This window comes from Salvelinus fontinalis, chromosome 12 (genome assembly GCF_029448725.1).
Source record: "Salvelinus fontinalis isolate EN_2023a chromosome 12, ASM2944872v1, whole genome shotgun sequence".
NCBI lineage: Eukaryota > Metazoa > Chordata > Actinopteri > Salmoniformes > Salmonidae > Salvelinus > Salvelinus fontinalis.
This window is the reverse complement of record NC_074676.1, coordinates 53,675,591-53,963,948: the sequence shown is the minus strand read 5'-3', so window position 1 is coordinate 53,963,948 and position 288,358 is coordinate 53,675,591. Positions and strand designations below refer to the sequence as shown.

Sequence of the window (288,358 nt, the reverse complement as noted above, 5' to 3'; positions counted from 1 at the left end):
GGAGTAATATTACTCTGGTCATGTTTCTACTCGTTATAGGAGTTAAAAACATCATAAGGTAGTTAATTTAAAGCGTTTTATAGCAATTTATATCCGTTTAGTGCGATTTTGGGACATTTATTTCTGAAACGCTGTGAATGGCTGGGCACGCTTCCAGTTCATCCCGAACGCAGTTGGCATTTCCACATGGCAAGAGGACAGCTTTCCACCAAAAGACGATTAGACCCAAGAAAGGATCCTTACCCCAAGATACTGATGGAAGAACAGCTCAAAGTAGGACATTTTTATTATGATAAATCGTGTTTCTGTCGAAAAATGTTAGTGGCTTAGGACGCCATGTTTTTTGACGTAGCTTCGCTTGGCGCAAACTGTATTGAAAAGTAAGGATAATTTAAAAAATGTAATTCCGCGATTGTATTAAGAATTAAATTGTCTATCAATCCCTGTCCACCCTATATTTTTTAGTCACGTTTATGAGTATTTATGTATAAGAGTAGATCACTGTCTAATATGGCGCACGGACATTTTCTCACCAGCTGGGCTACATTTCACATTGTCTAACCATGATTTTGGTGGCTAAATATGCACATTTTCGAACAAACTGTATATGTATGTTGTAATGTGATGTTACAGGGGTGTCATCTGAAGAATTCTGAGAAGGTTAGTGAAAAAAATAATATATTTTGGCGATGTTGACGTTATCGCTCTCTTTGGCTAGAATCAATGCTGGGCTGCTATGTGCTATGTGCTATGCTAATATAACGATTTATTGTGTTTTCGCTGTAAGACACTTAGAAAATCTGAAATATTGTCTGTATTCACAGGATCTGTGTCTTTCGATTAGTGTATGCTGTGTATTTTTACGAAATGTTTGATGATTAGTAAGTAGGTAAACACGTTGCTCTATGTAGTTATTCGAGTCCATTTGTGACGGTGGGTGCAATTGTAACCTATGCCATCTACCTGAAATATGCACATTTTTCTAACAAAACCTATCCCATACCATAAATATGTTATCAGACTGTCATCTGATGAGTTTTTTTCTTGGTTAGGGGCTATAAATATCTTAGTTTAGCCGAATTGGTGATAGCTACTGGTGTTGGTGGACAAATAAAAGATGGTGGATTATGCTAATGTGTTTTTAGGTAATAGATTTACATCTTTACATATTGTGTCTTCCCTGTAAAACATTTTAAAAATCGGACATGTTGGCTGGATTCACAAGATCTGTGTCTTTCATTAGCTGTATTGGACTTTAATGTGTGAAAGTTAAATATTTAAAAAAAAATTTTTTTTTGAATTTCGCGGCTCTGCCTTTTCAGTGGGGGTGGGGGGGGAGTGTCGCTAGCGGCACCCTCATCCTAGACAGGTTAACCTGTTTGGGCTGCAAGGGGCAGTATTGAGTAGCCAGATAAAAGGTGCCCATTTCAAACGGCCTCGTACTCAATTCTTGCTCGTACAATATGCATATTATTATTACTATTGGATAGAAAACACTCTCTAGTTTCTAAAACCGTTTGAATTATTTCTCTGAGTGAAACAGAACTCATTCTGCAGCACACTTCCTGCCAGGAAGTGGAAAGTCTGAAATCGAGGCTCTGTTCTTCTTCCTGCCTATAAATGGGCACGATACCTATTAGTATACATGCACGTCATACACTGGGTGTCAAGAGGCTGTGAGAGAAGAAATTAGGTGATTATCTTGGTCTGAGATGGAACACATCATCTTGGAATGACGTGTCCCCCATTTTCGGTACTCTGAAGAGCGCGAGGTGGACAGTGGGATTGCCTTTTGTTTAGCTGCCGTTATAGGCGACTACTATCTCCGGCTTTGATTTTATTTGATACATGTCACCATATCATCGTAAAGTATGTTTTTTCAATATAGTTTCATCAGATTATTGAATTTTCAGGAGTTTTGCCGTGTTCCATTCTCTTCCGTTTGTTGACATGGAGAGCGTCGTGCCAGTTGGCTAGTGTGCTTGCTAAATGAAGAGGGAAAGTTGCCGTTCTAAATCCAAACAACGATTGTTCTGGACAAAGGACACCTTGTCCAACATTCTGATGGAAGATCAGCAAAAGTAAGAAACATTTTATGATGCTATTTCATATATCTGTCGTAGTCGTCGGCGCCCAAGTGTTTCTGGCTATTGTGGTAAGCTAATATAACGCTACATTTTTTTTCCGCTGTAAAACACTTAATAAATTGGAAATATTGGCTGGAATCACAAGATGCCTGTCTTTCATTTGCTGTACACTATGTATTTTTCAGAAATGTTTTATGATGAGTAATTAATTATTTGACGTTGGTGCCTGTAATTATTATGGCTGCTTTCGGTGCAATTTCTGATTGTAGCTGCAATGTAAACTATGATTTATACCTGAAATATACACATTTTTCGAACAAAACATTGATTTATTGTATAACATGTTATAAGACTGTCATCTGATGAAGTTGTTTCTTGGCTAGTGGCTATTTATATCTTTATTTGGTCGAATTTGTTATAGCTACTGATGGAGTAAAAAACTGGTGGAGTAAAAAAAGTGGTGTCTTTTGCTAACGTGGTTAGCTAATAGATTTACATATTGTGTCTTCCCTGTAAAACATTTTAAAAAATCAGACATGTTGGCTGGCTTCACAAGATGTGTACCTTTCATATGCTGTATTGGACTTGTTAATGTGTGAAATTTAAATATAAAAAAATATATCTTTTGAATTTCGCGCCCTGCACTTGAAGTGGCTGTTGTCATAAGTGTACCGACGCCGGGCTGCAGCCATAAGAAGTTAACCTGTTGGGGATGGGGGCGCTGTTTAGACTATTTATGCTAATGTGGCTAATTTTTTAAACGGCTTCCCACAAAATCCTTGATCGTACAATATGCATATTATTATTATTATTGGATAGAAAACAGTCTATAGTTTCTATAGGAGTTGAAATTTTGTCTCTAAGTGGAACAGAGCCCATTCTACAGCAATTTCCCTGACATGGAGTCAGATTTGAGAAACGTTGGCCACTTTTCTGAAGTCATTTAAACGGGCACTGTCGTTGCTATGACTATACGGACACTTCTTACGTCTTCCCCTGGATGCCTTTACGTGATGACGATTCCAACGGGCTCGATTGCTCGTTCACAGGCCCTACAAATGAAAAAAACCTTTAGCTAGCAAGTCTTTTCTTGCTGCGTAACGCGCGTGGAAGACACCGACCCTCTCCTGTTCCAAGCATTAGTTTAGCCTGTTATATTTCTCCGGTCATCTTTTCACTCGTTATAGGAGTTACAAACATCACAAAGTAGTTAATTTAAAGCGTTTTATAGCAATTTATATCCGTTTAGTGCGATTTTGTGACATTTATTTTTGCAACGATGTGAAAAGTTGGACACGCTTTTCAGTTCATCCCGAACGTAGTTGACATTTCCACATGGCAAGAGGACAGCTTTCCACCAAAAGACGATTTCTCCCAAGAAAGGATCCTTTGCCCAAGATACTGATGGAAGAACAGCTCAAGGTAGGACATTTTTATTATGATAAATCGTGTTTCTGTCGAAACATTTTAGTGGCTTAGGACGCCATGTTTTTTGACGTAGCTTCGCTTGGCGCAAACTGTATTGAAAAGTAAGGATAAATTAAAAAATGTAATAACGCAATTGTATTAAGAATTAAATTGTCTATCAATCCCTGTCCACCCTATATTTTTTAGTCACGTTTATGAGTATTTATGTATAAGAGTAGATCACTGTCTAAGTGGCGCAAGGACAAATTCTGACCAGCCGAGTTACATTTCACATTGTCTAACCATGATTTTGGTGGCTAAATATAAACATTTTCGATCAAACTGTATATGCATGTTGTAATGTGATGTTACAGGAGTGTCATCGGAAGAATTCTGAGAAGGTTAGTGAAAAAATTAATATCTTTTGGCGATGTTGACTTTTATCGCTCACTTTGGCTAGAATCAATGCTGGGCTGCTAATTGCTATGTGCTAAGCTAATATAACGATTTATTGTGTTTTCGCTGTAAGACACTTAGAAAATCTGAAATATTGTCTGTATTCACAGGATCTGTGTCTTTCGATTCGTGTATGCTGTGTATTTTTACGAAATGTTTGATGATTAGTAGTTAGGTAAACACGTTGCTCATTGTAATTATTCTAGTCCATTTGTGATGGTGGGTGCAATTGTAAACTATGCCATATACCTGAAATATGCACTTTTTTCTAACAAAACCTATCCCATACCATAAATATGTTATCAGACTGTCATCTAATGAGTTTTTTTGTTGGTTAGGGGCTATAAATATCTTAGTTTAGCCGAATTGGTGATGGCTACTGGTGTTGGTGGACAAATAAAAGATGGTGGAATATGCTAATGTGTTTTTAGGTAATAGATGTACATCTTTACATATTGTGTCTTCCCTGTAAAACATTTTAAAAATCGGAAATGTTGACTGGATTCATAAGATCTGTGTCTTTCATTAGCTGTATTGGACTTTAATGTGTGAAAGTTAAATATTTTAAAAAAATATTTTTTTTGAATTTCGCGGCACTGGTTTTTCAGTGGGGGGGGGGGGGGTGTGCCGCTAGCGCCACGCTGATCCTAGACAGGTTAACACAGTGTCCAAAGAAGGGCCAGATGAATACAGAATGGTGTCGTCTGCGTGGAGGTGGATCAGAGAATCACCAGCAGCAAGAGCGACATCATTGATACATACAGAGAAAAGAGTCAGCCCGAGAATTGAACCCTGCGGCACCCCCATAGAGACTGCCAGAGGTCCGGACAACAGGCCCTCCGATTTGACACACTGAACTCTATCTGAGAAGTAGTTGGTGAACCAGGCGAGGCAGTCATTTGAGAAACCAAGGCTATTCAGTCTGCCGATAAGAATGCGGTGATTGACAGAGTCGAAAGCCTTGGCCAGGTTGATGAAGACGGCTGCACAGTACTGTCATGACTGAGAGTGAGTTGTATGTGAGTTGTATGAGTAAAAAATGAGTTGTATGAGCTGAGGTCAATTAGGCCAAAAATAGCAAATAGAAGTTTAAAACTTGTAATGTTCACAAGAACTTAAGTTAATAAAAAGGCCTAACAAAACATTAGGTGATAATATATGTATTATTATTGATTCGTAATCAGCTATAATGGGGCGATCATTTTGGACTGGGAACACAGAATTAATTAACATGAAACGAACACAACAGGAGGGTTAAAACCATCTCTAGAGAAAGACTCAATGAATACATCAAAGAGCTGCTGTTTTATAAGTAAGTTCATGTTTAAGTTGTTATTTAGCACTGTCAACAATCTGTTCAAAACTTTTATAAGCCATAAAATCTGCATTCTCCCTAATTCCACCCATGCTACAACCAGCACTGCAGCTGCAATGAATGAGCATAGCAAGGTGTTTAAATAAGCTTGCACTATTATTAGTGGCATGTGTCTTTTTTAATATTGAGGAAGATTTCACTTTCTCTGGTCAAAGGAATAACAACATGAATTGGTGCATGAGGTAAATTAGAAATAATGCAGTGCGACTTTAGTTTACCCGTGTGTCCCCTTTTCTCAGTAGAGGGATGGTGAGTCAGGTGAGAGGCAGCCTCACCGCTGTTCTCTCCCTCCCTTCCTCCCTTCAGACTGACCATAAGATGCAGGCCATCAGTCCAGTAAAATAAAGAAAGCAAATAAATATTTTCAGTCAGCTGTGACTCACGTAATTTTATAATTATTTAACTAGGCAAGTCAGTTAAGAACAAATTCTTATTTTCAATGACAGCCTAGGAACAGTGGTTTAACTGCCTTGTTCAGGGGCATAATTACAGTTTTTTACCTTGTTAGCTCAGGGATTTGATATTGCAACCTTTCGGTTAATAGTCCAACACTCTAACCACTAGGCTACCTGCCGCCACTAGGCTACAACTAATGATCTATTACCAGTGTGCTGATATACCATTTAAAAAAAATAATAATTTCAAAATAGTCTGAGAAGAACAACATTGTCAGGGCAATTCAAGTATTGCCAGTATGCAGTGATAATGTATTCGGCCTATAACCTACTGCACAAAACGAATTCCTACAGAAGTGTTTTTAATAGGTTAATGTTGTATAGGCTTGTGTTTTTTAAGTAATGTTTGTTTTTATTCTGAGCGGTAGAACTCAGAAAAGGTTGGTGACCACTGATCTACACTGTTTGACATCAAAAAGGGATCAGAGCCTTCACCTGGATTCACCTGGTCAGTATATGTCATGGAAAGAACAGGTGTTCATAATGTTTGTACACGCAGTGTATATAAAACACAGGACAATCTAGCTTTTGACTTCACTGGGCCTTTAATTACAGTGAGAGGAACATCATACAGCTCTTTTCTAGGGCACTTAAACTTAGAGAGTTTTGTAGATACATCTCAAGGATGATCAATGAAAACAGGACGCACCTGAGATCAATATCAAGTCTCATAGCAAAGGGTCTTAAAACATATGTAATTCCGATATTTAAAAAAAAAAATGTTTTTATACATTTGCCAACATTTATAAAAACCTGTTTTCACTTTGTCATTATGGGGTATTGTGTGAAGATTGATGAGGAAAATGTGTAATTTAATACATTTTAGAATAAGGCTGTAAATCATCATCAGTGTCTGGTTATTCATAAAGGAAGTCTTTAGATTAAGTGTTGGATGACATAGGACAGTCATCACAAGTACAAAGGGTGCTCAAAAAAATCTCTCCTTTCCTTGCTTTTTGTTGTTTCCTTCCTCAGTCTCTGTGATCTTTGACTAGTATTGATTTCAAGTTCTTTCCTTGGATAGGACTTTCTTATAAGAGGACTCATCCCTTTATCCCAGCAGAGTTAGTGGAATAGTCCATTTTCCAGATGCTAAACAGACGCTGGTAAAACTCAGAAGACTCCAAGACTTTGCTTCAAAAGGTTCTCATATTATGTATATATTGCAAGATAAAAGTGGTTGTTAATCATCATTTTTTTGATGCAAAACCTTGATTTGTCAGAACTTGGGCAGTGCTCTCAGGGATAAGTATGTAGGATTCACACACTGTAAATTCACCAGCTTGAAAGACTGCCAGAAAATTATGACTTGATAAGAGCTTGAAGGATAAAGATTCAATATTTTCCTCTTTTAATTAACTTTGTGGAAAGCTAGCTATTCAAGAGGTGAGCAAGCCAAAATAATGAAAACAGAATAATATCTACATGCGCATACAGTGCAGTGCATTTTCCTTGAAAAGTTCAGAATTAGTAGATGAGATAATGGATGCATTCTGAATCCTCCTCATATGAAGAAACATAAGCACACACCTATACAGGCACATTGATCAGGGGATTACATAGCACAATTGACCATATTTATCGTGGCTCATCAGCCCAATTAGGTGGCAGATGATAAGAATGTTGAGGCGCTAGTGTCCCCCAGCTCTTCTTGATGAGTGCGGGGATAATTGCGGTCAAGGTTGGGTTGGGTGTGGTGAAACTGAGAAAACAAATAACTGCAGTAATCTAATCAGGTGCATCATCAGACCACAGCCTAATCGCTGTCAATTACCCACCAGTTAGAGACATTGGGGAATAGCCTCCATTAGGCTACGCTGAACCCCGTTATGAGAGAGAGAGAGAGAAAGAGAGTAATAGCTTCCTTCCCTCATCGCCCGCCACCATCACAGCCATCAAAGGCCCATCTGGGATGTGGCAGCAGCACTTTTAGTGAAGAGCACAGGTGTTCCTGTGTATTAATTAGATTGGTGCAGATCAAACGGGGGCGTCGCTCGCCAGAGAGCGAAGGTGGAGGTGGCATCCCGCAGGATCTGGGGGTCCAACCCCTTCTCCTCACCCACCTATTAGGATGAATTAATCAGTTGATGGAATAATTGTATTGGATTCCCTGAAGCTGGGATGGAGCCTTGTAGGGTCACATGCAATAGCCTGGTGAGGCTTCTGATGGTCAACCTTAGTTGATGCCAGACCTTTCTGGTGGGGTCCATGCTATCCGGGACCCTTGGTTGGGACATCCCAACTCTGAATTCACCCCATTGAAAGTTAAAATGGTTAAGGTAAAGGTTAAGGTTAGGTAAGGGTTATGGTAAAGGTTAAGGTTAGGGTTGGGATGTTCCAATGATCCTGGATTGCATCAACCTTTCTGGTGGTAACCAAGGAGAAGTGTGGCAGTCTAAAGGGCTGGCTGGATCAAAACAGGCACAACAAAAATAGCACACAAATGAAAATTTGTATTTTTAAAGTGTGGAGTGTCTGAGCTGTGCCTGACAAACTAGCCGTGAGAGGCCTGAGTTTTTTTTCTTCTATGTATTGTGCCCTAACTCTTTTGAGGAACTCAGTGGTGTTTGTGTGGGCCATGTGGGGGCGTGGTGATGCTACAGATATGGGACCTGTTCTCAGAAGCAGGAATTGGAGCAAGAAGAGGGGAACCATGGGAACCCCTAACCAAATTCACCCACCTTCTTCAAAGTTAGAAAACAAACCCTGCTGTGTGACATCTCCCAGAGCAGATGTCACACAGAACAGGGACTGCCATATCAATGACACTACACATCAATGGCACGCCACATACTCTATCAGCCTCTGATGCATTGTCTTACGTCAGATAGAATGTTGATTCCGCCTGTACTGATCTGTCTCGTATCTCCCAAATACTAATTGGAAAGATTGAAAGTAGTTTGGCTACAATGCGCTGTCTCACATTCAAAAATATCACCTAGGTGACATTGTCTGCTGAAGCCCATTTCTGCCTGAAAACAGTCTAAATTAATCTAAACTATAACAATAAACTTGTCAATAATGTTAGTGTTAAGGCTGTCGCTCTCCTCATCCTCGGATGAGGTGAGGAGAGAATGATCATCAGACCAAAATGCGGTTTGCGGGAAATAAGCCATCTTTTATTTTATAACAACGATGAAAATGATGATGATGGCAACACGAAAACAAACACTTTAACAAACTTACAAAATAACAAAACGACGTAGAACGAAACCTGAACATAAACTCACATCACTAAACGTAAACTCACGGACAGGAACGTTACATCAAAACACACGAACAGCCAAACAGTCCCGTATGTGAAAATACATCGACAACGACGAAGACATCACAGGAGACAATCACCCACAAACAAACAGTGAGAACGCCCTACCTAAATATGACTCTTAATTAGAGGAAAACGCAAACCACCTGCCTCTAATCAAGAGCCATACCAGGTAACCCAAAACCAACATAGAAACAGATAACATAGACTGCCCACCCAAAACACATGCCCTGACCATAAACACATAAAAAACAACACAAAACAGGTCAGGACTGTTACAGAACCCCCCCCCCCTCAAGGTGCGAACGCCGGGCGCACCAGCACAAAGTCCAGGGGAGGGTCTGGGTGGGCAGTTGACCACGGTGGTGGCTCCGGCTCAGGACGCTCTCCCCACACCACCATAATCACTCCCCTCTTCTGTCTACCCCTTCCACTGACCACCCTAAAACTACCTTCCCCTAAATAAACAGCCAGCACCGGGACAAGGGGCAGCACCGGGACAAGGGGTAGCACCGGGACAAGGGGCAGCACCGGAACAAGGGGCAGCACCAGGATAAGGACCAGCACCGGAATAAGGGGCAGCACCGGGACAAGGGGCAGCACCGGGACAAGGGGCAGCACCGGGACAAGGGGCAGCACCGGGACAAGGGGCAGCACCGGGACAAGGGGCAGCACCGGGACAAGGGGCAGCACCGGGACAAGGGGCAGATCCCGGCTGAAGGACTCTGGCAGGTCCTGGCTGAGGAACTCTGGCAGGTCCTGTTTGGACGGCTCTGGCAGGTCCTGGCTGGACGGCTCTGGCAGGTCCTGGCTGGACGGCTCTGGCAGGTCATAGCAGGACGGCTCTGGCAGGTCCTGGCTGGACGGCTCTGGCAGGTCCTGGCTGGACGGCTCTGGCAGGTCCTGGCTGGACGGCTCTGGCAGGTCCTGGCTGGACGGCTCTGGCAGGTCCTGGCTGGACGGCTCTGGCAGGTCCTGGCTGGACGGCTCTGGCAGGTCCTGGCTGGACGGCTCTGGCTCAGGCAGATCCTGTCTGGTTGGCGGCTCTGGCAGATCCTGTCTAGTTGGCGGCTCTGGCAGATCCTGTCTAGTTGGCGGCTCTGGCAGATCCTGTCTGGTTGGCGGCTCTGGCAGATCCTGTCTGGCGGGCGGCTCTAGCGGCTCCTGTCTGGCGGGCGGCTCTAGCGGCTCCTGTCTGGCGGACGGCTCTGTAGGCTCATGGCAGACGGGCGGCTTTGCAGGCTCATGACAGACGGGCGGCTTTGCAGGCTCATGGCAGACGGATGGCTCAGACGGCGCTGGGGAGACGGATGGCTCAGATGGCGCTGGGGAGACGGATGGCTCAGATGGCGCTGGGGAGACGGATGGCTCAGATGGCGCTGGGGAGACGGATGGCTCTGTAGGAAGGAGAAGGAGAGACAGCCTGGTGCGTGGTCTAGGCACTGGCTGCGCTGGAGAGGAGGAAACAGCAGGAGAGAGAACCCGGAGAGACAGCCTGGTACGGGGGGCTGCCACCGGAGGACTGGTACATGGAGGTGGCACCGGGTCTACCGGACCGCGAAGGAGGACACGTGCTCTTGAGCACCGAGCCTCCCCAACCCTACCAGGTTGAATGATCCCCGTAGCCCTGCCAGTGCAGCGAGGTGGAATAGCCCGCACTGGCCTATGCAGGCGAACCGGGGACACCACCTGTAAGGCTGGTGCCATGTACGCCGGCCCGAGGAGACGTACTGGAGGCCAGATACGTTGGGCCGGCTTCATGACATCCGGCTCGATGCCCAACCTAGCCCTCCCAGTGCGGCAAGGTGGAATAGCCCGCACTGGGCTAAGCACGCGTACTGGGGACACCGTGCGCTTTACCGCATAACACGGTGTCTTACCAGTACGACGCCTTCTACCTCCACGGTAAGCACGGGGAGTTGGCTCGGGTATCCTACCCGGCTTTGCCACACTCCTCGTGTGCCCCCCCCCAATAAATGTTTTGGTCTGACTCACGGGCTCCCAACCGCGTCGTCGCGCTGCCTCCTCATACCAGCGCCTCTCAGCCTTCGCTGCTTCCAACTCCTCCTTTGGACGGCGATATTCCCCTGGTTGAGCCCAAGGTCCTCTACCGTCCAGGATCTCCTCCCAAGTCCAGGAGTCCTTGTTGCTCCGTAGAGCATTCCCATACCGCTTGGTCTTAGCGTGGTGGGTGATTCTGTTAAGGCTGTCGCTCTCCTCATCCTCGGATGAGGTGAGGAGAGAATGATCTTCAGACCAAAATGCGGTTTGCGGGAAATAAGCCATCTTTTATTTTATAACAACGATGAAAATGATGATGATGGCAACACGAAAACAAACACTTTAACAAACTTACAAAATAACAAAACGACGTAGAACGAAACCTGAACATAAACTCACATCACTAAACGTAAACTCACGGACAGGAACGTTACATCAAAACACACGAACAGCCAAACAGTCCCGTATGTGAAAATACATCGACAACGACGAAGACATCACAGGAGACAATCACCCACAAACAAACAGTGAGAACGCCCTACCTAAATATGACTCTTAATTAGAGGAAAACGCAAACCACCTGCCTCTAATCAAGAGCCATACCAGGTAACCCAAAACCAACATAGAAACAGATAACATAGACTGCCCACCCAAAACACATGCCCTGACCATAAACACATAAAAAACAACACAAAACAGGTCAGGACTGTTACAGTTAGTTGTGCCATTTTACATCTAGCTAAAGATTCTTGTGCTTCACCGAGCGGAACTGAAGCTTGACAATGGGCACGGAAGCTAGAATAAATTTGTCCAATGTTAGCTTGTTAAGCCAGTTGCTGAAACGATGCTACTAACCAACCAGCTACCTACTTAGCGCATACATAATGTTGAATGCTTCCAACAAAAGCTAGGTAGCAAGCTGCTGTAGTAGTGCTAATGCTAACGCTAATGCTTATGAGTTTTTCAGTGGTTTCCCGAGGCATCTGCTGTGCTCATCTGACCCAACGATACACAGTAGCGTGGGTAGCTAGCTAAAACAGCTAAGAAGCTGATCCAGTCACTGCACTGATGACCGATGTCTTTGCCCATCATTTTTGCCGAAGATAGCTTTGCTTTAATTTTCTCACAATTGCAAACGATTAAATTACAGTTTTTATTACTTTAGCTAGTTATTTGGCCTATTTCATGGAGAGTCATATGAGAGCTAAGTGATATAAAGAAAAATGTGGAACTATGTTTTCATTGTTGAATGGCAGATGCTCAGGAACATTCACATTTTGAATATGAGTTCCACATCCTACAAGACAAATCGGTTGAGGGACGAGCGTTGTGTAGGAGTGACGCCATCTGATGCAAAACAATGCCTCTGATGTGGATAGCACTATTCTGCAGCATCCAACACAAAAGGTTCCTGGTTTGTTTGTTTGTTTGTCTGGCTCTTCTTCCCTTCTCATTAGTTAATTGCTACAGTAACAGCGCAGTGAACTGCACCATCTCAATCCTCTGCTGATATTGTATTTGTGTCCTTCCGTGCATGCGTATGCGTGAGTGTATCTTTATGGCATACTTGTGTATGTGTGAGTGTGTGTGTGTATGCTTGCATGCGTGTGTTTGTAAAGAAAGGAGCTTAACATGGTTGCACAGTCTGCAAGCCATGCTAGACAGGTCTGGCTTTGCAGGTATTAGCTTTCATGTGGTATCAGTGTCTGCTCACCTGGTTTCACATAGCGTGACTGAGCACTGGCAAAGCCCATGTCTCAACCCCCGCTGTCCTCTCTCACAGCCCCAATTTACCAAGCGGACCTGGAAGAACATTATAGAGATGCTATAGGTATCGGGACCGTCAGAGTGTGTTGAACCGGAGTGTGTAGGTGTCTGCTGTGTCATTCTGTGTGTGTGCAAGCGTGCCTGCATGTGTGTGTGAAACCTTGCCTCTGTGCGGCTATGTGTGTGTGAGAGATTATGTCATTTTTAACTGAAGATAAAGAGTGGAGAGGAACAGAGGGGTCATAACTACACTTCAGCTGTTGAAGGGGGCCAGAGGGTGCTAGCACATTAGGAATGGTGACTATAACTTGTGCGCTGCTCTAATAATCATGATCATTACTGCAGCCATAAACGTGTAGAACAGGACATTAAATCAGAGTTTATGACCATAAACCAGAGGCTGCTTAAATAATCAGAATATTGACCTTAATTTCACTGCCATGCACACCCGGTTCGCAAATTACATTCAGAGGTGCTAAGTACTCTCGGCCAGCAAACGCTATTGGTGTGTCTGAGCACGAGAGCTGGAGGCTACACAGTATCTTGATGCAGCAGGGAGAAAGCACACCAAAATCTGCAAGACCAATCTACAGAGAAGCAGAACTGTAATGGTTTTCCTCTCTCTCTTTAGTGGGTGCAACTTTATCAACAGAGAGAGGAGAGAGGAAAGTGAAGCCAAGACCACACACTGAGAGCATAACATCTGTCTGACATAATCAAGTCTGTTCCAGGCACTTATTCAGAGCAGAGCTGCTTTCTCCGTGAGAGGAACAAACAGGCTGGAGCTTCTCTCATGCCTCCCCCAGGAGAATATATACAGACAGGACCCTCCCAGGTGTTCACACACAGTCAGAGTAGCAGTCTATAGTACCTGGGACACTTCTACTTTCAGTGTTCAGACACAGATCAGTCTATTGGAGCTGTGAAACTTCTGAAACTTCTAAATGTTCAATCACAGAACAGTCTATAGGAGCTGGGACACCTCAGGATTAGAGAGGCACACTACTCTCTCCACGGCATCTCATCTGTGATCTGTCAAGTCCTTCTCCTTTGATGATGTTGCGGGCCTTAGGCACCGTTTTGAGTAGATGTTCTGGATGGGTGGAAGCACTGTCCCAGTGAATTACTTGGCTATCTTCACCATCTGCTGGAGAGCATTGCGGTCGTGGATTGAACAATTCCCATACCAGGAAGTGATGCAACCGGTCAGGACGTTGATGTGGAACGGGGCATTCTCTCTTCTGCTTCCTGAAGTCAACATTCAACTATTTTGTTTTCTGACGTTGAGGGAGAGGTTGTTGACACCACAACAACCTTCAACATTCAACTATTTTGTTTTCTGACGTTGAGGGAGAGGTCATGACACCACAATGCTAGTATACTTACCTTGTCCTGATAGGCTCGCATACATACTGTAGTTTTATCAACACACTACTCACGCAGCTGAAACACTCGACGACTACTACTCCAACTTCCGAGATGCATACAAGGCCCTCCCCCGCCCTCCCTTCGACAAATCTGATCCCGATTCCATTTTGCTCCTCCCTTCCTATAGGCAGAAACTCAAACAAGAAGTACCCGTGCTAAGGACTAATCAAGGCTGGTCTAACCAATCCGAATCCACGCTTCAAGGTTGTTTTGATCACGCGGACAGGGATATGTTCCGGGTAGCCTCCGAGAACAACGTAGATGAACATACTGATACGGCAACTGAGTTTATCAGGAAGTGTATAGGAGATGTTGTACCCACTGACTATTAAAACCTACCCTAACCAGAAACTGTGGATAGAAGGCAGCATTCGCGCAAAACTGAAACCGAGAACCATGGCATTTAACCATGGCAAGGTGACTGGGCATATAGCCGATTACACTCAGACAAAACGTCAAAATAGAGACAAAGTGGAGTCGCAATTCAACGGCTCAGACATGAGACGTATGTGGCAGTGTCTACAGACAATCACGGACTACAAAGGGAAAACCAGCCACGTTGCGGAATCCGACATCTTGCTTCCGGACAAGCTAAACACCTTTTTCGCCCGTTTTGAAGATAACACAGTGCCACTGACACAGTCCGTGTCGGTGGCAGTGTAAGACAGTTAGGCGTGTTGACCCTCGCAGGGCTGCCGGCCCAGACAACATCCCTAGCCGCGTCCCCAGAGCATGCGTACACCAGCTGACTGGAGTGTTTCAATATACATATTCAATCTCTCCCTATCCCAGTCTGTTGTCCCCACAGTCTTCAAGATGTCCACCATTACCCAAGAAAGCAAAGGTAACTGAACTAAATGACTATCTCCCCGTAGCACTCACTTCTGTCATCATGAAGTGCTTTTTTGAGACAAGGATCATATCACCTCTACCTTACCTGACACCCTAGACCCACTTCAATTTGCTTACCGCCCCAACTGATCCAATCACCATCGCACTGTACACTGCCATATCCCATCTGGACAAGAGGAATACCAATGTAAGAATGCTGTTCATTGACATTAGCTCAGCATAGGCCCTGGTTCTGATCCCCGCCATGTGCAACTTGTTCCTGGACTTCCTGACGGGCTAACCCCAGGTGGTGAAGGTAGGAAACAACACCTCTACTTTGTGGATCCTCAAAAGTGAGGCCCCGCAAGGATGCGTGCTCAGCCCCCTGCTGTACTCCCTGTTCACCCATGACTGCATGGCCACGCACGCCTCCAACTCAATGTGTTTACATGTTTTACATTACTCATCTCAAATGCATATACTGTATTCTGTCCTATTCCACTGTATCTTAGTCTATGCCGGTCTGACATGGCTTGTCCAAATATTTATATATTCTTAATTGCATTCCTTTACTTTAGATTGTGTGTATTGTTAGATATTACTTGTTAGATATTACTGCACTGTTGGAGCAAGAAATACAAGCATTTCACTGCACCCACAATAACATCTGCTAAACACATGTATGAGACAAATAACATTTGATTTGATTTGATTTAGAAACATACAGTACCTGTAATGCTTGTCGTGGTTGGAAGAAGAGGAGGACCAACGCGCAGCGTGGTAAGTGACCATATTCAATTTAATAACTGGACACTAAGAATACAAAAATAACAATGTGAAATGATACAAAACGAAAACGAAACAGTCCCGTATGGTGAAAACACAGACACAAGAAAACCACTACCCACAAAACACAAATGAAAAGAGGCTACCTAAATATGGCTCCCAATCAGAGACAACGACTGACACCTGCCTCTGATTGGGAACCATACTATGCCAAACACATAGAAAATATCTAATAGAACAAAACATAGAAAACAACATAGAATGCCCACACCAACTCACGCCCTGACCAAACTAAAATAAAGACATAACAAAGGAACTAAGGTCAGAACGTGACAGCCCCCCCCCCCCCCCCCTCCCCAAAGGTGCAGACTCCGGCCGCAAAACCTGAACCTATAGGGGAGGGTCTGGGTGGGCATTTACCGCGGTGGCGGCTCTGGAGCGGGACGAGGACCCCACTCCACCATAGTCTCGGCCCACTTCTGTGACGCCTTAGGAGCGGCGACCCTCGTCACCGACTCTGGATTGGAGACCCTAGTAAAGGGCACCACTGGACTGAGGGGCAGCTCCGGACAGGAGGGGCAGCTCCGGACAGGAGGGGCAGCTCCGGACAGGAGGGAGACTCTGGCAGATCCGGACAGGAGGGAGACTCTGGCAGATCCGGACTCGAAGGAGACTCTGGCAGATCCGGACTGACGGGCGGCTCAGGCGGCTCCTGACTGACGGAGCTGCCCCTCAGTCCAGTGGTGCCCTTTACTAGGGTCTAGGCGGCTCCTGACTGACGGGCGGCTCAGGCGGCTCCTGACTGACGGGCGGCTTAGGCGGCTCCTGACTGACGGGCGGCTCAGGACAGACGGGCGGCTCAGGCGGCTCAGGACAGACGGGCGGCTCAGGCGGCTCAGGACAGACGGGCGGCTCAGGCGGCTCAGGACAGACGGGCGGCTCAGGCGGCTCAGGACAGACGGGCGGCTCAGGCGGCTCAGGACAGACGGGCGGCTCAGGCGGCTCAGGACAGACGGGCGGCTCAGACGGCTCAGGACAGACGGGCGGCTCAGACGGCTCAGGACAGACGTGCGGCTCAGGACAGGAGGGCGGCGCTGGACATACGGGCGGGTATGGAGGGTCCGAACTGGAGGGTGGCTCTGGAGCATCCGGACTGGAGGAACACACAGGAGACTTGGTTCTTAGAACAGGCACAGTACTCACCAGGCTGGAGAGATCTACTGGAGGCCTGGTCCTTGGAGGAGGTACAGGATAGACTGGTCCGTGGAGGTGCACTGGAGGTCTTGAACTAAGGGCCTGAACAACCCATCCTGGCTGGATGTTGAATTTAGCCTGGCACTTGAGGGGTGCAGGCACAGGACGCACTGAGCTGTGCAGACCCCCGGGAGACACAGTGCGTAGGGCTGGTGCCATATAACACGGACCGAGGAGACGCACTGGAGACTAGATGCGCTGAGCAGGCTTCATCGCACCTGGCTCGATGCCCACTCTAGCCTGGCCGATAGCACACCGGGCTATGCGTGCGCACTGGGGACATCGTGCGCTTCTCCGCATAACACGGTGCCTGCCCGGACCACCTCTCTCCACAGAAAGCACGGGAAGTTGGCTCAGGTGTCCTACCTGACTTAGCCACACCCCCCGTGTGCCCCCCCAAGAAATTTTGGGGCTGCCTCTCGGGATTCCTTGCCAGCCGTGTTCCCTCGTAACGCCGGTTCCCTTTTCCTGCTGCCTCCGCTCTCCTGGCTGCCTCGACCTGTTCCCATGGGAGGGGATCCCTACAAGCCAGAATCTCCTCCCATGTGTAGGATCCCTTGTCGTCTAGAATGTCCTCCCATGTCCATGAGTCCAGAACTCGCTGCTGCCCGATATCACGCTGCTTGGTGGGTGGTTCTGTAACGCTTGTCGTGGTTGGAAGAAGAGGAGGACCAATGCACAACGTGGTAAGTGTACATATTAAATTTAATAACTGGACACTAAGAATACAAAAATAACAATGTGAAATGATACAAAACAAAAACGAAACAGTCCCGTATGGTGAAACAACAGACACAGGAAAACAACCACCCACAAAACACAAAGGAAAACAGGCTACCTAAATATGGCTCCCAATCAGAGACAACGACTGACACCTGCCTCTGATTGGGAACCATACTAGGCCAAACACATAGAAAATACCTAATAGAACAAAACATAGAAAACAACATAGAATGCCCACCCAACTCACACCCCGACCACACTAAAATAAAGACATAACAAAGGAACTAAGGTCAGAACGTGACAGTACCAGTCTGAAGTTTGGCCACACCTACTCATTACAGGGTTTTTCTTTGTGTTTACTACTTACTACATTGTAGAAGAATAGTGAAGATATAAAAACTATGAAATAACACGTATGAAATCATGGAGTAGCCAAAAACAGTGTTAAACAAATCAAAATATATTATATATTTGAGATTCTTCAAAGTAGAATTTTCCTTGATGACAGCTTTGCACACTCTTGGCATTCTCTCAACCAGCTTCACCTGGAATGCTTTTCCAACAGTCTACAAGGGGTTCCCACATATACTGAGCACTTGTAGGCAGATTTTTCTTCACTCTGAGGTCCAACTCATCCAACACCATCTCAATTGAGTTGAGGTCAGGTGGTTGTGGAGGCCAGGCCATCTGATGCAGCACTCTCCTTCTTGGTCAAATAGCCCTTACACAGCCTGGAGGTGTCAAGGTAAAGTGGCTACTTTGAAGATTCTAAAATCTAAAATATATTTTTATTTGTTTAATACTTTTTTGGTTACTACATGATCCCATATGTGTAATTTCATAGTTTTGGTGTCTGCACTAGTATTCAACAATGTAAAAACATTTTAAAATAAAGAAAAACCCTTGAATGAGTAGGCGTGTCCAAACGTTTGACTGGTACTATACATAAACATACATTCTTTCTACTGATCCTTGCCTACTTTATCCTAATCCCCACCTTTCTTTGTCCTAATCCCTACCTACTCTAGTATCTCTGCACATAGTAAAAGTGGTCCTGGCACTGACCCTGTATACAGTATACTGTAGTTCCCTCTCTTTTTTCTTATTTCTGTTTTGTATTGAAAATCCTATTTTGATATTGAAAACTGCACTGTTGGGTAGGCCTTGAAAGTTAAGCGTTTCACTGTACTTGTGACAAATAAAACATTAAAACCTACATGCACACACACTCATTTATATACGATTACACAGACCCACACAGATTAAAATGAGTTGTGGAGTATTCAGTCATTTCTGGAAAGGATTGTCAGAGAATAGTATGGCCTTGATTGGAGTTAAAGCCTTTGATTCTCGACAAATGGGTCTCTCTCTCTCTCTCTCTCTCTCTCTCTCTCTCTCTCTCTCTCTCTCTCTCTCTCTCTCTCTCTCTCTCTCTCTCTCTCTCTCTCTCTCTCTCTCTCTCTCGCTCTCTCTCTCTCTCCCTCTCCTCTCCTCTCTCTCCTCTCTCTCTCTCTCTCTCTCTCTCTCTCTCTCTCTCTCTCTCTCTCTCTCTCTCTCTCTCTCTCTCTCTCTCTCTCTCGTCATGATGGCAGAGGCAAATCAAGTGATTTGTTTAAACTCCTTGGGAAGTATAGATGGCATGGGCATAATTGCTGGAAAATGTCACCATGGAGGATTACAACGATTTGTACAGATGTAGGATCTTAATTTGAGTCTGTTTGCTACAGCAGGAAAATCATCCAGCAGCAACAGGAAATGTGAAATATGATGTGGATTATAATTAATGGACATTTTTGTAGGGGAAAATCTTTCGTAAAGGGAAATTACAAACTTCAGAAACCTTTTTAAACCTCAAATAGACTAGTTTTAATAAAGTTCTCCTGCAACAGATCCTATATCTGTACTTCCATGAAGGGAAACCAAATAAAAAAGCCACTTGATGAGTGAATATTTAATGAGGCATCACATGGTAATGTACCACTAATACGACTCCACTCAATTTCACCACATAAACATATGTAAATTCCTAGCAGGAGTGGAAATCAAGTTGTTCTAATAAGTGGACTACAGACTAATATCGCACGCTATCATTCGTCTGTTAAATACCACTTTCATAACTACAGTAAAGTGAACACACTGCTGTCAGTGTGGATGGTGAGTTTAAGTGGGGATGCTAGGTAGGTAGAGGAGTGAGTGTTCAGAGCAGTGTTTTGCTCTAAAGTATGTGCATGCTAATATTAGTGTAGCGTTGAAGCTGGCCAGGCCCAGCTGGGTGTGTGAATGTGTGGCAGGGTGTAATATCGAGGACAAGGCCCCCGTCTGAGAGACTAATGAAACAGTCACAGATGCTGAGAGCTGTCTTTCTGCTCATCTGCTGTTACTGAACAATGTGACACTCAAATCTGCTGAACTACTAGATGGGAATACTAATGCACAGGAATAGATTAATAGTTAATAAAACATATCAAGCCTGCCCATTGAGCAACAGCACAACAACTTTCAACAACAGCACAACAAAATTATTTAGTTTAATAGATTTTTACGCTGGGGCAATCTGACTAATCAGTATTCAGGCCTTCCCAAAATATCCTAACCATGGGATGTTAACAATTTCAGTGGTATACTACACAGCCTGAAGTTTCTGTGGACCCATAAGTTCCTATGAACTACCACTGAACTACCGCTCTATACCCTGTTCACAACGAGGCACATCATCAGTATGTCACATTCAGTTGGGAAGGTACTGACTGAAATGGATGTGCTTTCCCCACTCTAAACGCCAGTCATGAAAATGCCATAATGGTTTGGCCAATGAGATTGCATCTACGGCTATATCGATATCAACTAATTAAAAACACATTTTCCTTTAAGTCTGGTGTTGCATTCCTTTTTTTCACACACATCCAATAACATGAGAGAACTGATGGAAGATATACTTCAAATAATTGCCTTTACATGCTGACCACACCACTCATGCTGCAAAATAAATTCACACATACATGTTATTCAATCATTGCACCCACACTGCTTGCGAGCGTCTGCGTAGCCAGGCACTAAAATAGAACTTGGTTCTATTTGTGACACTTGACGTGCTGCAAATCCTGCCTCTACCATCTCCTCATTGTTTTTTAGGAGCATATACTCACATGGGTGAATGAAAGATAAACTGAGGTTCACACTCCAGTCCAGTTGGTAGTGGTAATGCACCTAAAGTTAATGGCCAGCCGCCATATAAAGTCCAAAGAAAAAGAAGAAGAAGCCGGAAGGAGGAGAGATTACTAGAAACAAACTTTTACCCTTTTATCTGTGAATTAATTGTCGGAGTAGAGGACCTTGTGCATTTCAGATAAAATAACAACCAAATGTTTATATCCCAGGACAAATTAGCTAGCAACAGAAAACTATTTAGCTAATTTGCCATAAATGTTTAATCCTTTTCGACCTGTCCCCAAAATAATATAGTTGTTTCAGAGTTTGTTTTGATATTTCAGCCTGCGTATACTGATCACATCTGGTGTGGTAGGACAAAATCAACTGTGCACGTGTGGTCTGGTTAGCATGTATTTTTCTCTATTTTAATGGAGCTCTCCTTTTTGCCTTTAATTTTTCTGCTATCTCACTGGTAAAATAAACCGAGTGTTTCTCACTTTCAGGCCCTGGGAAGAGAGTTTAAGACAGATGTATACATGTGTTAGACCAACTCAGTGGCCTTGTGGTTAGAGCGAAGGATCATGTAGTGTCCGCCCTGAGATTGGAAGGTTGGGAGTCCAGCCGAGTCATACCAAAGACTGTAAGCATCTCTGCTTGGCACTCAGCATGAAGCAGATAGATTGGGGGTAAGGCCCTGCGATAGACTAGCGTCCTGTTCAGGGGATGTACTTGTACATCAAGCTGCCACACGCTTCATAAACAGCAGATGGGCTCCACACCACAGTGGTAGGCTTGATTACCAACAACGACGAGACGGCCTACAGGGAGGAGGTGAGGGACCTCGGAGCGTGGTGTCAGGAAAATAACCTCAACATCAACAAAACAGAGGAGATGATCGTGGACTTCAGGAAACAGCAGAGGGGGCACCCCCCTATCCACATCGATGGGACAGTAGTGGAGAATGTGGATTTGGATTTTAGACAAATCTCCGGACACATCTTTTAGGATGAGAGAAATGTTCTTTAAGGTCACAGAGGGCTATTGCAAGAAACTACATACGATCCGTTAATATCCATTATTGCTATTTTTTAAATATATTTTTGACACTTTTTTGGAGAGTTTGAAATTGGGATCCTTTGACAAGGGCATTTTCAGGCATAGAAGCGACATGCGTCCCCCCCTTGCGGGGGCTGCGGGGGTGTATGCTATGTCAGTGAATAAGCATTAACTATGACACCAACCATCTGTTGAGTGTTGTAATGGACATAATACATCAGACATGATGGGTACTGAGGGAGCACATTATTTACTCTATATCACTTCAGTAGATAAGAAGCCTAAATGTCACCTGCTTGGAGATATTACCATACGCAAAACAAATATACTCCAGAGTTTATCCACCAGCCCTTCAGTCTCTAATAGCATTGTACAAAACAATTAATTACAGGGTGGTATTAGGGAAATCAAACAAGCAGATTTGGCATGCTTTATCATAAATAAATAGTTTGTGAACTAAGCTCATTAATGATACAGCACAATTATATTAGTAGGGGTGGGTGAGGATGGAGGATCTCAGCAGGGCACCTCCGTAATGTCTGACTGCACATAGCCTCCCAATCCCCTAGTCTGAAACAAAACAATCCCTGCCTACTCAACAAGCGTTGTCTGAACATTTACAGGAGGCATTGACAACTTTATGACAGCAGATATTCTTACCTTGGTGACAGTATAATGAGTGTCTGGTAAGTCTTGCTTATGGCTAGGGAGTGTACTGTGATTAAGCCCAATGCTATGCTGGCTTTGTCCAAAGCCCTATGGGCTGCGCCCAGGCCCATGCTCTCTCATGTTTATCGATCCTACAATATTCTACTCGAGGTTTTGTATAGTGGTTTTGGGTTTTGTATAGTGTCATAATGCCAGGGAATACAGTCTGTAATAACCCTCACGGATACCACACAGCAGCTTCCCCCTTTCCTCTCTCACACACTCAGTACATAGACATAAAATCCTTTCCTCATCCTCCCCTACCTCATTCCTTTCCTCAATATATCTCTCGCTCTCTCTCTCTCTTTCTTTCTTTCTCGCTCTCTCACTCTCTCTTCCTCTTTCACAGAATTTCAGACATTTGAGTCGCATGGCTGATGAGACACAGATAATCAGAATGCTTGGTGCCGGTGCAGCGGGAGGGTGGCGGGGTGAGTTGCAGCTTTCCTCTGCGAGTGGATTGTGCTTATCTTGGAGGGCCAGAGGCCCTAGCTCTTATCACAGCCATTCATCAAGGTCAGTCTCCCGGAGAGGCTGCAGTAGCCCTCCTCCCCAGGGCCGGCCGCACCACACAGCACCACAGACACTATAGTACCAGCCCTGGGAGTGCTATGGAACCGCGAGCAGGGCCAGCAGCACCAGTCTCACCTCTCTCTTTCTATCTTTGTTTCTCTCTATCTTCAACTTGAAGGTTGACAACTATCAGGCATACAGACTCAAATGTGTCATGTGGTTCCTCCCTACTGCGAGTACCAGTGGCTGTCAGTGCTGTTTAAGATGAGGGAGGTATATACCCTGATGAAGACAGCTTGGCTGTCGAAGCGTTGGATATTACATTTTTGCATATGAGCACCTAGAGTGTGCGGCTCTCCTTTATTTTCAAGTTTTCTACTCTGCTAGCTAGCACCTCACCTAAATAGGTGTGCATTTCTTTTTCTTCGAGACTAAGATGAGGGAGGACCATTTTTTAATGAGCATGGCCTTATTTCTATAACAGCATATTGTATGACTCTCATTCATATTCCATTCACCCAGGTCAATGTAACAGCAATAGGTGTGGGCTACTTCATGATACTATATTTTTCCCTATACCTATCATGAGGTTGCTAAAACCTAGCCTATGAATGAAAGTTTACAACGTAGGTGCACAAAGGTTGAGATACACTCTTGCCTGCATCTAGCTTATATAGGGTGTAATCATTAGTCCAACAGTTGCAAACGAGAGATTCTAATGGACAAATTCAGGTACGTTTATCCCCATTTTGTTCCGTTTGCTTCCATTTAACTTCTCTATGATAGGGGGCAGCATTTTCACTTTTGGATGAATTGCGTGCCAGTAGTGAACTGCCTCCTACTATGCATAGTATTATTACTATTGGATATAAAACACTCTGACATTTCTAGAACTGTTTGAATAATGTCTGTGAGTATAACAGAACTCATATGGCAGGCAAAAACCTGAGAAGTATTCCAAACAGGAAGTGAGAATTCTGAGGCTGGTCGATGTTCAACTCATCGCCTGTTCAATTCCCTGTAAGATATGGATTTGCACTTCCTACGCCTTCCACTAGATGTCAACAGTCTGTAGAACGTGGAATGAAGCCTCTGCTGTGATGTTGAGCTGGATGGGAGGTGTTTCAGTCAATGGTCTGGCACAATGCCAGTTCCTGATCACGCGCATTACACATGATATCGCCTTGTGTTCAATTTCTTCTAGAGACACGAAGGAATTCTCTGGTTGGAATGTTATTGGATAGTTATGATAACAACATCCTGAAGATTGATTTTCTACTTAGTTTGACCAGTTTATTCGACCTGTTATATAACTTTTTGAAGTTTTCGTCCGAGTTCGCCTGCATCTGCGCGAGCGTTTGGACATGTGCACTAAACATGCTAGGAAAAGTAGCTACTTAGACATAAGTAATGGACATTATCAAACAAAACAACGATTTATTGTGGAACTAGGAATCCTGGGAGTGCTTTCCGATGAAGATCATAAAAGGTAAGTGAATATTTATGATGTAATTTCGTATTTCTGTTGACTCCAACATGGCGGAGAAATGTTGTGTATTACTGAGCGCAGTCTCAGATTATTGCATGGTATGCTTTTTCCTAAAGTAAAAAAAAATCTGACACAGCGGTTGCATTAAGAACCAGTGTATCTTTAATTATATGTAAAACATGTATCTTTCATCAAAGTTTATGATGAGTAGTTCTGTTATTTGATGTGGCTCTCTGTAATTACTCTGGATATTTTGGAGGCATTTCTGAACATGGCGCCAATGTAAACCGAGATTTGTGGATATATATACGCACATTATCGAACAAAACATAAATGTATTGTGTAACATGATGTCCTATGAGTGTCATCTGATGAAGATTATCAAAGGTTAGTGATTCATTTTATCTCTATTTCTGCTTTTGTGTGACTATCTTTGGGTGGGAAGAATGGCTGTGTGTTTTTTGGATTTGGTGGTGATCTAACATAAATATATGTTGTGTTTTCGACTGTAAAACATTTTAAAAAATCGGACACGATGGGTAGATTAACTTCTTGAGAATACAGGGGGTGCTGTTTTCGCATTAGCATAATTTCCTCTACAGATTAAACTGCCTCTTATTCAATTATTGCTCTTACTATATGCATATAATTAATACCATTGGATAGAAAACAATCTATAGTTTCTAAAACCGTTTCAATTTTGTCTCTAAGTGAAACAGAAGTCATTTGACAGCACTTTCCCTGACCAAGAAGAAGAATGCAAGATGTGTATGCTCGCTTCAACGCTCTGCCTATATATGGTCACGCCACCAATGACCCGAAACACACTTCATTCGTCTTCCTCTGGGTGTCAAGAGGACGTCAGAGGAGAAATTTTTTGTTTATCTTGTACTGACGTGAAATAAGACCTATTTCTTTGGCGTGACCGACAACTTCCGGTTCTCTGAATCGCGCGATTTGTAGGTGTGATTGTCTTCTGTTTTGCTGCCGTTACGGATGAAAACTATCTCCGTCTCGAAGTTTGTTTGATACATGTGACCATATCATCTTAATGTATGTTTTTTCAATATAGTTTAATCAGATTATTTGAATTTTTTCGGGAGTTTTGCCATGTTCCGTTCTGTGACTTTTTTTACTTTGGCCAGTCGACCAGTACATATGCTAAATGAAGAGGGAAAGTTGCCATTATGAATGGATTGAACGACTCATCAGGACTAAGGACACATTGATCAACATTCTGATGAAAGATCAGCAATAGTAAGACCCAATTTACGATGTTATTTCATATATCTGTCGTGCATGTGAACTGGTCGGGGGCGCCCAGCTGGTTCTGGCTGGCGTGGCTATGCTAATTTAGCGCTACATTTTGTTTTCGCTATAAAACATTTAATAAATCAGAAATATTGTTTGGATTCACCAGATGTTGGGCTTTCAATATCTGTACGCTGTGTATTTTTTCTGAAATGTTTTAAGACAAGTAATTAGTTATATGACGTTGGTCTCTGTAATTGTTCTGGCTGCGTCGGCACTATTTCAGATTGCAGCTGCAATGTAGAACTGTGATTTATACCTGAAAAATTCACATTTAACCTGTTGGGGATGGGGGCGCTGTTTAGACTATTTATGCTAATTTGGCTAATTTTTTAAACGGCTTCCCACAAAATCCTTGATCGTACAATATGCATATTATTATTATTATTGGATAGAAAACAGTCTATAGTTTCTATAGGAGTTGAAATTTTGTCTCTAAGTGGAACAGAGCCCATTCTACAGCAATTTCCCTGACATGGAGTCAGATTTGAGAAATGTTGGCCACTCTTCTGAAGTCAGTTAAAGGGGCACTGTCGTTGCTATGACTATACGGACACTTCTTACGTCTTCCCCTGGATGCCTTTACGTGATGACGATTCCAACGGGGTCGATTGCGCGTTCACAGGCCCTACAAATGAAAAAACCCTGAAGCTAGTCATTCTTTGGGAGCTGCGTCATGAGCCTAGAGGACACCGGCGCGCACCTGTTCCAAGCGTTAGTTTAGCCTGTTATATTTCTCCGGTCATCTTTTCACTCGTTATAGGAGTTAAAAACATCATAAGGTAGTTAATTTAAAGCGTTTTATAGCAATTTATATCCGTTTAGTGCGATTTTGGGACATTTATTTTTGCAACGATGTGAAAAGTTGGGCACGCTTTTCAGTTCATCCCGAACGCAGTTGACATTTCCACATGGCAAGAGGACAGCTTTCCACCAAAAGACGATTTCTCCCAAGAAAGGATCCTTTGCCCAAGATACTGATGGAAGAACAGCTCAAGGTAGGACATTTTTATTATGATAAATCGTGTTTCTGTCGAAACATTTTAGTGGCTTAGGACGCCATGTTTTTTGACGTAGCTTCGCTTGGCGCAAACTGTATTGAAAAGTAAGGATAAATTAAAAAATGTAATAACGCAATTGTATTAAGAATTAAATTGTCTATCAATCCCTGTCCACCCTGTATTTTTTAGTCACGTTTATGAGTATTTATGTATAAGAGTAGATCACTGTCTAAGTGGCGCAAGGACTTTTTCTTTACCAGCTTGTCTACATTTCACATTGTCTAACCATGATTTTGGTGGCTAAATATAAACATTTTCGATCAAACTGTATATGCATGTTGTAATGTGATGTTACAGGAGTGTCATCGGAAGAATTCTGAGAAGGTTAGTGAAAAAATTAATATCTTTTGGCGATGTTGACTTTTATCGCTCACTTTGGCTAGAATCAATGCTGGGCTGCTAATTGCTATGTGCTAAGCTAATATAACGATTTATTGTGTTTTCGCTGTAAGACACTTAGAAAATCTGAAATATTGTCTGTATTCACAGGATCTGTGTCTTTCGATTCGTGTATGCTGTGTATTTTTACGAAATGTTTGATGATTAGTAGTTAGGTAAACACGTTGCTCATTGTAATTATTCTAGTCCATTTGTGATGGTGGGTGCAATTGTAAACTATGCCATCTACCTGAAATATGCACTTTTTTCTAACAAAACCTATCCCATACCATAAATATGTTATCAGACTGTCATCTAATGAGTTTTTTTGTTGGTTAGGGGCTATAAATATCTTAGTTTAGCCGAATTGGTGATGGCTACTGGTGTTGGTGGACAAATAAAAGATGGTGGATTATGCTAATGTGTTTTTAGGTAATAGATGTACATCTTTACATATTGTGTCTTCCCTGTAAAACATTTTAAAAATCGGAAATGTTGACTGGATTCACAAGATCTGTGTCTTTCATTAGCTGTATTGGACTTTAATGTGTGAAAGTTAAATATTTTTAAAAAATATTTTTTTTGAATTTCGCGGCACTGGTTTTTCAGTGGGGGGGGGGGGGGTGTGCCGCTAGCGCCACGCTGATCCTAGACAGGTTAAAAAAAAAAACTATGCTATACCATAAATATGTTATCAGACTGTCATCTTATGAAGTTGTTTCTTGGTTAGTGGCTATATATATTTTTACTTAGTCGAATTAGTGATAGCTACTGACGCAGGAAAAAACTGTTGGAGTAAAAAAATTGTGTCTTTTGTTAACGTGTTTAGCTAATAGATTTACATATTGTGTCTTCCCTGTAAAACATTATAAAAATCTGAAATGGTGGCTTTATTCACAGGATCTGTATCTTTCATTAGGTGTCTTGGACTTGTGATTTAATGATATTTAGATGCTACTATTTAATTGTGACGCTATGCTAGCTATGCTAATCAGTGTGGGGGGGGGGGGGGGGGGGGGGTGCTCCCGGACCCGGGGTAGGTGCTCGGTAGAGGTTAACAAGATGTTTATCTTTCAGTTGCTGTATTGGACTTGTTAATGTGTGAAAGTTACATATTTAAAACAAAAAAAAATGAATTTTGCGCGCTGCCTTTTCAGCGGAATGTTGTGGGTGTTCCGCTAGCAGAACCCCTGGGCTAGAAAGGTTAATGGGATCTTAGCCGATCTCAGCCATAAGAGGTTATTAACTTCTTGTGGCTGAAGGGGCAGTATTGAGTAGCTTGGATGAAAGGTGCACAGAGGTGCCCAGAGTAAACGGCCTGCTCCTCAGTCATAGTTGCTAATATATGCATATTATTAGTAGTATTGGATGGAAAACACTCTGAAGTCTCTAAAACTGTTTGAATTATGTCTGTGAGTATAACAGAACTCACATGGCAGGCAAAAACCTGAGAAAAAATCCAAACAGGAAGTGGAAATTCTGAGGCTGGTCGAGTTTCAACCAAGATCCCATTGAAAGATCCCCTCTTCTGAAGTCAATGTAATTCTCCGGTTGGAATGTTGTTCAAGATTTATGTTAACAACATTCTAAAGATTGATTCAATACATCGTTTGACATGTTTCTACTGACTGTTACGGAACTTTTGGACATTTCGTCACGTTTTAGTGAACGCGCTTCGTGACTTTGGAATTGTTTACCAAACGCGCTAACCAAAGTAGCTAATTGGACATAAATAACGGGCATTATCGAACAAATCAAGCATTTATTGTGGACCTGGGATTCCTGGGAGTGCATTCTGATGAAGATCATCAAAGGTTAGGGAATATTTATCATGTAATTTCTGGTTTCTGTTGACTCCAACATGGCGACTAACTTGACTATTGTTCTGAGCGCCGTCTCAGATTATTGCATGTTTTGCTTTTTCCGTGCTTTTTCCGTAAAGTTTTTTTGAAATCTGACACAGCGGTTGCATTAAGGAGAAGTATATCTATAATTCCATGTGTATAACTTGTATTATTATCTACATTTATGATGAGTTTTTGTACTCTGTGATGTATTAGTGTGTTTATTTCCTCACTTGGATGGTGCTTTCAGAAACTGACGATTCGATTGTCAGAATGGGTAACGTACTTTGAAAATACACAATAATTACAAATGAGTACACCTCAAGATACACTTCATTCTAGCTAAATCCTGTGTAACACTTAGTGTAACACTTAATTAACACTTAATTAGATTGTATTTATGCAGATATTACATGTACTCTGTGGCATACTAGTGTTTATCCTCCCACTTGGATGGTGCTTCCAAAATCATTAAAATAAGGGCCAGGAAGTTAGGATGGGTAATGTACTATTTAAATGCATATTAACCTGTCTAGGATCAGCGTGGCGCTAGCGGCACCCCCCCCCCCCCCCCCCCACTGAAAAACCAGTGCCGCGAAATTCAAAAAAAATATTTTTTTAAAATATTTAACTTTCACACATTAAAGTCCAATACAGCTAATGAAAGACACAGATCTTATGAATCCAGTCAACATTTCCGATTTTTAAAATGTTTTACAGGGAAGACACAATATGTAAAGATGTACATCTATTACCTAAAAACACATTAGCATATTCCACCATCTTTTATTTGTCCACCAACACCAGTAGCCATCACCAATTCGGCTAAACTAAGATATTTATAGCCCCTAACCAACAAAAAAACTCATTAGATGACAGTCTGATAACATATTTATGGTATGGGATAGGTTTTGTTAGAAAAAAGTGCATATTTCAGGTAGATGGCATAGTTTACAATTGCACCCACCATCACAAATGGACTAGAATAATTACAATGAGCAACGTGTTTACCTAACTACTAATCATCAAACATTTCGTAAAAATACACAGCATACACGAATCGAAAGACACAGATCCTGTGAATACAGACAATATTTCAGATTTTCTAAGTGTCTTACAGCGAAAACACAATAAATCGTTATATTAGCTTAGCACATAGCAATTAGCAGCCCAGCATTGATTCTAGCCAAAGTGAGCGATAAAAGTCAACATCGCCAAAAGATATTAATTTTTTCACTAACCTTCTCAGAATTCTTCCGATGACACTCCTGTAACATCACATTACAACATGCATATACAGTTTGATCGAAAATGTTTATATTTAGCCACCAAAATCATGGTTAGACAATGTGAAATGTAGACAAGCTGGTAAAGAAAACGTCCTTGCGCCACTTAGACAGTGATCTACTCTTATACATAAATACTCATAAACGTGACTAAAAAATATAGGGTGGACAGGGATTGATAGACAATTTAATTCTTAATACAATTGCGTTATTACATTTTTTAATTTATCCTTACTTTTCAATACAGTTTGCGCCAAGCGAAGCTACGTCAAAAAACATGGCGTCCTAAGCCACTAAAATGTTTCGACAGAAACACGATTTATCATAATAAAAATGTCCTACCTTGAGCTGTTCTTCCATCAGTATCTTGGGCAAAGGATCCTTTCTTGGGAGAAATCGTCTTTTGGTGGAAAGCTGTCCTCTTGCCATGTGGAAATGTCAACTACGTTCGGGATGAACTGAAAAGCGTGCCCAACTTTTCACATCGTTGCAAAAATAAATGTCCCAAAATCGCACTAAACGGATATAAATTGCTATAAAACGCTTTAAATTAACTACTTTGTGATGTTTGTAACTCCTATAACGAGTGAAAAGATGACCGGAGAAATATAACAGGCTAAACTAACGCTTGGAACAGGAGAGGGTCGGTGTCTTCCACGCGCGTTACGCAGCAAGAAAAGACTTGCTAGCTAAAGGTTTTTTTCATTTGTAGGGCCTGTGAACGAGCAATCGAGCCCGTTGGAATCGTCATCACGTAAAGGCATCCAGGGGAAGACGTAAGAAGTGTCCGTATAGTCATAGCAACGACAGAGCCCTTTTAAATGACTTCAGAAAAGTGGCCAACGTTTCTCAAATCTGACTCCATGTCAGGGAAATTGCTGTAGAATGGGCTCTGTTCCACTTAGAGACAAAATTTCAACTCCTATAGAAACTATAGACTGTTTTCTATCCAATAATAATAATAATATGCATATTGTACGATCAAGGATTTTGTGGGAAGCCGTTTAAAAAATTAGCCACATTAGCATAAATAGTCTAAACAGCGCCCCCATCCCCAACAGGTTAATTACAAGTACCCCTCAAGATACACTTAATTTTAACTAGCTAAATCCTGTGTAACTAGTAATTACATTGTACTTATGGGGATGGTACATGGACTCTGTGGTGTACTTGTGGGTTTATCCTCTCACTTGGATGGCAAGGAGGTCCAGGTTGTCATAATGGGTAACGTATACATTAATTATACTTTAAAAAAAAATTGAATCTGGGATGACACCTGTATGGTAGACCCCAGTCAGTGAGAATGACCTATATCTGATCAGTTTTTGAAACTCATCCAAGTTAACCCAGATGGTACACATTTGGGCTCAAGTGCTAGCAACAGGTAGATAAGTAGAGCCTATTGAGCCTTTAACCTTTGTTAAAGGCTGGTAGAGGGGAGGTCACCTGATCAAAGATGCTTTGGATGGAAGTGCTACATGCCAACTTCACCTGAGGTGACCCAACAACCATATCGTTGAATCAATACACTTGTTCTTCAAGACATCCAAATGGTTCCTAACTTGAGACTTTTGTGGAGGTACGGAAGTACACAGGAGAAATAAGGCCATTGACAGATCCTTCCTCTTTCTCAGGTCAGTGAGGACAGAAATGGAAGGAGAAAGAGAGGTGAGGTAAGGGGCGTGCAGTCTCTCTCTGCGGCAAGCTACCTCACCATAACCATATTGACGCTGCTGAGGCACGCAATGCCACTTAAAGCAGCCTGATGTGTGATGCATGCTCCAGATACACACCTAGTTATTATTCCTCCCTTTATCTCCATCCCTCTATCTTTATCTCCCTCTCTACTGCCTTTTCAGTCGCTCTTTAGGACAGAGATAAAGTCGACCGGCTATAGCAACTAGATTGTTTCTGAAATTTGAATTTTGAAAAGGTCTCTATATTTTGCAGAATATCAAAAATATAAATATATATATTTTAGGAGCTGTTCTTATACTCAACCACTTAATTATGTTCATCAAGACGTAATCAATCTCCACTTTCATTATGGGTGTCTAAAGTACACATAATCAAAATCACATTATTAAACATTGTCTGTGAGAATAGACATTGTATTAAACACATTAACTAAGACCAGCATTGAGGGAAGAGAACCACACCTCAAAGGTACTGTCCTGGCCTTGCGAGAATGAAAGTAGTAACACCTACAGTACACTTTTGACTGCTGACTCAATATTTCCCTGAAACCAGACTGGACCTATAGATGTATACATGTGAATAATCAACTATAAACGCATTTCGGATCAAATGCATAGAAACACACATCTCTCTAATGCTGTGGTTAACGAGAGTCATCGATCCACTGTACCACTGGGTGGTGAAGCAGGCCGATCTAGCCTTTTAACCCAGAAGGGTCTATCAGTGGGGCTCTATCAGTGTGTCCACAGGGCAGTAGGAGGATGTTTCTCCTTCTCACTCTTCAGAGGACCATCTCTCAGTTCACTGGTCATCTGAGTGTAGTTCTAATCCTGTCACATAGCCAATCTCTTCTTAGTCCTCAACTCTAGCCATACATCCATGCAGGGAAAAGTACATCCACTGTAGATTATTTCACATTGATATCACAGTTTTCTACACTTTAGAAAAGGTGCTATCTAGAACCTAAAAGGGTTCTTTGGCTGTCCCCAAAGGAAAAGCCTTTGAAAAAATGTTTTGGGTTAAAGGTAGAACCCTTTTTGTTTCAAATTGAACGCTTTTGAGTTCCATGTAGAACCCTTTCCACAGAGGGTTCCACATGGAACCCAAAAGAGTTCTACCTGGAACCAAAAGGGATCTCCTACGGGGACAAACAAAAATCTGTTTTTTCATTTTGTAAAAAAAAGAGGGGAAAAAGGTGATCTCTCTCTTTTTTTTTTTTTTTATCTGGTCAGTTCTTATTAATCCAGTCACACCATACAAATATTAAGCCAGTGAATGGAACCACATCACATGTTTTCCAATTAAGTTCCACCTACTTTTATTTTTTTTTTCAAGTTGCATTCTTTATTTACCCTTTTGGAACCCTTATTTCTAAGATTGTAGACTGAACCACAATCCTTACCAAGTCAAGCACCAGGTGACAAAAAGTGGTGAAAAAGCTCAAATTAAGGACAGAATTAATGGGGTAAGTCAGCATTACCTCATGGCTGAGGTATACAAAGTGTATGAGATGTATAAGCTAGCACTGTTCTCCTACCTAGTGTCCTGGCTAACAACTACTTAATACTTATACCACTCTCCTCTACTGCAGTAGGGTCAGACTTCCCAGACACAGCTGAGAGGAGAGAACACTGTGGGGTTATCAGTTTCTCCCATCTGTCTCTTAATGACTTCATCTTTCATCTCTCTGTTTCCCTTTTCTCTGTTCCATCCATGTTCTCTGTTCTCCTCTGGAGAAGACAATGCTCACCTGGGCTGTTCCCTCTGTTTTCCCAGACCCTCATTGACTTAGCCAAACTGTCTGTGAGACTCAATTAATAACAGGAAAAGAAGATGAACAACTTGAATGTTTTACTCATGATACCCAGGGGGCTCAATTTATCTACAGTAATTCACAGCTTGAAAAAAAAGGTGATTGACACTCCTAACCTTCCTCGGGATGTAATCTTCATCTTTAGCACTGAGATCTAATTAATTAGTGGAATCTCATTTCCACACTAAAGCATCTGGACAGAGGCGTGATGGAGGAGGGAAGAAGAGGGGCGGAGAAAAGGAAAGCAGGGCCCAGAGGAGAGGAGAGGGAGGGAGGAGGTGCCATCACTGTCTGTGAACTGTGTCCACCTTTTTCATTCCAGCAGAGCGAGTGGGATATCTGGATAGGGGTCATTGTCCACAGCCACTGGCTATGTGCCATCTCACAAACACAAACATCACACCATCGCCCTGGGATCAGTTCAGGCAAAGCTTCGCATGGTCATGACCTTGAAGTGAAGCATCTGTTTACATGGAATACATTGAATAGATTCAGAATACTATTTCACTTTTCTAGACTTTAGTCTAGAGCACCAGTATCAGAGCAACTAGTGTGAGAGCAAATGTTTCTAAATGAATGTCCAAAAGAGTGTATGCTTGTGTGTCAGAGAAAAGGAGTGTGGGAGTGTGAGAAAAGGAAAGAACGAAGAAGGGTAAATCAAAGAGAGTGTGTTTGTTGAATGTGCAGTGGCTTTCAAACTGACCCATTTCTCTTAGATGCTAATTGACATTGATGTAAAGTTGTAGTCCTCTTAAAGTAGGAGGTCATTCTTCTTTCAGATCAGTTCATTTATCTTCAACATAATCTGCTGTTTGTGCTGACCTTCTTAAAAATGTCAACAAAGGCCCATGATAACAATACAAGGCCGTAAACCTCCCTCCCTCCCAATATACACTTTAGGCGAATGTTTGGGCATTTGGTTGAAAATAATCAGCTTTGTAAAAAGTACATCTCTGTAAAAGTCCTTCTTATTTTTTTGACCTGGCATTTTGATCATAGGCAGTCTAGAAGCCTAGAAGTCACAAAAAGCCAATTTAAAAGTGCATTGCGATGTCAGAAGAGGAGAGAAAGAGGGGTGAGAGAAAAGGTAGAAAGGAAAGAGTAAGGCAGCAGAAAAAGAATCCATCCCTCCATTCTATCTGAGAACCCCATGTTACTCCCTCTCTCCCGCTCTTCACTGCTCCCTTTAGAGCACCACCATTTGATTTGTCAAACAATCTCTGGATCATAATAGGTGAATGAAAGGGAGTTCATAAACCAAGGTGCACACATCAGATCTGCAATAATGACATTTTATCAAATGATGTTGCAGCTGTATTTGCATACAGATCACATAATATAACAACTCTCTACCCTACCTGGAGAAAGAGTAAATACTTTTCTGTCTGCTTTGTCTCATGGTGGTAACAAGGGAACCAGCTGCTAATTGAGGAGAGGTAGGAATCTTTATGTGGCGACTGACATTCAATTATGTCTGAGGGATCAGATTAGGTGGCGGATGAGGAATGTCTGAAAACAACATTTTGCAGGTTGTGGCATGGGAGAGGAAGAGACGGTAATTTGAATGGCTGTTTGAGGCAGGGGTGAATGTCGCTGCTCTGAATGAAATCACTATGCTATGACCCGGGAGTAATTGGATGTCCGGAGTGAAGCGTTGAGAAATGGAGGTGGCGAGAGAGAGAGAGAGAGAGAGAGAGACAGAGAGAGAGAGAGGGAGAGAGAAAGACAGATAGAGAAAGAGAGAGAGAAAGAGAGGAGGTAATAGAGGGAGCAGTAGAAGTAGAGGGAAAGAGTGATAGGCAGGCAGAATGGTAAACTTGTGATGAGGATAACTTGCCAAAGCCAGGGTTGTCATCTATCACAACACACACACAGCCACAATCTCATCACCGAGCCAAATAAGCCATCACACAAGCAGTGCTTTCTTATCAGTTCAAACACCATGATGAAATCACAACAGCAAGGTCACCACTAACAAACACTGGGGTCATTCTGTAGTGCATCCATTACTCATTAAGTACTACTGATCAAGCTGAGTGCTATGGATTCCTGTCATACCTAGGAGCCCATAACTAGGAGCACTGTAAAAAAAATGTATTAAGTAACTGGTTCCACAGCCTTTTTTAGTTTACTCAACTTTTCAGTCAAAGTATTACCTGAAGTTGAAATGTATAGTTGGCCCAAAATTCTGTCAACTTAAAATTATGTGTTTGCTCAACTTGTCTCATATGTTCATTCAACTAGAAAGTATTATTTGGACATCTTCATTAAAAAAGTCTGTGGAACTACAATCGGTGCACCTGTATTGTTATACTTTACTCTTCAAAGTAAATCTCTGATAAAAGTACACTCAAGTAAAACTATCACATTAAAACAGAGTAGTACACTGAGTATACCAAACACTAGGAACACCTTCCTAATATTGAGTTTCACCCTCCCCTTTTGCCCTCAGAAAAGCCTAAATTCGTCGGGACATGGACTCTACAAGGTGTCGAAAGCATTCCACAGGGATGCTTCCCGCTTCTTCCACAGGGATGCTTCCCGCTTCTTCCACAGGGATGCTTCCCGCTTCTTCCACCGGGATGCTTCCCAATGCTTCTCGCAATTGTGCCAAGTTGGCTTGATGTCCTTTGGGTGGTGGATAATTCTTGATACACACGGGAAGCTGTTTAGCATGAAAAACCCAGCAGTGGTGCACTTCTTGACAGAAACTGGTGAGCCTGGCACCTACTACCATACCCCGTTCAAAGGCACTTACATTTTTTGTCTTGCACATTCACGCTCTGAATGGCACACATGCACAATCCATGGCTCAATTGTCTCAAGGCTTAAAAATCCTACTTTAACCTGGATTCACCTGGTCAGTCCATGTCATAGAAAGACCATGTCTTCATAATGTTTTGTATACACTGAGTTTTGTATACTCAGTGTATGCCCCACTAATATTAGATAACTATATAGAAAACCCTACAATTGCTTAACCTTGTACTGAAGTGGGCTAAATCAGGGTCACACAGTATTTCTAGGTAGTCTTGAATTCCAAATATCTCTAAAGGCCTCCCCAGCGTGAGTTTTTATGCACGTGATGTCATAATGTGGTCAATGTTCCAAATTATGGGTGCGTCTAATCCTGAATGCTGGTTGGTTAAAAACGCATTCCAAACAGTGTCTATTCCACATGTTACCACCGGATAAATCTATGACATTAAAATGCTTATTTACTCTGTTCCACCTGACTGCGCAATTCACTGTCTCATCTACCCAGGCAGGCAAGTCATGAACTTGATCTCCCAATAAAAATCATCTAGACATTATCTCACATTTCTTTTAGACTAACATTTAGTTTTCAACAGTGGAGATTTGTATAAACCTTGCTGTCTGTCTCTTCGACATTTGCAACATTGTTTCAATATTCAAAATCGATCTCCATCTGTCCCATAATAATGTAGGGATCGGGAGTCAGGATGAGAGAGAGAGGCAGGCAGTGGCGTAAAGTATTTAAGTAAAAATACTTTAAAGTACTACTTAAATAGGGGGCGCTGTTTTCACTTTGGGAAAAAATCGTGCCCAAATTAAATGGCCTCGTACTCTGTTCTAGATCATACAATATGCATATTATTATTACTATTGGATAGAAAACACTCTGAAGTTTCTAAAACTGTTTGAGTAAAACAGAACTAATTTGGCAGCAAACTTCCAAGCAGGAAGTGAAAATTCTGAAAATGGGGCTCTGTGTCAGGGCCTGCCTATTCAACTGGCTTATATTTATGGATCTGTATGCACTTCATACGCCTTCCACTAGATGTCAACAGGCAGTAGAATGTTGAATGGGGTGTCTAGCTTGATCTGAGACCGAATGAGAGCTTTTGGAGTGACAGGTCCGCTCTTTTGTCAGTATAAGTTGGCCTTCCTGTAAGTTGGCCTTCCTGTGACATCGGGTGCTGTAGGTGTCCTGGAGGGTGGGTAGTTTGCCCCCCGGTAATGTGTTGGGCAGACCGCATCACCCTCTGGAGAGCCTCGTGGTTGAGGGCACTGCAGTTGCTGTACCAGGCGGTGATACGCCTGACAGGATGCTTTCAATCGTGCATCTGTAAAAATGTGTGAGGGTTTTAGGTGACAAACCACATTTATTTAGCCTCCTGAGGTTGAAAAGGCTCTGTTGCGCCTTCATCACTACGCTGTCTGTGTGGGTGGTCCATTTCAGTTTGGCAGTGATGTGTACGCCAAGGAACTTGAAGCTTTCCACCTTCTCCACTGTCGATGTGGATATGGGGGTGCACCCTCTGCTGTTTCTTGAAGTCCACGATCGTCTCCTTTGTTTTGATGACGTTGAGTGAGAGGTTGTTTTCCAGGCACCACACTCCCAGAGCCCTCACCTCCTCCCTGTAGGCTGTCTCGTCATCGTTGTTGTCTGCAAACCTGATGGTTGAGTTGGAGGTGTGCTTGGCCATGCAGTCATGGGTGAACAAGGAGTACAGGAGGGGGCTCGGAAGCCAGCTGCACCAATGTGTCGGAGGAAACACCATTCCACTGACGACCGAAGTCAACCTGCAGGCACCCGGCCCGCCACATGGAGTCGCTGCACCACTCAGGAGGCCTTAACTTTTTTTTTTACTGTGTGGACCACATTGACAAAAGGAAGGTCAAGAATCAAGAACAAAGAAAGTGAAGACATGAGGACAGGAAGACCACATGATACCTTGGCCATCATATCAACATGATTGTTTATAACGAGACAGTTACACAGGTACAACAAACACGGAAAATAATGTTTATCTGTCATCCTGTCACTCTTACTTAAATATTATGTTATTGTAGCGGCTCTATTTTAAGTGTTACTTTGTGCCTGACAGAGATTGGAGCTTAATAAGCAGCTCTCATAGCCCATCTGTTTACACACACTCAGAGAGACAGAGGTACAGAAGGACTGAGAGACAGTGAAATAGACAGACAGACCCTCAGAAGCACTCAAGCCACTGGTATGTATGGGTGTACACGTCCAGTTGGGCTCCATATATTTCATCCGTATGGAAGTGGACACCGAGGGGCTGCCAGGCCTAACGATTGGCTGCCGTTACCAGTGACACGTCCCAGATTGCCCAGTGAAAATTAGAAACCCACAGAGTCAAAACCATTAACAGCGTGTCCACATCAGTTAGGTTACAGCTAGACCAGCAGCACCACAGACCTACACCGTAACCTACACCCCCAGAATTGCTGCTTCAATCACATTAGCCTGTGTATGTCTGGGTCTGTGTGTGTTCATATGTGCATGCGTGCATGTGAACGGGCATGTCAGTGACACTTTTCAAAGCCACCACAAAGGAATCTAAATTAAAGACACCGCCTGAAACATCAGAGATGTTCAAATAATTCATAGCAGGGTGTTGATCATTCAAATGTGCAACCATTGCTTTTTATTAGTGTATGTCTTGCCATTATGTCCTTTTCCTTTGTTCTCACTTTTAATTATACTCATTACTACTTACTGCTTTGTCTTAACCTCAGGAGCTTAACACTGCTCTGTGTTTTAGCAAAAAAGTAACAAAAGGTAATCTGGCTTGTAAAATACTTTTATTTTATTTTTATTACCAACACTTTAATATTTTTCTAGTGATTTTAAGCTTAACACAAGCGTATCTTAAAGTGTTGGCATTAGGAACCCAAGTGGAGTTCCCCAATGAGTTTAAAAGAAAAACAACACACTAGACAATGCTGTCTGTCACTCAGAGTGCTTTACATCCTTAGAGCAGCAGCAGCATTGGTCAGAGGAGATCCAGAAGAGATAAGTGGCAGCACATCATTATACACACAACCTCCCGCTGACCTTTCATTGTGCTTCAGCAGAAATCACAGGCTGTAATGAGGGGAGATGAGCGGAGGAGTGGAGACACACTTAGTATAGACCAAAGCCTCCACTAAGTATCATATAAGACGTGTGCTGTAAATAATTTCAAATGATAGAGGAATGTGGGAATGTGGTATGTATGGGTGTGATTACTGTGATCTTACACTCTCTCAGCTTGACCGCTTAGATATAGGATGTAAAAACCAGTAAGCATATCAGTTTTTTTAATAACACCCATTGCAGGGACACCACACAGAGAGTTGATAAACTACACAGTGCCTGTGGTGGGTGGTGGTGGGATACCTGATAATCAATGATGAAAACACCATGAGCCTGATTCATCTGAGAAGCTGACTAGTACTGAATGAGGGGTGTAGGCCAGATAAAACCTGGACTGACAGATAAAGCCTGGACTGACAGTGCCTCTGTGGCATGTAGAGTGATGAGCCCTGGGTACTGGGTCCTGGGAAGGTACAAGGTGATACTGTCTGTCAGAGGGGAGCAGAGCGGAAGTTCTACTCTGCTGTGATTCAGGTACTGATGACTGTGGACAGGATGTAGGATAGTCCTAATGAGGGGACGGGAGATGGGCTGTGTGAAGAGGGGAGGCAGGCCTTGACAGCACAGTGGACTGGGAAGTCCATTAATCACAATGCCCCACAGCCGGGAGACTGAGACAACAGCTCGAAACACTAATATGACACACACACACACACATATACATAATAACACATACACAGCCCATTATTTAGGGCCATGAATTCGACAGACAGCTAGTATAAATCACACATTGTGCCTGTCAGTCAAATCATATCTGCCATGGAAAGTAGTAGTACAAGTAGAGGCTTTTTTTAAATGACAACATACTTTTACACCCACTGAAACATATTTTAAGATTATTCCTTTTTGTAAAAAAAAACAACAACCCAAAGTGTTTGATACCCACCAATCGATTTTGCCATGAGAGAAGTCTGAGCATGAGAGTGGTTTGTAGTTCTGTCCAGTGTCAGTGAGATCGTGTGTGTCCATCAGGTTGACTACTGATGGACTACTGCTCTAAGAGACTTGCAGAGATTGAGAGAGACCTGATCTCTAATATCTGCATTTTCTGTCTGATCGGAGACATGAATGCTAATTCACAAACCCAAGGAAAATGGCCCTCATCAGTGTGTGATATTAGCTGTAAAAATGATATTCTCCCATTGATCCAAGAAGTGAGAGGCACATAGAAATGAGAGAGGAGCAGATAAAGTGGAGGGAAAAATATATACTGTATGGAGGAAATAAATAAGCATATCAAGACAGAATTGAATGCCTGAGAGAGAAAGCAGTGCAGGGAAAATCAACTTGATTTCAATGTGACACAATTGATTTTTAATTTTCTCTGGTTTGCTTTGCCTCCAGGCGCCAGAGAATATCTATCCAAATACACTTACAGGTCAACCTGAATGATGTCCAATGCATTCACATACTGTAGTAGAGGTGTAACTGTATAACTTTAGTACGTCCCCTCGCCCCGACCTCGGGCGCGAACCAGGGACCCTATGCACACATCAACAACTGACACCCACGAAGCGTCGTTACCCATCGCTCCACAAAAGCCGCGGCCCTTGCAGAGCAAGGGGCAACACTACATCTAGGTTTCAGAGCAAGTGACGTAACTGATTGAAACGCTACTAGCGCGTACCCGCTAACTAGCTAGCCATTTCACATCCGTTACAGAGAAACAAAGTTTTCATCCAGGAAAAGTCGTTTTGTGTGACAGACAGAGGTGTGACATGGGATACATTATGTATTTATGAATACCTGTTTAAGCAGTAGAGGTTCAAATATCTCCAGACACTTAAAAAAAATGATAGGTTAAAAACAACCCATTTTGGGTTATTTGGTAACCCAGCGCTGGGTAAATATTGGACAGAACACAGGCTGGGTTATTTTGACCCAGCCAGTTGGGTTGTGTGAATAACCCAACATGTTGGGTTGTTTGGATTACCCAAACATGGGTGAATTTAACCATCAGTTGGGTTTTTATTCACTTTCATATTGGGTTGACCCAGGATCCATATAAAAAAGAGGCGTGGCCTATTAGGGGTGTGCCTTTAAGGTAATTATCTTTGACCACACTTGAGAGTAAATGTCTGTACACTGAACATTTCAATTTCCCTTTAATATTTTTGCACTTTACATATAGTAATATATATATATATTTAAAAAAATGTAACCATTATTTAACTAGGCAACAAATTCTTATTTACAATGACAGACGATGCTGGGCCAATTGTACACAGCCCTATGGGACTCCCTATGGGACTCCCAATCACTGCCGGTTGTAAACCTGGGTGCCGGTTGTAAACCTGGGTGTCTGTAGTGAAACCTCTAGCATGGAGAAGCAGTGCCTTAGACCGCTGTGCCACTTGGGAGCACCTTAATAACACTACCAGGAGACCCAAAGCCTGCAACCCAGCCGATGGGTCATCCAAACAACCCAGGATTTTTTAGAGTGCACCTAGAAGATACCTTGAGTCAACCTGTTCATATCTGCATCCCAGCTCACTCACACATAACCCACTGTTACTACATCTGTCTGTGAATGTTACAGTATATATGGAATTCCTGCTGATGAAATGTACCAAGAAATGTAACAAGTGTATGTATAACTTTTGACTGGTACTGTAGGTCGTTATCAATAAAATGTCACAGTAAGTTGCAGATAGTTCGATATGGCTGCTGGGGGGCAAGCAGACCTCCAGCTCCGTTAAAACCATTCACAGCTACGTGATGTTTTCAAGGGATTGTAAAATACATTTTAAAACAACTTTTGTTTTAAAATCATCACCCCTTGAAGATCATCGTCAGAACCACACATTTCCGATTTGTACACATTTAGCTCTATCATCAGAGTTACACAGAAAGTAACTGCGTGCTTTTCATGATCAGTTCCACTTCCATTGATTGTTTATTTTCAGATGCGTAAGGTTAGCCTATCCATTTGGCATGTAGCTAGTGAGCTAGCTAGGCAAACAACATTTGTAATTTAGCTTGTTTAATCAGAGATTAGGCTTTTGGAAAGAGCTTGACATTGGCAATTCCTTGTCCTGGTAAAGTTGTCAGACTACTGTCATCATCACTATAGAGGGCAAGCAAATCAAACAATATTTGGATATAGCCATCTAGCTTATCCCTTGAAAATTAGCTTTTTAATTAGCTAGCCATATTGACGTGATCTGTTATGAGCTAGCTAGCGGATTTGACGTGGTCCATCAAGCAAGTTAGCCTATCGTGTTATTCAGCAGCAATTGTGATTAAACACTTAAAAATATGTTGAAAAGGGGATAATTGTTAGCCAACTTCACTAGCTTGGTGCTGGAGGTAGCGCTGGAGATGGCACTAGAGGGAATAGCAGCCGATTTACGGTTCCTGACCAATTGTGTTATTTTGTGTATTCTTTTGCATTTATCTTATACATTTTTTGGTACGTAATGTTTCAGTCATCGTTTCTCATGACAAGAAATAGCTTTTGGACATCAGAACATCTATCACAAACATTGATTTGTTTTAGAACTTCTACTTCAATTAGTCAGAGGCAAATGACATATTGATTATCCAGGACTAAGCCCAAATCACCAACACTTGGAGAAGGAGGAGGCAGTGCTGTAGAGGCTGGCGTGCAGGATACCTGATGAGACTACGTCGGAGAGTGGATAAACAGCCTCTACCCTCCGGTCTATAGGCAAACGCTCAATCACTGGTGAATAAACTGGACGGGCTCTGTTCGAGACTATCCTGTCAACGTTATCTGAAGATCTGTAATATCCTATGTTTCTTTGAGTTATGGTTAAATAAGGACATGGAAAATATAAATCTATCTCTTTTTGTTAACAGCTGGTGCACAATCTCTAATATTAAGGAAGTCTTGAAGTTCTGTATGCCTGAGTTAGAATGCCTTATGATAAGCTGTAGAAAATACTATTTACCAAGAGAGTTGTCATCTATATTTTTCATAGCTGTCTACTTAACACCACATACCGATGCTGGCACTAAGACCGCACTCAACGTGCTGTACAGGGCCATAAGCAAACAAGAAAATGCTCGCACAGAGACAGCTCTCTCTCGCCCTCCATTTGGCAAATTTGACCATAACTCTATCCTCCTGATTCCTGCTTACAAGCAAACACTCAAACACAAAGTACCAGTGAAGGTCCCAAAAGGAAGTGGTCCGATGAAGTGGATGCTAAGTTACAAGACTGTTTCGCTAGCACAGACTGGAATATGTTCTGGGATTCATCTGATGGCATTTACCACATCAGTCACCGGCTTCATTAATAAGTGCATTGACGACCAACCAGAAGCCATGGATTACAGGAAAAATGCGCACTGAGATAAAGATCTTCCGCTTTCTAAGAGCCGGACACTATTCCGGTTGCGTTAATCCAGCTACGCCCTCCAATCAAACAGGCAAAACGCCAATACAGGACCAAGAAACCAAGCCGTGACGTGAGCCTACTAGATGATCGAAATATCTTCTATGCTCGCTTCAAGGTATCGTGACTTGATTTTTACATTCATCTGAAGACTGTTATTTATCTAATTACAAAAATATATTTAATTGTTACCCGATGAAATGAATCTTGTAACAATTAAATCATTAGGAGTTTCTTTCAAGAGTTACCACGAGAGAGGTTCTTTAACTTCTTTATGATAGGGGGCAGAATTTTCACTTTTGGACGAATTGCGTGCCCATAGTGAACTGCCTCCTACTCTGTCCCAGATGCTAATATATGCACATTATTATTACTATTGGATGTAAAACACTCTGAAGTTTCAAAAACTGTTTGAATGATGTCTGTGAGTATAACAGAACTCATATGGCAGGCAAAAACCTGAGTAAAATATCCAAACAGGAAGTGAGAATTCTGAGACTGGTCAATGTTCAACTCATCGCCGATTCAATTCCCTGTAAGATATGGATCTGTTTGCACTTCCTACGCCTTCCACTAGATGTCAACAGTCTGTAGAACGTGAAATGAAGCTTATGCTGTGTCGTGGGGCCGGATGGGAGGGGAATGAGTCAGTGGTCTGGCAGAATGCCAGTTCCTGGTCACGCGCTTTCCTCATGATATCGCCCTGCGTTCCATAACTTCTACAGACATGAAGGAATGCTCCGGTTGGAACGTTATTGGATAGATATTATAACAACATCCTGAAGATTGATTCTCTACTTAGTTTGACCAGTTTATTCGACCTGGTATATAACTTTTTGAAGTTTTCGTCCGAGTTCGCCAGCATTTGCGCGAGCGTTTGGACAAGTGCAGTAAACATGCTAGCAAAAGTAGCTACTTAGACATAAGTAATGGACATTATCGAACAAAACAACGATTTATTGTGGAACTAGGATACCTGGGAGTGCATTCGGATGAAGATGATCAAAGGTAAGGGAATATTTATGATGTAATTTCATATTTCTGTTGACTCCAACATGGCAGAGAAATGTTGTTATGTTTGAGCGCCGTCTCAGATTATTGCATGGTGTGCTTTTTACGTAAAGTTTTTTTGAAATCTGACACAGCGGTTGCATTAAGAACAAGTGTATCTTTAATTATATGTAGAACATGTATATTTCATCAAAGTTTATGATGAGTATTTCTGATATTTGACGTGGCTCTCTGCAATTTCTCTGGATATTTTGGAGGCATTTCTGAACATGGCGCCAATGTAAACCGAGATTTGTGGATATAAATATGCACATTATCAAACAAAACCTAAATGTTTTGTGTAACATGATGTCCTATGAGTGTCATCTGATGAAGATCATCAAAGGTTAGTGATTCATTTTATCTCTATTTCTGCTTTTTGTGACTACTATCTTTTGCTGGGAAAATGGCTGTGTTTTTCTGTGGCTATGTACTGAGCTAACATAATCGTTTGGTGTGCTTTCGCCGTAAATTCTTTTTTCGAAATCAGACATGTTGGCTGGATTCACAACATGTGTAGCTTTAATTTGGTGTCTTTCATGTGTGATTTCATGAAAGATTGATCTTTATAGTAATATATTTGAATTTCTGGCTTTTGGCCAAGTGGGACGCTATCGTCCCACATATCCCAGAGAAGAAGTTATTAATTCAGGTATGCTTCCTGAATTAAACTCTAAAGGCCTTTACCTATCACATCTACTTATTTACTTAATTAAATGGAAACACAGAATAAACATACACACTTAATACGTTAAAAACAGGTCCTTAGCAGAATGAAAACAATATGGCTGTTTGTTATAAAAGAGATGGAGTGGGGGTCAGGGAGGGACAGCGACACTTAACCTTGGAACATTTAGAATCTACTCTCACTTACAGTAATCATATACTTTGCACACAAACCACCACCCTCGTTGAGTAAGAAATCGTGAATGTATTTACATGAGTTGAGATGAGTTGAGTTTATTTTATTTTTACAGGGACAGTGCACATTTTCAACGTTTCAGTAAAAGTGCCGGTTTTAGCCAGCCTGCTAATTTTCAACCGCAGTCCCTGGGCAGGTTATTAAAAACAATTACAATATAAACAATCATTGAGCAGTGAGCACACGCAGAGCAACATAGGACAAGCAAAACGTAGCATACAGACACAGCAACATAGAACAAAAAGCAGTAAGACAAAATTCATAAAAGCAACAAAGTGTTTCCACACCTCACAAGCTACAGACAACAGACAACATGGAAAGCGACAATACACAGCTAGGGATTATGTTCACAAATCTGATTGACCTTAAGCCATGTCTTCATGCATTTTGTGAAAGTGTGGTGCTGTTATGTGTGTCTGATGGCAGTGTATTCCAGACATGGGAAGCTCTTACAGAGAAAGCGGATTTACTAAAGGTGCTTTTCCTTAAGGGAACTATACAGTCACTTCTCATGGCAGACCTTGTGGATCTGCTGCCATATGTTTGGGTTTTCTGTTTAACAAAAATACTGAGTGGAGGGGGAGCTAGGCCATTTAGGATCTTGAATACAAGACATGCGTCGGTGTATTGCACAAGATTATCCCAACTCAGGAACTCATGCTTTCTGAGGATGTAACAGTGATTGGGCTTCCTAATGGCTATTGGGCTTCCTATCAAGCACTTTGAGAGCCTGTTTGTAGACAGACTGAATAGGTTTTAATGTTGTACAGCAAGCTTGGGCCCAACTAGTCAAGCAGTATGTTAAGTGGGGGAGTATCATAGATTTGAAGTACAGTTTTGCTACCTCTGTAGTCAAACAATTTCGTATAAACCGGGAAAAAGCTAGGTTGAATTTGGTTATCTGAATTACCTTTTTCACATGCTTTTTGAAAGAGAGGTTGGAATCAAGTATGATGCCAAGGTACTTAAAATCAGATATCACCTGGAGCTTCTCCCCTGACACATAGACATCTGGCTCAGTAGCATATCTTTCCCTCTTTGTGAAGAACATGCAAACAGTTTTTTTCACATTGAGATGCAAACACGAGTCACTGAGCCACTTTGTAACCTGGACCATTACAGTAGTGAGTTCTTGTGCAGCTTGTAGTTTGCTCTTTGCATGCACATATATCACTGTATCATCTGCATACATTTGAACTTCAGACCCAGTACAGACAAAAGGCAGATCATTAACCTGTTTGGGCTGCAGGGGCAGTATTGAGTAGCCGGATAAAAGGTGCCCATTTCAAACGGCCTCGTACTCAATTCTTGCTCGTACAATATGCATATTATTATTACTATTGGATAGAAAACACTCTCTAGTTTCTAAAACCATTTGAATTATATCTGTGAGTAAAACAGAACTCATTTTGCAGCAAACCTCCTGACAGGAAGTGGAAAATCTGAAATCGATGCTTTGTTCTAGGGCCTGCCTATAAATGTCCTTGATATATATCAGTATACATGCACTTCATACGTCTTCCACTAGATGTCGACAGGCAGTGAGAGAAGAAATGGAGTGTATAACTTGATCTGGGGTCGAACAAAAGCTCTTTGTATGACGTGTCACCAGTTTCCTGTTTTCTGGAGAGCGCTTGAAGGGACCTGGTTTTGACTTTATAGACGTTATAGACGACTAATATCTCCGGCTTTGATTTTATTTGATACATGTGACAATATCATCGTAAAGTATGTTTTTTCAATATAGTTTTATTAGATTATTGAAATTTTTTCGGGACGTTAGGTGTGTTGCGTTGTGAGCCTTTGTTCAGGAAGGAGAGCTTCGCGCCACTTTGATAGCTTTCTGTGCTAATTGACTGGAGAAGAGGACATTCTAAATCCAAACAACGATTGTTCCCGACAAAGGACCCCTTGTACAACATTCTGATGAAAGATCGTCAAAAGTAGGACCCATTTTATGATGCTATTTCATATATCTGTCGAACATGTGAAATAGTCGTTTGCGCCCACATTTTGGGTACTCTCTCGCTATACCTAAGCTGGATGTCGTAATGAAGTTATTTTTAGAATTCTAACACGGCGATTGCATTAAGAACTAGTGTATCTATCATTTCCTATACAACATGTCTTTTTAGTAACGTTTATGTATAGTTATTTGGTCAGAATAGTTGAGTGCCATAAAAATATCCGCACATTCTGGGAAAAAGATGCTACGTTAGCATAATGTATAACCACTGATTTCAGCTCTAAATATGCACATTTTCGAACAAAACATAAGTGTATGTATAACATGATGTTATAGGACTGTCATCTGATGAAGCTTATCAAGGTTAGTCAAAAATTATATATCTTTTTGCTGGTTTATTCGCTATCGCTAACGTGCCTATTGCTATCGCTAACGTGCGTTGATGAATGAATGCGGTAGTGTGGTAGGCTATTGTAGTAAGCTAATATAATGCTATATTGTGTTTTTGCTGTAAAACACTTAAAAAAATCGGAAATATTGGCTGGATTCACAAGATGTTTGTCTATAATTTGCTATACACCATCGATTTTTCAGAAATGTTTTATGATGAGTATTTAGGTATTTGACGTTGGTGTCTGTAATTACTCTGGCTGCTTCGGTCCTATTTGTGACGGTAGCTGTGATGGTAGCTGCAATGTAAAACTGATTTATACCTCAAATATGCACATTTTTCGAACAAAACATAGATTTATTGTATAACATGTTATAAGACTGTCATCTGATGAAGTTGTTTCTTGGTTAGTTTGGTTGGTTCTTGGTTAGTTAGGTTGGCTTTGTGCATGCTACCTGTGCTGTGAAAAATGTCTGTCCTTTTTTGTATTTGGTGGTGAGCTAACATAAATATATGTGGTGTTTTCGCTGTAAAACATTTTAAAAATCGGACATGTTGGCTGGATTCACAAGATGTTTATCTTTCATATGCTGTATTGGACTTGTTAATGTGTGAAAGTTAAATATTTCAAAAAAATATCTTTTGAATTTCGCGCCCTGCACTTGAGCTGGCTGTTGTCATATTGTGCCCGGCTTCGGGCTTGCAGCCCAAAGAAGTTAATGTACAGGCTGAACAGGAGGGGCCCCAGTATTGACCCTAGGGGCACGCCCGCATCATAGCTAAGAGTGGGCGACAGCTCATTGCTCACTCTGACACACTGATTTCTTCCTTCAAGGTATGATTTCATCCATCTCAAGGCATCGGGGGAAAAGTTGACCTTGGACAATTTTGAAATTAGATTCTCATGGTTAACAGTATCAAAAGCCTTCCTTAGGTCCAGAAACACAGCCCCAACAACGCCCCCTTTGTCCATGTTGGACTTCACATTTTCCAGAAGAAAGCAGTTGGCTATTTCTGTGGAGTGTTTCGCTCTGAAGCCAAACTGCATGGAGTGTAATGTGAAGGGGCTGTTGTTGAGGTGGGCAATCAGTTGTTCTGCTATACACCTTTCAACAACCTTTGACACCACAGGTATTATACTAATGGGCCTGTAGCTACTCACGTCAGCAGGGTTGCCCGATTTAAAGATGGCCGTTATCATGGCCGACTTCCATACCCTTGGAAACACCCCGAGACCAATAGATGTGTTGGTGACCTTAGTAATGGGGCCAATGAGTGACTATTTGTAGTTTTTAAGAAAGGTAGAGTCCAGCCCAAACACATCTTTGGCCATATAATTCTTTAGTGAGCTAATCACCTTGTTCACCTTTGACTCAGAAACCTCCCTTATGATGAAGACAGGTTGAGTGTCATTTACTAGCACTGAGCCCAAGAAACCAGGGGAGGGGTTCTGTGTCAGTACCCTGACAGAGTCAATAAAGTAGGAATTGAAGGCTATTGCTATTTCGACTGCATCCTGTGTTAGATTGTTATTCACCATGATTTCTAGTCTTTTTGCAGTGTTACTATGGTCTTTCCCTGTTAACTTTTTTCGATTCTCCCAGATCAATTTAGAATTTCCCTTTGCTTCACCAATTATGTTAATAAAAAGGTTTGCCTTGGCCTGTCGGATTTCTTTCATCACCGTATTTCTCAACGTGGTAAACCTACATCTGTCATGCTCTAATTTGGATCTTATGGCTTTTTTTAGAGCATAATTTCGTTCTTTCATCAATTTCCAGATTTCTCCATTTAGCCAAGGAAAAATGCTCTTTTGGCCAGGTTTGGATTTGATTTTCTTTAGGAAACCATTTATTGTACTCTGGATTGTGGATAGAAAAACCTGACTATCAATTTCCACGTCTGTATAGGACAAGAGATTGTTCCAGTTAATTCCCTTAATTGCGTTTTCAAAATAGTTTAATTCACTCTTAGGTATTCTTAGTTCATCTGGCTTTCTAACAGTAGAGAGATTAAACCTGCTCTTAGACAGCGTTCTGGCTATAAGTGTAAGATTATGATCAGATAGCCCAGTAACCATATTGAATGATTTAGTCACTCTCTCTGGTTTATTACTGAACACCAAATCAATCTGTGTTTTAGAGCAACAAGTCACCCTGGATGGCCCTTTAACTAGCTGTGTAAGGTCAAAGGTATTAGTGATCCGTTTGAGGGTTTTCCTACAAGACTTGTCTTCATAATTAATATTAAAATCTCCCATTAAGATGACCTCTTTCCCAAAATCACATTCCCTAAGCATGTTATTAACAAGTCCAATACAGCAAATGAAAGATAAACTTCTTGTTAACTTCTCTGGGATATGTGGGACGCTAACGTCCCACTTGGCCAAAAGCTAGTAAAAATGCAGAGCGCCAAATTCAAATAAATTACTATAAAACTCAAACTTTCTCAAATCACACATGAAAGACACCAAATTAAAGCTACACTTGTTGTGAATCCAGCCAACATTTCACAATTCAAATAGGCTTTACGACGAAAGCCCACCAAACGATTATGTTAGGTCAGTACATAGCCACAGAAAAACACAGCCATTTTTTCAGCCAAAGAGAGGAGTAACAAAAAGCAGAAATAGAGATAAAATGAATCACTAACCTTTGATGATCTTCATCAGATGACACTCATAGGACTTCGTGTTACACAAAAAATGTATGTTTTGTTCGGTAAAGTTTATATTTATATCCAAAAATCTGAGTTTAGGCGGGACGCTACTGTCTCACTTGGTCAAAAGCCAGAGAAAATGCAGAGCGCCAAATTCAAATAAATTACTATAAAATCAAACTTTCATTAAATCACACATGAAAGAGACCAAATTAAAGCTACACTGGTTGTGAATCCAGCCGACATGTAAGAATTCAAATAGGCTTTCCGGTGAAAGCAAACAATGCTATTATCTGAGGATAGCACCATAGTAAACAAAGAGAGAAGCATATTTCAACCCTGCAGGCGCGACACAAAAGGCAGAAATAAAAATATCATTCATGCCTTACCTTTGACGAGCTTCTGTTGTTGGCACTCCAATTTGTCCCATAAACATCACAAATGGTCCTTTTGTTCGAATAATTCCGTCGATATATATTCAAAATGTCCATTTATTTGCCACGTTTGATCCAGAAAAACACCGGTTCCAACTTGGGAAACGTGACTACAAAATATCTCAAAAGTTACCTGTAAACTTTGCCAAAACATTTCAAACTACTTTTGTAATACAATTTTAGGTATTTTTGTACGTAAATAATTGATAAAATTGAAGACGGGATGATCTGTGTTCAATACAGGATTAAAACAAACTATAGCTAGCTTTCTGGTCACGCACCTCTAACTAACAGTACACTTCCAGTGACCCTCGTTCAAGATGGCCATACTTCTTCATTACACAAAGGAAAAAACCTCAACCAATTTCTAAAGACTGTTGACATCCAGTGGAAGCGGTAGGAACTGCAAGAAGGTCAATTAGAAATCTGTATTCCCAATGAAAATCCATTGAAAAGAGAGTGACCTCAAAAAAAAAATCTTAATGGTTTGTCCTCGGGGTGACATGATTCAAACAGTTTTAGAAACTTCAGAGTGTTTTCCATTCAAATATACTAACAATATGCAGATCTTATCTTCTGGGGATGAGTAACTGGCAGTTGAATTTGGGTATGCTTCAAACAGTTTTAGAAACGTTTTCGAAATTTTCCCCAAAAATTTAAAGAATTTCGAAAAAACGATCCATAAAGCACTATTTTAAAGGGGTGATACGTTTTTGAATTTTTTTTTGGACCCTTTGGTCTTGACTTGATATGCATTTGCAATATGAACATTTACAGTGGAAAGCGCTCGCCATCTATTGGATTTTTGCTGTGTGCCACTTGACATTTGCCATATGACATTTGCCAAAAAGCTTTGAATGAAATGCCGTCCATTTGAGTGGTATTGGACATCGTGTATATGTTTCGTACGGTGCCAATATGTTCCCATTCATTTTGTCCATTTCAGGGGGGTCTTTCCTTACTACCTTAAATAAAATCATGTTTACATTATTTTCTGTAACCACAATGTCACACATCATTTGTATCTGCCTTTTTTTTTATCTGCCTCCAATTACTTTTAGAGTTTGGGATTTACAAATGTGCGCTTTTCAATATTAGTTGCATTGTTTTAGTTCAAACGTGCAGACTTTTTTTCTTTAAATGATTGTTTTATGTAGGGATACTACATTTTTGACCAGTTGCAATTGTAAGTAGGCCTAATAAAAAATTCCTACTTCTATTAGGCTGTTAAGCCTCATAGACTACCTCAGCCAGTTAAGTTATTTTCTATAGTTCTAGCCCCCCGAAGAAATAGACTCCAATTAAGCCCCTTTGTTGTTTGTAAAGTCAAATGTTATGTGTGTTGTTATGTGTGTTGGTGTGCAACACTTGCATAACAAGTTAGCTACATTTCCAGCACCAGCCACTGTTCACCTCCTATTGATTGCGCTGCGGTTGCTGCCAGTTGTGTTTTACATTTAACCTTTATTTAACTAGGAAAGTCAGGTAAGATTAAATTCTTATTGACTATGACGGCCTACCCCGGCCAAACAAGGATGATGCTGGGCCAATTGTGCACCTGACGCTGGGGCAATTGTGCGCCGCACTATGGCACTCCCAATCACGGTCGGATGTGATACAGCCTGAATTCGAACCAGGGACTGTAGTAAAGCCTCTTGCACTGAGATGCAGTGCCTTAGACTGCTGCGCCAATCGAGAGCCATGACCAATAAATATATATATAATTTTTTTCAGAAGATTAACTGTGTGAAGGTAGATACGTTCACACTGTCGTGTCTTTGGCTATTCCGGATTAAGTGATATGAAATGCTTTTCTATAAAATCCTTTCTCTGTAATTAATATTACCTGATTAAGCTAATCATATAAATGTAATTATCTAGAAAGTCGGGGCACCACGAAATTAATGTTTATAGAGCTGTTATCTTCCGAATAAACTCTTAAAGACCTAGTAATATTTGACATTTATAGCAGTCAATATTGATAGTCACCTTATTTCAGTCTCATCTGAAAGCTGTAAATTCTTGGTTATCTTCACGAACTCTGACTAACAAGTTGAATCAGCAATACAAACTTTGGTTTAGTTATTTATTTACTAAATACCTAAATAATCACACAGAATTACATATACACAGAATGCAAATTATGTCATACAGAAAACGTCCCTGGTGGACGGAGCCGACATGACGGCTAGTTACACAAAGGAAAGGGAGTGGGTTTGAGTGAAAGAGCGGGAAGACTGAGAAGGGAGAAGCTATGCTATCCTATATACAATATCTTATGCATTCTAAATTACCGCCCATTTGGAAAAGGAAAATGCAATAAATATTTACTCTGAGCTGCGCTTTGGTAGGTTGGTCGTAGATGGAAGGCCGTGTTGCCCAACAGAGATCTTCCTGTCCTCGGAAGAATGTCTCTGGTGGTAAACTAGATACGTTGTAGTATCGTCGTTGTGTGTTAGACTGGATCCGTCCTTTCCTAGCCCACGTTTACAGCGGCTGCTGCTAACTCAACGGCTAGGAGGTATCACTTCTGTAGTGAATAAGAGTTCAAAGTTCATACCATTCACTACCAAAGCTCACGCTGAGGTTGGCTTAGTTCTGTAGTTGACATGTTAGTCCTTTTAACGTGGGACCGTCGTCCTCACAACAGCTTATTATCTGAATCCTTCTGACATCGGACCGTCGCCCTAATGTACCCGGAACAAGAAGTTACATTTTCGTCAAGGGCTTTATATAGTGGCAGGAGAGAGGGTAGTTTCATAGTTTACAACCAATGTCTCTTCACATGGGCGGGCCACTGAGTGAGCAGAGCTTTACCCTTATGAAAACCCAATTCTCTCATTTGGAAGCTAAAATTCCCTTTCATCTATTCACAAATAGTTTCATATTTAAACATTTAAATTGCACAACAATTCCATGTGAATCTGATAACTATAATGTGTAGACTTTCCAGGATACAGTTTGTCATCCAATCATTAATAAAAATGTCTCAGATGACAACCGAACTGACATCATATTCATTAATATGTATTCATTATTTTTTTCTTGGGTCACTATAGCTATATCTATTTTGCCAATTGGATTGATCCCCTCTACCACACGGAACCCCACTAATCTACCGATGGAAATGCACGAGGCGGCTAAAAACAGACCTCCATCCTATGCTAGCTTGCTACCGATAGCCCGGCTAGCTGTCTGAATCACCGTGACCCTAACCAACCTCTACTCACTGGACCCTTACGATCACTTGACTAAACATGCCTCTCCTTAATGTCAATATGCCTTGTCCATTGCTGTTCTGGTTAGTGTTTATTGGCTTATTTCACTGTAGAGCCTCTAGTCCTGCTCACTATACCTTATCCAACCTTTCAGTTCCACAACCCACATATGCGATGACATCACCTGGTTTCAATGATGTTTCTAGAGACAATATCTCTCTCATCACCACTCAATACCTAGCTTTCCCTTTCACTGTATTCACATCCTACCATACCTTTGTCTGTACATTGTTCCTTGAAGCTATTTTATCGCCCCCAGAAACGTCCTTTTACTTTCTGTTCTAGACGTTCTAGACGACCAATTCTCATAGCTTTTAGCCGTACCCTTATCCTACTCCTCTGTTCCTCTGGGGATGTAGAGGTGAATACAGGCCCTGCAGTGCCTAGCTCCACTCCTATTCCCCTGGCGCTCTCTTTTGATGACTTCTGTAACCGTAATAGGCTTGGTTTCATGCATGTTAACATTAGAAGCCTCAGCCCTAAGTTTGTTTTATTCACTGCTTTAGCACACTCTGCCAACCCGGATGTTTTAGCCGTGTCTGAATCTTGGCTTAGGAAGACCACCAAAAATTCTGACATTTTCATCCCTAACTACAACATTTTCAGACAAGATAGAACGGCAAAAGGGGGCGGTGTTGCAATCTACTGCAAAGATAGCATGCAGAGTTCTGTCCTACTATCTAGGTCTGTTCCCAAACAATTTGAACTTCTACTTTTAAAAATCCACCTCTCTAAAAACATGTATCTCACCGTTGCCGCCTGCTATAGACCACCCTCTGCCCCCAGCTGTGCTCTGGACACCATATGTGAACTGATTGCCCCCCATCTATCTTCAGAGCTCGTGCTGCTAGGCGACCTAAACTGGAACATGCTTAACACCCCAGCCATCCTACAATCTAAACTTGATGCCCTCAATCTTACACAAATTATCAATGAACCTACCAGGTACCACCCCAAAGCCGTAAACACGGGCACCCTCATAGATATCATCCTAACCAACTTACCCTCTAAATACACCTCTGCTCTTTTCAACCAAGATCTCAGCGACCACTGCCTCATTGCCTGCATCCGTAATGGGTCAGCGGTCAAACAACCTCCACGTATCACTGTCAAACGCTCCCTGAAACAATTCAGCGAGCAGGCCTTTCTAATCGACCTGGCCGGGGTATCCTGGAAGGATATTGATCTCATCCCGTCAGTAGAGGATGCCTGGTTATTTTTTTGAATGCCTTCCTCACCATCTTAAATAAGCATGCCCCATTCAAGAAATTTAGAACCAGGAACAGATATAGCCCTTGGTTCTCTCCAGACCTGACTGCCCTTAACCAACACAAAAACATCCTATGGTGTTCTGCATTAGCATCGAAACAGCCCCTGTGATATGCAACTTTTCAGGGAAGCTAGAAACCAATATACACATGCAGTTAGAAAAGCCAAGGCTAGCTTTTTCAAGCAGAAATTTGCTTCCTACAACACAAACCCCAAAAAGTTCTGGGACACTGTAAAGTCCATGGAGAATAAGAACATCTACTCCTAGCTGCCCACTGCACTGAAGATAGGAAACACTGTCACCACCGACAAATCCACTATAATTGAGAATTTCAATAAGCATTTTTCTACGGCTGGCCATGCTTTCCACCTGGCTACCTCTACCCCGGTCAACAGCACTGCACCCCCCACAGCTACTCGCCCAAGCCTTCCATATTTCTCCTTCTCCCAAATCCAGTCAGCCAATGTTCTGAAAGAGCTGCAAAATCTGGACCCCTACAAATCAGCCGGGCTAGATAATCTGGACCCTTTTTTTCTAAAATGATCTGCTGAAATTGTTGCCACCCCTATTACTAGACTGTTCAACCTCTCTTTCGTGTCGTTTGAGATTCCCAAAGATTGGAAAGCAGCTGCGGTCATCCCCCTCTTCAAAGGGGGGGACACTCCTGACCCAAACTGCTACAGACCTATATCTATCCTACCCTGCTTTTCTAAGGTCTTCGAAAGCCAAGTCAACAAACAGATTACCGACCATTTCGAATCCCACCATACTTTCTCCGCTATGCAATCTGGTATCAGAGCTGGTCATGGGTGCACCTCAGCCACGCTCAAGGTCCTAAACGATATCTTAACCGCCATCGATAAGAAACAATACTGTGCAGCCGTATTCATTGACCTGGCCAAGGCTTTCGACTCTGTCAATCACCACATCCTCATCGGCAGACTCAACAGCCTTGGTTTCTCAAATGATTGCCCTGCCTGGTTCACCAAATACTTCTCTGATAGAGTTCAGTGTGTCAAATCGGAGGGTCTGTTGTCCGGGCCTCTGGCAGTCTCTATGGGGGTGCCACAGGGTTCAATTCTTGGACCGACTCTTCTCTGTATACATCAATGATGTCGCTCTTGCTGCTGGTGAGTCTCTGATCCACCTCTACGCAGACGACACTATTCTGTATACTTCTGGCCCTTCTTTGGACACTGTGTTAACAACCCTCCAGGCGAGCTTCAATGCAATACAACTCTCCTTCCGTGGCCTCCAATTGCTCTTAAATACAAGTAAAACTAAATGCATGCTCTTCAACCGATCGCTGCTTGCACCTGCCAGCCTATCCAACATCACTACTCTGGACGGCTCTGACTTAGAATATGTGGACAACTACAAATACCTAGGTGTCTGGTTAGACTGTAAACTCTCCTTCCAGACTCACATCAAACATCTCCAATCCAAAGTTAAATTGAGAATTGGCTTCCTATTCCGCAACAAAGCATCCTTCACTCATGCTGCCAAACATACCCTTGTAAAACTGACCATCCTTCCAATCCTCGACTTGTCATTTACAAAATAGCCTCCAATACCCTACTCAATAAATTGGATGCAGTCTATCACAGTGCCATCCGTTTTGTCACCAAAGCCCCATATACTACCCACCACTGCGACCTGTACACTCTCGTTGGCTGGCCCTCGCTTCATACTCGTCGCCAAACCCACTGGCTCCAGGTCATCTACAAGACCCTGCTAGGTAAAGTCCCCCCTCATCTCAGCTCGCTGGTCACCATAGCAGCACCCACCTGTAGCACGCGCTCCAGCAGGTATATCTCTCTGGTCACCCCCAAAACCAATTCTTCCTTTGGCCACCTCTCCTTCCAGTTCTCTGCTGCCAATGACTGGAACGAACTACAAAAATCTCTGAAACTGGAAACACTTATCTCCCTCACTAGCTTTAAGCACCAGCTGTCAGAGCAGCTCATAGATTACTGCACCTGTACATAGCCCATCTATAATTTTGCCCAAATAACTACCTCTTTCCCTACTGTATTTATTTATTTATTTATTTTGCTCCTTTGCACCCCATTATTTCTATCTCTACTTTGCACAGTCTTCCACTGCAAATCTACCATTCCAGTGTTTTACTTGCTATATTGTATTTACTTCGCCACCATGGCCTTTTTTTTGCCTTTACCTCCCTTACCTCACCTCACTTGCTCACATTGTATATAGACTTATTTTTCTACTGTATTATTGACTGTATGTTTGTTTTTACTCCATGTGTAACTCTGTGTTGTTGTATGTGTCCAACTGCTTTGCTTTATCTTGGCCAGGTCGCAGTTGTAAATGAGAACGTGTTCTCAACTTGCCTACCTGGTTAAATAAAGGTGAAATAAAATTTAAAAAAAAAAATTAAGTACCAACGCATATTTCCAACTGGTTGGCTAACCGAAATATGGTTCCTTTCCCCCCATCTTTTACAAATGCTTTTCAAGAGTCCTTCAGTAGAGTTAACTTCTTGTGGGCAGGGGCCAGCATTTTCGCTTTCGGAAAAATAGCATGCAAAAATTCAACTGCCTGCTACTCATCCCCAGAATATAACTTCTTGTCAATAGGGGGTGCTGTTAGCACTTTCTTTTCTTGATGTTGCCAAATTAAACTTCCCAGTACTCAATTCTTGCTCGTACAATATGCATATTATTATTATTATTGGATAGGAAACACTCTCTAGTTTCTACAACCGTTGGAATTATGTCTCTGAGTGAAACAGAACTCATTCTACAGCACTTTTCCTGACAGGGAGTGAGATTTCAGAAATCTTGGCCTCTGTTCCCACGTCAGTTTTAAGGTCCCTGTGAATGCTATGGGGATACAAACACTGCCTACGCCTTCCTCTAGATGTCAGTAAGTGGTGACAATTTGAATGGAGTCGATTGCGCAATCTGGGACTGTATAAAAGACCAAAGGGCGGAAGTACATTTCTTTTCTTCCCTGCGCTTGACGCACGATGGACGTCGGACTGGCCTCCTTCCAAGCTTTGGTTTAGCCAGTAATATATCGCCGGTCATGTTTTTACTCGTTATAGGTGTTAAAAACATCATAAGGTAGTTAATTTAAACCGTTTTATAGCAATTTATATCCGTTTAGTGCGATTTTCTGGCATTTCTTTGTGACGCACTTCCAAGAGCTGGGCACTTTTCCAGTACATGCCGAACGTTAGTGGCCATTTCGACAGGACAAGAGGACATCTTTCGACCAAAAGACGATTAGACCGGAGAAAGGATACATTGCCCAAGATTCTGATGGAAGATCAGCTAATAGTAAGAACTATTTATGATGATAAATCGTTGTTCTGTTGAAAAATGTTAAACGCATATTCCGCCATTTTCTTTGGGGTAGCTTCGCTTTGGCGCACCCTGTATTGCACAGTAAGGATAATTTAAAAAATGTAATTCAGCGATTGCATTAAGAACTAATTTGTCTTTCAATTGCTGTCCACACTGTATTTTTTAGTCAAGTTTATGATTATTTATTCATTAGACTAGATCACTGTCCAAGATGGCGCCCGACATTTTCTGGCCAGTTTTGCTACTATTCTCATTGTATAACCACGTTTTTTTGTGGCTAAATATGCACATTTTCGAACAAACTCTATATGTATGTTGTAATATTATGTTACAGGAGTGTCATCGGAAGAATTCTGAGAAGTTTAGTGAAAAAATTAATAGATTTTGGTGGTGATAATGCTATCGCTCCTTCTGCCTTGAATCAATGCTGGGGTAATGTTTGCACATGTGCTATGCTAATATAACGATTTATTGTGTTTTCGCTGTAAGACACTTAGAAAATCTGAAACATTGTCTGGATTCACAGGATCTGTGTCTTTCAATTACTGTACGCTGTGTATTTTTAAGAAATGTTTTATGATTAGTAATTAGGTAATACACGTTGCTCTCTGTATTTATTCTAGTCGAGTTGTGATGGTGGGTGCAATTGTAAACTATGATACCTGAAATATGCACATTTTTCTAACAAAACCTATCCTATACAATAAATATGTTATCAGACTGTCATCTGATGAGGTTTTTTCTTGGTTAGTGGCTATCAATATCTTTATTTGGCCGAATTGGTGATAGCTACTGGTGGAGAGAAAAAATGGTGGACAAAGAAAAATGGTGTCTTTTGCTATCGTGGTTAGCTAATAGATTTACATATTGTGTCTTCCCTGTAAAACATTTTACAAATCAGAAATGATTGCTGGATTCACAAGAAGTGGATCTTTCATCTGGTGTCTTGGACTTGTGATTGAATGATATTTAGATGTTAGTATTTACTTGTGACGCTATGCTAGCTATGCTATTCAGCTTTTTTACTGGTGGGGGTGGTGGGGGGTGCTCCCAGATCCGGGTTTCTGAGGCGGTAGAAGATAAGATATGCATATTATTAGTAGATTTGGATAGAACACACTCTGAAGTTTCTAAAACTGTTTGAATCATATCTGTGAGAATAACAGAACTTATGTAGCAGGAAAAACCCTGAGGACAAACCATTCAGAATTTGTATTTCTTTGATGTCACTGTCTTTTCAATGAGGTTTTTTAGAGACACCAGATTTCTAATGGACTTGCTTGCAGTTCCTACCGCTTTCACTGGATGTCACCAGTCCTTGGAAATTGGTTGAGGTTATTCCTTTGTGTAGTGAAGAAGTAGGGCTATCGTAAATGAGGGTCACATGAAGTACATTTTTTGAGAGAGCCACGTTGCGAAAAAAGTTGCGTCAGGTTGTTTTCTTTTGTATTGGACACAGATCATCCCATCTTCAAATTGATCGATTATTAACGTTTAGAAATACCTAACGTTGTATTACAAAATTTGTTTGAAATGTTTTGGTAAAGTTTACATGTAACTTTTGATATATTTTGTAGAGAAGTGGCGATAGTTGGAAGCTGTGTTTTTCTGGATGAAACGGTCCAAATAAATTGACATTTTGGATATATATCGACGGAATTAATCAAACAAAAGGACCATTTGTGATGTTTATGGGACATATTGGAGTGCCAACAAAATAATTTCGTCAAAGGTAAGGCATGATTTATATTTTATTTCTGCGTTTTGTGTCGTGCTTGCATTGTTGAAATATGCTACTCTCTCTTTGTTGACATTGTGCTGTCATCAGATAATAGCATCTTATGCTTTCGCCGAAAAGCCTTTTTGAAATCTGACATGTTGGCTGGATTCACAATGAGTGTAGCTTTAATTTGGTATCTTACATGTGTGATTTAATGAAAGTTTGATTTTTATATCATGTTATTTGAATATGCCGCGCTGTATTTTCCCTGGCTATTGGCCGGTGGGACGTTTGCGTACCACCTGCCCCAGAGAGGTTAAGCGAGGAAAGGGGGTAAGGTATTTATGGGGGGTCATAAACCTTACCCACAGGCCAACGTCATGACAACACCTAGGTCGGCTATTAGACAATTATTCAGTAAAGGTTGAATAGTCTATTGTTCAGCTAACAGCCCATCCTGCTACGCTTGTAAAAAAATAATAATACTACCTTTTCCCCTTTCCACATGTCAAAGATTCCAATAGATAAAGTGTTTTAACCACAATCGCCCCCAACCCCAATTAATACATTTATGCACAGTTGATAGCGTGCTGGACTTCGGGCTAGAATGTTGAGTGTTCGAAATCTGCTCCCTGCTTGTTTCATGACATTATTATGCCGGTCTCAGAGCAAATAGCCTGGATTGTTACTCCCATCTCATTCCTTGCCTTCTTCCAAGAGTCAGTCTCCGCCTGAGTTGCTCGCCTGTGGGCGTGCTGGCAGGATGTAGTTTTTTTTTCTGTATCTATAAATGACAAATCAGCCTTTACTTAAATCATGTTTCTAGTCTATTGAATATTTACAATGTGTAGTCATTGATGTCCCAGGAGCCGGAGTGGTAAACACTGTTGAAGTGTATAATTGTAATACATACATGCAGACACAGCATCATTCAAAGAATGGGGTTTGATACACTTGGTATTGAATATGACTGAAAAAAACTTGCTAAATAGCGGTTTTTATAAATTAACTTTATGACAAGAAACATGCACAATTGTTTTTCTCTACATTAACTAACATATTCCTCCAATTGTAATTTTTTTGCTTGACTCGTTATGACTATATAACTACTTACATTTGCTCCACCATAATGTTTTGTCAGCCATTTTTTCTGAAGAAAGTCATCATGGACGTGTGGCTGGCGTCAAATTCGTCAATGGAACACTGGGTACCTCTAAGTCCCGCGGTGTAAGCTCACAACTTTTAATGGAGGAACCACTGTACAAAGACTTGAAATCACTGGCCACTTTAATAATGGAACACTAGTCACTTACATTTTTTTTAAACATATTTTGCATTACTCATCTCATATGTATATACCGTATTCTATTCTATTGTACTGTATTTTAGTCTATGCCGATCTGACATTGCTCACTCAAATATTCCTATATTCTTAATTCCATTCCTTTACTTTAGATTTGTGTGTATTGTGTGTAGTGTGTGTATTGTTGTGAAATTGTTAGATATTACTGCACTGTTGGATCTAGAAACACAAGCATTTTGCTACACCAGCAATAACATCTGCCAACCACATGTGACCAATAACATTTGATTTGATTACATTCAATACAACTCTGTAATCATTCATTGATTTCTCAACAGGCGCTCAATGTATGCATTAGACACAACACTAACACATTTATCAATTCATCATCTACAGTATGAGAGTTATTGCTCAGAGATCCACTCATTGCCGTTTGCTAGTGATTCCCCTGTCCCAGCTGAGAGGTTTCTGTTGGACTTGTTGAACACAGCCAATGCTGGTGGATGAGTTTGTATTACCTCAATTAAACCGTGCTTTAAGTGTCTGACAACAGCTAATATTCCTCTTCCACGAGCACAGTGAATCGATGTTCTGGCATTCGTCACCCCGCTGAAAAAGCAATCATCTAGTTGCCTTGCTCCAGTTAAGAAATGGAGAGACGCTTCCTCTGCTTGCTCATTGGAATGCACCACCGACACCCACCCCACCCCTACGCCTTCCCTCATCCCCCTCCTCACCTCCCCAGCACAACAACCCCTCTCCTGCTTCTTCCGTTCGCCTAGCTCTAGGCTCTTTAATGACAATAACAAACTGTTTTTTAAAGGTCCTATTCAGCTGTTTTATCTAAATATCAAATAATTTCAGGGTAATAATTAAGTACCTTGCTTTTCGATTAAAATTGTCAAATGATCAATGGTCAAAAACATCTTCTTAGCAAAGAGCAATTTCTCAAACAAGAATTTTGCTCTGACTTTTTGTACATGGTCATAGTGGTAACTCCAAGTCACCCCACTTTTACCAGATAATCATAGTTCACCATTCCCGTGCTTCTCACTGAACCGCGCTCCTGCTGTCAGAGCGAGATCGTGGTCAGAAGAGAAAGGACTCAGTGGATTGTTCCTCAAGTTTCTGTGTATGACTTCTGTTAGTGTGTGTATCTAATTGTAAGTAAGGGAGAGTGGGATTATGCCTAAAGGGTGCATTGAGCCACCCTTGTTTCTAGGAAACCATACACAAAATGAATATTTTGACCAAATATTTGAGAAGAGATCATAATTTCATGGAGACTGTGAAAGGAGAAACCACATGGAAAAAGTTAGCTCCCAAAAACGTTTCACAAAGTAAATGCATTTGTTGTGTTAGAGGTTTCATGATGCTTGTATCAAAACCAAAGTAGATCATTTTAAGATTGTACAATACATCAGTTTGTGTCTTTATAAGCTTCAGTATGATGTCCGAAACCTAGCATGAAAGTTTTCCCTTGTAGTTGTGTGGGCTGGGGTAAGTTGAGCCAATGGTTGAGCCAATGGCAAGTTGAGTTTTCTTCCCAAGCCTAATGCAAGGCATTACCGCTAGGATATGAGGTAACAACAGTGCCTGGCCTATGCTAAAAAGTGTTTAAAAAAAGTACAAAGTGTTGTTAGGTGTTAAGCTTGTGTTAAAATATGCTTAAAATTATTAAAAGACAAAACATTGATTGTGGTTGTGTTGAATTGTGTTTGGGAAATAGACATGATTGACATGGTTTTTAAAAGGTAGAGGCAATATTTCATTCAGTACAGAAATGTATAACTTTGTCCTGCAACTTAACTTACCCGGGGTAAGTTCTGCCAAGAGACCACTTTTTTTGGGACAAGCTATGTTTTCAAACTGTAATGTTTACATGAATTCTGATTATGTCCAGGGTTACACAACATCCTGAAATATATGTAGATATCTTTGTTAGAAAGAATATTACAGTATATTTCCCTTGATGAAGTGATGCTGAATGTAAAAAATGTCTCAACTTACCTCACTCTCCCCTGCTGTCCTACATGTCAATTACTTCAGTTGGGTGTTGTTAAGGAAGTCAAGTTAATATTTAACATGTTTATGAATTATTTCTTTTCATGTGTCTCATGCTACTGCTAGCCAGTTATGCCAGAATGTTAGCCAGTATTGTTAGATTGTAAGGAAGGTGGTGAAGCTCTCATGTATCGTTTCAAAGGGAAATATATTAATTTTGTATTCCCTGTTAATGCAAATACTGTAGCTGTGTTTATGGACATTCAGCACCTTTATGTAGCCTCATGCTACCATGTACTGTATTTGTGATATGTAGCATATAACTTAGCCTGTGCCTCATGGCATAGTTACAATTCCATGTCATGGTATTGTGCACATGCGCACATCTTGGTTACATTGCAGTCACATTTCAATCACTTAATATGTCATTCCATTGATGTATATTTAGCATATGCCTACCAGTAAATGGGCCTTTGTCCAGTAAGTCTATTTCTATAGGCTGCGTGTTTGTTTTTTCCCCAAACATTACTGCATAAGCAGTACAGATAGTTTATACAGTATATGTCATTATCTGTATTCTAGATAATAGCATATTTACTAGGCTTAGGTGGTTTACCATATATACCATATTTGGAAATAGCCAAGGGATGGTTTTTCAATACCCTCAATAACATTGAAACTACTTCTTTTAAGTTTTTCAATACATTTCAATATTTTTTGCTATTATTTCAGTAAATACCTGCAGTCAACTTGTGCAATGCTTTAGGAGATAAGAGTTCTTCATTTCACCTGTCACATTATTTTAGATTACGAAGCTGAGGCAGTTCACCAGAACAGTTGAGGCAGTCACGTGTTTGTTTGTAATAGCACAACGGGAGAATGAGGGAGCAGGTGACTCCAGCTGTGTATTCACAGGGGTTGCGTTTGATATTGAATGTCAACAGTGTTTTTTGCTTCAATAGAGTGATCAGGGACGTGCAACTATAGTTCTCCTTCACTGAAAATACACTAGCGCAACATATTAGTAGGAAAATAGCTTAATTTTCATCAGATGAGTACAGAAGTGCAACGTTATTTGGCTGACAGCCACAAGTAAATGAGCTTACAATGAAAAAGCATATTTCTAATGTTTAGGCCTATCATATAAATAATGTAGCCACCTACATTTCCTAATGTGTTTCTTAAAGTGAATATGGCGTTTTACCTAAAAACAATAGGCTGGCTTTACTGAGAAAAGTAGCTGAGAAAAGTAGCTACATATCAGTCAGAGCGTTGTCTGTTGACAGAATGCGCCTTCAGGAATTTAGAAGTGCAACTGAAACACAAAATTAGTCGGATGCTGAGCAGGAATTACAATAAGAAACATTTTAGATCTGCGTTTAAAAAATGCAGCAAGATATATATTCCTGCGTAAAAAAATATACTTATACTTTGACACGACCCCTAAGTTTAAATTGATATCTAAGTAATAGGCTGAATTAATAAGGAGATGGGGAATCATATTGTGTTAGCTTCCTGCCGTGTTTGAGAATTCAAAGCCCTTTTGGATGAGTTATTTGTACAGCTGTCACTGCTATCTTGATTTCCTTGCGTTTTTTTCTCCTCTCCGTTCTCGGCACTCTGCTCCGCCCCCCTCTTCTCTGAGCAGAGCAGGCAGGCCCGTTACTCTAGGAACCCCAGACTCCACACAGAAACAGCTGTAGACATGCTGCTGGAGTACTGTTCTTCCTTCAGACAAACATGAGCCAAAACTTTGTTCATTTGCACAATGTCTCTCGATCACATTCGCTTGTAAATGTCCAATCTCACCAAACAATGACATTTGGTAGCTTCTACCTATATATGTATAACGTGCTTCTACACCTGCATTCTAGCTGTTTGGGGTTTTAGGCTGGGTTTCTGTACAGCACTTCAAGATATTATCTGATGTACGAAGGGCTATATAAAATAAAATTGATTGATTGATTGATTGATATGTATAACTGTATGAGCTGGATTGCCTGTCTATGCACTTAGTTTATTTTTGTTTGCACTCGTTAGCATATTTAGCTAGCAGCCTCAATGGACATTTTCTATTACGTGCTCATTTAGTATTTTGGCAAAAGACACCCAATGGGTCGGACCCCTAGATGGGGTAATTATTTGTCTGTGTGTGACCCGCCTGTTAGCTTGCACGATTCTTGACATTCTCCTTCGATCTCTCGCATCAACATGCTCTTTTGGGGCATAGGACTGCGGCTGACAGGATGTTTTTTGTTTGTCACACCATTTTTGGTAAACCCTAGACACTGTTGTGTGTGAAAAGCCCAGGAGGAAGGCCGTTTCTGAGATACTGGATCTGGCATGCCTGGTACCGACAATCATATCATGCTCAAAGTTGCTTAGGTCACTCGCTTTGCCCATTCTAATGTTCAATCGAACAGTAACTGAACACCTCGATTCCTGTCTGCCTGCTTTATAAAGCAAGCGATAACAGCCTCAAGTCTTCTTGAGTATGATGCTACAAAAGCTTGGCACACCTGTATTTGTGGAGTTTCTTCCAATAATCTCTGCAGATCCTCTCAAGCTCTGTCAGGTTGGATGGGGAGCATTGCTGCACAGCTATTTTCAGGTCACTCCAGAGATGTTCAATCCGGTTCAAGTCCGTCCTCTGGCTGGGCACTCAAGGACATTCAGACGTGTCCCGAAGACACTCCTGTGTTGTCTTGGGTTTGTGCTTTGGGTTGTTGTCTTGTTGGAAGATGAACCTTCGCCACAGTCTGAGGTCCTAAGCGCTCTGGAGCAGGATCTCTCTCTATAGTTTGCTCCATGCACCTGTCCCTCCGTCCTGACTAGTCTCCCAGTCCCTGCCGCTGAAGTCATCCCCACAGCATGATGCTGCCACAACCATGCTTCACCGTAGGGATGGTGTCAGCTCTGCTCCAGACATGATGCTTAACATTCAGGCCAAATAGTTCAATCTTGGTTTCATCAGACCGGAGAATCTTGTTTCTCATGGTCTGAGATTCATTTAGAGGCCTTATGGCAAACTTCAGTGGGCTTTCATGTGCCTGTTACTGAGGAGTGGCTTCCGTCTGACCCCTCTACCATAAAGGCCTAATTGGTGGAGTGCTGCAGAGATAGTTTTCCTTCTGGAAGGTTCTCCCATTTCCTCTGTGAAGCTCTAACAGAGTGGCCATCGGGTTCTTTGTCACCTCCCTGACCAAGGCCCTTCTCCCCCTGATTGTTCAGCGGCCAGCTCTAGGAAGAGTCTTAATGGTTCCAAACTTTAAGATTGATGGAGGCCTCTTTGTTCATGGGGACCTTTAATGCTGCACACATATTTGGTACCCTTCCCCAGATCTGTGCCACGACACAATCCTGTCTCGGATCTCTACAGACAATTCCTTGGACCTCATTGCTTAATTTTTGCTCTGATATCCACTGTCAACAGAGGGACCTTATTTAGACAGGTGTGTGACTTTCCAAATCATGTACAATCAATTGAATTTACCACAGGTGGACTCCAATCAAGTTGTAGAAACATCTCAAGGATGATCAATGAAAACAGGATGCAAGCTGAGCTCAATTTAGAGTCTCATAGCAAAGTGTCTGAATGCTTATGTAAATAAGGTATTTTATTTTCGCTTTGTCATTATGGATAGATGAGGATTCTTTAAAAATCCATTTTAGAATAAGGCTGTAACTTAATTGTCAATAGGGGGTGCTGTTAGCACTTTTTTTTTCTTGACATTGCCAAATTAAACTGCCTAGTACTCAATTCTTGCTCGTACAATATGCATATTATTAGTATTATTGGATAGAAAACACTCTCTAGTTTCTATAGCCGTTGGAATTTTGTCTTTGAGCGAAACAGAACTCCTTCTACAGCACTTTTCATGACAGGGAGTCAGATTTCAGACATCTTGGCCCCTGATCCCAGGTCGGTTGTAATGTCCCTGTAAATGCTATGGAGAAACAGACACTGCCTACGTCTTCCTTTGGATGTCAGTACGTGGTGACGCTTTGAATGGAGTCGATTGCGCAATCAGGGCCTGTATAAAAGACCAAATACCGGAAGTAGCTTCCTTTTGCTGCCTGCGCCTGACGCACGAAGGACGTCGGACTCGCCTCTTTCCAACCTGTTGTTTAGCCAGTAATATTTCTCCGGTCATGTTTTTACTTGTTATAGGTGTTAACAACATCATAAGGTAGTTAATTTGAACCGTTTTATAGCAATTTATATCCGTTTAGTGCGATTTTGAGGCATTGCTTTGTGGTGCACTTTGAAGCGCCGGGCACGTTTCGGGGTCCCGGTCGAACGTTAGTGGGCATTTCGACAGACAAGAGGACATCTTTCGACCAAAAGAAGATTAGACCCAAGAAAGGATACATTGCCCAAGATTCTGATGGAAGAACAGCTCATAGTAAGAACAATTTATGATGATAAATTGTGTTTCTGTCAAAAAATGTTAAACGCTTATGCCGCCATTTTGTTTGGTATAGCTTCGCTTGGCGCAACCTGTATTGAAAAGTAAGGATAATTAAAAAAATGTAATTCAGCGATTGTATTAAGAATTAAATTGTCTATCAATCGCTGTCCACCCTGTATTTTTTAGTCAAGTTTATGAGTATTTATGTATAAGACTAGATCACTGTCTAATATGGCGCACGACATTTTCTGACCAGCTGGGCTACTATTCTCATTGTCTAACCATGATTTTGGTGGCTAAATATGCACATTTTCGAACAAACTCTATATGTATGTTGCAATATGATGTTACAGGAGTGTCATCTGAAGAATTCTGAGAAGGTTAGTGAAAAAATTAATATATTTTGGCGATGTTTACGTTAACGCTCTCTTTGGCTAGAATCAATGCTCTGGTAACGTTTGCACATGTGATATGCTAATATAACGATTTATTGTGTTTTCGCTGTAAAACACTTAGAACATCTGAAATATTGTCTGAATTCACAAGATCTGTGTCTTTCCATTGCTGTGAGCTGTGTATTTTTAAGAAATGTTTTATGATTAGTAATTAGGTAATACACGTTGCTCTGTGTATTTATTCTAGTCGAGTTGTGATGGTGGGTGCAATTGTAAACTATGATTTATACCTGAAATATGCACATTTTTCTAACAAAACCTATCCTTAACCATAAATATGTTATCAGACTGTCATCTGATGAGGTTTTTTCTTGGTTAGTGGCTATCAATATCTTTATTTGGCCGAATTGGTGATAGCTACTGGTGTTGAGAAAAAATGGTGGACAAAGAAAAATGGTGTCTTTTGCTAACGTGGTTAGCTAATAGATTTACATATTTTGTCTTCCCTGTAAAACATTTTAAAAATCTGAAATGGTGGCTTTATTCACAAGATCTGTATCTTTCATTAGGTGTATTGGACTTGTGATTTAATGATATTTAGAAGCTACAATTTACTTGTGACGCTATGCTAGCTATGCTAGTCAGTGGGGGGCTGGTGGGGGGTGCTCCCGGATCCGGGTTTCTGAGGCAGTAAAAGTTAACAAAATGTAAAAAAGGTCTAGTGGTCTGAATACTTTCTGAATATACTGTATATATAAAACAAAAGAAAATGTAGTTGTTGTCTGCACTGGGCCTTTAAAACTTCATGGTAGTGAGGCAGTGAGACAGAAGCAGTGTTTTGAGGGCCCATCAGATCAATCAAAGCACACCCACCTCTCTGTCCAGCAGCGTGGGGGAGATGACAGTGACAATGTTGCCGCTCTCTGGGTTGATGTAGAACATGTTGGGTGAGGGTTTGTCGGGCGACTGCCTCACAATGTTGTAGCGCAGCACCGCGTTCTGCAACCTGGGGTCATCAGCATCCTCCGCTGTCATCGTCATCACTACGGTTCCTATAGAAACAGATAGTTTACTGTTAGAAGGTTGCAGCACTATCTCAGTTCCTATTTTTGTATATGATTTTATTTGATATTTTATAAACAATACAAAACATATACATACAAATGACTACATCATACAAACATCACTACATCACACCTGCCCAGATCAACTAGCCCCCACCCCTAAGGGCAGCCTTATCACTTTCTGCGACATGGCCTCAAACTGCACAATTTTGGTACATTCTTTGATAATAAAGCATTTGACCTTTCCATTGCATGAACGACGGAGAATTGGCTGATTTCCAGTTTTTGAGTATACAATTTTTAAATAAAATTGATGAGAATTGTCCAACCCATCTGGTATCTCACTGCACCCTCATATGGCATGTGTTGAACTATACAGACAGACGAATTAAAAGTACATTTAAATTGCAATATCTCTGACATCCATCTTTCCAACTCTGCCCATAACATTCCCAGAAAGCATGCGTTATTGAGTCATTAGTAGTTTTACACTTCAGACATGACTCTGCCGATGTGCTGTCAAAGTTCTTTACGTCACCAAATCACAATTATGATGAAAATATGAGCCTGTTCAAACCTGCACTGAGACAAAGGCCAAAAATGGTGACAGACATCAGTCAGAATACTCTGGGTGACTCTCTCTGAACACACATCCTTTTTACTAATGCATTTTCTTCCAAACATTGGTCATAACAATATACCACATGTTATTTAGTAATGGAACAAAGATATGGATGCCCTTCCTGCATCGGAGCTGAAATCCCAGTCAAACCTTGACACCCCCTCAACCCCACATCCTCTTGTCACACCTCAGTGATGAACCTCACACCACCACTCTACAGGCAAGAAAATACGTTAACTGCTGTGAAGCCAATCTCTCTCCCACCTCATATTCTTTCAGAACATACATCTCTTCTGAAAACAGTAAGGCATCTCTGTGGAGACTGAAAATTGAGTTTGGAACACTGTGATTCACTCATAGAATGCAGAGTGCAAATTACGAGTGGGCCAGGGGGGACTAAACCGTCCGGAACAAGATATACAGTGAGGAGAACAAGTATTTGATACACTGCCGATTTTGCAGGTTTTCCTACTTACAAAGCATGTTGAGGTCTGTAATTTTTTATCATAGGTACACTTCAACTGTGAGAGACGGAATCTAAAACAAAAATCCAGAAAATCACATTGTATGATTTTTAAGTAATTAATTTGAATTTTATTGCATGACATAAGTATTTGATCACCTACCGACCAGTAAGAATTCCAGCTCTCACAGACCTGTTAGTTTTTCTTTAAGAAGCCTGTAACGGAATTCCTCCTCCTCTTCATCCGAAAAGGAGGAGTAGTGATTCGACCAAAATGCAGCGGGTTGTGAATACATAATGATTTATTAAAGCAAACGACGAAACACGAAAACAAACACTTGGAAGGATTACAAAATAACAAAACAACGTAGACTGACCTGAACATAAGAAATTACATGTAACACGAAGAACGCACGAACAGGGAAAACACACTACACAAAAACCGAACGAACAAACATACCGAAACAGTCCCGTGTGGCGCAACATACACAGACACGGAAGACAACCACCCACAACAAACAATGTGAAACAACCTACCTTAATATGACTCTCAATTAGAGGAAACGCCAAACACTTGCCTCTAATTGAGAGCCATACCAGGCAACCCATTAACCCAACATAGAAAACACATAACATAGACTACCCACCCAAAACTCACGCCCTGACCAATTAAACACACGCCCTGACCAATTAAACACTGACTGGGTGGCAGCTCCGGACTGGGTGGCAGCTCCGGAATGGGTGGCAGCTCCGGACTGGGTGGCAGCTCATGACTGGAGGGCAGCTCATGACTGGAGGGCAGCTCATGACTGGAGGGCAGCTCATGAATGGAGGGCAGCTCATGAATGGAGGGCAGCTCATGACTGTAGGGCAGCTCATGACTGTAGGGCAGCTCATGACTGTAGGGCAGCTCATGACTGTAGGGCAGCTCTGGCAGCTCCTGACTGGCTGGCGGTTCTGGCAGCTCCTGACTGGCTGGCGGCTCTGGCAGCTCCTGACTGGCTGGCGGCTCTGGCAGCTCCTGACTGGCTGGCGGCTCTGGCAGCTCCTGACTGGCTGGCGGCTCTGGCAGCTCCTGACTGACGGACGGCTCTGGCAGCTCCTGACTGACGGACGGCTCTAGCGGCTCCTGACTGACAGACGGCTCTAATGGCTCGGAACAGACGGGCGGCTCTAATGGCTCGGGACAGACGGATGGCTCAGAAAGCGCTGGGCAGACGGATGGCTGAGAAGGCGCTGGGCAGACAGATGGCTCAGACGGCGCTGGGCAGACAGATGGCTCAGACGGCGCTGGGCAGACAGATGGCTCAGACGGCGCTGGGCAGACAGATGGCTCAGACGGTGCTGGGCAGACGAGCAGTGCAGGCGGCGTTGGGCAGACAGCCAACTCTGACCTGCTGAGGTGCACAGTAGGCCTGGTGCGTGGTGCCGGAACTGGTGGTACCGGACTGGAGACACGCACCTCAAGGCTAGTGCGGGGAGCAGGAACAGGGCACACTGGACTCTCGATGCGCACTATAGGACTGGTGCGTGGTACCGGAACTGGAGGTACCGGGCTGAGGGCACGCACCTCATGGCGAGTGCGGGGAGAAGGAACAGTGCGTACAGGGCTCTGGAGACGCACAGGAGGCTTGATGCGTGGTGTAGGCACTGGTGGTACTGAGCTGGGGCGGGAAGGTGGCGCCGGATATACCGGACCGTGTAGGCGTACTGGCTCCCTTGAGCACTGAGCCTGCCCAACCTTACCTGGTTGCATGCTCCCCGTAGCCCGTCCAGTGCGGGGAGGTGGAATAACCCGCACTGGACTGTGTTGGCGAACCGGGGACACCATGCACATTTGTGGCCTGCTGGAGGTCATTTTGCAGGGTGCTGGCAGTGCACCTCCTTGCACAAAGGCGGAGGTAGCGGTCCTGCTGCTGGGTTGTTGCCCTCCTACGGCCTCCTCCACGTCTCCTGATGTACTGGCCTGTCTCCTGGTAGCGCCTCCATGCTCTGGACACTACGCTGACAGACACAGCAAACCTTTTTGCCACAGCTCGCATTGATGTGCCATCCTGGATGAACTGCACTACCTGAGCCACTTGTGTGGGTTGTAGACTCCGTCTCATGCTACCACTAGAGTGAGAGCACCGCCAGCATTCAAAAGTGACCAAAACATCAGCCAGGAAGCATAGGAACTGAGAAGTGGTCTGTGGTCACCACCTGCAGAATCACTCCTTTTTTGGGGGTGTCTTGCTAATTGCCTATAATTTCCACCTTTTGTCTATTCCATTTGCACAACAGCATGTGAAATTTATTGTCAATCAGTGTTGCTTCCTAAGTGGACAGTTTGATTTCACAGAAGTGTGATTGACTTGAGGTTACATTGTGTTGTTTAAGTGTTCCCTTTATTTTTTTGAGCAGTGTATATGTACATAGGGCAGCAGTCTCTAAGGTGCAGGGTAGGGTACCAGGTGGTAGCTGGCTAGTGACACTGTTTTTTTAAAGCTTTGTTGTGTGTGTGTGTGGTTGTGTGTGTGTGTCTGTCTACTGAGAACTCTAATTAGCCTGTAGAAGGATTGCTGCTTTACAGACCACTAACACCTCAGCAAAGCCTCATAAAAAATGGAGGTGAACAGTCGAGGATGTCGGCTAAAACTAAAAAGCCTTGCCAAAGAGACTTAAACAAGGCCTGTGTTTCTGTATGGGTACTATCAGATTGTGAATTATACCGTGACATTAGGTCTACAATCTTGTAGCCTGAATTCATTGATAACTTTTTTGTTGAAAGGAATGACGGGATACCTGAAAAGGGGCTGAAATATGGGACTGTCCCAGGATGACAAGTGCAGCATGGGAAAAAAAAGTTTAAACCATGACACAGAGATGGGGGTGTTTGTTTCCTTTAGAATATGCTTTTATTTTAATACTACCACTGTAGCAGTAAGTCTACTATTTCCATTTTAAACAAATACGAGAATGGTTAAATCTGCATTATTTAGAGACACCTCTACTGTTCTGTTGTCTGCAAACTTGATGATTGAGTTGGAGGCGTGCATGGCCACGCAGTCATGGGTGAACAGGGAGTACAGGAGGGGACTAAGCACACCCCTTTATGGGGCCCCAGTGCTAAGGATCAGAGAAGTGGATATGTTTTTTCCTACCTTCACCACCTGGGGCGGCCCGTCAGGAAGTCCAGGATCCAATTGCACAAGGCGAGGTTGAAACCCAGGGCCTCAAGCTTAATGATGAGCTTGGAGGGTACTATGGCGTTAAATGCTGAGCTGTAGTCAATGAACAGCATTCTTACATAGGTATCCCTCTTGTCCAGATGAGAAAGGACAGTGTGCAGTGTGATGGCGATTGCATCGTCTGTGGACCTATTGGGGCGGTATGCAAATTGCAGTAGGTCTAGGGTGACAGGTAAGGTCGATGTGATATGATCCATAACAAGTCTCTCAAAGCACATCATGATGACAGAAGTGAGTGCTACAGGGCAGTAGTCATTTAGTTCAGTTACTTTTGCCTTCATGGGTACAGGAACAATGGTGGCCATCTTGAAGCATGTGGGGACAGCAGACTGGGATAGGGAGATTGAATATGTCCGTAAACACACCAGCCAGCTGGTCTGCGCATGCTCTGAGGACACTGCTAGGGATGCCGTCTGAACCTTGTCTGATGTGCACCTTTCATCCAAGCTACTCAATACTGCCCCTGCAGCCATAAGAAGTTAACATACATAGCCTAAGAAACAAGGTTCATGAAATCAATAGCTTGCTAGTAACAGATAACGTTCAAATACTGACTATCACTGGAAATCACTTAAATAATACCTTTGATTATACAGTGGCAATACATGGTTTCAACATCTACAGAAGAGACAGGAATGCCAATGGGAGTGGTGTTGCTGTTTATATACGGAGTCATTTTCCTGTAAAGCTTAGAGAGGATCTCATGTCAAAAATTGTTGATGTAATATGGCTACAGGTTCACCTTCCTCACCTAACGTTTATTATTGTGGTAAATTGCCATAGACCACCAAATGCTAATAGTTAGTATCTGTATAATATATATCGGCAGAAACTTCAATAGGAAGTTTCCGTGGTTATGACTGTTCAACATTGGTCTGATCAATTAAAATCTTTGCTTCAAGATTGTTTTGATCACGTGCACTGGGATATGTTCCGGGTTGCCTCTGAGAATAACATTGACCTATAAACTGACTCGGTGACTGAGTCTATTAGGAAGTGCATTAGCAATGTTTTTTCCACTGACACGATTAGAACGTATCCAAACCAAAAAACGTGGATAGATGGAAGCATTCAGGCAATTCTTAACTTTTTATAGCTGCAGGGGCAGTATTGAGTAGCTCTGATAAAAGGTGCCCATTTCAAACGGCCTCGTACTCAATTCTTGCTCGTACAATATGCATATTATTATTACTATTGGATAGAAAACCCTCTCTAGTTTCTAAAACCGTTTGAATTATATCTGTGAGTCAAACAGAACTCATTTGGCACAAACTTCCTGGCCAGGAAGTGGAAAGTCTGAAATCGAGACTCTGTTCTACTTCCTGCCTATACATGGGCATGATACGTATTAGTATACGTGCACTTCATACACCTTCCCCTGGATGTCAAGAGGCGGTGAGAGAAGAAATGTAGAGTTTATCTTGGTCTGAAGTGGAATACAAGCTCTTTGTATGACGTGTCCCCCCATTTCCTGTTTTCTGGAGAGCGCGAAGGGTTACTTGGATTTGCCTTCTGTTTAGCTGCCGTTATAGGCGACTAATATTTCCGGCTTTGATTTTATTTGATACATGTGACCATATCATCGTAAAGTATGTTTTTTCAATATAGTTTCATCAGATTATTGAAAATTTTTCGGGAGTTTTGCCGTGTTCCGTTCTCTTCCGTTTGTTGACATGGAGAGCTTCGAGCCACTTGGCTAGTGCACTTGCTAAATCGAAAGGGAAAATGAACGTTCTAAATCCAAACAACGATTGTTCTTGACAAAGGACACCTTGTCCAACATTCTGATGGAAGATCACCAAAAGTAAGAAACATTTTATGATGCTATTTCATATATCTGTGGTGCATGTGAACTAGTCGCCGGCGCCCAACTTTGGGGTACTCTAGATATACTGAAGCTGGATGTCGTAATGAAGTTATTTTTTAGAATTCTAACACTGCGATTTCATTAAGAACTAATGGATCTATCATTTCCTATACAACATGTATTTTTTAGTTATGTTTATGAATAGCTATTTGGTTAGAATATGTGTGTCAGAAAAAGTGTCAGAAAAATATCGTTGCTGTTTAGACGTTGTGGAAAAAGTAGCTAAGATAGCAACATGTATAACCACTGATTTCAGCTCTAAATATGCACATTCTCGAACAAAACATAAGTGTATGTATAACCTGATGTTATAGGACTGTCATCTGATAAAGAATATCAAGGTTAGTCAAAAATTATATATCTTTTACTGGTTTGTTACGATTGCTAACTTTTACTGCTGGGAAATGGCTTGTCTTTCTGGCTATTGTGTAATATAACGCTATATTGTGTTTTCGCTGTAAAACACTTAAAAAATCGGAAATATTGTCTGGAATCACAAGATGCCTGTCTTTCATTTGCTGTACACTATGTATTTTTCAGAAATGTTTTATGATGAGTAATTAGGTATTTGACGTTGGTGTCTGCAATTATTCTGTCTGCTTTCGGTGCAATTTCTGATAGTAGCTGCAATGTAAACTATGATTTATACCTGAAATATGCACATTTTTCGAACAAAACATAGATTTATTGTATAACATGTTATAAAACTGTCATCTGATGAAGTTGTTTGTTGGTTAGTTTGGTTGGTTCTTGGTTAGTTAGGTTGGCTTTGTGCATGCTACCTGTGCTGTGAAAAATGTCTGTCCTTTATTTGTATTTGGTGGTGAGCTAACATACGTGCTGTTTTCGCTGTAAAACATTTTAAGAATCGGACATGTTGGCTGGATTCACAAGATGTGTACCTTTCATTTGCTGTATTGGACATGTTAATGTGTGAAAGTTAAATATTTTAAATATATATATTTTGAATTTCGCGCTCTGCCTTTTCAGTGGAATGTGGGAGGAGTTCCGCTAGCGGAACGCCAGAGCCAGACAGGTTAACAAACTATAGCTTTGGCAAGTCAGTTTTTTTCAACAATTGTTTACAGACAGATTATTTCACTTATAATTCACTGTATCACAATTCCAGTGGTTCAGAAGTTTACATACACTGAGTTGACTGTGCCTTTAAACAGCTTGGAAAATTCCATAAGATGATGTCATGGCTTTAGAAGCTTCTGATTTACATCATTTGATTCAATTGGATTACCTGTCGCTGTATTTCAAGGCCTACCTTCAAACTCAGTGCCTCTTTGCTTGACATCATGGGAAAATCAAAAGAAATCCGAAAACAATGTGTAGAGCCTCAACAAGTCTGGTTCATCATTGGGAGCAATTTCCAAACGGGTGAAGGTACCACGTTCATCTGTACAAACAATAGTACGCAAATATAAACACCATGGGACCACGCAGCCATCATACAGCTCAGGAAGGACTCAGTTACTCCAGCTCTGTCAGGAGGAATGGGCAAAAATTCACCCAACTTATTGTGGGAAGCTTCTGGAAGGCTACCCGAAAAGTTTGACCCAAGTTTAAGTTGTTTAAGGCAATGCTACCAAATACTTATTTAGTGTATGTATACCTCTGACCCACTGGGAATGTGATGAAATAAATGGAAGCTGAAATAAATTATTCTCTCTACTATTATTCTGACATTTCACATTCTTAAAATAAAGTGGTGATCCTAAATGACCTAAGACAGGGAATTTTTACTAGGATTAAATGTCAGGAATTGTGAAAAACTGAGTTTAAATGTATTTGGCTAAGGTGTATGTAAACTTCCGACTTCAGCTGTATGTATATATTCGTTATGTTTTGTATTGCTACACTGTTGGAGCAAGGAACATAAGCATCTCGCTACACCTGCGATAACATCTAAATATGTATATGCAAACAATGCAATTATATTGAAATTTGAGGTGTGATATGCTTGATGTGTGAAATGCTCTCTGTTGGTATGTGATACCAACAGAGAGGTATATTTTCTAGGTGACCTTAATATTAACTGGCTTTCATCAAGCTGTCAACTCAAGAAAAAGCTTAAAACTGTAACCAGTGCCTGCAACCTGGTTCAGGTTATCAGGCAACCTACCAGGGTATTTACAAACAGCACAGGAATGAAATCCTCCACACGTATTGATCACATCTTTCCTAATGCTGCAGAAATCTGCTCTAAAGCAGTATCCACCTTCATCGGATGTAGTGATCATAATATAGTAGCCATATCTAGGAAAACTAAAGTTCCAAACGCTGTGCCTAATATAGTGTATCGGAGATAATACAAGAGGTTTTGAGGTGATTTTCTATGTTGAAGATGTAAAGAATATTTGCTGGTCTGTGGTGTGTAATGAGGAGCAACCAGATGCTGCACTTGACACATTTATGAAATTGCTTTTCCAGTTACTAATAAGCATGCACCCATTAAGAAAATTACTCTAAAAACTGTTAAATCCCAGTGGATTGATGATGAATTGAAAAATTGTATGGTTGAGAGGGATGAGGCAAAAGAAATGGAAAATAAGTCTGGCTGCACAGCCGATTGTGATCAAATTGTAAATGTAAAAATCATGTGACTAAACTAAACAAAAAGAAGAACCTGTACTACGAAACAAAGATGAATGATATAAATGATTACAGTAAAAAGCTTTGGAGCACCTGAAATGACATTTTTGGGCAAAAAGCAAACTCAGCTCCACCATTCATTTAATCAAATGGGTCATTCATCACTGAGGATGATAGCAGACTACTGTATATTGCCACTACATATGTTACCTTCTCTTCAATCTAAGCCTACAGGAAAGTTTGTTCCCTCAGGCCAGGAGGGAAGCAAAAGTCATTCCGCTACCCAAGAATAGTAAATCAACCTTTACTGGCTCAAACAGCCGACCAATAAATTGGCTGAACGAAACTGATAAGAAGATTGTGGGAGCTGTTTTATTAGACAACAGTGCAGCTTTTTACATTATTGATTATAACCTGCTGCTGGAGAAACGTATGTGTTATAGACTTACATCCCATGCTATATCGTGGACCGAGAGTTAACTATCTAACAGAACACAGAGCATGTTCTTTAATGAAAAGCCTATCCAACATATGTCTGTCTATGACCTGCCACTGGCAATGAACTGCCACTGGCACTGAGTAAGGCCTGTGTGTCTATGTATGCTGATGACTCAACACTATACACATCAGTTACCACAGCGAGTGAAATCCCTTCAACACTTAACTTCTTGCGACTATAGGGGGTGCTGTTTCAAATTAGCATAATTGTCTCTACAGATGAAACGGCTTCCTACTCAATTCTTGATCGTACAATATGCATATTATTGTTATTATTGGATAGAAAACACTATCTAGTTTCTATAGCCGTTTGAATTATGTCTCTGAGTGGAACAGAACTCTTTCTACAGCGAAATCCATGACAGGTTTTGCGAAGGTCTGAGAGCGAAGCTCTGATCTCAGTTCAGTTTAAAGGGGTGTGTATATCCTATGGAACGACACGAACTGCACCCGCCTTCCCCTGGATGTCAGTAACCAATGAGAAGTGGAATGGGCTTCCTACGTAACTCTCAGAGGTTATAAAAGACCAAGGAGTGAGGTACGCCTTCTTTTCGACGTTGAACTTTACGCAGAGAGAGACCTGGGGATGCCATTTTCGAACGCTCACTAATGAACTTTAGATATATCAGTCTGTAATTTAATTTGATATAGGTGTTAGAAACATCATAACGAAGCTATTTGAAACCGAGTTATATCAGATTATGCGAGTATATTGCTATTTTTCGGAATTTCCTCAGTATTGCGTATTGAGGATTTGGACACGTTAGCTAATGTTAGCAATTGTTAGCTATAGTTAGCTGCTATATCCGAAGTTGAATGCAACGTTTTACAACCAAGCAACGATTCTTTTGGACAAAAGTACCACTTGGCCAAGATTCCGATGGAAGCTCGTCGAAAAGTAAGAGCTATTTATGATGCTATTCCATTTTTATGTGGAAAAATGTAAACTCAATAATGGCAAATAGTGACGCCGTTATTGCGGCACTAGTCTGTCTGTAACGCACACTCTAGTAACGTTAATTTTAAAAATCTAACTTAGCGGTTGCATTAATAACTAATGCATCTTTCATTTCATGGCCAACCTGTTTTTTGGGTGCAATTGTAAACTATGAAATCTACCTGAAATATGCACATTTTTCTAACAAAACCTATCCTATACCATAAATATGTTATCAGACTGTCATGTGATTAGGTTTTTTCTTGGTTAGTGGCTATCAATATCTTAGTTTAGCCGAATTGGTGATAGCACCTGATGGAGTAAGAAACTGATGGAGTTAGAAAAGTGATGTCTTTTGCTAACGTGGTTAGCTAATAGATTTACATATTTTGTCTTCCCTGTAAAACATTTTAAAAATCTGAAATGGTGGCTTTATTCACAGGATCTGTATCTTTCATTAGGTGTCTTGGACTTGTGATTTAATGATATTTAGATGCTACTATTTAATTGTGACGCTATGCTAGCGATGCTAATCAGTGGGGGGGGGGGTGCTCCCGGATCCGGGGTAGAGGCTCGTTAGAGGTTAACTAATAGCTGCAGTCAGTTTTAGAATGGGTGCCAAGAAATAAGCTAGTCCTAAATATAAAAAAAAACTAAAAGCATTGCATTTGGGACAAATCATTCACTAAACCCTAAACCTCAACTAGATATTGTAAAGAAATTGAGCAAGTTGACTAACTGTCATGGTCAAAACATACTTTAGGTAGACACAAACAGGCGCGCACACACACACACACACACACACACACACACACACACACACACACACACACACACACACACACACACACACACACACACACACACACACACACACACACACACACACACACACAAATAAATAAATCAAGCATCCATAATTGGGTAACGGTAACTAGATAAAAAGCAATAGCTGATTGCCAGTACCTAATCATAAACTAATTACAGCTACCTAGACTCAGTGACGAGTCATTGTCCTTTCTCATGAAGCCCATGTTCTCATCAGTGCTAAGGCAGAATCAATGTTAACTGGATTGGATGGTTAATGGGAGGATCTGAAATAGCTGGAGATGAATCCACAGGTCCAAACTACTGTATTATAAACTTCCCTCATCTAATGGAGAGGATGAGATCAGCAAACAGGGCGAAGGCCTTCCCTCCTCTCTTCTAGACTAACTTCTTCTCCACCCTTCTCCCCCTCTCCTCTCCACTCCTTTTGTGGATAAATATGTCAATACATAAATGTCTGTAGACCATTACTGTTTAAAACCAACAAATTAGGAAATATGTTTTACTTTCAATCTCTTTCTTTCACCATCTCTCTCTATACTGAGGCAGAGGGGTCCCTGCTCCAAGTTCCCTGCTAGCAGTTATTTCAGACATAGTGGTGTCTGTCTCCCTGTGATTACCCTATAGCTGGGTACTGACGGTGTGTGTGTTTGTGTGTGTGTGTCTTTCTGTTTTCTATATGTGCATGTACTGTATGTGTCCACGTGCACCAGCATGCATCTGAGGCTGAGGTGCTACCCACTTACTGCAGCTGGAGAACCATGGGAACCAATCACAGAGGCCCCCACTATGGTGCAGGAAGCAGGTCTTTTCTACTTTTCTATGCTGTTACTTTAGCTCAACCCCAGGAGTCAGCCACAGCAGCACTCAACCCAACCACACAACCCAGGCAACTCCAGCTGACTCACTACAGTCAACCATGAAATGATGAAAGGGCTGTGTGGTTAATGTGCATGGACAAGTAGGTAATTATGAAGATGTCACACAGTATTATTAGTTCATAGGGTGATTCATATCCTAAATGATCCATGAATGAATAGGGGGAAAGTAATACTGATTCAGTGTCCTAACATTTTCTGGTCACGTTATATAAAATCTATTGAAACTCAGGATCAAAGATAACAAAAAGCTCAATGGGCAATGGGGAGTGGGAGAGAGAGAGAGAGCGAGAGAGAGAGAAAGCATTTTTACAGCTCCTTCTCCAACTATGTGGTCCTCCGGGTGAACTAACTGAATAGGATGATTCTGAATGAGCTTAGTCAATGCATGCAGCAGATGCACTTTACCTCATTCCACATTGTTGCTGTTGCTGCTGCTGCTCTTCAGAAAGAACACTTATAGTAGAACCATGTGTTTTTGTGCTGAATCTTTACCACCGGGGGTATTTGGTAGATTAACGCTGAGGTTTTTCCTTTCCTTAGCCCATGCCCCCCTACGCAGAGCCCAAACGAAAACACACAGCCACAACAAATATCTAACATCCATCCTCCTATTCAACCGTTAATACTTCAAGTCCATTGTGCACTACCAATGGGGAGTGGGCACAAAATGGAGACTGAATGTTCCACTGTAGAGACACACAATTCCATTGAACAAAAAAAAAAAGTTTACAACTGTTAAAAGAACTTTTCCCATTCATTCATTTACAGCACTTGAGTATTGGAAATAATTCACATGCTATGAGACTAGCAGCATCAGAGGTAGGAGGCTAGGAACTGCAGACCAGACCGCTGTACTGAAACACAATCGGCTTTAATGAGTACTGGGCTGACAGTGAGGGGAATTGACTCAAATAGTTTGATCTCAACTGCTTACCGCTCATCACAGTCTAATTGTCTTTAAAGGCCTAGCCAACTCAGATCAGAACACAGGGGTGGCAGATTTAATGCATTTTATTTATTTAACCTATATTTAACTAGGCAATTCAGTTCAGAACAAATTAAAGTATTGATCAAGAAGGTCAATTGTTGATCTATGGCATACATGTACACTACCCGTCAAAAAGTTTTAGAACACCTACTCATTCAAGGTTTTTGAAATTACATTTTTACTATTTTCTACATTTAGAATAATAGCGAAGACATCAAAACTATGAAATAACACAACCAAAAATCTCCAATTTGGAATCTAGACCAAAGGAAAAATTTCCACCGGTCTAATATCCATTGCTCGTGTTTCTTGGCCCAAGCAAGTCTCTTCTTCTTATTGGTGTCCTTTAGTAGTGGTTTCTTTGCAGAAATTCTACCATGAAGGCCTGATTCACACAGTCTCCTCTGAACAGTTGATGTTGAGATGTGTCTATTACTTGAACTCTCTGAAGCATTTATTTGGGCTGCAATTTCTGAGGCTGGTAACTGTAATGAACTTAACATCTGCAGCAGAGGTAACTCTGGGTCTTCATTTCCTGTGGCGGTCCTCATGAGAGCCAGTTTCATCATAGTGCTTGATGTATTTTGCGACTGCACTTGAAGAAACCGTCAAAGTGAAATTCTCCGGATTGACTGCTCTTCATGTCTTAAAATAATGATGGACTGCCGTTTCTCTTTGCCTATTTGAGCTGTTCTTGCCATAATATGTTATTATGTTATGTTAATTTGTTTGTTAATATGTTAATTTGTTATTTTACCAAATAGGGCTGTCTTCTGTATACCACCCCTACCTTGTCACAACACAACTGATTGGCTCAAATGCATTCAATTCCACAAAATAACTTTTAACAAGGCACACCTGTTAATTAATAGTGTTGATGTCTTCACTATTATTCTATAATGTAGAAAATAGTAAAAATAAAGAAAACCCTTCAATGAGTAGGTGTTCTAAAACCTTTGAGCGGTAGTGTATTTTTCATGTTTCTTCCCAGACAAGAGAATGATCAGATTTGGGAAAAATAACATAAGTGTGGATTTTAGCAACACGTGAAAGGGAACATTGAATGCTGGGTATGAAGTTATCTGACTTAAGATTTCAATTGAAATTGTCACCATTTTGGAACATAGCATTGACCAATCGTGAGATAAACTATAACAAAGTTTGGTGGATTTCTAAAAAGGACTTTCTTTGTTTAGTATGACTATTTTGTTCCCCATGAGCACTTAAGCTCTTCTGTAGGCATTCACAACAGACTGACAAACCATTCAACCAGGATTAAAGCGTGTACGAAACACACAAACAAAATGTAAAGCCGGAATCATCTTCTCTCTTTGCTTCAGCAGCAACATAGCAGCATGCCACAAATCCCACAGCAATAAATAGCAAATAAACTCCACTGTGTCATCCTGATAACATCTGCCTAGACGACATGATCCATGGCTGTGATGACATGTTCAGCAGAGTGAATCATGCCCTCTCCCGGCAACACACAGGACCACACAAGCCCAACCCAACCTGGCACCCCAGAGCCAAGTTCAATCAGCACACATCCACACACCTCCTGTCAAAGGATTACACCTACTGGTGGGCCATGTCTGGTGGGCCAATGTCACTTATCAATAGAGGAAGAAATACAAGATGAGTGGATAGTTGCTTCACTGTTTGTCTCTCTAATGCATCTAAATATGTCCCTCAGAGTCTGCTGGTGGTAGGACAAAGTTGATTATTTCACAGCAACAGTAGAATGGATCCATGTCCCTCCAAACTAGCAACCAGCCAAAAAGCTCTCTTAATCAAAGAAACTATGCACTAAGATATTGTTTCTTCTATGATGACCTACTCCACAGGCATATTCAGGGGCAGTGTGTGATGTTATTGTGAATAAGGCCTTGCTCTGCGAGAGAGAGAGAGAAAGAGAGAGAGATAGCTATTTCAGTCCTTTCAAGAACATTTATAAAATCAATCAACCCATTATGGAGGACAAGGACATTCCCTTGGGTAAATGCCAAGCTATAAACAGTGTGAAGTTAATTATGCTAGGTAATTTAATTAAATATAATTCCTTCCATTGGCAAACATATGAATCATAGTATTTGAAATGATTAGAAGGGTACAGTAATAAATAAATGCATTGAGAGAGAAATTTCAATGAACTGGTGTATGGGGATAAATAGACCGAGTTGTTGTTTTCAGTCCATCACAGTGTCTTCATTATAATCGGGTCCATGTGTAACCTCTATCCATCACTTTAAGTCTACTGGGAATAGCTGCTTACAGATAACATATTCTTTAGCTGCTCATGATGTAGATCACTGATTATAACCGTCACTGGTACAGTATGTCTAGTTTTTCAAAGAATACTTGTATTATAGCATGTTGATAACAGTCCAGCTTTCTTGGGTTCTACCCTGTATCCTCTTTTCCTCCTGTTTATAAACTCCCCATTGCTCCCTCTGTAGTGGTGTTCATGCTCTGTGGTGGTGTTCATGCTCTGCAGTGGTGTTCATGCTCTGCAGTGGTGTTCATGCTCTGCAGTGGTGTTCATGCTCTGCAGTGGTGTTCATGCTCTGTAGTGGTGTTCATGCTCTGTAGTGGTGTTCATGCTCTGCAGTGGTGTTCATGCTCTGTAGTGGTGTTCATGCTCTGCAGTGGTGTTCATGCTCTGTAGTGGTGTTCATGCTTTGCAGTGGCGTTCATGCTCTGCAGTGGTGTTCATGCTCTGTGGTGGCGTTCATGCTCTGCAGTGGTGTTCATGCTCAGCAATGGTGTTCATGCTCTGCAGTGGTGTTCATGCTCTGCAGTGATGTTCATGCTCTGCAGTGGTGTTCATGCTCTGTGGTGGTGTTCATGCTCCGCAGTGATTTTCATGCTCTGTAGTGGTGTTCATGCTCTGCAGTGGTGTTCATGCTCTGCAGTGGTGTTCATGCTCTGCAGTGGTGTTCATGCTCTGAAGTAGTGTTCTTGCTCTGCTCTGCACTGCCTGTAGTTTTCAACGCCTGTCAAATACGATCCCTAGTCAGTCTTCAGCTGTTCTCATGGTTCACTTTCTGCCTCATACCTGCATTCCAGCTGTCCAGCTCTGAAACGCAGACAGACAGACAGACAGACAGACAGACAGACAGACAGACAGACAGACAGACAGACAGACAGACAGACAGACAGACAGACAGACACTGGCCTCTAATACCCTGTAGACAACATCTAACACTGACACCACACATACATCTATTAGAAAGAAGGGTGCTATCTAAAACCCAAAAGGGTTCTTCGGCTGTCCCCATAGGAAAACCCTTTGTCGACGTCTTTTTGGTTCCAGGTATAACCCTTTTGGGTTCCATGTTGAACACTTTACACAGAGGGACCAAAAAGGGACAGCCGAAGAACCCTTTAGGAAAATAAAATGTTAGTGTAGGCAACCTCTGCTGCAGCACCTCACACAGGCTACCCCATCAGTCAGCCTACCTGTAACCTCACAGCCCAACACAGACACACAGCCTGCATCCCACGGCACCACTGGGCAGTGATATGCCTACAGTGCAGGGCCGGCTCTAGTCTTTTGAAGGCCCTAAGCGAGTTATGATTGGGGGGCCCCCCACCAAGCTGGCACATGTTTTTTGTAATTATTAGTTTTTTTTTATTAGCTTTTTTTTTCATTTTAAAATAGTTAAAGGGGTGATTCAGTTTTAATATTGCGGAAAGATTGTTGCTTCCATCAATGTATTTGTCTGCATCATTTCCAATCCCCCATATCTTTTTGGGGGTAAATATATATATTCATATACATACATACATACATAGACATACATACCCATATACATATGTATAGATAAACATTCATACATACATACATACATACATACATACATACATACATACATACATACATACATACATACATACATACATACATACATACATACATACATACATACATACATACATACATATACGTTTTTGGGGAATATACCTTTATTTTTCCCAGCAAACCCAACCACCCGTACCCCAATTGGAGTAAACTAATAAACAATAACACTTAGGCTTCTACCTTCCGTTTATACATATTAAACACATTTTACAGACACAATCTATTTTACAATAGTTATATTTTGTTTGTTTTTAGTCCTTCCTCTATTTCTGATGTCCATCCAGTTTGATTTCTATTTCTAACTGTGCTATTTCACAAAATATCTGAACCTAGATACATTTTACAGACCCCATATGTTTTACATTGGTTATCTTGTTGTTATTAGTCCCATCCTTCAGCTACATTCAATCACTCCCATCTATCTCTTAACACCATCCATTTTGGATTTCTATTTGCCATATATTTCTCAACTGTGCTGTGATGCTTCACAAAAGTACTGAAACTTTCTATTCTCATAGCTTCTACAGATTGTAAATTGAAGATAAACAGTTTTGTTAAAAGAATTATTATATTATTGATTGACTGACTATGACTTTTCAAATCACCCAGTATTGCTATCTGCAGGGTTAGTTCTAGGTACATGTTGCAATTCTTCAGCTATTCCTGGACCTGTGACAAAAACGAGCTTCATATGGACAGTAGCAAAATAAATGATCTAATGACTCTGCCACCTCACAGCAAAATCTGCAGAGCTTGGAAGATTGTATCCCCCATATATATAACATTCTAATGGTTGCAAGAATTTTGTATAATAATTTTAATGGAAAAATGTTAAGTTTTGAATCCAGCTCTCACACCCTGATCAGTTTCAACTGTCCTCGTTATTGACTCCACCTCCTCCAGGTGTCGTTGTTTTCCCCAGTGTATTTATCCCTGTGTTTTCTGTCTCTCTGTGCCAGTTCGTCTTGTATGTCCCAAGTCAACCAGCGTTTTTTCCCGTACTCCTGCCTTTGCTATTCTTTTTTTCTAGTCCTCCCGGTTTTGACCCTTGCCTGTTCTGGACTCTACCCGCCCGTCTGACCATTCTGCCTAACTTGACCACAAGCCTTTCTGCCACTCTGTACCTCCTGGACTCTGATCTGGTTTTGACCTTTTGCCTGTCCACGACCATTCTCTTGCCTACTCCTTTTGGATTAATAAACATTGTAAGACTCCAACCATCTGCCTCCTGTGTCTGGACTTGGTCTCACCTTGTGTCATGATGCCGGCATTGTTTTGCGTTTCCATTCATAAACCGTGTGCCATGGAACAGGTACATCGCAAATCTCTTCCCAACTATTTTGCAATTTATATGTAATAGCTGTACATTTTTTGTCCTTAAATGAAATTGGTATGTTTTTATTTATCACAATTTTCTTTAACCATTTATGGTCTTTAATGCAGGGCCGACAGACAAGTTCCTTTCCTTTACCCCTCTTCTACTTGCCTCTTCCATTTTTGTGGTAATTCTGAAATTAGTTGGTTGTAATTTTGGGTAGAGCAGACATTTCCATATGTCTGTGTTAGCTGCATGTGTAACATAACTCCATCAGTCCTATTTATGAGATAATTTACAACAATTATTTAAAAAAATGTTTTAATCAATTAGTAGATTTGAGTTTAACCACATTATTTGTTGTATTATTTGTTCTGTCTTTTCAGGTGGAATAAACTAAAATTGCAACCAACTTTCTGAGGCTTGTTTAAAAAATAAGAATATTTTGGAGATTTCGTTTTCAAACAACTGAAAGTGAGCAGTTGTAATCTGAATAAATGGAAAAAAGGCCATTCTTGAACATGGGGTGAGACATTCCTACCAATTTACTAGAGAACCATTTCAGATTTAAGTATAACTTTTGTATGACTGATGCCTTTAGTGAGAGGTCTAATGCTTTAATATGTAATAATTTCTGCTCCCCGAATTCATATTTGTTACATAAATAGGCCCTTTTAATTTTGTCTGGCTTGCAATCCAACTAAAATGGAATATTCTTTTGTTAATATAATTTTAAAAGCAGGTCACTAGGTGTAGGCAAAACCATAAGCAAATAGGTAAAGTGTGATATGACTAAAGAGTTAATCAGGCTAATTTCTCCACAAATAGACTGGTATTTTCCTTTTCATGGTAGCAAGGTCTTATATATATTTGTTAACTTTCTATAAAATGTATTGGAGTGAGATAATTTCTTTCTTTCTGGATTTGTATACAGAGTATGTCCACATCCCTGTCAGAACTTTTTATTGGTAAACTACACGGTACTGTAAAAGTTGCTTTTTTTAGTGATCCAATATGTCATTTGATTTTAATCCTGAGAGGTTAGGAAAATTACCTAGATACTCAATGAGGCTGAGGATATCTATTCCCTTAATATTATTGTTGGATCTAATTTTAATATCTAACATTTCGATGGCAGTAATAAAGATATGCCGATAGTGGACAACCTTCTTTTACTCCTCAACAGTTTAAAACTTTCTGATATGTAGACATTATTTATTATTTTACACCTAGGGTTACTATACATAACTTTAACCCATTTTATAAGAGATTCTCCAAAATTGAAATATTCTAGGCATTTATATATAATCTCCAGTCGTACTTTATCAAAAGCCTTTCAAAATTAGCTATGAAAACCAGGCCTGGTGTCCCCAATATTTCAAGGTATTCTATTGTTTCCAGTACTTGTCTTAAATTATGTCCAATGTATCGTCCATGTAAAAAACCTGTCTGATTAGTATGAATAATATCTGACAATACCTTTTAAATTCTATGCGCCAAGCATTTAGCTAGATTTGTTGCATCACAACACTGAAGTGTAAGAGGCCTTCAATTTTTGAAATGGACTGGATCTTTATATACACCACTTGGATCCTGTTTCAGTAATAATGAAATCAGATCTTCTTGTTGCGTGTCTGATAATATCTACCATTTATATAGGAGTGGTTAAAACATGCTAATAACAGTCCTCTGAGTATGTCAAAAAAGTTTGGTATACTTCCACTGTTGTGCCATCCAGCCCTGGAGTTTTCCCAACCTTAAAGGCTTTATTGCATCACGAAGTTCCTGCTCTGTAATTTGGCCTTCACATGAGTCTTTCTGTACAGATATTAATTTTACATTATTAATAGGGGAAAAATCCATACAATTAGCTTCGGTAAGTGGAGATGGAGTAGACTCAAATGAAAACATATTCTTAAAATACTTTACTTCCTCTTTCAAAATATAATTTGGTGAATCATGCGTGATTTGTAACAAGTTTCAATAAAACATGTTGGTAGCATTTCTATGTTGAAGATTGAAAAATAATTTGGTGCAATTTTCCCCATATTCCGTCCAGTTCGCTTTATTTTTATAATATATTACACTGCATCTTTCTTGAATAAGTTCCTCCATTTATTTTTGTTTTTCCTGTAACTTATTCTGTGCCTCTATGGTACAGTTTTTATTTCTATCTAACTGTACTGTTAGTCCTTCAATTTCCTTTGTTAATATGGACTATCTTGATCTAAATTTCTTTGTATTATAGATGAGTGCTGAATTGCATGACCTCTAAAGGCACATTTAAAAGTATCCCATACAATAAGGGGATCTGCTATACCTATGTTATGTCAGAAAAAGTCAGTTATAAATTCTTCTATCCTAATTATAAACAAGTTATCATGTAGTAGGCTTTGATTAAATGTCCAATATCCTCGCCACATAGAAATTCTGTCAGAGTAATATATATGGCAATTATGTGATGATCCGACCACATTCTGTCTCCTATTAACACTTTTTAAAACTTTTGGTGCCCGAGAGAATGACATAAGAAAGTAATCAAAACGACTAGCTTGATTAAACCTCCGCTATGTATAGCTCACTATACATATATAGAGTGGGGAGAACAAGTATTTGATACACTGCCGATTATGCAGGTTTTCCTACATACAAAGCATGTAGAGGTCTGTAATTTTTATCATAGGTACAAAAATCCAGAAAATCACATTGTATGATTTTTAAGTAATTAATTTGCATTTTATTGCATGACATATGTATTTGATACATCAGAAAAGCAGAACTTAATATTTGGTACAGAAACCTTTGTTTGCGATTACAGAGATCATACGTTTCCTGTAGTTCTTGACCAGGTCTGCACACACTGCAGCAGAGATTTTGGCCCACTCCTCCATACAGACCTTCTCCAGATCCTTCAGGTTTCGGCGCTGTCGCTGGGCAATACGGACTTTCAGCTCCCTCCACAGATTTTCTGTTGGGTTCAGGTCTGGAGACTGGCTAGGCCACTCCAGGACCTTGAGATGCTTCTTACGGAGCCACTCCTTAGTTGCCCTGGCTGTGTGTTTTGGGTCGTTGTCATGCTGGAAGACCCAGCCACGACCCATCTTCAATGCGCTTACTGAGGGCAGGAGGTTGTTGGCCAAGATCTCGCGATCCATGGCCCCATCCATCCTCCCCTCAATACGGTGCAGTCGTCCTGTCCTTAAGTTCAGGAGTAGTGAGTTGCATGGACTCACTCTGTGTGCAATAATAGTGTTTATTAACATGTTTTTATTGATGACTTTCTGTACACTGCACATACACTTATCTGTAAGGTCCCTCAATCGAGCAGTGAATTTCAAACTAAGATACTACCGAATTGACCAGAGAGGTTTTCCAAAGCCTCGCAAAGAGTGGCACCTTTGTAGGGAAATGGGCAATGATAGACATGGCAGCTCAGCTTCTAGCTCCTAAACAACTTTGCAGTATTTTTTCTTTATTTCTTTACATTATTAGCCCAGAATGTTTGTTGTGTTATTACATACAGCCGAAAATAACTCTTGGATATCAGAGCGGCGGTAACTCAACAGTATTCTGACCATAAATATGAATTTCCCGAATAGGATTCTTTGTTCGTATCCCCCAAAACAATTGAACTTATCCCAAAGGCTGTTCCAAGTCGCCGCTGGAGGAGAAGACATCTTCGGAGTGAATTTCTAGTCCGACTCAGGAGGCGTGCACGCCTTCCACCACTTCTGAGTATATTACACCCTAATGTTCAGTCCCTGGACAATAAAGGAGACGAGCTCAGAGCGAGAATGTCCTTCAACAGAGACATCAGGGACTGTAAAATACTCTGATGGAATCATGGCTCTCTCCGGATATACTGTCCGCATCCATAGATCCAACTGAGTTCTCAGTACATCGCTCAGTCAGGAATAAAGAACTCCACGGGAAGAAGAAAGGTGGGGGTGTATGTTTCATGATTAACTACTCATTGTGTGATTGTGATAACGTACAGGAATTCAAGTCCTTTTGTTCACCCAATTGTTAGGAATTTTATGAATAATGACTAAACAATATCTACATTTAAATAGACATATAACTAATTAAACTCTACCCTGTTTTACAATATTTGATTAATAATGTTAGTTCATAAGGAAGAGATGTAATAAACACTATTCCAACTAGGTTGGGGAGTAATGGGTTGAGGGTTTTTAAGTAAGCAAAAAGGATCGTTAACCTGTTTGGCGTGCAAGCCCGACGTCGGTACATTTATGACAACAGCCAGCTCAAAGTGCAGGGCGCGAAATTCAAAAGATATATTTTTTTAAATATTTAACTTTCACACATTAACAAGTCCAATACAGCATATGAAAGGTACACATCTTGTCAATCCAGCCAACATGTCCGATTTTTAAAATGTTTTACAGGGAAGACAAAATATGTAAATCTATTAGCTAACCACGTTAGCAAAAGACACCACTTTTTTTTACTATAACAGTTTATTACTCCATCAGTAGCTATCACAAATTCGACCAAATAAAGATATAAATAGCCACTAACCAAGAAACAACTTCATCAGATGACAGTCTGATAACATATTTATTGTATAGCATATGTTTTGTTTGAAAAGTTTGCATATTTCAGGTATAAATCATAGTTTACATTTCAGCTACAAACAGAAATTGCACCGAAAGCAGCCATAATATTTACAGACACCAACGTCAAATACTTAATTACTCATCATAAAACATTTCTGAAAAATACATAGTGTACAGCAATTAAAAGACAGGCATCTTGTGATTCCAGACAATATTTCCGATTTATTAAATGTTTTACAGCGAAAACAAAATGTAGCGTTATATTAGCGTAGCCACAATAGCCAGAAACACTTGGGCGCCGACGACCAGTTCACATGCGCGACAGATATTAGAAATAGCATCATAAAATGTTTCTTACTTTTGGTGATCTTCCGTCAGAATGTTGGACAAGGTGTCCTTTGTCCAGAACAGTCGTTGTTTGGATCTGGAACGGCAAATTTCCCTCTTCATTTAGCATGGGCACTTGCCAAGTGGCACAGATCTCTCCAACGTCAACAAAGTCAGAGAACGGAACACGGCAAAACTCCCGAAAAAAATTCAATAATCTGTGTAAACTATATTGAAAAAACATACTTTACGATGATATGGTCACATGTATCAAATAAAATCTAAACCGGAGATGTTAGTCGTCCATAACGACAGCTAAACAGAAGGCAAATCCATGTCCCCTTTCGCGCGCTCCAGAAACAGGAAATGGACGGTCACGTCATACAAAGAGCTTTAATTCTACCTCAGACCAAGATGAACACAAAATGTCTTCTCTCACAGCCTCTTGACAACCAGGGGAAGGCGTAGGAAGTGTATGTAGACTCTTACGTATCACGCCCATGTATAGGCATGCAGTTGAACAGAGCATCGATTTCTGACATTTCACTTCCTGGTCAGGAAAAGTGCTGCAGAAGGAGTTCTGTTTCACTCAGAGAAATAATTCAAACGGTTTTAGAAACTAGAGAGTGTTTTCTATCCAATAGTAATAATAATATGCATATTGTACGAGCAAGAATTGAGTACGAGGCCGATTGAAATGGGCACATTTTATCTGGCTACTCAATACGTCCCCTGCAGCCATAACAGGTTAATAGGTATATACTGTATTCTAGTCAATGCCATCCTATTCAACTATTGCTGTATACAGTTGAAGTCAGAAGTTTACATACATTTACGTTAGAGTCATTAACCTGTTGGGGATGGGGGCGCTGTTTAGACTATTTATGCTAATTTGGCTAATTTTTTAAACGGCTTCCCACAAAATCCTTGATCGTACAATATGCATATTATTATTATTATTGGATAGAAAACAGTCTATAGTTTCTATAGGAGTTTAAATTTTGTCTCTAAGTGGAACAGAGCCCATTCTACAGCAATTTCCCTGACATGGAGTCAGATTTGAGAAATGTTGGCCACTCTTCTGAAGTCAGTTAAAAGGGCACTGTCGTTGCTATGACTATACGGACACTTCTTACGTCTTCCCCTGGATGCCTTTACGTGATGACGATTCCAACGGGGTCGATTGCGCGTTCACAGGCCCTACAAATGAAAAAACCCTGAAGCTAGTCATTCTTTGGGAGCTGCGTCATGAGCCTAGAGGACACCGGCGCGCACCTGTTCCAAGCGTTAGTTTAGCCTGTTATATTTCTCCGGTCATCTTTTCACTCGTTATAGGAGTTAAAAACATCATAAGGTAGTTAATTTAAAGCGTTTTATAGCAATTTATATCCGTTTAGTGCGATTTTGGGACATTTATTTTTGCAACGATGTGAAAAGTTGGGCACGCTTTTCAGTTCATCCCGAACGCAGTTGACATTTCCACATGGCAAGAGGACAGCTTTCCACCAAAAGACGATTTCTCCCAAGAAAGGATCCTTTGCCCAAGATACTGATGGAAGAACAGCTCAAGGTAGGACATTTTTATTATGATAAATCGTGTTTCTGTCGAAACATTTTAGTGGCTTAGGACGCCATGTTTTTTGACGTAGCTTCGCTTGGCGCAAACTGTATTGAAAAGTAAGGATAAATTAAAAAATGTAATAACGCAATTGTATTAAGAATTAAATTGTCTATCAATCCCTGTCCACCCTATATTTTTTAGTCACGTTTATGAGTATTTATGTATAAGAGTAGATCACTGTCTAAGTGGCGCAAGGACTTTTTCTTTACCAGCTTGTCTACATTTCACATTGTCTAACCATGATTTTGGTGGCTAAATATAAACATTTTCGATCAAACTGTATATGCATGTTGTAATGTGATGTTACAGGAGTGTCATCGGAAGAATTCTGAGAAGGTTAGTGAAAAAATTAATATCTTTTGGCGATGTTGACTTTTATCGCTCACTTTGGCTAGAATCAATGCTGGGCTGCTAATTGCTATGTGCTAAGCTAATATAACGATTTATTGTGTTTTCGCTGTAAGACACTTAGAAAATCTGAAATATTGTCTGTATTCACAGGATCTGTGTCTTTCGATTCGTGTATGCTGTGTATTTTTACGAAATGTTTGATGATTAGTAGTTAGGTAAACACGTTGCTCATTGTAATTATTCTAGTCCATTTGTGATGGTGGGTGCAATTGTAAACTATGCCATCTACCTGAAATATGCACTTTTTTCTAACAAAACCTATCCTATCCCATACCATAAATATGTTATCAGACTGTCATCTAATGAGTTTTTTTGTTGGTTAGGGGCTATAAATATCTTAGTTTAGCCGAATTGGTGATGGCTACTGGTGTTGGTGGACAAATAAAAGATGGTGGATTATGCTAATGTGTTTTTAGGTAATAGATGTACATCTTTACATATTGTGTCTTCCCTGTAAAACATTTTAAAAATCGGAAATGTTGACTGGATTCACAAGATCTGTGTCTTTCATTAGCTGTATTGGACTTTAATGTGTGAAAGTTAAATATTTAAAAAAAAAATTTTTTTTGAATTTCGCGGCACTGGTTTTTCAGTGGGGGGGGGGGGGGGTGTGCCGCTAGCGCCACGCTGATCCTAGACAGGTTAAAACTCGTTTATCAACCATTCCACACATTTCTTGTTAACAAACTATAGTTTTGGCAATTCGGTTAGGACATCTACTTTGTGCATGACACAAATAAATGTAACAACAATTGTTTACAGACAGATTATTTCACTTTTAATTCACTGTATCACAATTCCAGTAGGTCAGAAGTTTACATACACTAAGTTGACTGTGCCTTTAAACAGCTTGCAAAAATTCAATTTTTTTTTGTCATGGCTTTAGAAGCTTCTGATAGGCTAATTGACATCATTTGAGTCAATTGGAGGTGTACCTGTGGATGTATTTCAAGGACTACCTTCAAAATCAGTGCCTCGTTGCTTGATTTCATGAGAAAATCAAAAGAAATCAGCCAAGACCTGAGAAAAAAATGTAGACCTCCACAAGTCTGGTTCATCCTTGGGAGCAATTTCCAAACGGCTGAAGGTACCACGTTCATCTGTACAAACAATAGTACGCAAGTTAAACACCATGGTACCACACAGCCGTCATACTGCTCAGGAAGGGGACGCGTTCTGTCTCCTAGAGATGAACGTACTTTGGTGTGACAAGTGCAAATCCATCCCAGAACAACAGCAAAGGACCTTGTGAAGATGCTGGAGGAAATAGGTACAATAGCATCTATATCCACAGTAAACGAGTCCTACAAGGAAGAAGCTACTGCTCCAAAACCGCCATAAAAAAGCCTGACTATGGTTTGCAACTGCACATGGGGACAAGGATCATACTTTTTGGAGAAATGTCCTCTGGTCTGATGAAACAAAAATAGAACTGTTTGGCCATAATGACTATCATTATATTTGGAGGAAAAAGGGGGAGGCTTGCAAGCCGAAAACACCATCCTGATAGTGAAGCACGGGGGTGGCAGCATCATGCTGTGGGTTTTTTTTGCTGCAGGAGGGACTGGTGCACTTCACAAAATCGATGGCATCATGAGGCAGGAAAATTATGTGGATATATTGAAGCAACATCTCAAGACATCAGTCAGGAAGTTATAGCTTGGTTGCAAATGGGTCTTCCAAATGGACAATGACCCCAAGCATACTTCCAAAGTTGTGGCAAAATGGCTTAAGGACAACAAAGTCAAGGTATTGAACTGGCCATCACAAAGACCTGAACTCAATCCCATAGAAAATTTGTGGACAGAACTGAAAAAGCGTGTGCGAGCAAGGAGGCCTACAAATCTGACTCAATTACACCAGCTCTGTCAGGAGGAATGGGCCAAAATTCACCCAACTTATTGTGGGAAGCTTGTGGAAGGCAACCTGAAACGTTTGACCCAAGTTAAACAATTTAAAGGCAATGTTACCAAATACTAATTGGGTGTATGTAAACTTCTGACCCACTGGGAATGTGATGAAGCAAATAAAAGTTGAAATAAATCATTCTCTCTACTTTATTCTGACATTTCACATTCTTAAAATAAAGTGGTGATCCTAACTGACCTAAAACAGGGACATTTTAGGAGGATTAAATGTCAGGAATTATGAAAAACTGAGTTTAAATGTATTTGGCTAAGGTGTATGTAAACTTCCGACTTCAACTGTATATACTATTCCATCCTACATATTCTAATACACTAAATATTCTATCAACATACGGTCCATAATGTCTATACTGTACATCCCATCACACACACATACAGTACCAGTCAAAAGTATGGACACACCTACTCATTCAAGGGTTTTTCTTGATTTTTACTATGTTCTACATTGTAGAATAATAGGAAAGACATCAAAACTTTGAAATAACACATATGAAATCATGTAGTAACCAAATCACAAAATATTTTCTATTTTAGATCATTCAAAGCAGCCATCCTGTGCCTTGATGACAGTTTTGCACACTTTTGGCATTCTCTCAACCAGCTTCATTAAGTAGTCACCTGGAATGCATTTCAATTAACAGGTGTGCCTTTGTTAAAAGTTCATTTGTGTAATTTCTTTCCATCTTAATGTTCTTTCCTTCTTCAGTTGTGTTGTGACTCGGTCCTCCGTGGAATGAGTTTGACACATTCTTAACGCCATGAAAAACTATGAAACAGCCCTTTACCAATCGTATACAGAAGATAGCCCTATTTGGTAAAATACCAAGTCCATATTATGGCTAAAACAGCTCATATAGGCAAAGTGAAATGACAGTCCATCATTATTTATGGCATGAAGGTCAGTCAATCAGGACAACTTCAGGAACTTCGAAAGTTTCTTCAAGCGCTATGATGAAACTGGCTCTCAAGAGGACCACCACAGAAAAGGAAGACCGAGAGTTACCTCTGCTGAAGAGGATAAGTTCATTAGAGTTACCAGCCTCAGAAATTGCAGCCCATGTAAATGCTTCACAGAGTTCAAGAAACAGACACATCTCAACATCAATTGTTCAGAGGAAATGCGTGAATCAGGCATTCATGGTCGAATTGCTGCAAAGAAGCTACTACTAAAGGACTCCAATAAGAAGAAGAGACTTACTTGGGCCAAGAAATACAAACAATGAACATTAGACCTATGGAAATCTGTCCTTTGTCTGATGATTCCAAATTTGAGATTTTTGTTTCCAACCGCCGTGAGATGCACAGAAGGTGAATGGATGATCTCTGCATGTGTGGTTGTGTGGGAGTGCTTTGCTGGTGACACTGTCAGTGATTTATTTAGAATTCAAGGCACACTTTACCAGCATGGCTACCACAGCATGCTGCAGCGATACGCCATCCCGTCTGGTTTGCGCTTAGTGAGACTATCATTTGTTTTTCAAAAGGACAATGACCCAATACACCCACAGGCTGTGTAAGGGCTATTTGACCAAGAAGATGAGTGATGGAGTGCTGCATGAGATGACCTGGCCTCCACTATCACCCGACCTCAACACAAGTGAGATGGTTTGTGATGAGTTGGACTGCAGAGTGAAGGAAAAGCAGCCAACAAGTGCTCAGCATATGTAGGAACTCCTCCTTGACTTTTGGAAAAGCATTCCAGGGAATCTGGTTGAGAGAATGCCAAGAGTGTGCAAAGCTGTCAACAAGGCACAGGGTGGCTACTTTGAAGAATCTAAAATATAAAATCTATTTAGATTTGTTTAACACTTTATTGGTTACTGCATGATCCTCTATGTGTTATTTCATCGTTTTGATGTCTTCACTATTATTCTACAATGTAGAAAATAGTAAAATAATGAAAAAACCCTTGAATGAGTAGGTGTGTCCAAACTTTGTACTGTTTTTTGAACTTTATTTTTTAAACAAATAATTAAAAAGTGAAAAGCTATAATATTTTAGACATGAGTATAATGAAAACCATCAATATGTAGGACACATGTTACACGGGTCAGGGAAAATACTTGGCCCAGTGAAATGCAATATAAGCCATATCCAAGAGTTATTTATTGTAGTTTTTCAATGGCAGGTCCTTGTAGACTTTTAAAACATCTTTATTCTTTTTATTCATGAGCAGTTGACCGGGGGCCAGTAATAAGTATCCTTAATTACACCCCACACCTCTGGCTCCCACTCACTCCCATAACTCTCTGAGCACTCCCGTGTGCTGTCTTTGCTGGTCTGTGCTAGATTCTAGCTAATATTTATCACATCCAACAATGCCTTGTCAGTCAAATCCCTACAGAGTCACTGTAATATTGGGAGTCAGAGAATGCCTCTTCTATTACCTGCCTTACACTGTCTGAGGAGAGACTGCATCTGTCACTGAAGCTGCTTTAAACTGAAACAACAGCTATGCCACTTGTGACCACCTCTATCCCCAAACCCAAAGAGAGAGAGCTACAGCTACCCCACAAGACAAATAAATTATTGAAATCAAATGACATAAATCAAATTAAATGTGTTCTGATCCCAGGTTCTGCTCTATTCTATTCCCTCTGTTTGTTAACTTTGATTTGGAACGGGTAGGTGACGGCAACAGGCCTGGACCAAAGACTAACCCTCCCCAGAAATGCACATCTCATCTCCCTTTCATCGTGCTCAATCACACACCAGTCTGCCTCTCTGTCTGCCTTCTTTCTATAAGCTTCCAGTTTCATGCCCGGGACGGGACACATCAATTCTCACACAGATGCAGGCACCTGCACACATACACACACTCACAAAACTGATTATTAGGATCAAATGACATTGCATCAGACCAGTCGGGTGCCAATCAGGTCCCATTATTTCTCCCAGTCTCCCTCGTCTGTCTCTGTACCTCTCCTGGATGGCTTTCAATGTCAGAGTCTGTGCATATCTCTGCTGATTTCCTGTGCCCCTTCCCAGTCTCTCCTTACAGAGCAAAGGCCATGCTAGAGACAAATGTCTGAGTTGAGCGATATTCCACAGAGGAAAATAACCAGGTCTGCTGCCTCTCAGGGCACACTAAAGGACAGAGGCCCAGGTGGATGTGTCTGTGGGAATGAGGTGGTAGGGGTGCTGGGGGTGGGGTGGAGTGGCTCACTGCTCCTGCTATGAGGCCTCATCTGATAGCCTATCTGCAGAGGACCAGGGCTTACCTCTCTGGGCAGACAGGTAGAGCAAGGGTTACAAAATACTGTAGAACTAGTTGAAATGAATGGGAGATGGAGAGAGAAAAAGAGAGAAAGAGAGAGAGGGAATGGGAGAGAGAGAGATAGAGAGATCCAACCTTTTTAAAGAGAGACTGCTGCTTACCACACCAGAGAGGAATAGATAAAGCAGTCTTCTATTTGCATCAGCCATTTAGATTAAAACAGATGTAATGCTACTGCGATCAACCATCTTCAATAAATATATTTCTTAATATTGATTAAGAAAAAAAAGACGAGAAACTATGGTAGAGGCATTCATTAAACAAAATCTAATTTCTTAATGCCATAAGACATGTATAATGTATCAATGTTTCGCTAAAGTTAGACTATTGAAGCTCATTTTAAAACAAGTCATTAATCTGGGGAGGGATGTGACAGAATATTGCTTTAGTTCTCCAAAGCTTAATTAATCATTCTGGCCTGCATCATCAGACAGCAGATTAGATCTGAAAGCATTGCACTGCGTAGTTTTTCACCATTGGTTGGTCAGTCAGTCGGTCGGCCCCTCCCTCGGCCCCTCCCTCTCTCACTCAGTCACTCAGTTACTATGTTGTTGTTACTGGTCTGAATCAAAACAGACTACCTTCAAAGTCTAGACCATTCAGACACAGGATAAAGAAACAAGGGGTACAAACAGTTCATCATCATTGTCAGATTGAATGAAAGGTGCATCGATGTCGAGTTGATTGAAGGGTTAAATCAGAGGAGACTACCTTCAATGTCTCTAGATACTATTCAGTGTCTAGACTATTTGTTTACTAAGAAGAAAGAAACAATAGGCTAGAGTTGATAATACATCTGAGAAATTGAAACCATTTCATGTCTCTAAACAAGATAGATTGAAATAACTTAGATTGAACTCAATTAAAGACCCACTGGGCACAAACTGTTTGAATCAATGTTGTTCAAACATACTTTGTCAACGTATTGTGACGTGGAAAATACAGTGGATTTGCGAAAAGTCATACATTTTTGTTTTGAGGGTAACATTTACACCACAGAATTATGTCATCATGGTAACCAATTCTCAACATAGAAAACCCTGTATACAATATGTTGAATCTGTACCTTTTAAACAACGTCAGATCTTCAAAGTTATGTCCACTATAAGAAAAAAATCAATAGGCTGAGAAGCACCTACTACTGGAGAGTTGATCTATCTACAGCTATCCATTTGGTCTGCCATCCAGGGTTTTAACCAAGCTCTGCTTAGTTTTGATATTTGTCACTGACTACTACCAATGTGCTATCGAGAGAATGATCATTGAGAGATCTCTAAATTGTATTTATTTATTTATTTCATCTTTATTTAACCAGGTAGGCAAGTTGAGAACAAGTTCTCATTTACAACTGCGACCTGGCCAAGATAAAGCAAAGCAGTTTGACACATACAACAACACAGAGTTACACATGGAGTAGAACAAACATACATTCAATAATACAGTAGAAAAAAAACAAGTATATACAATGTGAGCAAATGAGGTGAGATAAGGGAGGTAAAGGCAAAAAAAAAGAACAAAAAAAGGCCATGGTGGCGAAGTAAATACAATATAGCAAGTACAACACTGGAATGGTAGATTTGCAGTGGAAGAATGTGCAAAGTAGAGATATAAATAATGGGGTGCAAAGGAGCAAAATAAATAAATAAATAAATACAGTAGGGGGAGAGGTAGTTGTTTGGGCTTTATAGATGGGCTATGTACAGGTGCAGTAATCTGTGAGCTGCTCTGACAGCTGGTGCTTAAAGCTAGTGAGGGAGATAAGTGTTAATAACTAAATAGATTCACTGTTGCTATCAAAGTCATTCCAAACAGTATATTTAACAGAGTAAATGAAATGTAACCATACTTTATAAGTCATACAGTATATCATAAATGATACTATTTAGGCCTATATAGCATTTTCGATGTCATCAACAGCTATTCTTTCAATTCAACCCAGATTTCAACTAAAAATAGACAACACATATTCAGTACCAGTCAAAAGTTTGGACACACCTACTCATTCAAGGGTTTTTCTTTATTGTTACTATTTTCTACATGTAGAATAATAGCGACGACATCAAAACTATATGGAATCATCTAGTAACCAATAAAGTGTTATATTTGAGATTCTTCAAAGTAGGCACCCATTGCCTTTATGACAGCTTTGGACACTCTTGGCATTCTCACAACCAGCTTCTCCTGGAATGCTTTTCCAACAGTCTTGAAGGAGTTCCCATATATGCTGAGCACTTGTTGGTTACTTTTCCTTCACTCAGCGGTCCAACTCATCCCAAACCATCTCAATTGGGTTGAGGTCGTGTGATTGTGGAGACCAGGTCATCCGACCTCAACACAAGTGAGATGGTTTGTGATGAGTTGGACCGCAGAGTGAAGGAAAAGCAGCCAACAAGTGCTCAGCATATGTAGGAACTCCTTCTTGACTTTTGGAAAAGCATTCCAGGGAATCTGGTTGAGAGAATGCCAAGAGTGTGCAAAGCTGTCAACAAGGCACAGGGTGGCTACTTTGAAGAATACTGCATTGCGAGTGTGTTTGCAAGCATTAGCATTTTACATTCAGCGGTGCTACTGTTTTTGTTAGCAGGGAGTTTTCTTTTAGGAATTATCAGCTTATTTTTTAATAACGAATCTTAGTTTTAAGTACATCACACGCAAACATGGAGATCGGCACAGAAATAGGCAAGAAAGTACGGGCTGCTATCAAGGGGAAACTTCAATCACTCTATCACTCTCCTTCTTGGTCAAATAGCCCTTAAACAGCCTGAAGGTGTGTTGGGTAATTTTCATGTTGAAAAACAAATCATACTCCCACTAAGCGCAAACCAAATGGGATGGAGTTTAGTAGCAGAATGCTGTGGTAGCCATGCTGGTTAAGTGTGCCTTGAATTCTAAACAAATCACTGACAGTGTCACTAACAAAGCACCCCCCCCACCATCACATCTCCTTCTCCATTCTTCATGGTGGGAACCACACTTGCGGAGATCATCCGTTCACCTTACAAAGACACGGCAGTTGGAACCAAAAATCTCAAATTTGGAATCATCAGACCAAAGAACAGATTTCCACCGGTCTAATGACCATTGCTTGTATTTCTTGGCCCAAGCAAGTCTCTTGTTCTTATTGGTGTCCTTTAGTTGTGGTTTCTTTGCAGAATTTTAAACCATGAAGGCCTGATTCATGCAGTCTCCTCTGACCAGTTGATTTTGAGATGTTTCTTGAACTCTGTGAAGCATTTATTTTGGCTGCAATTTCTGAGGCTGGTAATTCTAATGAACTTATCCTCTGCAGCAGAAGTAACTCTGGGTCTTCCTTTCCTGTGGAGGTCCTCATGAGAGCCAGTTTCATTATAGCGCTTGATGGTTTTTGCGACTGCACTTTTACTGATTGACTGACATTAATGTCTTAAAGCTATGATGTTTAGTTTCTATGCTTATTTGAGCTGTTCTTGCCATAATATGGACTTTGTCTTTTACCAAATAGGGCTATATTCTGTATACCCCCTACCTTGTTACAACACAACTGAAGAAGGAAAGAACATTTAAAATGTAAAGAAATTACACAAATTAACTTTTAACAAAGGTACACCTGTTAATTGAAATGGATTCCTGGTGACTACTTCATGAAGCTGGTTGAGAGAATGCCAAGAGTGTGCAAAGCTGTCATCAAGGCAAAGGGTGGCTACTTTGAAGAATCTAAAATATATTTTGATTTGTTTAACACTTTTTTGGTCACTACATGACTCCATATGTGTTATTTCATAGTGTTGATGTCTTCACTATTATTTTACAATGTCGAAAATAGTAAAAATACAGAGAACCCTGGAATTATTAGATTTTTTTTCAACTTTTGTTTATTTAGTAAATATTTTATCAACTATTTCTTGAACTGCATTGTTGGTTAAGGGCTTGTAAGTAAGCATTTCAGAGTAAGGTCTACAGCTGTTGGATTCGGCGAATGGGACAAATAAGGATTTGATTTCAGTAGGTGTGTTCAAACTTTTGACTAGTACTGTAGGCGTAGGGTTTCAAGCTTTGGTTGATGTCAAATGTCATTTTTAAGTTAATAATGAATATGTTGGATTTACGTCTTCATTTCAACCAAGAATCTAAGTTAAAGAATAGGACTAAATCTAATCAAACATCATTTAAAGTGCATTTCAAGTTTGATTTAATTTTATTTAGTTATAAAAATGTTTACTTGATTTTGGTTGAGATTGATACATGAATCCAACATAACAATTATTAATTTGTAGACAAACAGGAATTAAAGTCAGACTAAGTCAGTGGCACAAAATATACATCTCCTTCAAATGTTAATACTTGGTTGGGTTGACAACCAAACACAATTCAATATCACTTTTGCTATACAGTAAATAGCCTATTAACTTGCTGACAAGTTAATTAACAAATGATACTGCACATTGGATTCACTTCTCCAACTACACCGCAAATAAATATAAACAATAGGATTAAGCCAGTGACTCAGATGAAACTTTCCAAGCAGTCTCCTTTAAAACTTCTTATGGCTGAAGGGGCAGAGTCCCTTAAGAAATCCACTTGAGTTATGAATGATGTTGCACTGTGTCATGCCCTGGCCTTAGTATTCTTTGTTTTCTTTATGTTTTTTAGTTAGGTCAGGGTGTGACATGGGGAAGGTATGTGTTTTTGCATTGTCTATGGGTTTTGTATGGTAAAGGGGTCAGTGTCTTGTCTAGGTGTTTGTATGTCTATGGCTGCCTAGATTGGTTCTCAATTAGAGGCAGCTGTGGTTCATTGTCTCTGATTGAGAGCCATATTTAAGGCAGTCATAGGCATTGGGGTTTTGTGGGTAATTGTCTATGTTGAACGTTTGTTGCTTGTCATTGCACTTACGTCATTTAGCTTCACGGTCGTTTGTTGTTTTGTTTAGTTTGTATTCAGTGTTTGTTTCGTGTTTTTCCTTTCTCTAAATAAAAGAGAATGTATTTTGCACACGCTGCGCCTTGGTCCTCTCTCTCACCCATAGACGATCGTGACACACTGCCTATGGGTTCCACTAGATGTCAACCATCAATAGAAATTCCAATGAGACTTCTATGATGTTGTGGGAGAGAATGAGAGCAGAATCAGTCAGGTGTCCATCAAGCAGCCATTTCCTGATCATGCCTTTTCTTCATGCAAGACACTGACGTTCCATTGCTCACGCAGACAAGAACGAATACTCCGGTTGGAACTTTATTGAAGCTATATGTTAAAAACATCCTAATGATTGATTCAGTACTTAGTTTGAAATGTTTCTTCTACCGGTAATATCACATTTTTAAGTTTTTGACCGATATAACGCTGACCAGAATTAGCGTTTGGATATGTAAACTAGACGCGCTAACAAAAGAAGGTATTTGGACATAAATAACGGATATTTTCGAACAAAACAAACATTTATTGTGGACCTGGGATTCCTGGTGTGCTTTCTGATCTAGATCATCAAAGGTAATGGAATATTTATCATGTATTAAATTGTTTATAGGTGACGCCATCTTTGCAGCTGTGGTATGCTATTTTTGAGCGCTGTCTCAGATTATAGCGTGCATTTCTTTTTCCGTAAAGTTTTTTTGAAATCTGACATAGCGGTTGCATTAAGGAGAGGTATATCTATAATTACATGTGTATAACTTGTATTATCATCTATATTTATGATGAGTATTTCTGTTGAAACGATGGGCTATGCAAAGTCACTTAATGTTTTTGCAACTAGTGAATCTTGTAGCCTCAATGTAAACTCAGATTATTTGATATAAATATGAATTTAATCAAACAAAACATGCATGTATTGTGTAACATGAAGTCCTATGAGTGTCATCTGATGAAAATAATCGAAGGTTAGTGATTCATTTTATCTCTATTCTGGTTTTTGTGAAGCTATCTTTAGCTGGGAAAAATGGCTGTGATTATTGTGGTTTTGTGGTGACCTAACATAATCGTTTGTAGTGCTTTCGCTGAAAAGCCTATTTGAAATCGGACACTTTGGTGGGATTAACAACAAGATTACCTTTAAAATTATGTAAAACACATGAATGTCTGAGGAATTTTAATTATGAGATTTCTGGTTTTTGAAATTGGCGCCCTGCACTTGGACTGGCTGTTGTCATATCGGTCCCGTTACCGGGACTGCAGCCATAAGAAGTTTTAAATGTTGATATTTTGTTGCATTGCCAACCAGACACAATTCAATATGACTTTGTAATACAGTAAATAGCTTAAAGTTTAGGCTAATGTGACTGTTTTTATTAAACCTTAAAATGAGTAACACATCTATGGCTACATTTTGAGGTTACTGTAACTATAGAAAGGCTTATTGTGTAATCAAATATCTGTGCAGAATCTCGATTGATCACTTGTACCATGTACTTTAAATGTAATCTCTACTACAATCCAGGTCATTTGGTTGAGCTATTAGATGAAGCACAGTGATAACACATTAAGTTGTTGTAAAAAAAAATACAAAATAATTGACATTGTATTCCCATTTGAACTTTGTTGTGCTTTTAAATGGTTGAAAGTGCAGTGAACACATTTAGAAGACAACTAAACCAAAAACCTGACATTGTTTTTCTATTGGAATTTGGTTGTGCTTTTAGATGGTTGAAAGCATAGTGATAACACATTGGGAATTCAACAAACTACTGGCTGTCTTTTTGAGAAGGTGAATAAAGGTTTAAATCTCAATGATCAACATCTCAACCAACAATTACCACCATTTCTATGTTGAAATGACGTGGTATGCCCAGTGTGGTGCTTCCCTGCATACTGCTCACCTTGCTTAGTCAACTATTTCAAAGTCTTTTAAAGAAATACTGAAGACATTCTTTAACTTTACACCATGTTTCCAACAATATTATGATACTGTTTGGATGTACGATACAGTTCAGGTACAGTTCAGGTAAAGTGCTACCACAAGTGTACAGGGATACAAAAGTCATACATTTGGATACAAACACAAAAACAGAGGAGTAGAGAGATGTGAAGCAAAAAGGTGCTTTGAAGTAGAATGTCAAAAACATCCTTCCTCCTCCCATTGGGAAGCCCCTTACTGAGATATAACATGGATATACTGCAGCGCCATAGCTTTGTGATATTATTCATTTTACAGTATGCGATTATGATCAAAACAAGACATTTAACATGCTGCTCCACAAAAAAGAAGACATCCACAAAATACTGTGACATCAATCAAAATAAAGGAGAATATTTATTGCTTAAAAAAAGGGAAAAAATAAAACAACATTCCTCAGGGAAAGAAACAATCTCTTGATAAAAACACAATGTGAGTTCTTCAGACAAACTCCAGCACTACTGCCATGTATAAAACTCCACCAGTACAACTGTACTGTCATGTATGAAAACTATTTGACTCCCAGATCAATACTTCAATCTTTATAATGTGAGCTGACTATACTGTCCGCTGTTAAAGTAATCTACCCATACTCTACTAAAAATCAATCAAAGCAATAATGCCAAACCTCTCTCAGAAATCTTTATAGAAGTGCATGCAATAGAATTGAGTCTATTGGACTCCGCTGACATACAGTAGGGAGCCCAGGGGAGCACAAAGAACAGTGAATGTGGCATCATTGGTTCATGGTTTGATTGACATGACAGAAGAGGAATCACAAACTGGCCGTGGTTATGTGTGTGTGTATGTGTGTGTGCGTGTGCGTGCATGCTGTGTGGGTCTGTTCGTGCTTGCATGTGTGTGTGTGCCAGATGTATAAGTCTTGTATGAATGCTCTGTGTGCCTGCTAAGGTGCAGTGATGTGGGGAGGCTGCCGGCTGGAACAGAACTGACAGGGTGCTCAGCAACATCTGTAACTCAGAGGAACATCTGCACCTCAGTGCACTCTCACATCTGACATCTCTGTGTCATCGCACTGCTATTGTGCTGCAGTCAGCCAAAACTACTGTAGCCTACTGTACCAGCACTCTGGTATTACTGATAGACTGACCTTACATGTAGCTACTGTACATTCGTGCAAGGTCCCATTAGAGGCATTGGGTGAAAAGGGGCAACCGTTTCTGTCCTGTTGATTGTCAGGTGTTTTAAAGTGTGTTCAATCTGAGTTGCATAGGAACAGGCCTGAGCTAACTGTGATTGGCTGTACTTTTCTGAGAAGCCTCACTGCCAGTTCTGCTATTAGCTGCTCTAAATCAGGAGAAAGGAACTGGGCTCTTTGAAGAGGCTTGTCTATTAATGACCTATTCGCTGCTATTCGTCCGAGTAGCTCAAAGACCAGGAAGCAATCAATACTGTCCTGTGTGGCTCAGTTGGTAGAGCATGGTGCTTGCAACGTGAGGGTTGTGGGTTTGATCCTCATGGGGGACCAGTATGAAAATGTATGCACTCAAAGTCTGTAAGTTGCTCTGGTTAAGAGCATCTGCTAAATGACAAAAATGTAAATACAGGGCAAATATGTGGTGGGGAGATTGGAGCGTGTGACATGGGAGTGGTGAAAGAAGTACAGTTAAATGAACCCCAGAGACAGGTTGTGTGTGAAAGGAAGAGAGATGGACACAAACAAATAAGGAAGTAAGAGTGCAACAGGGCAAATGACAGGTTGAGATAAGGACAGTACAGTAGAGGGACGTAGAGAGCAGTATCAAGCTGAGCTGAGCAGCAGAAATATAGAAAGAGGGAAATGGGTTATTCTACTGATGTAAATCCCACTGTTCCAAAATGCAGAGACAGCCTCAGGTCAGAATAATGGATTAGGTAGATACGGTTCTAATGAGATGGATGTGCCATCGCTTGACTGCCTCTTCAGACTTCTGATTTATTTTTACTTGGTAACATTTTAATGCTACTGCTATGAGATATTTCAGTATTAATCAAATCCAAGCGGCAAAACTTTGTTTTCTTTGTTCCTCAGGAAGCAGAGATTTATGAGGAGTGAACATTGTTAAAAGGGGAATTAAACACACTTTGATATTATATGTGTGCAAGAACAAACACAGAGCGATGAGGACAAAAAAACATCAAAACCAGCATATCCCCAAACAAACATTTCATTTGATTTTCGTTGTAGATAATGAAAATCAATATGAGTGAAAGGCACAGTCCAGCTCAAACCTTAGTAAGGTGAGAAGCTGCCACTCAAATTCTCTTCCTGTTTACACAATAAACAGAAATGTTTACCATTGTTCTGTTTGTGAAGAAACTGAGCCTCATTTCATGACGTACTGCCAGTACATGAACTTGAAGAGAATGACAATTCATATTCAAAAGAGAATAACAAACAAGTAAATTGCAAAAACTGTTGGCTACTTGGAAAAATACGTTTTATGTGATATAATTCACTGACGTACATTTTGACATTGGAAGAGAAAATTGCCTGCTCTCCAAAAGTAGCAAGTCGATGTGAGGTTTTTATGTTTCCTTCATTGTTGTTTGTCCTCCACTCATATAGGATACATCAGTACATTAGCCCCGATGGGCAGGCAAGAAAACACGATGGAAGGACATGTTTGATCTCAATGGCCGATGAAGCAAAAGTACTCTATGAATCATTAGACGCAGAAATATATCATTCTACTAAAGAGATGAGGAACTGCCTGGTTATTCTCCTGTCCCAATAGGGGAACCCTGTAAAACAAACTTTTTAGTTCCAGGTAGAATCCTTTTAGTTCCAGGTAGAATCCTTTTGGTTCCAGGTAAAACCCTATTGGGTTCTACCTAGAACCCTATCCCTAGAGGGTTTTACAAGGTAAACAAAAGAGTTCTACCTAGAAGCAAAAAGCCTTCTCCTATAGGGACAGTTGAAGAACCCCTTTGGAACCCTTTTTTCTAAGAGTGTATATCTGCTGTAAATGCTTTAGTATACTTGTGCATGTGAAATTGGGATGTCCATTCTACACTATCCACCATTATGGCTTTGAGTGAACTCTGTCTGTCTTCTGTCAGCTGCAGGAAAATCTATAGCTCACCTTGGCAAATCTACCCTACAAAGTGGCCTGGGTTGAGAACCACTCTTTACCAGTCCCTGTGTTGGAGGCCATTTGAACACATCTGCTACAGCCTGGAGACCTCATTACCCCCCAGTGCTCTCTATTACCTGGGACCTAGACTGGGAGAGGCCAGGGAGACAGCCAGCAGGGAACCCCATATCTACCCGTAACTCCTGTTGCTATTCTCACAGTGTTCAATCTTACAGTATGTTTGTTTGATAGAACTGTGAGAGTAGCCGTCTCCAAACAGGGTTCTGCTCTGGTCAGGTCTGCTCTGGTCAGGTCTGGACAGGTCTGCTCTGGTCAGGTCTGTAAAAGAATGGTGCAGACAAAGAGAGCTGCCATGCTTCTAGCTTTTAGGAAACTTTGTCCAGAAAATGTTTTTTGTTATTACATACAGCCATGATGAACTATTGGATATCAGAGTGGCGATAACTCACCAGCACTACCAGCATTACGACTTTCCCGAATCACATCCTTGTTCGCCAGGACAATTGAACTGATTCCAGAGGTCAACCCAAACACCGCCTTCGCAGAAGCGGTACTCTGAATGGACTTCTTGTCTGACTTAGGAGCCGCGCACACCACCCACCACTTCCTAGTATATTACTCACAAATGTTCAGTCTCCGGATAATAAAGTTGACGAGCTCAGGGCAAGGTTTTATTCACAGCCGTATATATATACCACCTCAAGCCGATACCACGACGGCCCTCAACGAACTTCACTGGACTTTATGCAAACTGGAAACCACATATCTTGAGGTCGTATTTATTGTAGCTGGGGATTTTAACCTGTTGGGGATGGGGGCGCTGTTTAGACTATTTATGCTAATTTGGTAATTTTTGAAACGGCTTCCCACAAAATCCTTGATCGTACAATATGCATATTATTATTATTATTGGATAGAAAACAGTCTATAGTTTCTATAGGAGTTGAAATTTTGTCTCTAAGTGGAACAGAGCCCATTCTACAGCAATTTCCCTGACATGGATTCAGATTTCAGAAATGTTGGCCACTGTTCTGAAGTCAGTTAAAACGGCACTGATATTGCTATGACTATACGGACACTTCTTACGTCTTCCCCTGGATGCCTTTACGTGATGACGATTCCAATGGGGTCGATTGCGCGTTCACAGGCCCCACAAATGAAAAAACCGTGAAGCTAGTCATTCTTTTGGAGCTGCGTCATGCGCCTAGAGGACACCGGCCCGCTCCTGTTCCAAGCATTAGTGAAGGGGGTAATATTACTCGGGTCATGTTTCTACTCGTTATGGGAGTTAAAAACATCATAAGGTAGTTAATTTAAAGCGTTTTATAGCAATTTATATCCGTTTAGTGCGATTTTGGGACATTTATTTTTGCAACGATGTGAATAGTTGGGCACGCTTTTCAGTTCATCCCGAACGCAGTAGGCATTTCCACATGGCAAGAGGACAGCTTTCCACCAAAAGACGATTGCTCTCAAGAAAGGATCCTTTGCCCAAGATACTGATGGAAGAACAGCTCAAGGTAGGACATTTTTATTATGATAAATCGTGTTTCTGTCGAAACATTTTAGTGGCTTAGGACGCCATGTTTTATGACGTAGCTTCGCTTGGCGCAAACTGTATTGAAAAGTAAGGATAAATTAAAAAATGTTATTCCGCAATTGTATTAAGAATTAAATTGTCTATCAATCCCTGTCCACCCTATATTTTTTAGTCACGTTTATGAGTATTTATGTATAAGAGTAGATCACTGTCTAAGTGGCGCAAGGACTTTTTCTTTACCAGCTTGTCTACATTTCACATTGTCTAACCATGATTTTGGTGGCTAAATATAAACATTTGCGATCAAACTCTATATGGAATGTGTAATATGATGTTACAGGAGTGTCATCGGAAGAATTCTGAGAAGGTTAGTGAAAAAATTAATATATTTTGGCGATGTTTACGTTATCGCTCTCTTTGGCTAGAATCAATGCTCTGGTAACGTTTGCATATGTGGTATGCTAATATAACGATTTATTGTGTTTTTGCTGTAAGACACTTAGAAAATCTGAAATATTGTCTGTATTCACAGGATCTGTGTCTTTCGATTCGTGTATGCTGTGTATTTTTACGAAATGTTTGATGATTAGTAAGTAGGTAAAGACGTTGCTCTAAGTAGTTTTCTATTCCATTTGTGACGGTGGGTGCAATTGTAACTTATGCCATCTACCTGAAATATGCACTTTTTTCTAACAAAACCTATCCCATAACATAAATATGTTATCAGACTGTCATCTAATGAGTTTTTTTGTTGGTTAGGGGCTATAAATATCTTAGTTTAGCCGAATTGGTGATGGCTACTGGTGTTGGTGGACAAATAAAAGATGGTGGATTATGCTAATGTGTTTTTAGGTAATAGATGTACATCTTTACATATTGTGTCTTCCCTGTAAAACATTTTAAAAATCGGACATGTTGACTGGATTCACAAGATCTGTGTCTTTCATTAGCTGTATTGGACTTTAATTTGTGAAAGTTAAATATTTAAAAAAATATTTTTTTTGAATTTCGCGGCACTGGTTTTTCAGTGTGGGGGGGGGGGGGGGGTGTGCCGCTAGCGCCACGCTGATCCTAGACAGGTTAACAAAGCAAATTTGAGAATAAGGGTGCCAAAGTTCTATCAACACAATCAATGTAGTACTTGTGTTGCTAAATCACTCGACCACTGTTACTCCAACTTCCTGGATGCCTACAAGGCCCTCCCCCGCCCTCCTTTCAGCAAATCTGACCACGACTCCATTTTGCTCCTCCCTTCCTATAGGCAGAAACTGAAACAGGAAGTGCCCATGCTAAGGACTATTCAATGCTGGTCTGACCAATCGGAATCCATGCTTCAATATTGTTATGATCACACGGACAGGGATGTGTTCCGAATAGCCTCCAAGAATAATATTGACGAATATATACACTGCTCAAAAAAATAAAGGGAACACTTAACCTGTCTAGGATCAGCGTGGCGCTAGCGGCACTCCCCCCCCCCCCCCCCCCACTGAAAAACCAGTGCCGCGAAATTCAAAAAAAATATTTTTTTAAAATATTTAACTTTCACACATTAAAGTCCAATACAGCTAATGAAAGACACAGATCTTATGAATCCAGTCAACATTTCCGATTTTTAAAATGTTTTACAGGGAAGACACAATATGTAAAGATGTACATCTATTACCTAAAAACACATTAGCATATTCCACCATCTTTTATTTGTCCACCAACACCAGTAGCCATCACCAATTCGGCTAAACTAAGATATTTATAGCCCCTAACCAACAAAAAAACTCATTAGATGACAGTCTGATAACATATTTATGGTATGGGATAGGTTTTGTTAGAAAAAAGTGCATATTTCAGGTATATGGCATAGTTTACAATTGCACCCACCATCACAAATGGACTAGAATAATTACAATGAGCAACGTGTTTACCTAACTACTAATCATCAAACATTTCGTAAAAATACACAGCATACACGAATCGAAAGACACAGATCCTGTGAATACAGACAATATTTCAGATTTTCTAAGTGTCTTACAGTGAAAACACAATAAATCGTTATATTAGCTTAGCACATAGCAATTAGCAGCCCAGCATTGATTCTAGCCAAAGTGAGCGATAAAAGTCAACATCGCCAAAAGATATTAATTTTTTCACTAACCTTCTCAGAATTCTTCCGATGACACTCCTGTAACATCACATTACAACATGCATATACAGTTTGATCGAAAATGTTTATATTTAGCCACCAAAATCATGGTTAGACAATGTGAAATGTAGACAAGCTGGTAAAGAAAACGTCCTTGCGCCACTTAGACAGTGATCTACTCTTATACATAAATACTCATAAACGTGACTAAAAAATATAGGGTGGACAGGGATTGATAGACAATTTAATTCTTAATACAATTGCGTTATTACATTTTTTAATTTATCCTTACTTTTCAATACAGTTTGCGCCAAGCGAAGCTACGTCAAAAAACATGGCGTCCTAAGCCACTAAAATGTTTCGACAGAAACACGATTTATCATAATAAAAATGTCCTACCTTGAGCTGTTCTTCCATCAGTATCTTGGGCAAAGGATCCTTTCTTGGGAGAAATCGTCTTTTGGTGGAAAGCTGTCCTCTTGCCATGTGGAAATGTCAACTACGTTCGGGATGAACTGAAAAGCGTGTCCAACTTTTCACATCGTTGCAAAAATAAATGTCCCAAAATCGCACTAAACGGATATAAATTGCTATAAAACGCTTTAAATTAACTACTTTGTGATGTTTGTAACTCCTATAACGAGTGAAAAGATGACCGGAGAAATATAACAGGCTAAACTAACGCTTGGAACAGGAGAGGGTCGGTGTCTTCCACGCGCGTTACGCAGCAAGAAAAGACTTGCTAGCTAAAGGTTTTTTTCATTTGTAGGGCCTGTGAACGAGCAATCGAGCCCGTTGGAATCGTCATCACGTAAAGGCATCCAGGGGAAGACGTAAGAAGTGTCCGTATAGTCATAGCAACGACAGAGCCCTTTTAAATGACTTCAGAAAAGTGGCCAACGTTTCTCAAATCTGACTCCATGTCAGGGAAATTGCTGTAGAATGGGCTCTGTTCCACTTAGAGACAAAATTTCAACTCCTATAGAAACTATAGACTGTTTTCTATCCAATAATAATAATAATATGCATATTGTACGATCAAGGATTTTGTGGGAAGCCGTTTAAAAAATTAGCCACATTAGCATAAATAGTCTAAACAGCGCCCCCATCCCCAACAGGTTAAACAACACAATGTAACTCCAAGTCAATCACACTTCTGTGAAATAAAACTGTCCACTTAGGAAGCAACACTGATTGACAATAAATTTCACATGGACATGCTGTGGCCTGCTGGAGGTCATTTTGCAGGGCTCTGGCAGTGCACCTCCTTGCACAAAGGCGGAGGTAGCGGTCCTGCTGCTGGGTTGTTGCCCTCCTACGGCCTCCTCCTCCCTTCTCCTGATGTACTGGCCTGTCTCCTGGTAGCGCCTCCATGCTCTGGACACAGCAAACCTTTTTGCCACAGCTCGCATTGATGTGCCATCCTGGATGAACTGCACTACCTGAGCCACTTGTGTGGGTTGTAGACTCCGTCTCATGCTACCACTAGAGTGAGAGCACCGCCAGCATTCAAAAGTGACCAAAACATCAGCCAGGAAGCATAGGAACTGAGAAGTGGTCTGTGGTCACCACCTGCAGAATCACTCCTTTTTTGGGGGTGTCTTGCTAATTGCCTATAATTTCCACCTTTTGTCTATTCCATTTGCACAACAGCATGTGAAATTTATTGTCAATCAGTGTTGCTTCCTAAGTGGACAGTTTGATTTCACAGAAGTGTGATTGACTTGGAGTTACATTGTATTGTTTAAGTGTTCCCTTTATTTTTTAAGCAGTGTATATAATGACTGAGTTTATCAGGAAGTGTACAGTATAGGAGATGTTGTACTAAATTACTATTGCCCGATAGCCCTCACTTCTGTCATCATGTCATCAGTGTGAGACTAATCAAGGATCATATCACCTCTACCTTACCGGTCACCCTAGACCCACTTCAATTTGCTTTACCGTCCCAATAGATCCACAGACGATACAATCGCCATCACACTAAACACTGACCTACCCCATCTGGACAAGAGGAATACCTATGTAAGAATGCTGTGACCCACTGTGACTATTAAAACCTAGCCTAACCAGAAACTGTGGATATATGGCAGCATTCGCGCAAAACTGAAAGCGCAAACCACCACATTTAACCATGGCAAGGTGACTGGGAATATGGCAAGAATACAAACAGTGTAGTTATTCACTCTGTAAGGCAATCAAACGTGCAAAACGTTATTACGTTATTATGAAACGTGGAGTAGCAATTCAACGGCTCTGACATGAAACGTATGTGGCAGGGTCTACAGACAATCACAGACTACAAAAAGAAAACCAGACAATTCGAGGACACCAACGTCTTGCTTTCGGACCACCTTATTCACCCGCTTTGAGGATAACACAGTGCCACCGACACTGCCCACTACCAAGGATTGTGGGCTCTCCTTCTCCGTGGCTGACGTGAGTAAGACATTTAAGTGTGTTAACTTCTTTGGTGTAGGGGGCAGTATTTCCACGTCCGGATGAAAAGCGTGCCCTGAGTAAACTGCCTGCTATTCAGGCCTAGATGCTAGGATATGCATATTATTTGGATAGAATAGATTTGGATAGAAAACACTCTGAAGTTTCTAAAACTGTTTGAATGATGTCTTTGACTATAAAAGAACTCATATGGCAGGCAAAAACCTGAGAAAAAAATCCAACCAGGAAGTGGGAAATCTGGGTTTGTAGTTTTTCAACTCTTTGCTTATTCAAGATACAGTGGAAATGGGGTCATATTGCACTTCCTAAGGTTTCCACTAGATGCCAACAGTCTCTAGAACCTTGTTTGAGGCTTCTACTGTGAAGTGGGGGCGAAAGAGAGGGGATTGAGTATGGTCTCTCCCAGAGTGCCATGAGCTGACCATGCACGTTCACGTGAGAGTTAACCTTGAGTTCCATTGCATTTCTGAATAGAAAGGAATTCTCCGGTTGTAACATTATTGAAGATTTATGTTAAAAACATCCTAAAGATTGATTCTATACATCGTTTGACATGTTTCTACGGACTGTAACGGAACTTTTTGACTATTCGTCTGGACCTAGTGATCGCGCCTCATGAATTTGGATTACTGGGCTAAACGCGCAAACAAAAATGAGGTATTTGGACATAAATGGACTTCATCGAACAAAACAAACATTTATTGTGGAACTGGGATTCCTGGGAGTGCATTCTGATAAAGATCATCAAAGGTAAGTGAATATATATAATGCTATTTCTGGCTTCTGTTGACTCCACAACATGGCGGATATCTTTATGGCTTGATTTTGTGTCTGAGCGCTGTACTCAGATTATTGCATGGCGTGCTTTTTCCGTAAAGTTTTTGAAATCTGACACAGCGGTTGTATTAACTTCTTGACGCTACGGATCCCGTTACATTTTCCTAAAAAACCACTGAATTGCAGAGCGCCAAATTCAAAAATAATCCTAAAAATATTTATAATCATGGAATCACAAGTGAAATATACCAAAACACAGCTTAGGTTGTTGTTAATCCACCTATCGTGTCAGATTTTTGAAAATATGCTTTACAGCGAAAGCAATCCAAGCGTTTGTGAGTGTATCAGTCAATGCTAGAACAGTTAGCCTTATATTGTTTGGTCACGAAAGTCAGAAAAGCAATAAAATTAATCGCTTCCCTTTGATAATCATCGGATGTTTGCACTCACGAGACTCCCAGTTACACAATAAATGTTATTTTTGTTCGATAAAAATTTGTTTTATAACAAAAAAAAGCCATTTGGGTTGCGCGTTACGTTCAGAAAACTACAGCCTCGTTCCGTTCCTGAAAGGCAGACAAATTCCAAAAAGTATCCGTAATGTTTGTGGAAACATGTCAGACGTTTTTTATAATCAATCCTCAGGTTGTTTTTAACATACATAATCGATACTATTTCAACTGGACGATAACCTACTCAATAAAAGAGAGAAAGAAAATGTTGAGCTACCCCTCTCGCGCACAGGAACTAATGAAAGGACACCTGACTCGTTTTGAAAAATCTTGCTCATTTTTCACTATAAAAGACTGAAACTATGTCGAAAGCCTGGTCACAGCCTAAGGAAGCCATTGGAAAAGCAATCTGGTAGATACGCCTTTAAATGGAGGAGGGACAGGTAACAGAACAGGGATAAACATTAAAAAAAGCACTTCCGGGTTGGATTTTCTCAGGTTTCGCCTGCAGAATCAGTTTTGTTATACTCACAGACAATATTTTGACAGTTTTGGAAACTTGAGTGTTTTCTATCCTAATCTGTAAATTATATGCATATTCTACGATCTGGGCCTGAGAAATAGTCTGTTTACTTTGGGAACGTTCTAAAAAAATATACAAAAAAATTCTGGCCCCTAGCGTCAAGAAGTTAACCTGTCTAGCCTGTTATGGCTGCACGCTGAATATTGAAAAAACTGGAAAATGTGTGCACATTTTCAAACGGCCTCCTAAGAAACTTTTTATTTTCCAATATGCATATATTTACTACTGTTGGATAGATAACAGTCTGTAGTTTCTAAAAAGGTTTGAATTGTTTCTCTAAGTCGAACAGAAATATTTTTACAGCCATTTTCCCAGCCGAATTGAGTTTTCCAAAATGCGATGTGTCTCTTTAAGACCTTCTCTATAAAAGGCCCTTTGACTTAGGACCATAGGGACACGTCATAGGCGTTCGTCAGACTGTAATGCGGAAGTGAGAATTGAAAGGAGTCGAATATCTCTTCCATGGACTGAATAACACACCTTCTTGTGAGACCTGCGCAGCTAAAAAAAAAATCCGGGCGCGAAGGATAATTTGTTCTCGGCTTCTGGAACAAGGTAGATAACGTTGAATATGATGCCTGACTAGGATATTATTTGATACATGTCACAAAATCATCCTAAAGTATGTTTTTTCAATATACTTTAATTATATTATTGCAATTTATTCTGGACTTTAGATGTGAAACGACGGAAGAATTTTTTGAAGAAACGCTTTCTAGCGCAGCAATGCTATCGTGCCTGCTAACCAAAGAGGGAAATAATTCGTTCTGGAACCCAACTAAAGACTCTACTGGACATTGGACCCCGTTACAACATTCTGATGGAACATCAAGAAAGATAAGACCCAATTTGGGATGCTTTTTCATATATATGTCGAACTGTTGAATGCTAACTCTGCTAACTGTGCTAGGCTAGCGCTTGACTAGAATCAATGCTGCCTTATGCTAGCTTCTGTTGTTAGCTAATATAACGATATATTGTGTTTTCGCTGTAAAACACTTCAAAAATCGGAAATGTTGGCTTTATTCACACGATATCTGTCTTTCATTAGTTATCCACCATATGTTTTTCTGAAATGTTTTATGAGGTGTAATTAGTAGCCGACGTTGGTGTATGTATTTTCTCTGGCTACTCCCGGCTGGATTCAGACTCAAGCTATGTATTAGCATTTTTGGGTAGCATCAATGTAAAACTGATTTATAGCTAAAATATGCACTTTTTATGAACAAAACATAGATTTATTGTGTAACATGTTATGTGACTGTCATCTGAGGTAGTTTTTTCTGGGCTCTTTAGGTTGGTTTTAGTTTATTTCGGTTGGTTGTGCATGCTACTTCAATCATAATTCATACTTCATAATCATAATTCATACGTGTCTGTCCACTTTTGTATTTGGTGGTGAGCTAACATAAATATATGTGGTGTTTTCTCTGTAAAACATTTAAAAAATCGGACATGTTGGCTGGATTGACAAGATGTTTATCTTTCAAATGCTGTATTGGACTTGTTAATGTGTAAAAGTTAAATATTTTAAAAAAATAGATTTTGAATTTCGCGCCCTGCAGGGGTGTCATTTTCGGTCCGATTTCGGGCTTGCACCCCAAACAGGCTAGGATCAGCGTGGCGCTAGCGGCACACCCCCCCCCCCCCCACTGAAAAACCAGTGCCGCGAAATTCAAAAAAAAAATATTTTTTAAATATTTAACTTTCACACATTAAAGTCCAATACAGCTAATGAAAGACACAGATCTTGTGAATCCAGTCAACATTTCCGATTTTTAAAATGTTTTACAGGGAAGACACAATATGTAAAGATGTACATCTATTACCTAAAAACACATTAGCATAATCCACCATCTTATATTTGTCCACCAACACCAGTAGCCATCACCAAGTCGGCTAAACTAAGATATTTATAGCCCCTAACCAACAAAAAAACTCATTAGATGACAGTCTGATAACATATTTATGGTATGGGATAGGTTTTGTTAGAAAAAAGTGCATATTTCAGGTAGATGGCATAGGTTACAATTGCACCCACCGTCACAAATGGAATAGAAAAACTACTTAGAGCAACGTGTTTACCTACTTACTAATCATCAAACATTTCGTAAAAATACACAGCATACACGAATCGAAAGACACAGATCCTGTGAATACAGACAATATTTCAGATTTTCTAAGTGTCTTACAGCGAAAACACAATAAATCGTTATATTAGCTTAGCACATAGCAATTAGCAGCCCAGCATTGATTCTAGCCAAAGTGAGCGATAAAAGTCAACATCGCCAAAAGATATTAATTTTTTCACTAACCTTCTCAGAATTCTTCCGATGACACTCCTGTAACATCACATTACAACATGCATATACAGTTTGATCGAAAATGTTTATATTTAGCCACCAAAATCATGGTTAGACAATGTGAAATGTAGACAAGCTGGTAAAGAAAAAGTCCTTGCGTCACTTAGACAGTGATCTACTCTTATACATAAATACTCATAAACGTGACTAAAAAATATAGGGTGGACAGGGATTGATAGACAATTGAATTCTTAATACAATTGCGTTATTACATTTTTTAATTTATCCTTACTTTTCAATACAGTTTGCGCCAAGCGAAGCTACGTCAAAAAACATGGCGTCCTAAGCCACTAAAATGTTTCGACAGAAACACGATTTATCATAATAAAAATGTCCTACCTTGAGCTGTTCTTCCATCAGTATCTTGGGCAAAGGATCCTTTCTTGGGAGGAATCGTCTTTTGGTGGAAAGCTGTCCTCTTGCCATGTGAAAATGCCAACTGCGTTCGGGATGAACTGAAAGCGTGCCCACCTATTCACAGCGTTAAAGAAATAAATGTCCCAAAATCGCACTAAACGGATATAAATTGCTATAAAACGCTTTAAATTAACTACCTTATGATGTTTTTAACTCCTATAACGAGTGAAAAGATGACCGGAGAAATATAACAGGCTAAACTAACGCTTGGAACAGGAGAGGGTCGGTGTCCTCCACGCGCGTTACACAGCAAGAAAAGACTTGCTAGCTACACGGTTTTTTCATTTGTAGTGCCTGTGAACGCGCAATCGACCCCATTGGAATCGTCATCACGTAAAGGCATCCAGGGGAAGACGTAAGAAGTGTCCGTATAGTCATAGCAATGACAGTGCCCTTTTAACTGACTTCAGAAGAGTGGCCAACATTTCTCAAATCTGACTCCATGTCAGGGAAATTGCTGTAGAATGGGCTCTGTTCCACTTAGAGACAAAATTTCAACTCCTATAGAAACTATAGACTGTTTTCTATCCAATAATAATAATTATATGCATATTGTACGATCAAGGATTTTGTGGGAAGCCGTTTCAAAAATTAGCCAAATTAGCATAAATAGTCTAAACAGCGCCCCCATCCCCAACAGGTTAACTCTGATGGCCTTGAGATAGAAGCTGTTTTTCAGTCTCTCGGTCCCTGCTTTGATGCACCTGTACTGAACTCGTCTTCTGGAAGATAGCGGGGTGAACAGGCAGTGGCTCAGGTGGTTGTTGTCCTTGATGATCTTTATGACCTTCCTGTGACATCGGGTGGTGTAGGTGTCCTGGAGGGCAGGTAGTTTGCCCCCAGTGATGCGTTGTGCAGACCTCACTAACCTCTGGAGAGCCTTACGGTTGTGGGCGGAGCAGTTGCCGTACCAGGCGGTGATACAGCCCGACAGGATGCTCTCGATTGTGCATCTGTAGAAGTTTGAGTGCTTTTGTGCTTTTCATACATTTTTTGAGAATTTCAAATCAAATCAAATTTTATTAGTCACATGCGTCAAATACAACAGGTGTAGTAGACCTGACAGTGAAATGCTTACTTACGAGCCACTAACCAACAGTGCAGTTCCAAAAAATATGGATAAGAATAAGAGATAAAAGTGACAAGTAATTAAAGAGCAGCAGTAAAAAATAACAATATATACAGGGGGGTGCCGGTACAGAGTCAATGTGCGAGGGCACCGGTTAGTTGAGGTACTATGTACATGTTGGTAGAGTTAATTAAATTGACTATGCATAGATGACAACAGAAAGTGGCAATGGTGTGGAGAGGTGGAGGGGGGAAATGCAAATAGTCTGAGTAGCCATTTGACCTTCTTGCCACAGCTCGCATTGATGTGCCATCCTGGATGAACTGCACTACCTGAGCCACTTGTGTGGGTTGTAGACTCCGTCTCATGCTACCACTAGAGTGAGAGCACCGCCAGCATTCAAAAGTGACCAAAACATCAGCCAGGAAGCATAGGAACTGAGAAGTTGTCTGTGGTCACCACCTGCAGAATCACTCCTTTTTTGGGGGTGTCTTGCTAATTGCCTATATTTTCCACATTTTGTCTATTCCATTTGCACAGCAGCATGTGAAATTTATTGTCAATCAGTGTTGCTTCCTAATTGGACAGTTTGATTTCACAGAAGTGTGATTGACTTGGAGTTACATTGTGTTGTTGAAGTGTTCCCTTTATTTTTGTGAGCAGTGTAGTTTAATCAGATTATTGAATTTTTTTCGGGAGTTTTGCCGTGTTCCGTTCTCTGAGTTTGTTGACAATGGAGAGATTCGCGCCACTTGGCAGGTGTGCTTGCTAAATCGAGAGGGAAAAAGGCCGTTCTAAAACCAAACAACGATTGTTCCCGACAAAGGACCCCTTGTACAACATTCTGATGGAAGATCAGCAAAAGTAGGACCCCTTTTATGATGCTATTTCATATATCTGTCGAACATGTTGTACTAGTCGTTTGAACTAGTCGTAAGAACTAGTGTATCTATCATTTCCTATACAACATGTATTTTTTAGTTATGTTTATGAATAGTTATTTGGTCAGAATATGTGTGGCAGAAAAAGTGTCAGAAAAATATCCGGACGTTGTGGGAAAAAGATGCTACGTTAGCACAATGTATAACCACTGATTTCAGCTCTAAATATGCACATTTTTGAAAAAAACATAAGTGTATGTATAACCTGATGTTATAGGACTGTCATCTGATGAAGCTTATCAAGGTTAGTCAAAAATTGTATATCTTGCTGGTTTATTCGCTATCGCTAACGTGCCTTGATGAATGAATGCGGTAGTGTGGTAGGCTATTGTAGTAAGCTAATATAGTGTTTCCGCTGTAAAACACTTATAAAATCGGAAATATTGTCTGGAATCACAAGATGCCTGTCTTTCATTTGCTGTACACTATGTATTTTTCAGAAATGTTTTATGATGAGTATCTAGGTATTTGACGTTGGTGTCTGTAATTATTCTGGCTGCTTTCGGTGCAATTTCTGATTGTAGCTGCAATGTAAACTATGATTTATACCTGAAATATGCACATTTTTCGAACAAAAAATAGATTTATTGAATAACATGTTATAAGACTGTCATCTGATCAAGTTGTTTGTTGGTTAGTTTGGTTGGTTCTTGGTTAGTTAGGTTGGCTGTGGGCATGCTACCTGTACTGTGAAAAATGTCTGTCCTTTATTGTATTTGGTGGTGAGCTAACATAAATATATGTGGTGTTTTCGCTGTAAAACATTTTAAAAATCGGACATGTTGACTGGATTCACAAGATGTGTACCTTTCATTTGCTGTATTGGACTTGTTAACCTCTACCGAGCACCTACCCCGGGTCCGGGAGCACCCCCCACCCCCCCCACACTGATTAGCATCGCTAGCATAGCGTCACAATTAAATAGTAGCATCTAAATATCATTAAATCACAAGTCCAAGACACCTAATGAAAGATACAGATCCTGTGAATAAAGCCACCATTTCAGATTTTTAAAATGTTTTACAGGGAAGACACAATATGTAAATCTATTAGCTAAACACGTTAGCAAAAATCACCATTTTTCTTGTCCACCATTTTCTCTCAACACCAGTAGCTATCACCAATTCGGCTAAACTAAGATATTGATAGCCACTAACCAAGAAAAAACCTCCTCAGATGACAGTCTGATAACATATTTATGGTATAGGATAGGTTTTGTTAGAAAAATGTGCATATTTCAGGTAGATGTCATAGGTTACAATTGCACCCACAGTCACAAATGGACTAGAATAACTACATAGAGCAACGTGTTTACCTACTTACTAATCATGAAACATTTCGTAAAAATACACAGCATACACTAATCGAAAGACACAGATCCTGTGAATACAGACAATATTTCAGATTTTCTAAGTGTCTTACAGCGAAAACACAATAAATCGTTATATTAGCATACCACATATGCAAACGTTACCAGAGCATTGATTCTAGCCAAAGAGAGCGATAACGTAAACATCGCCAAAATATATAAATTTTTTCACTAACCTTCTCAGAATTCTTCAGATGACACTCCTGTAACATCACATTACAACATACATATACAGTTTGATCGAAAATGTGCATATTTAGCGGCACAAATCGTGCTTACACAATGGAAATACTGTCCAACTACTCAAGCAATCTGCCCGGCAGCATCATGATAATACAACTATTTTTATCGAAAACTATTCATAAACTTGACAAAAAAAATACAGGTTGGCCATGAAATGAAAGATGCATTAGTTATTAATGCAACCGCTAAGTTAGATTTTTAAAATTAACGTTACTAGACATACAGTGTGCGTTACAGACAGACTAGTGCCGCAATAACAGCGTCACTATTTACCGTTATTGAGTTTACATTTTTCCACATAAAAATGGAATAACATCATAAATAGCTCTTACTTTTCGACGAGCTTCCATCGGAATCTTGGCCAAGTGGTACTTTTGTCCAAAATAATCGTTGCTTGGTTGTAAAACGTTGCATTCAACTTCTGATATAGCAGCTAACTATAGCTAACAATTGCTAACATTAGCTAACGTGTCCAAATCCTCATTACGCAATACTGAGGAAATTCCGAAAAATAGCAATATACTCGCATAATCTGATATAACTCGGTTTCAAATAGCTTCGTTATGATGTTTCTAACACCAATATCAAATTAAATTACAGACTGATATATCTAAAGTTCATTACTAAGCGTTCGAAAATCCCGGGGTCTCTCTCTGCGTAAAGTTCAACGTCGAAAAGATGGCGTACCTCACTCCTTGGTGTTTTATAACCTCTGAGAGCTATGCAGGAAGCCCATTCCACTTCTCATTGGTTACTGACATCCAGGGGAAGGCGGGTGCAGTTCGTGTCATTCCATAGGATATACACACCCCTTTAAACTGAACTGAGATCAGAGCTTCGCTCTCAGACCTTCGCAAAACCTGTCATGGATTTCGCTGTAGAAAGAGTTCTGTTCCACTCAGAGACATAATTCAAACGGCTATAGAAACTAGATAGTGTTTTCTATCCAATAATAACAATAATATGCATATTGTACGATCAAGAATTGAGTAGGAAGCCGTTTCATCTGTAGAGACAATTATGCTAATTTGAAACAGCACCCCCTATAGTCGCAAGAAGTTAATGTGTGAAAGTTAAATATTTCTAAAAAATATCTTTTGAATTTCGCGCTCTGCCTTTTCAGTGGAATGTGGGAGGAGTTCCGCTGGCGGAATGCCAGAGCAGTACAGGTTAATATAACGAATGGTATATTTAGAATGTTAGCTCTCTGCAGTTTCACCGGATGTTGGCCTGGTGGGACGTTAGCGTCTCACCTACCCTAGAGAAGTTAAAGTCCCCGGCTACTAGGAGCGCCACCTCTGGGTGTGCGTTGTCTTGTTTGCTTATGGCGGAATACAGTTCATTCAATGCTATCTTAGTGCCAGCCTCTAACTGTGATTTTATGTAAACAGCTACAAAGAATACAGATGAAAACTCTCTCGGTAGGTAGTGTGGTCTACAGCTTATCATGAAAAACTCTACCTCAGGCGAGCAATAACTCGAGACTTCGTTAGCTTTCGTGCATCAGCTGTTGTTTACAAAAATACATAGACCGCTGCCCCTTGTCTTACCAGACGCAACTGTTCTATCCTGCGGTACATCGCATAACCAGCCAGCTGTATGTTGATATTGTCGTTGTTCAGCTAAGACTCCGTGAAGTCGACTCCGTGAAGAACTATATGTTATAGTTTTTAATGTCCTGTTGGTAGTTTAATCTTCCCCCGTAACTCGTCCATTTTATTGTCCAAAAATTGCATGTTAGCTATCAGAATTGAGGGTAGTGGGGGTTTATTCGATTGCCTCTGACTTCTCAGAAGGCAGCCTGCTCTCCGGCTTCTCTTTCTCCGCCTCCTCTTGATGCAGATCACTGGGGTCGGGGCCTGTTCCCGAGGGAGCTGTATATCCTCCGCCTCGGGCTCTTCAGAGTCGTGAAAGAATAAAAAGGATTCTGCTAGTCCGTGGTGAGTAATCGCAGTCCTGATGTCTAGAAGTTATGTTCGGTCATAAGAGACTGTAGCGGGAACATTATGTACAAAAGGAGTAAAAATATAAGATAAATGAACAAAAAAACACAATCGGTTGGGGGCACGTAAAACGTCTGCCTTATGCTCCAGCGCCATCTTCCGGGAGTGAATGGTGGGATGTGAACGATGGTAGACGACACACCCCCTTCAACATGCGTACTATAAACAGATCAAACTCATCTTGTCTTCTCTTTTTATCTTTAGTTTCTGTGAGAAAAAAAGCATGGCGGCGTGCAGAAACTACCCATCGTCAGATTACTTTTGATTTCTAGAAAATGTTTTACTCAATTATTTCGAACAATGGTGTGCTCACCCGTGATGTGATTAATTATAGTAGTAATTGCTATTAGCTAATTCATATTGTAGTTTATGTCAGCCGAGAGTTATAAAAATATGACCGCTTGTGTTAAGTCAATCTTTCCTCAGTTAGCGCTAGGACAAATGTAGCCTACATTGTTTTGATTTGGATGATTGTGTTATGCTGTAGATACTTCTGTGAATGTCTGAACATTGCATCCAAAAATAAACTGCTCACATTCTGGACAACTTTGTAAGGACTGTGTTTGTGCAAAATGTTTACAAAAAAACATTGTGGCCAGCTCGAATGCTGATTGTGGCGTCATTCGAAACTGGCCGTTCTAAATAAGCGTTCTAATCACACTGGTTTGACCGTATGCTACAGGGACCACTGTAGAATGATCACACCCGTGTGTTGGTACGTGTGAAAATGTTAATTGAAATGCATTCCAGGTGACTACCTCATGAAGCTGGTTGAGAGAATGCCAAGAATGTGCAAAGATGTCATCAAGGCAAAGGGTGGCTACTTTGAACAATCTAAAATATATTTTGATTTGTTTAACACTTTTTTGGTTACTACATGATTTCATATGTGTTTTGTCATAGTTTTGATGTCTTCACTATTATTCTACAATGTAGAAAACAGTCAAAATAAAGAAAAACCCTTGAATGAGTAGGTGTGTCCAAACTTTTGACTGGTACTGTATATATATGTGTATATATATATATATATATATATGTAAAAAAATATATCCATGCACAGTGTCCACAGTACTTGTGTACTGTTTACGAGTGTGCACTGTTCTGAGAGCACCATTTCTGCACGGAGATGTCATTAATTAACAGAATCGGGTGAGATGGTCTATGTTATTTGTTAGTGTAAAATGTATGTTCTCTCTGTTTGGGATGGTGAGGAGCATTTCTGTTCAGAGCACACAATTGGGCTGTATTTACTTTGCTGCTAAAAGGGAGTGGCATCGTGCTGAGTACTTCTGATTAAATGGAGTGCTCTTTAGAGTGGAGAATGCACTTCCATATCAACATTGAGCCCATTCACCTCCACCTAGCCCAACTCTCTCCACCTAGCCAAGCTCCCTGCCTGCTCTCTGCCACAGCCAGTCACTGTCTCTTGGAACCGCTTCGTGCTGCTCTGACACTCAGCACAACAACACTCCAGGGAGGATGACACGTGACAGCAAAACATTTCCCAAGGGTGCAAGGGGAAGCTTGTTAAGTGAATGTTAATAAGAGCTAATGCTGCACTTCGCTTGCAGCATACTGACGGCGGAAAACACAACAAACTGTCAAGGAACAATGGTTTCCCTGGTCCCCCAAACTACAGGTACCATGGAAACGGCCTCTGTTGAAATAAAGAGCTGACATGTACGAGATAGCTTCTGAATGCTCGTCAAGGCAGGTTTAATTTCTCCAGAACTTTCCTCGTCCAACATGAGGAGCACTGGAGCTTGCTTAGATCAAGTTATTTTCAAGTTATCTCTGCCCAATGATGTCTGAAACACCTAATTAGACATCCAGTAACATCTTAAGTGTAAAGTATAATCTCACAGAGAGAAACATAAACCACTAAATCAAAGCATGATCATCTAGTAACACAGTGTCTCAAGTTTAGTACAGGATCAAAGCAAGCCAAATCTAGCCAAAAACAGCAACATGTTAAGTTCCATCCTCGGACTCTTCTCTCTCCTGCATCATAACACACATGGGTTCCTGAATCATGATGCAATCAGAGGCAAGACCAAAGACAATGTAACAACTGGGCCAGTATTTTGCATCTCTTTAGACTGGAGACATGGTAGAGACGTAGGTAGTCATTTCCTGTGTCTCTGCTGTACAGTACCAGGAACCCCAATAGACATAGCCTGCTGCTCCCAATCTGACCTTCAGAAGTTTGGGGAGGATAACCAATAGCTGGCTTTCTTCAAACAATGGCGTCAGTTTGATGCTGACAGCTGGTAGACATGATGAGGAAACAAGAAAGGAATGGTTCCCCTCCACATGACACTGCTCAATTACTCTCTCCAGCCAGAGACGACACAATGGATGTTCACAGATACTAACACGTTTGACCGAGCCCAGTTAAAAGGAGTGTGTCTGCCTGTATACTGTATATACGGTGCATTCGGAAAGTTTTCAGACCCTTCCCTTTTTCCACATTTTTTACATTTCAGTCTTTTTCTAAAATGGATTACAAAAACAAAATCCTCATCAATATGCACACAGTACCCCATATTAACGAAGCTAAAACAGATTTTTAGAAATGTTTGCACATTTACTACAGATTAAAAGCAGAAATACCTTATATACATAACTATTCAAACCCTTTGCTATGAGACTCGAAATTGAGCTCAGGTGCATCCTGTTTCCATTGATCATCCTTGAGACATTGTTACAATTTGAATGGAGTCCACCAGTGGTCATTTCAATTGATTGGACGTGATTTGGAAAGGCACACCTGTCTATATAGGGTCACACAGTTGACAGTCCATGTCAGGGCAAAAACCTAGCCATGAGGTCGAAGGAATTGATCGTAGAGCTCTGAGACAGGATTGGGTCGAGGCACAGATCTGGGAAGGTCCCTAAAACATTTGTGCAGCATTGAAGGTCCCCAGGAACACAGTGGCCTCCATCATTCTTAAATGTAAGAAGTTTGGAAACACCAAGACTCTTACTAGAGCTGGCCACCTGGCCAAACTGAGCAATCGGGGAAGAAGGGACTTGGTCAGGGAGGTGACCAAGAACCCGATGGTCCCTCTGACAGAGCTCCAAAGTTTCTCTGCGGAGATGGGAGAACCTTCCAGAAGGACAACCATCTCTGCAGCACCACCAATCAAGCCTTTATGGTGGCCAGACGGAAGTCACTCCTCAGTAAAAGGCACATGACAGCCTGCTTAGAATTTGCCAAAAGGCACCTAAAGGACTATCAGACCATGAGAAACAAGATTCTCTGGTCTGATGAAACCAAGATTGAACTCTTTGGCCTGAATGCTAAGTGACACGTCTGGAGGAAACCAGGCACCATCCCTATGGTGAAGCATGGCGGTGGCACCATCATGCTGTGGGGATATTTGTCAGTGGTGGGACAGGGAGAGTAGTCAGGATCGAAGGAAAGATGAAAAGAGTTCAGAGATCCTTGATGAAACCTGCTCCAGAGCGCTCAGGACCTCAGACTAGGGCAAAAGTTCACCTTCCAACAGGACAACAGCCCTAAGCACAAAGCAAAGACAATGCAGTAGTGGCTTCGGCACAAGTCTCTGAATGTCCCTGAGTGTCCCAGCCAGAGCCCAGATTTTAATCTGACTGAACATCTCTGGAGAGACCTGAAAAAGCTTTGCAGCGACGCATCGCACCCCATCCAACCTGACAGAGCTTGAAAGGATCTGCAGATAAGAACGGGAGAAACTCTCCAAATACAGGCGTGCCAAGCATGTAGTGTCATACCCAAGAAGACTCGAGGCTGTAATCGCTGCCAAAGGTGCTTCAACAAAGTACTGAGTAAAGGGTCTGCAAATCTATGTAAATGTAAAATTTCAGTTGTTTTTTATACATTTTCACACATTTCTAAAAACCTGTTTTTGCTTTGTCATTATGGGGTATTGTGTGTAGACTTATTTATTTATTTTATTTCACCTTTATTTAACCAGGTAGGCAAGTTGAGAACAAGTTCTCATTTACAATTGCGACCTGGCCAAGATAAAGCAAAGCAATTCGACACATACAACAACACAGAGTTACACATGGAGTAAAACAAACATACAGTCAATAATACAGTAGAAAAATAAGTATATATACAATGTGAGCAAATGAGGTGAAATAACGGAGGTAAAGGCAAAAAAAGGCCATGGTGTCGAAGTAAATACAATACAGCAAGTAAAACACTGGAATGGTAGATTTGCAGTGGAAGAATGTAGAAATAGAAATAATGGGGTGCAAAGGAGCAAAATAAATAAATACAGTAGGGGAAGAGGTAGTTGTTTGGGTTAACACAGTGTCCAAAGAAGGGTATACAGAATGGTGTCGTCTGCGTAGAGGTGGATCAGAGACTCACCAGCAGCAAGAGCGACATCATTGATGTATACAGAGAAGAGAGTCGGCCCAAGAATTGAACCCTGTGGCATGAGGGGGAAAAACTATGTAATCCTTTTTAGAATAAGGCTGTACCAGTACAAAATGTGGAACAAGTCAAAGGGTCTGAATACTTCCGAATGCACTGTACATACATTTAATCCACATATTCGATCTGAAAAATATGTCTTATTTGTGGTGATTATTATTGTTCCATATCTTAAACAATCTCCAGTTGTGTGTGACAGGACAGGAAACATTCAGTATAAAAAGTCTGATAATTCTCAATGAATGGACCCCTAGAGATCCAATTGAAGGTGGCTCTGTGACTAGGCCTGTACAGTTTCTCTGGGCACAGAGGGTCAGACTTTTCAGACTTTCAGATTTATATTCCACCTCCTGAGTCCAGTATTTAACCACTGGGGTCTCAGAGAGATGGTGTCTAAACCCCACTCAGTAGAGCAGAACACTGAGGTTAGCTGACACCCAACCCGCCACAGCCCTGGCTGTCAGAACACAAGTCCAGCATGACATGGTGCTGTCTCATTCCACAGACACATCAAACAGAGAGCCAAGCCACCAAGGACAGGAATCTCATTAAGATTGACCAGATTGCCAGGATAAAATGTCACTCATAAATATCCCAGCCATATCTGATTTATCTCTGCTTTCACAAAAACAGAGGACTATGAAACAAAATTACCGCATTCCCCCGAGCCAACAGATGCCACAGATTGTTTCAGTGTGTACTGACTGTAAGGACAACCAAATGTACTTCACATCCACAATGAGTACTAACATGGGAACTGCGGTCTGCTGCCCTCAAAGCATTGAACTGCATAAACATGCATAATCATGGAAATGTGGATTATTGTCAGGATTGTCAAGTCTTTGGATCCTATTATTAGCATAATTCCATTTACATGTGTTTCTTTGGAGCCATGACATCTCCGGGTCAGTACAAGTGTACAGGAACTTGGTGTAATCTCATTTCTGCATTTTGGTGTAATCACAGTGATTGCGGTGGGAAACTCAGGACTAATCAAGAGAACACTAACACTGACTCAGCTGCCACAGAACACACACGTGCGTACACACATGCACGTACACACACGCACCATTTTGTTCTGTAGAAAGCAGAGACACTAACTCAAAGTCAGATCTGTCAACAAAAAAAAGAAGAGAAATCCTAACCCTCCAAAAGACATTATTCAGAATAAAACATACCAAGCCTGTTTTAAGAAGGGCTCCTATAGACCGGGGTCTCTAACTCTGTTCCTGAGAGCTACTCTCCTGTAGGTTTCATTCCAAACCCAGTTATAACTATCCTGATTCAGCTTATCAACCAGCTAATTATTCGAATCAGGTGCTCTAGATTAGAGTCGGAGCAAAAACCTACAGGACGGTAACAGGGTTGGAGATACCCATAGACCCATACTAATGGCAACACAATGAGAATTTTGACATAAACAGTGGAGTCTTTGTGGCTCAAATAAAATAAATCAAATACAATTTTATTTGTCACGTGTCGTAAACAACATGTGTAGATTAACAGTGAAATGCCTACTTATGGCCCTTCCCAACAATGCAGTGAGAAAAATATAGAAAAATAATAACATAAGGAATAAATACACAATGAGTAACAATAACTTGGCTGACGTTTTACATTCTCCCAACCAATTGTGCTATTTTGTTAGTGTTTTTGCATTTTGTGAAACTTATTTTTTTACTTATTGTGTGCATAATGTTGCTTCTACTGTCTCTTATGACCGAAAAAATAACTTCTGGACATCAGAACTGCGATTACTCACCGCAGACTGGAAGAAACGTTTTCCTTTAACGAGTCCGACAAGAAGAATATCCTGCTTCACTGGAACAGGCCCAGATCGGCACCTTTTGTGTGAAGAAAAGAAGCAAGAAAATATAGAGCAAGCGGGATTTTCCATGCACCGGCAGAACAGAGACGCTACTTCTGGTAAGACGAAAGGTGGGGGTGTGTGTCTTTTTGTCAATAACAGCTGGTGCGCGATGTCCAAAAATAACTTCTTATGGCTGGGGGCAGTATTGAGTTGCTTGGATGAATAAGGTGCCCAGAGTAAACTGCCTGCTACTAAGGCCCAGAAGCTAGAATATGCATATAATTAGTAGATTTTGGATAGAAAACACTCCGACGTTTCTAAAACTGTTTGAATGATGTTTGTGGGTATAACAGAACTCATATGGCAGGCAAAAACCAGAGAAAAAAAATCCAACCAGGAAGTGGAAAATCTGAGGTTTGTAGTTTTTCAAGTCATTGCCTATCCAATATACAGGGTCTATGGGGTCATATTGCACTTCCCAAGGTTTCCACTAGACGTCAACAGTCTTTAGAGCCTTGTTTCAGGCTTCTACTGTGAAGGGAGAGACAATAAGAGCTGTTTGAGTCAGAGGTCTGGCAGAATGCCATGAGCTCAGTCAGGCGCGTGGCCGTGAGAGTTAGCTGCGTTCCTTTTCATTTCTAAAGACAATGTTCCGGTTGAAACATTATTGAAGATTTATGATAAAAACATCCTAAAGATTGATTCTATACATCGTTTGACATGTTTCTACGAACTGTAATATAACTTTTTTGACTTTTCGTCTGAACTAAGTGATCGCACATTGAGCATTTGGATTACTGGGCTAAACGCGCGAACAAAAAGGAGGTATTTGGACATAAATTATGGACTTTATCGAACAAAACAAACATTTATTGTGGAACTGGGATTCCTGGGAGTGCATTCTGATGAAGATCATCAAAGTGAATATTTATAACGCTATTTCTGACTTGTGACACCTCTCCTTCTTTGGAAAATGGCTGTATGTTTTTCTATGACTTGGCGCTGACCAAACATAATCGCAAGGTGTGCTTTCGCCGTTAAGTCTTTTTGAAATCTGACACAGCGGTTGCATTAAGGAGAAGTTTATGTATAATTCCATGCATAACACTTGTATCTTTTATCAATATTTATTATGAGTATATCTGTAATTTGATGTGGCTCTGCACTTTCACCAGATGTTTGTTTGAGACAGAGCATTTCTGAACATAACACACCAATTTCAAATGAGGATTTTGGACATAAAGATTAACTTTATCGAACAAAACACATGTTTATTGTCTAACATGGAGTCCTGGGAGTGCCATCCGGTGAAGATCATCAAAGGTTAGTGATTCATTTGAACGCTATTTCTGAGTTTTGTGACACCTCTCCTTCTTTGGAAAATGGCTGTATGTTTTTCTGTGACTTGGCGCTGACCTAACATAATCGCAAGGTGTGCTGTCGTCGTAACACCTTTTTGAAATCAGACACTGGCTGGATTAACGAGAAGTTTATCTTTAAAAAGGTGTATAATACTTAGCGTCCCACATATCCCAGATTAGTTTTTAAGACTGCTGAACAATTAATAAAATCGCTATTGGACAATTTATATTGACCCCCTCCCTTTTGTACAATGCTGCTACTCGCTGTTTATTATCTATGTATAGTGACCTACCCCCACCTATATGTACAAATTACCTCAACTAATCTGTACCCCCACACACTGACTTGGTACCGGTGGCCCCTGTATCTAGCCTCGTTATTGTTATTCTTGTTGTGTTACTTTTTATTATTACTTTTTATTTTCATCTCCTTGGTAAATATTTTCTTAACTCTTCTGGAAATGCACTGTTGGTTAAGGGCTTGTAATAAAGCATTTCACGGTAAAGTCTACACTTGTTGTATCTGGCACATGCGACAAATAAAGTTTGATTTGATTTGATATACACGTGGTACCAGTGCTGATTCAGTGCGCAGGGTTACCAGGTCATTGAGGTAGATATGTACATATCGGTAGGGGTAAAGTGACTCTTTGTAAGGGTTCTGATCAAAACAGATTCCCAGTTTTCAAGCGGCCTATTTCACCAAGGTCCATTGAAGTCATGCCTGTGTCAGCATTAAAATACTTCTACAGTTGGCTTAAAATGAAAGTTGCTGACATTTTCGCATGCATTATTCAGCTCTTTTCATGAGGCTCAGAGAGGAAAAGTAAAAGTTCAGAGTTGAACAGTAAGTGAGGGCCATGAGGATGCATCAGTAGTACTTTGTGGTGAGAGTGGAGAAATATGGGTCAGAAAGTTTCATGAAGAGCGTCCCTGAATCTATGAGCCTCAACAATAAACACTGAAACACTGAAAGTGCTTTTTCAAAGAGGCAGTTACAAAGGTGTTGGGCGATGTCTTGAGTGCAAGTTTGCACTTCATAAGGCTATCACAGATGACTTGCTGATATAGTCTTGCGCATGGAATGGCCTGTGATATCTTATCTAAAACATTCAGTTAAAATACCAGAGATAATGTAGATAAGCAGTAGGTTGTAGATTGCAAACATAGAAATAGGATTAATATAAAACAAGACAGGGCCTCCCGGGTGGAGCAGTGGTCTAAGGCACTGCAACACAGTGCCACCAGAGATTCTGGGTTCGAGCCCAGGCTCTGTCGCAGCCGGCCGCGACCGGGATGTCCATGGGGCGACACACAATTGACCCAGCGTCGTCGGCCGGCAGGGATATCCTTGCCTCATTGCGTACTAGTGACTCCTGTGGCGGGCCGGGCGCAGTGCACGCTGACCAGGTCGCCAGGTGTATGGTGTTTCCTCCAACACATTGGTGCGGCTGGCTTCCGGAATGGATGTGCGTTGTGTCAAGAAGCAGTGCAGCTAGGTTGGGTTGTGTTTCGGAGGACGCATGGCTCTCGACCTTCGCTTCTCCCGAGTCCGTATGGGAGTTGCAGCGATGAGACAAGACTGTAACTACCAATTGGATACCACGAAATTGGGGAAAAAAGGGGTGAAATATAAAAAAACAACCAGCTGGCTTATGAATCTCAAACATATGCACTATATATGCAATTAGTGACAGGTGTATAAAATCGAGCACACAGCCATGCAATCTCCATAGACAAACATTGGCAGTAGCATGGCCTTACTGAAGATTGACAGTAGCATCGGCAGTAGCATGGCCTTACTGGCATCATCATAGGATGCCAACTTTCCAACAAGTTAGTTTGTCAGATTTCTGCCATGCTAGAGCTGCCCCGGTCAACTGTGAGTGCTGTTGTTATGAAGTGGAAATGTCTAGGAGCAACAACGGCTCAGCCGCAAAGTCGTAAGCCACACAAGCTCACAGAACGAGACCTCCAAGTGCGTAGCGTGTAAATATCATCTATCCTCGGTTGCAACACCCACTACCGCGTTCCGAACTGCCTCTGGAAGCAACGACAGTGCAATAACTGTTCGTCAGGAGATTCATGAAATGGGTTTCCATGGCCGAGCAGCCTCAGCAAAGCCTAAAATCACCATGAGCAATGCCAAGCGTCGACTGGAGTGGTGTAAAGCTTGCCGCCATTGGACTCTGGAGCAGTGGAAATGCGTTCTCTGGAGAGATGAATAATGCTTCACCATCTGGCAGTACGACGGGCAAATCTGGATTTGGCGGATGCCAGGAGAACGCTACCATAGTGCCAACTGTGAAGTTTGGTGGAGGAGGAACAATGGTCTGGGACTGTTGTTCATGATTAGGGCTAGGCCCCTTAGTTCCAGCGAAGGGAAATCTTAACGCTACAGCATACAATGACATTCTAGATGATACTGGGACTGTTGTTCATGATTAGGGCTAAGCCCCTTAGTTCCAGCGAAGGGAAATCTTAACGCTACAGCATACAATGACATTCTAGATGATACTGTGATTCCAACTGCGTTGCAATAGTTTGGGGCGCTTTCCTGTTTTAGTATAGAATGTTCCTGTGCACAAAGCAAGGTCCATACAGATCGGTGTAGAAGAAAAACTGTCCTGCACAGAGCCCTGACCTCAACCCCATCGAAAACACCTTTGGGATGAATTGGATTGCCGACTGCAAACCAGACTAATCACCCAACATTAGTGCCCGACCTCACTAATGCTCGTGGTTGAATGGAAGCAAGTCCCCGCAGCAATGTTGCAACATCTAACGGAAAGCCTTCCCCAGAAGAGTGAAGGCTGTTATAGCATCAAAGGGGGGGACCAACTCCATATTAATGCCCATGATTTTGGAATGAGATGTTTGATGAGCAGGTGTCCACATACTTTTGGTCATGTTGTGTACTAGCTGCATTGAAAGCCACATCATAAATCATCACAAATCTGTGTCATCAATGTATGAAGGTCTGTTTTCCAAAAGCACAAACGTAAGATGCACTGCTAATAATAACCCAACCTAAACACAGATTGACCAAAAAACAACAAAGTAATTAAGTGGTTCTTTTGCTTTTTTCTGTAAATGAAATTCTGTGCTTGGTGTTTCCCCAGGGGACATAACAAACGGGTGCGCTTGACAAATTAAAGAAGAAAAAGCAATTTATTCAAAAACTTTAGGTTAATATGTTCCTGACAGCATTCCATTTTAGTCAAACTTGCAAGTGTTTTAGTGTATTGTTTTGCTGAAAACCATTTTTCAAGCTGTCAAAAAGAAAATGGAAATGAATAAAACAAAAACATGGCACATATTTAAATAATGTGCTTCCCTGGTTTTCACTTGACTAACCCCATAATACCATTTAGGCTACCCATGCGTCTCTTTAAGTTGTTTTGGTTGTACAGTGTAGGTAGGGATCTGAAAATGTATTTTGAACCTTCACTTCCACCTAATTTCTCAGGACCACTCTAACCCCTCCCCCTACACCCCCAGCCAGCCTTCAACTCCAGAAAAGTTAATCTCTGTTTTCCTATTGATTTGTTTCTTCCATTTCCTGACTCAAAAGTAAGCAGCATGACCTATCGTACTACCAATTCCATACTTAAAGATAAATATATTTTATTATTTAACCTTTATTTTAGCAGGCAGTAATGCTGAGACCGTGGTCTCTTTTGCAGACGAGCCCTGCATGAAAACATCAATAAACAACAAATACATGTTAAATACTGTATCTATATACCCATCAACTACACAATTGTCACGTTTGTCATAAGGAGTGGACCAAGACGCAGCGTGGTATGTTTCCATCATTTATTTGGAAGAGAAACTAAAAGAGCAAAAACAATAAAGCGAACAAACGAAATGTGAAGCTCAGCGTAGTGCTCACAGGCAACTATACTTAGACAAGATCCCACAAAGCACAATGGGAAAATGGCTACCTAAATATGATCCCCAATCAGAGACAACGATAAACAGCTGCCTCTGATTGGCAACCATACTAGGCCAACATAGAAATATATTTCACCTAGATAACCCACCCTTAATCACACCCCAACCTAACCAACATAGAGAATAAAAGCTCTCTATGGTCAGGGCGTGACAACAATACATGGAAAGCAAAACACAATCATATGAAACAAACACATTCTTCTGTAAAAAGGCCTTCTAACATCTGCCTGAATTGCCGTAGATGCACCAACTTCACAAACTTTAAGGACTTTTGGAGATCATTCCACATGAGAAGCACAAAAAAAACTAAAAGCAGATTTAGCTAACTCGGTGAAGATTGAAGGGATCTCCAGTGTTAGCCATCCCTAAGTCCGGGTCTGGTAACTTATACGTCTGAAGGTTAGTAATGAGGTAAGGTATGGCGGAAGTTTATACAAGACGGCTTCCCACATAAAAAAAATACTATAATGTATACTATGGTAGAAATACTATAGTATTCACTGTACTGTTTTTGCAGACTGTAGTATACTGTAGTATTTACTGTACTGTTTTTGGGAACATTACTGTAGTATTTACTAAAGTGTTTTTGTTTTATTATCTTTGACATTGAAGTGGAGGCTTTCTCCTTGAGGAAACATACAATCCACCTGCAGTGAATCCAATCAAACATTGACATTACATACCAGTCATCTAGCAGACGCTCCCATCCAGAGCGACCCACAGGAGCAACCATGGTCGGGGTCCCGAACCAACAACCACTTGAGCACCGGCCCAACGCTTCCAACCGCCAGGCCACCAACCATTCATGATACCTCTCAACCATGCAAGACCACCCCACAGTCCCCCCAGAGGGCGTACACATGGTATTTACTATGTGGATCTAAAGCACAAAATAAGTGTTCTTAAGGATGCCAATAATAATATGGTTCACAGTTCCTCTCATTTTGTTTTGATGCAATGTTAGATTGACTTAAACAGCACCCATATCCTCTGCACGGCTCATCGCCTCTGGGAGCTATGTCTTGTCTCAGAACTACCTGAACTACTTCTGCCACCTCTGTGACCCTGTGATACTCTGTAATGTAATTAGCTCTTTGTTTCAGTGTAAAAGCCACAGAGTTGATAACAGTACAGGGAACACAGCAGAGCTCAATGTACAGGCCACGTCCAGGCCGCTCGTCTGACAATCCCCAATCGATACTCAATCAAAGAGTTCATACCCTGGAGCAAAACTGTACTAGTGCCCTGTGGCAGCTGAGCCATGGAGCTCTTCGTATCTCAGCAAACTGGAACATGCCTCTGACAAAGACAGAGCACAGCGCAGGACACAACGGGTGGAGAGAGAACACCAGTTTGAGATTTTGATGTCCGTGTACTGTAGGTTTGTCTTTTCAAACACTCCCGGCCACTGTAATTTGAAAGACGCAGGAACAGGTAATGTAATTAGTGTTAGATGGAAGGTCTGTGTCAAGACACAGCAAACTCCTGCTTTAAGTTTGTCCTATCTAATCATAACACTGCCCATGGAAATGTTTTCAATACACAGTCAATAACTTGAGCAAAGAAAGGTTATAGTTCTAAACTTTTAATGTGAAAAAGGAAATAAGGAGGGGGGGTTTAGCTTTCACAGTCTCTCAGAGTTATCCCTTTCACAGTCTCTGTGGTCACAGTCAAAGGTCTGACACACACAGACATATGACCGAATGTCCAAGGACTCAACTCAAGACTTCTAAGAGAAGCAGCTGTGGTAATAAGACATGTCCTGGGTAAATGTTCATTTCTATAAATACAGCCTGTTGTTTGATTTAACATTCCCTCATCATCTGCTGCATGAATTACCCACTAAACATCCTAACTGAGTATCAAACATGAAGACATAGCTAAAACAGCACCAGACCTTCTAAACCTGACAGCAACAACCGTACATTGGGGATACTCTCAGTCTGTGCACTTAGATCAGTCTTCTTCCCAATAAAAGTTTAGCTCAGTGGAAAGAGCAGGGGACTTAGGACATTTTGTAGGTGAACTCCAAATCAGTTCTTGATGTTTTATCTATTTAGAGAGAGAGAGAGAGAGAGAGAGAGAGAGAGACCATCAAAGGCTCGATATCAGCAAGTTTTAAACAGCCTTGGGTATGCAAGGCATCATGAATACTAAACCTCCCAGATGTAAACAAACTGAGAAGCTGAAGTTAAACCTCAGCTATCATCAGGCTCAGGGCTACCAGTTATAGCTCCCTCTTTATTAGCCCAGGACCCAAAGATTAGACTAGCATTGATTTAAATTGAACAAAACATGTCAAGATCTTTTTAAATGCTATCTCCATAAAAAAACTTTCTGGCTCTCTTGCCTTCAATATAAACCTTTTAAAAGTCCCACCAGGGGACGTGGGCCAGTTCTAAAGGGGTTATCTTATCAGCGAACACTTATGTGAAACAATGAGGGCAGATAAACTAAATTGGAGAACTGGAAAGAGTGCAGGCTCTTAAAATGTCCAGGCCGTTGGAGCGGAGGCAGATTGAGGCAGGGGAGAGAAGACGGGGGAGAGATTGGTTTGTCTGGTCTCTCTCAGGCTGTGTGAGTCAGAGCAGGGTCCCCTCGTCCCCTCGTCTCTCAGAGAGGGGGACAGATAATCACCCCCAGTTGATGTGGGACAGTGTAGAGGGACAGAAGGAGAATAGAAACTCTTTAATAGATTAGCAGCGTTCATGTAGTGGATCTGCCACCGTGGAGACCACAGTGGCAGCCACAGCCGCACCTCACTACCCACAGTACTGCCTGATTGTCCCTGGAAGTCTGGGAGAGAGCTCTGATCTGCATAGCACTCAGGCATGACGAACAGAGAGGGGGAGAGGGAGGGAGGGATGGGCCCTGAATGATGCAATTTAAGAAGGGATGGGCCCAGAATGATGCAATTTAGTTCAGAGATGAACTAAGAGCCACCACATCAACTGCTAAAAGAGTGGTTTAATTTACCCCAAACCACTGAAATGTATTGGAATAAAGGCATATTCGCATATATTCAGATCAAATCGCACTGAGAATAAAGCATTTTTAGAGAGCTATTTTTTCCACAGAGGAGTCATGCATATTGCTCCTTATGGTAATTCAAAAGAAGAAAGCTCACTTATGATCGCTCCAGACAAATCTAATTGTAGTCTTTTGAGGACAAAAGTGTATAAATGAATGAATAAACAATGAGGGAGTGTTTATAGTTTCTCCAGAGGGGAGACAGACTTTTCACCGTCTACCCCTGAGAGACAGTTGGCTACATCACGATACACATCAGGACGCCTGCAGCACCTGTTCCAGGAGTCTCCCGTCTCTAAATGAGGAAGTAGGACTGTCATGTGATGTGTCTCAAGTTAGTATCCCATAACCACTCTAACTAAAACATTTAAACCAAGTACAATAATTGTCCATACAGTGTCCATAAGAGTGTCCAGCCGTCAGTAAATTGAGTAACCACTTCACTCAATCAACAACAAAGATAATTGCTGTAAGAGAGGACAGTCCTAAACACACTGGGCTCCACAGATCCCACCAACATAAATTTGCTGGGTGGCTGCTTGGCTTGAAGAACAGATAATGAGGTATTGTGTGAAAGGCTCCCCAAGCTGTGAGCAGTAGTGGGTCTGTGCTGTGAGAGACCCAGACAGCTATGTGAGGAAATCCTAATGGTACAGACAAGGTGCCATTATGCTACAAATTACCTGCCAGCATTAGCGTCACCCTTAGCCCAATAATTTTCTCTCCCGGATCAATCTGGGCTCTGGTCTCCCTAGCCCTCCACGGGGGCCTGTCTTGGCAATTAGGTATTGATTTTGTTCTCCTTTTATTTTCTGAACCTGATGACCCAACACCCCGGTAGTCTCTCAACTCTGCCGCTCCGTTTTCAGTTGTGACAAGTGGGAAACGCAGAAATGTCTCCTGTCAGACGGGAACTACATAGAATAGGCTGCAGTAGGGCGATCAGTTCAGCAAGTCTGGACAAGGGTTCATTAAGTAGAGCATCATTGGACACTTTAGCGTGTTCTCACATGTGAGGTCATTGGATACTGGGATAGTGCTAATGAATTTGAGTGTCATTGAATGGTTTGTAGTGGATGGCATGTCATGGTCCTGTATGGCTCAGCTGGTAGAGCATGGCGCTTGCACCACCAGGGTTTTGGGTTTTATTACCAGGGCCATCCATAAGCAAAATGTATGCACGCATAACTATAAGCTGCATTGGATAAAAGCATCTAATAAATGGCATATATTATTATTATGTATTATTATTATTATTATAATGATTATATTATAATAATATTATTATTATATCATGATGTTAGTTGATGCAATGTTAGTGGATCGTGCAAAATAGTACACAAGAGCTTTGCCCTGACCATCGTGTGTATGTCACGAGTTCCGCCAAAGTCGGCTGCTCTCCTTGTTCGGGGGGCGTTCGACGGTCGACTTCACCGGCTTTCTAGCCATCGCCGCTCCATTTTTCCATTGTTCCATTTGTTTTGTCTTGTTCCCTGTACACCTGGTTTTCATTCCCTAATCACACTGCATGTATTTATTCCTCTGTTCCCCTCCATGTCTTTGTGTGAAATTGTTTTTGTTACATGTTCGTGTGTACGCGCCAGGCTGGGTTTTCCCCCGTTATTTCCGTGGCTTTTCACGAGGGACGTTTATTGTACACATTTGCTAAATTTTTGTGACTGTTTCGCGCACAGCGCTTTTATTTTTGGCTGGAGGGTTTTACGCAGTGGCGTCTGTCTGGTTTATTTGCCTCTGCCTTAATAAAGTGTGCGCCTGTTCACAACTCTCTGCTCTCCTGCACCTGACTTCTCCACCAGTAGTGCACAAAGTGACTGTGTAAGTGAGTGTGTTTGTGTGTGTGTGTGTGTCAGGAGAGAATGACTGACCCCTCTCATTGAAGCCATGGAAGTTCAAGGCCGACTGCGGTACTGGAAGCATAATTACTTCTAATAGACCAGATGTATGTCCTTTTATAAAAAGATTGCACACAGAAGAAGTTATAATGAGAATTTATTTGCTAATTGCAGCCTGCAGTACCCTGGACGGCCTTCAACTTGAGTAACCATTGAGAGGAGGCAGCACTGAGCTAGCCTGCAACAACACTTCCTGTAGTAGTTCAAACTGCACATTTGAAGTTGACACAGGAGCGAAAATGTATTCCTGTCCTGTCTTGTCCTGTCCATTTTTTTCCTGTACTATCTTGATCCTACAACAGTTTTATAACCTGGGAACTTTCCTGTCCCAACCTGATATAAATCCGTCCCATCCCACACTCTTTTTTAATCGCAGAAATAACATCCTCTGTTTGCTGCTTGTCTGTCTGTCCCCTGCTCTGCATGTGACTAGCCATCATCAATCACTGTATATATGGCAGCCATAGCAACTGCTCCGTTTGCCTGCTGCTCAGCGCCAAAGATGGTCTATTACTTTATATGGATAAATGTAAAGTAAACTATATTAGGCCTACACATGGTTTGTTTTTTTAATAAAACATATATAATATTCCTATACTGCCCGTTCCTTTGAACTGTCGATTCTGTCCCGTCCTGTCCAGAACTTGACTCTAGAACTTCACTCGGATAAGGCGGATAAGGCGCACTGTAGACCTAGTGCGTGGTGCCGGAACTGGAGGCACCGGGCTAAGGACACGCACCTTCATGCTAGTGCGGGGAGCAGGGACAGGGCACACTGGACTCTCAAAGCGTACTCTATACCTGATGCGTGGTACCGGCACTGGTGGCACCGGGCTGAGGGCACGCACATCAGGATTAGTACGGGGAGAAGAAACAGTGTGTACAGGGCTCTGGAGACGCACAGGTGGCTTAGTGCGTGGTGCCGGAACTGGAGGCACCGGACTGGAGACACGCACCATAGAGAGAGTGCGTGGAGGAGGAACAGGGCTCTGGAAACGCACTGGAAGCCTGGTGCGTGGTGTAGGCACTGGTGGTACTGGGCTGGGGCGGGGAGGTAGCGCCGGAAATACCGGACCGTGCAGGCGTACTGGCTCCCTTGAGCACCGAGCCTGCCCAACCTTACCTGGTTGAATGCTCCCCGTTGCCCGACCAGTGCGGGGAGGTGGAATAACCCGCACCGGGCTATGTAGGCGAACCGGGGACACCATGCGTAAGGCTGGTGCCATGTAAGCCGGCCCAAGGAAACGTACTGGTGGCCAGATATGTAGAGCCGGCTTCATGGCACTTGGCTCAATGCTCAATCTAGCACTACCAGTGCGGGGAGGTGGAATAACCCGCACCGGGCTATGCACACATACAGGAGACACCGTGCGCTCTACTGCGTAACACGGCGTCTGCCCGTACTCCCGCTCTCCACGGTTAGCCTGGGAAGTGGGCGCAGGTCTCCTACCTGCCCTTGGCCCACTACCTCTTTGGCCCACTACCTCTTAGCCCCCCCCCCCCCAAGAAATTTTTGGGTGGTACTCACGGGCTTTTCGGCCTTCCGTGCTAGACGCGTCCCCTCATAACGCCGGTTCCCTTCTCCGGTTGCCTCTGCTCTCCTCAGTGCCTCCAGCTGTTCCCATGGGAGGCGATCCCTTCCAGCCAGGATCTCCTCCCATGTGTAGCAACCTTTACCGTCCAAAACATCGTCCCAAGTCCATTCCTCCTTCTTGCGCTGTCCCTTCCTCCGATTACATCGCTGCTTGATTCTGAATAGGTGGGTGGTTCTCTAACGGTGGTTCTCCTCCTCTTCAACCGAAAAGGAGGAGTAGTGATGGAACCAAGGCGCAGCGGGTTGTGAACACATAATTTATTTAAAGACAAGACGAAAAAACACGAACTTCACTATAACTAACAAAACAACAAACGGAGTAGACAGACCTGGACGACGAACTTACATTAAACACGAAGAACGCACGAACAGGGAAAATAGACTACACAAAATGACGATGTACAAAAACAAACCGAACAGTCCCGTATGGTGCGACAAACACTGACACAGGAGACAACCACCCACAACGAACACTGTGAAACAACCAACCTAAATATGACTCTCAATTAGAGGAACGCCAAACACCTGCCTCTAATTAAGAGCCATACCAGGCAACCCTAAACCAACATAGAAACAGAAAACATAGAACGCCCACCCAAACTCACGTCCTGACCAACTAACACATACAACAAACTAACAGAAATAGGTCAGGAACGTGACAAGATGATCCTTTCTACAACTTAATTGGAGTCCACCTGTGGTAAATTAAATTGATTAGACATTATTTGGATAGGCACACACCTGTCTATTTAAGTTCCCACAGGTTACAGTGCATGTCAGAGCAAAAACCAAGCCATGAGGTCAAATAAATTGTCCTTAGAGCTCAGAGACAGGATTGTGTCGAGGCACAGATCAGGGGAAAGGTACTAAAACATTTCTGCAGCATTGAAGGTCCCCAATAACACAGTGGCTTCCATCATTCTTAAATGTAAGAAGTTTGGAACCACCTATACTCTTCCTAGAGCTGTGCAGTGATGCTCCCCATCCAACCTGACAGACGTTGAGAGGATCTACAGAGAAGAATGGGAGAAACTTCCCAAAATTGGGTGTGCCAAGCTCGTAGTGTCATACCCAATAAGACTCGGGGCTGTGATTGCTGCCAATGGTGCTTCAACAAAGTACTGAGTAAAGGGTCTGAATACTTATGTAAATGTGATATTTCAGCTGTTGTTGATTTTTATACAGTTTCAAACATTTCTAAAAACCTGTTTTTGCTTTTGTCATTATGGGGTATTGTGTGTAGACTTATGAGGGGGGAAAACTATGGAATCCTTTTTAGAGTAAGTGTCACGCCCTGACCATAGTTTGCTTCGTATGTTTATATGTTTTGTTTGGGCAGGGTGTGTTGTATGTCTAGTTTGTCTGTTTCTGTGTTTGGCCTGATATGGTTCTCAATCAGAGGCAGGTGTTAGTCGTTGTCTCTGATTGGGAACCATATTTAGGTTGCCTATTTTGTCATTGTGGGTTGTGGGTGATTGTCTATGTGTATTGTTTTGTGTTCAGCACTATTCTCCATATAGCGTCACGTTCGTTTTGTTGATTTGTAAAGTTTGGTTGTGTTCTTCGTTATAATAATTAGAAGATGTATTCATATCACGCTGCACCTTGGTCCTCCTCTCTTCCACATTACGGCGAACGTGACAATAAGGCTGTAAAGTAACAAAATGTGGAGAAAGTAAGGGGTCTGAATACTTTCTGAATGACCTGTATATAGTCTCTCTCTCTCTCTCTCTCTCTCTCTCTCTCTCTCTCTCTCTCTCTCTCTCTCTCTCTCTCTCTCTCTCTCTCTCTCTCTCTCTCTCTCTCTCTCTCTCTCTCTCTCTCTCTCTCTCTCTCTCTCTCTCTCTCTCTCTCTCTCTCTCTCTCCTCTCTCTCTCCTCTCTCTCTCTCTCTCTCTCTCTCTCTCTCTCTCTCTCTCTCTCTCTCTCTCTCTCTCTCTCTCTCTCTCTCTCTCTCTCTCTCTCATATATGATAGTGATGGAACTTAGGGCTACGAGTGTTTTACCGATGCATCATTCTTACAACGACCAAAGACGTAACATGTGTTTCTCAAAACACCACGCAGAAAAAACATTTGCTACGTGTGTCGTTGAAGCATGTGTCGATACATCTTACCTCAAAATTAGAATTATTACACAGTACTGATCAGCTCCAAGAGATATATTATCACCTACACTCGTAGAAATAAAGGTGCTATCTAGAACCTAAAAGGGTTCTTCGGCTGTCCCCATAGGATAACTCTTTGAATAAACCATTTTGGTTCCAGGTAAAAACCCTTCTGGTTCCAGGTAGAACTCTTTATGGGTCCATGTAGACCACTTTCCACAGAGGGCTCTACATGGATCCCAAATGTTCTTAGCCTACTCTATTGCACACATGTTGTTAAACATTATGAAATATATTGCAGTACAGACAGTAGCCTACAAATAGCAAATTAGAAATCAATTGAGTGAGCTTGAAATTGATGTCAATATAATTGTAATATACAGGCCTATGTAGCCTACTATATTTCTATTTTAAACCAATAATCTCCGTTTTCATTTGAATCATCCTTTGTTGTTTGTAGCCTAACAGTTGCAGACATTGGCACATTTTTATTTCTAGTCAACTGCGTTCTGAAGTTACTGGAGGTCACAGAGAGACAAACATCTTGATTCTATTTTTTACCACAGATCTTCTGTTTATAAAGTGACACGGAAGGGCAAAAAATGATCTGACAACGCACACATCTGTTCTACGAGTGGTCTGAGGCAGTCAGTAAATAAGAAGCATTTTCAATTGCAACTTTAGTACCAATGGTTTTGGGAAACAGCTTGGAGATTTAACGATGCTCCTACGAAGGTTTTTACGATTAACTTAGCCTTAATATGCTTTTGGGAAACTGAGCCGAGAGCAAAGCAGAGTCAGACTGCGTAGAGGAATGCAGAGGCATCCTTCACATCCACTCTCACAGCTGGAGCCTCGGCCCAAATTACTTCTGATAGAGACACAAATTTGATGGTAAAACTCGCACAAACCTAGTTATCTGGAATACATTCATTTATTCCTCATCATGTTCAATTTCATGAGAAGGATTTGTTTAAATACTTAGATGACAAAAAAACAAACATGGCCTGAGCACTGAGGGCAGATATAGAAAAGCACCCACCCCCAACACAAAAGGCCAAAATAGAGGCATGCCTTTGATTCCACACAGACACCTTGAAGATGTACTGTAAATGTTTTCATGAACTGTAGCAAGGCAGACCAACTATTCCAAGGCTGTCAAAAAAGATGGGGTGCTTGGGGTATAGGAGAAATTGAGAGAGTAAAAAAAAAAAACGAGAGTTCATGTCGAAATGTACAAACAACCTTGGGGCATGCATGGCAGTGAGAGAGGAAAAAGATAGAGAGAAAGAGTAAAACAGGAACTGAAAAGGAGTGTGGGTAAGTAGAAGGGGAGAAAGGCTTGCCAGGAGAGCTGGGCTTGGGGTTGGTCAGTTATCAGTTTGGACAGAAATGTCAGGAGCAGTGAGACATTGTCCCCTGCAGCTGCCCCTGTTGCCTGCTGGCCCCCACAACAGAGACAAACACACCACACATCACACACATCGCCATACTGTATTATCATATACTACAGTAAAACACACACTCCACACAAACACAATTTCCATCATTTCCATGGTAGTTTAGAGGGTTTGTTTGGGGGCAACTATACTAAGTATGCTGTGGTATGGTTAAGTTATTCTTGAAGAAACATGGTGTGGAATATTACAGAACATATGTAGGGTAAAGAGTGAGGTAAATAAAATAAGGCAACCCACATGAAATAATACTATAGAAGGCCTAAATACTACAGTATTCACTCTAGTGTTAATATTCTCTTTACTGTATACTGCAGCAATTAAAGTTAACAATAATATAAAAACTGTAGAAAAAAACTGTAGTATATTCTATAGTAAATAATATATTGTTTTGCAGATTGTAGTATTTACTGTAGTGTTTTGTGCAGACTGTAGTATACTGTAGAATGTACTGTAGTGTTTTGTGCAGACTGTAGTATACTGTAGAATGTACTGTAGTGTTTTTGGAAAGATCCCTTAGCAGTGGCATTATTGGCCATATATCACAAACCCCCGAGGTGTTTGCTATTTTAAACTGGTAACCAATGTACAGTAATTAGAGCAGTAAAAGTAAATGTTTTCTCATACCCGTGGTATTCGTCTGATATACCATGTCTGCCAGCCAATCAGTATTCAGGGCTCAAACCACCCAGTTTATAATGTAGTTTATTATTTATTAAGTAGTGTTTTTGCAGACATTACAGTTGTATTTACTACAGTGTTTTTTGGTGGAAAATACTGTAATATTTACTATAGTATTCTATACTATTCTACTAACTTCTATAGTAAGTACTACACATGTTAGTGTGTAGTGTAATATTCTACAGAATACTACAGTATTAGATTTTGGAAAGCACACAAACACATGCTTGCTCCTCACACATTAATATCGAAATCACACAAGCAAATTAACTCCTCTACAGTTTGTGTGTTACAATAATGTAATGGTATGGGAGAGTAAGGGTTAACCCTGGGGAGCATGTTTGAGGCCAGCAGTAGGGTTCTGAGGTCTCTGATTGGACCCCTCCTCCTAGGAAGTCCATATTAATGACAGCACAGGACAGGACAGGCCAGAGGTCCAGGACTCGTCTAGGACCTGTCCACCTCTGTGATTAATGATGCAGGAGTCAGTGGTCATTTGCTGAGTGACATGGGGGCATGTTGAGTGTGAGGCTGTGGGGTTGGGTCCTGATTAGGATGGTATTGGCAGGGGCATAATTATGAGACTGATCCCATTAACCTCATCTCACACCCACCCCTGTCCACATAGACACCTAGCTAAATAACTACTGTACACTTTGCCTGGTGCCACCTCTCAGGAGCAGGGGCAAAGTGCATTAAATTCATCTCATTACATTCTACTGGCACTGTGTGTGATTGACTGAAAATGTATCTCACCTGCCCCTGCCCCCCCTGCCCCCCCCCACCCCCCCACATAACCCGCTTCCAACAACTCTGAGCACTGTAGAAGTGAAATGAGAGCAGGATTTAATTGTCTCCTCTGTACATCATCAGTCAGATCCCTCATCTCAATTTGATTTACCATGGCAACTGTGCCAAAGAGATGTTATGAAAATATAGTGAAATTAAATGAAGACGACAGCGTTTTTGAAACATATCATAGCAAATAAAATAAGTCAGCTTCAATCGTATTAAAGCAAGTCACTCGGAGGACCTGATTCTACTTTCTAGATTAAATCGAATCCAAACTAGGCAGGAAACTACACAACATAGCCAAAAGTAAGTGGACACACCTTCAAATGAGTTGATTCGTCTATTTTAGTCACACCCGTTGCTGACAGGTGTGTAAAACCGAGCACACAGCCATGCAATCTCCATAGACAAACACTGGCAGTAGAGTGGACATTACTGAAGAGGTCAGTGACTTTCAACGTGACATCGTCATAGGATAACACCTTTCTAACAAGTCAATTCGTAAAATTCCTGCCCTACTAGAGATGCTGTAAGTGTTGTTATTGTGAATTGGAAATGTCTAGGAGTAACAACGGCTCAGCCACAAAGTGGTATGTCACATAAGCTCACAGAACGGGACCGCTGAAGTGTGTAGCGTGTAAATATTGTCTGTCCTTGGTTGCAACACACACTACCGAGTTCCAAACCTCCGCTGGAAGCAATGTCAGCACAATAACTGTTCGTCGGGAGCTTCATGAAATGGTTTTCCACAGCCAAGCAGCCGCACATAAGCCTAAGATCACCATGTGCAATGCCAAGCGCCGGCTGGAGTGGTGTAAAGCTTGCCGCCATTGGACTCTGGAGTACTGGAAACGCGTTCTCTAGAGTGATGAATCAGGCCACCATCAGTCAGTCCGACGGACGAATGCCATGACAAAGCTACCTGCCTGGATGCATAGTGCCAGCTTTAAAGTTTTGGGAGGAGTAATAATGGTTCGGGCTAGGCCCCTTCATTCCAGTGAAGGGAAATTTTAACACTACAGCATACAATAACATTCTAGATTATTCTGTGCTTCCAACATTGTGGCAACAGTATGGGGAAGGCCCTTTCCTGTTTCAGAATGACAATAACCCTGTGCACAAAGCGAGGTCCATACAGAAATGGTTTGTCGAGATCGGTGTGGAAGAACTTGACCGGCTGGCACAGAGCCCTGACCTCAATCCCATCAAACACCTTTGGGATGATTTCGAATGCCGACTGCGAGCCAGGCGTAATCGCCGACATCAGTGCCCGACCTCAATAATGCTCTTGAGGCTGAATAGAAACAAGTCCCAGCAACAATATTCCAACACGAAATGGAAAGCCTTCCCAGAAGAGTGGAGGCTGTTATAGCAGCAAGGGGGGACCAACTCAATATTAATGCCCATGATTTTAGAATGAGATGTTCAACGAACAGGTGTCCGCATACTTTTATTCATGTAGTGTAGTTCTGAAATGTTAATGCAGCGGAATTTGCAAAACCTTAATTAACTTGTCTCAGTAAAATGATTCACACTTTTAACTAAGGTGATTTATCTGTATTTTGGCCTGAACCTCCATATCCCAATAAAAACCTAGCCCGCTGGGTATCTGTCAGGTTTTACTTTTAATCTACAAAGCGTTACATGGGCTTGCTCCTACCTATCTTTCCGAGTTGGTCCTGCCGTACATACCTACACGTACGCTACGATCACAAGACGCAGGCCTCCTAATTGTCCCTAGAACTTCTAAGCAAACAGCTGGAGGCAGGGCTTTCTCCTATAGATCTCCATTTTTATGGAATGGTCTGCCTACCCATGTGAGCGACGCAGACTCGGTCTCAACTTTTAAGTCTTTACTGAAGACTCATCTCTTCAGTGGGTCATATGATTGAGTCTAGTCTGGCCCAGTAGTGTGAAGGTGAACGGAAAGGCTCTGGAGCAACGAACCGCCCTTGCTGTCTCTGCCTGGCCGGTTCCCCTCTCTCCAGTGGGATTCTCTGCCTCTAACCCTATTACAGGGGCTGAGTCACTGGCTTACTGGTGCTCTTTCATGCATCCCTAGGAGGGGTGCGTCACTTGAGTGGGTTGAGTCACAGACGTGATCTTCCTGTCTGGGTTGGCGCCCCCCCCCTTTGGTTGTGCCGTGGCGAAGATCTTTGTGGGCTATACTCGGCCTTGTCTCAGGATGGTAAGTTGGTGGTTGAAGATATCCCTCTAGAGGTGAGGGGGCTGTGCTTTGGCAAATTGGGTGGGGTTATATCCTTCCTGTTTGGCCCTGTGTGAGGGTATCATCGGATGGGGCCAGAGTGTCTCCTGACCCCTCCTGTTTCAGCCTCAAGTATTTATGCTGCAGTAGTGTATATGTCGGGGGGCTAGGGTCAGTTTGTTATATCTGGAGTACTTCTCCTGTCTTATCCAGTGTCCTGTGTGAATATAAGTATGCCCCCTCTAATTCTCTCTTTCTCTCTTTCTTTCTCTCTCTCGGAGGACTTGAGCCCTAGGACCATGCCTCAGGACGACCTGGCATGATGACTCCTTGCTGTCCCCAGTCCACCTGGTCGTGCTGCTGCTCCAGTTTCAACTGGTCTGCCTGCGGCTATGGAACCCTGACCTGTTCACCGGACGTGCTACCTGTCCCAGATTTGCTGTTTTCAACTCTCTAGAGACCGCAGGAGCGGTAGAGATACTCATAATGATCGGCTATGAAAAGCCAACTGACATTTACTCCTGTGGTGCTGACTTGCTGCACCCTCGACAACTACTGTGATTATTATTATTTGACCATGCTGGTCATTTATTAACATTTGAACATCTTGGCTATGTTCTGTTATAATCTCCACCCGGCACAGCCAGAAATGGACTGGCCACCCCTCATAGCCTGGTTCCTCTCTAGGTTTCTTCCTAGGTTTTGGCCTTTCTAGGGAGTTTTTCCTAGCCACACTGCTTCTACACCTGCATTGCTTGCTGTTTGTGGTTTTAGGCTGGGTTTCTGTAGAGCACTTTGAGATATCAGCTGATGTACGAAGGGCTATAGAAATACATTTGATTTGATTTGATTTGTCATATTCCTGAATCCCACCCAATTCACTGCAAGGCTTTAAACCATAACTTTACTAAGATCTACAGGGATATCTAAAGTAATTCCATCATTTTGGACCTTTAGCTATTAGAAAAACCTGCTTTGGTTCTTGATATTAGTTCAATGTGCAACCAAGAGCTCTGTGCTTACTGTTTTATTACCCCAATGATAGTTTTCACATCATTATGCCTTCATTAGCCAAGCTGTATGCATCCATACAGCCAAACTGTGCAGTTGAAGACTATTGTCACAATGGGGAATAACACTGTGTTACTCTACTGACTGTGGGATTCATTTCTCTCTTTGCCTGCTGACTTTCCTCCCTCATCTTCTGCTTTTGGAGATGTAGTGTTATGTACAGTATATTTGTTTGTTTGTAGGGATAGGCAGTTGGAATCATTTCACTATGCAAATAATATCATAACATTTTATCGGATTTCCGGATAGTTCTGATGTTTTTTGTAACTGTTTAAACTTGGACACTTGCTTACTGCGCAGCCTACGTAACAGCTGCAGCACATGTCTCTCCTGAGTTGCACAGGTTGCACATTAAGCAACTTGGGCAGGGGCCAGCAGTGTGTGTGACACCTGAGGGAGAGAGAGAAAAAGTAACCACTGAATCGCGTTAGTTAGACAAACTTGTAAATGCCATAAGTTATCTATCATCCCATCTGGCAGTGACGGTCTTTACAGCATCAAATCAATGTAAAGAAGCTAGCTAAGATACCCAGAGGCTATCTTGCTGCGCTACCCATCCTTGTCTACAACGTTTCATTCAGATTTAACAACAGCCCACCTGTCGGTTGCTCGTTGTAGCCTACTCCTTCTCATTTAGCTAACTTAATTTCGTAATTGTTATTCCATTTTCAATTGATTATAGATCTCCCACTTCATGTTGCTACACATGGAGCCTCTGTAGTGCCAACAGCAACAAGCTACACACGTTAAAGCTGTGTAGGCTATTAGGTAGCCGATGTCTTTTTATGGGGAATACATAAAAAAAACTAAATTCTAAAGTATGTTATTTTATTAAATTAAGTCTTTCAAATGGCATGCTATGTCCTTATGTGTAGCAATGTCACATATATACTTTTATTTCATTGAGACAAAGCCTTTTGATTTGATGTGATTTTCATTGATAAAGATTATTTATTTCACTCAAAAATGAAAACTTTCGCAATGTATTCGAATACCAATGTCCGTTCAGATATTCAAATAGCTGTGCCCTTCCCTATTTGTGTGCTAATGATAGGAGCACAAGTCAGCTCTTTACAGAGTTAGGACCTGATATCATCTCAAATCAAATCAGATTTTATTGGTCACATACACTGTTTAGAAGATGTTATTGAGGGTGTAGCGAAATGCTTGTGCTTCTAGCTCCGACAGTGGAGTAATATCTAACAAGTAATATCTAACATTTTCACAACATATACCCAAGATACACGTAAATCTAAGTAAGGAATAAATTAAGGATATATATACATATACATGTCACGACTTCCGCCGAAGTCGGCCCTTCTCCTTGTTCGGGTGGTGTTCGGCGGTCGACGTCACCGGCTTTCTAGTCGCCATCGATCCACTTTTCAGTTTCGTTTTGTTTTGTCTGTATTATCCACACCTGTTTTCAATTCCCCCATCATGTTCCCTATTTAACCTGTTGGGGATGGGGGCGCTGTTTAGACTATTTATGCTAATTTGGCTAATTTTTTAAACGGCTTCCCACAAAATCCTTGATCGTACAATATGCATATTATTATTATTATTGGATAGAAAACAGTCTATAGTTTCTATAGGAGTTTAAATTTTGTCTCTAAGTGGAACAGAGCCCATTCTACAGCAATTTCCCTGACATGGAGTCAGATTTGAGAAATGTTGGCCACTCTTCTGAAGTCAGTTATAAGGGCACTGTCGTTGCTATGACTATACGGACACTTCTTACGTCTTCCCCTGGATGCCTTTACGTGATGACGATTCCAACGGGGTCGATTGCGCGTTCACAGGCCCTACAAATGAAAAAACCCTGAAGCTAGTCATTCTTTGGGAGCTGCGTCATGAGCCTAGAGGACACCGGCGCGCACCTGTTCCAAGCGTTAGTTTAGCCTGTTATATTTCTCCGGTCATCTTTTCACTCGTTATAGGAGTTAAAAACATCATAAGGTAGTTAATTTAAAGCGTTTTATAGCAATTTATATCCGTTTAGTGCGATTTTGGGACATTTATTTTTGCAACGATGTGAAAAGTTGGGCACGCTTTTCAGTTCATCCCGAACGCAGTTGACATTTCCACATGGCAAGAGGACAGCTTTCCACCAAAAGACGATTTCTCCCAAGAAAGGATCCTTTGCCCAAGATACTGATGGAAGAACAGCTCAAGGTAGGACATTTTTATTATGATAAATCGTGTTTCTGTCGAAACATTTTAGTGGCTTAGGACGCCATGTTTTTTGACGTAGCTTCGCTTGGCGCAAACTGTATTGAAAAGTAAGGATAAATTAAAAAATGTAATAACGCAATTGTATTAAGAATTAAATTGTCTATCAATCCCTGTCCACCCTATATTTTTTAGTCACGTTTATGAGTATTTATGTATAAGAGTAGATCACTGTCTAAGTGGCGCAAGGACTTTTTCTTTACCAGCTTGTCTACATTTCACATTGTCTAACCATGATTTTGGTGGCTAAATATAAACATTTTCGATCAAACTGTATATGCATGTTGTAATGTGATGTTACAGGAGTGTCATCGGAAGAATTCTGAGAAGGTTAGTGAAAAAATTAATATCTTTTGGCGATGTTGACTTTTATCGCTCACTTTGGCTAGAATCAATGCTGGGCTGCTAATTGCTATGTGCTAAGCTAATATAACGATTTATTGTGTTTTCGCTGTAAGACACTTAGAAAATCTGAAATATTGTCTGTATTCACAGGATCTGTGTCTTTCGATTCGTGTATGCTGTGTATTTTTACGAAATGTTTGATGATTAGTAGTTAGGTAAACACGTTGCTCATTGTAATTATTCTAGTCCATTTGTGATGGTGGGTGCAATTGTAAACTATGCCATCTACCTGAAATATGCACTTTTTTCTAACAAAACCTATCCCATACCATAAATATGTTATCAGACTGTCATCTAATGAGTTTTTTTGTTGGTTAGGGGCTATAAATATCTTAGTTTAGCCGAATTGGTGATGGCTACTGGTGTTGGTGGACAAATAAAAGATGGTGGATTATGCTAATGTGTTTTTAGGTAATAGATGTACATCTTTACATATTGTGTCTTCCCTGTAAAACATTTTAAAAATCGGAAATGTTGACTGGATTCACAAGATCTGTGTCTTTCATTAGCTGTATTGGACTTTAATGTGTGAAAGTTAAATATTTTAAAAAAATATTTTTTTTGAATTTCGCGGCACTGGTTTTTCAGTGGGGGGGGGGGGGGGGGTGCCGCTAGCGCCACGCTGATCCTAGACAGGTTAACCCTCTTGCTTTCATTTCTGTTTGTCCGTGATTGTTTGTGCGTTAGGTGTTGTATTTGAAACGTGTTCGTATCTATTTATGTTCCATTTGTGGAATTGTGCATTTATCGTGAGTAAACTCTGTGGTTTCGCTCAACACCTGTGTCCTGCGTTTGACTCCAAGTATTCTCCGCACACAACCCCTGACAGAATCACGGACCAATTTCAAATGGAGTCAGCAGGCGCAGCCAGTCCTTCTCTCCCCGTAGAGGAGCAGGTTCAATAGCACACGACTATGTTGCATAGTTTAGGGACAGCCATGGATCGCGTGCTACAAACTATGGAAAGATGGGAGAGAGGAGGTCTCCCGATAAATCATCACCCAGCACCCGCACCTCAACCTACACCACCATCCATCCCTCCACCGGTCGGAACCAGTGGAATTCGGCTCTCTCTACCGGGAGCGTATGACGGAACAGCAGCCGGGTGTCAGGGTTTCCTCCTACAGCTGGAGCTATACCTGACATCTGTCCATCCGTCCCCGTCGGGACATGAGAGGGTGGGCGCTCTCATCTCCTGTCTGACTGGTAAAGCCCTGGAGTGGGCCAACGCCATCTGGGGAAGAGAGGGATCTACCCTGGATGATTATGATGACTTCTCTCGCCGCTTCCGGGCAGTCTTTGACCATCCACCGGAGGGGAGAGCGGCGGGAGAGCGATTGTTCCATCTCAGGCAGGGGATGAGGAGCGCTCAAGATTTCGCTTTGGACTTCCGTACTCTGGCCGCTGGTGCGGGATGGAATGAGCGGGCCCTGATCGACCACTACAGGTGTAGTCTACGAGAGGACGTTCGTAGGGAGCTAGCCTGCAGGGACACCACTCTCAACCTGGACCAGCTGGTGGACTTATCTATCCGGCTGGATAACCTGTTGGCCTCCCGCGGGCGTCTAGATCGGGGTCCGCCCGTTCCATTACCCAGCCCCTTGGATCCTACACCGATGGAGTTAGGAGGGGCTGCTAGTAGGGAGACCGGAGGGAGGACCACTCCATGCACCAACTGTGGACGCAGAGGACACACTGCTGTCCGGTGCTGGGGTGTTTCTCCTGGAAGTCGAGGTAGCAGGCGGAACACTGATGGGTCATCTCCGGTGAGTAGGCACATAACTCACCCAGAGTCTTCTGTTGCGCACATGTGGTTACATATAGAATTTCCTGAGTTTTCCTCGCATCCTCAGCATAAGGCGCTAGTAGATTCAGGCGCAGCTGGGAACTTTATTGATCGCTCTTTAGCACATAGATTAGGGATCCCTATTATTCCTGTTGATGTTCCCTTCCCTGTACATGCCTTAGATAGTCGTCCTTTGGGGTCGGGGCTGATTGGGGAGGTCACAGCGCCCATCACTATGAGATCGCAGGGGGATCACGAGGAGAGAATTAGTCTCTTTTTGATCGACTCTCCTGCGTTTCCTGTTGTGTTGGGTCTTCCCTGGTTGGCCTCTCATGATCCGATTATTTCGTGGCAACAGAGGACTCTCAAGGGAAGGTCCTGTCGGTGTTCAGGTAGATGTGTAGGTGTTTCCTTAGGTGCCACTACGGTGGAGAGTCCAAACCAGGTTTCCAACATGCACATTCCTTCCGAATATGCCGATTTGGCACTCGCCTTCTGTAAGAAGAAGGCGACTCAATTACCACCCCATCGACCGGGGGATTGTGCGATAGATCTCTTGGTAGACGCTAAACTTCCCAGGAGTCATGTGTATCCTCTGTCACAGGAGGAGACGGTGGCTATGGAGACATATGTCACCGAATCTCTGGGACAGGGATACATTCGGCCTTCCATCTCACCTGTCTCCTCGAGTTTCTTTTTTGTGAAGAAGAAGGATGGAGGTTTGCGCCCGTGTATTGATTATCGAGGATTAAATAAGATCACGAAAAAATACAGTTACCCACTACCACTCATAGCCAGTATGACCGAGTCATTACACGGGGCGCGCTTCTTAACAAAATTGGACCTCAGGAGCGCTTACAGCCTGGTGCGTATTAAGGGGGGAGATGAGTGGAAGACAGCATTTAGCACCACTTCTGGGCATTATGAATACCTCGTCATGCCGTACGGGTTAATGAATGCTCCATCAGTCTTCCAATCATTTGTGGATGAGATATTCAGGGACCTGCACGGGCAGGGTGTAGTGGTGTATATAGAGGACATTCTAATATACTCCGCTACACGCGCCGAGCATGTGTCCCTGGTGCGTAAGGTGCTTGGTCGACCGTTGGAGCATGACCTGTACGTCAAGGCTGAGAAATGTCTGTTCTTCCAACAGTCCATCTCCTTCCTAGGGTACCGCTTTTCAGCATCAGGGGTAGAGATGGAGAATGACCGCATTTCAGCCGTGCGTAATTGGCCGACTACAACCACGGTCAAGGAAGTGCAGCGGTTTTTAGGGTTTGCCAACTACTACCGGAGATTTATCCGTGGTTTTGGTCAGGTAGCGGCTCCCATTACCTCACTGCTGAAGGGAGGACCGGTGAGACTGCAGTGGACAGCTGGAGCGGACAGGGCGTTTGGTCACCTGAAGGCTCTGTTTACTTCAGCTCCCGTGCTGGCTCATCCTGATCCTTCCTTAGCATTCATAGTTGAGGTGGACGCGTCCGAGGCGGGGATAGGGGCTGTGCTGTCTCAGCGTTCGGGTACGCCACTAAAGCTTCGCCCCTGTGCATTATTTTCGAAGAAGCTCAGCCCGGCGGAGCGAAACTATGATGTGGGGGACCGGGAGTTGCTGGCTGTTGTCATGGCTCTGAAAGCGTGGAGACACTGGCTTGAGGGGGCTAGACACCCTTTTCTCATTTGGACTGACCACCGCAATCTGGAGTACATACGGGCAGCGAGGAGAATGAACCCTCGTCAGGCACGGTGGGCCATGTTTTTCACCCGTTTTGATTTCACCCTTTCCTACAAACCAGGTTCCCAGAACGTTAAGGCAGACGCACTGTCCCGGCTGTATGATACAGAGGAGAGGTCCTCAGATCCCACTCCCATCATTCCAGCCTCTCGCCTGGTTGCACCGGTGGTATGGGAGGTGGACGCGGACATCGAACGGGCGTCACGTTCAGAGCCCATTCCACCTGACTGTCCAGCTGGGCGTATGTACGTTCCGTTTGATGTCCACGATCGTTTGATCTGTTGGGCTCATACGTCACCCTCCTCTGGTCATCCTGGTATCGGTCGGACGGTGCGCTGCCTTTCTGAGAAGTACTGGTGGCCCACTTTAGCTAAGGACGTTCGGGTTTATGTTTCCTCCTGTTCGGTATGTGCACAGTGTAAGGCACCTAGACATCTGCCCAGAGGGAAATTACAACCCCTTCCCGTTCCACAGCGACCATGGTCACACCTATCGGTGGATTTTGTGACGGATCTTCCCCCGTCGCGGGGTAACACCACGATCCTGGTTGTTGTGGATCGGTTTTCTAAGTCCTGCCGTCTCCTTCCTTTGCCCGTTCTCCCTACGGCTCTACAAACTGCGGAGGCTCTGTTCACCCATGTATTCCGGCACTACGGGGTGCCTGAGGATATAGTTTCTGATCGGGGTCCCCAATTTACGTCTAGAGTCTGGAGGGCGTTTATGGAACGCCTGGGGATCTCGGTCAGCCTTACCTCAGGTTTCCACCCCGAAAGCAACGGGCAGGTGGAAAGAGTAAACCAGGATGTGGGTAGGTTTCTGAGGTCCTATTGCCAGGACCGGCCGGGGGAGTGGGCAGCTTACATCCCCTGGGCCGAGATGGCCCAAAACTCCCTCCGCCACTCCTCTACCAACCTATCACCTTTTCAGTGTGTGCTAGGTTACCAGCCGGTCCTGGCACCATGGCATCAGTGCCAGATTGACGCTCCTGTGGTGGATGAATGGTTTCGGCACTCAGAGGAGACTTGGAACGCTGCCCACGTACGGCTACAACGGGCCATCAGGAGACAAAAGGCGAGTGCTGACCGCCACCGCAGTGAGGCCCCCGTGTATGCACCGGGGGATCGGGTCTGGCTCTCGACCCGAAACCTACCCCTTCACCTGCCCTGCCGGACGCTGGGTCCGCGGTTTGTGGGGCCATTTAAAGTCCTGAGGAGACTGAACGAGGTTTGTTATAGGTTACAACTCCCCCCTGATTATCGTATTAATCCCTCGTTCCATGTGTCTCTCCTCAGGCCGGTGGTGGCTGGTCCGCTCCAGCAGTCTGAGGTGCGGGAGGTCCCTCCGCCCCCTCTTGACATCGAGGGGGTCCCGGCGTATACCGTAAGGACCATCATGGATTCTAGACGTCGGGCGAGGGGCCTTCAGTACCTCGTGGAGTGGGAGGGGTACGGTCCGGAGGAGAGATGCTGGGTACCGGTGGAGGACATCCTAGATCCATCCATGTTACAAGAGTTTCACCGTCTCCACCCGGATTGCCCTGCGCCTCGCCCTCCGGGTCGTCCCCGAGGCCGGTGTCGTCGCGCTGCTGGAGCCGCGCGTCAGGGGAGGGGTACTGTCACGACTTCCGCCGAAGTCGGCCCTTCTCCTTGTTCGGGTGGTGTTCGGCGGTCGACGTCACCGGCTTTCTAGTCGCCATCGAATCACTTTTCAGTTTCGTTTTGTTTTGTCTGTATTATCCACACCTGTTTTCAATTTTCCCATCATGTTCCCTATTTAACCCTCTTACTTTCATTTCTGTTTGTCCGTGATTGTTTGTGCGTTAGGTGTTGTATTTGATACGTGTTCGTATCTGTTTATGTTCCATTTGTGGAATTGTGCATTTATCGTGAGTAAACTCTGTGGTTTCGCTCAACACCTGTGTCCTGCGTTTGACTCCAAGTATTCTCCGCACACAACCCCTGACAATACACTACCTTTCATAAGTTTGGGGTCACTTAGAAATATCCTTGTTTTTTAAAGTACAGCACAGTTTTTGTCCATTAAAATAACATCAAATTGATCAGAAATACAGTGCAGACATGGTTAACCTGTTGGGGATGGGGGCGCTGTTTAGACTATTTATGCTAATTTGGCAAATTTTTTAAACGGCTTCCCACAAAATCCTTGATCGTACAATATGCATATTATTATTATTATTGGATAGAAAACAGTCTATAGTTTCTATAGGAGTTGAAATTTTGTCTCTAAGTGGAACAGAGCCCATTCTACAGCAATTTCCCTGACATGGAGTCAGATTTGAGAAATGTTGGCCACTCTTCTGAAGTCAGTTAAAAGGGCACTGTCGTTGCTATGACTATACGGACACTTCTTACGTCTTCCCCTGGATGCCTTTACGTGATGACGATTCCAACGGGGTCGATTGCGCGTTCACAGGCCCTACAAATGAAAAAACCCTGAAGCTAGTCATTCTTTGGGAGCTGCGTCATGAGCCTAGAGGACACCGGCGCGCACCTGTTCCAAGCGTTAGTTTAGCCTGTTATATTTCTCCGGTCATCTTTTCACTCGTTATAGGAGTTAAAAACATCATAAGGTAGTTAATTTAAAGCGTTTTATAGCAATTTATATCCGTTTAGTGCGATTTTGGGACATTTATTTTTGCAACGATGTGAAAAGTTGGGCACGCTTTTCAGTTCATCCCGAACGCAGTTGACATTTCCACATGGCAAGAGGACAGCTTTCCACCAAAAGACGATTTCTCCCAAGAAAGGATCCTTTGCCCAAGATACTGATGGAAGAACAGCTCAAGGTAGGACATTTTTATTATGATAAATCGTGTTTCTGTCGAAACATTTTAGTGGCTTAGGACGCCATGTTTTTTGACGTAGCTTCGCTTGGCGCAAACTGTATTGAAAAGTAAGGATAAATTAAAAAATGTAATAACGCAATTGTATTAAGAATTAAATTGTCTATCAATCCCTGTCCACCCTATATTTTTTAGTCACGTTTATGAGTATTTATGTATAAGAGTAGATCACTGTCTAAGTGGCGCAAGGACTTTTTCTTTACCAGCTTGTCTACATTTCACATTGTCTAACCATGATTTTGGTGGCTAAATATAAACATTTTCGATCAAACTGTATATGCATGTTGTAATGTGATGTTACAGGAGTGTCATCGGAAGAATTCTGAGAAGGTTAGTGAAAAAATTAATATCTTTTGGCGATGTTGACTTTTATCGCTCACTTTGGCTAGAATCAATGCTGGGCTGCTAATTGCTATGTGCTAAGCTAATATAACGATTTATTGTGTTTTCGCTGTAAGACACTTAGAAAATCTGAAATATTGTCTGTATTCACAGGATCTGTGTCTTTCGATTCGTGTATGCTGTGTATTTTTACGAAATGTTTGATGATTAGTAGTTAGGTAAACACGTTGCTCATTGTAATTATTCTAGTCCATTTGTGATGGTGGGTGCAATTGTAAACTATGCCATCTACCTGAAATATGCACTTTTTTCTAACAAAACCTATCCCATACCATAAATATGTTATCAGACTGTCATCTAATGAGTTTTTTTGTTGGTTAGGGGCTATAAATATCTTAGTTTAGCCGAATTGGTGATGGCTACTGGTGTTGGTGGACAAATAAAAGATGGTGGATTATGCTAATGTGTTTTTAGGTAATAGATGTACATCTTTACATATTGTGTCTTCCCTGTAAAACATTTTAAAAATCGGAAATGTTGACTGGATTCACAAGATCTGTGTCTTTCATTAGCTGTATTGGACTTTAATGTGTGAAAGTTAAATATTTAAAAAAAATATTTTTTTTGAATTTCGCGGCACTGGTTTTTCAGTGGGGGGGGGGGGGGGGGGTGTGCCGCTAGCGCCACGCTGATCCTAGACAGGTTAATAATGTATATGACTATTGTAGCTGTAAACGGCTGTTTTTTTTATGTAATATCTATATAGGCGCACAGAGGCCCATTATCAGCAACCATCACTCCTGTGTTCCAATGGCACGTTGTGTTATCATTTATCAGTTTATCATTTTTAAAGACTAATTGATAATTAAAAAACCCTTTTGCAATTATGTTAGCACAGCTGAAAACTGTTGTGTTGAATAAAGAAGCAATAAAACTGGCCTTCTTTAGACTAGTTGAGTATCTGGAGTATCAGCATTTGTGGGTTCAATTACAGGCTAAAAATGGCCAGAAACAAAGACCTTTCTTCTGAAACTCGTCAGTCTATTCTTGTTCTGAGAAATGAAGGCTATTCCATGCGAGAAATTGGCAAGAAACTGAAGATCTCGTACAACGCTGTGTACAACTCCTTTCACAGAACAGCGCAAATTGGCTCTAACCAGAATAAAAAGAGGAGTGGAAGGCCCCGGTGCACAACTGAGCATGAGGACAAGTACATTAGAGTCTCTAGTTTGCGAAACAGACGGAAAAGTGGTCCGTGCAGACGTATTTAAAAAAAAACAAATCAAATCAAATCAAATTTTATTAGTCACATACACATGGTTAGCAGATGTTAATGCGAGTGTAGCGAAATGCTTGTGCTTCTAGTTCCGACAATGCAGTAATAACAACAAGTAATCTAACCTAACAATTCCGCAACTACTACCTTATACACGCAAGTGTAAAGGGATAAAGAATATGTACATAGAGATATATGAATGAGTGATGGTACAGAACGGCATAGGCAATGGTGCAGTACATGGTATAGAGTACGGTATATACCTATGAGATGAGTACTGTAGGGTATGTAAATATAAAGTGGCATAGTTTAAAGTGGCTAGTGGTCCATGTATTACATAAGATGGCAAGATGCAGTAGATGATATAGAGTACAGTATATACATATACATAAGAGATGTGTAATGTAGGGTATGTAAACATTATATTAGGTGGCATTGTTTAAAGTGGCTGGTGGTACATTTTTACATAATTTCCATCAATTCCCATTTTTAAAGTGGCTGGAGTTGAGTCAGTATGTTGACAGCGGCCGCTAAATGTTAGTGGTGGCTGTTTAACAGTCTGATGGCCTTGAGATAGAAGCTGTTTTTCAGTCTCTCGGTCCCTGCTTGGATGCACCTGTACTGACCTCGCCTTCTGGATGATAGCGGGGTGAACAGGCAGTGGCTTGGGTGGTTGTTGTCCTTGATGATCTTTATGGCCTTCCTGTGACATCGGGTGGTGTAGGTGTCCTGGAGGGCAGGTAGTTTGCCCCGGGTGATGCGTTCTGCCGACCTCACTACCCTCTGGAGAGCCTTACGGTTGTGTGCGGAGCAGTTGCCGTACCAGGCGGTGATACAGCCCGACAGGATGCTCTCGATTGTGCATCTGTAGAAGTTTGTGAGTGCTTTTGGTGACAAGCCGAATTTCTTCAGCCTCCTGAGGTTGAAGAGGCGCTGCTGCGCCTTCTTCACAACGCTGTCTGTGTGGGTGGACCAATTCAGTTCACACCCTTTGCTATGAAGCCCCTAAATAAGATCTGGTGCAACCTTCAGAAGTCACATATTTCATTAAATAAGGTCCACCTGTGTGCAATCTAAGTGTCACATGATCTCAGTATATATACACCTGTTCTGAAAGGCCCCAGAGTCTGCAACACCACTAAGCAAGGGGCACCACTAAACAAGCGGCACCATGAAGATCAAAGAGCTCTCCAAACAGGTCAGGGACAAAGTTGTGGAGAAGTACAGGGTTGGGGTATAAAAAAATATCTGAAACTTTGAACATCCCATGGAGCACCATTAAATACATTATTAAAAATGGAAACAATATGGCACCACAAAAAAACCTGCCATGAGAGGGCCGCCCTCCAAAACTCACAGACCAGGCAAGGAGTGCATTTATCAGAGAGGCAACAAAGAGGCCAAAGATAACCCTGAAGGAGCTGCAAAGCTCCACAGCAGAGATTGGAGTATATGTCCATAGGACCACTCCACAGACCTGGGAATTACATGAGTGTTCAGAAAAAAGCCATTGCTTAACCTGTCTAGGATCAGCGTGCCGCTAGCGGCACTCCCCCCCCCCCCCCACTGAAAAACCAGTGCCGCGAAATTCAAAAAAAATATTTTTTTAAAATATTTAACTTTCACACATTAAAGTCCAATACAGCTAATGAAAGACACAGATCTTATGAATCCAGTCAACATTTCCGATTTTTAAAATGTTTTACAGGGAAGACACAATATGTAAAGATGTACATCTATTACCTAAAAACACATTAGCATATTCCACCATCTTTTATTTGTCCACCAACACCAGTAGCCATCACCAATTCGGCTAAACTAAGATATTTATAGCCTCTAACCAACAAAAAAACTCATTAGATGACAGTCTGATAACATATTTATGGTATGGGATAGGTTTTGTTAGAAAAAAGTGCATATTTCAGGTAGATGGCATAGTTTACAATTGCACCCACCATCACAAATGGACTAGAATAATTACAATGAGCAACGTGTTTACCTAACTACTAATCATCAAACATTTCGTAAAAATACACAGCATACACGAATCGAAAGACACAGATCCTGTGAATACAGACAATATTTCAGATTTTCTAAGTGTCTTACAGCGAAAACACAATAAATCGTTATATTAGCTTAGCACATAGCAATTAGCAGCCCAGCATTGATTCTAGCCAAAGTGAGCGATAAAAGTCAACATCGCCAAAAGATATTAATTTTTTCACTAACCTTCTCAGAATTCTTCCGATGACACTCCTGTAACATCACATTACAACATGCATATACAGTTTGATCGAAAATGTTTATATTTAGCCACCAAAATCATGGTTAGACAATGTGAAATGTAGACAAGCTGGTAAAGAAAACGTCCTTGCGCCACTTAGACAGTGATCTACTCTTATACATAAATACTCATAAACGTGACTAAAAAATATAGGGTGGACAGGGATTGATAGACAATTTAATTCTTAATACAATTGCGTTATTACATTTTTTAATTTATCCTTACTTTTCAATACAGTTTGCGCCAAGCGAAGCTACGTCAAAAAACATGGCGTCCTAAGCCACTAAAATGTTTCGACAGAAACACGATTTATCATAATAAAAATGTCCTACCTTGAGCTGTTCTTCCATCAGTATCTTGGGCAAAGGATCCTTTCTTGGGAGAAATCGTCTTTTGGTGGAAAGCTGTCCTCTTGCCATGTGGAAATGTCAACTACGTTCGGGATGAACTGAAAAGCGTGACCAACTTTTCACATCGTTGCAAAAATAAATGTCCCAAAATCGCACTAAACGGATATAAATTGCTATAAAACGCTTTAAATTAACTACTTTGTGATGTTTGTAACTCCTATAACGAGTGAAAAGATGACCGGAGAAATATAACAGGCTAAACTAACGCTTGGAACAGGAGAGGGTCGGTGTCTTCCACGCGCGTTACGCAGCAAGAAAAGACTTGCTAGCTAAAGGTTTTTTTCATTTGTAGGGCCTGTGAACGAGCAATCGAGCCCGTTGGAATCGTCATCACGTAAAGGCATCCAGGGGAAGACGTAAGAAGTGTCCGTATAGTCATAGCAACGACAGTGCCCGTTTAAATGACTTCAGAAAAGTGGCCAACGTTTCTCAAATCTGACTCCATGTCAGGGAAATTGCTGTAGAATGGGCTCTGTTCCACTTAGAGACAAAATTTCAACTCCTATAGAAACTATAGACTGTTTTCTATCCAATAATAATAATAATATGCATATTGTACGATCAAGGATTTTGTGGGAAGCCGTTTAAAAAATTAGCCACATTAGCATAAATAGTCTAAACAGCGCCCCCATCCCCAACAGGTTAACTTCACTAGGGTAGGGGGCAACATTCGGAATTTTGGATGAAAAGCGTGCCCAAATTAAACTGCCTGCTACTCAGGCCCACAAGTTAGGATATGCATATAATTAGTAGATATGGATAGAAAACACTCTAAAGCTTCCAAAACTGTTAGAATAAGATCTGTGAGTGTAACAGCAGGCGAAAACCCGAGGAAAATCCAACCAGGAAGTACTATTATTTTGAAAGGCTGTTTTTCCATTGAATGCCTATCCACCATACAAATACTTACGAGCTCTATGGCTTCCTCTACATGTGGCCAGTCTTTAGGCATTGTTTCAGGATTTTACTCTGAAAAATGAGGGAGATACAGCACTTTCAATGAGAGGCCAGTGGAAATTTCCAGACATCAGCCATGCACCTGATCAGGAATGCGCATTTCTTGTGTCTCCTTACCTATTGACGAAGCTTTTGTCCGGTTGAAATTTTATTGATTATTTATGACAAAAACAACTGGAGGATTGATTTTAAACATCGTTTGGCGTGTTTCTACTAACTTTTATTGTACTTTTTAAAAACTTTTCGACTGGTCTTATTGGATTGTAGATGCGCCTTGTAGATTCAGATTACTGGACAAAATGCACAAACAAAAAGGAGGTTTTTGGTCATAAAGAGCGACATTATCGAACAAAACAAACATTTGTCTAACATGGAGACCTGGGAGTGCCACCAGATGAAGATCCTCAAAGGTAGGTGATTAATTTTAATGCTATTTCTGACTTTTGTGAGCCCTCTTCTTGGCTGGAAAATGGCTGTATGGGTTTCTGTAGCTAGGCGTTGACCTAGCATAATCGCAAAGTGTGCTTTCGCCGTAAAGCCTTTTTGAAATCTGACAGAGCGGTTGCATTAACTTCTTATGGCTGCAGGGGCAGTATTGAGTAGCTTGGATGAAAGGTACACAGAGGTGCCCAGAATAAACGGCCTGCTCCTCAGTCATAGTTGCTAATATATGCATATTATTAGTATTGGATAGAAAACACTCTGAAGTTTCTAAAACTGTTTGAATTATGTCTGTGAGTATAACAGAACTCATATGGCAGGCAAAAACCTGACAAGTTCCACTTCCTGTTAGAATTTTTTATGAGGCTGGTAGATTTTCAACCAAGCTCCCATTGAAATTACAGCGAGATATGGGTGAGTTTTTACTTCCTACGGCTTCCACTAGATGTCAACAGTCAATAGAACTTTGTCTGATGACTCTATTGTGCAGGGGGGCCGAAGGAGACAGGAATGATTCACCACTGCCATGAGGTGACCATGCTTTGACCACGGGCGTTCACGTGAGAGGCAGCTCTGTTCCATCACTCATCTGAAGTCAATGTAATTCTCCGGTTGGAACGTTATTCAAGATGTATGTTAACAACATTGTAAAGATTGATTCAATACATCGTTTGACATGTTTCTACTGACTGTTACGGAACTTTTACACATTTCGTTACGTTTTAGTGAACGCGCTTTGTGACTTTGGAATTGTTTACCAAACCTGCTAACCAAAGTAGCTAATTGGACATAAATAACGGAAATTATCGAATAAATCAAGCATTTATTGTGGACCTGGGATTCCTGGGAGTGCATTCTGATGAAGATCATCAAAGGTAAGGGAATATTTATCATGTAATTTCTGGTTTCTGTTGACTCCAACATGGCGGCTAATTTGACTCTTGTTCTGAGCTCTGTCTCAGATTATTGCATGGTTTGCTTTCTCCGTAAAGTTTTTTTTAAATCTGACACAGCGGTTGCATTAAATTCTTGTCAATATGGGGGCGCTGTTTCCACTTTGGAAAAAATCGTGCCCAAATTAAACTGCCTCGTACTCTATTCTAGATCGTACAATATGCATATTATTATTACTATTGGATAGAACACACTCTCAAGTTTCTAAAACTGTTTGAATTATATCTGTGAGTAAAACAGAACTCATTTGGCAGCAAACTTCCAGACAGGAAGTGAAAAATCTGAAAACGAGGCTCTGTTTCAAGGCCTGCCTATTGAATTGCCTTATATTTATGGATATGCATGCACTGCATACGCCTTCCACTAGATGTCAACAGGCAGTGTAAGGTGGAATGGGGTGTCTAGCTTGATCTGGGGTCGAACAAGAGCTCTTGGAATGACGTGTCCAAAATGTTCTTTCTCTACCTAGGTGCGGGAAGCACCTCCATATTGTCTTATGATAAGCGCTCGGTATACACGGCTAATATCTCCGGCTCTGTTTTTATTTGATACATATTAGAAAATTATCATAAAGTAGGAAATTTACTAATGTACTTCTCCCACAGTACTACTACAATATGGTAGTAACTATGAAGATTAGCCTAATCAGGGTTTCATCAGTTTATTCAACGTTTATTGGGACTTTTGGAGTTTTCCGTTCTCTGCGTCGAGAGAAATTGGGAACGTCATCAACATTGGCTAGCCTTGTGGAGCGAATTCGACAGGAGAGAAGGACATTCTAAAACCAAACAACGATTTATGCTTGACCAAGGACTCCTTGTACAAGATTCTGATGGAAGCTCAGCAAAAGTAAGAACAATTTATGATGTTATTTCGTATTTCTGTGTAAAATGTTGAGTCCTATTATCCGCCATTTTGGCGGGCGCTGTCTCGCTATAACGTAAGCTGTTTGTTATGGTAAAGTTATTTTTAAAAATCTAACACGGCGGTTGCATTAAGGAGAGGTATATCTATAATTCCATGTGTATAACTTGGATTATCATCGACATTTATAATGAGTATTTCTGTTGAAACGATGTGGCTATGCACTATCACTGGATGTTTTTGGAACTAGTGAATGTAACGCGCCAATGTAAACTCAGATTTTTTTATATAAATATGAACTTTATCAAACAAAACATGCATGTATTGTGTAACATGAAGTCCTATGAGTGTCATTTGATGAAGATCATCAAAGGTTAGTGATTAATTTTAGCTATATTTCTGCTTTTTGTGACTGCTATCTTTCGCTGGAAAAATGGCTGTGCTTATTGTGGTTTGGTGTGACCTAACAAAATCGTTTGTAGTGCTTTCGCTGAAAAGCATATTTGAAATCGGACACTTTGGTGGGATTAACAACAAGATTACCTTTAAAATGGTATAAGAAACATGTATGTCTGAGGAATTTTAATTATGAGATTTCTGTTGTTTTGATTTGGGCCTCCTGCACTTTCAATGGCTGTTGTCATATCATCCCGTTACCGGGATTGCAGCCATAATACATTTTTAAGGAGTAGTTTATCTTTATTCGTATGTTTAACACTTGTATCTTTAATCAATGATTATGATGAGTATTTCTGTTATTTTATGTGGCTCTCTGCACTTTCACCGGATGTTTGTTTGAGACAATGCATTTCTGAACATAACGCGCCAATGTAAACTGAGATTTTGAGATATCAATATGAACTTTATCGAACAAAACATACATATATTGTGTAACATGAAGTCCTATGAGTGCCATCTGATGAAGATCATCAAAGGTTAGTGATTAATTTAATCGTTATTTCTGACTTTTGTGAGCCCTCTCCTTGGCTGGAAAATGGCTGTATGGTTTTCTGTGACTAGGTGCTGACCTAACATAATCGCAAGGTGTGCTTTCGGCATAAAGCCTTTTTGAAATCAGACACTGTGGCTGGATTAGCGAGAAGTTTATCTTTAAAATGGTGTATAATACTTGTATGTTTGAGGAATTTTAATTCTGAGATATCTGTTGTTTTGAATTTGGCGCCCTGCAATTTCACTGGCTGTTGGTTAGGTGGGACGCTACTGTCCCACTTGTACCAGAGAGGTTAAGGAAAAAAATAAGCAAACACGTTTGGTGTTCGCCAAAAGGCATGTGGAAGAAAGTTCTCTGGTCAGATGAGACTAAAATGTAGCTTTTTGGCCATCAAGTAAAACACTATGTCTGGCGCAACACTTCTCATCACCCCGAGAACATCATCTCCACAGTAAAGCATGGTAATGGCAGCTTCATGCTGTGGGGATGTTTTTCATCAGCAGAGACTGGGAAATTGGTCCGAGTTGAAGGAATGATGGATGACGCTAAATACAGAGAAAGTCTTGAGGGAAACCTGTTTCAGTCTTCCAAAGATTTGAGACTGGGATGGAGGTTCACCTTCCAGCAGGAAAATGACCCTAAGCATATTGCTAAAACAACACCCGAGTAGTTTAACCTGTCTAGGATCAGCGTGGCGCTAGCGGCACACCCCCCCCCCCCCCACTGAAAAACCAGTGCCGCGAAATTCAAAAAAAATATTTTTTTAAAATATTTAACTTTCACACATTAAAGTCCAATACAGCTAATGAAAGACACAGATCTTGTGAATCCAGTCAACATTTCCGATTTTTAAAATGTTTTACAGGGAAGACACAATATGTAAAGATGTACATCTATTACCTAAAAACACATTAGCATAATCCACCATCTTTTATTTGTCCACCAACACCAGTAGCCATCACCAATTCGGCTAAACTAAGATATTTATAGCCCCTAACCAACAAAAAAACTCATTAGATGACAGTCTGATAACATATTTATGGTATGGGATAGTTTTTTTTAGAAAAAAGTGCATATTTCAGGTAGATGGCATAGTTTACAATTGCACCCACCATCACAAATGGACTAGAATAATTACAATGAGCAACGTGTTTACCTAACTACTAATCATCAAACATTTCGTAAAAATACACAGCATACACGAATCGAAAGACACAGATCCTGTGAATACAGACAATATTTCAGATTTTCTAAGTGTCTTACAGCGAAAACACAATAAATCGTTATATTAGCTTAGCACATAGCAATTAGCAGCCCAGCATTGATTCTAGCCAAAGTGAGCGATAAAAGTCAACATCGCCAAAAGATATTAATTTTTTCACTAACCTTCTCAGAATTCTTCCGATGACACTCCTGTAACATCACATTACAACATGCATATACAGTTTGATCGAAAATGTTTATATTTAGCCACCAAAATCATGGTTAGACAATGTGAAATGTAGACAAGCTGGTAAAGAAAAAGTCCTTGCGCCACTTAGACAGTGATCTACTCTTATACATAAATACTCATAAACGTGACTAAAAAATATAGGGTGGACAGGGATTGATAGACAATTTAATTCTTAATACAATTGCGTTATTACATTTTTTAATTTATCCTTACTTTTCAATACAGTTTGCGCCAAGCGAAGCTACGTCAAAAAACATGGCGTCCTAAGCCACTAAAATGTTTCGACAGAAACACGATTTATCATAATAAAAATGTCCTACCTTGAGCTGTTCTTCCATCAGTATCTTGGGCAAAGGATCCTTTCTTGGGAGAAATCGTCTTTTGGTGGAAAGCTGTCCTCTTGCCATGTGGAAATGTCAACTGCGTTCGGGATGAACTGAAAAGCGTGCCCAACTTTTCACATCGTTGCAAAAATAAATGTCCCAAAATCGCACTAAACGGATATAAATTGCTATAAAACGCTTTAAATTAACTACCTTATGATGTTTTTAACTCCTATAACGAGTGAAAAGATGACCGGAGAAATATAACAGGCTAAACTAACGCTTGGAACAGGTGCGCGCCGGTGTCCTCTAGGCTCATGACGCAGCTCCCAAAGAATGACTAGCTTCAGGGTTTTTTCATTTGTAGGGCCTGTGAACGCGCAATCGACCCCGTTGGAATCGTCATCACGTAAAGGCATCCAGGGGAAGACGTAAGAAGTGTCCGTATAGTCATAGCAACGACAGTGCCCTTTTAACTGACGTCAGAAGAGTGGCCAACATTTCTCAAATCTGACTCCATGTCAGGGAAATTGCTGTAGAATGGGCTCTGTTCCACTTAGAGACAAAATTTCAACTCCTATAGAAACTATAGACTGTTTTCTATCCAATAATAATAATAATATGCATATTGTACGATCAAGGATTTTGTGGGAAGCCGTTTAAAAAATTAGCCAAATTAGCATAAATAGTCTAAACAGCGCCCCCATCCCCAACAGGTTATTAAGAGGAAACATTTAAATGTCTTGGAAGGGCCTAGTCAAAGTCCAGATCTCAATCCAATTGAGAATCTGTGGATTCCTAGGACTGCATTCTGATGAAGTTCATCAAAGGTAAGGAAACATTTATCATGTATTTTCTGGTTTCTGTTGAGTCCAACATGGCAGCTAATTTGGCTATTGTTCTGAGCTCCGTCTCAGATTATTGCATGATTTGCTTTTTCCGTAAAGTTTTTTTGAAATCTGACACAGCGGTTGCATTAAGGAGAGGTATATCTATAATTCCATGTGTATAACTTGTATTATCATCTACATTTATGATGAGTATTTCTGTTGAAACGATGTGGCTATGCACTATCACTGGATGTTTTTGGAACTAGTGAATCTAACGTGCCAATGTAAACTCAGATTTTTTGTTATAAATATGAACTTTATCAAACAAAACATGCATGTATCGTGTAACATGAAGTCCTATGAGTGTCATCTGATGAAGATTATCAAAGGTTAGTGATTCATTTTATCTCTATTTCTGCTTTTTGTGACTCTTTGGCTAGGAAGAATGGCTGTGTGTTTTTTGGATTTGGTGGTGATCTAACATAAATATATGTTGTGTTTTCGCTATAAAACATTGTAAAAATCGGACACGATGGGTAGATTAACAAGATGTTTATCTTTCATTTGCTGTATTGGACTTGTTAATGTCTGAAAGTTAAATATTTCAAAAAAATATTTTTTAATTTCCCGCGCTGCCTTTTCAGCGGAATGTTGGGGGGGGGTTCCGCTAGCGGAACGTGTGTCCTAGAAAGGTTAATAGTCGCAGTGGGTACAACATCTCCTATGAACTTCCTGATTAACTCATTCACCGTATCAGTATACAGTATGTGTCAATATTATTTTCTGAAGCTACTCTGAACATATCCCAGTCCGCGTGATGAAAACAATCTTGAATCGTGGATTCCGATTGGTCAGACCAGCGTTGAATAGTCCTTACCACGGGTGCTTCCTGTTTGAGTTTCTGCCTATAGAAGGGGAGGAGCAAGATGGAATCGTGGTCCGATTTTACGAATGGAGGGCGTAGGAGGGCCTTATATGCATTCTGGAAGGTGGTATAGCAATGGTCGAGCGTTTTAGCAGCGCGAGTACAACAATCAATATGTTGATAGAATTTCAGGAGCCTTTTCTTTAAATTCGCTTTGTTAAAATCCCCAGCTACAGTAAATGCAGCCTCAGGATATGTTGTTTTCAATTTGCATAAAGTCCAGTGAAGTTCTTTGAGGGCCGCCGTGGTGTCCGCTTGGGGGGGATATAGACCTCTGTTGTTATTATTGACGAAAATTATCTCGGGAGATAGTATGGACGGCATTTGATTGTGAGATATTCTAGGTCGGGTGAACAGAAGGACTTGAGTTCCTGTATGTTATCACAGTTACACCATAAGTCGTTAATCATAAAACAAATACCTCCACCCTTCTGCTTCCCGGAGAGATGTTTGTTCCTGTCGGAGCGATGTACTGAGAACCCAACTGGCTTTAAAGAGTCAAACAGAGAGTGCCATGTTTTTGTGAAGGAGACTATGTTACAATCTCTGGTGTCTCTCTGAAAAGCAACTCTCACCTTGAGCTCATCAATTTTATTATCCAGAGATTGGACATTAGTGAGTAAAATACTCGGGAGTGGTGGGTGGTGTGCACGCTTCCTAAGTCGGACCAGAAGACTGCCTCGAGTACCTCTCCTTCGCCTGTGTTGTTTTGGGTCAGCCTATGGAATAAGTTCAATTGCTCTGGGAAGAGCAAACAAAGGATCCGCTCCAGGGAAGTCGTAATCCTGGAAGTTCTGGTGAGTTACCCTTTTGTGTCGTGCAAACTCACTCTCTCTCTCTCTGTCTTTTTCTCTGTCTCTCACAAACACACACTCTAATTCACACGTGTGCACACATACACACTAATACACACAGACATACATATATTTACATATATGTGTGCACACACACACACACACACACACACACACACACACACACACACACACACACACACACACACACACACACACACACACACACACACACACACACACACACACACACACACACACACACACACACACACACACACACACATAGTGACAGCTGAGTGAGAGAACAGTGTGTGGTAAGGCAGGGTGAGGTGCTCTGTGACTGGTCTAAACCACAGTGTTTGAGATTGCTACAGTAACCAGCCCTGAGAGGGCGAGTAACAAACGAGAGAGAGGGGCCGAAGCCGGGGATAGCAGAGCAGCAGAGCCCCAGACAGGGCCAGCTGGAGACCACAGAGGAAATGTGATATGGTGGAATGTTCATATGGTGGAATGTTCAGACCTCTAAGGGCTCTGCTCTCTCTCACTGACTTTCTAATTTCTGCAGCTCATAGAAGTGGAAAGAAGAGAGAGGAGATTTCATCCACTTTCCAAATGGTCTGCTTCCTGTGTTATTCATTGAACAACAAAAAGACAACAATAACCTCGTAAAAGGAGGAAAGGAATGAAAAGCTCAACTGATGATGTTCACCTTTTTATGGTCACATTGTTTGCCAAAGTGTGTACGAAACACGTGCATTATTCTGACACATTCATGTTTTTTTTTCAAAATGTGTCTTAGTGTATGTCTTTCAAAATTGAAGAAGCACTTGAGAACAATTATGTTCTCAAGTACTGAGCACAAATAATCAATATGACAAAGTAATTACTCCAAAATGTTCCTGTCTCTCTTTTATCCCCTCAGCTGCTTTCACAGAGACCACCATTAATGCAACACTATGAAGTCTAGTCAAAGAATGGTTAATGCTGGCGGTAGCAGACAGTTGATAATGACACTCAATCACCATCTGCATACTAGCTTTCCCTTGACCCAGGGTCGTCTTCAGTAGGAACCAAACGTCCCGAAATGGGGAGAGTCTCCAATAACTTGTCCAATAAGAAACACTTGTTTTCTTTTTCCATTGCAAAATGTTGGCAGCAGTGTGCACTAATTAATATTACCCAACATAGCCATAGAAAAGCAGAGAGAGCAGCGTCTCCTACCTGTAGGTGAACCCTCCAGCACCTCCCCAGCGTAGCGGGTCTCCTTGAAGATGGGCCTGTTGTCATTCTGGTCATTGACATCCACAAGCAGGGTTACAGGACCCTCCACCAGCTTCCCATTCAGGTCTGTCACAGACACCTCCAGCTAAAGTCAGGATACACAAGGGTCAGGACAGGAGTTCAAAGGTCACAAGAGTATTTCACTCATCCAGTTGGCATTGCAGGGTTTATGCGGGATGAACACTGGGGTAGATAGACTTGTGAAAGTATAGAGTACCTGATTGCGTGTTAAACACCTGAAAGATTAATGTATGAGAAGAAGAGGTCAATCAAGTGGTTGAAAATGTGTAAAAAAAAGAGTGTATTTTGTATGAACAAGAGTAGTTTATGTATTTATTCTCGGACTCAAACACACACACTTGGCACATAGGTACGTAACACATAAAGCAGTGACTACATTGTTTCCAATGATATTCCACTTAAAGCACTGTAAACTCTATGTAAAAAAAACAGTAAGTGGTGCCAATCTAGTGCTATTCGATTTACCTCTGTTTTCTCTCTCTCTCTCCTTCACAACACTACAGCAGCAGAACATATAATGTAATGAATAGATGGACAGTGATGAAAGTTAACGACTGTAATTTTCACCCAAATGATGTCGCAAGCATTTATCTCCCGCTGAAGTGAAAATGTCACTTAGAGAAAGACTTTGAAACATCAGACCTAGGCTCTGTGCAGGGGGGGGTAATTACGTTGTGTTTTGTTGCCCATGGTCCGCAATTACTCTCAACCAGCAGGAGAGATGAGTGGCTGTTCCTGTTCCTGAATGAAGTGGATGGATCTTGTGTTAGAGACCTGTGCTGCTCTGCCATGTTACCAATGAGAAGACACAATGAGAGGACACATTAGGCCTGCTCTCAGATATGAAGAGGTCCTAGTAAGCTCCAAACCACAGGAAGCATCTCAAACTCACTCACCCCACTGGGCGCAAACGTCAGTTCAACATCTAGTTTTGATTTACATTTAGTTGAGTTGTCTGTTGTGAATTTAATGTGAAATCAACAAAACATTTCCCCATGTCATTGGATTTAGGTTAAAAGTTAGGTGAAAAAAATACAAAATGCCCTTTGGTGATGACTTTTTGCAAATCCAATGACTCTTCAACGTCATAAAAATAATTTTGGGGGGTTGAAATGAAGTTGAAACAATGTTGATTCAACCAGTTTTTGCGGAGTGGGACCCTTCACTCACTTCCCAGAATGACTCTAGAGTGTGCTCTCATCAAACTATGGATTCTTTCATTCACCATAGTTATTTATCTCTCCCTATCTTCCCTCTTCACAATGTCCCCTTCTCTCCCTCTATCCATCTCCACTTCTCTCCCTTCCTAGCTCTTGACACTGTATCAGGTACCTGTGTGATGAAAGGCACTCCCTCCCTCCATCCAGCCTGCTGTCCTGCCTGGTAGCCTGCTGTGCTGCGTGGTCTGCCTGCCAGCCTCTATCAGGCTCTGGAGCTCCTGGAGACAGATTGTACATAAGCCCTCAGTGTTGTGGTGCTTACCCTGCCTTCCTCTGCCATACAGCTCCTGGTTTCTCACTGTGATATCTCTTAGTTTAGTCTCTCTCTCTATCTCCCCCCCCTTCTCTCTCTGTAAAAGTGGCTAGGAGTCTGAGGGTAGAGCTTCATTGGCTCATTCTATAAGAAAAGTTGAGAACCCTTCCCCCACAGGCCCATATCATTTATTTATGTATTCAACATCTCCTTACACTGCTGTATGGGCCCAGTCTGTCAACCCCTCACCGTCTGGACCTCTCCGGCTTAGCAGAGCACAGGCGAAACAAACAAATTCCAACATCTGACACAAGCAAGCTGATTGAATTACTATGAGTCAGAGTGCCAGCTCTGCTTAGTTAACATACTGTCTGAGATCCAATTTATCATCATGTGTCATACACTTCAACGTTGAAATGAGAAGCCTTAATGTTAATTCTTCTCTACCTGCCCCATAGTTTATATGGAGAGCTACTCAGTATGCCCATTGTACTCTGCACTGTCTGAAGATATTGTCGGAAGACGTCACGTACCGGTACCTTGAAAGTGTTTAACCCCAGACTGGATCAGTGTCATTTCAACAGATAATGAACATAAGGAGCCGCTCTAAAACTAAAATGAAAAAAATTGAATTAGTGTATGACATCACTTGACATTACAGTCACACAGTCACCTCTGTCCACTGTTTCACACCATCAGAATAACTTATGTACCCGCTTCCTCTCTACCGTCCAATAGAAATAGCTAACAGGATAATTCCCCTGAGAGTCAGACCCAAGGTATCCATCACAGATAGTGGTTCGGTGGCAGTGCTCTTCTCTTATCTAGCACATGAGCTGCTCCTGCTCCCTTCACTATCAGTAATGCACGACATCTCTGCCCCTCTCTATCACACAGGTCATCCACTCTCCCTCTACCTCTTCTATCTCTCCATCTCCAGTGGTGGGCCCCAGGCCAGGCGCACAAGGCATAATGGTAGTATGGAACAGAAGGTGAAGCGAGAGCGTTAGGGGTTAGAGACCTAATGGCCCTATACATTATCAACTCTTCTCCTCTGTCCTTTCTCCTCGGCTGTGTGGTCGGTGTGGAAGCAGCAGCACAGACTACAGTACAGTAGCAGGGGATTTATGAGGGGGCATTTCCTCTGCCTCTGTCTTCATCAGCAAAACCTACTCCCATCTAATGGTGCTCACATGAGCAAACTCACAATCTCATCTTCTCCAGCAAACCACGTCCCACACAAACACAAACGTTAAAATCATAAATATAGTATATATGTCTGTATATGACCTAGACTCAAAAACACATACCATCTAGTCCTGTGTATCTGATCTGGCTTGCCTGAACCATCAAAAGTCATTCATGTTTCAGTGTTTTGTACCGTAGCATAAGTGTGGTTTAAATATGCCGCCTAACATGACATAAGCGGCTCCTTATGTACACCTTAAAAATGCTAACAAGCTAAACACATAGACTAATCCTGATCATTACACACACACACACACACACATGCACACACACCAAAAGAACAAAACATGAATAGGGTAACAGCTAAATGAGATAACACAATCATTTAGGGATATTTAGGAACACAAAAGGCTTCCTTTGGAGACAGGGATTTATAAACAGGCCCCCCTGTGAGTCCAATTGATATTATACTTGACACAAACACACCTCACAGCGTGCCCTGTCTGGGCGATTAAGATAATATTAGCTGTGAGCGATGCACCTCACATCTGATCTTTGGAGAATGTATGAACAGAGCCATCATCTGATTGGGAGACAAAGAAAGCAGTTTACATAAGCCCGACTTCAAACGCAGGACTGTGCATACTGTATGCAATAACTTTTCAAATGGCACAAACTCACCCCATCAAATAGCTTTGATTTGCCAGTCTAACTCATTGACAGTCAACACACACCTCAGCTAAATGACACTGGTTGCCTTGTACTCTTACCTATGTTGTTTTCAAACATTCAATTTCTTCCAAATGTTTACACCCTGTCAATTGCACTTAATCTCACAGTACACACTCCTGGTGCTGTACAGAGAGAGTTTTAGACAATGTACACAAATTCTATGTACTACAGTGCATTTCTTTACCTCTTTTTTTCTTTGTCCATGTGACTAGAGCTCTGTCTCTGGCGAGGTGAGGTTAGATGAGATGACCCTTCTGGCTGGTGGAAAACCATGTCATGATTCAAGGCTCTCTCATTACAGACCATCCCTGCTTTATCTGTTGATGTATTTCTGAATCAGGGCCAGATGAATGAGAGATACCAGACCAGTGATTTAAGAGATAGCTAAAGAAAGCCACACCGTCCGCTGCCCGTGTGTTTGCACATCCATTATGCATTGTACCTATAAATTCATTATTCATACATACTTTGGGTATCGAATTCACCTCATCGATTTCAGTAGCTTCTACAAATTATCAGGCAGCCATCTTTTGACAAGCATTTGTATAAACAATAGAACATTTGACCTTACATCAACTGAGATTATTATGTGTAAGTACTTGGAATGAGTACTTGTCTGTAGCCCAGGACCTCTACCCGAGAGAATTTAAATTGTGGGTGAAACAAGTCAGCTACAGCAATGCAGTAAGACAGGGCTTTGTATACTGCTGAATAAGTCAAATGATGTAGAAGACAATAGATAGAAGACAACGACTGAAGTCAGTGACAACATAGTATACATAGTATACCATAGTATACCTTAGGTAGGTACCTACCTACCTATTCACTTCTCAAATATGTAACTCCTCTCTCTTTCTTTCTCTGATAGACATACCAGCAACTACGTACTATGGGACTATGAAACACATGCACCATCCCCCATAGTCTCACACATGTTCTGTGGAGTCGACTGAATTAGCACTCCCACACGTCCCCATGGCATGCCTAACTAGTATCTCAATGTGGATGAAAGCCTGTGGCCCCAGAGGAATTGAGCACTGGTATGGCATGTGTAGGAGCCTATATATTTATAAAAAAGGGTTCCAAAAGTGTTCTTCGGCTGTCCCCATAAGATAACACTTTTGGGTTCCATTTAGAACCCTCTGTGGAGAAGAACACTTTCAAGTTCTAGATAGCACCTTTTTTTCTAACATGTAAGAGCCTGCAGCTCACTCCCAAAGGTCAAAATTAATGAAAGGAGAATTTTCATATACTTAAAATACAGTCATTGAGCATTCTTTGCTAAATCTGCATACATTGCTGAATGACTCATAATGCTCTCGTAAGCATGTGGTGCCCTAAGAAAACGAGCCAAAGGTAGCGAGAGAATTTCACAGTCCAAACTGAATCAATGGCAGGCACGTTGCCCTAATTTCCCAGTGCCATTCCTGAGAGGGAGGCAGCTAGCTGGTAATGGGAGCCCAGTGGCACTGCATTGCATTCTGTACACAGCTCTGTGCTTGTTAGGAAAATTAGTTAGCGATATCTATCACTCTAAATATTTCCTAAAGTTTAAAATGTGTGTGTTTTGAAGAGGAGGCAGTGATTTAATTTGGAGGAAAATGACTTATTAAAGGTTGGAAGAATGAGAGAAGATGGGTTTCTCTCACTCTCTGGTGAGAAAATGACACGCAGCGCACATCACCGGCTGTCACAGTCTGCCATTACAGCATGTTTATTAGCTGAGTTTCCATGCCTTCACAAACTGCAGATATCAGACCACTCACTTCTCCATGCTTATATAATTCTCTTTCCCTTTCTCTCTCTCCCTCTCTCTGAGTGGTTAGATATCTTTCTAACTTTATCACTGTAAAGACTAAGAGATCAAATATTTCAAATTGAGCCATAAGAGCTCTCTACTACCCTTCATGGTTGATCAGCCTTCTCTGTCTACCTCCCACTCTGAGTGGTTTGCTAGCTCTCTCTCTTACTTTCTCTCTCTCTTACTCAACATTCAAGAGTCAACTCTACCATTTACTAGCCTCACATGCCGTCTGATCTCGCAAGCTTACATGGATGTTCGCTTCAAGGTAATAGCGCAGCGGTAATCAGTCTGGTAAATACGAGGCTAACCATTTACTGTAGATTGAATAAAACACAATGGATAATATCTGCTTGAGTCGTGTACCGTTGATAGTTTCCACATTGACGTCTCACAAAAGGGATCGTTCAAACACAGCCTTAGTCCAAAAATGAACATTGATGAAAACCATTTCACATGCACACACCTGTGAAGAAAAAGTCAGTAACCTTGACATGAGAATGACTGTTACTTTTTAGTAGAGGAAAGGCATTTATTGGGTTCCTTCCCTGAACTACAATAACCACTAAAACAGAATACTAACAGAATACTGAATAAGCATTATCTGACTAACACAGAGGATGAAAGGAGCTATAGACCGCTGCAGAAGCAACCATGCATTGCAAAACTGGAGAGCAACCTGTCCGGTGAAGTCCACAAAACACATTGCATCTATCAAACAGTTACATGACCTACAGCAGGGATCATCAACTAGATTCAGCGACTGGTAAATTTTTTTCTTGAGCGGATGTTCAGAGGGCCTGAAGATAATTACAAATAATTTGTAGACAGCAAATTGACCGCAAGAACCCCAAACAAATATAATATTTGACTAAAGCATAATAATTTCAAACCTTGCTTACATTTGTATACAATCCCATATATCTAATCACATACTCTTAGTTTAATACAGTGACAACTAAAAGATACCAAAAACGATTTAGTCGAATCAACATAAGCTTAATATGATGTGGCTGTCCTTGGTACTGATTTCTGTGTGCGTGTGCTTTCTAGCCTAACTTCCTTTCATGTGCAACAATGCGCCAGGCCAGCTAGTTACCATTACTATACTACTACTTCTAACTACATGTTGAACTTCCATCCTCTCAGGCCAGGGACACAATGTATGAATTAATGGTTGGATCAGAATCACTGTTATAATCATTGGCCAGTACAGAGAATTAAGTAAAACCACAATTGTTAATCCCTATCTCCATCCATGGCTATGGCCGATTTTAGCTAGCTAGCCACCTGAGGTCAAGAACACAACCAGATGCAACAATTCAACTTTTTTTTCTGTCAATGACGTTTAGCTTCTGATGTGATTAGTTCAGGATTTGTATTTTTTTTGGGGGGGGGGGGGGGGGTCGAGATGAGGAGGGTGATAATTTAAGATACTCTTTGAACTTTGAAGAAGTAGGTTTCCAGGTGCTTTAGGAAGATGTGCAGGGACTCTGCTGTCCTCGCTTCAGGTGGAAGCTGTTTCCACCATTGCGGTGCCAGGACAGAGAAAAACTTGGACTAGGCTGAGCGGGAGCTGCACTCCCGTAGGGGTGGGAGGACCAAGACACCAGAGATGGCAGAAGGGAGAGCTTGGGTTGGAGTGTCGAGTTTGAGCATAGTCTAAAGGTAGGGAGGGGCAGTTCTTCTTGCTGCTCCGTAGGCAAGCACCATGGTCTGAGCGCACATGCTGATTGGCTATTATTTTATTTTAAAAAATATCAAGGGAGGCCAAATACTCGCTGGCTTCCCTTGCATTCAATGCTACGGGTGGCAACAATGCCATACTCTTTTGGACCAGACAGCATCAGATAGATATGCTACACATACTAAGACAAGGGGGCGCTGTTTCGTTCGCTCGGATGCTTTCTCCGGTGAAATAAATTCAGCCTATTGCGAATTTAAGGACATTTATGGTCATTTTTTAGGGGGAAGCCTTTAGCATCCATGAATACATGCCACTGAGTTTCTCTCCAATCAGTTAATAATGCTACAGAATATTGGCTGCTGACTATGTCGACTTATTTGGAGAAAAGGCTTGGAGTAGCTTAAAGGCTTGAAGTACCTCAAACAAAAAAAATCCTGCCTCTTTCCTTTTCCTCTTGCTCTTGCTCACTTGCTCGCTCTCTCGCTCTCTCTCTGTCTATTTTCCTATCTCAGTATGGACACATCTACTTTGAAACTAAATCCCTGTGAGGGCAGGTAGAGAATGGGTTCTTAGAAAAGAGGGACATGTGCCGTGGCTGTGTGTGGCCTGGACCACAGCGGGGCTCTGCTCATTGTGACGGTGAAATAGAGCTGAGTGGGAACTTTATCATTTACCTTAAATATACTCAGAAAGGACTGTATGGAAGTGCTGAAAGAGCCAAGTCAAGCATTAGAAAGTCGCTCCACTTCATCATGTTGAAGATTCACTCTGTATTTAGCTCCTTGTAGGCATTCAAGAGCCTGCCGTGCATTCCTCACATTCCAGAGAGACTGCTCTCCTCTCCTGCAGCTCTGCCTATTTCAGGCTACCTCTACCTCCATCACATCACACCTGCCTCAGTAGACTGGGCTGGCCCTAGCCTTTTGGGGGCCCTAAGCAAGATTTGGTTGGGGTGGCCCCCCACCTCGCATCAAAAAAAATTAGCGGCCCCTCACTTGACGGTGGAGAGACATTTTTCCTGCAATTCTATTTACTTTTCAATAGGGCAGAAAAAGAAAAAAAAACTGTTTTACAGTTAATTTCCTGCAAATCTAACCATTTTTCCATGTGGTGGAGATACATTTTAGCAGTTTTAAAAGCCTACAAGAGCGGAAATAAATGTTCAGCTGAAAGACAAATCCCATAGCTTACCCATGATGTTGCACAATGATTTAAGTCATCGTTTTGGTCAAAGTATGATATATTTGGGTTTGAAGTGGTAACTTTTGATAACGTGCTAATACTTTTCAGTCTACGTTTCTTTTCAGGGCTGGGTTTTATTTGAATGTTACCAACCCCCAGCATGGCATTGTTAATTCATCAGAAACACATGCAAAGTTCTTTCTCTTTGTGAGTCGCGACAGAGCTGAGCAATATTATAGATAATCTTTAACAGAGCTGAGCAGCTTTGCATAGCCTACACTTGGCCGCCTGAGCTATGAAGCAAATTAAAACAGGGTGTGAAAACCTCCATGCACCACTTTTTTACCAGCAAATTATCATAATCCATTGGATAATTTGTGAAGTTTCACTTCTGTTTAGCTAGTCTGTATCGAGCAAAGTCATTATAGCCTATCATTTCAGCTGTGAAAACCATGGTATGACCATGGGTTGACTTGGCATTTCTGTAGAGAAGCTGAAAAGCCTGCCAGCAGCCTATCATTGCAATGTCGAAAAACAAATCTCTAGTCCAAACTGCTCAATAGCTAGACTATCCTTATTACTAGAGTTTTTTAAATATTCTTTCTATCTCTATGGCGGATTTGCGGACGCAATTAATGGAACAAACCAAAACTTTAGAGATAACAAAAGATTGCAAAGTTAAATATACTGGTTTCCCCTATCCATCTGTGGAACAGGTTTCCCTAAATGCTTATGACAAATCCAGCCCCAGCTGTCAGTGCCCTTCTTGTTGTTATTTGTCCACTCCATGTGGAAATCACCACAATGTTCCCACCCTCAATTCGTGAATATGTATTAGCAGCCTGCTTCATTCTTTGGAGGTGGAACCTAAACGGGAATTTTCGCTGTAGGAAAGGAATTATGTTGGAATAGGGGCGGCATTTCCCTCTGGTGGTGCTTTTTAAAGCTACATTCCTACAATTCTACTGTAACGGCCGTCGTCCTCCTCATCTGAGGAGGAAAAGTTTGAAGGATCGGAGGACCAATGCGCAGCGTGGTAAGTGTCCATAACGTTTATTTTAAAACATAAACTGAACACTATGAAATACAAAACAATAAATGTGAACATGAACGAAACCGAAACAGTACCGTGTGGCAACAAACACTCACACGGAAACAAACTCCCACAAAACCCAACAGAAAACAGGCTACCTAAATATGGTTCCCAATCAGAGACAACGACAAACACCTGCCTCTGATTGAGAACCATGTCAGGCCAAACGAAAACCCCACATAGAAACAGAAAACACAGAACCCACCCAACTCACGTCCTGACCAACACTAAAACAAAGAAAATACAAAAGAACTAGGGTCAGAACGTGACATCTACACATTCTGCGACGGCTTATGCCATGTTATTATGATATCTGAGTGAGAATGACTAACAAAATCAATGGGGGTCCCCTGAAGGTCAGGACCCCTGGGCATGTATTCGGCCATGATTACTACAAGTTCAGATAGCTGGCTAGACTAAATACCAATCAAAAAATGGACATGGCTTATTGTCAGCTAATTGAGTGACATAACAAGAGAAAAACTGCTGATGCACAACCAAATGTACAGTATAAAAATATGAATGTTTTATGGGGTTGGGGGCACCCTAGCGGCCGGGGGCCCTAAGCGACCACCTATGTCGCTTATGCCTGGAGCGGGGCCCTGTCAGTGGACAAACGTATAGGTTAACCTCAACACAGCCACTCCTGGAGACCGTGAGGGAGGGTTTCCTACTTTCCATAAAGCACTACTCTGCTTTCACACTGTCAAATGCAGCAGCAGGGAGAATGTGTGTGACTGGCCAAGTCTTTCAGAAACAAAGGCATGAGAGTGTATGATTGGCTATGGGTGTAATAACTAAAAGTGAAGGAGAACATCCAATTGTAAATCCTGGCCAGAGATGTGTTGAATGTAGCCTACAGGGAGAACAGACTGAGAAAAAGCCCAAGTGGCTTGGACACAATTTGAGTTCACACCTCTTCACAGTCTGTTGAAGGAATTTCATAATCCAGTATTGCAGTATCGTACAAAAAAAAGACATCTCTGCTATTAGACAGCAAGCATGTGTGCGTTTTACTCTGTTCTTCTCCGTGCAGAGTCAGGGCTGCTCAGAGCAGCTTTTCACACAGGCCCACTGGGACGGGCTCTAATCCACAATTCCTGTCCACATCTATTGCCTACCTACAAAGCACTAAATATTTGAAAGGGTCAAAAACAAATGTTTTCCTGTCCATGTTTTCTCATTGAACCTCTGAGGGACAATGCCAAGAGAGTTGCAGAGAATGTCAGAGTGAGAAAAATAAAGATAGAGCATTCCCAACATGTCCCTTGTGGGAGGATAAACATACTAAATGCAGAGTGAGATATTATAGACTGAGACCTCTGTCTGTTGTCCCTGTTGTGTCTGTACATGTGCCGTTTGCATACACAACATTCTCAATAAAGAGCATGTTTATTAACAGATCAGCAACTTTGCAAACACTTTGTATCCAGTAAATCGTTCAATCAATGTTTACATGCTACCACGTAATGATTTCCACATAAGCTTAGCCTTGTACATGTCTGTCTGTGAGGAGACTGTACACTGTAATGGCTCGTAAGCCGCCTATTTAATTTCTTCCTGACAGGAGAGGGAGTCATCTGCTCACAGAGTGGTGCCACTGTGTTCGGTACTAGGTGGCCAGATAACTTGTGATTAAACTGCCATTGACAATGGTCATTCAAAGGCCTCTTTAATCTTCTCTCTTTCAAAATAGAATCTTTGGGACTCTTTGTTGAAAGAGTCACAAAGACTTTCCAAGATGTCGCAAGGTAGAGAAATTGCCCACTCCTCTCTCAAGGTATTACTCAACTCCTTTTGAGTGTTACGTGTGCTGCCCAGGCTGACTCGCTCATGCCGAATTTGCGGTTTCACATGTGAAAATCACCTTTTTTTCTGAATTTATGAAAATAAATAGCTCCTTCAAATTACTGATAAACATGCACCTGTTAAGAAACTGACTGTTAGAACTGTTAAAGCACCATGGATTGATGAGGAAATTAAACAAATGTATGGTTGAAAGAGATTGGGCAAAAGGAGAGGCTAATAAGTCTGGCTGCACATTTGACACTGACTTGATGCAAATTGAGAAATTATGTGAATAAACTCAACAAAAAGAAGACGAAACGGTATTATGAAGCCAAGTCTAATGATATAAAAACTTTGGAGTACTTAAAATGAAATTATGGGCAGAAAGATAAATAAACTCCATCTTTCATCAAATCAGATGGCTTAGTCATCACAAAACCTGTTTATGTTGGCAATTATTTTAATGATTACTTCATTGGCAAAGTGGGCGAACTTAGCCAGGAAATGCCAACAATGCACAGTTAGCCTTGTGCTAATGTATAAAAGAATGAAAGAAAAGCATTGCAGGTTTGAATTTTGTAAAGTTAGTGTGGGAGAGTATATTTACATTTACATTTAAGTCATTTAGCAGACGCTCTTATCCAGAGCGACTTACAAATTGGTGCATTCACCTTATGACATCCATATATTTTTGTAATTGATCAATAATGACAAATCCCCTGGCATGACACATTAGATGGAAAGCTTCTGAGGATGGTAGCTGACTGTATAGCCACTCCTATCTGTCATATCTTTCATCTGAACCTAGAGAAATGTCTTTGTCCTCAGGCCTGGAGGGAAGCCAAAGTCATTTCGCCACCCAAGAGTGGTAAAGCGATCTTTACTAGTTCTAATAGCAGACCTATAAGCTTGCTGCCAGCTCTTAGCAAACTGTTGTGAAAAAATCTATTTGACCAAATACAATATAATTTCTTTATAAACAAAGTAATAACAGACTTTCAGCATGCTTATGAAGAGGGGCACTCAACATGTACTGCAGTGACACAAATGGCTGATGATTGGTTGAAATAAATGTATAAATACAAGATTGTGGGAGCTGTACTATTAGACTTCAGTGCAGCATTTGACATGATTGACCACGACCTATTGTTAAGAAAACGTATGTGTTATGGCTTTTCAAACTCTGCCATATCGTGGATTCAGAACTATCTATCTATTAGAACTTAGAGGGCTTTCTTTAATGGAAGCTTCTCAAACATGTAAAGTGTGGTGTACGGCTGTGCAGCTCTCTAGGCCCTCTACACTTTTCTATTTTTACCAATGACCTGCCACTGGCATTAAACAAACCATGTGTGTCCATGTACTGTATGCTAATGATTCAACAATATACGCATTAGCAACCACAGCTAACGAAGTCACTGAAACCCTTACAAAAGAGTTGCAGTCTGTTTTGGAATGGGTGGCCAGTAATAAACTGGTCCTGAACATCGCTAACACTAAGAGCATTGTAATTGGTTCAAATCATTCCCTAAGTTTTAGACCTCAGCTGAATCTGGTAATGAATGGTGTGGCTGTTGAACAAGTTGAGGATACTACATTGCGTGCTGTTACCTTAGATTGTAAACTGTCATGGTCAAAAAACATAGATGGTTGTAAAGATAGGGATAGATTTGTCTGTAATAAAGAGATGCTCTGCTTTTTTGACATCACACTCCACAAAGTAAGTTCTGCATGGCTTACTTTTATCTTATCTTGATTATTGTCCAGTCATATGGTCAAGTGGTGCAAAGAAAGACCTAGTTAAGTTGTTCCTGGCCCAGAACAGAGTGGCATGTCTTGCTCTGCATTGTAATCAGAGGGCTAATATTAATACTTTGCATGCCAGTCTCTATTGGCTAATGGTTGAGGAAAGACTGAATGTGTCACTTCTTGCTTTTATAAGCAGCATTGCATTGGAAATTCCAAATTGTTTGCGTAATCAACTTACACACAACACTCACATACACACTTCCCACATCAGACATGCCACCAGGGGTCTTTTCATAGTCAAAAGAGAACCCTCACGTTCTCACAGTGTCACGCCCTGACCTTAGAGATCCTTTTTATGTCTCTATTTTGGTTTGGTCAGGGTGTGAGTTGGGGTGGGCATTCTATGTTTTGTGTTCTATGTTTTATATTTCTGTGTGTTTAGCCGGGTGTGGTTCTCAATCAGAGGCAGCTGTCTATCGTTGTCTCTGATAGAGAACCATACTTAGGTAGGCTTTTCCCACCTGTGTTTTGTGCGTAGTTGTTTTCCTGTTTTTGTGTCTGCACCAGACAGAACTGTTTCGCTTTCGTTTGTTCTCTTTGTTGTTTTGTTACTTAGTGTTCAGTTTTCTTAATAAATCATGAACACTTACCACGCTGCGCTTTGGTCCACTTCTTCATGCAATGATGACCGTTACACCCAGAAGCTTGGCTGGTGCGTAAACCCGCAAATTCAGACAAACAAAGAGGTGTAATTGGTATTTTCATTGTCCCCAGGTCCAGAACAAATTCAAGGAAACGTACAGTATTATACAGAGCCATGAGTGCATGGAAGTGAACAGAAAACTTGCTTACTAAAACAAATAAAGCAACACCTCACGGCACAACGTATTGTGTGTATATACTGACATGTATGTGTAACTGATAAATTCCCACACACCATATGTTAATGTTTTTAAATGTATGTAAATTGTAAAGTATTTTGTCTGTAATGTCTTTTTCGTTAAGCGTCGGATCCCAGTAAGACTAGCTGTCGCCATTGGGGTCTGCTAATGAGGATCCTAATAAATCCAATCAAATGTTGGGAAACCACCTGCCTGAGTTATGTGAAAAAAGTACATGGGAAAACGTGAAACTTCACACCTGTCCGAAAATCACGTTGTTTTTCCCACGTGACATTTTTCAGGTGATTTGTTCACCTGAGAAAAATGCTTGTGAAACATCACACGTGTTTGGCCAGTGTAGGCCGTCATTGTAAATAAGAATATGTTCTTACTTGCCTAGTTAAATAAAGGTTAAATAAATATATAAATGAATACATTAATAAGTGTTTGGATGGTGAGAGACAAAATCTGAACAAAGTAAAGATGGATCAGATATCACTATTTGGTCCCACCTCTATTTCGAGATGTGCCTGCTAACATTTAGGCAGCTTTATTGTAGAAATAGCCATAAATGCCCACTTCTGTCCCTGTACCTACTGTGCGGTAAATGTCCGTCCATAATCACAGGGCTAAGAGTTTTGGCTCCAGACAATTTATTCCTGAATGTGGTTGAAAGTAGAGCTGTCCTTCCTGGCTCTCAGGCAGACCGAGCATAGTACATTATGGGCCGTGCCACACAGCGGGGGCGACAGAGTGACTGAATTACTGGCAGCAATGCACAAAACATGGCCAAGCGGCGGGGCACTCGCAGCCTAATATATTTATCTGGGCCGTGGGGTGTCCGGGGATTGAACACTTCTTAGTCACATCCAAGAACCAAGGAAGTGGACATTGTTTTCTGCACAGAGGAATAACTTATGGTAGCAACTTTAAAAATAAACTTTTCATGAGGTAGGAAGTTACATTATTGGTAGATTATAGAAATGGTAGCAGCTCACTAGTCTGTGCAAATGATTTCAATTTACAGGAATAAGATCACTGTACAGATTAAGCAGAGGTGTATATTTTTTGGGTCAAATAGGATAAACTGTAGATAAATCTCTGAGACAGTAATTGAAATCAAAGCCTCATTTTGAATAATGAAATAAAAATTACTGTAATAGCAATAGTTTTGCCTGTTCTTGACTGCATTGATGCATAGTGACAACAAATGAATTTGCCATTACGTTAGATAGAACTACCACTACCTTTACCACTACCACTACCAATAACTTGACCTTACTACCACTATCTTTACTAAGTGAATATGTATGTAGAACAAAAACTTTCCAACTTCAGGTCTCATCTAAATGCGACCAAGTCAAGCATGTTTGTGGCTGAGTAATCGCTGTAGGTAGGTATTTTTGTGGGGTACGAGCAGGTAGAAGTAAGGGGATGGGGTGGTGGAGGGAAAGAGTTGGTGTCCCGGCAGCAGCAGCAGTGTGGGACTTATCTCAGCGACACACACAGAGTAGAAGCACTTAAGGCCTGTTTTCCTGTGTGCAGGTCAGCATAGCCTGCTCCCCAAAACCCAGGAAATTATTGTCCAGCCAAGCAGAAAAGAGGAGTTGGATTTAGACACAGGCACCTTCTGTCTCAAACCATCTCCCCAAAGACAGGCCTAAATGAAGTAGACAACAAACTGTTTACGGCAGTATGAGGAAAGACACAGAGGAGGAAGGGAGATTTAGAGAGTGGTACCTCTCAAATCTGCTGTCAAGAGCTAGGGAAAAAAGAACATAACATCTGAGAGTCCTGTAGTCCACTGCAACTCAGAGCCTTCCCCTTACAGTACAGTACCAAGAGAGCTCCAGAGCCCAATACAGTATGAAACTGCATTTAAATGCACACCTAGGAAATGTTAATAATGTACATATCCCAACTTTTACATTGCTCATTTATGAACTTAAAATCTTATTAGAGCTTTTGAAATATTCAAAACTGTCATTCAGCCATTTGTGTTTTAGATTAACATTTTAACTAGAGTTAACAATGACTTTCTCCTATTTCAAGGTTGACTTACAAAATATGTATTATTTTATCCTTTCTATATTCAGATCTTCTGCAGTAGCATTTAGCTGGCAATTAATCTCTCTCTCTCGCTCTTTCTCATTCTTCTGTCTATCTATCTCTCTCTCACTCTCTCTCTCTGGTGAACAGACAGTAATTACTGAGTAGTGCTGATGGGACCATTAACATGGATCAGTTGTCAGTATAGACAATTTCTTGACCAATTAACTGCTCTGTGTGTGTGTGTGTGTGTGTGTGTGTGTGTGTGTGTGTGTGTGTGTGTGTGTGTGTGTGTGTGTGTGTGTGTGTGTGTGTGTGTGTGTGTGTGTGTGTGTGTGTGTGTGTGTGTGTGTGTGTGTATGTGTCCAAATGCACATGCTGAATGAATATTGGAGCAATATATTGGGTCTGGCATGACAGTGCTATCTATTAGTGTGGAACTGATATCAATTGTGTGGGAGTCACAGTGCTTCTGGTGTTGAGGAGTAATATCATATAATATGCAATCATGCTATTTGTGTGGGTGTCATTCATGAATTGGGTATTCTCAAGGAGACACATGCCTGTGTCTCATTTACAGGCGACATCTGCTGTAGCCGCCATATAATTCCAAAGGTTGATCATTTAGAGCCGTCAGACCCCATGCAAGGATGCACATACCTATCTATACACATGCGTGCACACATACACACACACACACACACACACACACACACACACACACACACACACACACACACACACACACACACACACACACACACACACACAAGGCATGTTGTGTCTGTCCTAACACGTGAGCAACACTCAACAGGACTGAACACTCAACACGTGACCAGATCCTCCAGTATCTACCTGGCTAAATTAGTGTGTTATTTACCACTCCACACTCTGCCTGCCTGACCATCATCCTCCCACCAATCAGCAAGCTGCATCCCTCTCCTCCTGACCCAACCAACCTTGAGCTTGTCGCCACAGTGATGGTGAGGATGGTCAGAGAGACAGGTGGCTCCATCCTCGAATCTGACTCGCTCTGTCTCTTCAGCCCCCCAATCTATCTCTCCCTCTATCTTTCTCTCTCTCTTTGTTACGCTCCATTTATATCTCATTAACATTGATTTTTACTCTAATTGAGTTTAATAAGAAAATAATCATAGCCTGTTGCTCCGTGTTCTTGTGATTCACAAGGTAATATTTTTATTCTATTGTTTGCTTTGTTCCGGCGTCAATTACTCTAGGATTAATCTGCTTGCCCTGCTTGAGACAACTACCTGATTGCAACGACAGGAATGTCTCCTTTTGTGACAACTTTTATTTGCTGTGGGAGCAACCAGGACTTTTTAAAAGAGACAGTATTAACCGCAGGGGTTCCAGGATTATTTCCAGCAACATCGCAAACAGTTTTTGTAACGGCAGATTTCCTCCTCTTCATCTGAAGAGGAGGTGTAGGGATCGGACCAAGACGCAGAGTGGAAAGTGTCCATGATTTATTAACAATAAACTGAACACTACACAAAACAAAATAACAAAAGCGAATCAAACCGAAAGACATCCCGTGTGGCACGAACACTGACACGAAATACAAACACCCACAAACACACACGTGAACCCCGGCTGCCTAAGTATGATTCTCAATCAGGGACAACGATTGACAGCTGCCTCTGATTGAGAATCATACCAGGCCGAACGCACAAAACCCCAACATAGAAAACAACACATAGACAACCCACCCAACTCACGCCCTGACCATACTAAATAAATACAAAACAAGAGAAAACAGGTCAGGAACGTGACATAACCCCCCCCCCTCAAGGTGCGAACTCTGGGTGCACCCCCTAAAACTCTAGGGGAGGGTCTGGGTGGGCGTCTGTCCGCGGTGGCGGCTCTGGCGCGGGACGTGGACCCCACCTTAACAATGTCTTTGTCTGCCTCTTTACTCGCCCCCGTGGCCTCCTCCTAACAACCACCCTCCATGTCAATCCCACTCTACCAAAGGGCAGCACCGGACTGAGGGGCAGCCCTTGGGTCTGACTCTCGGGCTCCCAACCGCGTCGCCGCGCTGCCTCCTCATACCAACGCCTCTCTGCCTTCGCTGCCTCCAACTCCGCCTTGGGACGGCGATATTCTCCTGGCTGAGCCCAGGGTCCCTTGCCGTCCAGGATCTCTTCCCAAGTCCAGGAGTCCTGGGTTTTTGGCCGCTGCTGCTGCTGCTGTTGCTGCCCTTTTCCACTCCGCTTGGTCCTTTGGTGGTGGGTGTTTCTGTAACGGCAGATAGACAACCCACCCAACTCACGCCCTGACCATACTAAATAAATACAAAACAAGAGAAAACAGGTCAGGAACGTGACAGTTTTACAGTCTGACGACAGGGTCTGGTAGTGCTCCAGTCCTCCCTGTCAGAATAAGCAAGAGGACTTGGAAAGCATACAGTATTAACTCCTGTGGAAATGGTACTATGGTTGTTGTGAGTAACCTAATTTATATCCCTCTAACTCCGCCTTCTAGTGCGTTTATACAAAATGTCATATTCTACCATTCTGATAGATTGGAGACTGTCAGAAAATGTGGTTGTAACATTAATCATTTTTTGTTAATCCATTGACTACCTCGAGGCAGATGCCCCAGGGGCAGAGTGGCCAACACTCATTGAATATGGTACTTTTAAACAATTGCACTGAAACACGGCTGTCTCTTATTGAAGCCTCCCCCCAGACTAGAGCTTTTCATATTCTATCAGAAAAGGGAAAAAGGGTGGGGGGGACATTTAACTTGGCAACTTTGGGTCTTTGAGCATCATGCTATACTGTTTTCCATGCTATATATGTTAGCCACCAGTGCTGGCTATAACCCTTTGTAGGCCACCAAAACACTGTCCCGTTTTCTGTACTGATTTCTATGAACAATTGTCTATTGGCCTTGAGAACTATGATAAAATAATTGTGTTGGGCGATTTTAATATTCATGTTGACAAAGAGACTAACTCCAAGGCCCCACTCCAAGGTCATTCTCTGGCCTTGGTTACTACCGAGGCATGTTGATGTTGCTATATCTGATCACCACTGTGTATTGTTTTACTACCTTGGTGACCATAGCACAGGGTAATACTGAATGCATTATTAAGTAACGCTATCTTACGTCTGAAGTTGAACTGAACTAAATGACTATCGCTCCTTAGCACTCATTTATGTCATCATGAAGGGTTTTGAGAGGCTAGTCAAGGATCATATTACCTCCACCTTACCTGTCACCCTAGACCCACTTCAATTTGCATACCGCCCCAATAGGTCCACAGACGATGCAATTGCCATCGCACTGCACACTTCCCTATCCCATCTGGACAAGAGGAATACTTATGTAAGAATGCTGTTCATTGACTATAGCTCAGCATTCAACACCATAGTACCCTCCAAGCTCATAATTAAGCTTGAGGACCTTTGTCTCAACCCCGCCCTGTGCAATTGGGTACTGGACATTCTGACGGGCCGCCTCCAGGTGGTGAAGGTAGGAAAACATTTCTCCACTTCGCTGATCCTCAACAATGGGGCCCCACAAGGGTGCGTGCTCAGCCCCCTCCTGTACTCCCTGTTCACCTATGACTGCATGGCCATGCACATCTCCAACTCCATCAAGTTTGCAAACAATACAACTGTATTAGGCTTGATCACCAACAACAACGAAACAGCCTACAGGGAGGTGAGGGCTCTCGGAGTGTGGTGTCAGGAAAACAACCTCTCACTCAACGTCAACAAAACAAAGGAGATCATCGTGGACTTCAGGAAACAGCAGAGGGAGCACCCCCCTATCCACATCGACGGAACAGCAGTGGAGAAGGTGGAAAGTTTTAAGTTCCCCGGCGTACACATCACGGACAAACTGAAATGTTCCACCCACACAGACAGTGTGGTGAAGAATGCGCAACAGTGCAAAAAATGTGGCTTGTCAGCTAAAACCCTTACAAACTATTACAGATGCACAATTGAGAGCATCCTGTTGGGCTGTATCACCGCCTGGCATGGCAACTGCACCGCCCACAACCGCAAGGCTCTTCAGAGGGTGGTGCGGTCTACACAACGCATCACCAGGACACCAAACTACCTGCCCTCCAGGACACCTAAAGCACCCGATGTCACAGGAAGGCCAAAAAGATCATCAAGGACAACAACCACCCGAGCCATTGCTTGTTCACCCCAGTACCATCCGGAAGGCGAGGTCAGTACAGGTGCATCAAAACTTGGACCGAGAGACTGAAAAACAGCTTCTATCTCAATGCCATCAGACTGTTAAACAGCCATCACTAACTCAGAGAGGCTGCTGCCTGCAGTACATACAAACTTGAAATCATTGTGCACTTTAATAAATGGATCACTAGTCACTTTAATAATGCCACTTTAACAATGTTTACATATCTTGCATTAATCATCTCATATGTATATACTGTACTTATACCATTTATTGCATCTTGCCTTTGCCGCTCTGTCATTGCTCACCCATATATTTATATGTATATGTTCTTATTCCATTCCTTTACTTAGATTTGTGTGTATTGTGAGATTACATGTTAGATATTGCTGCACTGTCGGAACTAAAAGCACAAGCAATTCACTACACTCACAATAACATCTGCTAACCATGTGCATTTGACCAATCTAATTTAATTTGATTTGAGTGAACGACTGCTTTAGCACTTTGGTTGGAACATGGAACATGGACGGCTTCTGGGATCAGAACTATTAGTAGGTAAATAGTTATCATAATTAGTAATATCCCGAACTTAATGAGAGACATAATTGATGTTAGATTCAAATTTTACTTAAGGCCCACTTTCAATTGACATATTGGAATCCTCCAGTTTTCCACCTTAAAAGCAATATTTAGTCATTAGCTGAAAATTGTTAACACCTCTAGGAATCCCTGTGGGACAAAAGCATGTAGGCTATGTACACAACTTGCTCAAACTATGTTTGATATTTTCATGTTTCGTCCCTCTTTCTTGGTCTTCTAACAGAGCCACAGATCTGGTGTAGAATACACACTGTGTGTGTGTAATTACATTAGGACGGGTATGAGATACCGTGATGAGGCCATGGAGGCCACGTGAGAGCCAGGCAGAGAGAGACAGAGACATAGAGAGAGACTGCACCACAGAATAGAACTGAGCTGTGTGCCAACTGTCGAGGGCCTGAGGACCACACAGGGGGAGGGAGGCAGCAGATTGATGGTGAACAAACAGCTGACACAGCTGACACAGTGATTCCATTACTACCCTACAGTGGATCAAAACATTCCCTCCGCCAACTGTAAACGATACTGCTCCTCTGGTGGCTGAGCTTATGGTGACACCAGGAGAGCAACACCACTACACAGAGAGAACCTACTCTCAACTAGCTGGGGGGGATGAGAAATCACTGCTACTGTGCTCTTGAACTATGTGGAGGAATTCATCAGACCCAAGAAGCATCACACTGACATACTGTACATATTAGGAAAATATGCAGCACTGTTCTGTAGCAGCAATAGTACAGAGAGTGGGAACAGTGTGGTACCTGACCTCGTATGAAGAGACAACAACAAACATACTATTCTTGATGGATGACTGAATTTCTCTCTCTCCTTCTCAATATTTTTCTCAATAATATTCTTTCTTCTCTGTCTCGCTCAGTCACTCCATCACTCTCTCTCTCTTACTCAATCCATCTCCTACTCTGTCTCTGTCTCTTTCTCTCTCCATATCTCCACCTCTCTATGTCTCTCTCTGTTCTCTCCTGTGTTTCCTCCTCTGTGTCTCTCCCCATCCCACTGACAGTATCTATGAGGCTGTGTAGACTGCAGTAACCTGCGGGGGATGAGGTTGTGCTGCCATTGTGTCATTCTACAGCAGTGTCTGGGAACTGATTAGAATAAGCTCTTAAATGACATCAGGAGCATGTCTCTGTCCCCTGCTCCCCATTCTCTCAGCTTTTATGTACCAGTCTCAAGGAGGCTCGGTGACTCAGAAATAACCTTTTCTCAGCCTTTCCAGAACATTTTGGTAGAGAGGAGAACAACTATTATGAGTTTACCTTCCTTTCACATAACAGGGAATTACTAGCCTTGATGTCAGGAAGCTATTTCACAGTGTGCTAAACATACAGTACATGCTCAACAAGCACACAACCACTCACAAAATATTGTCCAACAACATCAATGTTTAACCAAAGATGGTTAAAGTCTATAGAGGGCTGACTATCTTTAAAAGAACAGAGCGTTGACTGGTCAGACACACACACACACAAAACCAAACATACCTTTTAAGTCTGTGTACTGCATATTTTCTTTCTGAGTCTGGCTGTGTTACTGACTGCAGATTAAGTCTGTCTGGAAAGCTGAGGGATATCCAGTTCTTTAAACTCTCCTCCAGCTCTCTCATACCTTTACACTCCTCAGCCAATGATAACAGATCACTTATTTCCATTTACTCAGGAGCCTCTTGTTTGTTTGTTTAATTCTCTAACTTCTCTATCTCCTTTAACTTCCTACATGTCTTGTTTCTATGGAAATAGCTGCATGTATGCTCTCCTCTCTTACTATACAACTGTAAGTAGTCATGAAATCCCTATCAAGTCCTATACAGGAGTGAGTGACCTTCTCATATTCTCTGTACTGCACTAGGGATACGAGACTAGAGGAACACTCAGTGGTGGAAAAAGTTCCCAAAACTAAAGATACCTGAACAGAAAATGATTCAAGTAAAAGTTACCAAGTAAAATACTACTTAAGTAAAAGTATAAAAGTATTTGGATTTAAATATACTTAGAGATGCACTATGCAGAAATAGCCCTCCCATGTCCTGGTTGCAAAATTTCTAATAGTTTGTCTAATTTCAGTTCATGTGTGTAGTAGAGAATCATTGTTCCATCTAATCTGCTAATGGTTTTAAAATATTTTTGGGGGCCTATCCAGAATGTCGCTAGTTCGGCATGTCCGGAGTCACCGTTTTTTTGTCACAAATTAGAAGGAAAAAAAACGGTACTTTTTCGTGAAAATGGTTTCAAATACATTTTTGGTGCCTATTCAGAATGTCGCTAGTTCGGCATGTCCGGAGTCACCGTTTTTGGGTCACGAATATGGAAAAAATAATTTTTTTACTTTTTCGTGAAAATGGTTTTACAAAATCTGCTAATCATCTAATCTCCATCTAATCTAAACTTAACCACAGGAAGCACTTACACTAGTGCACTTACAGTAGAACAATCTACGGCTTCTGCGAATGACAGATCTATAACTGAAATTTCTATTTGAAAAGTTACATATGCAAAGCTCCTAAAGGCTCACCCAGAAAGACTCACAGCTGTAATCGCTGCCAAAGGTGATTCTAACATATATTTACTAAGTGGTGTGAATACTTATGTAAATTAGATATTTGCATTTCATTTTCAATAAATTTGCTAACATGTTTTCACTTCATCATTATTGGGTATTGTGTGTAGATGGGTGAGAGAAAAAAATCTATTTAATAATTTTGTTATTCAGGCTGTAACAACATCATTTGGAATAATTTAAGGAGTATGAATATATTCTGAAGGTACTATATACACTAAAGTATGAAAAGTAAAAGCTATAAATCATTTTAAATTCCTTATCTGTAACGATCGCCCTCTTCTTCTGACAAGGAATAGGAAAGATTGGACCAAACTGCAGCGAGGTACGTGTCCATGTTAAATTTATTACAACTGAACACTGAATACAAAATAACAAAAGTGAAAACAACAAAAATCGAAACAGTCCTATCAGGTGACGCAACCCAAAACAGGAAATAAACTACCCACAAACACAGGTGGGAACAGGCTACCTAAGTATGGTTCTCAATCAGAGACAACGATTGACAGCAGCCTCTGATTGGGAACCATACCAGGCCAAACACATAGATATACAAAACACAGAACAAAACATAGAATGAACAACATAGAATGCCCACCCCAACTCACGCCCTGACCAAACCAAAATAGAGACATTAAAAAGGACATAAAAAGGTCAGGACGTGACAATATCAAGCAAATGAGGCAGCACAATCATTTATTTTTTATTTTTGTTTTATTAACGGATTGCCAGGGGCACACTCCAACACATCATTTACTAACTAAGCATTTGTGTTTAGTGAGTCCGCCAGATCAGAGGCAGGAGTGATGATCACACATTACCGAGATAAGTGCGTGAATTTGATAATTTTCCAAGCCTGCTGCTAAGCATTCAAAATGTAACGAGTACTTTTGGGTGTCAGGGTAAATGTATGAGAGTAAAAGGTACATATATTATTTAAGAATGTAGTGGAGTGAAAGTACAACTTGTCAAAAATATAAATATAAATAGAAAAGTACAGATACCCCCAAAAAACAACTTAAGTAGTACTCCAGAGTATTTTTACTTAGTTATACACCTTTCAAACTAAAACATTTTTCCGACAACTTTAGCATTCCCAACACCTTTTTCGCAAATTTCTTTATATATGAAATATATATGAAAGGTTTTGCCGGTGGCAAAAACTCTATTTTTATTTCCGCCAAACCGACCTAGTTAATATTCCCATTGTAACGGCTGTCTAATTCCTCCTCCTCGGATGAGGAGAAGGAGTAGGGATCAGACCAAAATGCAGCGTGTTGTGAAGACATAACGAAATTTATTTAAACAAGACGAATACGAAAAACACTTGGAAAATACAAAACAACAAAACGACGTAGACAGACCTGAACATGTGAACTTACATAAACACGAAGAACGCACGAACAGGAACAGACTAACCAAACGAACGAAAACGAAACAGTCCCGTGTGGTGCCACAGACACAGGAACAATCACCCACAACAAACAGTGAGAACAGCCTACCTTAATATGGTTCTCAATCAGAGGAAACGTCAAACACCTGCCTCTAATTGAGAACCATATCAGGCAACACATTTAACCCAACATAGAAACACATAACATAGAATGCCCACCCCAACTCACACCCTGACCAACTAAACACATACAAAAACAAGGAAAACAGGTCAGGAACGTGACACCCATAAAGTTTTAACTACGGCTTAGTATTTAATGTAGCCTTGAAGTTGAGGCGGCATTGGCACTCCATACGCTCTTAAGTTCCTGATGGTTGCTAGGCAGCGCCCATTACTGCTATCCTCTTGGCAGATCTAAACTTTGTGATGCATGTCACTTCACCCATCTTTTCTCATAGCCGACCACATGCACTGTTTCTTAACCACAACTGGATAGATCCATAAAGAATAACTGTGGAAATAAATATCAGTTAATTACGAAAATATTAGAAGTAGGCTAATTGCAATTTAAGAGAACAAATCGTTGCTTACTGAAACTCACAAATTCATCCAATTGTTATACAGAACAAATATATAAAAGCAACATGCAACAATTTCAAAGATTTTACTGAGTTTATTTAAGGAAATCAGTCAATTGAAATAACTAAATTAGACACTAATTTATGGATTTCACATGACTGGGAATACAGACATGCATCTTTTGTTCACAGATACATTAAAAAAAGGTAGGGGCGTGGATCAGAAAACCAGTCAGTATTTGGTGTGACCACCATTTTCCTCACATAGCGCGACATCTCCTTTGCATAGAGCTGATCAGGCTGTTGATAGTGGCCTGTGGAATGGTGTCCCACTGCTCTTCAATGGGTGTGCAAAGTTGCTGTATATTGGCGGGAACTGGAAGACGCTGTCATACGCAACGATCCAGAGCATCCCAAATGTACTCAATGGGTGACATGGCCAGCATACTCATCAGACATGGAAGAACTGGGACATTTTCAGCTTCCAGAAATTGTGTACAGATCCTTGCGACACGGGCCGTACATTATCATGCTGAAACATGAGGTGATGGCGGTGGATGAATGGCATGTCAATGAGCCTCAGGATCTCGTCCCGTTATCTCTGTGCATTCAAATTGTCATGAATAAAATACAAATGTGTCCATTGTCCGTAGCTTATGCCACCACCACCATGGGGCACTCTGTTCACAACATTGCCATCAGCAAACCGCTTGCACACACAACACCATACACATGGTCTGTGGTTGTGAGGCTGGTTGGACGTACCACCAAATTCTCTAAAATGACATTGGCTTATGGTAGAGAAATTTACATTGAATTCTCTGGCAACAGGTCTGGTGGCCATCGGTTTGTCAACATGCAAATTTCACACTCCCTTAAAACTTGAGACATCTGTGTTATTTTGTTGTGTGACAAAACTGTGGTATTTTATTGTCCATAGCACAAGGGGCACCTGTGTAATGATCATGCTGTTTAATCAGCTTCTTGATATGCCACACCTGTCAGGTGGATCTTGGCAAAGGAGAAATGCTCACTAACAGGGATGTAAACAAATTTACACTCAACATTTGAGAGAGAAATAGGCTTTTTGTACATATGGAGAATTTCTTGGATCTTTTATTTCAGCTCATGAAACATTCGACCAACAAGTTACATGTTGTGCTTGTATTTTTGTTCAGTGTACAGTATAAGACATTTCATGTAATAGCCTACCAGTGCGTGATCAACTATTTCAGCACCGTGTTGCACACCGTTTTGAGAAAAGTTTGGGGTCTTGATAAATCCATCAATGTCAGATTTCTCTTTTCACTGAATCTCTGTTCGGATATTGGCTAACTACAATTAAGCTGTAAAAATGTTTGAGGTGAATGCTGCTCATGATCATCTTGTCTAGTTGTCTCATTTATTAGCATTGATCAGAAAATGTTGACAGCGTGGTGTGGCAGGTAGCCTAGTGGTTAGCTCCGCGACCCAAACCAAAAGGTTGCTTGAATCCCTTAGCTGACAGGGTAAAAATCTGTCATTCTGCCTCTGAACAAAGCAGTTAACCCAGTGTTCCTAGGCTGTCAATGTAAATTATAATTTGTGCTTAACTGACTTTCCTAGTTAAATAAATAAAAATGTTATCTAGCTTAACAAGTGGATTCATTTTCTCTTCACTCGCAGTCGCTTAGGCCCACTCCCGACCAAAAGCCAGTGACTTGTCCTAATCAATGAATGTTATTTTGTTTCACTGAATCACTGTCTGTATAGGCTATTTGGTTCATTGGTTTCTGACAGGGCAAATAAGTGGAGTTGTTAGGCTATAGCACATCTATTTTGTTGCTTATCTATCACTGATCAGAAACTTTTATAATTCAACAATGTAACCTGAATCAAGTGTAGGCCTATTATTTTGCTTCGTCGCGTATAGGAAACTATAAAAACCCACTGAGGTTGTGAAATATGAACATGAGACTCACATACATACTTTTGAAAATATAGATTGCTATAATTTTCTATCATGATGAAGATAGGCCTACTCTCAATGTAAGACGCTACGCCTGCTCCCGAACAAAGCAGAGTGAGGGTAGGAAAAAGATGAACGTGGATCAAGCATGGGTTTGCCTTGGGCTCTGTTTCAAAATACTTTTTTTATATGACAGCGGTTCCACACGTTGCTGTGACGCAAGTTGTGTGGGAAAAATATTTGTTGTATTTCATTTTGTTATATTTCAATGTATTCTTAGTCTAATATTAAATAGCCTATGTGTGTGTTGACTGGGGTCAGGGTAGCCTAAGTGTGTCTTGTCTGGTTAAGGAACAAAATAACTATTGATTTCATGTGCATGGCACAGCCATTTAGTATATAGGCTGCACAGACCAGCAAGGTTCCCTCTAAGCTGCATGCGGGCCAGTAGCAGTCGCACAGCTCCTCCGGGACTCCCGCTCAAAATAAATATCAGCCCACAGAGAGAAGCACAAGATTGAACTTCACTGAAATTTCTTGAGCAATGGTCACCAATTGGTCAAGCGCCATCGACTGGTCGATCTCCAAGGTATTCCAAGTCTATTGCCAAACATATCTGTAAAAAAAAAACAATAAAGCCTTGTATTCCAAAAAGTTGACAAAATAAATATTGCTTTTTGATGAAACAGGTCAATCACAGTGTTAAGTTCAACAGGTTACTATTGACTACTGGAAAACACATTGTCAAGATTCTGTCTTTCTTTTCCTTATGGACAGACAGACAGACAGATAGAAGAGTGCCGATCAATATGTGGGCTGTCAAACCTCAATAGGCACAATGCGTGTGTGAAAAGAGAATAAAGCTCCAACATTGCTGACACAACAAACAGAAGTCTGAATCACATTTACATTTTTTATCAATTGTTAACACGTTCGCTGAAACTACATCTCCGGTACTCAAAACTCTAAACACAAAACAGTTAGCCAATTTCCCCAAACCCCACAGTCATCTATTTTTTATTTATTTGCACCCGATTTAGCTGCACTGAGTGCCGAGTTGGCGAACTCTTGCCATTTTGCTTGATTTCATGTCTAAAAGTACAAACTCTGCTTTCCCGGTGGGCCCGGAAAGCAAATCAAGTGCATTATAGGCCTGCCGCAGGCCAATTGGATGTCTCAGATTACCATATACGAGGTAACGTAGCTGGCTTAAAAGCTACAGCAAAACTGATACTGTGAGATTTCAAAAAGATTAAAACCATGACTAGAGAGACACTGTAAACAAATACAGAAAATAGCTGCTGTTTTTATGAGTGAGTTTACGTCTTAAGTTGATACTCAGCCACTGTCAACACTTTGCATTCAACACTTTTATTGGCCTATAAATTGTGCTTTTTCCTATTTCCACACAGCGCTACATCAAGCACTGCAGCAGTAATGAATGAGTGGGAAAGTGTATCTATAGCCTTGCGTTGTTGTTATTATTAGGAATATTTCACTTTCTCTGTTTATAGGAGTAACAACATGAATTTGTGCATGAGGCAGAAATAATGTGGTGTGACTCGAGTTTCGCAATCAGCTGGAAGACAGTGTCCCTTTTTGGTCAGTGTGCAGGAAAGGGAGAGCGGAGGGATGTTGAAAGGTGAACCCTCAGTCTGCTGTGCTCTCCCTTCACTGAAACTGACCATCAAATGCAAGCACCATCAGCCCAATAAAGTAAAAAATAAAAAGCACATTATTTAAATGTATGCTCACTCAGCTGTGCTTCACAAGTAATACAACATGGATCAATTACCGGTGTGATCATGTAGCCTTCATCACATTTTGAAATATATATTTTCTAAATGGCCGAACAACAATGGGCAATTCAAGTATAGCCAATATGCAGTGATAATGTATTGGCTATAGCTTTGCGCAGAAAACTCATTGCTACAGTGTTGTTTTTAATTGGTTAATGTTGCATAAGCTTTACGTTTTTTAAGTAGATTTCGGCTTGCATTTTTACTCAAAGTGATCTTGACTCAGAAAAGGTTGGTGACCACTGTTCTGGAGTTTTCCTTGTTAACACTATCACAATTGTGATTGAATCAACGCAATATTAGCCACTTTTATTAATGCAACATACCAAAACAAAACAAACTATGCAAGAGATTTTGTTGTAGGCAGAACGCATCCAAGTAGGATTCTATTGCATTGACATGCACGACTCAGCCCGTACTCCAGACAGACCTGTGCAGCATAAATATTCAGAGCTGCAGTAGGCCTATATGCAAATAGACCATTGCCATATATGGATCTGTGTCATTTACTTTGAACTGGAATGTGTTTACAGCATGAGCGGTCGTCAGTAGATGTGCTTCTTTTGAGATCAAAGCGAGAGCTACATGTAGCCCTGTGTCCACATTTTGTTCATATCCTTTGCTAGTTAGTGAGTTATTAACCCAGTTATAGACAATTTGTAGTCCTCAATGGAGAGGTGACTGCTATCTACAAGAGCACAAAACATGTACATTACTAGATATCTTTGAAAAGCGAGTCAGGTAAAGAGCTTTTTTTGTCTTAAAGGGGCAGTGTTGTATTTTGAGACAGGCTTGAACAATCTAAGTAGCCAATAGGCTGAGGGTAGCATAATTGATCTGATTCTATGTAATAATGGAAAGGGAATAAAAGTGGATTTTATTTTGCAAAATGGTGTCTTGCATCAAACACCACAACAGCATTTTCAGTAACCTCCTCATCTGAAGGAGAAGTGGATAAACAGGTTAATGTCAAGCCATTGGCTTGGCTTGACAAGCGTAGGCTGAATGATAGAACAGCTATTTCCATGTAAATTGTTATGGTAGGCATTTTCTCCATTGTTTTTGATGGTATCCCACTCTGGTAGGCCTACATTATGATCAAATAGCCACAGTAGCCTACTTGGCCACTGTTAATACTGTAACTTAACGTGGGTACAGCCTCAGTGTTCACATTAAATGTGCGCTGGAAGTTGCACAGAATTTTCAAAACGTTCAAGTTTGTGCTAAGCAGACCTGAAATTTTCTCAGTGCGGGAAAAAGATTAGAGGGAACATTGCAGACCAGTAACATAAACTCAAAATACTCCATTCTATTATAATTATATATGTTTTTTTATAATAGTGTTTCTTAGGACCTGCCTACAGCAAATGAGTAATGCATTTCTTTGTGATAATGTATATTCAATGGATTTATTCAAATAGACTCATATCGGTCCACATCTACTCCCACTACTAAACTTGCCGGCATGTGCATGGGAGATGTGGTAAAAATGGGACTGTATGAATTGGGCTCTAAAAAACATTGCCATATTTATTTGTAAAGGATATTACTTCACACCACTGGGACAACTTAAATGCATTTGGGAGCTCCAGATCTCGACCAGCAGCAGGAATGGAATACATTGTCATCTGTCATCTACCCAGAGTCAGACTCACTCTGAGGGTGTCACGCCCTTACCATAGTAAGCTGTTTTTTCTCTTTGTTGGCTGAGGCGTGATAGTGTCTAGAGTGGGTCATCTAGGGCTTTTTTTATGTCTATGTTGGCCTGATATGGTTCCCAATTGTCACGTCCTGACCATAGTTCTTGTGTGTTTTGCTTGTTTAGTGTTGGTCAGGACGTGAGCTGGGTGGGAATTCTATGTTGTGTGTCTAGTTTGTCTGTTTCTATGTTCAGCCTAATATGGTTCTCAATCAGAGGCAGCTGTCTATCGTTGTCCCTGATTGAGAATAATATATAGGTGGCTTGTTTTGTGTTGGGGATTTGTGGGTAATTGTCTATGTCTAACGTCAGTAGCTTATGTATGCACTTTCGTTTTATAGCTTCACGGTCGTATGTTTGTTCTTTTGTTTAGTGTGTATAGTGTTCGTTTCGTTTTCGTCTTCTAGTGTCTAATAAAAGAAGATGTATTCATATCACGCTGCGTCTTGGTCCACTCATTCACCAGAAGACGATCGTGACACCAATCAGAGACAGCTGTTTTTCGTTGTCGCTGATTGGGGATCATATTTAGGTAGCCATTTCCCTTTTGTATTTGTGGGATCTTGTCTATGTTTAGTTGCCTGTCTGCACTATTTGTATAGCTTCACGTTTCGTTCGTTGATTTTGTTGTTTTGTTCAGTGTTTCATTCATTAAAAGAGAATGTACGCATACCACGCTGTGCCTTGGTCTCACTCATACAACGATCGTGACAGAGGGGGATTAACCAAGCATGACATGGGCATGGAGACAGACTTCAGAGTTAGTCCAGCCCAGTGTCTCCAGAACTCTATGAAAACCCTGCTTAATTAATGCTTAATTAATGATTCATTGCATATGAGAGAGAGAGAGCGAGAGAGCGAATCCTCTGTGTACAACATAAATCACCAAATAATACTTGCTGAGCAGAATTAGGACGATACCCGCTAATGATCAAAATCCAGAAAATAAGCATTAACTTTTACAACCACCTAAAAAGAAGCGATTCGCAAACCTTCCATAACAAAGCCTTCACATACAGAGATTAACCTAGGGAAGAGTCCCCTCAGCAAGCTGATCCTGAGGCTCTGTTCACAAACACAAACAGACCCCACAGAGCCCCAGGAAAGCAACACAATTAGACCCAACCAGATCATGAGAAAGAAAATCTCTTTCCAACTATTTTGCAATCTATATGGCACAGCTGTCAATTTGTTGGCCCTTAAATGAAACTGGTAAATATTTTTATTTATCACAATTCTCCTTAACCAATTTTGGTCTTTAATGCAGAGCTGACAGACAAGTTCCTTACTTTATACATTTCTTTTTTAAATTCGTTTGTATATTTGAGTTTAATCACAATATTTGTTGTATTATTTTGTTTTGTCTTTTCTGGTGGATTAAACTGAAATTGCAACCAACTTTCTATGGCTTGTTTAAAAAATACCGATATTTTTGGGTTTATTTCGTTTTCAAATAATAAAGGGAAAATGGCCATTCTTGAACATGGGGTGAGACATTCGTACTAATTTGTAAATAAAGCCAGTTTGTTATTTAGAATAATTTATTTCAGTTTTTAGAGGGAGAAAAATCAAAAGCCCACGTGCCTATTTTTCGAAAAATGTCAGTCCACATGCCAAGTGTAATTCCCGCATTGTATTTACCCAAGTTCTCTCTTAACACCAGGACCATCGATGCAGGACTCTAGTGCCAGAGAAGAGAGACTCTCAGACTGAAAAAGCCTCCATTAATTTACAAAAAGATAGTCAATTTATGCCACAGTTTAGACTACAGATAGATCAGTGTTCTAACTCCCCCTTGTGATAGTGTGGTGCCACCATCTACCACTAACGGTCACGGCATAAGTTCACAACTTTTAAAGGAAGAACCCCTGTATATAATTACTTGACACATTGGAAAGAAAACCAAAAAACTGACCAAACTGGAATGCTATTTGGAAACTGAGCTGCACTTCTCTCAGATTACATAGACCCACAAAGAATTACAAAACAAATACAATTTTGATAAACTCCCATATCCATTAGGTGAAATACCACAGTGTGCCATCACAGCAGAAAGATTTGTGAACTGTTGCCACAAGAAAAAGGCAACCAGTGAAGAACAAACACATTGTAAATACAACCCATATTTATGTTTATTTATTCTCCCTTTTGTACTTCAACTATTTTCACATTGTTACAACACTGTACATAGCCATAATATAACATTTGACATGTCTTTATTCTTTTGAAAGTTTTGTGAGTGTGATCTTTACTGTTCATTTCTGATTGTTAATTTCACTTTTGTTTATTATCTATTTCACTTGATTTGGCAACGTAAACATGTTTCCCATGCCAATAAAGCCCTTTTAATTGAATTGATAGAGACAGATAGAGAGAAGGACAGAGACAGAGCGAGAGTGAGGGGGGATGCTGTGATTACAGCCTGTATAGAGGAGGAATGATTGGAATGAGGACATAGTCCAGTGAGTCCAATATCACACAGAGACCTCTGTTCTGTGTGTGTGTACTGTACACGTTCTACTATACTTGTGAGTACCAAATGTGTGTGTGTGTGTGTGTGTGTGTGTGTACAGGTTTTACTATACTAGTGAGTACCAAAAGTCACCACGAGGATAGGAAACCAACAGCAATTCTGAGAAGTGCCGGTCCTCACTTGTAAAATACTATTTTTGCCATAGGGGTTAGGTTTAGGGTTAGAATTAGGGTTAGAGCTCTGAGTTGGCAGCGCACTACATTGCTGCCTGCCATAAAATGAGGGACAGTGTCTGACAGACCAAACAACCTGCACATGTCCTCTATGTTATTGTTATTGTCCATTGTATGATTATGTTTACTCTTGATTGTTGTTCTTACTGATTTCCCGTTTACAATCTTAATTATATATTTTTTAATTATGTTAATATAAATGTATCACTTAATCTACATTTGACAATATGTGACAATATGTGTCTCATCAGGAAACTAGGCGTATGTCTCACATCACTACTTTTGAATGTAAACACATTTTTTTTTTAATCTAAGTATGTTTTTGGGCAGAAATGCCTTCTGGAACATGTAAACGTTTATGAACCTTAATAACAAACAGGTATTCCATATACACTGCTCCAAAAAATAAAGGGAACACTTAAACAACACAATGTAACTCCAAGTCAATCACACTTCTGTGAAATCAAACTGTCCACTTGGGAAGCAACACTGATTGACAATACATTTCACATGCTGTTGTGCAAATGGAATAGACAAAAGGTGGAAATTATAGGCAATTAGCAGAACCACCAATAAAGGAGTGGTTCTGCAGGTGGTGACCACAGACCACTTCTCAGTTCCTATGCTTCCTGGCTGATGTTTTGGTCACTTTTGAATGCTGGCGGTGCTTTCACTCTAGTGGTAGCATGAGACGGAGTCTACAACCCACACAAGTGGCTCAGGTAGTGCAGCTCATCCAGGATGGCACATCAATGCGAGCTGTGGCAAGAAGGTTTGCTGTGTCTGTCAGCGTAGTGTCCAGAGCATGGAGGCGCTACCAGGAGACAGGCCAATACATCAGGAGACGTGGAGGAGGCCGTAGGAGGGCAACAACCCAGCAGCAGGACCGGTACCTCCGCCTTTGTGCAAGGAGGAGCACTGCCAGAGGCCTGCAAAATTACCTCCAGCAGGCCACAAATGTGCCCGGGATTAGCTGGAAATGCTGTAATTATGACCAGATACCACAGAATTAGGTAAAGAGTGCTTCATCGCTGAAGCCACTTTATGTGGGTGTGTGTGTATATGTCTGTGTGTGAATGTTTGAGAAAAGTCCTGGTTATCAATCCATGACTCATTTCCAAATTCTGAATATATTTGTGCAGTAAATTGGTATAGCAGACCAAGGAGGAGAGAGAATGTAACTATATGCCATCCTTGTAGCTATGTTTTTTCTGGATCTACTGTGACTAACAGTACAACAGCCATCCCAGCACCAAGCCTACAACGGCAACAGGTCATGTACATAAGCAACTAGTAACAACCATGAACAGCACCTTTCAATGTAAAACTCAAAACCCACACACAGTTCTTTAAACCACTGATACATGACCATCAAACACAGACAACTAGACAGGCAAACAGCCCCTTACACAAACTCATGCAGGTGGACGCAGTCACACTCCTTTTTCGAAATCTAAATTTAACTGAAGTGAAATGGCAGCCTTTAATGGGTGCATGATTGCCAGTGGGGACTGAGATTGGCAAATCAGTGTTTATGTGTTTATGTGTGTGTGCATGCGTGCTTGTGTGTGTGTCTGTGTGGGCGATCTTTTGTGTGTGCGTGCATGTCTGAGTGTGTAGCTGGGAAGAGCAGAGGAGGGAGATGTAAATGTCAAGTGTTGTGCTTGGCTGTGTCTTATTTGAACCCACCTGGGCCTGCTGGCTCCCTCCGCTCCTGTCTCTTTCTCAAAGCAATGCTAACCCCAGAGGCACTAGGCTAAACTAGATTCTCACAGTCTCTTTATGACTCTTTTGTCACAAAGCTCCAACTTCTGACAGATAGTGTCAAGTCACCAATGAGAGAATATGATACAATTTTCACTTAGATTCTGCTAGAAATATGCACAGTCTAGATCTGGCATCAAATTCTGCAGCTGAAACCTAAACACATCTGCTGTGAATTTCCTCTCATTTTATGTTTCAGCCATTTTGTTGTACATAAACGGATAAGCATCAGCTGATGGAATTAAAATGTTGGTGTTTCTTTCTGCTGTGGCAGGGTACTCACCATGTAGGAATTGATGGCCTCTCTGTCCAGCTCTTGGCTAACAGACACCTCTCCAGTCAGCCTGTTGATGGTGAACACCCCCTTTGGGTCCTGATCTGCACCCGACCCAGTCATATGGAAGATGTGGTCATCCTCCATGCCTGACGACATCACCTGGAGCAACACACAATAAAGTACAACAAATTGTCATTAGCAAACTGTCAATGCTAAACGATAACTGACTGTATTTCTCCAACTAAAAATATGGATTGTGTATTCATTACATACGTATTCAAATAAGGCAAAATCTTCCAAGCAAATGTCCCATTGACGTCAAAACATGACATATTGAGATGAGAATATGGTTTGGCCAGATGTCTAATCAGATGTGTACTCACAATAAGCTAGCAAAGGCATCAACATCCACAGGTCCCAGCAGGAGAAGGCAGGTTAGAGGAAAAAGAGATCAGAACATGTTAGATTCACATGGTACTGCACACTCACATGCTCATACAAGGCTGCACATGTCAAACCAGTCTGCTTACAGACTGGTCCCAGATCTGTGTGTGCTGTATAACCAAATCCTATCGTTGTTGTGATGCCAAACACCAAAGAAGATGGCAAGATGGCACAAACATATCTGGGACCAGGCCACAATGTCCATACTACAGGACTATATAGTATATATACTATACAATACTATATACATGTAACTGACAAAATAATGGAACAACTTGAGTAAATGAGGGATACAAAGTTTATTTAAAGCAGGTGCTTCCATACAAGTGTGGGTCTCGAGTTAATTATGCATTTAACATCTCATCATGCTTAGGGTTATGTATAAAAATCCTGGGTAGTGTCACGACTCCGACCGAGGCAGGCTCTCCTTCCCGTTCGGGTGGCGCTCGGCGGTCGTCGTCATCGGCCTATTAGCTGCCACTGATCTTTTTCTCCCCCTCCTTATGTGTTTATTGGTTACACCTGTTTTGTATTTGTTTGTAATTAGTTGGGCTTATCAGTCAGCCGGCCCGCCCGTTTCTTTGTGCAGGATTGTTAGTTTGTTAGCGTGGTGTTTGTTTCGGACTATACGTGTTTGTGTATGTTCGAGTTTGTTACTGGACTGTTTTCGTTCCCCGTGTCTGGGGCAGTTCACGGAGAGCACCCAGTGTATAGTAGGGTGGCCGAAGTTCTCCGTGTTTCATTAAAGGAACATTTGTTATTGCATCCTCTGTTTCCTGCGCCTGACTTCGCACTCCGACACCCAGTCCTTACAGGTAGGCCATTATTTTGGATACCATGGCTATGCCCCCATAGGATAACAATGCCCCCATCCACAGTGCAAGAGTGGTCACTGAATGGTTTAATGAGCATTAAAACGATGTCAGCCATATGCCACTTGAACACTTATGGGAGGCCTGGAGAGGCACCTGAAACGGTGTTTTCCACCACCATCAACAAAATACCAAATTTATTGAGGAAGAATGGTGTCACATCCCTCCAATAGAGTTCCAGACACTTGGCCATGCTGCTGCTCCAGTATCAACTGTTCTGCCTGCGGCTATGGAACACTGACCTGTTCACCGGACGTGCTACCTGTCCCAGACCTGCTGTTTTCAACTCTCTAGAGACAGCAGGAGCGGTAGAGATACTCTTAATGAAAAGCCAACTGACATTTACTCCTGAGGTGCTGACTTGCTGCACCCTCGACAACTACTGTGATTATTATTATTTGACCATGCTGGTCATTTATGAACATTTGAACATCTTGGCCATGTTCTGTTATAATCTCCACCCGGCACAGCCAGAAGAGGACTGGCCACCCCTCATGGCCTGGTTCCTCTCTAGGTTTCTTCCTAGGTTTTGGCCTTTCTAGGGAGTTTTTCCTAGCCACCGTGCTTCTACACCTGCATTGCTTGTTGTTTTGGGGTTTTAGGCTGGGTTTCTGTACAGGACTTTGATATATCAGCTGATGTAAGAACGGCTATTTAAATACATTTGATTTGATTTGATTTGTAGAATCTATGTCAAGGTGTATTGAAGCTGTTCTAACTCGTGGTGGCCCAATGCCCTATTAAAACCTCCTCGAGTTGATTTTAGCGACCCCGCTGAAATCTAATTAGCGTAATAAAAACGTTACCATCAAAATCTGTCAGTTTAAACTAGAGATATCATTTTCTTGCAGTGGATGCATCTCAATCCACCACATCTGCGGTAAAAGATGACAGCGCTAGAGCGATGTTTGTCAGACCATCAGACATTCCGGAAATCGGTCTTTTCACAACATCGTCTGTAGCGTCCGAATGGTTTGGCCTACAAACTATGACCCCTCTATGGAAAATGAGACTCTCACAATGGTGTTCTCGGTTTTGCTCTACAACCCCCCACAAGCATTTTGGAATATGTCTGAAGTTGATGCAGCCGATCTGACAATTTTTGTCTGTAGCGTCAGAACAGTTTGGGCTACACACTAATATGACCTCTGTGGAAAGGTGAGACTCTCATGAACACGTACATGTCAGTTGTTCCATGTAGTGAATCTGTTATTCAAATGTGTTTGTATGGGCTAATAGCAGTAAAGCCAAATTAAACATTTTAGCAAATCATTTTTTTTACATTTCTTTTTTATACTTCAAGGGGAGTTACAGTACATGTACATATATTAATTTAAAATACATTTACACTGTGTCCTTCAAACCACAAGGAAAACAATGGGTGGTTAACTAATTTCAAACACAGATTAATGTTCTGCCGATTGACATTTTTCCCAAAATATTGTTGATTTCCTTTATCCCATAGATGCTGTACAATAGAACATGTGTTTTGAGGACAGAGTTACCATTTTAAAATAATTTTGAGAGTCCATGATGTGTCACGTTCCTGACCTTATTTCCTTTGTTTAGTCTTTGTTTAGTTGGTCAGGACGTGAGCTGGGTGGGTGTAGTCCATGTTATGTGTTTCTTTGTTTAGGTTTGTCTTATTGGCCTGATATGGTTCTCAATCAGAGGCAGGTGTTTTACGTTGTCTCTGATTGGGAACAATATTAACCTGTTTGGGCTGCAGGGGCAGTTTTGAGTAGCCGGATAAAAGGTGCCCATTTCAAACGGCCTCGTACTCAATTCTTGCTCGTACAATATGCATATTATTATTACTATTGGATAGAAAACACTCTCTAGTTTCTAAAACCGTTTGAATTATATCTGTGAGTAAAACAGAACTTATTTTGCAGCAAACCTCCTGACAGGAAGTGGAAAATCTGAAATCGATGCTCTGTTCTAGGGCCTGCCTATAAATGTCCTCGATATATATCAGTATACATGCACTTCATACGTCTTCCACTAGATGTCGACAGACAGTGAGAGAAGAAATGGAGTGTGTAACTTGATCTGGGGTCGAACAAAAGCTCTTTGTATGACGTGTCACCAGTTTCCTGTTTTCTGGAGAGTGCGTGAAGGGACCTGGTTTTGCCTTCTGTACAGCTGTCGTTATATACGACTAATATCTCCGGCTTTGATTTTATTTGATACATGTGACAATATCATCGTAAAGTATGTTTTTTCAATATAGTTTTATTAGATTATTGACATTTTTTCGGGACGTTAGGCGTGTTGCGTTGTGTGCCTTTGTTCAGGAAGGAGAGCTTCGCGCCACTTTGCTAGCTTTCCGTGCTAATTGACTGGAGAAGAGGACATTCTAAATCCAAACAACGATTGTTCCCGACAAAGGACCCCTTGTACAACATTCTGATGAAAGATCGTCAAAAGTAGGACCCATTTTATGATGCTATTTCATAAATCTGTCGAACATGTGAAATAGTCATTTGCGCCCAGATTTTGGGTACTCTCTCGCTAGACCTAAGCTGGATGTCGTAATGAAGTTATTTTTAGAATTCTAAGACGGCGATTGCATTAACTTCTTGCGACTATAGGGGGTGCTGTTTCAAATTAGCATAATTGTCTCTACAGATGAAACGGCTTCCTACTCAATTCTTGATCGTATTCTATAGCCGTTGGAATTTTGTCTCTGAGTGGAACAGAACTCATTCTACAGCAATTTCCCTGACATGGAGTCAGATTTCACACATTTTGGCCCCTGATCTGGAGTCAGTTTAAAGGCCACTGTGAATGCTATGAGGATACGGACACTGCTTACGTCTTCCCCTGGATGCCTTTACGTGATGACACTTTGAATGGTATCGATTGCGCAATCACAGCCACTATAAAACAAAAAAACGTGTAGGTAGGAACTCTTTTTCCAGCTGCGCCGGACGCGCGGTGGACACCGCCCTGCTCTTTTTCCAAGCATTAGTGTAGCCAGTAATATTTCTCCGGTCATGTTTTTACCCGTTATAGGTGTTAACAGCATCACAAGGTAGTTAATTTGAACCGTAGTATAGCAATTTATATCCTTTTAGTGCGATTTTGAGGCATTGCTTTGTTGTGCACTTTGACGTGCTGGGCACATTTCGGTGTCCCGGTCGTACGTTAGTGGGCATTTCAACGGACAAGTGGACATCTTTCGACCAAAAGAAGATTAGACCCAAGAAAGGATTCTTTGCCCAAGATTCTGATGGAAGAACAGCTCACAGTAAGAACAATTTATGATGATAAATCGTGTTTCTGTCGAAAAATGTTAAAGCTTACGCCGCCATTTTGTTTTGTATAGCTTCGCTTGGCGCAACCTGTATTGAAAAGTAAGGATAATTTAAAAAATGTAAATCAGCGATTGCAATAAGAACTAATTTGTCTTTCGATTCCTGTCAACCCTGTATTTTTTAGTCAAGTATATGATTATCTATTGATTAAACTAGATCACTCAAAGATGGCGACCGACATTTCCAGGCTTGTTTTGCTACTATTTTCATTGTATAACCACGTTTTTTTATGGCTAAATATGCACATTTTCGAACAAACTGTATATGTATGTTGTAATATGATGTTACAGGAGTGTCATCTGAAGAATTCTGAGTAGGTTAGTGAAAAAATTAATATATTTTGGCGATGATATGATATCGCTCTCTTTGGCTAGAATCAGTGCTCGGGTAGCGTTTGCGTATGTGGTATGCTAATATAACGATTTATTGTGTTTTCGCCGTAAAACACTTAGAAAATCTGAAATGTTGTCTGAATTCACAAGATCTGTGTCTGTCCATTGCTATGTGCTGTGTATTTTTAAGAAATGTTTTATGATGAGTAAATTGGTAATACAAGTTGCTCTCTGTAGTAATTCTAGGAGCTTTGGTGAGATTTGTGATGCTGGCTGCAATGGCAAACTATGATTTATACCTGAAATATGCACATTTTTCTAACAAAACCTATCCTATACCATAAATATGTTATCAGACTGTCATCTGATGAGGTTTTTTCTTGGTTAGTGGCTATCAATATCTTAGTTTAGCCGAATTGGTGATAGCTACTGGTGTTGGGAGAAAATGGTGGACAAAGAAAAATTGTGATTTTTGCTAACGTGTTTAGCTAATAGATTTACATGGTGTCTTCCCTGTAAAACATTTTAAAAATCTGAAATGGTGGCTTTATTCACAAGATCTGTATCTTTCATTAGGTGTCTTGGACTTGTGATTTAATCATATTTAGATGCTACTATTTAATTGTGACGCTATGCTAGCGATGCTAATCAGTGTGTGGGGGGGGGGGGGGGGGTGCTCCCGGATCCGGGGTAGAGGCTCGTTAGAGGTTAAGAACTAGTGTATCTATCATTTCCTATACAACATGTATTTTTTAGTAACGTTTATGTATAGTTATTTGGTCAGAATAGTTGAGTGGCATACAAGTATCCTCACATTCTGGGAAAAGATGCTACGTTAGCACAATGTATAACCACTGATTTCAGCTCTAAATATGCACATTTTCGAACAAAACATAAGTGTATGTTATAGGACTGTCATCTGATGAAGCTTATCAAGGTTAGTCAAAAATTATATATCTTTTGCTGGTTTATTCGCTATCGCTAACGTGCCTATTGCTATCGCTAACGTGCCTTGATGAATGAATGCTGTAGTGTGTGGTAGGCTATTTTAGTAAGCTAATATAATGCTATATTGTGTTTTTGCTGTAAACACTTAAAAAATCGGAAATATTGGCTGGATTCACAAGATGTTTGTCTTTAATTTGCTATACACCATCCATTTTTCAGAAATGTTTTATGATGAGTATTTAGGTATTTGACGTTGGTGTCTGTAATTACTCTGGCTGCTTCGGTCCTATTTGTGACAGTAGCTGTGATGGTAGCTGCAATGTAAAACTGATTTATACCTCAAATATGCACATTTTTCGAAAAAAACATAGATTTATTGTATAATATGTTATAAGACTGTCATCTGATGAAGTTGTTTCTTGGTTAGTTTGGTTGGTTCTTGGTTAGTTAGGTTGGCTTTGTGCATGCTACCTGTGCTGTGAAAAATGTCTGTCCTTTTTTGTATTTGGTGGTGAGCTAACATAAATATATGTGGTGTTTTCGCTGTAAAACATTTTAAAAATCGGACATGTTGGCTGGATTCACAAGATGTTAATCTTTCATATGCTGTATTGGACTAGTTAATGTGTGAAAGTTAAATATTTCCAAAAAATATCTTTTGAATTTCGCGCCCTGCACTTGAAGTGGCTGTTGTCATATTGTGCCCAAAGAAGTTAAGGTAGCCTGTTTTCACTGTTGGTTTGTGGGTGATTGTTCCTGTTCGTGTGTTCCTGTTTTTTCTATGTTCACTAGTTCGGGACTGTAGCTTTGTTGGTTTTCGTCTGTTTATTGTTTTGTTCATATTGAGAAGTATTGTATTAAATTATGGATACGCACCACGCTGAGCTTTGGTCCTCTTCTCCTTCTACCGACGAAAGCCGTTACAGAATCACCCACCACAAAAGGACCAAGCAGCGTGGTAACAGGCAGCAACAGCAGCAGCGGCCGAAATCTCAGTACTCCTGGACATGGGAGGAGATTTTAAACGGAGAAGGACCCTGGGCACAGGCTGGGGAATATCGCCGCACCAAAGCTGAGCTGGAGGGAGCGAAAGCTGAGCGGCGGCGATATGAGGAGGCAGCACGGCAGCGCGACAGGTACGAAAGGCAGCCCCAGAATCTTTTGGGGGGGGGACACGGGGAGTGTGGCTAAGCCAGGTAGCAGACCTGAGTTTACTCCTCGTGCTTATTATAAGCAGCGCGTTACTGGTCAGGCACCGTGTTATGCGGTTAAGCGCAGGGTGTCGCCACTGCGTGCCCATAGCCCGGCGGGCTATAGGGCAGCCCCCCGAAAGTGTCATGTGAGTCTGGGCATCCAGCCAGGGTGTAGTGTGCCTGCTCAGCGTGGCTGGTCTCCAGTACGCCGTTTCGGTCCAGGGTATCCTGTGCCGGCTCTGCGTGCTGGGTCTCCGGGGCGCTGGGAGGGTGCAGTGCGTCCTATGCCTGCGCTCCGCTCGTGCCGGGCAAATGTGGGAGTGGAGCCTAAGGGAGAGGTGCGTGTAGTAGGCACTAGATCTCCAGTGCTCACCCACAGCCCGGTTCAACCTGTGCCTGCACTCTGGAGGGTTCAGGCTAGAGTAGTATTCCAGCCTGGGGGAGTGGTGCCAAGGCTGCGCACCAGAGCTCCAGTGCTCCCCCACAGCCCGGTCCTTCAGATGCCTCCTCCTAACACCAAGCCTCCTGTAGGTCTCCCCAGCCTGGTGGGTTCTGTGGCAGCCCCACGCCCCAGGCTGTCTCTCCGTCTCCTCCTTACAGGTGTGCCCAGCGCCACCTGCGCTGCCTGTCTGCCCAGCGACGTCTGAGCTGTCCATCTGCCCAGCGCCGTCTGAGCCGCCCGTCTGTCCTGAGCCGTCAGAGCCGCCCGTCTGTCCTGAGCCGCTAGAGCCGTCCGTCAGTCAGGAGCCGCTAGAGCCGTCCGTCAGTCAGGAGCCGCCAGAGCCCCCGCCAGTCAGGAGCCGCCAGAGCCGCCCGCCAGTCATCACGATGTCCATGATGAGAGTCTAATTTAGTTGCTACTCAAGTCACATGGCACACAAAGAAAACACATACAGCACATGTATGTATAGGCCAAGTGTAGTCCTGTGTCTATTTGTGTACAAGGAAGGCAGCATTTCAAGGTCATCTGTTGTTCCCGTATAGACACTGTGCTTATCCGCTGGTGGGGTTTGCTATTTAGAGCCATTGAAGTCCAGAGCCTTATAGGTCTAAGAGGAAATCCAACTGGGCCAGTGTAATCCCTGCAACAAATCTACAGCTTGTTTCAGCACTTCCCAGTGGAGAAGACAGGGGAGCAATGGATCTGCTGCCTTCTACAGGTTTCAGAAATACAAACAATAGATCAGTTTTCAATCAGACTGCCTCCTGGAGTTAGTCTGGGGGACGATGGATAAAGGAAGTCTTTAAACGTGTGTTGGTTTTCAAAGCCGAAGGTTACCATTATTTAGGACATTTAAGGAAGTTGCCTTTTTCAGGGGCATGTTCATTTTATCAAACAATCTCTGATCCCTACCAACACTTTCTTTCAGCACTCCACCACATTGCTTTCAGCACTCCACCACATTGCTTTCAGCACTCCACCACATTGCTTTCAGCACTCCACCACATTGCTTTCAGCACTCCACCACATTGCGGCCCAGTCCAGTGGCAACCTAAGCCGTATATCTCGTAGGGCTGTGAATCATTGATGTTGGGCATTTTCGTCAGTAACTTTAGTCCTAAGTCACCTAATTGTGACTTTTTGGATAAGTGTGTGCCTCCATCTCCACTACGGACGCAGAAGGAGCCATGCTCCACAGTGGGGGTACATGGCCCCTCCCCTCTGCCTTCACCTCTCAGGGAGCTAGAAGGTCATGTCTAATGAGAGAGTGCTTCAAGCGTTCCTGGGGACTAGGGCTAAAACGCAGCCTTTCTACTCTCACTTGAAAGTGCATCTGGTAAGAGGCCAGCATTCTGAGCTAGGCTCCTCCTTTCTTTTCAACCCTCTCTCTCTCTCTCTCTCTCATTTCACCCACCCACTATCTTTCCTCTCCGAGACTGGGTACATTGCACGTTCCACTGGCCCCCACTACTCCCTCTGTTCTCGCGCTCTCCCTCTGTGCATCTCGTTTGAAGTAGCAAAACGTCAGACTCTCAACAGTCCCAAGCAACTGGAGTATGTGGGAGAAGAAACTACAGCACCTACTCTTCATTCAGCCTTCATACATTATGTAGTACCCTTCTCTTCCTCCTCCTCCTCCTGTTCCCTCGTGTGGGATGCTACCGTTCTCTAGATAGGCTCTGTAATGGCCTTCGAAGAGTCCTGTGAGATGTTGCTAAGGGAGTGATTCTCTTGTAGAATACCAAGTCTACCCTTTTTTCTCATACACAGTAGCTACACTAAATACATACAGCCAGCGACTGCAATAGATAGACATTTTTTAAAACAGTTAATAGGTAGGCAGAGAAACCCTGCAGAGTGAGTGGTAAACTGGGTCACATGAAAAAAGGACCCAATATGTAGTCAGAGTTTGCTCATGTAACATCTTAATGAAGTAGCTATACAGGCAGTGGGGAAGGTGAGTGACAATGGGGCACTAAGTTGAGATGAATAGCAACAGGAAGTGTCATGAGGAGTTTAAAGGGTGTGTGGAGGGGGATTGTGATCCTCTGAGCTGCTGCTGTGGCGATTCATTTCACACACATGCACGCACGTGCGCAAAGACACACACACACACACACACACACAATTGACCCTCTCCATAGTCTTGACAATCCCTGTGTGGGAGCTCTAGTGGGAGAAGCTCACATATTTCTATCACCTCTTATAACCATTGCAGCCAACATGAAGGAGTGCAGGGCTCTTGCTGTAACCTGCTGATGACAGGGGTGTGTGGATCCTCTCTCCATCTCCACACAACACAAGAGAAGAGAAGAGGAGGAGGAGGAGGGAGCTCTACACCATTGGAGCACTTTGCAGTAGTCTCCTGATAAGCTCTGGTTGGATGAATGCTAAATCTTTTCAAGTGCAATGTTGTGCATCACGCCAGTCCAAACCCATATGAAGGCTTGACTGTACACCTGCCTGTGAGATCTAAAGTATGCTAATGCATGATGGCTCAGTCCACCAGCACTGTAAGACACTTCACTGACTGTAGATGAAATTCTGCCACTTAGAATATTGGGCAAGGTGAAGTTTCCAGTAGCCTGAAAGTCAACAACAACTTGGGGCAAACAAGGCAAATGAGGAAACACAGACAGAGACGTAGAGACCACTCACACACTCCAAGTCTCAGAGAGTGTCTTTCCGTGTCAGGGAAGAATGGAGATGCAGTCTCTCCAGTGAACAAACAGATTGCACCAAGATGTTCCCAAGGAGCTCTTCACAGCTCTGGAATATATTCAGAACATAACAGGAGCCACACAAGGAGTAACTCCCTGGTTGGTCATCAGTGGCAGGCAGATGGAGAGATATTCTGCAGTGCTTCAGATATTCTAACAAAGTCAAAGCAGCAGCTGATAATAGCAATCAGAGGCTAAGAACAGCCTGATTGTCTTCCCACTCTGCTGGTAATTAGCAGGAAGTATCTGGAGGGGCCCCTGGTCCCTGGGCCTCCTGGTCCCCCCTGGCCTTTGAGGTGGTGATGAGCCTCGTCCTCGTTGCACAATGTCCATCCGCTCACATCAGTGGGGAAACAATGGGACAATTAGTGCCTCTGATTGGCTGTTAAGTCCTCGCTAAAGGAAATCAGCCAAGGTGTAGGTGGAGGTGAGGAACTTTCAGGCTAAGATGAAAATGTGACAAAAGACAGTGTTAACTATTTTGCGCAAAGAAATTTAAAGGTACTGTAAGCTTCAGTAAATACAGTGAAGTTATTACTATGAAGACACAGGCTGATCCACTCAGTCTGAATTAAGCAGTATACAGCATATACTGTAGTCTCTGATAGTGAAAGTCCTACTGCTCTCCCTGCAAGTTAACCATCAGAGCATTCACAAGAGAAGAACTCTATGTATATTCAATAAAACTGGAGCCTTTAATTTGTACATTTCTGTCACACCCTGATCTGTTTCACCTGTCCCTGTGCTTGTCTCCACCCCCGCCAGGTGTCACCCATCTTCCCCATTATCCCCTGGGTATTTATACCTGCGTTTTCTGTCTGTCTGTGCCAGTTTGTCTTGTTTTCTCAAGTCAACCAGCGTGTTACTCCGTGTTTCTGCTTTTTCCTCTTCTCTGTTTTTTGCTAGTCCTCACAGTTTTGACCCTTGCCTGCCTTGACTCTGATCCTGCCTGCCTGACCATACTTCTGGCCCTGACCTCAAGCCTGCCTGCCACTCTGTACCTCCTGGACTCTGACCTTGTTATGATCTATTGCCTGTCCACAAACATTTTCTTGCCTGCCCCTTGGATACTAATCAATATCAGAGACTCGAACCATATGCCTCTCGTGTCTGCATCTGGGTCTTGCCCTGTGCACCTATACATTTCTATCATTCCTCACCATCCTGACCAGCTTCCTTTCTTTTCTTCCAGTTCCTTCTATCTTTCACTATTTTGCTCAGTCTTTTCTCAATATCACAAATAATCATACCGTTCTGATTGAGATGTTTCTCTGAATGCATTACTGTGAACTCAAAGTTTCAATGTGACCATTAATAGAGTTATCTAGGAAACAAAAGATCAAATTCATAAAATAGCTCTTAATATGAAGTTGATTGCAATAACAGTGGTGTCATGACGTTGCCCTTTCTGGGTGTAGATCGTGCCCAACGTAAACGGACATTTTCTCTGGCCCAGATCGTAGAATATGCATATAATTTACAGATTAGGATAGAAAACACTCCAACGTTTCCAAAACTGTCAAAATATTGTCTGTGAGTATAACAATACTTATTCTGCAAGCGAACCCATGAGAAAATGTATCCCGGAAGTGATATATATATATTTTTAACTGTGTTTCCTGGCCCATTTAACCTCCATTTAAAGGGGTATCAACCAGATTCCTTTTCCAATGGCTTCCTCAGTCTGTGACCAGGCTTTAGACATAGTTTAAGGCTTTTATTTTGAAAAAATGAGCGAGTTTTTTCAAAGGTAGTCAGGTGTTCTCTGAATATTTCCTGCGTGCGAGAGAGGGACACCCCATTTTCCTTTTGTCTCTTAATGAATAGGTTATGGTCCGGGTGAAATATTATCGATTACGTTTGTTAAAAACAACCTGAGGATTGATTATAAAAAAACATTTGACATGTTTCTACGACCATTACGGATACTTTTTGGAATTTGTCAAACGGAACACGGCTTTGGTTTTCTCAACAGAATGTGCAACCCAAATCGCGTTTTTTTGTGATAAAAGTAATATTTATCGAACAAAAATAACATTTGTTGTGTAACTGGGAGTCTCGTGAGTGAAAACATCCGAAGATTATCAAAGGTAAGCGATTAATTTGATTGCTTTTCTGACTTTCGTGACCAAGCTAACCAAGCTAATATAAGGCTAACTGTTTTAGCATTTATTGCTACACTCACAAAAGCTTGGATTTATTTTCGCTGTAAAGTATATTTTCAAAATCTGACAAGATAGGTGGATTAACAACAAGCTAAGCTGTGTTTTGGTATATTTCACTTGTGATTGCATGATTATATATATTTTTATTATCTGATACTTTTGTGATTTTTCATCTTCCTTTCAGGACCGCAACGAGGCTGTAGTTTTTTCAGCATAACGCGCAACCCAAATTGTGTTTTTTGGTGATAAAAGTAATATTTATCGAACAAAAATAACATTTGTTGTGTAACTGGGAGTCTCGTGAGTGCAAACATCCGAAGATTATCTAAGGTAAGCGATTTATTTTATTGCTTTTCTGACTTTCGTGACCATGCTAATTTGGGGCTAACTATCACTATCTCTCCTAAACCCAGGTTTTGTTATCTCAGGTCATAAATTCATGGCAGAGACTCTCTCCCCCTGGTCATGCAGAAAGAGAGGGAGAGAGCACAGAGAGAGAACAAAGGACTTCACTTGGCCAAACTCCTAAATCCCCATAATTAAACAATATCGCTACTTTTGAGAATGTGGGAAGGGTCCGTGGACAGTTATGACGAGTGTGTTTGATTTGGTGATCTCATCAAGGACAGGAAACACACATAACTGTATCTCCTAAAGTGTACATTTCCCCGCTGTCAGTTTTACATCTAAATATTGTGAAACGTATGGGATTAAACATGAAACTATTTGTGAAAAGATGTAATGTGACGTTTAACATAACATTCTAAATGAGTGTATGTACTTTCATATAAAGATGAACTTGTCAGTGGCCACGCCCACATGAGCATTGACATTACGTTGGCGTCATTGACCACCCTTTCTCTATAAAACCCACTCCTTATGAAATTCACACCAGACCAAGTAAACCCCGGTGTAAGCTAAGGTTGCAAATGGTTGAATTTCTAAGACCAAAACATGCCGGGTGACGCTGGTGTGTGAAGTGGTTTAAACTACTACTCTACCAAAGGACAAGACCATACCACGTGGAGCATTGGCTACACGGCTGGAAATGGTTAAACTCTGAGACTATCGATCCCTACAGAATAAGAGCAACTCTTAGACGTATAATTACTAGTCTGCAGCTAGAAATTACGTAAATCTAGGACAAGAATACAGACAAAAGCAAAAGAACATATTCTATGAGAACGTTTCTGAATGGTACTCTAAAGGATCCATTCTAATAACCACAAAATACTTTGATCTTCGGGGAAACACAACCAGAGAGACTCTGTTGACTCTCTCCAGCAGACAGACCGGATTCCAACAGAGAAGATAACAACAACTAAGGGGCGTAAATATAAATGTATTTTCGAATAAGCGGTCGTTCATGTAAAGTATTATCAATTTCTATGAGTGTAGTAATCCTCGATGAGTTTCCCGCTCTTGAACTACACACCTCTTTTCTTTTGTCTACCAAGCCGTCATATCGGCTTTGCCCACTAGGGACTTTTTCTTTATATCATTGTTAGCTTCCCAATGTGTAATATTTATGTATTTCTGTGATTTGATTAGTTAGTAAATACAAAGAATTGCAAATTTGTATTTGGCTGATTCATAATGTATGCTAGGGTTTGTGCAGATAACCAATAATTGTATGACGTTTGGAACAAGGTAATAATAATATATTAATGAGTGACTAATCGATCAGATATTAACATTTCTGAAGATATATTTGGAAAATTATAGCTATGTAAATCAACATTTTCCATGGTGCCCTGACTTCCTAGTTAATTAAGTTTACATGATTAGTTTAATCACGTAATAATAATAACACATACAGAATTGATTTGATAAAATAACAGTCTTGACATTTAATGATAGTAGACACGACAGTGTTCAGAGCGATAACACCTTTGTTATGCTGTAAAGTGCAAGGTGAGTACTCATATATATTACATCTCCCATAAGCCACCACAAGGCCAATGTCTTACTGGGATTGTAAGCCAAGGAAATCTGCTCTTTATTGCTTTTCCCCTTCTTCAAGCTCATCTCATCAAAATGGATTTCACGTCACTTTGATTCATCTGGGGAACTGTATTAGAGGCTGTGTGAGACAGTTTAGACTAACATTGGCACTTTTCACTATGAAAGTGATGATTAACATGTAGAAAAACAGAAGGGAAGGAAGGGTGGGATTCCTCCCCTACAGTCATCCTAACACAATTAACACAATCAATTAGACAAAATGAACAAGGCCCCAGGCACCAAGCCGGCGCACTGAGCAAACCGCCTGGACAACCACTTCCTGTTCTGCTCTGGAATAGTTCTAATAAATGGTAGCTAACTACACTCCTAGAAGGAAAGAGAAAGAGAGAGAAATGGAGAGAGACGCCGAAAGACACAGAGTGTGTGTATTCAGAATGAACAAGTGCTCCTCTATTATTTTGCTGATTTAGAGCAGGATACTGGTATTGGTATTTTGTTATTTAATATCCCCATTAGCTGTAGCAAAATCAGCAACTACTCTTCCTGGGGTCCACACAAAACATGAAACTTGACACAATACAGAACATTAATACACAACAGCTCAAGGACAGAACTACATATATAAAATAAATACAAAAGGCACACGTAGCCTACATATCAATGCTGCAATACACACAAACTATCTAGGTCAAATAAGGCTGAGACGTTGTGCCGTGAGGTGTTACTTTATCTGTTCTTTTGAGCAATATGAGATGGAACGGAGTTCCATGCAATAATGGCTTCATATATTACCTTATGCTTTCTTGGGGCCTGTGAAAAGACCCCTGGTGGCATGTCTGGTGGGGTAAGTGTGTGTGTGTCAGAGCTGTGTGTAAGTTGACGATGCTAACAAGTTGGGATTTTCAACACAATGTTTCATATAAAAAGAAGAAGTGACTCAACTCTTAACCAAGAGACTGGCATGCATAGTATTTATATCAGCCCTCTGATTACAATAAAGATCAAGACGGGCCGCTCTGTTCTGGGCCAGCTGCAGCTTAACTAGGTTGTTCCGTGCAGCACTCGACCACACGACTGGACAATAATCAAGATAAGACAAAACTACAGCCTGCAGGTCTTGCAACTATTTATTACAGACAGACCTCTCCCCATCTTTACAACCTTTGAATCTATGTTTTGACCATAGCAGTTTAAAATCTAAGGTAACGCCTTGTAATTTAGTCTCCTCGACTTGTTTAACAGCCACACCATTCAGTACCAGATTAAGCTGAGGTCTAGAACTTAGGGAATGATTTGTACCAAATACACTGCTCTTAGTTATAGAGATGTTCAGGACCAGTTTATTACTGGCCACCCATTCCAAAACAGACTGCAACTATTTGTTAAGGAATTCAGTGACTTTATTAGGTATGATTGCTAATGCATATATTGTTGAATCATCAGCATAAATGAACACACACGATCGGTTTAATGCCAGTGGCAGGTCATTGGTTAAAATAGAAAAGAGGGCCTAAAGAGCTGCCCTGCGGTACACCACACTTTACAAGTTTGCCATTAAAGAATCTTCCATTAAATAAAACCATTTGAGTTCTATTAGATAGATAGCTCTCAATTCACGATATGGCAGAGGTTAAAAAGCCATACATACCACATAGATATGTGCTTGTTTTTGAAAGAAAAGCATATTTTTTGTCCATTAAAATAACATCAAATTGATCAGAAATACAGTGTAGACATGATTAATGTTGTAAATGACTATTGTAGCTGGAAACAGCTGATGTTTTATGGAATATCTACATAGGCGTACAGAGGCCCATTATCAGCAACCATCACTCCTGTGTTCCAACGGCACGTTGTGTTAGCTAATCCAAGTTTATCATTTTAAAATGCTAATTGATCATTAGAAAACCTTTTTGCAATTATGTTAGCACAGCTGAAAACTGTTGTTCTGATTAAAGAAGGAATAAAACTGTCCATCTTTAGACTAGTTGAGTATCTGGAGAATCAGCATTTGTGGGTTCGATTACAGGCTCAAAATTGTCAGAAACAAGACTTTCTTCACAATTTCTTCTGAAATTCATCAGTCTATTGTTGTTCTGAGAAACGAAGGCTATTCCATGTGAGAAATTGCCAAGAAACTGAAGATCTGGTACAACGCTTTGTACTACTCCATTCACAGAACAGCGCAAACTGGCTCTAACCAGAATAGATAGAGGAGTGGGAGGCCCATGTGCACAACTGAGCAAGAAGACAAGTACATTAGAGTGTCTAGTTTGAGAAACAGACTCCTCACAAGTCCTCAAATGACAGCTTCATTAACTTCTTTGGGCTGCAAGCCCGAAGCCGGGTACAATATGACAACAGCCACTTCAAGTGCAGGGCGCGAAATTCAAAACATATTTTTTAGAAATATTTAACTTTCACACATTAACAAGTCCAATACAGCATATGAAAGATAAACATCTTGTGAATCCAGCCAACATGTCCGATTTTTAAAATGTTTTACAGCGAAAACACCGCATATATTTATTTTAGTTCACCACCAAATACAAAAAAGGACAGACATTTTTCACAGCACAGGTAGCAAGCACAAAGCCAACCTAACTAACCAAGAAACAACTTCATCAGATGACAGTCTTATACAATAAATCTGTGTTTTGTTCGAATAATGTGCATATTTGAGGTATAAATCAGTTTTACATTGCAGCTACCATCACAGCTACCGTCACAAATAGGACCGAAGCAGCCAGAGTAATTACAGACACCAACATCAAATACCTAAATACTCATCATAGACCATTTCTAAAAAATCGATGGTGTATAGCAAATTAAAGACAAACATCTTGTGAATCCAGACAATATTTTCGATTTTTTAAGTGTTTTACAGCGAAAACACAATATAGCATTATATTAGCTTACTACAATAGCCTACCACACTACCGCATTCATTCATCAAGGCACGTTAGCGATAGCGAATAAACCAGCAAAAGATATATCATTTTTGATTAACCTTGATAAGCTTCATCAGATGACAGTCCTATAACATCAGGTTATACATACACTTATGTTTCGTTCCAAAATGTGCATTTTTATAGCTGAAATCAGTGGTTATACATTGTGCTAACGTAGCATCTTTTTCCCAGAATGTGCGGATATTTTTTTGGCACTCAACTATTCTGACCAAATAACTATACATAAACGTTACTAAAAAATACATGTTGTATAGGAAATGATAGATACACTAGTTCTTAATGCAATCGCCGAGTTAGAATTCTAAAAATAACTTCATTATACGACATCCAGCTTAGGTATAGCGAGAGAGTACCCAAAATCTGGGCGCAAACGACTATTTCACATGTTTGACAGATATATGAAATAGCATCATAAAATGGGTCCTACTTTTGATGATCTTTCATCAGAATGTTGTACAAGGGGTCCTTTGTCGGGAACAATCGTTGTTTGGATTTAGAATGTCCTCTTCTCCAGTCAATTAGCACGGAAAGCTAGCAAAGTGGCGCGAAGCTCTCCTTCCTGAACAAAGGCACACAACGCAACACGCCTAACGTCCCGAAAAAATTTCAATAATCTAATAAAACTATATTGAAAAAACATACTTTACGATGATATTGTCACATGTATCAAATAAAATCAAAGCCGGAGATATTAGTCGTCTATAACAACAGCTGTACAGAAGGCAAAACCAGGTCCCTTCACGATCTCTCCAGAAAACAGGAAATTGGTCATACAAAGAGCTTTTGTTCGACCCCAGATCAAGTTACACACTCCATTTCTTCTCTCACTGCCTGTCGACATCTAGTGGAAGACGTATGAAGTGCATGTATATATCAAGGACATTTATAGGCAGGCCCTAGAACAGAGCATCGATTTCAGATTTTCCACTTCCTGTCAGGAAGTTTGCTGCAAAATGAGTTCTGTTTTACTCACAGATATAATTCAAACGGTTTTCGAAACTAGAGAGTGTTTTCTATCCAATAGTAATAATAATATGCATATTGTACGAGCAAGAATTGAGTACGAGGCCGTTTGAAATGGGCACCTTTTATCCGGCTACTCAATACTGCCCCTGCAACCCAAACAGGTTAAATAGTACCCGCAACACACCAGTCTCATCACCACCATTTCTTTCATTAGTCATTTGTGTCTGTGCAGTACATGTTGAGTGCACTTCTCTATAAGCAGTGCTGAAAGTATGTTGTTAATTTGTTTACATGGAAATAGCATTGTATTTGGTCAAGAACAAAAAAAATTCTAAGTGCGGGCAGGAAGCTTATAGGTCTACTGTTAGAACCAGTAAAGGCCTCTTTATTACTCTTGGGCAGCAGAATTACTTTTGCTTCCCTCCAGGCCTGAGGACAAAGACTTTCCTCTTGGCTCAGGCTCAGTTAAAGATATGACAGATATGAGTGGCTATAAAGTCAACTACCATCTTCAGTAGCTTTCCATGAAATTTGTCATACCAGGAGGTTTGTCATTATTGATCGATAACAAAATAAAATCCACCTCTCCCACACTAACTTCACAAAATTAAAACTTGCAATGTTTTTCTTTCATTTTCTTGTTGTTGCATGAATACGATGGCTAACTGTTCGATGGTGGCATTTCCCACTTTGCCATTGAAGTAATCATTAAAATAATTAGCAATATCAAATGGTTTTGTGATGAACAAGCCATCTGATTCAATGAAATATGCAGTTGAATGTCTTTCTGCCCATAATTTCATTTAAAGTACTCCAAGGTTTTTTTCCATCATTCTTTATATCATTGATCTTGGCTTCATAATAGAGTTTCTTCTTCTTTTTGTTGAGTTTAGTCACATCATTTTTCAATTTGCAGTGAGACAATCAGTCAGATGTGTAGCCAGACTTATTAGCCACTCGTTTTGCTCCATCTCTTTCAACCATATAGTTTTTTAATTCCTCATTAATCCATGAAATTTAACAGTTCTAACAGTCAGTTTCTTAACAGGTGCATGTTGCTCAATAATAAAAAAAAGTAAAAATGTGATCGATACATGTGGATAATCTTGTTCCTGTAGTGTTTGTAAACAACCTGGTAGGTTTATTAATAACTTGAACATGATTACAGGCACTGGTTACAGTGAGAAGCTTCCTCTTGAGCGGACAGCTTTGATGAAAACCAGTCAATATTCAGGTCCCCAAGAAAGTAGACGTCTCTGTTTACATACACTATCAAGAAATTCACACATATTATTTAGATACTCCCCTAAAGAAAAGGCTTTAGATGTGCCAAGTCAACCTGCAACCACAACACTTCAATAACACTAATCCTCTCTAAGCCTTACAGGGATTTGGCTCTGAGTATATACAGCAACATCTCCCCCATACGCAGTTCTGTCTCTTCTATAGATGTTGTATCTTTGTACTTCTACTGCTGTATCATCAAATAAATGATCTAAATGAGTCTCACATGGCTTATATATGAAAGTTATCGGATGCTAGCAAGTTATTGATTTCATGAACCTTATTTCTAAGGCTACATATATTAATATGGGCTATTTTCAGCAATTTCCTGGGTAGCTTATCAGAGATACACATAATATGGAAAAGAGCAAACAAAGCAAGAGAAAAAATATACATTTTAGCAGTCCATTAATCACTTGGTGTGTGTGTGCTTTGGGGTTGAATCTACGAACCCATAGGCTTGGCTCTCTCATCACTTCCAGGCTTCTGGGTGGGTGGGAGGGTGGACAATGAGCCTGTCATAACAGATGTAAGCAATGTCCCCACGTGCTCTAGAAACTTTCACAGCTGGGATAAGTTATTTCCTCTTCTGGCGCACAGTTTAAGGATAATCCTCGTTGAGGAAGATATACCTTCCTCTCAAGTTCTTCGCTTTTTTCAGAACAGCTACCTTGTCCTTGAACCTCAGGAACTTGACCACTATCGGCCTGGGCCTGTCACCTGGGCCGGTGGTGGGTTTTCCAGTCCTGTGGGAGCGCTCCACCTCAATATTCCATCTTCAATTTCTGAGAGATCATTTCACTCAGACTCCATCCAGGTTTCATGTGGAGATTTTGCAATTCCGCCCACAGCACATTATTCCGCCTTGATTGTCCCGCGAGATAGTCTGAATTAACCGTCATAGTTATCATGGATTCACACACAAAACTGATGTCCTCTCTCAATGACATACAGATTGCTGTCATCTTACCATTCTTCTTTTTCAACTCATCGAGCTGAACCTGGGAGAACTGCAAACTGTTTTTCAGGTCCTGGACCTCACTGGTCAGGTCATCCATTATTTTATTAGTTCAGTCCACCAGTATCTGGATAAAACACTTGAAGCTATTTTCTTGTTGTTGTAACAACTGCTTGTAAAACTATTTTTGTTTAAAATATCCTTCACCGGTGATAGACACCACTGTCCTCAACGGTACTCCCGCCAGCTTTGGTCTTTGTCATGGTAGCTAAATCAAATAAAATAAAATACAATACATGCACATGTTCAGCAGATGTCATTGCAGGTGTAGCGAAATGCATGTGTTTCTTTTGTAGCTCCAACAGTGCAGTAATATCTAACAATTCACATCAATACACACAACCTAAAAGTAAAGAATGGAATTAAGGAATATATAAATATTAGGATGAGCAATGTCGGCATAGCATAGACAAAAATACAGTAGAAGAGAATACAGTATATACATATGAGATGAGTAAAGCTAAAATATTCAAGTGACTAGTGTTGCATTATTAAAGTGGCCAGTATATTCAAGTCGATGTATATGGGGCAGCAGCCTCGAAGGTGCAGGGCTATTTAACAGTCTGACGGCCTTTGAGAAAGAAGCTATTTTTCAGTCTCTCGGTCCCAGCTTTGATGCACCTGCCTGTCTTCTGGATGATAGTAGGGTGAACAGGCAGAGGCTTGGGTGATTGTTGTCCTTAATGATCTTCTTGGCCTTCTTGTGACAGCGGGTGCTTTAGGTGTCCTGGAGGGCAGGTAGTTTGCCCCCGGTGATGCAGTGGGCAGACCGTATCATCCTCTGGAGAGCCCTGTGGTTGCGGGTGGTGCAGTTGCCGTACCAGGCGGTGATACAGCCTGACAGGATGCTCTCAATTGTGCATCTGTTAAAGTTTGTGAGGGATTTAGGTGCCAAACCAAATTTCTTCAGCCTCCTGAGGTTGAAGAGGTGCTGTTGAACCTTCTTCTCCACACTGTCTGAGTGGGTGGACCATTTCAGTTTGTCAGTGATGTGTACGCCGAGGAACTTGAACCTTTCCACCTGTTCCACTGTGGTCCTATTGATGTGGATAGGTGCGTGCTCCCTCTGCTGTTTCCTGAAGTCCACGATCAGCTCCTTTGTTTTGTTGACATTGAGTGAGAGGTTATTTTCCTGGCACCACACTCTCAGGGCCCTCACCTTCTCTCCAGGCAGTCTCGTCATTGTTGGTAATCAGGCCTAATACTGTTGTGTCATCTGCAAACTTGATGATTGAGTTGGAGACATGCGTGGGAGTACAGGAGGGGGCTGAGCACGCACCCTTGTGGGGCCCATGTGTTGAGGATCAGCGAAGTGGAGGTGTTGTTTCCTACCTTTCCCACCTGGGGGTGGCCCGTCAGGAAATCCAGGACTCAGTTGTACAGGACGGGGTTCAGACTCAGGGCCCCGAGCTTGGAGGGTACTATGGTGTTGAATGCTGAGCTATAGTCAATGAACAGCATTCTAATATACAGGTGAAGTCAGAAGATTACATACACCTTAGCCAAATACATTTAAACTCAGTTTTTCACAATTCCTGACATTTAAACCTAGTAAAAATTCTCTGTCTTGGGTCAGTTAGGATCACCACTTTATTTTAAGAATGTGAAATGTCAGAATAATAGTAGAGAGAATGATTTATTTCAGCTTTTATTTCTTTCATCACATTCCCAGTGGGTCAGAAGTACATACACTCAATTAGTATTTGGTAGCATTGCCTATAAATTGTTTAACTTGGGTCAAACGTTTCGGGTAGCCTTCCACAAGCTTCCCACATTAAGTTGGGTGAATTTTGGTCCATTCCTCCTGACAGAGCTGGTTTGACTGAGTCAGGTTTGTAGGCTTCCTTGCTCGCACATGCTTATAGGTTCTGCCGACACATTTTCAATAGGGCTTTGTGGTCAGGGCTTTGGTCAGGGCTTTGAGGTCAGGGCTTTGTGATGGCCACTCAAATACCTTGACTTTGTTGTCCTTAAGCTATTTTGCAACAACTTTGGAAGTATGCTTGTGGTCATTGTCCATTTGGAAGACCCATTTGCGACCAAGCTTTAACTTCCTGACTGATGCCTTGAGATGTTGCTTCAATAAAGTCATATACTTTTCCTCCCTCATGATGCAATATATTTTGTAAAGTGCACCAGTCCCTCCTGCCGAAAAGCACCCCCACAACAGGATGCTGCCACCCCCATGCTTCACGGTTGGGATGGTGTTCTTCGGCTTGCAAGCATCCCCCTTTTTCCTCCAAACATATCGATGGTCATTATGGCCAAACAGATTTGTTTTTGTTTCATCAGACCAGAGGACATTTCTCCAAGAAGTACTATCTTTGTCCCCATGTGCAGTTGCAAACCGTAGTCTGGCTTTTTTATGGCGGTTTTTGAGCAGTGGCTTCTTCCTTGCTGAGCGACTTTCAGGTTATGTCGATATAGGACTCGTTTTACTGTGGATATATAGATACTTTTGTATCTGTTTCCTCCAGCATCTTCACAAGGTCCTTTGCTGTTGTTCTGGGATTGATTTGCACTTTTGCACCAAAGTACGTTCATCTCTAGGAGACAGAACGCGTCTCCTTCCTGAGTGGTATGACAACTGCGCGGTCCCATGGTGTTTATACTGGCGTACTATTGCTTGTACAGATGAACGTGGTACATTCAGGCGTTTGGAAATTTTCTCAAGGATGAACCAGACTTGTGGAGGTCTACAATTTTTTTTCTGAGGTCTTGGCTGATATCTTTTGATTTTCCCATGATGTCAAGCAAAGAGTCACTGAGTTTGAAAGTAGGCTTTGAAATACCTCCACAGGCACACCTCCAATTGACTCAAATATGTCAATTAGCCTATCAGAAGCTTCTAAAGCCATATCATTTTCTGGTATTTTCCAAGCTGCTTAAAGGCACAGTCAACTTAGTGTATTTAAACTTCTGACCCATTGGAATTGTGATACAGTGAGTTATAAGTGAAATAATCTGTCTGTAAACAATTGATGGAAAAATTACTTGCGACATGCACAAAGTAGATGTCCTAACTGACTTGCCAAAACTATAATTTGTTAACAAGAAATTAGTGGAGTGGTTGAAAAACAAGTTTTAATGACTGTGAACTTCCGACTTCAACTGTAGGTATTCCTCTTGTCCAGATGTGTTAGGGCAGTGTGCAGTGTGATGGCGATTGCATCGTCTGTAGATATATTGGGGCGGTAAGCAAATTAAAGTGTGTCTACAGTGTTAGGTAAGGTAGAGGGAATGTGATCCTTAACTAGTCTCTCAATATCACTTCATGATGACAGAAGTGAGTGCTACGTGGCGATAGTATATATATTTTTTCATATATTTTTTTTTTCTCCCCTTTTCCCCCCAATTTTTGTGGGATCTAATCGCTAGTAATTACTATCTTGTCTCATCGCTACAACTCCCGTACGGGCTCGGGAGAGACGAAGGTCGAAAGCCATGCGTCCTCCGAAGCACAACCCAACCAAGCCGCACTGCTTCTTAACACAGCGCGCCTCCAACCTGGAAGCCAGCCGTACCAATGTGCGATGCAGTGCTCTAGACCACTGCGCCACCCGGGAGGCTGGCGATAGTAATTTAGTTCAGTTACCTTTGCTTTCTTGGGTACAGGAACAATTGTGGAGTTATTGAAGCAAGTGGGGACGCCAGACTGGGATAAGGAGAGATTGAATATGTCTGTAAACACACCAGCCAGCTGGTCTGCGCATAGTCTGAGGACACGACTAGGGATGCCGTCTGGGCCGGCAGCCTTACGAGGGTTAACACGCTTAAATGTCTTACACACATCGGCCACAGAGAAGGAGAGCCCACAGTCCTTGGTAGCGGGCCGCGTCGGTGGCACTGTGTTATCCTCAAAGCGGGTGAAGAAGCTGTTTAGCTGTCCAGAATCAAGACAGCGTTATCCGTGATGTGTCTGGTTTTCCCTTTATAGTTCGTGATTGTCGGTAGACCCTGCCACATACATCTCATGTCTGAACCGTTGAATTGCGACTCCACTTTGTCTCTATACTGACGTTTTTCCTATTTGATTGCCTTACGGATGGCATAACTACACTGTTTGTATTCGGCCATATTCCCAGTACCATGCCACGATTAAATGCGGTGGTTCTCGCTTTCAGCTTTACACAAATGCTGCCATCTGTCAGAGCTGTGTCACATTGCCATACCCAGAACGCGGTTACTATGTTCTCAGAATATACAATATCAATGTTTTAGGCACGTTTCATGGGACGTTGCAGGAACATTCATGTGTTCAGTTTTCGGTTGTCATCAATGATAGAATGCCATAAACTCTACTGTGGAAAGTCTGCACATCAGAGGTATCGGATTCACATGGAATTGTTGTTTAATTCAAATGTTTGAATATGACATTATTTGTGAAGAGATTAAATGTAATTTTAGCTTCCAAATGAGAGATTTGGGTTTTCATGAGTTTAGGGCTCTGCTCAACCAGTGGCCCGCCCCTGTGAAGAGACATGGGTTATAAACTTTTCAGACATACCCTTCTCCCTCCACTTTATAAGCCATTGACGAAAATGTACTTTCTGTTCCGAGGATGTGAGGACGACGGTCCTATGTCAGAATGGTTCAGATAACATGTCAACTATAGAACTAAGCAAACCTCAGCATGAGCTTTGGTTGCGACTGGGATGAACTTTGAACTCTTATTCACTATAGAAGTGATACCTCCTAGACGTTGTTAGCAACAGCAGCTGCAAACGTAAATTAGGACAGACAGAGTATCCCGTCTACCACTCAGCAGCAGCAGCAGAGACATTCTTCAAAGGACCCGGTTGGGCAACACGGCCTTCCATCTACCACCAACCTACAGAAGCGCAGCTCAGAGTAAATATTTATTGCATTTTCCTTTTCCAAACGGGCGGTAATTTAGAATGTATAAGATATTGTATTTACGATAGCACAGCTTCGCCCTTTGTTCCTCAGTCTTCCCGCTCTTTCACTCAAACCCAGCCCTTTTTCTTTTGTGTAACAAGCTGTCATATATGTTCCGCCCGCTAGGGACGTTTTCCTTTATGACGTAATTTGTAATCAAGATATGATTTATTCTGTGTATATGTAATTCTGTGTGATTTAGTTAGGTATTTAGTAAATAAATAATTAAACCCAATTTTGTATTGCTGATTCAACTTGTTAGCCAGTGTTCGTGAAGATAACCAAGAATTTACAACTTTCAGATGAGACTGAAATAACGTGATGATTAATATTGACTGCTATTGATGTAAAATATTATTAGGTCTTTAAGAGTTTATTCGGAAGATAACAGCTCTATAAATATTCTTTCGTGGTGCCCCTCCGCTCTAGTTAATTACATTTACATGATTAGCTCAATCAGGTAATATTAATTACGGAGAAAGTATTTTATAGAATAGCATGTCATAACACTTAATCCGGCATAGCCAAAGACACGACAACCCTATATCAAATCCATTCCCTTTACCAGGCTCTCCCTCATAGGGGCAACACATGAGAAATCAATGGCTACCATGATGGTGGTGAGGAGGATGAGGAGAAGCTGTATACATTTTGAAAATAAATAGTGCCTGCTCTCCGATGTATATCTGCCGTCAGATAAAATAGCATAACTATGGGGAGAAGGTGAGGGCAGAGAAAGAGAGAAAGAGAGAGATAGAGAGAGAGAAAAACTTGGTAGTGGGATCATTCCCAGCACAGTCTTACTGAGCTTCTTCATAAGATTGTAACATAATCTCTCTATGGAGCGATGACTACTCCAAACCAGGAGCATGTCAACCCTTGTCTCGTTCTGCCATCAGTGGAGGCACATCACTGATGCATGACATACAGTATATTACATGATCCTTGTAACACTGAAATTAATCTTGTACGGACAGAAAAGAAAGGATATGGTGTGTCTGTATCTACAGTATGTAATCAGTAAGTTCCTGAAGAAAACAATTCCAAGCTGTATGTTTTCTTTTCAACTAATTTAACAGTTTGTCCATAACACCTACAGAACCCCTGTAAGCCAAACTAATCTGCTGACTGTAGATCTTCCTCACCTCTCTGTCTCTTTCTCTCACATTGGGGGCATGACACATCACAGCTCAGCTTTGTGATGTCTCTCTTTTAAGGTTTCATTTTCAGACTCTCTTTCTGGGTGTTCTGAGAAGTGGTTGATTCTTTAGTCTCAACTGCAAAACTCTCTCTCTCGGTCACAGACACAAACACGTAAGTCACGCACGCACGCACGCACACACACACACACACACACACACACACACACACACACACACACACACACACACACACACACACACACACACACACACACACACACACACACACACACACACACACAACGTCCTGAAAATACATTGCTTCATGTCTTAGTGTTCCTTCTGCAAATGAGGCTGTGAGGACTCAATTATGGAAGGTATAACCTCTGTAAAAGTCCAATAGCTGTTCCACATAAACTATTAAATCTATTCCTGTTTTTACAGATGGTCTGTAGGCTTGAACCTGTAAGTCTGAGTTCCTAAATGGAACAGGAGTAAAATGGGCCCTCCATCTATCTCATCTAAGCTGAATTACTTGTACACACATTAACACCAAACAAATCTGATCAAATGACCTAGCCACCAATGTATTCCGAAAAATCAATCAAAGCACTTGAGCATGGTACTGACTAAATGGTGTTTTGTATCAACCCTTGGTAACATAAACAGAGAAGGATATCAAGGATCTAGCCTTTTTAATAAAAAGGAATACATCAAGTTATATTCATCGAGTCATATATTTGTTTTGACTATCATCCAAAAAGGATTGGGTAGTTTTGAGAAAGAAATATAGGACTAAAATATCCAATTCAAACACACACAGTTTTGTTTGTGAGGGCTAATTGTTTATGCTGCTTAAATGCTGATTATTCATGTTATTCAAAATCAAATAAAATTTTATTTGTCACATGCGCAGTGAAATGCTTACTTACAAGCCCTTAACCAACAATGCTTTTTTTCTGGGATAATGGTGTTGATGTGAGCCATGACCAGCCTTTCAAAGCACTTATTGGCTACAGACATGAGTGTTACGGGTCAGTAGTCCTTTAGGGAGGTTACCTTAGTGTTCTTGGGCACAGGGACTATGGTGGTCTGCTTGAAACATGTTGGTATTACAGACTCAGTCAGGGACTGGTTGAAAATGTCAGTGAAGACACTTGCCAGTTAGGCAGTGCATGCTCGGAGTACACGTCCTGGTAATCCATCTGGCCCTGCTGTCTTGTGAATATTGACCTGTTTTAAGGTCTTACTCACATCGGATACGGAGAGCGTGATAACACAGTCGTCCAGAACAGCTGGTGCTCTCATGCATGCTTCAGTGTTGCTTGCCTCGAAGCGAGCATAGAAGTAATTTAGCTCGTCTGATAGGTTCGTGTCACTGGGAAGCTCGTGGCCGTGCTTCCCTTTGTAGTCTGTAATAGTTTTCAAGCCCTGCCACATCTGACGAGAGTCAGAGCCAGTGTAGTACGATTCAATCTTATTCCTGTATTGACGCTTAGCCTGTTTGATGGTTCGTCGGAGGGTAGAGCGGGATTTCTTATAAGCTTCCAGGTTATAGTCCCGCTCCTTGAAAGCGGCAGCTCTACCCTTTAGCTCAGTGCGGATGTTGCCTGTTATCCATGGCTTCTGGTTGGGATATGTATGTACTGTCACTGTGGGGACGATGTCATCCATGCACTTATTGATGAAGCCAGTGACTGATATGGTGTACTCCTCAATGCCATCAGAAGAATCCCGGAACATATTCCAGTCTGTGCTAGCAGTCCTGTTGCTTAGCATCTGCTTCATCTGACCACTTTTTTATTGACCGAGTCACTGGTGCCTCCTGTTTTAGTTTTAGCTTGTAAGCAGGAATCAGGAAGACAGAATTACTATCAGATTTGCCAAATGGAGGGTGAGGGAGAGCTTTGTACGCGTCTCTCTTTGTGGAGCAAAGTTGGTTTTCTTTTCCCTCTGGTTACACATTTAACATGCAGGTAGAGATTAGGTAGAATGGATTTGAGTTTCCCTGTATTAAATTCCCTGGCCACTATTCACAGTGGAGAGGCATGTTTTCACTGGAATATGGATATCCACATTGCTTGATTGTGAATAACACTAAATATGGTGGTAAACAGTCCACAATCCGTCTATTAGTGTATCAGAAGGTGTCCGAGGTGGGACGGACGGGTGAGGCTTACCGTGCCAATGACTTTCGGGAATGGCGGCTCCATGTTCTCACTGACATGCATGCGGGGGGCGAACAGGGCTCTCTTTGATCTGTAGGGCTGGATCTGTCCAAGGCCAAGGATCTCCTTTGAACACACAGAGGGAGGGGTGGCATTAAAACAACATATTGTATAGTTTATACATTACCTATGTGGTCCTGTGTGGCTCAGTTGGTAGACCATGAAGCTAGCAATGCCTGGATCATAGGTTCAATTCCTGATGAGGCCACCCATTTGTAAATGTAGGAACTTGGGTAAAAGCGCCTGATAAATGGCATATATACAGTCAGTTCCAAAAGTACTGGGACAGTCCTAAAGTTTTGACTCCATACTCCAGCAATGAAATGACACAATGACTATGAGTTTAACGTGCAGACTCTCGGCTTTAATTTGACGGTATCTCCATGCATATTGGGTGAACCGTTTAGAAATTACAGAGCTTTTTGTACAGTCACCCCATTTTAATTCACTTATACCGTACATATACTGTACCACTCAAAAGTTTGGACACCTACTCATTCCAGGGTTTTTCTACATTGTAGACTAGTAGCGAAGACATAAAAACTATGAAATAACACATATGAAATCATATAGTAACCAAAAAGTATTAAACAAATCAAAATATATTTATATTTGAGATTCTTCAAAGTAGTCAGCCTTTGCCTTGATGACAGCTTTGTACACTCTTGGCATTCTCACAACCAGTTTCATGAGGCAGTAACCTGGAATTAATTTAAATTAACAGGTGTGCCTTGTTAAAAGTTAATTTGTGGAATTTCATTCCTTCAGTATCCGGAAAGTTGGATGACTGAGGTGCCCAAAGTAAACTGCCTGTTCCTCAGGCGCAAAAGCTAGGATATGCATATGCATGGTAGTATTTGATAGAAAACACTGTAAAGTTTCTAAAACTGTTAAAATAATGTCTGTGAATATAACATAACTGATTTGGCAGGCGAAACCCCGAGGACAATCCATTCAGGAAAATTATTTTTTAAGGTCATTCAACATTCGGGGCGGCAGCGTAGCCTAGTGGTTAGAGCGTTGGACTAGTAACCGGAAGGTTGCAAGTTCAAATCCCCGAGCTGACAAGGTACAAATCTGTCGTTCTGCCCCTGAACAGGCAGTTAACCCACTGTTCCTAGGCCGTCATTGAATATAAGAATTTGTTCTTAACTGACTTGCCTAGTTAAATAAAGGTAAAAAAAAAAAAAAAAAAAAAAATCCAATGATTTTCTATGGGAAAGCCGAATTATTAGGACCCAGATTGAATTCCTATGGCTTCCACTAGATGTCAACAGTCTTTAGAAATTGTTCAATGTTTATCTCTTTAGAAATTGTTCAATGTTTATCTTTTTTTAAATGAAGAAGTAGTTGTATTCTTTCTAAATGTCACTCAGGAGGACTGTAGTATTTTGGTGCGCATGAATGACAATAACGAGGAGAGCGTATTTCTCCGGTATAAATTTGATTGATTATTTACATATTAGGGTACCTGAGGTTGGATTAGAAACGTTGTTTGAATTGTTTGGACCAAGTTTACAGGTTACTTTTTAGATTCCTTTGTAGGCATGTTGGGCGAGTTGGAACAGGTGTATTTCTGAATCAAATGCGCCAAATAAACTGACCTTTTTGGGATATAAAGAAGAACTTTATCAAACAAAACGACCATTCATTGTGTAACTGGGACATTTGGGATTGCAAAAAGATGAAGATCTTCAAAGGTAAGTGATATATTTTGTCGCTATTTCTGACTTTCGTGATGTATCTGCTTGGTTGGAAAATGATTGTGATGCGCTCTGGTGAGGGCGCGCACTTGGTTATTTATCTATGGTATTGAATATACTATTTTCCGTCTTAAATGTTATTGTTTATTTACATAATAGGATACCTGAGGATTGATTAGGAACGTTGTTTGACATGTTTGGACCAAGTTTAATGGTAACGTTTGGGATTAATTTTGCATGCATTTTGAACGAGGGGAAACCGGTGGATTATTGAATGAAGCGTGCCAAATAAACTTGCTTTTTGGGGATATAAAGAAAGACTTTATCAAACAAAAGGACAATTTGTTATGTACCAGGGACCCCTGTGATTGCAACCAGATGAAGATCTTGAAAGGTAAGGGATTTATTTTATCGCTATTTCTGACTTTCGCGATGCATCTGCTTGGTTGGAAAATGTTTTTAATGCTTTTGTATGCGGGGCGCTGTCAGATAATTGCATAGTGTGCTTTCGCCGTAAAGACTTTTTGAAATCTGACAACGCAGCTGGATTAAAAAGAAGTTTATATTTTAAATGATGTATGAAACTTGTATTTTCATGAAAGTTTAATATTACGATTTCTGTAATTTGAATTTGGCGCTCTGCAATTTCACCGGATCTTGTCGAGGTGGGTCGCTTGAGACACGCCTAGCCCAAAGAGGTTTGAGCCAATAAATTGTATTGTGACAAGGTAGGGGTGGTAAACTGAATATATTTGGTAAAATACCAAGTCCATATTATGGCAAGAACAGCTTAAATAAGCAGAGATATGAAAGTCCATCATTAATTTAAGACATTCCAAGAACTTTTAAAATTTCTTGAGGTGCAGTTGCAAATACCATCAAACGCTATGATGAAAATGGCTCTCATGAGAACCGCTACAGGAAAGGAAGACCCAGAGGTAGTTCTGCTGCAGAGGATGAGTTCATTGAAGTTAACTGAACCTCAGAAATTGCAGCCCAAATAAATGCTTCACAGAGTTCAAGAAACAGACACATCTCATCATCAACTGTTCAGAGGAGAATGCGTTAATCAGGCCTTCATGGTCGAATTGCTGAAAAGAAAACACTACTAAAGGACACCAGTAAGAAGAAGAAACTTGGACCAAGAAACATGAGCAATGGACATTATAACCGTGGAAATCTGTCCTTTGGTCTGATCAGCCCAAATGTGAGATTTTTGGTTCCAAAAAAACAAAAAGGAAAAGCAGCCAGCAAGTTCTCAGGATATGTGGGAACTCCTTCAAGACTGTTGAAAAAGCTTTCCAGGTGATGTTGGATTAGAGAATGCCAAGATTGTGCAAAGCTGTCAATCTAAAAAATACAGTTGAAATCGATGGTTTACATACACTTAGGTTGGAGTCATTAAAACTCGTTTTTCAACCACTCCACACATTTCTTGTTAACAAACTATAGTTTTGGCAAGTCGGTTAGGACATCTACTTTGTGAATGACAACAGTGATTTTTCCAACAATTGTTTACAGACCGATTATTTCACTTATAATTCACAATCACAATTCCAGTGGGTCAGAAGTTTACATACACTAAGTTGACTGTAGCTTTAAACAGCTTGGACAATTCCAGAAAATTATGTCATGGCTTTAGAAGCTTCTGATAGGCTAATTGACATCATTTGAGTAAATTGGAGGTGTACCTGTGGATGTACACTGCTCAAAAAAATAAAGGGAACACTAAAATAACATCCTAGATCTTAATGAATTAAATATTCTTATTAAATACTTTTTTCTTTACATAGTTGAATGTGCTGACAACAAAATCACACAAAAATGATCAATGGAAATCAAATTTATCAACACATGGAGGTCTGGATTTGGAGTCACACTCAAAATTAAAGTTGAAAACCACACTACAGCCTGATCCAACTTTGATGTAATGTCCTTAAAACAAGTCAAAATGAGGCTCAGTAGTGTGTTTGGCCTCCACGTGCCTGTATGACCTCCCTACAACGCCTGGGCATGCTCCTGATGAGGTGGCGGGTGGTCTCATTTACATTACATTACATTTAAGTCATTTAGCAGACGCTCTTATCCAGAGTGACTTACAAATTGGTGCATTCACCTCCTGAGGGATCTCCTCCCAGACCTGGACTAAAGCATCCGCCAACTCCTGGACAGTCTGTGGTGCAACGTGGTGTTGGTGGATGGAGCGAGACATGATGTCCCAGATGTGCTCAATTGGATTCAGGTCTGGGGAAAGGGCGGGCCAGTCCATAGCATCAATGCCTTCCTCTTGCAGGAACTGCTGACACACTCCAGCCACATGAGGTCTAGCATTATCTTGCATTAGGAAGAACTCAGGGCCAACCGCATCAGCATATGGTCTCACAAGGGGTCTGAGGATCTCATCTCGGTACCTAATGGCAGTCAGGCTACCTCTGGCGAGCACATGGAGGGCTGTGCGGCCCCCCAAAGAAATGCCACCCCACACCATGACTGACACACCGTCAAATCGGTCATGCTGGAGGATGTTGCAGGCAGCAGAACGTTCTCCACGGCGTCTCCAGACTCTGTCACGTCTGTCACATGTGCTCAGTGTGAACCTGCTTTCATCTGTGAAGAGCACAGGGCGCCAGTGGCGAATTTGCCAATCTTGGTGTTCTCTGGCAAATGCAAAACGTCCTGCACGGTGTTGGGCTGTAAGCACAACCCCCACCTGTGGACGTTGGGCCCTCATATCACCCTCATGGAGTCTGTTTCTGACCGTTTGAGCAGACACATGCACATTTGTGGCCTGCTGGAGGTCATTTTGCAGGGCTCTGGCAGTGCACCTCCTTGCACTAAGGCGGAGGTAGCGGTCCTGCTGCTGGGTTGTTGCCCTCCTACGGCCTCCTCCACGTCTCCTGATGTACTGGCCTGTCTCCTGGTAGCGCCTGCATGCTCTGGACACTACGCTGACAGACACAGCAAACCTTCTTGCCACAGCTCGCATTGATGTGCCATCCTGGATGAGCTGCACTACCTGAGCCACTTGTGTGGGTTGTAGAGTCCGTCTCATGCTACCACTAGAGTGAAAGCACCGCCAGCATTCAAAAGTGACCAAAACATCAGCCAGGAAGCATAGGAACTGAGAAGTGGTCTGTGGTCACCACCTGCAGAACCACTCCTTTATTTGGGGTGTCTTGCTAATTGCCTATAATGTCCACCTGTTGTCTATTCCATTTGCACAACAGCATGTGAAATTTATTGTCAATCTGTGTTGCTTCCTAAGTGGACAGTTTGATTTCACAGAAGTGTGATTGACTTGGAGTTACATTGTGTTGTTTAAGTGTTCTCTTTATTTTTTTGAGCAGTGTATTTCAAGGACGTCCTTCAAACTCAGTGCCTCTTTGCTTGACATCATGGGAAAATCAGCCAAGACCTCAGAAAAAAATTGTAGACCTCCACAAGTCTGGTTCATCCTTGGGAGCAATTTCCAAATGCCTGAAGATACCACGTTCATCTGTACAAACAATAGTACGCAAGTACAAACACCATGGGACCATGCAGCCGTCATACCGCTCAGGAAGGAGACGCATTCTGTCTCCTAGAGATGAATGTACTTTGGTGCGAAAAATGCAAATCAATCCCTGAACAACAGCAAAGTACCTTGTGAAGATGCTGCAGGAAACGGGTACAAAAGCATCTATATCCTCGGTAAAATGAGTCCTATATCGACATAACCTGAAAGGCCGCTCAGCAAGAAGAAGAAGCAACTGCTCCAAACTATTGTTTGCAACTGCACATGAGGACAAAGATAGTACTTGTTGGAGAAATGTCCTCTGGTCTGATGAAACAAAAATAGAACTGTTTGGCCATAATGACCTTTGTTATGTTTCAAGGAAAAAGGGGGACGTTTGCAAGCCGAAGAACACCATCCCAAACGTGAAGCATGAGGGTGGCAGCATCATGTTGTTGGGGTGCTTTTCTGCAGGAGGGACTGGTGCACCTCACAAAATAGAATCATGAGGAATGGAAAAGTATGTGGATATATTGAAGGAACATCTCAAGACATCAGTCAGGAAGTTAACCTCTTGAGAATATAGGGGGTGCTGTTTCGACTTAGTGAAAATTGGTCTCCAAATTAAACTGCCTAGTACTCAATTCTTGCTCGTACAATATGCATATTATTATTACTATTGGATAGGAAACACTCTCTAGTTTCTAAAACCGTTGGAATTATGTCTCTGAGTGAAACAGAACTCATTCTACAGCACTTTTCCTGCCAGGGAGTGAGATTTCAGAAATCTTGGCCTCTGCTCCCAGGTCAGTTTATAAGTCCCTGTGAATGCTGTGGGGCTACAAACACTGCCTACGCCTTCCTCTATATGTCAGTAAGTGGTGACAATTTGAATGGGGTCGATTGCGCAATCTGGGACTTTATATAAGATCAAGATACGGAAGTACCTTTCTTTTCAGCCGTGCGCTCGACGCAGAGTGGACGTCGGACTGGCCTCCTTCCAAGCTTTGGTTTAGCCACTTCTATATCCCCGGTCATATTTTTATTCGTTATAGGTGTTAAAACCTGATGAGGACAGGGGGTGCTGTTTTCACTTTTGGGGAAAAACGTCTCCAATTTAAACGGCCTCGTACTCAATTCTTGCTCGTACAATATGCATATTATTAATTTTATTGGATAGAAAACACTCTCTAGTTTCTAAAACCGTTGGAATTTTGTCTGTGGGTAAAACAGAACTCATTTGGCAGCACACATTGTGACCAGGAAGTGGAAAGTCTGAAATCTATGTTCTGTTCAAGTGACTGCCTATAAATGGGCATTATAGGTATGGCTATACGTACACGTCATACACCTTCACCCGGATGTCAAGAGGAAGTGAGAGGAAAAAGGAGTTGGTTATCTCTGTCTGACGTTGAATAAGCCCTCTTGGAACAACGTGTCCCCAATTTTCAGTTTTCTGCAAGGCGCGTGTCGGGACCTCTTATTGCCTACTGGAAACCAGTCGTTATGGGTGAATATGATCTCCGGCTTTGATTTTATTTGATACATGTTAAAATATCATCCTAAAGTATGTTTTTTCAATATAGTTTCATTAGATTATTGAAATTTATTCGGGACGTTAGTTGTGTTGCGTTGTTTGACTTTGTTGAGGTTGGAGAGCTTAGCGCCGCATGGCCAGTGTGCTTGCTAATTCAAGAGGGAAAAAGCACGTTCTAAATCCAAACAAAGACGGTTCTGGACAAAGGACCAAAGGTACAACATTCTGATAGAAGATCAGCAAAAGTAGGAACCATTTTGTGATGCTATTTCATATATCTGTCAAACTGTGTACTAGTAGCTTTGCGCTCAGGTTTTGGTTATTCCCTTACCATAACTAAGTCTTATGTCGTAATGAAGATTTTTTTAGAATTCTAACACTGCGATTGCATTAACCTCTCTGGGATATAGGGGGTGCTGTTTCGACTTAGGGAAAATTGGTCTCCAAATTAAACTGCCTAGTACTCAATTCTTGCTCGTACAATATGCATATTATTGTTATTATTGGATAGAAAACACTCTCTAGTTTCTATAACCGTTGGAATTATGTCTCTGAGTGAAACAGAACTCATTCTACAGCACTTTCCTGCCAGGGAGTGAGATTTCAGAAATCTTGGCCCCTGCTCCCAGGTCAGTTCATAAGTCCCTGTGAATGCTATGATGCTACAAACACTGCCTACGCCTTCCTCTAGATGTCAGTAAGCGGGGAGATTTTGAATGGAGTGGATTGCGCAATCCGGGCTCTATAAATAGACCCTGGAGCAGAAAGAACGTCCTTTTCAACAGTGCGCTCGACGCAGAGTGGTCGTCGGACTGGCCTCCTTCCAAGCTTTGGTTTAGCCACTTATATATCGCCGGTCATGTTTTTATTCGTTATAGGTGTTAAAGACATCATAAGGTAGTTAATTTAAACCGTTTTATAGCAATTTATATCCGTTTAGTGCGATTTTGAGGCATTTCTTAGTGATGCACTTTGAAGCGCTGGGCACGTTTCCAGTACCGGTCGAACGTTAGTGGCCATTTCGACAGGACAAGAGGACATCTTTCGACCAAAAGACGATTAGACCGGAGAAAGGATTCATTGCCCAAGATTCTGATGGAAGAACAGGTCATAGTAAGAACTATTTATGATGATAAATCGTGTTTCTGTTGAAAAATGTTAAACGCTTATGCCGCCATTTTGTTTGGTGTAGCTTCGTTTGGCGCAACCTGTATTGAAAAGTAAGGATAATTAAAAAAATGTAATTCAGCGATTGCATTAAAAACTAATTTGTCTTTCGATTGCTGTCCACCCTATATTTTTTAGTAAAGTTTATGATTAGTTATTCATTACGCGAGATCACTGTCCAAAATGGCGCCCGACATTTTCAGCCCAGGTTGGCTACTATTCTCATTGTATAACCACGTTTTTTTGTGGCTAAATATGCACATTTTCGAACAAACTCTATATGTATGCTGTAATATGATGTTACAGGAGTGTCATGGAAGAATTCTGAGAAGGTTAGTGAAAAAATTAATATATTTTGGCGATGATAACGATATCGCTCTCTTTGGCTAGAATCAATGCTGGGGTAATGTTTGCACATGTGCTATGCTAATATAACGATTTATTGTGTTTTCGCTGTAAAACACTTAGAACATCTGAAATATTGTCTGAATTCACAAGATCTGTGTCTTTCCATTGCTGTGCGCTGTATATTTTTAAGAAATGTTTTATGATTAGTAATTAGGTAATACACGTTGCTCTCTGTATTTATTCTAGTCGAGTTGTGATGGTGGGTGCAAATGTAAACTATGATTTCTACCTGAAATATGCACATTTTTCTAACAAAATCTATCCTATACAATAAATATGTTATCAGACTGTCATCCGATGAGGTTTTTTCTTGGTTAGTGGCTATCAATATCTTTATTTGGCCGAATTGGTGATAGCTACTGGTGGAGAGAAAAAATGGTGGACAAAGAAAAATGGTGTCTTTTGCTAACGTGGTTAGCTAATAGATTTACATATTTTGTCTTCCCTGTAAAACATATTAAAAATCTGAAATGGTGGCTTTTTTCACAAGATCTGTATCTTTCATTTGGTGTCTTGGACTTGTGATTTTATGATATTTAGATTTTCCTTTTCATTGTGACGCGATGCTAATCAGTAAGGGGGGGGGGGTTGGGGGTGCTTGTCAGTTGGGACGCTAGCGTCCCAACTATCCCAGAGAAGTTAAGAACTAATGGATCTATCGTTTCCTATACAACATGTATTTTTTTGTAATGTTTATGAATAGCTATTTGGTCAGAATAGGTGAGAGTCTCATAGAAATATCCGCACATTCTGGGGAAAAGATGCTACGTTAGCACGTTATGCTACGTTATGCTACGTTGTATATCCACGGATTTCAGCTCTAAATATGCACATTTTCGAACAGAACATAAGTGTATGTATAACCTGATGTTATAGGACTGTCATCTGAGGAAGGTTTATGAAGGTTAGTGAAATTTAATATCTTTTGCTGGTTTATTCGCTAATGCTAACGTGCCTATTGCTATCGCTAACGTGCCTTGATGAATGAATGCGGTCGTGTGGTAGGCTATTGTAGTAAGCTAATATAATGCTATATTATGTTTTCGCTGTAAAACACTTAGACAATCTGTCACGTTCCTGACCTGTTTTCTGTTAGTATTTGTATGTGTTAGTTGGTCAGGACGTGAGTTTGGGTGGGCAGTCTATGTTTTCTGTTTCTATGTTGGTTTAAAGGGTGACCTGATATGGCTCTCAATTAGAGGCAGGTGGTTTTCATTTCCTCTGATTGAGAGTCATATTAAGGTAGGTGTTTTCACACTGTTTGTTGTGGGTGGTTGTCTCCTGTGTCAGTGTTTGTCGCGCCACACGGGACTGTCTCGGTTTGTTTGTATGTTCGTTCTTTTATGTAGTCAGTTTTCCTGTTCATGCGTTCTTCGTGTTTCATGTAAGTTCGTCGTCCAGGTCTGTCTACGTCGTTTTTTGTTTTGTAGTTTGTTAAAGTGTTGTCGTGTTTTTCCGTTTTGTAAATAAATATTATGTCGAATTCAAACGCTGCATTTTGGTCGAATCACTACTCCTCCTTTTCAGATGAAGAGGAGGAGGAACGCCGTTACACAATCGGAAATATTGTCTGGATTTACAAGATCTGTGTCTTTCAATTACTGTACGCTGTGTATTTTTAAGAAATGTTTTATGATGAGTAATTAGGTAATACATGTTGGTCTCTATAATTGCTCTGGCTGCTTCGATGCTATTTTTGACGGTAGCTCTGATGGTAGCTGCAATGTGAAACTGATTTATACCTCAAATATGCAAATTCTTCGAACAACACATAGATTTATTGTGTAACATGTTATAAGACTGTCATCTGATTAAGTTGTTTCTTGGTTAGTTTGGTTGGTTCTTGGTTAGTTAGGTTGGCGTTGTGCATGCTACCTGTGCTGTGAAAAATGTCTGTCCTTCTTTGTATTTGGTGGTGAGCTAACATAAATATACGTGCTGTTTTCGCTGTAAAACATTAAAAAAATCGGACATGTTGACTGGATTCACAAGATGTGTATCTTTCATTTGCTGTATTGGACTTGTTAACCTGTTGAGGCTGGGGGCGCTGTTGTCACTATTTATGCTAATCGTGTAATTTTTGAAACGGCTTCCCACAAAATTCTTGATCGTACAATATGCATATTATTATTATTATTGGATAGACAACAGTCTATAGTTTCTATAGGAGTTGAAATTTTGTCTCTAAGTGGAACAGAACCCATTCTACAGCAATTTCCCTGACATGGAGTCAGATTTCAGAAATGTTGGCCCCTGATCTGGAGTCAGTTAAAAGGCCACAGTTATTGCTATGAGTATACGGACACTGCTTACGTCTTCCCCTGGATGCCTTTACGTGATGACGATTTGAATGGGGTCGATTGCGCGTTCACAGGCACTATAAATTAAAAAACCCTGTAGCTAGTAAGTCTTTTGGAGCTGCGTTATGCGCGTGGAGGACACCGACCCGCACCTGTTCCAAGCATTAGTGTTGGGAGTAATCTTTCTCCGGTCATGTTAAGACTCGTTATAGGAGTTAAAAACATCATAAGGTAGTTAAGCGTTTTATAGCAATTTATATCCGTTTAGTGCGATTTTGGGACATTTATTTCTGAAACGCTGTGAATCGCTGGGCACGCTTCCAGTTCATGCTGAACGCAGTTGGCATTTCCACATGGCAAGAGGACAGCTTTCCACCAAAAGACGATTAGACCCAAGAAAGGATCCTTTGCCCAAGATACTGATGGAAGAACAGCTCAAAGTAGGACATTTTTATTATGATAAATCGTGTTTCAGTCGAAAAATGTTAGTGGCTTAGGACGCCATGTTTTTTGACGTAGCTTCGCTTGGCGCAAACTGTATTGAAAAGTAAGGATAATTTAAAAAATGTAATTCCGCGATTGTATTAAGAATTAAATTGTCTATCAATCCCTGTCCACCCTATATTTTTTAGTCACGTTTATGAGTATTTATGTATAAGAGTAGATCACTGTCTAATATGGCGCACGGACATTTTCTCACCAGCTGGGCTACATTTCACATTGTCTAACCATGATTTTGGTGGCTAAATATGCACATTTTCGAACAAACTGTATATGTATGTTGTAATGTGATGATACAGGGGTGTCATCTGAAGAATTCTGAGAAGGTTAGTGAAAAAAATAATATATTTTGGCGATGTTGACGTTATCGCTCACTTTGGCTAGAATCAATGCTGGGCTGCTATGTGCTATGTGCTATGCTAATATAACGATTTATTGTGTTTTCGCTGTAAGACACTTAGAAAATCTGAAATATTGTCTGTATTCACAGGATCTGTGTCTTTCGATTAGTTGTATGCTGTGTATTTTTACGAAATGTTTGATGATTAGTAAGTAGGTAAACACGTTGCTCTATGTAGTTATTCTAGTCCATTTGTAACGGTGGGTGCAATTGTAACCTCGCCATCTACCTGAAATATGCACATTTTCTAACAAAACCTATCCCATACCATAAATATGTTATCAGACTGTCATCTGATGAGTTTTTTTCTTGGTTAGGGGCTATAAATATCTTAGTTTAGCCGAATTGGTGATAGCTACTGGTGTTGGTGGACAAATAAAAGATGGTGGATTATGCTAATGTGTTTTTAGGTAATAGATTTACATCTTTACATATTGTGTCTTCCCTGTAAAACATTTTAAAAATCGGACATGTTGGCTGGATTCACAAGATCTGTGTCTTTCATTAGCTGTATTGGACTTTAATGTGTGAAAGTTAAATATTTAAAAAAAATATATTTTTTGAATTTCGCGGCTCTGCCTTTTCAGTGGGGGTGGGGCGGGAGTGCCGCTAGCGGCACCCTCAGCCTAGACAGGTTAATGTGTGAAAGTTAAATATTTCTAAAAAATATTTTTTGAATTTCGCGCTCTGCCTTTTCAGTGGAATGTGGGAGGAGTTCCGCTAGCGGAATCCCGGAGTCAGACAGGTTAAAGACATCATAAGGTAGTTAATTTAAACCGTTTTATAGCAATTTATATCCGTTTATTGCGATTTTCTGGCATTTCTTTGTGACGCACTTCCAAGAGTTGGACACTTTTCCAGTACATGCCGAACGTTAGTGGCCATTTCGACAGGACAAGAGGACATCTTTCGACCAAAAGACGATTAGACCGGAGAAAGGATACATTGCCCAAGATTCTGATGGAAGTTCAGCTAATAGTAAGAACTATTTATGATGATAAATCGTTGTTCTGTTGAAAAATGTTAAACGCATATTCCGCCACTTTCTTTGGGGTAGCTTCGCTTTGGCGCACCCTGTATTGCACAGTAAGGATAATTTAAAAAATGTAATTCAGTGATTGCATTAAGAACTAATTTGTCTTTCAATTGCTGTCCACCTTGTATTTTTTTGTCAAGTTTATGATTAGTTATTCATTAGACTAGATCACTCTCCAAGATGGCGCCCGACATTTTCTGGCCAGTTTGGCTACTATTCTCATTGTATAACCACGATTTTTGTGGCTAAATATGCACATTTTCAAACAAACTCTATATGTATGTTGTAATATGATGTTACAGGAGTGTCATCGGAAGAATTCTGAGAAGGTTAGTGAAAAAATTTATATATTTTGGTGGTGATAATGCTATCGCTCTTTTTGCCTTGAATCAATGCTGGGGTAATGTTTGCACATGTGCTATGCTAATATAACGATGTATTGTGTTTTCGCTGTAAGACACTTAGAAAATCTGAAATATTGTCTGGATCACAGGATCTGTGTCTTTCAATTACTGTACGCTGTATATTTTTAAGAAATGTTTTATGATTAGTAATTAGGTAATACACGTTGCTCTCTGTATTTATTCTAGTCGAGTTGTGATGGTGGGTGCAATTGTAAACTATGATTTATACCTGAAATATGCACATTTTTCTAACAAAACCTATGCTATACAATAAATATGTTATCAGACTGTCATCTGATGAGGTTTTTTCTTGGTTAGTGGCTATCAATATCTTTATTTGGTCGAATTGGTGATAGCTACTGGTGGAGAGAAAAAATGGTGGACAAGAAAAATGGTGTCTTTTGCTAACGTGGTTAGCTAATAGATTTACATATTGTGTCTTCCCTGTAAAACATTTTAAAAATCAGAAATGATTGCTGGATTCACAAGAAGTGTATCTTTCATCTGGTGTTTTCGACTTGTGATTTAATGATATTTTGATGCTAGTATTTACTTGTGACGCTATGCTAGCTATGCTAGTCAGCTTTTTTACTGGTGGGGGTGGTGGGGGGTGCTCCCGGACCCGGGTTTCTGAGGCAGTAGAAGTTTTAAAGCTTGGTCGCAAATGGGTTCTCCAAATGGACAATGACCCCAAGCATACTTCCAAAGTTGTTGCATAATGGCAACAAAGTCAAGGTATTGGAGTGGCCATCACAAAGCCCTGACCTCAATCCCATAGAACATTTGTTGCCAGAACTGATAAAGCGTATCAGGCGTAAGGAGGCCTACAAACCTGACTCAGTTACCCTAGTTCTGTCAGGAGGAATGGGCCAAAATTCACCCAACTTATTGTGGGAAGCTTGTGGAAGGCTACCCAAAATATTTGACCCAAGTTAAAGAATTGAAAGGCAATGCTACCAAATACTAATTGAGTGTATGTACACTTCTGATCCACTGGGAATGTGATGAAAGAAATAAATGCTGAAATAAAAAAATCATTCTGACATTTCACACTTAAAATAAAGTAGTGATCCTAACTGACCTAAGACAGGCAATTTGTACTATGATTAAATGTCAGGAATTGTGAAAAACTATGTTTAAATGTATTTGTCTAAGGTGTATGCAAACTTCCGACTTCAACTGTATATTTTGATCTGTTTAACACTTTTTTGGTTGTACATGATTCTATATGTGTTATTTCATAATTTTGAGGTCTTCACTATTACTCAAAAATTTTGAAAATTGTGAAAATAAAGAAAAACTCTTGAATGAGTAGGTGTGTTCAAACTTTTTTTCTGCCCTCTTAGTGCTGCCCCGGTCAACTGTAAGGGCTGTTATTGTGAAGTGGAAATGTCTTAGGAGCAACAACGGCTCAGCCGCGAAGTATTCAGACCCTTTACTCAGTATTTTGTTGAATCATCTTTGGCAGCAATTATAGCCTTCAGTCTTCTTGGGTATGATGCTACAATGACGCTTGAAACACCTGTATTTGGGGAGTTTTTTCTCATTCTTCTGTTGTCCTGTTGGAAGGTGAACTGACGCAATCCTGTCTCGGAGCTTTACGGACAAGTCCTTCAACCTCATGGCTTTGATTTTGCTCTGGCATGCACTGTCAACTGTGTAACCTTATATAGACAGCTGTGTACCTTTCCAAATCATGTCCAATCAAGTTGCAGAAACAGCTCAAGGATGATTTAATGGAAATAGCATGCACCAGAGCTCAATTTCAATTTCAAGTCTTATAGAAAAGGGTCTGAATACTTATGTAAATAAGGTATTTCTGTTGTGTTGTTTTTATAAATTTGCCAACATTTCGAAAAACTTGTTTTCGCTTTGTCATAATGGCGTATTGTGTGTAGATTGATGAGGGAAAAATTATTTAATACATTTTAGAATAAGGCTTTAACATAACAAAATGTGGATAAAGTCAAGGGGTCTGAATACTTTCCGAATGCACTGTACATGTAGGCCCTTCATATAAAGTTTATGCGCAGCACTTCATTTTAAGCATCAATTTATCTAATCAGTTATTGTTTTCATGCTCAAACCGTGAGCAACACTTGTCAAGCTCAGACATTTCTCTGAAAACACAGGGATGTCAAATCGCACAGGACTAGTATTATCAGAGGACCTTGGAGTTAGTCGAAAACCAGTAGTTTTTTTTGACTGGAATTATTACTCTCCTGCTATGTAAAAATGGCAGATTCGGTCGGGACTTAAATTACGGATGTGGTTATTTGTGCTCGTGTACATAATTACATAATCCTATCTCCCCCAGTAAAACTAATCCTGTCCAAATAGGGCTATAGGCTACTGACGGTGATGGCCGATGCGCTCGTCGTGGCAATAGCCTATCTCAAGATGAGCTACTTTGAAAAACAGTGCCGCTGTTAACTACAAATTGGTTTTACAGACAGATTAGTCTTCTCTTTTCAGCAGTATGCATTTGCGTTCCAAACTATATGTTTTTCCTGCAATTGTATTTTGAAATCTGCAAAAGGCAAACCGACAGCTGCAACCAACCATAGAAATATAATCCATAGATGGCAGTTCTTATTCAAGTCACGACTGGCATCCATTGCTTGTGTACCCATGAGTTTAACAGTCAAATTGCCAGGGTAGAGGTTTTAAAAACTCTTGGATTGTATGTCTATCCACAATGCAAAAAATCTGTAGCCTATATTTGGCACTCATGCTGCCAAACTGCAGCCTTCCCAAATACAGGTACATTGTAACTGCCAAAATAAAGGAAACACTTGAATACACAAGGGATACCTGTATGTTATGGTGTGGGGTGCATTTCCTGGCATGGTTCAGGTCCACTTGTAGAATCTATGCCAAGGCGCATTGAAGCTGTTCTGCCAGCTCGTGGTGGTGCAATACAATTTTAATACACTTTATGTTGGTGTTTCCTTAATTTTGTCAGACACCTCGATGCGCTTGTGATAAAACTTAATCTTGAATTAAATCATTTTTTATAAACTATTGATCCTGTGGCTAAATTATGCTCTCTGGTGTATTTTGAACATTGAGAGCGGGCTACTGTGGTTGGATAAAAAATGTAATATACATTTTTTAAATTTGTATTGGTCTTTTTTTGCTCGGGGCCCAGCCCCTGACTCACACAAATGACCAGTCACATTCCTTTATTATGCAGTTTATTTTATTATTTGTATTGATCAGTTACCCAACCAAGGCAGGGCCCCCCAGTTACCTACGTGGGCTCCCTACCTCTCCTCCCCCAATGTGGTGATTAGCAGAGCGGCAGCAGCAGGCTGTCTACACTCATTGAGACCGGGCTCCTGAGTCTTCCTGTGGTTGGCGATTGCAGTGAGAAAATATAAAATATATACTACATACACTATATATACACAAAACTAGGTGGCATCCCTTCAAATTAGTGGATCCGACTATTTCAGCAACACTGACAGGTGCTGACAGGTGTATAAAATTGAGCACACAGCCATGCAATCTCCATAGACAAACATTAGCAATAGAATGGCCTTACTGAAGAGCTCAGAGACTTTCAACGTGGCACCGTCATAGGATGCCACCTTTATAACAAGTCTGTTCGTAAAATTTCTGCCCTCTTACAGCTGCCTCGGTCAACTGTAAGTGCTGTTATTTTGAAGTGGAAACGTATTTGAGCAACAACGGCTCAGCCGTGAAGTGGTAGGCCACACAAGCTCACAGAACGGGACAGCAGAGTGCTGAAGCACATAAAAATTGTCTGTCCTCGGTTGCAACACTTACTAACTAGTTCCAAACTGCCTCCAGAAGCAACGTCAGCACAAGAACTGTTCATCGGGAGCTCATTGAAATGGGTTTCCATGGCCAAGCATCCAGACACAAGCCTAAGATCAGCATGCACAATGCCAAGCGTCGGCTTGAGTGGTGTAAAGCTTGCTACCATTTGACACTGGAGCAGTGGGAACGCGATCTCTGGAGTGATGAATCACGCTTCACCATCTGGCAGTCCAAAGGACGAATCTGGATTTGGCGGATGCCAGGATAACGCTACGTGCCTGAATGCATAGTGCCAACTGTCAAGTTTGGTGGAGGTGGAATAATGGTCTGGGGCTGTTTTTCATGGTTCAGGCCAAGCCGCTTAGTTCCAGTGAAGGGAAATCTTGACGCTACAGCATACAATTACATTACACACGACTCTGTACTGACACCATTGTGGCAACAGTTTGGGGAAGGCCCTATCCTGTCTCAGCATGAAATGGTTTGTCGGGATCGGTGTGGAAGAACTTGACTGGCCTGCACAGAGCACTGACCTCAACCCCATTGCACACCTTTGGGATGACATGGAACGCTGACTGTGAGCCTGGCCTAATCACCCAACATTAGTGCCTGACCTCCTTAATGCTCTTGTGGCTGAATGGAAGCAAGTCCCTGCAGTATTGTTCCAACATCTAGTGGAAAGCCTTCCCAGAAGAGTAGAGGCTGTTATAGCAGCAAAGGGGGACCAACTCCATATTAATGCCCATGATTTTGGAATGAGATGTTCGACGAGCAGGTGTCCACACACTTTCGGTCATGTACTGTAGCATAACACAGGAAGTTTCTAGAGATCAAGTCCCACATCCAGTATGACAGCGAGACCCATGTACGATTAGGGAAGACAACCCTGCCTCCTGGTCGGAGCATTGCAAGTCTCCACTGAAACATCGGGTTTGCTGCTACACCCTGAGGCGACCCATATATTCCCCTGAACGATGTTACTCCAGGGACACTCCAGGGCAACCTATGAAGCTACTGAAATCCTCCAGAACTGTTTTGAGTCCACTGACTGGGCGACCCTGACGGACAGCGCCAACGACCTGGAAGAGGCAGCGGATACTGTCTCTGAGTACATCTGTTTCTGTGAGGATCTCGTTTTTCCCAAAAAGAAAGTCAACATCTTCCTTAAAAACATTTTTTTTTTATTAATCAGGTGGCAGTAAAGAGGAAAGGAAAAATAATCAGACGCGACTCAAAAGCAAAATCAAGGAGTGCAAGGCAGCATACAAAGACGAATTAGAAAACCTTTTCAAGGACAAGGACAGTAGAAAAGCCTGGCAAGGGCTACAAACCATCACAAACCAAAGACACATTGTATGACAGTCGGAAAAGACCTTGCTTTTCGAAATTATTTCCACAGTTTTCATTGTTGGTTTGACGTGTGATTTCATATCGCAGCAGAAAGTACACTTGGACCGTATAGAGAGCATATCAGATGTTGATATACAGATCTCTGTGAAGGACGTCAAGCAATTCTTTCAACGTGTCAACCCACAATAATCATATGGTCCAGACGGCATCAGCAGCAAGGCAGTTCAGGCATGCGCAGACCAGCTCCTATTACATTTACAGAAGTTGTTCCAGTTGTCACTGGACAGTGGGATAATTCCAGATGAATCGAAGATGTCACTGATTGTCCCAGTACCTAAAAACATCAGGCCAAAAGAAAAGAACGATTTATGCCCTGTAGCCTTGACATCTGTACCTATGAAATGTTTTGAAAAAACAATTCAAAAACAAATTGTCTCTGGTCTCTCATTCCAATTAGATCCAAACAAATTCGCCTTCCGTGCCTCTGGGGGTGTTGATTATGTGTTACTGGTCATGCTGAACAATATCTATAAACATTTAGAAAAGGCAAAGAGTCTAGAGAAAATTTTATTCATTAACTTCAGTTAATGAATACAACCCCACCTACTGGTTAATGAATACAACCCCACCTACTGGTAGATAAGCTGGTGAATTTGGGTGTCAACTGTCTACTGATCAAGTGGATTCATAGTTTCTTTGTGAAACAAGTGAAGTTTAACGCTGCCATTTCTACATCATGAATGGTTAATGCGGTAGCCCCTCAAGGATGTGTACTTTCACCCATACTCTACACACTGTACACACTATACACAAATGATTGTCAAGCCACTGACACAGCCCACAAATTCTTAAAACTGCAGATGACACCTGTCACGTTTGACGTATGAATCGGACCAAGGCGCAGCGTTGTATCCATACATTCTATATTTATTAAAATAATGAACACTGAACAAAACAACAAAATGAACCGTGAAGCTATACAAACGAGTGAGTGCTGACAGGCAACTACACATAGACAAGAACCCACGAACACAAAAGGGAAAATGGCTACCTAAATATGACGATAAACAGCTGACTGATTGGGAACCATATCAGGCCACCATAGACATACAAATACCTTGTACCAGCCCCCCCCCCCCCCCCCCCCCCCCCCCTTACGCTGATCCCTCTGCCTTTGTAGAACCGGATCGTGGATCATCGCCAAAGGCTCTGGACTGCGGATCATCGTCGGAGGCCCCGGACTGGGAACCGTCGCAGGAGACCCCGGGCTGGGGAACGTCACTGGAGACCCCGGGCTGGGAACCGTCGCTGGAGACCCCGGGCTGGGGACCGTTGCTGGAGACTCCGGGCTGGGGATCGTCGCTAGAGACCACAGAATGGGGACCGTCGCTGGAGACCCCGGACAGGGGCCCATCGCCGGAGTGCCCGGACTGGGGACAGTCGCTGGAGATTCCGGACTGTGGCCCGTCGCTGGAGGTTCCGGACTGTGGCCCGTCGTTGGAGGTTCCGGACTGTGGCCCGTCGTTGGAGGTTCCGGACTGTGGCCCGTCGTTGGAGGTTCCGGACTGGGAACTGTCGGCGGAAGCGCTGGAATGGGAACTGTCGCCGGAAGCGCTGGACTGGGAACTGTCGCCGGAAGCGCTGGACTGGGAACAGTCGCCGGAAGCGCTGGAATGGGAACAGTCGCCGGAAGCGCTGGAATGGGAACTGTCGCCGGAAGCGCTGGGCTGGGAACTGTCGCCGGAAGCGCTGGGCTGGGAACTGTCGCCGGAAGCGCTGGGCTGGGAACTGTCGCCGGAAGCTCTGGACTGGGAACTGTCGCCGCAAGCTTTGGACTGGGAACTGTCGCCGGAAGCTCTGGACTGTGAAAGCGCACTGGAAGCCTGATGCGTGGTGCCGGAACTGATGGTACCAGGCTGATGACGCGCATCTCAGGGCGAGTGCGGAGAGGAGGCACAGGACGTACTGGACTGTGGAGGCGCACTGGAGATCTGGAGCGTAGAGCTGGCACAATATGTCCTGGCTGGATGCTCACTTGAGCCCGGCAAGTGCGGAGCGCTAGCGCAGGACGCACTGGGCTGTGCAGATGCACCGAAGACACAGTACGCAAAGCCGGCGCAGGATATCCTGGACAAGAAGGTGTACGGGAGACCAGGAGCGCTGAGCCGGCACCATCCGTCCTGGCTGGATGTCCATTCCAGCCCGGCAAATGTGAGGAGCTGGAATAGAGTGCACCGGGCTATGAATGCGAACTGGAGACACTGTGCGTATCACTGCGTAACACGGTGTCTGACCAGTAACACGCTCCCCACGGTAAGCACGAGGCGTTGGCTCAGGTCTCCAACCTGAATCAGCCAATCTCCTTGTGCCCCCAATTTTTTTTTACTTGGGGCTGCCTCTCGGGCTTCCGTGCTAACCGTGTCCCATCGTGTCGTCGCCGTTCCTCCTGCGCTATCTCTACCTGCTTCCATGGCAAGGTCTTGTCCCCTGGAACTCCTCCCAGGTCCAGGATGTCCTCCACTCATCTTTCTCCCAGGCCCAGGATGTCCGCTCCTCGTTAACACGCTGCTTGGTTCTTTTGTGGTGGGTTCTTCTGTCACGTTCGTCGTATGAATCGGATCAAGGCGTACCTTCTATATTTATTAACTTCTTCAGATTTTTTTTTTTTTAAATAACGTTCCCAAGTAAACAGACTATTTCTCAGGTCCAGATCGTAGAATATGCATATAATTTACAGATTAGGATAGAAAACACTCCAAATTTTCCAAAACTGTCAAAATAATGTCTGTGAGTATAACAAAACTGATTCTGCAGGCGAAAACCTGAGAAAATATAACCCAGAAGTGATATATATATATTTTTTAATCTGTGTTTCCTGGCCAGTCTTTCTTCCATTTAAAGGGGAATCAACCAGATTCCTTTTCCAATGGCTTCCTCAGGCTGTGACCAGGCTTTAGACATAGTTTCAGGCTTTTATTTTTTAAAAATGAACAAGATTTTTCAAAAGTAGTCAGGTGTCCTCTGAATAGTGCCTGCGTGCCAGAGGGGAGCTCTCCATTTTCCTTTTCTCTCTTATTGAATAGGTTACGGTCCGGTTGAAATATTATCGATTATGTTTGTTAAAAACAACCTGAGGATTGATTATAAAAAAACATTTGACTCGTTTCTACGACCATTACGGATACTTTTTGGAATTTTCGTCGAACGGAACGAGGCTGTAGTTTTCTCAACATAACGCGCAACCAAAATGGTGTTTTTTTGTGATAAAAGTAATATTTTTCAAACAAAAATAAAATGTGTTGTGTAACTGGGAGTCTCGTGAATGCAAACATCCGAAGATTATCAAAGGTAAGCGATTAATTTTATTGGTTTTCTGACTTTCGTGACCAAGCTAACCAAGCTAATATAAGGCGAACTGTTCTAGCATTGATTGATACACTCACAAAAGCTTAGATTGCTTTCGTTGCAAAGCACATTTTCAAAATCTGACACGATAGGTGGATTAACAACAGGCTAAGCTGTGTTTTGGTATATTTCACTTGTGATTGCATGATTCTAAATAATTTTTGTAATATTTTTGTATCTGATACGTTTGGGAATTTTCTTCTGCCTTTCAGCACCGGAACGAGGCTGTAGTTTTCTCAACATAACTCGCAACCCAAATGGCGTTTTTTTGTTATAAAAGTAATATTTAACGAACAAAAATAACATTTATTGTGTAACTGGGAGTCTCGTGAATGCAAACATCCGAAGATTATCAAAGGTAAGCAATTAATTTTATTGCTTTTCTGACTTTCCTGACCATGCTAATTGGGGGTTAGCTGTTGTAGCATTGATTGATACACTCAAAAAAGCTTGGATTTCTTTCTCTGTAAAGCATATTTTCAAAATCTGACACGATAGGTGGATTAACAACAAGCTAAGCTGTGTTTTGGTATATTTCACTTGTGATTGCATGATTATAAATATTTTTTGTAATATTTTTTAATTTGGCGCCCTACAATTCAGCGGTTGTTTAAGGAAATTATCCCTTAATCGGGATCTGTGCGCAGAAAGGTTAACCTGTTGGGGATGGGGGCGCTGTTTAGACTATTTATGCTAATGTGGCAAATTTTTTAAACGGCTTCCCACAAAATCCTTGATCGTACAATATGCATATTATTATTATTATTGGATAGAAAACAGTCTATAGTTTCTATAGGAGTTGAAATTTTGTCTCTAAGTGGAACAGAGCCCATTCTACAGCAATTTCCCTGACATGGAGTCAGATTTGAGAAATGTTGGCCACTCTTCTGAAGTCATTTAAAAGGGCACTGTCGTTGCTATGACTATACGGACACTTCTTACGTCTTCCCCTGGATGCCTTTACGTGATGACGATTCCAACGGGGTCGATTGCGCGTTCACAGGCCCTACAAATCAAAAAACCCTGAAGCTAGTCATTCTTTGGGAGCTGCGTCATGAGCCTAGAGGACCCCGGCGCGCACCTGTTCCAAGCGTTAGTTTAGCCTGTTATATTTCTCCGGTCATCTTTTCACTCGTTATAGGAGTTAAAAACATCATAAGGTAGTTAATTTAAAGCGTTTTATAGCAATTTATATCCGTTTAGTGCGATTTTGGGACATTTATTTTTGCAACGATGTGAAAAGTTGGGCACGCTTTTCAGTTCATCCCGAACGCAGTTGACATTTCCACATGGCAAGAGGACAGCTTTCCACCAAAAGACGATTTCTCCCAAGAAAGGATCCTTTGCCCAAGATACTGATGGAAGAACAGCTCAAGGTAGGACATTTTTATTATGATAAATCGTGTTTCTGTCGAAACATTTTAGTGGCTTAGGACGCCATGTTTTTTGACGTAGCTTCGCTTGGCGCAAACTGTATTGAAAAGTAAGGATAAATTAAAAAATGTAATAACGCAATTGTATTAAGAATTAAATTGTCTATCAATCCCTGTCCACCCTATATTTTTTAGTCACGTTTATGAGTATTTATGTATAAGAGTAGATCACTGTCTAAGTGGCGCAAGGACATTTTCTGACCAGCCTGTCTACATTTCACATTGTCTAACCATGATTTTGGTGGCTAAATATAAACATTTTCGATCAAACTGTATATGCATGTTGTAATGTGATGTTACAGGAGTGTCATCGGAAGAATTCTGAGAAGGTTAGTGAAAAAATTAATATCTTTTGGCGATGTTGACTTTTATCGCTCACTTTGGCTAGAATCAATGCTGGGCTGCTAATTGCTATGTGCTAAGCTAATATAACGATTTATTGTGTTTTCGCTGTAAGACACTTAGAAAATCTGAAATATTGTCTGTATTCACAGGATCTGTGTCTTTCGATTCGTGTATGCTGTGTATTTTTACGAAATGTTTGATGATTAGTAGTTAGGTAAACACGTTGCTCATTGTAATTATTCTAGTCCATTTGTGATGGTGGGTGCAATTGTAAACTATGCCATCTACCTGAAATATGCACTTTTTTCTAACAAAACCTATCCCATACCATAAATATGTTATCAGACTGTCATCTAATGAGTTTTTTTGTTGGTTAGGGGCTATAAATATCTTAGTTTAGCCGAATTGGTGATGGCTACTGGTGTTGGTGGACAAATAAAAGATGGTGGATTATGCTAATGTGTTTTTAGGTAATAGATGTACATCTTTACATATTGTGTCTTCCCTGTAAAACATTTTAAAAATCGGAAATGTTGACTGGATTCACAAGATCTGTGTCTTTCATTAGCTGTATTGGACTTTAATGTGTGAAAGTTAAATATTTTAAAAAAATATTTTTTTTGAATTTCGCGGCACTGGTTTTTCAGTGGGGGGGGGGGGGGGGTGCCGCTAGCGCCACGCTGATCCTAGACAGGTTAAAAGAATGAACACTGAACAAACTAACAAAACAACAAAACGAACCGTGAAGCTATACAAACAAGTGCTGACAGGCACATAGACAAGAACCCACGAACACAAAATGGAAAATGGCTACCTAAATATGATCCCCAATCAGAGACAACGATTAACAGCTGCCTCTGATTGGGAACCATATTAGGCCACCATTGACATACAAATACCTAGACCTACAAAACCCCTAGAACTACAAAAACCCTAGACAATACAAAAACTAGCATACCCAGCCTCGTCACACTCTGACCTAACCAAAATATAAAGAAAACATAGATATCTAAGGTCAGAGCGTGACAACACCACTGTTGTGGGTTTCAAACAAACTGAAATTCAATGACTGTGCCTTTGTCAAAGATTAAGAAATTGAAACAGAAAAAGTTATTTCATGCAAATTGAACCATTTTGACCACCATATCTTACAAATGTTCTATAAATCTGTCTTGCTGAGTGTTCTGTTCTTTGGTCTGATATCCGTGTTTGGAAAGTCAAGTCAAGACGGCGGGAAGGATAATTAGTATAGATCAAGAATCAGCCACCAGCCTGTACACAAAACACATCCTCCTAAAACTTGAAAGCATTTTACGGGAGAGTACTCATCCCCTTCACTCAAAACTCGGTCACAGAAGCAGCCGGACAAAGGGAAAGAGACATCTTAAAAAGAAAAGAAAAACAGATATACATTACTAGTCAACATTTTGGACACACCTACTCATTCAAGGGTTTTTCGTTATTTGTTCTATTTTCTACATTGTAGAATAATAGTGAAGACATCAAAACTATGAAATAACACATATGGAATCATCTAGTAACCAAAAAAGTGTTAAACAAATCAAAATATATTTTAGATTCTTCAAAGTAGCCACCCTTTGCCTTGATTACAGTTTTGCACACTCTTTGCAATCGCTCAACCAGCTTCATAAGGTAGTCACCTGGAATGCACCCCCACCTGATCACGCCAGTGGAATCAGTCCGGCTGGGCCCACCAGGAGGCCCAGCTGGCATTAAGACCCTCCTGGGCTGCAGAGCACTGCGCAGGGACTGAAATACAGCCTCTCTGACCAACAATGCTATGTCACCTCTACGCTGTTCCAATCTGCTGACCTGTTCAGTCAGGTTGAGAAGTTTTGGCAGATGGATGTACTGCCACAGCGCAGCAAGAAGATCAGCACTAGATCTCACCAGGATTAGGAGGCGATAGACCTGCTGTAGGCCAGAACAGTGAGAATTGAAGTGGATGGAGTCCAACGTTACGCAACTCCCCTCCTTTGCATCAAGAACATGCCCCAGCTGCAAGCCCTTAAGGAAGCTGTGCTCCCACTGCTCACATCACAGAGAAGAGGCTGGCGAAGTCACTAGAGCAAGCATTCAAAGCGAAAATTCAGATGTTGGAGCAGGCCAGCTACGCCATCAAGCTAGTGCCAGGCGCTGAAGACGACACAGCCATTAGCTGGTAAATCCCAAACCACAGCATAACGGCAAGAATTTTGTGGTATTCAACTGCTCGTTCAAGTACAAAGGGGACCACATTAACAAGTTCCTGCTCCCAGGACCCATGCTGGGCCCCTCTCTACTTGCAGTGCTCCTCAGACTTAGAGATCACTCTGTTGCCATCAGCAGTGACATTCGTGGGATGTTCCACCAATGGTGAGGTTGGTCTGGAGAAGTCCTTCTACATGGACAACTGTTTGCAAAGCCTGACTGACAAGAAAGATGCCAAGGTCCTTGTGGACAAGATTCGTAAGCTACGAGCCAAGGGAGGCTTCAACCTGCGACAATGGACAAGCCTTGTCCTGTCGGTGACCAGTAATCTCCCTTCTGAAGCCAGGTCAATCTGCGCCGAACTCTAGATTGCACAGGGGCAAGCGAACATTCCTTGGGGTAAGCTTGCATTGTCAGTCTGACACCCTGTTGTACAAGTCCCGCCAGTCGTACAAGTCCAACAGTCACCATGCACACTATTTACAAGGTCCTGGATAGCAATACGACCTACTGGGGTACATCACCTCAGAGTCGGAGAGAGAACTTCCAGACCTGCACCAGGTAGCCCTTCCAAGGTGCCACACCAGCCCAGAGATGGACTCCCCGGCGTCCCTTAGGGACATCCACCTGTTCTGTGACAACTGTGTCCTGCAGAGACTAGGCCCTTTAGGTTAGAGGCCTTTTAGTGGATGCTAATATAGGCCAGAGGGGGTGCCATAAATCTTTATCTTGTCAGTCTTAGTAATTGGTTTCTCTTTCTCCTACAAGAGGTTCATCTTCAGGTTAATGTTTATGCTGCTCTGTTTATAGCTGTATTTCTTCTTATGGCTGCAAGCCCTAAGTCGGGATCAATATGACAACAGCCACTTCAAGTGCAGGGCGCGAAATTCAAAATATATTTTTTTGAAATATTTAACTTTCACACATTAACAAGTCCAATGCAGCAAATGAAAGGTACACATCTTGTGAATCCAGCCAACATGTCCGATTTTTTAAATGTTTTACAGCGAAAACAGCACGTATATTTATGTTAGCTCACCACCAAATACAAAAAAGCATTAACATTTTTCACAGCACAGGTAGCATGCACAAAGCCAACCTAACTAACCAAGAACCAACCAAACTAACCAACAAACAACTTCATCAGATGACAGTCTTATAACATGTTATTGTTGTTATTCAATAAATCTATGTTTTGTTCGAAAAATGTGCATATTTCAGGTATAAATCATAGTTTACATTGCAGCTACAATCAGAAATTGCACCGAAAGCAGCCAGAATAATTACAGACACCAACGTCAAATACCTAAATACTCATCATAAAACATTTCTGAAAAATACATAGTGTACAGAAAATGAAAGACAAGCATCTTGTGAATCCAGCCAATATTTCCGATTTCTTAAGTGTTTTACAGCGAAAACACAATATAGCGTTATATTAGCTTACCACAATAGCCAGAAACACAAGCCATTCCCTAGCAGCAAAAGTTAGCGATTGTAACAAACGTCCGGATATTTTTCTGACACTCAACTATTCTGACCAAATAACTATACATAAACGTTACTAAAAAATACATGTTGTATAGGAAATTATAGATACATTAGTTCTTAATGAAATCGCCATATTAGAATTCTAAAAATAACTTCATTACCACATCTAGCTTACGTTATAACGAGAGAGAGCCCAAATCTGGGCTCAAAATAATTGTCAACATATTCCGACAGATATATGAAATATCATCATAAAATTGGTCCTACTTTTGATGATCTTCCATCAGAATGTTGTACAAGGGTGTCCTTTGTCCAGAACAATCCTTGTTAGGTTTTTGAACGGCCTTCTTCCATCTCGAATTAGCAAGCTAACTAGCCAAGTGGCGCGTAGCTCTCCATCTTCACCATACCCAGAGAACGCAAGACGCCTAAACTCCCGAAAATATTTCAATAATCTGATGAAACTATATTGAAAAAACATACTTTACGATGATATGATCACATTTATCAAATAAAATCAAAGCCGGAGATATAACACGTCTATAACGATTGCTTTTCCGAAGCCATTACCGGTGACCTCTATGCGCTTCCTGGACAAAGGAATTCTGGGGTCATGTCATTCCAAGAGCTCTCTTTTCACCATAGAAACACCTAGAAACCCCATTTCACCTCTCACAGCCTATGGGACAACTACTGGAAGGCGTATGAAGTGCATGTATACTCATACATATCAAGCACATTTATAGGCAGATCCTAGAACAGAGCATCGATTTCAGATTTTTCACTTTCTGACAGGAAGTTTGCTGCAAAAGGAGTTCTGTTTTACTCACAGATATAATTCAAACGGTTTTAGAAACTAGAGAGTGTTTTCTATCAAATAGTAATAATAATATGCATATTGTACGAGCAAGAATTGAGTACGAGGCCGTTTGAAATGGGCACCTTTTATCCGGCTACTCAATACTGCCCCTACAGCCCAAACAGGCTAATATAGGCCAGAGGGGGTGCCATAAATCTTTATCTTGTCAGTCTTAGTAATTGGTTTCTCTTTCTCCTACAAGAGGTTCCTCTTCAGGTTAATGTTTATGCTGCTCTGTTTATAGCTGTATTTAAATAGTGTAATATTATTCTTATTCATTCATGTTTATATAGCATTATTTTTATTGCGTAATTATGACACTTTACTGATACTGTTTTGTTGTGCATGTTTTTTCCTTATAGAACTATAATTAATTTGGATTAACACAAGTAGTATTCCACCAAGTGTGGCGTACAGCAGGTCAGCCACCAGGGGGAGAATCATCGAGGCCTGGTGACAGACGGAGTTGACATCACGAGGCGATGGCTCCCTCTGCTGGATGTGCAAGGTCTCGATGGGCTCTCCTGCCAGGACTAATTGGGGCTGATTGCGCTTTGTGAGTAATCAAGGGCCTGATTGCTCACCAGCTGGATGAGTCCCATAAAGCTGCCAGAAGGGCAGCATACGGGAGAGGGGACTGGGGGAAGAGAGGTTACCCCTGTATAGTCGTGCTCAGTCCCAGGGATAACGGAGGGAGCTCAGTTTGGTTCCCCCAGGATACAGCAAGACCCCGAAGACGGTATCCCGGAAGAGGTCTCCTGGAGGAGATTATTTTATTTTTGTTTGTTATTTAAATAAACACCCTTGAAATCGAGCTACTCCAACTCTGTCCGTGTCTGATCTGTTTAAATGTCTTGACCAAACCTCCTTGTCTGCCACACAAGATTCACTCCCAGTCAAGATTCATTATATATGACCAAAAGTGTGTGTGTGCTTAATGTGTGTTGGTGAAGAGGAAAAGGAAATACATATCCCGAAAGGAGAAGTATCAGCATTGTTCTTACCGGACATCCTGTGGAGGGTCAGAACCCAAATCACAGTCAGCATAAGTGTACTAGCGGGTGAGGGCATTCACAGCCGACCGCTCAGATGGGTGAGGGCATACCAGCCAACTATTTTTACAGTAGGCTTCCTATATCCCCCTCTCTACTGATTGGTGAAAGGAAGGAAGGACATACATTGACACTGGGTTGTTCTGGAAAGTAGATTAGGAAAGAAGGCTATCTAACCTTGACACAGCAACCAGACCTTTGAGTCTAACAGTCTTCAGATGCAGTTATCAATTCAGGTTCTGTGTCTTATTCTTTCTTTCTCGTTCTATTTGGTTGTAGACATTCACTTGGATGGAATTACAACCGAACAGCAGCATGAGATTGTTATAACCTTCAACAATAAATAACAATAAGTCTTTTGTTTAATTTAATATATTTTCATTATTTTATGTCCATCAATGATCTAATTGACTCTAGCTTTCCATGTTAGATGAATCCTTGGGGCAGTAGAGAAGGGCAGGAAACTTGGAAGAGAGCTACAGAGATATGAAAAGAAAGAGACGGAGAGAGAGATGAGATGAAAGATGACAATACTTTCATGGAGCAAACCTATTTATTAACTTTTCAACCTATTGTTGATTCAGCCAGTACCTTTTGACATGTTATTTTCCATCTTCAAAAGACTACAGAATCAAATTTTCGTCTCAGAACGTGCAGAAACAAGAAAAAGTGTCATGCTTCGTGACTAACACACTATGAGTAATTCTCTGACAGTATGGAAAATGTGTGTACTCTGTATGTAAATGTAGGAAGTGGTATGGATTAGTGGCTTTTCTCTCTTGCACCTCTAACACACTATGAGCAGTTCTGTAGAAACTCAAATACACTACAATTTCCTGAATTTCATGACAGTTCTACTGCAATAGGGTGATCAAATTATGATCCTACATCTATAGCTGCAGTAACCCATGTGAGTGCACCTCCCTCTGGCTGTTCATTCAGCGGGACACATGCCAACATAATGCTGCCACAACCCCCGCCAACACATACACACACACACAACTCCTGCATGAGCATCGTGAAAGCCTAAGACTTCATGCATGTGTTTACAATACATTAGCCAGAGACAACAAAAAGACAGAATCACTCACAGAGCAGAATGGGGAGAAGAATGGTTTGGATCACTCAACTGTAAAATGGACCATAGCCTATTTATACCCTAAGAATAGGGTATAAATAGGGTATGAATAGGGACACAGGTGTAAGAATATGGTATAAATAGGGTATGAATAGGCACACTGGTGTAAGAATAGTTTATAAATAAGGTATGAATGGGGACACTGGTATAAGAATAGGGTATACATAGGGTATGAACAGGGACACTGGTGTAAGAGCAAGCTGCAAGATTTTGCAAGATTGTCGAAAGCATTCCACAGGAATGCTGGCCCATGTTGACTTCAATGCTTCCCACAGTTATGTCAAGTTGGCTGGATGTCCTTTTGATGGTGGACCAATCTTGATACACAAGGGAAACAGTTGACGGTAAAAAACACAGCAGAATTTCAGGTCTTGACACACTCAAACCGGTGCGCTTGGCACCTACTACCATACCCTTTCCAAAGGCACTTAAAACTTTTGTCTTGCCCATTCACCCTCTGAATAGCACACATACACAATCCATGTCTCAATTAACTCAAGGCTTAAAAATCCTTCTTTAACCTGTCTCCTTCTCTTCATCTTCACTGATTGAAGTGGTGACATCAATAAGCTTTCATATGGATTCCTTTGGTCAGTCTATGTCATTGAAAGAGCAGGTGTTCCTAATGTTTTATACACTCGTATGTGTATGTCATTGTTGTGAATGTTATGTCTTTGTTAATGTGACTGGATAATTACAGTTGAAATTTGGAAAAGGTGTAATGTTGAGGACACAGTTGTGTGTCTGTGTCAAGACTACACCACTGCTACCGAGAATCTAGCAGGCCCTGCTCTCATTAAAACACTAATCCACAGAGAGGAATTACAGGGTCAGGGCAGGATAGGAAAATGTCAGAGTGTTGGCTGACTGGCTGGAAAGCAGCCACCTCGCTCTCTATATTTGATATATTCTCTCTTTCTCTCTCTCCGAGTGGGCACCGAGTGGGCACAACCCTGTGCCCACTCGGTACAGGTCCTCCTGATCCCCTGCTGCCCTGGCATGTGGTGCCCATGCCCACGCGGCTTCAAGAAACAACAGCCGGGACCAAGGCGACAGTCTTGCTAAAAACCGAAAGAAGCGGTGACAAGCCATTGTCCAAGGAATAACATGACAATATAAAATCACATCTCTGGGGTTGAGATTAAATTTGCATTAGAAACTGAAGTCTCTCCTTTGTCCTTCCTCTTTTATGGCACATCACACAGATACATTGGCAGTCTTTCACACAATGTTGTGCTGCGCTGCAAGCTGGCAGTGCTCGCCCCTGTCAGAATGACAAAGACGGACAAGGTAAGGAGGTTGGGGGATGGAGGCATTTGTTTACAATGCTGTATGTTGACACTGAGACTAAGAGGGCACACTGACTGCTATACAGGCAACTCAATCCAAGTCACTTTCCTTTCCTTTTCCAGACAACCTTCAGAGGTTGGATGAAACATGAAAGCCATCAAAAACCCAACCCGACCAGAACAAGGTACATAAAGTACATAGTGTTCCGGTAATGGACAGTGTTTTCCAGGCACCGAGTGATTCTCAAATGTCAAGAGAACATCCCTGAAGCAGTTAACCAGAGCGACACATAATTGCTCCAGATTAAATGGACTATTATGTGTTTAAAGAGCAAGTTCAGAGGTGGGTTGTCCTCTGTGATTGGTTTGAAAGATAACTCCTAGCCCATGGGTGGCCCTGTAAAACCTCAGTTAACTTCTTGCGAATATAGGGGGTGCTGTTTCGACTCGGTCTCCAGATTAAACGGCTTCCTACTCAATTTTTGCTCGTACATAATGCATATTATTATTATTATTGGATAGAAAACACTCTCTAGTTTCTATAGCCGTTGGAATTATGTCTCTGAGTGAAACAGAACTCCTTCTACAGCACTTTTCATGACAGGGAGTGAGATTTCAGAAATCTTGGCCCCTGTTCCCAGGTCAGTTGTAAGGTCCCTGTAAATGCTATGGAGAAACAAACACTGCCTACGTCTTCCTCTGGATGTCAGTACGTGGTGACGCTTTGAATGGAGTCGATTGCGCAATCAGGGCCTGTATAAAACACCAAAGACCGGAAGTACATTTCTTTTCGTCTCTGCGCCTGACGCACGATGGACATCGGACTTGCCTCCTTCCAAGCTGTTGTTTAGCCAGTAATATTTCTCCGGTCATGTTTTTACTCGTTATAGGTGTTAAAAACATCATAAGGTAGTTAATTTGAACCGTTTTATAGCAATTTATATCCGTTTAGGGCGATTTTATGGCCTTTCTGTGTGATGCACTTTGAGGAGCTGGGCACTTTGAGTGCATGGTGAACGTTAGTGGCCATTTCGACGGGACAAGAGGACATCTTTCGACCAAAAGACGATTAGACCGGAGAAAGGATTCATTGCCCAAGATTCTGATGGAAGAACAGCTCATAGTAAGAACTATTTATGATGATAAATCGTGTTTCTGTCGAAAAATGTTAAACGCTTATGCCGCCATTTTGTTTGGTGTAGCTTCGTTTGGCGCAACCTGTATTGAAAAGTAAGGATAATTTAAAAAATGTAATTCAGCGATTGCATTAAGAACTAAATTGTCTATCAATCCCTGTCCACCCTGTATTTTTTTGTCAAGTTTATGAGTATTTATGTATAAGACTAGATCACTGTCTAATATGGCGCCCGACATTTTCTGACCAGCTTGGCTACTTTTCTCATTGTCTAACCACGATTTTGGTGGCTAAATATGCACATTTTCGAACAAACTCTATATGTGTCACGACTTCCGCCGAAGTCGGCCCTTCTTGTTCGGGTGGTGTTCGGCGGTCGACGTCACCGGCTTTCTAGTCACCATCGATCCATTTTTCAGTTTAGTTTAGTTTTTTGTCTGTATTATACACACCTGGTTTCAATTCCCCCATCATGTTCCCTATTTAACCCTCTGGTTTTCATTTCTGTTTTGTCCGTGATTGTTTGTGCGTTAGGTGTTGTAGTTGATACGTATATGTATCTGTTTGTTTTCCATTTGTGGAATTGTGCATTTATTTGAGTAAAACACTGTGGTTTTCGCTCAACACTGTGTCCTGCGTTTGACTCCAAATATTCTCCGCACACAACCCTGACAGAATCACGGACCATAACTTCAAATGGAGTCAGCAGGCGCAGCCAGCCCTTCTCTCCCAGTATAGGAGCAGGTTCAACAGCACGCGGCTATGTTGCATAGTTTAGGGACAGCCATGGATCGCGTGCTGCAAACTATGGAAAGATGGGAGAGAGGAGGTCTCCCGGTAAATCATAACCCAGCACCAACACCCGCACCTCAACCTCCACCATCCATCCCTCCACCGGTCGGAACCAGTGGAATTCGGCTCTCGCTCCCGGGAGCGTATGACGGAACAGCAGCCGGGTGTCAGGGTTTCCTCTTACAGCTGGAGCTATACCTGGCATCTGTTCATGCGTCCCCTTCGGGACACGAGAGGGTGGGCGCTCTCATCTCCTGTCTGACTGGTAAAGCCCTGGAGTGGGCCAACGCCATCTGGGGAAGAGAGGGATCTACCCTGGATAATTATGATGACTTCTCTCATTTACATTTAAGTCATTTAGCAGACGTACATACATTCATACTTTTTTGTACTCGCCGTTTCCGGGCAGTCTTTGACCATCCACCTGAAGGGAGAGCGGCGGGAGAGCGATTGTTCCATCTCAGGCAGGGGATGAGGAGCGCTCAAGATTTCGCTTTGGACTTCCGTACTCTGGCCGCTGGTGCGGGATGGAATGAGCGGGCCCTGATCGACCACTACAGGTGTAGTCTACGAGAGGACGTTCGTAGGGAGCTAGCCTGCAGGGACACCACTCTCAACCTGGACCAGCTGGTGGATTTATCTATCCGGCTGGATAACCTGTTGGCCTCCCGTGGGCGTCTAGATCGGGGTCCGCCCATTACATTACCCAGCTCCTTGGATCCAACCCCTATGGAGTTGGGAGGGGCTGCTAGGAGGGAGACCAGAGGGGGAACCACTCCATGTACCAACTGTGGACGCAGAGGGCACACTGCTGTCCGGTGCTGGGGTGTTTCTCCTGGGAGTCGAGGTAGCAGGCGGAGCACTGGTGGGTCGTCTCAGGTGAGCAGGCACATAACTCACCCAGAGCCTTCTGTTGCACTCATGTGGTTATCTATAGAATTTCCTGGGTTTTCCCCACATTCCCAGCATAAGGCGCTAGTAGATTCAGGCGCAGCTGGGAACTTTATTGACCGCTCTTTGGCTCATAGCTTAGGGATCCCTATTATTCCTGTTGATGTTCCCTTCCCTGTACATGCCCTAGATAGTCGTCCTTTGGGGTCGGGGCTGGTTGGGGAGGTCAGTGCCCATCGCTATGAGAACGCAGGGGGATCACGAGGAGAGAATTAGTCTCTTCCGGATTGACTCTCCTGCGTTTCCTGTTGTGTTGGGTCTGCCCTGGTTGGCCTCTCATGATCCGATTATTTCGTGGCAACAGAGGGCTCTCAAGGGATGGTCCTGTCAGTGTTCAGGGAGGTGTGTAGGTGTTTCCTTAGGTGCCACTACGGTGGAAAGTCTAAACCTGGTTTCCACCATGCACATTCCTCCCGAATATGCCGATTTGGCACTCGCCTTCTGTAAGAAGAAGGCGACTCAATTACCACCCCATCGACCGGGGGATTATGTGATAGATCTCTTGGTAGACGCTAAACTTCCCAGGAGTCACGTGTATCCCCTGTCACAGGAGGAAACGGTGGCTATGGAGACATATGTCACCGAATCTCTGGGACAGGGATACATTCGGCCTTCCATCTCACCTGTCTCCTCGAGTTTCTTTTTTGTGAAGAACGGGATGGAGGTTTGCGCCCGTGTATTGATTATCGCGGATTAAATAAGATCACGGTAAAATACAGTTACCCGCTGCCACTTATAGCGAGTATGACCGAGTCATTACACGGGGCGCGCTTCTTCACAAAATTGGACCTCAGGAGCGCTTACAACCTGGTGCGTATCAAGGGGGGAGATGAGTGGAAGACAGCATTTAGCACCACTTCTGGGCATTATGAGTACCTCGTCATGCCGTACGGGTTAATGAATGCTCCATCAGTCTTCCAATCCTTTGTGGATGAGATCTTTAGGGACCTGCACGGTCAGGGTGTAGTGGTGTATATAGATGACATTCTAATATAATCCGCTACACGCGCCGAGCATGTGTCCCTAGTGGGCGGGGTGCTTGGTCGATTGTTGGAGCATGACCTGTACGTCAAGGCTGAGAAATGTCTGTTCTTCCAACAGTCCATCTCCTTCCTAGGGTACCGCTTTTCAGCGTCAGGGGTAGAGATGGAGAATGACCGCATTTCAGCCGTGCGTAATTGGCCGACTCCAACCACGGTAAAGGAAGTGCAGCGGTTTTTAGGGTTTGCCAACTACTACCGGAGATTTATCCGGGGTTTTGGTCAGGTAGCGGCTCCCATTACCTCACTGCTGAAGGGAGGACCGGTGCGACTGAAGTGGACAGCTGGAGCGGACAGGGCGTTTGGTCACCTGAAGGCTCTGTTTACTTCAGCTCCCGTGCTGGCTCATCCTGATCCTTCCTTAGCATTCATAGTTGAGGTGGACGCGTCCGAGGCGGGGTTAGGGGCTGTGCTGTCTCAGCGTTCGGGTACGCCACTAAAGCTCCGCCCCTGTGCATTCTTTTCGAAGAAGCTCAGCCCGGCGGAGCGAAACTATGATGTGGGGAACCGGGAGTTGCTGGCTGTTGTCATGGCTCTGAAAGCGTGGAGACACTGGCTTGAGGGGGCTAGACACCCTTTTCTCATTTGGACTGACCTCCGCAATCTGGAGTACATACGGGCAGCGAGGAGAATGAACCCTCGCCAGGCAAGGTGGGCCATGTTTTTCACCCGTTTTGATTTCACCCTTTCCTACAAACCAGGTTCCCAGAACGTTAAGGCAGACGCACTGTCCCGGCTGTATGATACAGAGGAGAGGTCCTCAGATCCCACTCCCATCATTCCAGCCTCTCGCCTGGTGGCACCGGTAGTATGGGAGGTGGACGCGGACATCGAACGGGCGTCACGTTCAGAGCCCATTCCACCTGACTGTCCGTTTGATGTCCGCGATCGTTTGATCTGTTGGGCTCATCCGTCACCCTCCTCTGGTCATCCTGGTATCGGTCGGACGGTGCGCTGCCTTGCTGGGAAGTACTGGTGGCCCACTTTAGCTAAGGACGTGCGGGTTTATGTGTCCTCCTGTTCGGTATGTGCACAGTGCAAGGCACCTAGACATCTGCCCAGAGGGAAATTACAACCCCTTCCCGTTCCACAGCGACCGTGGTCACACCTATCGGTCGATTTTGTGACGGATCTTCCGTCGTCGCAGGGTAACACCACGATCCTGGTCGTTGTGGATCGGTTTTCTAAGTCCTGCCGTCTCCTTCCTTTGCCCGGTCTCCCTACAGCTCTACAAACTGCGGAGGTTCTGTTCACCCACGCATTCCGGCACTACGGGGTGCCTGAGGATATAGTTTCTGATCGGGGTCCCCAATTTACGTCTAGAGTCTGGAGGGCGTTTATGGAACGCCTGGGGATCTCGGTCAGCCTTACCTCAGGTTTCCACCCCGAGAGTAACGGGCAGGTGGAAAGAGTAAACCAGGATGTGGGTAGGTTTCTGAGGTCCTATTGCCAGGACCGGCCGGGGGAGTGGGCAGCTTACATCCCCTGGGCGGAGATGGCCCAAAACTCCCTCCGCCACTCCTCTACCAACCTATCACCGTTTCAGTGTGTGCTAGGTTACCAGCCGGTCCTGGCACCATGGCATCAGAGCCAGATTGAGGCTCCTGCGGTGGATGAATGGTTTCGGCACTCAGAGGAGACTTGGAACGCTGCCCATGTGCGGTTACAACGGGCCATCAGGAGACAAAAGGCGAGTGCCGACCGCCATCGCAGTGAGGCCCCGGTGTATGCACCGGGGGATCGGGTCTGGCTCTCGACCCGAAACCTACCCCTTCACCTGCCCTGCCGGAAGCTGGGTCCGCGGTTGGTGGGGCCATTTAAAGTCCTGAGGAGACTGAACGAGGTTTGTTATAGGTTACAACTCCCCCCTGATTACCGTATTAATCCCTCGTTCCATGTGTCTCTCCTCAGGCCGGTGGTGGCTGGTCCGCTCCAGCAGTCTGAGGTGCGGGAGGTCCCTCCGCCCCCTCTTGACATCGAGGGGGTCCCGGCGTATACCGTAAGGGCCATCATGGATTCTAGACGTCGGGCGAGGGGCCTTCAGTACCTCGTGGAGTGGGAGGGGTACGGTCCGGAGGAGAGATGCTGGGTACCGGTGGAGGACATTCTAGATCCATCCATGTTACAAGAGTTTCACCGTCTCCACCCGGATCGCCCTGCACCTCGCCCTCCGGGTCGTCCCCGAGGCCGGTGTCGTCGCGCTGCTGGAGCCGCGCGTCAGGGTAGGGGTACTGTCACGACTTCCGCCGAAGTCGGCCCTTCTCCTTGTTCGGGTGGTGTTCGGCGGTCGACGTCACCGGCTTTCTAGTCACCATCGATCCATTTTTCAGTTTCGTTTTGTTTTGTCTGTATTATACACACCTGGTTTCAATTCCCCCATCATGTTCCCTATTTAACCCTCTGGCTTTCATTTCTGTTTTGTCCGTGATTGTTTGTGCGTTAGGTGTTGTAGTTGATACGTATATGTATCTGTTTGTTTTCCATTTGTGGAATTGTGCATTTATTTGAGTAAAACACTGTGGTTTTCGCTCAACACTGTGTCCTGCGTTTGACTCCAAATATTCTCCGCACACAACCCTGACAATATGTATGTTGTAATATGATGTTACAGGAGTGTCATCTGAAGAATTCTGAGAAGGTTAGTGAAAAAATTAATAGATTTTGGTGGTGATAATGCTATCGCTCTTTTTGCCGTGAATCAATGCTGGGGTAATGTTTGCACATGTGCTATGCTAATATAACGATTTATTGTGTTTTCGCTGTAAGACACTTAGAAAATCTGAAATATTGTCTGGATTCACAGGATCTGTGTCTTTCAATTAGTGTACGCTGTGTATTTTTAAGAAATGTTTTATGATTAGTAATTAGGTAATACACGTTGCTCTCTGTATTTATTCTAGTCGAGTTGTGATGGTGGGTGCAATTGTAAACTATGATTTATACCTGAAATATGCAAATTTTTCTAACAAAACCTATCCTATACCATAAATATGTTATCAGACTGTCATCTGATGAGGTTTTTTCTTGGTTAGTGGCTATCAATATCTTTATTTGGCCGAATTGGTGATAGCTACTGGTGTTGAGAAAAAATAGTGGACAAAGAAAAATGGTGATTTTTGCTAACGTGGTTAGCTAATAGATTTACATATTGTGTCTTCCCTGTAAAACATTTTATAAATCAGAGATTATGGCTTGAATCACAAGATCTGTATCTTTCATTTGGTGTCTTGGACTTGTGATTGAATGATATTTAGATGCTACTATTTAATTGTGACGCTATGCTAGCTATGCTATTCAGCTTTTTTACTGGTGGGGGAGGTGGGAGTGTTCCCGGATCCGGGTTTCTGAGTCGGTAGAAGTTAATTAAGTTGTTTTTGTACGACCGCATCAATCCCATGATGCACAACTCTTGGCTCCTTGATTGCTATTATACAGTAAGATACCTTTATTTTTTAGCATCTCAATGGAAAACAGCCAAGAGTGATGACAGGTATTACACTGAAGATGGAACACACTGTCACTCTCCCTTTTCTGGGCTGAGAGATGGTGAGAGCAGTGGAGGGATAGGGATGTTGTACCCATCAATGCTCTGCATACGGGCTATAACCTTGGGGATATTGATGAACACACATACGATCTTAATATGATCATTCTTTTGTTGATGAGAATTTTCCTGCACAACAAGAAATGCAAACTTGTAGTGTATTCAAGGTTTAAAAAGGCTTCAAAAGTTTGTAATTTCCACTTTAAAATGCCAGACTTAATTTGCCCTAACGTAAAATGTATCAACCCCTACAAAAAATATCCATGATTTCAAATCAACATAATAATTGGCATTTCCTGTTGCTGCAGGATTATTTTCCTGCTGTAGCAAACTGGCTCAAATTAAGATCCTACATCTGTACCTAGCTACACTATCAAGGACAGAGAAACGTGAAGCTCACACGGAATGCTGGGAGTCTAAACATAACGTGTCCCTTCCTCTCCTTCCTCACTATGCAGGTGATGAATAAGCCTAGCGCTGTGCTCAGCTCTGTGACACAGGCTGTGACACCTCCCGAGAAGTTAGTCATGAATCTTTAATGTTTATAAATTCCTGCCTCACCATCACCCCTGACTTTTCTCTCTCTCTCTCAGTGTCTGAAATCTCATTACAGAATCTTAGTGAGGACCAAGTTGTGTAAAAATTTAGGGCAGTGGAAAGACCAGGATCGATGTGTCTGTAAGTGTACGTACAATGCATTCGGAAAGTATCCAGACCCCTTGACTTTTTCCACATTTTGTTACGTTACAGCCTTTTTTTAAATGTACTAAATAGTTTTTTTCCTCATCAATCTACACATTACAGCCCATAATGACAAAGTAAAAACAGGTTTTTACAAATTTATAAAGGATAAATAACAAAAATATCACATTTACATAGATTTGAAATTGGAAGTTTACATACACCTTAGCCAAATACATTTAACCTGTCTGGCTCTGGCGTTCCGCTAGCGGAACTCCTCCCACATTCCACTGAAAAGGCAGAGCGCGAAATTCAAAAGATATTTTTTAGAAATATTGAACTTTCACACATTAACAAGTCCAATACAGCAAATGAAAGATACACATCTTGTGAATCCAGTCAACATGTCCGATTTTTAAAATGTTTTACAGCGAAAACACCACGTATATTTATGTTAGCTCACCACCAAATACAAAAAAGGACAGACATTTTTCACAGCACAGGTAGCATGCACAAAGCCAACCTAACTAACCAAGAACCAACCAAACTAACCAAGAAACAACTTCATCAGATGACAGTCTTATAACATGTTATACAATAAATCTGTTTTGTTCGAAAAATGTGCATATTTGATGTATAAATCAGTTTCACATTGCAGCTACCATCACAGCTACCGTCAGAAATAGAATCGAAGCAGCCAGAGTAATTAAAGACACCAACGTAAAATACCTAAATACTCATCATAAAACATTTCTGAAAAATCAATGGTGTACAGCAAATTAAAGACAAACATCTTGTGAATCCAGCCGATATTTCCGATTTTTTTAAGTGTTTTACAGCGAAAACACAATATAGCATTATATTAGCTTACTACAATAGCCTACCACACTACCGCATTCATTCATCAAGGCACGTTAGCGATAGCAATAGGCATGTTAGCGATAGGGAATAAACCAGCAAAAGATATTAATTTTCACTAACCTTCATAAACCTTAATCAGATGACAGTCCTACAACATCAGGTTATACATACACTTATGTTTTGTTCGAAAATGTGCATATTTAGAGCTGAAATCAGTGGTTATACATTGTGCTAAAGTAGCATCTTTTTCACAGAATGTGCGGATATTTTTATGACATTCACACTATTCTGACCAAATTACTATTCATAAACGTTACTAGAAAATACATGTTGTATAGGAAATGATAGATACACTAGTTCTTAATGCTGTAACGGTAATGTAAGCTTTCATCCGAAAGAGGAGGAGCAGGGATTCGACCAAAACGCAGCGTTGTGAAATGACATGATTTTTAATGAACAAAACAGAAAACACGAACGAACACTTGAATAGTTACAAAACAATAAACGACGTAGACAGACCTGAACGACGAACTCACATGAAACACGAAGAACGCATGAACAGGAAAACTGCCTACATAAAACGAACAAACAAACAAAACTGAAACAGTCCCATGTGGCGTAACATAACACAGACACTGACACAGGAGACAACCACCCACAACCAACAGTGTGAAAACACCTACCTTAATATGGCTCTCAATCAGAGGAAATGAAAATCACCTGCCTCTAATTGAGAGCCATATCAGGTCACCCTTAACAAACATAGAAACACACAACATAGACTACCCACCCAAACTCACGCCCTGACCGTCAAACACATACAAAATAACAGAAAACCGGTCAGGAACGTGACAAATGCAATCGCCGTGTTAGAATTCTAAAAATAACTTCATTACGATATGCAGTTTACGTTATGCCGAGAGCGTGCCCAAAACCTGGCCGCAAACGACTACTACAACATGTTCAACAAATATATGAAATAGCATCATAAAATGGGTCCTACTTTTGATGATCTTTCATCAGAATGTTGTACAAGGGGTCCTTTGTCGGGAACAATCGTTATTTGGATTTAGAATGTCCTCTTCTCCAGTCAATTAGCACGGAAAGCTAGCAAAGTGGCGCTAAGCTCTCCTTCCTGAACAAAGGCACACAACGCAACACGTCTAACGTCCCTAATAAATTTAAATAATCTAATAAAACTATATTGAAAAAACATACTTTACGATGATATTGTCACATGAATCAAATAAAATCAAAGCCGGAGATATTAGTCGTCCATAACGACAGCTTATCAGAAGGCAAATCCAGGTCCCTTCACGCGCTCTCCAGAAAACAGGAAACTGGTGACACGTCATGCCGAGAGCTATTATTCGACCCCAGATCAAGTTATTCACTCCATTTCTTCTCTCACTGCCTGTCGACATCTAGTGGAAGACGTATGAAGTGCATGTATTCTAATATATATCAAGGACATTAATAGGCAGGCCCTAGAACAGTGCATCGATTTCAGATTTTCCACTTCCTATCAGGAAGTTTGTTGCAAAAGGAGTTCTGTTTTACTCACAGATATAATTCAAACGGTTTTAGAAACTAGATACTGTTTTCTATCCAATAGTAATAATAATATGCATATTGTACGAGCAAGAATTGAGTACGAGGCCGTTTAAATTGGGCACGATTTTTTTTTTTACCCCCCAAAGTGAAAACAGCGCCCTCTGTCCTCAACAGGTTAAACTCAGTTTTTCCACAATTCCTGACATTTAATCCAAGTAAGAATTCCCTGCCTTAGGTCAGTTAGGATCACCACTTTATTTTAAGAATGTGAAATGTCAGAATAATAGTAGAGAGAATGATTTATTTCAGCTTTTATTTCTTTCATCACATTCCCAGTGGGTCAGAAGTTTACATACACTCAATTAGTATTTGGTAGCATTGCCTAAAAATTGTGAATGGGTGAATTTGGCTCCTGTCCGAGCTGGTGTAACTGAGTCAGGTTTGTAGGCGTCCTTGCTCGCACACGCTTTTTCAGTTTTGCCCACACATTTTCTATGAGATTGAGGTCAGGGCTTTGTGATGGCCAGTCCAATACCTTGACTTTGTTCGACTTAAGCCATTTTGCCACAACTTTGGAAGTATGCTTGGGGTCATTGTCCATTTAGAACGGGTTCCAAGATGGCGTAGCAGTGTAGACGTGTTTGTTTAGTCCTCTCGTGTACGTTTGTATTTTTCGTATTTCTTGTATATATTTAAAAAATAATAATAATTCTATCTCTTTTCGATTTTTAATTCGATTATACCTTTCGGTAACCTACCTCACCCAATGTGATACGGAATCGCTATTATTTTTTAACTTTGGAACACATTCAAGAACCCCCAGTATCTAACCAGCTAATCAGCTACAAGCTATTTAGCCATTTTTAGCCGCTGCTAGCAGCTTTTACCTTCTGCACAGACACCAGCCCTGTTATTAGCCTGGATATTACTCACCAATTTACCAGCATCGGACTGTCTCTCTACAACAACGCCGGAATCCTGCTGTCATCCCTGAGCCACTACTTCTGATCCTCACAGCTAGCTTGCAGCTAGCGCAGCTAGCGCCACGGCCACGAAGCTAGCACCAGTTAGCAAACACAATTCTACAATCACAACCTCTCTTTCAAAATCGCCATCCGGCTTGGATTCTCTGTCGACACGACCACGTCTGGTGTGCAGACGAATACCCCATCCGCTGTGCCCTCAACCGGCCTACGTCTGAGCAGACCCCCTCCGTCTGAGCAGACCACCCCCCGGGCTACTAACTTTAACCTCTACTCAATAGGGGGAGCTGTTAGCACTTTTTGTTTTTGATGTTGCCAAATTAAACTGCCCAGTACTCAATTCTTGCTCGTACAATATGCATATTATTATTATTATTGGATAGAAAACACTCTCTAGTTTCTATAACCGTTGGAATTATGTCTCTGAGTGAAACAGAACTTTTCTACAGCACTTTTCCTGACAGGGAGTGAGATTTCAGAAATCTTGGCCTCTGCTTCCAGGTCAGTTTTAAGGTCCCTGTGAATGCTATGGGGATACAAACACTGCCTACGCCTTCCTCTAGATGGCAGGAATGATTCAAGCCATCATCTCTGATTTGTAAAATGTTTTACAGGGAAGACAAAATATGTACATCTATTAGCTAACCACTGTTAGCAAAAAACAACAATTTTCTTACTCCACCATTTTCTTACTGCATCAGTAGCTATCACCAATTCGGACAAATAAAGATATTGATAGCCACTAACCAAGAAAAAACCTCAGATGACAGTCTGATAACATATTTATTGTATAGGATAGGTTTTGTTAGAAAAATGTGCATATTTCAGGTATAAATCATAGTTTACAATTGCACCCACCATCACAACTCGACTAGAATAAATACAGAGAGCAACGTGTATTACCTAATTACTAATCATAAAACATTTCTTAAAAATACACAGCGTACACTAATTGAAAGACACAGATCCTGTGAATCCAGACAATATTTCAGATTTTCTAAGTGTCTTACAGCGAAAACACAATAAATCGTTATATTAGCATAGCACATGTGCAAACATTACCCCAGCATTGATTCACGGCAAAAAGAGCGATAGCATTATCACCACCAAAATGTATTAATTTTTTCACTAACCTTCTCAGAATTCTTCAGATGACACTCATGTAACATCATATTACAACATACATATAGAGTTTGTTCGAAAATGTGGATATTTAGCCACCAAAATCGTGGTTATACAATGAGAAAAGTAGCCAAGCTGGTCAGAAAATGTCGGGCGCCATATTAGACAGTGATCTAGTCTTATACATAAATACTCATAAACTTGACTAAAAAATACAGGGCGGACAGCGATTGATAGACAATTTAGTTCTTAATGCAATCGCTCAATTACATTTTTTTAATTATCCTTACTTTTCAATACAGGTTGCGCCAAACGAAGCTACACCAAACAAAATGGCGGCATAAGCGTTTAACATTTTTCGACAGAAACACGATTTATCATCATAAATAGTTCTTACTATGAGCTGTTCTTCCATCAGAATCTTGGGCAATGAATCCTTTCTCCGGTCTAATCGTCTTTTGGTCGAAAGATGTCCTCTTGTCCCGTCGAAATGGCCACTAACGTTCACCATGCACTCAAAGTGCCCAGCTCCTCAAAGTGCATCACACAGAAATGCCATAAAATCGCCCTAAACGGATATAAATTGCTATAAAACGGTTCAAATTAACTACCTTATGATGTTTTTAACACCTATAACGAGTAAAAACATGACCGGAGAAATATTACTGGCTAAACAACAGCTTGGAAGGAGGCAAGTCCGATGTCCATCGTGCGTCAGGCGCAGGCAGGAAAAGAAAGCTACTTCCGGTCATTGGTGTTTTATACAGGCCCTGATTGCGCAATCGACTCCATTCAAAGCGTCACCACGTACTGACATCTAGAGGAAGACGTAGGCAGTGTTTGTTTCTCCATAGCATTTACAGAGACATTACAACTGACCTGGGAACAGGGGCCAAGATTTCTGAAATCTCACTCCCAGTCATGAAAAGTGCTGTAGAAGGAGTTCTGTTTCACTCAGAGACATAATTCCAACGGCTATGGAAACTAGAGAGTGTTTTCTATCCAATAATAATAATAATATGCATATTGTACAAGCAAGAATTGAGTACTAGGCAGTTTAATCTGGAGACCGATTTATGCTAAGTCAAAACAGCACCCCCTATATTCGCATGAAGTTAACTACTTGACGCTAGGGGTCAGATTTTTTAACGCTAGGGTTCAGATTGGCTCAGTTGGTAGAGCATGGTGATTGCAACGCCAGGGTTGTGGGTTCGATTCCCACGGGGGGCCAGTACAAAAAAAGTATGAATGCATGTACTTGTAAGTCGCTCTGGATAAGAGCGTCTGCTAAATGACTTAAATGTAAATGTTATCTATAAGTCTTTGCCTGGTAAAGCTCCGCCTTATCTCAGCTCACTGGTCACCATAGCAACAACCATATTACGCGCTTCAGCAGGTATATTTCACTGGTCATCCCCAAAGCCAACACCTACTTTGGCCGCCTTTCCTTCCAGTTCTCTACTGCCTATGACTGGAACAAATTTCAAAAATCATTGAAGCTGGAGTCTTATATCTCCCTCACTAACTTCAAGCATTGGCTGTCAGAGCAGCTTACCGATCTGTAAATAGCCCATCCAACCAACTACCTACCGCATCCCCATATTTTTTCCCCTGCTCTTTAGCACACCAGTATTTCTACATGCACATCCTCATCTGCACATCTATCACTCAAATGTTAATTGCTCAATTGTAATTACTTTTCCACTGTGGCCTATTTATTGCCTTACCTCCTGACTTCGTTTCCACACACTGTAGATTGATTTTCTATTGTGTTATTGACTGTACATTTATTTATCCAATGTGTGACTCTGTGTTGTTATTTTTGTCGCACTGCTTTGCTTTATCTTGGCCAGGTCGCAGTTGAAAATGAGAACTTGTTCTCAAGTGGGTACCTGGTTAAATAAAGGTGAAAAAAAACAAATGAAATAAAATAAATGATTCTCTGAATTCAGAGCTTCCTTGTAATAGAAATAATTTATCAGCAGCCTCCCTCCCGCTGCAGCCCACAATGTCTGTTCCCCCCACTGAGGAATTAAAAACATTCTCCACTCAGACACACTGATCAATTATCAAATGCCAATAAATCTGAACTATACCAATGTACACACCCAGGGACATTTCCACTGGGCATTAGTGAAGAATTGGAGGGGTTGGAGTAATGACTGCTTGGCAACAGAAACATGGGAACAGTGTTTTAAGGGAAAATAAGTTCTGTACTGTTATTTGCTGTGGTTGAGATTGATTGTGTTTACAGGATGTCAAATTAAAATGTGGAACCCAATACTTTTTTAAAATTGAATTATTTTTCCTCTCATTCTAAAATAGCTCTGTTCCCAACATCAAATCAATTGCTATGATGTCAGCCTAGTCCGATTGGTGTAGTGGAGTTTGTTTGCCCAAAACAAACTCCAAACACAACCACTACTAAACTATTTTTCCAGACTTTGGGGCTTTTGGCAGGGACAGTCAGCCCTGTTTGGTGGATCAATTGGGGAATAATTATGATGACTGAATCTTGAAGTCTGCATCATGGAGAAATCAATGAGATTGGTGGTTCTGTGGGATTGTGGGATTATCAGGCAACAACCTTCAGATAACTGGACACATGAATGTTCTTGCAACATCCCATGAAACATGTCTAGAACATGCTAAGTAGGTTCTCATGAGGTTTTTGCTAACATACATAGAATATTGCCCTAAAAAACGGATACTCAAACATCAAGGGAACATTACATGTAACATCACAAAGATGTTTTCTCTCCCTAGAAATGTTAGCTGGGCAGTCACAGCTGCCTGTTTTTCCCCCCTTTTCTCCGCCTGTCTTTGTGCCCCTTTTGTGTTCAATCCTTTTCTATTTCTCTTTCTCTTCTTCAAATATAACCTTATTACGTCTAATATTCGCCTCTGTCTCTCTATTCTTACTTTCCCTATTTGCCTAAGTCATGAGGTCCATGTGTTCTATGCAATTAAGACTAATATCACCCACTGGGTAGAGCAGCAGAGAGAGATATCAAAGAGCCAGAACCAAGGGAGGGGCCAATGGATGATCTGGGATTGGAGCTGGTCTGACACTGCTTCAACAGAAAAATTCTGCAGAAAAGTTCAAAAGGTAAAATTGGGCCATTGCCATCCAACCATCCAACCAAAAACAATTATATAACACTTATTCTTGTCAATATGTGTAATGTCTCGTTAATTTATGGCAAGGAAATGATATATAGCGGAGCTTCTTTTAACTTGCATCGGTAGACTAAAAACAATTTTAAAAACAGAGAGCCTTCAGATTCGCCCACAAGGACAATATGGTGACATTACTCATGAGGAAATCTTCTCTACCCACTCACACACAGAATGGAGATTACTAATTCACTTATGTCCTCCCAGGCCTGCCAAAGATATACTAGTGGACTGGCTAACTAAATAAATGATGGGAAAGGTAAAAACAAATGAAGGCAGTGTGATGCATGGAGATGGAGAGAGAGAGCTGCTCATTAGGCCGCGAGTCGGAGAAACGACACCAGCGGGACACCTGGGCAAGGAGCAGGAAAGAACAACGATTGGAGGGGAGATAACAGAATATCTAAGATGGCCCTGGAAAATGTTTTAATCAAGTTGGCAGCA

The 288,358-nt window shown here is 41.6% G+C and overlaps 2 protein-coding genes across 2 annotated transcripts in view; both read right to left on the bottom strand.

The window, feature by feature from the left end:
- Window positions 1-70,389: 70,389 nt before the first annotated feature.
- Window positions 70,390-212,009, bottom strand: LOC129867601 (cadherin-13-like). Its single transcript, XM_055941107.1, has 3 exons — window positions 211,863-212,009; window positions 176,633-176,777; window positions 70,390-70,598 (listed from the first exon to the last, which is right to left on the bottom strand). The coding sequence occupies exons 1-3, from the start codon at window positions 211,998-212,000 to the stop codon at window positions 70,405-70,407; spliced, it is 477 nt and encodes a 158-aa protein (XP_055797082.1). The 5' UTR covers window positions 212,001-212,009; the 3' UTR covers window positions 70,390-70,404.
- A 28,646-nt stretch (window positions 212,010-240,655) lies between these two features.
- LOC129867600 (cadherin-13-like) overlaps window positions 240,656-288,358 on the bottom strand; it is a 276,247-nt gene continuing 228,544 nt past the window's right edge. The window contains exon 4 of the mRNA XM_055941106.1: window positions 240,656-240,832. Within this exon, the coding sequence (XP_055797081.1) occupies window positions 240,671-240,832 (162 nt within the window). The 3' untranslated portion in view covers window positions 240,656-240,670. The remainder of the gene's footprint in view (window positions 240,833-288,358) is intronic.

What these genes read in the sequence shown, in the direction of transcription:
- LOC129867601 (XM_055941107.1), bottom strand. Translation starts at nt 212,000, where the DNA reads ATGGAGGATGACCACATCTTCCATATGACTGGGTCGGGTGCAGATCAG. An exon ending in AGGCCATCAATTCCTACATG is followed by an intron (nt 176,778 to 211,862) that starts GTGAGTACCCTG and finishes TCCTGACTTTAG; the next exon opens with CTGGAGGTGTCTGTGACAGA. An exon ending in GCTGGAGGGTTCACCTACAG is followed by an intron (nt 70,599 to 176,632) that starts GTAGGAGACGCT and finishes CTGTTTCTATAG; the next exon opens with GAACCGTAGTGATGACGATG.